At 37.2% G+C, this 288,358-nt stretch overlaps 1 protein-coding gene across 1 annotated transcript; it reads left to right on the plus strand.

The window, feature by feature from the left end:
• The first annotated feature begins 37,660 nt into the window (after nt 1–37,660).
• LOC131860190 (uncharacterized) lies at nt 37,661–235,394 on the plus strand. The gene is made up of 4 exons (XM_059214569.1): nt 37,661–37,978; nt 44,085–44,264; nt 49,419–49,642; nt 235,127–235,394. The coding sequence occupies exons 1-4, from the start codon at nt 37,661–37,663 to the stop codon at nt 235,392–235,394; spliced, it is 990 nt and encodes a 329-aa protein (XP_059070552.1).
• Nucleotides 235,395–288,358: the final 52,964 nt, after the last annotated feature.

Consider the following 288,358-nt stretch of genomic DNA (forward strand, 5'->3'; position numbering starts at 1 on the left):
GTTTAAGGGGACTTAAGAGAATGGATTAAGGGTCTTCAGAGGATGGCTTAAAGAAGTCCTAAAAGAATTATTCAAGGGAAGAAACAAGATCTTTCACTCAAAGTATGTGGCATGTGATAAAAACTAAATTGTACTCAATATTATAGATTGTGGATTGTGAAAATCTGATATGTTTGAGAATATATATTTGAAAATATTGTAAGCTATTTTGTTTATCGTATTTTATATTGTGTGAATGGAAATGTATGATCCAAAATGTTGATAAAAAATAAATTTGAAACAATTGAATCAAAAAATTAAATTATACTCAAAATCTGATATTTTAAAAAATATACACTTTAAAAACTTTGTAATCTATTTTGTTTATTGTGTTATCTCTTGTGTGTACAGATGGTCAGCTATCGCCTCACACCTCCCGGGAAGAACAAAGAATGAGATAAAGAATGTAGGGAATACCCATATGAAAAAGCGTCTGCTCTAAATAGAAGTAAACCTAGTGACCCACGCTCCTCGAAGTTACACATTCTATTCCCCAAATGCATACGGATGCAGTTAAACTGGTTTCAAAACGGGGTTATAAAACTAATGTTATTGACTTTTTCGATTTTTTTTGAAAAATCAAAACGACAGCTAATTCTGCTGATCACGATCAACAATCTATAACTTTTGACAAATTTCATATTATTGACTTTTTGTATCGTTTTAGAACCAGTTTAACCATGACCCACACCACATCCACGACTTCAAAAGACAAAGAACCTCAAGAAAATCATCAGAAAAAGAACCAACACAAGCAATGACAGTCAGAGCAAGCACAATGCAGAACCAGAGCAGCCAGCAGAAGCAATGGGTAGTGAGTGAAGAAAATACAACATTACTGCAGTCACGGATAGATGAACATGAAGCTTGGCACGCTCCTGTTTTCCCCAAGTCAGTTGCCAACTATTCATCCGACTCTTCCCATCACTCCACGGAGGCAATGGACCTCCTCTTATCTGTGTATGGATTCAATGAAATAATCCCACAAAAAGTAACATTGGATAGTGTTCTTCAGTGCAGCTATGCCGACTCCTTGAATTTCATAGTGGACAAAGATCAAGAAATAAGTTACCAGCTTGACTGCATTAAGCTACCTCCAGCTCTCAGTGACCACAACTTCGTCAGCTTGGCCATGCAACAGAACACTACGTACCCTGACATGCAACAGAACACTACATACGATTACACTGCAGATCTAAATTTTGCTAATTTGGGTAACAATGTCAGTGAGTTATGCCCACACGAGTTGTCTCTATGGCCAACCAAGCAGCACAGCAGTTTGGGAGAGTTGTGGTTATGGGTAATCGTAATCGTAATAGTGACAACTCTGTGGAACAGTTTTTAGAACGGTAGAATGGTCGATGTAGTTAATCTGGTTTTAAAATTGCTGATTAATTTTTGTGTTATATACACGGTCGAAAAATGAAAAACACAACTAATTCTATTGAACACAATCAAAATTTGTAATTTTCAACTTACCCTCATATTATACGAAAATCATGATATTTTAAAACCAGATTAGCTACTACCTTTTAGAACTGACTGATCAGAGCACGATGGTGATGGAAGCAGTGTGAGGAAATGAGGCTCAAGTACAAGGGGGGCATAATAGTAGCATGAGTGTGAGTGTGGGGATGGAGTAGTACTGGGTCAATCTTTTGCGACAGGTGGGGCCCTTGCCTTTCTCGACTTTAGCTCTGAGAACTGATGCTCACTTCCTCAGCCATGATGTAGCTGCTAAGTCCTCTCTTTGCTTTGGTATGTGGGCTTTGACCTCTCTGTCAATATGTCTTCTTTCCTTCTTTCTTCCTTTCTTTAAAAGGGAAGTGCAATTCTTCCTATGTGGGATGCAAGTGTGCTTTGTCTTTCTTGTTTTTTTTTTCAAAATGGTGGACTGTTACTTGGTGCCTTTTATGGCAGGAAATATTATGGTTGTATTTGAATCTGGTTTCAAAACGGTTGATTAATTTTTGTGTTATATACAGTCGAAAAATGAAAGACGTAGTTAATTCTGTCAAGCACGGCTGAGATCTGTAATTTTCAACTTACCTTGATTAACCTTCGTGTTATACACAGTCGAAAAATGAAAGACGTAGTTAATTCTGTCAAGCAAGGCTGAGATCTGTAATTTTCAACTTACCTTCATGTTATGTGAAAATGAGATATTTTTAGAACCAGATTAACTACCACCTATTTGTTTGTGTCCTCTTGTACCTTTCATCTAATGAAAATCAGCTTTTATTGTTTATGGGTATATATGTTTTTCAATGTTTACATAGTAAAAAGATGTTTATATTTATATTACATATGTAATAAGTTGGTACAAGTTTTTTATTGTTTTTGGAATCAATGTTTTGGATCATTTTCTCATTTCTTCTTTTTGATATGGATTATTGAGTGTGATCTAAACATCAATTTAAAAACATATTCAATTGATTTGAGAAAGAATCTTTTCAATTTTATGTATATTTTATTAATGTTTGTGTAGTGAAAGATGTTATATTTATATGTTTAGTAAGTTAATTAATAATTAATAATTTGCTGTCTTTGCAAATCAATTGTGTGTATTTTTGAATCGGCTCATTTTTCTCTTCCTAGTGATGGATCATTGACTGTGATCCAAACCATCAATTCAAAAGCATATCTAGTTGTTGATTCCAGAAACAATATTTTCAATGAAAAATTTATGGTTAATTATTTTTACAGTTCATATAGTATTGAATAGATCATTTTTGATTAAAATTTATGGTTAAATTTTTTTACAATTCATATAGTATTGAATAGATCATTTTTGAAATCAACTATTTATGTTTATTAATCAACATTTTGGATCATTTATATTTTTTTTGTTTCATTACAAGTTTTCTACAGTTCATGTAGAATTGAAAAGATGGTTTTTGTAATCAATTGTGTATGTTTTTAAATCAATGTTTGGATCATTTTTTATTCTTGATGAAGGATCATTGAGTGTGATCTAAAACATTGAAATTAAAAAAAACCATATCTAATTGATTTTTGAAGCAATCTCCTCAATTAATTATGCATTGTCAAACTTTTAATTAATTAATAATGTATTGTCAAAGTTTTGATAAGTAGTTTGTTTAATTTTGTGAAAAATATTAAAAGTATTTTCAAAACAATAATATTATTGTTTGTACTTTAATATTGTTTTTGTTGTGCGTAGTAATTTATTAGTTGGTATGAGTTCTTCATGATTGATCACTAAGTGTTATCCAAAACATCAATTCAAAATCATATCCAATTGATCCCAAAAATTATCTTTTCAATTAACAATTTATGATAAAAAAAATTAGTAAGCAATTTGTTTACTTTTGTGAAAAAAATTTAAAATATTTTCAAAACAATAATACTATTTGATTTGGTATTTTTTTATGAGAATATATTATTGTTTGTATATATATATATATATCCTTGGACAATTTCTGTTTGTGATTTTGGTTAGTTTTGTGATATTGTAGGAGCTATAACAATTGTACTTGTTTGTGTCCTCTCATACCTTCCATCTAAGGAAAATCATTTCTTATTATTTATGTATATGCATTTTTAATGTTTACATTAGTAAAACATGTTTATATTTATTTATTTAGTAATTTAATTAATAATTAATTTTTTGGTTCAAGTTTTCTCCACTTCATGTAGTATTAAAAAGATTGTTACTAGAATCAACTATGCATGTTTTAAATTGACATTTTAGATTGACATTCAAATCATTTTCCCTTTCTTTGATAGTGGATCATTGAGTGTGATCCAAAACACACATAGTTGATTCTAGAAGAGATCTTTTCAATCAACAATTTATTATCAATTTTTTAATAAGTAGTTTGATTAGATTTGTGAAAAATATTTAAAATATTTCAAAGGATGATGGAAGGAACTCATTTTGCTACTAGTTTTGTTGTCTCCCATGGTAGGAACTATGACAATTGTATTTTTTTGTATCCTCTCATACCTTCCATCTAATGAAAATAAGTTTTTATTGTTTACGTATATATGTTTTTGATGTTTACATAGTAAATATGTTATATTTATATCTTTAAAAAGTTAATTAATAATTTATAACTAGTACAAGTTTCTTGTTGTTTTTGGAATGATCTATGTATGTTTTTTGAATTGACATTTTGGATTATTTTTTTATTTTCTTCTTCTTGATAATGGATCATTGAGTGAATTCGAAAAATATTAATTCAAAAAAATACTCAATTGATTGTGTAGACACTAAAAATCTACATCACCTACATTCTTCGTTTTTAACCTAATCATGCGTATGATCTTCATTATTTGCACAATCCTGCCCCATTTCCCTTTTTCCATTTTTTGTCTATATCATTCCCTTGTCCTCCCACTTCAGGTGTTGAGGTTGCATTTTGACCTCTCCTTCATCCCCCTTGTGTTGGATTGTTCCCCTCTCATTCCGATGATGTCCATTTTTAACCAAAATCCCTATCACGATTTTAGGGTTTTTTGTCTGCTTTTTAGGGTTATGTCATTTCCTGCTTTCCATTTTTAGTTATGTTGAATCCCCTTTCTTATCTATCCCTATGTTGAGGTTGTGTTTTGACCTCTTCTCCAGTCGCATGGCATCGCATTCGTCCCTTCTCTGTCCATTGACCCGCTTTGACCTAGTATACGCTAATTTTCCAATCTTCATTTGAATCCCTCTCATTTCTTGTCCAAACCTTCCCCTTCTTTCCAATTTCATCTATTTTAACCCAAATTGACTTAATTTGACCCCCTTAAGGTCTTTGAATGTTAGTTTGACTAACTTTCCCATTTAGGTTTAATTAATTCTTTAATTAATTAAGCCCCTTTTACTAATTTTTCCTCTTTAATCATTTCATCTAACCCCTCCCCTTTTAATATTATGATGCAGGAGCATCCCTGGTCTATGAGAAATCTTGCATCAACCAAAAATATTTCCTTTCAGTTTAATTCTTGTTCTAATCAGTGTGCTATTTTCTGTGTTCCTATTGGTAGATACTAGTAGTTGCTTGCTTTTCATTGCAGATCCAATTTTTGGTTTCTAGGCTAATTCATATACTTAATTCCATATTTTTAGTCCATTTGGATTCTTTTCCGACTAGCTATCACTCTCGGTTTGACTGTTTCTAGGTTTTGGGACAATTCTTGAGCTTATCGGTTGGTTTTCCTTCATTTTTGGAGTGGTTTCTTGGCGTGTGGATCTATTTGGGGTCTTGTCCAATGTTCTTTGATGTGTGGCCGAGCTTCCTACTAATCCACACTTCTTGGTTGTTATTTTCCGGAGGAATTTCTTTCATTCTTAGGGCTGACCTAGTTACATGTTTCATTTTCCTGCATTGGTAAATGTAATCCTTTGTGGCCGACCCAGATATGTTTCAAAGGGTATATATAGGGTATTAAGTAATCATTTGTAGGACAGAGGAAGTAGAAATCATAATAAATATTTAGATTCGTGATTAGTGATCTGGTTGACTCTGCAAGTTCCGAATGGATTGTATTTGGCTTGTAGCCTACATGTAACCGGTTGACTACCGGATGTTCTATGATGACTGTATCATGATAACCGGTTGGTTGTCAGAGGTTCTAAGACCTTAATATGATATGTTTTTGTAATCTTGCTATGTTTTCTTGTTGCTTTTGTTGTGTTACTCTTGTTGCATAAGCCAGTCAGTTCTCTTTTGAGGGTTTACCAGTTATGGCTGCATCATATTAATTAAATAATATAACATTATTTAATTAGTTCCAGTTTATCTCATTTAATTAAATAATTTTAATTAATTAATTAAAGGTTCATATCTAACCTATAGTTGAATAATTTATTTAAATTATTCAATTATCTAATTATGTCTTTGAAATTAAATAAATATCTTTATTTATTTAATTTTCCTAATTATCTTCTCATATGAGGATAATATCTGCTTTTTTCAAAATTTAATTGAAAATATCCTCCTGATTTTTTTAAATGGCAACATTATCACAAGATTCCTCTTTGATTTTCAAAAGTCTTGATTTTGGGAAATATCTCATTATTTTTTAATTTTAAATTAAAAAATGAGGTATGCATCACCAAAAATCTTTTTTTTTTCTTTTTCATTGCTTTTTCCTTCATCTCCTTCATCCTTCCTTGAATGGTAGCTCTATAATGCGTTTAATCTGGTCCGTCCATCCAATCAAAAATATTTTTGATCCATCTCGTCTGTCGAGTCTCTAGTTTTCTATAAATTGAGACCTCTCCTTCAGTCAAATCATCTAGTTTTCGAGTAGTTTCATTCAGTCAATTTATTTAACAATCATCTAGGTTAATTAATGTTTTTTTGTCGAAATGATCTTTCAGTTTTAACAATTAATATTGCATAATCATGCATTCCTAGTAAATCTTGCACATCGTCCCTTTGCTTTCATTTGTTTCATGCACTTGGCATAATGAGAGAAACATAACATTATTAGAGATGAAAGGAAGAGAAGTAGGGCTTCAATGAAAATTCAAGGTTTTCATTTGTGTTCTAATTTTATTTTCATATCAGTGGTCATGTTGGTAAGATTAGGAATTTTTTAGCATGCAATTCTAATTTCATGACTAGCTTGGATAAGTTGCAAGTGTGTGTGATTTTTGAACTAATTAACGTGCCCCCTTTTGTACATCTACATCTGGTGAACGCAACATGAACACATGTCTTATTTGATGTTTCTTGTGATTTTTTTATCAACTACAAGTTCTAGAAGGCTAAATTGTTGGAGTACAATGAACACTGAGAGGGGGGTGAATCAGTGTTCATACAAAAATTCACTTTTTTATCACATTTTCAAAACTTGATTTGATTATGGAATGTAAAACAAGAAGAAATGAACAACAGTATACTCAAACATATATAAGAACATGACATAGAGAAATATCCTAAGTGGAAACCCTCCTGGGGAATAAAACTACTCGAAATGCCTCACTAGCTTATCTGAAAATTTCTTCCTTACAATGCCTCACTGGCTAATAACCTCACTGGTTATAGAATGCCTCACTAGAAAAGATGTGCCTCATTGGAAATGTGCCTCATTGGCAATCACAACAACTTACCACATAAATAGTTTGAATTACATATAGAGTTTATGCTCTATTTCACTTCTCAACATTTTCTAATCTCACAAAGTTTGAGATTTAGAAAAAATAGCTTAGAATGCCTCAATTGATCATTTAAAATACACCATTGTATATTTATAAACTACACACAATAGTATCATGTAGAGATCCTTAATATTCACTTACAAAACACTATTGTGCATATGAAGGAGATATACAGTGATATATAGAAATGAACTTTTACAAAGATATTACAAGATATTCAAGAAGTCTTCAACACTATTGACAAACTCAGTTTACATCAAAAAAATGTCTCTGTGAAAACCAAAATCTTCTTGTTAAACAATAGCAGCAATGATCTTATTACTTTGTGGAACAACTCCAAACTGAATGTCCTTACAATACATAAATAATGGTCTTTCTCTTTGAACTGAAAAATTGAATCCTTCATAACTGCTACAAGAATAATTGAATACCTTAACCAACATAAAAATAAATTTTTATGTTCTCATACTTGAATTAGGGTTTCAGAAGAAAAGCTAACCACATGAGATGGGGTTTACAGAAATCATAAGCAACATAAACCCGAACTAGGGTTTCCAAAATATAAACTGTTAAAATCTGAAATAATGAACCTCATAATAGTTTTAAACAAAGCAAATAAACCAAACTCTCCTTTTTCTTAACAAAACAAAGATAAGATCACGAACTGAATACTTTAATCTCTTTAGAAATTGATAAACAAAAATAGAGGTTAAAGAAATAAAAACACCTGTTAATGTTGTTGGAAATTTGGAGGAATTGATTATGTGCTGCATTGATGTTTGTAATTGATGTCAACACTAGTTGTTTTGTTGTCTACCAGCTTCTGGTAGAGTGGTTGAATTATCATGTTGATATGGAGATTTGTCTTCGGGTTTGGTCTGGCTATTAGAATTGGTTTGGACTGGTTATTCATGTGTTCCTATGTGTATCACATTCAGTTGTTTTAGGATTTGATGATCTGGATGCTATCATATATTCTAGTTGTAAGCCTTTTGGTTACCGGTAAGGGTTTTACCGACAATGCTTTCATGAAGATCTTTTGGTGAATCCAATAAGTGGTGTTGGTGTGGCTTCTAGAAGGTTATCAAGATGTTGATGGTTATCATGTCCATGCTCCATTTGTTCGTGGTGTTTCATTTGGCTTATGGGTTAGTGCAGGATCATGGGGGGCCAAAAATTGGCGATCTGAAAAAAAATAGCCTTCTCCACTCGCCTAAAAACGTGAAAATCCGTGTTGACTTTTTGCTTGGTCTGGGTGTTAGTACACCTTGGCATGGTAATTACCTAAGCAAATCGGATATCAGATCAAATCGGATAGCTGATTTTATTTGTAATTTTAAATTAAAAAATATATCATAAAATATATTATTATATTATATATTGTATTATTATATTATATAATATTATATTATATAGTATATATAATGTAATAATATATTATATAATATAATAATATAATAATATATTATATAATACGTATTATATAATATATTATTATATTATATATATTATATAATATATAATATAATATATAATATAATATAATATTATATATTATATAATATAATATTATATAACATATTATTATATTTATTATATAATATATTATTATATTTATTATATAGTATAATGTTATTTTAAAATAATTTAATTATGAAAATCGAACATCTGATAAAATCGTATATCCGATTTTATCGAATATCCAATTTTCTGAGACAATATATTTGAATTGTGATAGCCTGTGAGTTATTTTTAACCCCATGGGCTGCGTGATTTTATGGAAATCCAATATCTGATTACATCCGATATCCGGTTTTTTGCCCAAAAATTGCTAAAAAATACATTGAAAGGTAAGATTTTTATTGTTTTCAATCATTTTCATTCAATTTTTGTATTTTTTTTAATGTTTATTTGTGTTTTCATTGAAAATATGGTTTTTTCATGAAAACTAGGTTTTTTAAAATCAAATACAAAATTGTTTAAATTTGTTAACTAAATTCAATTGTTTACATTCAATTAGGTTAAAAATGGGGGATAACAATGAAAACACTGATCAACCACAACTGCAACAACCAAACCCTCCTTTGCCAAACCCCCCCTCAATTCAGGATTTGATTGCACAAAATTTGAATGAATTGAGGGGGATTGCAGATGTATATCATAGGATCCCTCATCTAAACCCAATGTTTGATCCTCTCACGTCGATCATAAAGAGTATGGAAACCGTGGATGAGGAGCACAATGCCGCCCTTTTATGGAAAGATTCTATGAGGGAACAATATGCAGATGGCTTGTTGTATAAGGAGATCAAGGATCTCGAGATATCGAAAGACGATATCGCCTCATTGTTTGTGAATCCCTGCATTGATCAAACCGTAGACCCCAAAAAAAGAAAAAACTTTCTATTAAATGGTGCACAAATGATTGTATTGTGAAAATTTTTTGGGATAGTTGGTGGATGGTTTTTGACAAACCACCCAATAACAATCTTGATGTCCCTTTCTACTTCATAAAAAAAATGTATGTTGAATTTGTTTTAGGCAAACATGTGAACTACTTTGACATCCAACATTTCCAGGGTGTGGGTTTAGGTATGCCCCAAAATAGACTTGGGGTAGTCAAAGTAGTCTAGTTCCCATATGTCCCCCCTCCTCCTGTTGATCCCCCACCTCCAATGCAGCTTCCAGATATCATTTGTGAGGCAGCTTCACGGACCATATCGACTATTCACTCTTTGAGTAACCTTTTGGTTTCTCGGGCTGGGTCACTAGCTCAGCCTACTTTTGATGGTAACAGTGCATCCGGTGGCACTGACATGTCATCCTCGGCTCCACACATTTGTGTGCCCCACAGTTGTGTCATGTGTGGGCACGTATGCTTGGGTCCAGTTGGACAACCTTTTGATCCTCTTGCGAATAGTGCAGATTATGAGGTGCATGAGATGCATGATGCACCAGATGTTATGACACAAACTAGAGGATACCTTGGGGAGTCTTCACATGCTAGAGGCGAGGAGGCACCGTCATCATACATTGATGATGTAGTGGTAAGATTTGTATTTTCATAGTTCATGCTATATTTTAAATGAATATTTATGATCTAGATAATATTTAGTACTAATTTTTATTTACATGGTCTATTTAACAGTTGATGACCGAGGAGGAGTTGAGACAGATTCAAGAGGGCACCTTGTTAGCCATTTCATTTGGCCTTGATAGCTTGATGGTACATATATTATTGCACCTAGTCATTTGTATTTTATTGTACATACATGCTCATCATTTATATTTGTATTAATTAGATTATGTAGTAACTTGCATGTATATCTTATTTTACTCTTGTAGGGCACAAGCAGCATGAGTGCAAGGCAGTGTGATTTAGGATCTGGTAGTGCAATTGGAGACAAGGGAAATGTAATTGAATGAAAATATGATTGAATGAATAGTTTAAATAACTTATAGTGATTATACACGTCTAGACATAGATTGATAGTTTCATATACTTGATGTGTATATGTACAGAGAATTATTGGCTTCACATCCTTGATGACTACACCTAGTATACCTGAAGATGAAGAAGAAGAAGAGATGCCTCAAGTACATGTGTGTTTATTTTATTTTGTGTTTAGTAGATATAATTTGTTATTATCAGTGACAATTATATGCTAACTTGTATCAATGTCATGTTTGTGAACATATGTAGGTTGTGTATGAAAATATTGAAAACATACCTCCTCTACCGAAGACATACATCAAGAGTCTTGCAAAGCCAAAGAGAAAACATGGAGATGAGGTAAACATGAATAGTTTAATTATAGCTCATTTTTTATGTTAACTTTTTGAATGTGAATTATATAATATAACTAATATTAATTGTGGTTTGTTTTTCTTGTGCAGGATCCTTCAGAGCCGAGCAGTGCGGTGAAGAGGATCAATTTTGATGATCCATCAACAACTTAGGATGTTATAGATAGTTTTGGGATGCTTACATGTCTAGTTGGCATGTATATTTTTTATATGGACATACATTTACATATTTAGACATACATTTTGTTTGAGTTGGCATTTATGCCATATTTGTGTATGGACATACATTTGTAATCATTTGACATTTTTAGTTATACAGAAGTTGATATTCGATCATATAAATTGTTGCTCATTTGTGCATGGTATTATCATGGAAATCTTTAATCTTCATTCCAATAATTAACAATGGTTAATAATGGTTATTTAATGAACAATACAACTCATTTCATTTCATCGTAAGTGTTGTTTGTATAATGAACAATACAATTCATGAACAATACAATTCATTTAATGAACAATACAATATAATTAATTTAATGAACAATACTTGATACAATTCATTATTACCCTATGCATGGTCCTATTTTCCCCCCCAACTCAGTCGAATGCTCAGGGTCACACCCTACTAGTGTCGTCCCTTGAGCGCCCTAAGTACTAAAAATTGTCAAAATTTGACAAGCCCTAACTCAGAATCCATGGCACCTACGAATGATCCGTTTGAACCTACGGGGCCATGAGAGGGGTCCCTACAAGATCCTATCTCATTTTTTCAATTTTCCCTACGGTTTTATTAGGGCAGCATTTTTTTGGTTGGCAAAAAATCGTTAGTCTCATTCAATCGAATGTTGTCGCATGGCCAATTTCTTATTTTGTTTGTCGTGATGATGAATCATTAGATCCAACATGTCTAGTTAGGCATTATTACCCTATGCATGGTCCTATTCTCCCCCCCCCCCCAACTCGGTCAAATGCTCAAGGTCACACCCTACCGGCGTTGTCCCTTGAGGACCCTAAGTGCTAAAAATTGTCAAACTTTGATGGGCCCTAACTCAGAATTCATGGCACCTGCAAATGATTTGTTTGAACCTATGGGGAAATGAGAGGGGTCCCTACAAAATCCTATCTCGGTTTTTCAATTTTCCCTATGGTTTTATTAGAGCAACATTTTTTCGGTTGGCAAAAAAATCGCCAGTCTCATTCAATCGAATGTTGTCGTGTGGCCAATTTCTCATTCTGTTCATCTTGATGATGAACCATTGGCTTCGACATATCTAGTTAGGCATTATTACCCTATGCATGGTCCTATTTTCCCCCCCACTCGGTCGAACGCTCAGGGTCACACCCTACCGACGTCGTCCCTTGAGCATCCTAAGTGCTAAAAACTGTCAAACTTTGATGGGCCCTAACTCAAAATCCGTGGCACCTGTGAATAAATTGTTTGAACCTACAGGGCCACAAGAGAGGTCCCTACAAAATCCTATCTTGTTTTTTAAGTTTCCCTATGGTTTTATTAGGGCATCATTTTTTCGGTTGGCAAAAAAATTGTCAGCCTTATTCAATCGAATGTTGTCACGTGGCCAATTTCTCATTCTACTTGTCGTGATGACAAACCGTCGGCTCCGAAATGTCCAGTTAGGCATTATTACCCTATGCATGGTCCTGTTCCCCCCCCCCCCCAGCTTGGTTGAACACTCGGGGTCACACCCTACTAGCGTCATCCCTTGAGCACCCTAAGTGCTAAAAATTGTCAAACTTTGACGGGCCCTAACTCAGAATCTATGGCACCTGCAAATAATCTGTTTGAACTTATGGGGCCATGAGAGGGGTCCCTACAAAAGCCTATCTCAGTTTTTCAAGTTTCCCTATGGTTTTATTAGGGAAGAATTTTTTTGGTTGGCAAAAAAATCGTCAGTCTCATTCAATCGAATGTTGTCGCGTGGCCAATTTCTCATTCTGCTCATCGTGATGACAAACCACCGGCTTTGACATGTCCAGTTAGGAATTATTACCCTATGCATTCTCCTATTCCCCCTCCCCACTCGGTTGAATGCTCGGGGTCATGCCCTATCGGTGTCGTCCCTTGAGCACCCTAAGTGCTAAAAATTGTCAAACTTTGACAAGCCCTAACTCAAAATCCGTGGCACCTGCGAACAATCTATTTGAACCTATGGGCCCATGAGAGAGGTCCCTACAAAATCCTATCTCATAATCTGTGTTCTTAACTTGTTCAATGAAAAATATAGATAAACAAGCATTACACTGTAGACGCATAATGATCATCAATATTTTCATGTATTGTATACACATAATTACCGTTACACTTGCATGTGACATCCATGAAGGGATATGAAAACATGATTTTTTTCATTATCAATACAACTACACCAATATACTTATGTACAGATACATTGTATATCATGAATATAACTAAACCAATTTGCTCATGGACATTGTATATCATCATAACAAAGTTACATCAATTCACATCCATATACAAATACAACATCCCACTTCATCTGCATCAGACATCCTCATGTCCTAAGAGAAAAGCTTACATACAACAATGCCTGCATATAAATGAAGACCAAAATAAGTAACCTTTTTATGCAGAATGAATGTGCTACAAGGAACAAATTATAACACTTAATACAAATTAGTTTGTCAAATTATAAATAGATCATTTGAAACATTTTTAAGACATACAAGATTGTATAATTACGAAACTTACCAGTTTCTCTACAAAGTATACAAGCATAACTTTGAAGAAAGACGCATGTTGATTAAAGCCCTTCTGACTGCATTTCTCTGCATGGTTGAAGACGATGGTAGATATGGTCATTTCTGAATAGCAATACATTCACTTGACTTAATATTTATGCACAAAATTTAATCTCATTAATGCACAAAGGAATATGTACCATCACCAAGAGAGGGTCTTGTCAACGGCAAATGATCTAGCATGAACCTGTATTTTTAAGAATTGTTAGTCTACACATAAAATGCACGGATGAACATAAAGGCTTTATGATAATCACTTCAACTGAAATGCATGATAATAAATGAAAGGTGGGATTATATACCATAAAAATACGTCCCTTCGAATTATATCAATAGAACCCACTATGTTGATGTAAAAATCATAATGTGATACTGTTCTATATCATCAAAAAAGACTTGCATGAGCATAAAGGTTTTGAGATAATTATATCATCAAAAACTGTCAAATAATGTTCTCTAATAACAAAAATTGTAAAGCAACTCAAATGCATGATAATAAGTCGTGTTGCAAAAATAGGTCCCTTCCAATTATATTGGGTGTACCCGCTATGTGCATGCAAAAACCGTGTTGCCAAAAAAAATGTTCATCAATATACCTGCATTTTGAACACATACTTAATATACATGTAACAAACTTGAACATTAAGGTTTAATGATCATTGTTTGAAATGAAATGCATGAAAAAAAAAATAAGGCACCATTAAAGACCTACTACTCAAGTATGCCTAAAGGGTGATCTCTTTACTTAAGAGTATCCAGTATTGCTTCATGATTAGCAGTAGTCACTGTCCATAGCTCTTTGGTCTTCAGTTTTGCTTGATGCTTCAACAACTTGACATTTGTAGCTATAATAAGGTGTGAATACATTATAATGGTTTTGTGTCTCTCATAGTCTTCAAATGCAGCTATGACATTCTTTCTAATCATGTATGTTTGCAACCAAGTTCCCACAACAACAACTGAACCTATAGGATATGTGAACCTGTCATCATTTGTCACTGGTTGTGTTAGCTTTTGTTTTCCTTGTACACATTGTGCCAACCAATATATTGATCTCTCTTCATTCCCTTGTGGTGCAACAACTGCAAAACATGTCCTGTTCATACTCAAGTGAGCTTTCCATGTCATTGTTTGACAAGGATATTGTTTGAAATAAAGGAGTTAGATATTGGGGAACCCCTATATCAACCCACTCATTTGACTCACACTGATCCTAATCACAATGAGCACAACTCTGACAAAAACAAGCCAACGCTCATGTCCAAATGGTCCATGTACTTGCATCTGAGCTGAGAAATGAATGCATCTTTGAAGAATATTTAATTGTTTGACAATCCAATCTATCTCCCACAGTGCCCTCGTCAACCAACCAAAAGAATCCGGTCATTGTTGAATCAAGAGTACCTCCATGTGACAATGTTGAACTACACCAATCAACAATAGAATGTGCATCAGAGAAATTTGCACCTAAAATCCTCAATTGCTCCTTAACTAGAGCTCTCTTCAAACATGCACCTGCTCCATCATGCTCCCCCTTCTCATTCCCTCCCTTAAAAAAACACCAAATATGAGGTATACGCCTCTCTACATGCATTCTACTCAGCCAATAAAACATATGGGCATTCTTGAGTTGACCTATACAGTTATCTGACCATATGATATGTCGATCGATTGCAATATCTTTCTTATGCAAGAACTCAAAAAATCTTGAAAGAATGTTGCACATACTCGGAGGAGTGTGATCTATCATCACTGATATAAAAATGATACTCCCTGATTATCTTCCCATCCTCTTTTGTACTATCAAGAGCATGTCTATATGTAATGTGAACAAAAATAGCAATCTGGATTGAATTGTAGTACTGAGATTGTACCTCATTTTGTGGTTGTAATGTATAGTTCTCTGCAAAACAAACCATCAATACAATAGTGCCAATCGGGAAAGAGTTCTTACACATCCTGAATTGTTGATCCAACCACTGAGACCTATGGGTGTGTCTTGCATACTTGTAGAAAATATTTTCCTTAAAATCCAAAATAAAATCAGCAATACTCACTTCTCTTGAGACTAATTCTTATATAGAACCTTTACCTCCACTCTTCAAAGTATATTTCACTGTCTCATATCTTTTTTTCTCAACATAATTCTTTCCAAACTCATGTTCGCTGCCCTCATGAAAACATGAAACAATCTTTGGCAACCCACCACATTCTGAGCACTTCTCATTCAAACAATCATCTCTATAGGAATAGCAGCCATCATCTCTAGGGCATAAAAATAGATCTTGCAAGTCTCTTAATGATCTCGGAAATAGCATTGCACCACACTCCTGCAACATCTCATTAGTATGCATCGTAGAACGAATATGACATAAAAGTTCATGGTACATTAAAAACCCCACACGGTACTTGCAACAACAAGAATTGTGAATCATAAGAGGAACACAATAAAATGGCTTCAGAGATTCAAAGGCCCTTTGTGATATTTGTAAAGTTGGATGTACTTCACAAAAAAAATTGTACATTGTTTGGCTTGATTCCAAGAAATGTTTGGGATGCAGTGTACGGTCTCGGTTGCTGATTCTTAATTTCAAAATGTCCTTTACTTTGGGTGACACTCTAGTATTAGAGTGCCAAAATTGTTGAATCTCCTCCTTCACATTGTCAATCAACTTTCTATCAACATGTGGAAGCCTCCCACCAAAAGCCCATGTATCTTGTTGAAGTGGATCGTCAAGTCTTTGTCTTCGTGCAAGTGCTCTATCCAAAGTTTTATAGTTTATGTTAAAATCAACACAAGTTTGTCTCATTTGACGAGCCTTCCTCAATTTATGGCTTACTATAGATGTTGTAATCACTCTTCGAGAGGCTCTCTTATCTCTTTCTTTGGTATTCTTTCCAATAGAATTGAGAGCATCAAATAGATTTTTGGCAATAATAGACTTTCTCTCCATCTTCTTGTTCATACGAATCTTCAATTTGTTTACCAATGGTCTCATCTTTATCATCTTTAGCAATTGAACAAATAGTTGGCATTGCTCGACCAATGTCTTATTGCTAAAATTTTGGTTGAAAAGTTGTGTAGCCCACAACCAAACGGTTCTTGTTGACCTCTTAACTTCAAGATTCGCAATAATGTTCTCATCGATTTCAAGTAACCATTTTGGGGTTCTTGAAGGTCTTGGATTTGGAATTTGTCTTTCATCCATGAGAGGGTCTTCATTTCTAAAGTAATTAGGTGTTACATATGGTTCACTTGGTTGAGCAATTCCACCTTCAATGTCAAATTTTTCCACATTTTCACCTCCTATGTCAAAATTTTCCACATGTTGAGCATTTTCATTGACCATTTCAACATTTTCAACATTTTCAAAATTTTCACTTTCAAAATCTACATTTTCATTTTCAATAACTTGTGACACATTTTCAAATTCAATTTCCACTTCACTTGAAGTAACATTAGCAATATTTAACATACCTTATCTTCTCCTCCTATGACCTTCTCTATCTCTTTCTCTATACACTTCAATTTTGGTCATTTGAAAGTTTTCTTTTGCGTTTAGACTTTTGACGACTACTACTCCCCATTTACCTCCACAAAGATGCTCCTAAATGATTTACAATGTAAGATTTGACTTTAATAATCTCCCAAAAGCACAAATTTGTCTCAACCTGTTTGAAAACCTGTGATCATTGATAGAAAACAGAATATGCAGACTGTGGGCCATTGGAATCCACAAAATGGCCCACAAGGCTCTTTTTTATTTACAAAAATCGGATATCCGCTTTTAATGTATAAATTTGTGGTTCCAAATTTTTTTCCCATTGTCGCCTTTTTTTTTTACTGTTGCCACATTAATGGCAATGACAGAAATCAGATATCCGATAAAATCCAATATCCAATTTTATTACTCATATTTGAGAGAGAGAGAGAGAGAGAGATGTATGTTAGGGTTTCAAGCAGATCCGAAGCAAATATGAACTAACAATTATATGCAGATTTAAATACAAAAGATAAAGAAATAAAATAGGACACAGATAACACAGAGATTTAACATGGTTCACCCAGAATGGGTTACGTCCACCATACACAACCATCCAATCTTTGTTATTATCTAGAAAAAATAGTACATCAACCTTGCAATGCCTTAAGCATCCCAGCTGCTTATAACATGCATTTTTAGGGCAACAAACAAAGTTGACCTTTTTAGGGTTTTATTACAATGTCAGTTTTCATCAACAAAAAATGGCAAAAAAATTTTCTCAGGGGCTGCCGCCCTCAAACCCCTGCAATGGGCTTCACCCACTTTCCCATGGCCCGACGAGAATACATGCTGAGTGTACAGTACTTTGCTGATCAGTCACCACATATCAACAATCTCCCATTTGGAGACTGATCAGGCTCCACACCAAACAATCTCCCACTTCGAGACTGATACTAGATGACACCAGTGTACTTGCAACATCCGCTAGATAAAACACTGGGACTCAACTGGTATAAATTCCATAATTATCAATCAAGAAGACCAACAAAAACTGATGAATAAATTAGCTTCTCCTGTGGAACTACCTTCGTGAACATATCAGTAGGATTCTCACTTGTGTGAATCTTCTCAAGCCGTAACCGACGCTCCTCCAAAACAGTCTGGATGAAGTGGTACCTAAGCTGAATGTACTTTGTCCTTGAATGAAAAACAGAGTTCTTCGCAAGATGAATGGCACTCTGGCTATCACTATACAATGGGTGATCCTCTTGTATCTGACCCAATTCCTCCAAAAAAAATTGTAACCAAATCATCTCTTTGATGGCTTCTGTAGCAGTAACATACTCAGCTTCAGTGGTTGAAAGTGCAACAACCTTTTGCAGCCTAGAAATCCAACTGACTACAATTACCCCTATAGTAAAAACATACCCTGTAGTACTCCTCCATGAATCAATATCACCTGCTAGATCAGAGTCAACAAATCCACTCAGAGTAGCATTAGATCCTTTGAAACATAATGCCTTCGTAGTAGTTCCTTTCAAATACCGAAGAATCCATTTCACAGCATTTCAATGTTCCATACCCAAATTACTCATAAAACTGCTCACAACTCCCACTCCATGTGCAATATCTGGCCTTGTGCAAACCATTGCATACATCAGACTGCCAACAGTTGATGAATACGAGATGTTAGACATTTTCTTTACCTCTTCCTATGCCTTTGGGCACATCTCCTTAGTCAATTTGAAATGACTAGCCAAAGGTGTACTAACTGCTTTTGCATCCTGCATGTTAAATCTTTTCAACACCTTCTTTATATACTCGCTTTGGGAGAAATTCAAGGTTCTATTTTTCCTATCCCGTGTAATCCTCATACTGAGAATTTGCTTAGCTGCACCCAAATCCTTCATAGCAAATGACCTGGCTAATTTATGTTTAAGATCATTTATATGTTGCATATTCGACCCAGCAACAAGCATGTCATCAACATAAAGCAACAGGATAATATAACTACCATTATCCAATCTCTTACAATATATACAATGATCAGAATGACATCTATGATAACTGTGTTCAGCCATGAAACTATCAAATTTTAAATACCATTGTTGGGGTGCTTGCTTTAGGCCATACAAACTTTTCTTCAACTTGCACACCATGTTCTCCTTACCTTTGACCTCATATCCCTGTGGTTGCAACATGTAAATTTCCTCCTCCAAATCTCCATGGAGAAAATTTGTTTTGACATCTAATTGTTCAAGATGTAAATCATCTGCAGCCACAAGACTAAGTACAGTTCTAATTGAAGTCATTTTTACAACTGGAGAAAATATTTCATCATAATCTATACCCTTTTTATGTGCAAAACCTTTTACCACAAGTCTAGCCTTATATCTTTTTGACCTCCTTCCTCCTACTTCAGCTGATAAACCCATTTGTTAGGCAAGACTCTTTTTTCTGTAGGTAAAGGGACTAAGTCCCAAGTCTTATTTTTCATCAAGGAGTCAATCTCCTCTTTCATGCCTAGCTCCCACTATTGTTTGGCATCCATCTACATTGCTTCTTCATATTCTTCTGGTTCACCAGAATCAGTTAATAAAATAGAATACAAAGAAGGAGAAAATCTTTCAGGGGGTCTACTTGACCTCGTAGAATGTCTAACACTTGCAGGAGTTTGTGGAACAATTTGTTGTTGCTGAGCATCAGGTACCTGTGGCATTTCATTTTCAGGAATCTCATCCAACACCACATATTCTTGTTTGTCCTATTCATGCTTCTTTTCCTGCATCTGTTCTTTACACATAACCTTCTCATTGAATATAACATCTCTACTTCTAATTATTTTCTTATTTTCAAAATCCCATAACCGATAGCCATATTCATCTATCTCATATCCAATGAAGGTACATTTCTGAGATTTAGATTCTGTTTTCTTTATCAACATGGACAAAAGCTTCACAACCAAAATTTTTCAGAAAAGAATAATTTACCTTCTTACCAGTCCATGCCTCCTCTGGAATACCACCATCCAAAGGGGTTGAAGGTCCTCTACTTATCAAATAGACAGCAGTATGTACAACATCTGCCCAAAAATGTAAGGGCAATCCAGCATACAATCTCATGCTCCTCGCCTGTTCCATGATAGTCTTATTCATTCTCTCTGACACACCATTTTCCTATGGAGTTCCTGGAACTGTCTTCTGCCTTTGAATCCCATTTAAGGAGCAGTAATCTTCAAATTCTTTTCTGCAATACTCACCTCCATTATCCAATCTGAGACACTTCAACTTTTTTCCTGTCTCATTCTCAACCAAAGCTTTCCATTTCTTAAAAGTTTCAAAAACATCTGATTTTTGTTTTAGGAAATATACCCATGTTTTTCTGGTTGAGTCATCAATAAAAATAACATAATAACAAGAGCCACCAAGAGATGATACTTGAGCCGGTCCCCATACATCTGAATGTACAAGCTCTAACTTCTCACTCTTCTTCTCTTTCCCAACCTTGAGAAATCTGACTCTTTTCTGTTTACCACAAACACAGTTTTCACAGAACTCTAAATCAATCTTCTTTAGTCCTGGTAATAGATTTTTGGAGTGAAGGATTTTCATCCCTTTCTCACTCATGTGCCCAAGCCTATGGTGCCACATTATCGAATCTGTTCTTGTAACATCTATTGTTGTCCCTGTAGTAACTTTATCTATAGCCACTAGGGTAGAGTAAGTGTTACCACTACACAGATATAATGTGCCTACCTTCAGACCTTTAGCTACTACTAATGATCCTTTAGTGACCTTCCACAAACTTTCTAAGAAGGTAACTATGCAACCTTCACTACCTAGTTGCCTTGCAGAAATTAAATTTCTTCCTAAATTAGGAACATATCTTACCCCCTGCAGAAACCAGTCATTTCCATTCTACAACTTGATCTTTATCTTTCCTTTTCCAACAATTTGATAGGGCTCATCATCACCCAAATATACCTGTCCAAAATCACCTTGAACATAATCTAGAAAATATTTTCTATGGGGTGCAGCATGAAATGAAGCCCCAAAATCTATTACCCAGGAATCATTAACATTATCCAAACATAAGATTAAAGCATCTTGTAAAGTATTACTTGCAATATTAGCTTCCTTACTGTCATTTTCATTTTTGTCTACTTCTTTGTTTTTTCGAGACCAACAGTCTTTCTTTAGATGACCAGACTTTCCACAGTTCCAACAATCTTTCTTTCCTCTAGATTGAGAGTGTCCTTTCTGTGAGATTTTGCCAAGATCAAGAGCTCAATGAAAAGTACAATAGAGACAAAATATAGGACAAGAATAAATTGTATTCTCATCAATAGAAAATGATCAATAAAAATTGATTACATACAATATAGATGAGCCTGCTTATATAGGCAAGGCTAGGGATATGTGAGCACACAAACATGACATGTGGCTCAATAAAAAACAAGGGTAGGTAGGAGAAATAATATAATAGTCTGCATGAGGTGGATCACCCATTGAATATGGAGTGTAACAACAAGATCAACACCATAAAAGGTGGAAATTCTCCTACACACATTATCCCAATGTGGCGCAAACACCCAAGTGTCTCATACCCAAACTACTATGAAATGCATTTCCTAAGTAAACTTAAGTAAGTGTAATAATATCCAAGATGAATAATTATTTACACCAACACCCCCCCTTCAGTGCAACTTAGGGGAATGCACTTAAGTCTACAATGCAACTAAGCAATGCAAGATGGGTCCCGGCTGCTAGGCCATGTTAGGTACCCATGTACAAATGCAAATGCATGCAAACCAATGCAATCATATCTCTCACAAAGTGGGGAAAGAGAGAAAAACCCAATGGGAAAAAACCCTCCCCCAAAAGAGAGATGAAAAACTAGATACAAAGAACTTTCATAGAAGTATGTGAAGGACAAAACCCCATGTGAGGAAAAAGTCCCCCCCATATGAGAGAAGAAGAGAAGCTAGGAAGCCCCCCCTCAATGTGGAATCTATACCAATGATAGAAGCTCGATGTATGAAGAAACTACTCCATGAACGTCGAACAACATTCCTCGCCTCAGGAAGAAACAAAACCAAAGGTGTATCCATGAAGTCTCCCCAATCATGAAGGGAAGATGAATGAAGAAAACTCATGATGACTGGAACCACTGAAAAATTCTCAAGTGTCCCCATATCGATTCTGAAAGATACCCCCTTCAAAGGTGGTAAATTGTGCCACACTACTGAAAAAGGCACTCCAAGATCTAGTGGAGATGGATGTAGAACATGTCCCAAAGACTCACATGTCTCCTCTAAACATAAAGAGACCTCCTCCAACTGTTGTACATAAGTATACACAATCATGTCAACCTCAAAAGAATGATCATGTAGAGAATGAACAAGAGGGTCAGAGTGTTCCCTCGCAACAATCGAAGAAGGATCATCTTCATCAAAGATGATGTAGGAGCATCCAAGAGTCCACCTGAGACCAAGGAGATTATAAACATCAACAAAGACCCCAGAGCATGCTTGAAAGTGAATTGGAATGTTTTGAAGCCAATAATGGCTCTATGTAATGCTCAATTTGATTTAAATGTAATAAGTCTTGATAAGGGACTTAAGACAAATATGGTGTCAAGTAGGCCAATAGTGTTTCAAGGGTCTAGAATGGTTAGTAGGGTCTTTGGTAGGGTTATTTAGGTATATGAAATAAAATTCCATTGATTTGGAATGATTTTAGCAAATAAGAATGTATTAAATAAAGTTGGAAAATTCAAATCTTTGTATTCCAACCTTTAGTAGCATTTTGGAGGGAAACTGAGTTTTTAAGTCTTAATGAATTTGTAAACCCCTCCAACCACCTTGGGTTGGTTGGGGAAGTTGTATTCATCATTTATGATGGAGAAAAAGAGAGAAAAGTACAGATGGTACGGACTGCAGGTGCTGTTGTACGGACTGAGACAGTTTTAATGCAAAAAACTTGATTTTCCTTGCAAAACTTGCATTCCTTTGATGATCTTTGAGTTCTAATCATTGAGGAAGGTTGATAGGAATTTAATTTGCATGATCTGAAGCATTTTATATCATTTTTAATCTAATCTAAGGATTTATATTGACTGTCCTGTTTTAAAAGTCTGATTTTCCTTGTTTTCTCAAGTATGAATATGTAATCCATCCCCTTTATGTGCTTACTGTGACTTGGGGATGGAAACTAATGTTGTATCATATCAAACTAACATGAAAGTGCAGGATTGAAGTGGTTTTGCAGAGTGATCACTCACAAATGGTAAATTTGTTGGTTGATTGGAGCATAGGGATGGTGGCTAGAGTGTAGCAGCCACTAAAGTAGCCATTGGAGGGCTATATTTTATGATTGGAATCAGTAGAGGGCACCAATTTAATGGTGAAATGACCTTCATTTGATCAGAGAAGTGATTGGAGGCGTGATTTTGAGCAAGCCCTAGTTTAGAGGGTGATTTAAGGAGGGTTTTAGAGTTTGGACACTTAGAAGTTGAATCAAGCCATAAAACCTAGAAAATCCTTTGTTTGGGAACCTTATTGAATATTGTACAAATTTTTGTAACCTGGTGTTAAGTTTTGTTGGTACTTCCTTTGTAAAGTGGGTGGTTTTTAAGGCTAAAAACGGGCACATTTGAGGACAGCAAAGGGTCCGTCCAAAACAACCTATATTGGTTTTTTGATATGTTGTGTAACATGAAAATGGGTGTCTAAATATGTAATTTTTTTGGGCAAGTTTTTTGGAAAAGTTTTGAGTTAAAGGGAAATTACCCGATTTGAAGGGCTAGATGCTTGGTTGAATAAATGTATTGAGTTTGTGTTGAAGCTAGAGGCTTAGGGGTTTAGAAAAGCCTTTTAATCATTTTTTTTGAGGTCCTTTGAAGTATGTGGAGGTAGGAGACACACCTGGTTTAGGTGGTGTTAGGTTTTGAGCCTATTGAGGCATTGAGTGCATTTGAGACACCTGAGGAGTGTAAGGGGTTTGGGTCCAAAATACACCTTTTATTTGCAAATTTGTATTAGATTCTCCTGTCTCTGCATCAGATTAGTATCAGAGCATAGGAGTTTGTGTTTAAGAAGGTTCTTTGAATTCTTGTGGGTTGAATCCTTTGTAGAAGACTTCCAGAGTTGATTCCCTACAGCAGGAAAACAAAGATGGCTGAAGAAGAAGAGATGCCTCAAAGGATGACAAATGTAGAGCTTGCAAAGTTGGTAAGAGAACAAATAGAAAAAAATAGAAGGATGAAAGAAGAGATGGAAAGATTGAGGAACTTGGTAGATAAAGGAGGAGAGGAAGAGCATGAAGAAGAAGAAACACCAAGAGAAGAGAGGTTGGATCCTGAAGAAGCAAGGATGGCAAAGTTGCTCAAAGCAGTCAAAAGTGGAGACTCAAAGACAAGAACTGATCTACCAATGTATGAAGGTAAGATGGATGATGAAATTTTACTTGATTGGTTTAGTGCTCTTGAAAATTACTTTGATTGTGAAGATGTAGAAGATAAGTACAAGGTTAAGATTGCTAAGTCTAGGATGAAGGGCCATGCATTGTTGTGGTGGGATAACTTGCAGGAAGATAGAGGAAAGAAAGGATTTCCTAAGATCACCTCATGGCCAAGGATGATGGACAAGATGAAGGACAAGTTCCTTCCAGATGATTATAAGGTGCAATTGTACAAAAAGATGCAAGGGCTGAAGCAAAAGGACATGGATGTTCAAAAGTATACTGAAGAATTTTACAAGTTAGATATGAGGGCAGCACATGATGAAGATGTGGAAGAGAAGGTAGCGAGGTATCTTGGGGGTTTGAGGTATAACATCCAGGATGAAATGACAATGGCTACACCAAAAACTTTAGAAGAATGTTACAAACTAGCCATGAAGGTTGAGGACAAGTTGAAGAGAAGACAAGAAAGGCAAGGTGGTAGAAGAGGAAAAACAAATAGAGGTAGAGGAGGAAGATTCCAAGAGAGTCAAGAACCAAATGACAAGGGTAAGGAACAAGTTGCAGATCAGAAGAATGGACAAAGAGGAGGTGGCAGATTTGGGGCAGGAAGAAGCTTCCAAGGAAAGTGCTACAAGTGTGGGGAGGAAGGACATCCTTTCTACAAGTGTCTAGAGAAAGAGAACCATGTAAAGAAGATTGATAAAAGAGTGAATTTGACACAAGGGGAAGACTACAAACAACAAGATGAGGAAGAAGGAACCTCAAAGGCATATCCTGAAGTTGGAGAGTGTCTCATGATGGGGAAAGCACCTATGCAGCAGCAAGAGAAGCCCAAGGTATCAATCTTTAGGACCAATTGTAAAAGTCATGGTAAAGTTTGTAGGATGATTATAGATTCTGGTTCTTTTGATAATTTGGTGTCTTATGAAATGGTAAACAATTGGAAGTTACAAAAATTTCCTCTTGATAGACCATATAGGGCATCTTGGGTCAGCAATGAACAAAACATTGTCATTAGGGAACAAACTTATGTTGATTTCTCCATTGGGGGATATAGTGATAGAATTTTATGTGATGTGGTTCCTATGACATGTTGTCATATCATTCTTGGGAGACCATGGCAAGTGTCACGTAGAACAATCCATTATGGTTTTGAAAATGTGTATAAGGTGCATAAGGATGGAAAATCTTTCACTCTTCAGCCCCTTCCTAATGATGTTAATGAAGGAGAAAGGATAATAGTTTTTGGCACAAAGACATATGTTGATTTGCAGGGGCAGAAGATGCATGAGTCAGAGGTATCAGACCTGAAGCAAAAATCCTCATTATTGGTTGTGAAAACTGAAGTTCTTGACAGCAAATGCAAGAGGACTGTGGGGCAGCAGACTATGATGAAAGATGGGGTGATGATGGGCACTTTGTGGTGTCCTATTGTGTCACCATTGAGGGATGATCAAGGCATGTCCATGAAGGACAGTAATAGGGGTCATTCTGATCCTAATATGCAGATGGAAAGACAGTTTATGCAGGCTAAGGTTGACTGTTCACAACAGCAAGTATCCACCGAGGGTGGAGATTCCAAGTTTTCATGTTATGTTTCTAACATGTTTGGTGCAGGTTGTAAAGGTTGGAAAGATGAGTTTCAGACCACTCAGGGGACAAGTTGCAGACTCCCCTCAAGAAGAATGCATGGAAGGAAGACCAAGATGTTCCACTCTTGGGACAAGAGTTCTTTTGTTGGTGGGGTGTATGATGCAGGAGCATCCAAGAGTCCACCTGAGACCAAGGAGATTATAAACATGAACAAAGACCCCAGAGCATCCTTGAAAGTGAATTGGAATGTTTTGAAGCCAATAATGGCTCTATGTAATGCTCAATTTGATTTAAATGTAATAAGTCCTGATAAGGGACTTAAGACAAATATGGTGTCAAGTAGGCCAATAGTGTTTCAAGGGTCTAGAATGGTTAGTAGGGTCTTTGGTAGGGTTATTTAGGTATATGAAATAAAATTCCATTGATTTGGAATGATTTTAGCAAATAAGAATGTATTAAATAAAGTTGGAAAATTCAAATCTTTGTATTCCAACGTTTAGTAGCATTTTGGAGGGAAACTGAGTTTTTAAGTCTTAATGAATTTGTAAACCCCTCCAACCACCTTGGGTTGGTTGGGGAAGTTGTATTCATCATTTATGATGGAGAAAAAGAGAGAAAAGTACAGATGGTACGGACTGCAGGTGCTGTTGTACGGACTGAGACAATTTTAATGCAAAAAACTTGATTTTCCTTGCAAAACTTGCATTCTTTTGATGATCTTTGAGTTCTAATCATTGAGGAAGGTTGATAGGCATTTAATGTGCATTATCTGAAGCATTTTATATCATTTTTAATCTGATCTAAGGATTTATATTGACTGTCCTATTTTAAAAGTCTGATTTTCCTTGTTTTCTCAAGTATGAATATGTAATCCATCCCCTTTATGTGCTTACTGTGACTTGGGGATGGAAAATAATGTTGTATCATATCAAAATAACATGAAATTGCAGGATTGAAGTGGTTTTGCAGAGTGATCACTCACAAATGGTGAATTTGTTGGTTGATTGGAGCATGGGGATGGTGGCTAGAGTGTAGCAGCCACTAAAGTAGCCATTGGAGGGCTATCTTTTATGATTGGAATCAGTAGAGGGCACCAATTTAATGGTGAAACTACCTTCATTTGATCAGAGAAGTGATTGGAGGCATGATTTTGAGCAAGCCCTAGTTTAGAGGGTGATTTAAGGAGGGTTTTAGAGTTTGGACACTTAGAAGTTGAATCAAGCCATAAAACCTATAAAATCCTTTGTTTGGGAACCTTATTGAATATTGTACAAAGTTTTGTAACCTGGTGTTAAGTTTTGTTGGTACTTCCTTTGTAAAGTGGGTGGTTTTTAAGGCTAAAAAGGGGCACATTTGAGGACAGCAAAGGGTCCGTCCAAAACAACCTATATTGGTTTTTTGATATGTTGTGTAACATCCAAATGGGTGTCTAAATATGTAATTTTTTTGGGCAAGTTTTTTGGAAAAGTTTTGAGTTAAAGGGAAATTACCCGATTTGAAGGGCTAGATGCTTGGTTGAATAAATGTATTGAGTTTGTGTTGAAGCTAGAGGCTTAGGGGTTTAGAAAATCCTTTGAATCATGTTTTTTGAGGTCATTTGAAGTATTTGGAGGCAGGAGACACACCTAGTTTAGGTGGTGTTAGGTGTTGAGCCTATTGAGGCATTGAGTGCATTTGAGACACCTGAGGAGTGTAAGGGGTTTGGGTCCAAAATACACCTTTTATTTGCAAATTTGTATTAGATTCTCCTGTCTCTGCATCAAAAGAGAAGATAAATGTCATCAATGATGTCTCCCAAATCTACAATGTAGGATTCCATAAACAAACCTGCAATGTCTGTCAAGTAATCATCCCATGAATCTGAAGCTGGAAGACAATGAATATCCTGTTGCACTGAATCACATGAAGGCAAAACTATCGCGCTATCTGCATCATCAGGTGCAATAGGTGATGTGATATCAATATGAGGAGATGAAATACAAGGCTCAAGAATGGGATCACATGTGAGAATCCCCATGTTCAAGTGTCCAAAGTTCTCCTCAAAATCTGAACCATGACAAGAAGTGTGATCATCATGTGAAGAATCATCAAATGTGAAATCATCATCATCAACAAAATCTGAAAAAGGAGTATAACCAAGATGCATGATCAACCATCCCAGTTGCAATGATAGCTCTAGTCTCCAAGTCGCTAATGAAAACCGACTTAGGTGTGAACTCCACAACTCTCTTAGTTGTGCCATGTGTGATTTGATAGATAGAAAGGAGATTGTTTGTCAAGTGGGGTACACACAACACATCATTGAAGGAGTTATCCCCAATGTCAATAGATCCTTTCCCAATCACATCCATGTATGTATGATTGCCCATCAAAATTTGCAGCATGGTGCAAGGCTCAAATGTAGAGAACATAGATTGCGAAGATGCCATATGATGAGAAGCCCCTGAATCTAGAAGCCATCTCTCTGAATCATGACTGATAGTAGCACATAGAGCTTTTCCTTTTCTTGTCCCAAAAGAGTGAGTCTTCCCACTTGTAGAAGCCATGAATGCTTTCCCTTTTCCTTTTGAATGTGAGGAAGTGGAAGTTGATGAATCATCCTTCTTGTAGACTTAAGACAAATCAATGTTATGCTTTTTGAGGATATGTGTGAGCTCATCAATCTTCTTAGAATGGCAACGATGCTCCTCATGACCAACCTTTTTACAATAGGCACAAGTAGGTCTCTCCCTCTTTGGTGAATTATCCCTTTTGGAAGAGGATGTATCTCCTTGTTGTGGAGAGGATGATGCTTTGTCCTTAGGCTTTGATTGCCATTTCTTCTTGTTTGAGTTGTTCTTTCCTTGGCTTCCTTTGTTCCCTTGATTTGCCACTAATGCTTGAGACTTAGAAGCCTTAAGAATGCCCATGCTTATCAACTTAGTTTGTTCCATCATCAACATTTCATTGAAAGCATCAAATGTAGGCATTGTGTATCTTGAACCCATTGTCATCCTATGGGTTTGGAAATTAGAAACAAATGCTGCATATTCTTGTGGAAGCTTGTCTATCAAGTTGAATATCAATTGAGTATCCTTCTTATCAATGCCACAATCTTTGACTTGTGCCCTCAACTCATTTGCCTTAGTGACATAATCTTGTATAGTATCAAAGTTCTTGGGATCTAACATGGTGAGATCACTATCAATTTGATATCCCCTAATCTCATCAACTTGACCATACAAGTCTTGAAACTTTTTCCAAGCATCCTTGATTAGAGTACACTTCTTAATATGAAAAATGAGATCCTTTGATACATACTTTCTTAAGGTACCAATTGCCATGATATTTTTAGTGAGCCAATCCAAGTAACCAACTGGATCAACCTTAGGATCAGCAGGAGCAACAATAGTTCCATCAATGTAATGAGTGAGTCCTTTTTCCATAAGTTTACTCCATGCATCAATTTTCCAAGTAGCATAATTATGAGGAGTTAATAGAGGAAACTTAGAAGAACTCATAGCAGCAGAAAGGAAGGAATACAAGAGCACAAAAGCACAAGATACACCCCCCCAAATTCACTCAATCAAAGTACCCCCCCAAAAATGATGATTTTGGCACTTTATATGTAGTGTGTGTACAATAGGCCACTTGCAAACAATGGAAAGGTGGACTTTTGATTTTGTTTTACAACTTCCCCAATAGGCTGAGAACTACAAAGCAAAAGATCAAAAAGATAGATCTATGCAATACAAATGCCAAATTGGCCAAATAAGACCATATGATGAAAGTACAATTTCTACCTACAATTTCTACAAACTGATAGCATATTTTGAGAGTAGACAAAAAATAACGCACTTTCAAAAAAAATGGCACTTGAAAAGGAGTTTGTATGAGCCCGAACGGAGACCTGGAAGTTGTAGAAACGAGGATTGGACAGGTACAGTCACCAAAAACTGAGAATTATGAAAAAATTGTCTATCAAAATCAGAAAATAATTCTACGATGTGAAAGTACATAAAATTATAGCTCATTTAAAAAAAAATTGCACCCAAAAAGGAGCAAAAATGAGAAAGTTATGGCCATTTGAAGTTGAACTGCAAAATCAAAAAGCTCAATGAGAGGGGGTCAAAAAATTTCAAAATAATGCTGATGTGGTATTGATGTTAGCAAATAACAGGCCTAAATTTGACACCCATTGAGCCGTTAAAAAAAAACTTCACCCCGCATGGTGTCCGTACCGTATGAACACGCTGATGTGGCATTGTGTGACGGGCGGTGAGCTGGCATACGGATGTTGACTGCGAGCCAGTGGTCGCCTGCCACGTGGTGGGCACGGGTCTGCCAGTTTTAATACCTTGCCGGAGCACCGGGGGGAGCCATTATCGGGGCTGGAAAGATTGTCGGTGTAGGTGGGGTCACGACCGGGATGAGCAAGGCAGGAGATCACTGGAAGACTGGACAGAACGCGACAGGGGTTGGCACGTCCGGTACCGGTGCTGGTGGACAGTGTAGCGGCAGCCGGTTCACGGGAACCGGTGGAGAGTGCAGGCTAACGGGACCTCTACCGACAGCGGGGCACTATGAGGAGAGCTGGAGGGACGGGAAGGAGAAGTCGTTGAGGGAGTCGCCGGGAGAGACCACGGTTGCCGGAGCTGGGAGATGCAGCGGAGCAGTACGATGACGTGGCTGTAGCACGAAAAACCTGCAAAGCCTGCAACAACGCAGGGTACAGAGAGCAGAGGGGGGGGGGGGGTCTGCGGACCCCCCAAAAACAATTTTTTTTTTGAAATTTTAATTTTTTTTTAAAAAAATTTTGACAAATTTTTTTTTTTCCAAAAATTTTTTTTGACGAAATTTTTTTTTCAGAAAAAACTAAAAAAATTTCGAAATTCATACAATAATAGAAAAATTGGCAAAAAAAAATTTCTCACCAAAATAGGCCGACTTTATAACCAAAGTTCATGGAAACGACCTTCTGGACGCAATGGCGGGGTCAGATCTAGTGTAGGACGCCTCCAAAAGATGTTGCTCCTCAGATCTGCCTCTTGACGTCGCAATAATGCCTCTTCAAGATGAATCAATGAAGCCCCAATGGCTCTGATACCATGTGAGATTTTGCCAAGATCAAGAGCTCAATGAAAAGTACAATAGAGACAAAATATAGGACAAGAATAAACTATATTCTCATCAATAGAAAATGATCAATAAAAATCAATTACAAACAATGTAGATGAGCTTGCTTATATAGGCAAGGCTAGGGATATGTGAGCACACAAACATGACATGTGGCTCAATGAGAAACAAGAGTAGGTAGGAAATAGGTGTGGGTAGGTAGGAGAAATAATATAATAGTCCACATGAGGTGGATCACCCACTGAATGTGGAGTGTAACAACAAGATCAACACCATAAAAGGTGGAAATTCTCCTACACCCATTATCCCAATGTGGCACAAACACCCAAGTGTCTCATACCCAAACTACTATGAAATGCATTTCCTAAGTAAACTAAAGTAAGTGTAATAATATCCAAGATGAATAATTATTTACACTAACAGTTTCTTTGACTTCCCTCGTGACTTCTCATTCCCAGGGCCTTTTCATCTTTCCTTTGATCTTCCTCTGTTCTCCACAATCAAAACACTACCCATTGATGTTGGAGTCTCACCTGTTCTTTTCCTTTGCATTCTTCACTTAGGATAATGCCAACAATATCATCAAATATCAAAGTATTTTTGTAGGATTTTGCCAAGATCAAGGGCACAATGAAGAGCATAAAAGAGACAATAGAATGACAAGAACAAACTGTATTCTCATCAATATACAAATGATCAACTGGATTAACCAATACAATGAATAGAGGCCTGCTTATATAGGCAAGGCCATATGGATGTATGAGCACACAAATATGACATGTGGCTCAATGAGAAACAAGGGTAGGTAAGAAATACTAAGGGTAGGTAGGAGAAATAATATAATATTCCACAAGAGGTGGATGACCCACCGAATGTGGAGTGTAATAGCAAAATAAGACCACAAAAGGTGGAATTTCTCCTACAAGCTCTATCCCTAAGTGCACACTTCCCTAAGTGTCTCAAATCCAAACTACGAAGAGATGCATTATCCTAAGTTAACTTAAGTAAGTGTAATAATATCCATAATGAATATTTATTTACACCAACACCCCCCCTTAAGTGCAACTTAGCGGAATGAAGACTCAAGTCAACAATGCAAGATGGGTCCCGGCTACTAGGCCATGATAGGTACCCATGTACAATATGCAAATGCAAGCAAAACTATGCAATGCAATCTCTCACAAACGGAGAAAGGGAGAAAACCCAGTGGCAAAAAAACTCCCCCCCAAAAGAGAGATGAATGTACAAAAGAAAAGAGGAAGGACAAAACCTCAAAGAGGAAAAATTCCCCCCCATAAGAAAGGAAGGAGAAGTCAGCTGACCCCCCCTAATGACACATCCTGCACCCCCAAGAGAGCTCACAACTGCTGGAACTTACTCTCGGTGAAAGGTTTGGTGAATATGTCAGCAACCTACTCTACTGTAGGACAATACTGCAAATCAATGACCTGCTCCTAGATGAGCTCTCGGATATAGTGCATATGAATCTCGATGTGTTTGGTCCGTTGGTGCTAGACCAGGTTCTTTGAGATGGCAATAGCACTCTGATTCTCGCAATATAGGACTGTCGGCCATGGAGTAGTGAATCCAAACTCTGTGAGGATCTGCTGGAGCCAAATGGTCTCAGTCGCTGCATTAACAACGCCTCGATACTCAGCCTTAGTCGAAGAGAGAGCAATAGCATGTTGCTTCTTGCTTTGCCAACAAATGGGGCTAGAACCAAGGTGAAAACTATAACCAGAAGTAGACTTACGATCAACTAGATCGCCAGCCCAATCGGAGTCTGTGTAACCAACCAAGTGAAGTCCTGTGCCTGCTGCATAGTGAATCCCATAGTGATGTGTACCCTGGATGTAATGAAGGATTTGTTTGGCGGCTTTCCAATGAAGCTCATGTGGATCCTACATGAAGCGAGAAACCATGCCAACTGCAAATGAAATATCAGGGCATGTATGAGTCAAGTAGATGAGACTACCCACAAGCTGACGATACAAAGTGGCATCAACTAGTGGAGAAGAACACTGAGCCTCAAGCTTGACTCTTGAAAGAAAGGGAGTCGTGGCAGGCTTACAATCAGCCATATGAAAGCGTGCAAGTAGATCAAGAGCATAATTGGGCTGCGATAGAGTAATCCTGGAAGGTGACTGTGAAATCTCTATCCTGAGAAAGTAGTGCAAAAGACCCAAGTCAGTCATAGAAAATCTGTCATGCAAAGCAGATTTGACCCTGCTAATAATGGATGAAGTACTCCCTGTAATGATCAAGTCATCAACATAGAGCACAAGTATCAAGTGAGAGTCATCCTGTCGCAAAATGTAGACATTTGGATCGGAATGACACCTGGTTAAACCTGTGGAGAGAAGAAAGGAATCCATCTTGGCATACCAAGCCCTGGGGGCCTGCTTAAGGCCATAGAGAGATTTCCTTAGTCTACAAACCAAGGAAGTATCCTGGATGAAACCCTATGGCTGCTCCATATAAATCTCCTCATCAAGGTCACCATGAAGAAAGGCACTCTTCACATCCATCTGATGTACAACCCAACCATGAGCTGCAGCAATAGCAAGTGTCAAACGAATGGAGTTCACCTTGGCTATGGGTGCAAAGGTCTTAGTATAGTCAACACCTGCAACCTGCGAGAAACCTTTTGCAGCAAGCCGAGCCTTATACTTATCCACACTAGCATCCGCTGTAAACTTGGTTCCATAGATCCACTTACATCTAACCATCTTTCTCCCCTTAGGGAGATGGACTAGATCCCATGTGTTGTTCCTCATCAAGGAACTATACTCTTCCTCCATAGCTTGGTCCCACTCAGGAACCCCTGATGCTTCCCTAAATGTCTGTGGATTGGAAGCAGTAGCAATGAATGCATGTGGAAGATCCTGATGTTGTGATCGAGTTCTCTGTGTATCCGAAGGATCCCCAACAAGAGGACCCGTGGAATCAAGTGTCTGTCGAGCCCAACAAGGTCTAGGCGGAGGTGGAGAACGAGGCTCCTCAACAAAAAGTGGACCTTGCAGAGGTGTAACCCTACGAGTTAGAGTTGAGGGAGTCTCATCATCTGAATCACTAACATCACTATCCATAATGGAGGAATGTGGAGGAGGTAGAGAGGCTAAGCTAGGAGAGCTTTCCTCAAAGTGTACACTCCTCTCAATGAATACCTCATGTGTCTCTGGATCCATCAATCTGTATGCCTTAACACCCTCAGGATATCCAACAAATATGCAAGGCCGACTCTATGGTTCCAATGCCTTGCATTTCTGTGGAGGTATGCGAGCCCATGCTGGACACCCAAAGACTCTGAAATGTCTCACAATCGGTTTCGTACCAACCCAATCTTCAAAAGGAGTAATACCTTGCAAAGCTTTGTGAGGAACTCGATTCTAGATGTGTGTGGCACAACTGATAGCCTCTGCCCAAAAAGCGGGACCAAGAGAACGTGCATGTATCATACAACTAGCCATTTCTTTGAGAGTTCTATTCTTGCGTTCTGCAACCCCATTCTGCTGTGGAGTATAAGCGACAGAATGCTGAAGATCAATCCCCTCAAATGTACAAAAATCCTCAAGTCTCTTGTTCACATATTCCCTGCCATTATCTGTGCGAAGAATCTTGACCACTTTCTCTGATTGCTTCTCCACACGAGTCTTGAAGTCCTGAAATCTGTCAAATACTTCACTCTTATGAATGAGAAAGTAGACGCAAGTGAAGCGGGAGTAATCATCAATGAAGGTAAGAACATAGCGGGCCTTACTAAATGAAGGTGCTGGAAATGGACCTGCTACATCACTGTGAACAAGTTGAAGAACTTCCAAAGCTCTCCAAGTTTTCCCTTTATCAAACTTCTCTTCGGGATGCTTGCCCATGGAACAACCTGAACATACACCCTTTGAAAAACTGATTCGAGGTAGACCTGTGACCATGTCTTTAGTGCTGAGCTACTGAAGATAGCGGTAGCTGAGGTGACCAAACTGCTCATGCCATAGCTTACTTTCTGAATTTGAATGAGTAAGCAAGGCCCTAGAAGGTGAACTTGGCACAAAGTGGGAGAATGAATAAAGCCTTGAGTTGTCATTGACTTGTCCCACTACTACCTAGGCATCATCATCAAGTTCCTTTACCACAACTGAATTTGGTGTAAACTCAACCTTTTTCCCATTCCCATAGTGAGTGATTTGGTAGATGGAGAGAAGATTGGTAGACAAGTTAGGAACATAGAGAACATTCTCAAATGTTCCATCATCCATGTCAACTGAACCTTTCCCTTCAACCTCTACTTTTGTGTCATCACCTATGTAAATGTGAGGTACCTTAGATGGCTCCAATGAAGAAAATTGGTCCTTTGTAGAACCCATGTGATATGAGGCACCCGAGTCAAGTATCCATTGCTATGAAGAACCTGTTTTAGCCACAAATGCTTGCCCTTTTCCCTTAGACTATGAGGAAGAGGAAGGAGATGAATCCTTCTTTGTGTAGGCGGATGGCAAGTTGATGTTGTTTTTCTTGAGAAGATTGGTTAACTCATCAACTTGTTTTGCATGGCATCGATGCTCATCATGACCATACTTTTTGCAATATGCACAAGTTGGTTTATCCTTCTTAGGTGGTGTCCCCTTCTTGGAAGAGGATTGAAAATTGCCTTGTGATGGAGAGGATGATTGTCCCTTTTCTTGGTGTGGTTGAGACTTAGATTGCTTCTTCTTCTTGTTGGAATCTTTGCCTTGACTTCCTTGATTTCCTTGATTTGCTACCAAAGCCTTAGACTTTGAAGACTTGAGAAACCCCATGTTCAACAACTTAGTTTGTTCCAATATCAACATTTCTGTGAAGGCATCAAATGAAGGCATAACATAAGAACTCCACGCTATCAAACGATGAGTTTGGAAGCTAGACACAAATGTTGCATATTCTGGTGCAAGCTTATCCAACAAGTTGAATATCAATTGAGCATCCTTTTTGTCAATTCCACAATCCTTTAGCTTTGCTCTTAGCTCATTTGCTTTGGTGACATAATCTTGGATTGTATCAAAATTCTTGGGATCTAAGTTGGTGAGCTCATTGTCAATCTGATAGCCTCTAATTTCATCAACTTGTCCATACAATTTTTGAAACATATCCCAAGCCTCTTTGATTGTTTTACACTTCTCAATGTGGAAAATGAGGTCATCTGATACATACTTGCATAAGGTTCCAAGAGCCATGCAATTCTTTGTGAGCCATTCTAATTGAGCATTTGGATCAGCCTTAGGATCAGGTGGTGCTGTTATTGTTCCATCTATGTAGTGTGTGAGACCCTTTTCCATTAGTTTACTCCATACTTTAATTTTCCATGATGCATAATTATGTGGAGTTAAAGGTGGAAATTTGTTAGGACTTATTGCAACAAGAATGGAAAGAGCACAAAGAGAGGCACAATCACACAAGACACCCCCCCAAATTCACTCAATCAAAGAACCCCCCCCAAATGTGATGATTTTGGCACTTTATAAGTAGTGCGTATACAATGGGCCACTTGCAAAAAATGGCAAAGTAGACTTCTGATTTAAAATTTTACAACTGCCTCAATAAGGCCAAAAGAGACTCAAACTGATAATGCAAGAGATCTAACTAAGATCCAAGCAATTTACATGTACCTAATAGGCCAAAGAAGACCAATATCTGAAAGTAAAATTTTCACTCAAAATCTCTAAAATCTGATCATATATTCTGAAAGTAGACGAAAAAATAAGCACTTTAAAAAAAAACGGCACCTAAAAAGGAGGTCGTATGAGCTCAAACGAGGCCTTTGAAGTTGCAAAATTGAGGATTCGACAGGTACAACTAAGAGAATCTGAAAATTCTGAAAAACCTGTGCACCAAAATTAGAAAATAACCACACCACTACGAAGATCATGAAATTTTAGCCCATTTCAAAAAAAATTGCACCAAAAAAGGAGCAAAAATGAGCAAGATATGGCTTTCAAAGTTGGACTGCAAAACTAAAATCCTCAATGGAGAGGGGTCAAATTTTTTTCAAAAAGTGCTGATGTGGCTTTGACATCAGCAAGTCACTATGTTAAATTTGATGGTCGTATGACTATCACAAAAACTTCGCCTCCCCGCTGACTAGGCGTCCGTACTGTATGGACGGCTGACTGTGCAGGTGACTGTGCAGACCGTACGGATGATGTGGAACTGTACGGACGACTGCGTGGCTCTGTGACTGGGTAGACCGTACGGTTGAGGTGGTGCTAAAACGTGGTGTACGGACGTCTTTTTATGAGCCACGTGGCAGGTCTGTTTGCTGACTGGACTTCTGCGTGGCGTTGCCAGAAGACTGGGCGGAACCGGGAGTCTTTGGCCGGCAGTGCAGGTTACCGGAGTGTCGCCAGGGCGGTGGAGATTTTTGGAGGCGTCGAGTGGTGGCGGCTGGGTGCTGCCGGAGGCGGTGGGCGGGGGAAGCTTCGGGGACCTGCGAGTGCCGTCGGTGGGAGATCTCGACGTGGGCGGCTCTGCGGGTACGGGCGGCTTGCGACGACAACGTTTAGCGGCGGTCTGCAGGTACAATCAGTGGTACCTGTGCACAAAAGGATACAGGTACGGGGGGGTCTGCGGACCCCAAAACAAATCTTTTTTTTCTTTTTTTTTAATAATTTTTTTGAAATTTTTCCGAAATTCCCTTCTTTTTTTTTCGAAAAAATAAATTTTTTCTGTAAAAAAATTTCGAAATCCGTACGAAAATAGGCAAAATGGGGAAAAAAATTTCTCACCAAAATAGGTCGACTTTATAGTTGAAATTTATGGAAATGGCCTCCTGGATTCAACGGTGATGTCCAGATCGCTGTATGATGTCCCCAAAAAATGAAGATCCCCGAATCCGAAAGCAGAAGCCTTCCACGATGTCTCCAAAAACTTATCAACAAAGCCCCAATGGCTCTGATACCATGTAGGATTTTGCCAAGATCAAGGGCACAATGAAGAGCATAAAAGAGACAATAAAATGACAAGAACAAACTGTATTCTCATCAATATACAAATGATCAACTGGATTAACCAATACAATGAATAGAGGCCTACTTATATAGGCAAGGCCATATGGATGTATGAGCACACAAATATGACATGTGGCTCAATGAGAAACAAGGGTAGGTAAGAAATACTAAGGGTAGGTAGGAGAAATAATATAATATTCCACAAGAGGTGGATGACCCACCGAATGTGGAGTGTAATAGCAAAATAAGACCACAAAAGGTGGAATTTCTCCTACAAGCTCTATCCCTAAGTGCACACTTCCCTAAGTGTCTCAAATCCAAACTACGAAGAGATGCATTATCCTAAGTTAACTTAAGTAAGTGTAATAATATCCATAATGAATATTTATTTACACCAACACCCCCCCTTAAGTGCAACTTAGGGGAATGAAGACTCAAGTCAACAATGCAAGATGGGTCCCGACTACTAGGCCATGATAGGCACCCATGTACAATATGCAAATGCAAGCAAAACTATGCAATGCAATCTCTCACAAACGGAGAAAGGGAGAAAACCCAGTGGGAAAAAAACTCCCCCCCAAAAGAGAGATGAATGTACAAAAGAAAAGAGGAAGGACAAAACCTCAAAGAGGAAAAAGTCCCCCCCATAAGAGAGGAAGGAGAAGTCAGCTGACCCCCCCTAATGACACATCCCGCACCCCCAAGAGAGCTCGCAACTGCTAGAACTTACTCTCGATGAAAGGTTTGGTGAATATTTCAGCAACCTGCTCTACTGTAGGACAATACTGCAAATCAATGACCTGCTCTTGGATGAGCTCTCGGATATAGTGCATATGAATCTCGATGTGTTTGGTCCGCTGGTGCTGGACCAGGTTCTTCGAGATGGCAATAGCACTTTGATTGTCGCAATATAGGACTGTCGGCCATGGAGTAGTGAATCCAAACTCTGTGAGGATCTGCTGGAGCCAAATGGTCTCGGTCGCTGCATTAACAACGCCTCGATACTCAGCCTCAGTCAAAGAGAGAGCAATAGCATGTTGCTTCTTGCTCTGCCAACAAATGGGGCTAGAACCAAGGTGAAAACTGTAACCAGAAGTAGACTTACGATCAACTAGATCGCCAGCCCAATCGGAGTCTGTGTAACCAACCAAGTGAAGTCCTGTGCCTGCTGCATAGTGAATCCCGTAGTGATGTGTACCCTGGATGTAATGAAGGATTCGTTTGGCAGCTTTCCAATGAAGCTCATGTGGATCCTGCATGAAGCGAGAAACCATGCCAACTGCAAATGAAATATCAGGACATGTATGAGTCAAGTAGATGAGACTACCCACAAGCTGACGATACAAAGTGGCATCAACTAGTGGAGAAGAACACTGAGCCTCAAGCTTGACTCTTGAAAGAAAGGGAGTCGTGGCAGGCTTACAATCAGCCATATGAAAGCATGCAAGTAGATCAAGAGCATACTTGGGTTGCGATAGAGTAATCCCGGAAGGTGACTGTGAAATCTCTATCCCGAGAAAGTAGTGCAAAAGACCAAAGTCAGTCATAGAAAATCTGTCATGCAAAGCAGATTTGACCCTGCTAATAATGGATGAAGTACTCCCTGTAATGATCAAGTCATCAACATAGAGCACAAGTATCAAGTGAGAGTCATCCTATCGCAAAATGTAGACATTTGGATCAGAATGACAACTGGTGAAACCTGCGGAGAGAAGAAAGGAATCCATCTTGGCATACCAAGCCCTGGGGGCCTTCTTAAACCCATAGAGAGATTTCCTTAGTCTACAAACCAAGGAAGTATCCTGGATGAAACCCTGTGGCTGCTCCATATAAATCTCCTCATCAAGGTCACCATGAAAAAAGGCACTCTTCACATCCATCTGATGTACAGTCCAACCATGAGCTGCAGCAATAGCAAGTGTCAAACGAATGGAGTTCATCTTAGCTACGGTTGCAAAGGTCTCAGTATAGTCAACACCTGCAACCTGCGAGAAACCTTTTGCAACAAGCCGAGCCTTATACTTATCCACACTAGCATCCGCTGCAAACTTGGTTCGATAGATCCACTTACATCGAACCATCTTTCTCCCCTTAGGGAGATGGACTAGATCCCATGTGTTGTTCCTCATCAAGGAACTATACTCTTCCTCCATAGCTTGGTCCCACTCAGGAACCCCTGATGCTTCCCTAAATGTCTGTGGATTGGAAGCGGTAGCAATGAATGCATGTGGAAGATCCTGATGTTGTGATCGAGTTCTCCGTGTATCCGAAGGATCCCCAACAAGAGGACCCATGGACTCAAGTGTCTCTCGAGCCCAACAAGGTCTAGGCGGAGGTGGAGAACGAGGCTCCTCAACTACAAGTGGACCTTGCGGAGGTGTAACCCTGCGAGTCAGAGTTGAGGGAGTCTCATCATCTGAATCACTAACATCACTATCCACAATGGAGGAATGTGGAAGAGGTAGAGAGGCTAAGCTAGGAGAGCTTTCTTCAAAGTGTACACTCCTCTCAATGAATACCTCATGTGTCTCTGGATCCATCAATCTGTATGCCTTAACACCCTCAGGATATCCAACAAATATGCAAGGCCGAGTCCATGGTTCCAATGCCTTGCGTTTCTGTGGAGGTATGTGAGCCCATGCTGGACACCCAAAGACTCTCAAATGTCTCACAATCGGTTTCCTACCAACCCAAGCTTCAAAAGGAGTAATACCTTGCAAATTTTTGTGAGGAACTTGATTCTAGATGTGTGTGGCACAACTGATAGCCTCTGCCCAAAAAGCGAGACCAAGAGAACGTGCATGTATCATACAACTAGCCATTTCTTTGAGAGTTCTATTCTTGCGTTCTGCAACCCCATTCTGCTGTGGAGTATAAGCGATAGAATGCTGAAGATCAATCCCCTCAAATGTACAAAAATCCTCAAGTCTCTTGTTCACATATCCCCTGCCATTATCTGTGCGAAGAATCTTGACCACTTTCCCTGATTGCTTCTCCACACGAGTCTTGAAGTCCTTAAATCTGTCAAATACTTCACTCTTATGAATGAGAAAGTAGACCCAAGTGAAGAGGGAGTAATCATTAATGAAGGTAAGAACATAGCGGGCCTTACTAAATGAAGGTGCTGGAAATGGACCTGCTACATCATTGTGAACAAGTTGAAGAACTTCCAAAGCTCTCCAAGTTTTCCCTTTATCAAACTTCTCTTCGGGATGCTTGCCCATGGAACAACCTGAACATACACCCTTTGAAAAACTGATTCGAGGTAGACCTATGACCATGTCTTTAGTGCTTAGCTGCTGAAGATAGTGGTAGTTGAGGTGACCAAACCGCTCATGCCATAGCTTACTTTCTGAATTTGAATGAGTAAGCAAGGCCCTAGAAGGTGAACTTGGCACAAAGTGGGAGAATGAATAAAGCCTTGAGTTGTCATTGACTTGTCCTACAACTACCAAGGCATCATCATCAAGTTCCTTTACCACAACTGAATCTGGTGTAAACTCAACCTTTTTCCTATTCCCATAGTGAGTGATTTGGTAGATGGAGAGAAGATTGGTAGACAAGTTAGGAACATAGAGAACATTCTCAAATGTTCCATCATCCATGTCAACTAAACCTTTCCCTTCAACCTCTACTTTTGTGTCATCACCTATGTAAATGTGAGGTACCTTAGATGGCTCCAATGAAGAAAATTGGTCCTTTGTAGAACCCATGTGATATGAGGCACCCGAGTCAAGTATCCATTGCTATGAAGAACCTGTTTTAGCCACAAATGCTTGCCCTTTTCCCTTAGACTGTGAGGAAGAGGAAGGAGATGAATCCTTCTTTGTGTAGGCGGATGGCAAGTTGATGTTGTTTTTCTTGAGAAGATTGGTTAACTCATCAACTTGTTTTGCATGGCATCGATGCTCATCATGACCATACTTTTTGCAATATGCACAAGTTGGTTTATCCTTCTTAGGTGGTGTCCCCTTCTTGGAAGAGGATTGAAAATTGCCTTGTGATGGAGAGGATGATTGTCCCTTTTCTTGGTGTGGTTGAGACTTAGATTGCTTCTTCTTCTTGTTGGAATCTTTGCCTTGACTTCCTTGATTTCCTTGATTTGCTACCAAAGCCTTAGACTTTGAAGACTTGAGAAACCCCATGTTCAACAACTTAGTTTGTTCCAATATCAACATTTCTGTGAAGGCATCAAATGAAGGCATAACATAAGAACTCCACGCTATCAAACGATGAGTTTGGAAGCTAGACACAAATGCTGCATATTCTAGTGCAAGCTTATCCAACAAGTTGAATATCAATTGAGCATCTTTTTTGTCAATTCCACAATCCTTTAGCTTTGCTCTTAGCTCATTTGCTTTGGTGACATAATCTTGGATTGTATCAAAATTCTTGGGATCTAAGTTGGTGAGCTCATTGTCAATCTGATAGCCTCTAATTTCATCAACTTGTCCATACAATTTTTGAAACATATCCCAAGCCTCTTTGATTGTTTTACACTTCTCAATGTGGAAAATGAGGTTATCTGATACATACTTGCGTAAGGTTCCAAGAGCCATGCAATTCTTTGTGAGCCATTCTAATTGAGCATTTGGATCAGCCTTAGGATCAAGTGGTGTTGTTATTGTTCCATCTATGTAGTGTGTGAGACCCTTTTCCATTAGTTTACTCCATACTTTAATTTTCCATGATGAATAATTATGTGGAGTTAAAGGTGGAAATTTGTTAGGACTCATTGCAACAAGAATGGAAAGAGCACAAAGAGAGGCACAATCACACAAGACACCCCCCCAAATTCACTCAATCAAAGAACCCCCCCCCCCCAAATGTGATGATTTTGGCACTTTATAAGTAGTGCGTATACAATGGGCCACTTGCAAAAAATGGCAAAGTGGACTTCTGATTTAAAATTTTACAACTGCCTCAATAAGGCCAAAAGAGACTCAAACTGATAATGCAAGAGATCTAACTAAGATCCAAGCAATTTACAAGTACCTAATAGGCCAAAGAAGACCAATATCTGAAAGTAAAATTTTCACTCAAAATCTCTGAAATCTAATCATAGATTCTGAAAGTAGACAAAAAAATAAGCACTTTCAAAAAAAACAGCACCTGAAAAGGAGGTCGTATGAGCTCAAACGAGGCCTTTAAAGTTGCAAAATTGAGGATTGGACAGGTACAACTAAGAGAATCTGAAAATTCCAAAAACCCTGTGCTCCAAAATTAGAAAATAACCACACCACTACGAAGATCATGAAATTTTAGCCCATTTCAAAAAAAATTGCACCAAAAAAGGAGCAAAAATGAGCAAGATATGGCCTTTCAAAGTTGAACTGCAAAACTAAAAAGCTCAATGGAGAGGGGTCAAATTTTTTTCCAAAAGTGCTGATGTGGCTTTGACATCAGCAAGTCACTATGTTAAATTTGATGGTCATATGACTGTCACAAAAACTTTGCCTCCCCGCTGATTGGGCGTCTGTACTGTATGGACGGTTGACTGTGCAGACCGTACGGATGATGTGGCACTATACGGACGACTGCGTGGCTCTGTGACTGGGTAGACCGTACGGTTGAGGTGGTGCTAAAACATGGTGTACAGACGTCTTTTTATGAGCCACGTGGCAGGTCTGTTTGCTGACTGGACTCCTGCGTGGCATTGCCGGAAGACTGGGCGACACCGGTAGTCTTTGGCCAGCAGTGTAGGTTACCAGAGTGTCGCCAAGGCGGTGGAGATTTTTGGAGGCATCAAGTGGTGGCGGTTGGGAGCTGCCGGAGGCGGTGGGCAGGGGAAGCGTCGGGGACCTGCGGGTGCCGTCGGCAGGAGATCTCGACGTGGGCGGCTGTGCGGGTACGGGCGGCTTGCGGCGACAACGTTCGGCGGCGATCTGCAGGTACGGTCAGTGGTACCTGCGCGCAAAAGGATATAGGTACGGGGGGTCTGCGGACCCCAAAACAAATCTTTTTTTTTTTTTTTTTATTAATAATTTTTTTGAAATTTTTCCGAAATTCCCTTTTTTTTTTTTCGAAAAAATAAATTTTTTCTGTAAAAAAATTTTGAAATCCGTACGAAAATAGGCAAAATGGGGAAAAAAAATTTCTCACCAAAATAGGTCGACTTTAGAGTTGAAATTTATGGAAATGGCCTCCTGGATTCAACGGTGATGTCTAGATCGCTGTATGATGTCCCCAAAAAATGAAGATCCCCGAATCCGAAAGTAGAAGCCTTCCACGATGTCTCCAAAAACTGATCAACAAAGCCCCAATGGCTCTGATACCATGTAGGATTTTGCCAAGATCAAGGGCACAATGAAGAGCATTAAAGAGACAATAGAATGACAAGAACAAACTGTATTCTCATCAATATACAAATGATCAACTGGATTAACCAATACAATGAATAGAGGCCTGCTTATATAGGCAAGGCCATATGGATGTATGAGCACACAAATATGACATGTGGCTCAATGAGAAACAAGGGTAGGTAAGAAATACTAAGGGTAGGTAGGAGAAATAATATAATATTCCACAAGAGGTGGATGACCCACCGTATGTGGAGTGCAACAGCAAAATAAGACCACAAAAGGTGGAATTTCTCCTACAAGATCTATCCCTAAGTGCACACTTCCCTAAGTGTCTCAAATCCAAACTACGAAGAGATGCATTATCCTAAGTTAACTTAAGTAAGTGTAATAATATCCATAATGAATATTTATTTACACCAACACCCCCCCTTAAGTGCAACTTAGCGGAATGAAGACTCAAGTCAACAATGCAAGATGGGTCCCGGCTACTAGGCCATGATAGGTACCCATGTACAATATGCAAATGCAAGCAAAACTATGCAATGCAATCTCTCACAAACGGAGAAAGGGAGAAAACCCAGTGGGAAAAACACTCCCCCCCAAAAGAGAGATGAATGTACAAAAGAAAAGAGGAAGGACAAAACCTCAAAGAGGAAAAAGTCCCCCCCATAAGAGAGGAAGGAGAAGTCAGCTGACCCCCCCTAATGACACATCCCGCACCCCCAAGAGAGCTCGCAACTGCTGGAACTTACTCTCGATGAAAGGTTTGGTGAATATGTCAGCAACCTGCTCTACTGTAGGACAATACTGCAAATCAATGACCTGCTCCTGGATGAGCTCTCGGATATAGTGCATATGAATCTCGATGTGTTTGGTCCGCTGGTGCTGGACCAGGTTCTTCGAGATGGCAATAGCACTTTGATTGTCGCAATATAGGACTGTCGGCCATGGAGTAGTGAATCCAAACTCTGTGAGGATCTGCTGGAGCCAAATGGTCTCGGTCGCTGCGTTAACAACGCCGCGATACTCAGCCTCAGTCAAAGAGAGAGCAATAGCATGTTGCTTCTTTCTCTACCAACAAATGGGGCTAGAACCAAGGTGAAAACTGTAACCAGAAGTAGACTTACGATCAACTAGATCGCCAGCCCAATCGGAGTCTGTGTAACCAACCAAGTGAAGTCCTGTGCCTGCTGCATAGTGAATCCCGTAGTGATGTGTACCCTGGATGTAATGAAGGATTCGTTTGGCGGCTTTCCAATGAAGCTCATGTGGATCCTGCATGAAGCGAGAAACCATGCCAACTGCAAATGAAATATCAGGACGTGTATGAGTCAAGTAGATGAGACTACCCACAAGCTGACGATACAAAGTGGCATCAACTAGTGGAGAAGAACACTGAGCCTCAAGCTTGACTCCTGAAAGAAAGGGAGTCGTGGTAGGCTTGAAATCAGCCATATGAAAGCATGCAAGTAGATCAAGAGCATACTTGGGTTGCGATAGAGTAATCCCGGAAGGTGACTGTGAAATCTCTATCCCGAGAAAGTAGTGCAAAAGTCCCAAGTCAGTCATAGAAAATCTGTCATGCAAAGCAGATTTGACCCTGCTAATAATGGATGAAGTACTCCCTGTAATGATCAAGTCATCAACATAGAGCACAAGTATCAAGTGAGAGTCATCCTGTCGCAAAATGTAGACATTTGGATCGGAATGACACCTGGTGAAACCTGCGGAGAGAAGAAAGGAATCCATCTTGGCATACCAAGCCCTGGGGGCCTGCTTAAGGCCATAGAGAGATTTCCTTAGTCTACAAACCAAGGAAGTATCTTGGATGAAACCTTGTGGCTGCTCCATATAAATCTCCTCATCAAGGTCACCATGAAGAAAGGCACTCCTCACATCCATCTTATGTACAACCCAACCATGAGCTGCAGCAATAGCAAGTGTCAAACGAATGGAGTTCATCTTGGCTACGGTTGCAAAGGTCTCAGTATAGTCAACACCTGCAACCTTCGAGAAACCTTTTGCAACAAGCCGAGCCTTATACTTATCCACACTAGCATCTGCTGCAAACTTGGTTCGATAGATCCACTTACATCGAACCATCTTTCTCCCCTTAGGGAGATGGACTAGATCCCATGTGTTGTTCCTCTTCATGGAACTATACTCTTCCTCCATAGCTTGGTCCCACTCAGGAACCCCTGATGCTTCCCTAAATGTCTGTGGATTGGAAGTGGTAGCAATGAATGCATGTGGAAGATCCTAATGTTGTGATCGAGTTCTCCGTGTATCCGAAGGATCCCCAACAAGAGGACCCGTGGACTCAAGTGTTTGTCGAGCCCAACAAGGTCTAGGCAGAGGTGGAGAACGAGGCTCCTCAACTACAAGTGGACCTTGCGGAGGTGTGACCCTGCGAGTCAGAGTTGAGGGAGTCTCATCATCTGAATCACTAACATCACTATCCACAATGGAGGAATGTGGAAGAGGTAGAGAGGCTAAGCTAGGAGAGCTTTCTTCAAAGTGTACACTCCTCTCAATGAATACCTCATGTGTCTCTGGATCCATCAATCTGTATGCCTTAACACCCTCAGGATATCCAACAAATATGCAAGGCCGACTCTATGGTTCCAATGCCTTGCATTTCTGTGGAGATATGCGAGCCCATGCTGGACACCCAAAGACTCTGAAATGTCTCACAATCGGTTTCCTACCAACCCAAGCTTCAAAAGGAGTAATACCTTGCAAAGCTTTGTGAGGAACTTGATTCTAGATGTGTGTGGCACAACTGATAGCCTCTGCCCAAAAAGCGAGACCAAGAGAACGTGCATGTATCATACAACTAGCCATTTCTTTGAGAGTTCTATTCTTGCGTTCTGCAACCCCATTCTGCTGTGGATTATAAGCGACAGAATGTTGAAGATCAATCCCCTCAAATGTACAAAAATCCTCAAGTCTCTTGTTCACATATTCCTTGCCGTTATTTGTGCGAAGAAACTTGACCACTTTCCCTGATTGCTTCTCCACATGAGTCTTGAAGTCCTGAAATCTGTCAAATACTTCACTCTTATGAATGAGAAAGTAGACCCAAGTGAAGCGGGAGTAATCATCAATGAAGGTAAGAACATAGCGGGCCTTACTAAATGAAGGTGCTGGAAATGGACCTGCTACATCACTGTGAACAAGTTGAGGAACTTCCAAAGCTTTCCAAGTTTTCCCTTTATCAAACTTCTCTTCGGGATGCTTGCCCATGGAACAACCTGAACATACACCCTTTGAAAAACTGATTCGAGGTAGACCTATGACCATGTCTTTAGTGCTTAGCTGCTGAAGATAGCGGTAGTTGAGGTGACCAAACCGCTCATGCCATAGCTTACTTTCTGAATTTGAATGAGTAAGCAAGGCCCTAGAAGGTGAACTTGGCACAAAGTGGGAGAATGAATAAAGCCTTGAGTTGTCATTGACTTGTCCCACTACTACCAAGGCATCATCATCAAGTTCCTTTACCACAACTGAATTTGGTGTAAACTCAACCTTTTTCCCATTCCCATAGTGAGTGATTTGGTAGATGGAGAGAAGATTGGTAGACAAGTTAGGAACATAGAGAACATTCTCAAATGTTCCATCATCCATGTCAACTGAACCTTTCCCTTCAACCTCTACTTTTGTGTCATCACCTATGTAAATGTGAGGTACCTTAGATGGCTCCAATGAAGAAAATTGGTCCTTTGTAGAACCCATGTGATATGAGGCACCCGAGTCAAGTATCCATTGCTATGAAGAACCTGTTTTAGCCACAAATGCTTGCCCTTTTCCCTTAGACTATGAGGAAGAGGAAGGAGATGAATCCTTCTTTGTGTAGGCGGATGGCAAGTTGATGTTGTTTTTCTTGAGAAGATTGGTTAACTCATCAACTTGTTTTGCATGGCATCGATGCTCATCATGACCATACTTTTTGCAATATGCACAAGTTGGTTTATCCTTCTTAGGTGGTGTCCCCTTCTTGGAAGAGGATTGAAAATTGCCTTGTGATGGAGAGGATGATTGTCCCTTTTCTTGGTGTGGTTGAGACTTAGATTGCTTCTTCTTCTTGTTGGAATCTTTGCCTTGACTTCCTTGATTTCCTTGATTTGCTACCAAAGCCTTAGACGAGGAGGTCGTATGAGCTCAAACGAGGCCTTTGAAGTTGCAAAATTGAGGATTGGACAGGTACAGCTAAGAGAATCTGAAAATTCTGAAAAACCTGTGCACCAAAATCAGAAAATAACCACACCACTATGAAGATCATGAAATTTTAGCCCATTTCAAAAAAAATTGCACCAAAAAAGGAGCAAAAATGAGCAAGATATGGCCTTTCAAAGTTGGATTGCAAAACTAAAAAGCTCAATGGAGAGGAGTCAAAATTTTTTCAAAAAGTGTTGATGTGGCTCTGACGTCAGCAAGTCACTGTGTTAAATTTGATGGTCGTATGACTATCACAAAAACTTCGCCTCCCCGCTGACTGGGTGTCCATACTGTATGGACGGCTGACTGTGTAGGTGACTGTGCAGACCGTACGGATGACGTGGCACTGTACAGACGACTGCGTGGCTCTGTGACTGGGTAGACCGTACGGTTGAGGTGGTGCAATAAACATGGTGTACGGACGTCTTTTTATGAGCCACGTGGTAGGTCTGTTTGTTGACTGGACTCCTACGTGGCGTTGCCGGAAGACTGGGCGGCATCGGGAGTCTTTGGCCGGCAGTGTAGGTTACCAGAGTGTCGCCAGGGCGGTGGAGATTTTTGGAGGCGTCGAGTGGTGGCGGCTGGGAGCTGCTGGAGGCGGTGGGCGGGGGAAGCGTCGGGGACCTACGGGTGCCGTTGGCGGGAGATCTTGATGTGGGCGGCTGTGCGGGTACGGGCGGCTTGCGGCGACAACGTTCGGCGGCGGTCTGCAGGTACGGTCAGTGGTACCTACGCACAAAAGGATACAGGTACAGGGGGGTCTGTGGACCCCAAAACAATTTTTTTTTTTTTTTTTTTAATAATTTTTTTGAAATTTTTTCCAAATTCCCTTTTTTTTTTTCGAAAAAATAAATTTTTTCTGTAAAAAAATTTCGAAATCCGTACGAAAATAGGCAAATTGGGGAAAAAAAATTTCTCACCAAAATAGGTCGACTTTATAGTCGAAATTTATGGAAATGGCCTCCTGGATTCAACAGTGATGTCCAAATCGCTGTATGATGTCCCCAAAAAATGAAGATCCCCAAATCCGAAAGTAGAAGCCTTCCACGATGTCTCCAAAAACTGATCAACAAAGCCCCAATGGCTCTGATACCATGTAGGATTTTGCCAAGATCAAGGGCACAATGAAGAGCATAAAAGAGACAATAGAATGACAAGAACAAACTATATTCTCATCAATATACAAATGATCAACTGGATTAACCAATACAATGAATAGAGGCCTGCTTATATAGGCAAGGCCATATGGATGGATGAGCACACAAATATGACATGTGGCTCAATGAGAAACAAGGGTAGGTAAGAAATACTAAGGGTAGGTAGGAGAAACAATATAATATTCCACAAGAGGTGGATGACCCACCGAATGTGGAGTGTAACAGCAAAATAAGACCACAAAAGGTGGAATTTCTCCTACAAGCTCTATCCCTATGTGTACACTTCCCTAAGTGTCTCAAATCCAAACTACGAAGAGATGCATTATCCTAAGTTAACTTAAGTAAGTGTAATAATATCCATAATGAATATTTATTTACACCAACAATTTTTACTAGAGACAGAGTTACTTATAGCCATAACCAAGCTATTCCAACTTTCTGGTAAAGAACATTAAATCAAGAGAGCCCTAACCTCTTCTGCAAAAGTATTTTTTACTAGAGACAATTGACTAGTAATTGTATTAAATTCATTTAAGTACTCCATTACAGATCCCCCCTCACTCATTTTCAAATTAAAAAAATGCTTCATAAGAAATACCTTATTCGAAGCTAAGGGTTTCTCATACAACTTAGCCAATGTTGTCATCAAATCTGCAGTTGTCTTTGCTTATGTTATATTGAAAGCTATAGATGGTGCAAGGCACAATCAAATGGATCCTAGTGCCTTTCTATCTAAAATGTCCCACTCTTCATCTGACATTGTGGTCGCTTTCTTTGTCTTTCCTTCCAATGGCCGCCACAAATCCTTTTGATACAGGTAATCCTCCTTCTGCATTTTCCATAACTGATAATTCTGGCCATTAAAATTTTTGACCTTGAATTTGGAATCCTCCATTGCTCCCACTCAAATCTGAAAGTCCTGTCAATTTACAGAAAACCTCGCTCTGATACTAATTGTTAGGGTTTCAAGCAAATCCGAAGCAAATATGAACTAACAATTATATACAAATTTAAATACAAAAGATAAAGAAATGAAACATGACACAGATAACAGAGAGATTTAACGTGGTTCACCTAGAATGGGTTACGTCCACCATACACAGTCGTCCAATCTTTGTTATTATCCAGCAAAAATAGTACATCAACCTTGCAATGCCTTAAGCATCCTAGCCGCTTATAACATGTGTTTTTAGGGCAACAAACAAAGTCGTCCTTTTTAGGGTTTTATTACAATGTCGGTTTTCATCAACAAAAAATGGCAAAAAATTTTTTCTCAAGGGCTGCCACCCCCGAACCCCCGCAACAGGCTTCGCCTTCTTTCCCAGGGCCTAGCCCTGGACCTCGACGAGAATATGTGCTAAGTGTACAGTACTTTGCTGATCAGTCACCACATATCAATAATCTCCCACTTGGAGACTGATCAGGCTCCACACCAAACAATGGAGAGATTAGGGGAGAGGGATAGAGAGATTGGGGGGGGAGAGAGAGAGAGAGAGAGAGAGAGAGAGAGAGAGAGAGAGAGAGAGAGAGAGAGAGAGAGAGAGATCGGGAGAGGGGGAGAGAGAGATTGTGTCCTAATGGGTCATATTGTGTCCTACGACCCCTTAGGACACCATATGACCCATAATAACACAATTTGGTGTCTTTGTCATGTCCCCTCCTTGATCGTTATATATATCCCAAATAGAGTAATTAATTATTATTAATTAATATATTAATTACCAACAAATGGTTACTTAAAATTTATTTACTAAATATTATTATTTATTACTAATAATATTTTGTAATATAAAAATAAATTAATATTATAAACAAAAATTATTAATTCCTAAAGTGTAAAAGAAAACATATATATATATATAATTATTAATATTCAATATAATAATTATCAACCAAACATAACATCGGGTCATATTAATTATGACTGAGATGATGGAACCGATAGGAATCCTTCTTCAAGGTATTTAGTCATCAGTAAAGATTTGGCAAGCATATACCAGTCTAACTAATCATTGATTAGTAGTAGCAAGGCAACCGGTAGGAATTATTAGGCAAAGGAAAAGAAAAGTGGGAGGAGGATGGGGAACAAATATTGGGAAGCGGTGACTTTTCAAGGAGTCACCGCCATTCCCAAATCCACTCTAACGGACATGACTCCCCACCAAGGACGTGGAGGAGAATAAAGGGAAGGCTCGGTTGGAGAATTGGGGGGGGGGAGGAATACCACGGGAGGGAAGGAGACACACAAGAGGAAGTTCAATTGCATCGGGAAAGCATTCGCATGCTCACCAGAGGTAACTCCCTAATTGTAAGGGAGGCAACAGGTATGAACCATTACACTGAGGGTTCAGAGTATTAAGATAGTAACTTTAATTAAATTCTCAGTATTACTGTACGCTCATAGCATGATAATGATAACTTAAATCACATTTACAGTATCACTGGATGCTCACAACATTATAATAATAACTCTAAATTCGATTCACAGAATCATAGCAAATTAATATAAATATAACATCATATGGGACTAAGCATACTCTAAACACTTGGAACAATTAATCAGAATATAGATAGAGATTAATTCTAATTCATTGAAATTCTATTCATAAAGTAATAAACCTCTGCACTCTCAATCTTATTTGAATAAATGGAATTGATCAAATCAAATCAGAACTGTTATTAAGTTATAGAAATTGGCAATGTCCTAATAGGAGACATTACAACAATTACCAAGTGTCGGGACATAGAGCTTGAGAAATGGATACCTCATACCACCATTATTGAATACATCATAAATATTCTCCAATTTGTATGTCTTAGAACTCCAGTTCGTAGGTGCGATGGATTGTGTAATACAAAGGTATTTAGTAAAACTTAATGCATATGTTACAAAGGGTAAAGTACATTGATATATGTGTGTGTGTGTGTGTGTGTGTGTGTGTGTGTAATGTTCATACATATTGGTAATGTGTAATGTTCATTAATATGTTGATATTAATCGTAGTCTAGTGAATGTATATATATTAATTAATGTATAGTATTCACTAGTCACTAAACATAGGTAAAAGATATAATTTGTTAATTGTTGTATACATAAGTTTGCATATTAAGAAAGATTAGGAATACAAAGGTATGTTAATAAATGTAATGTATATGTAAAAGATGGAAGATTATATATATCTATGTTAATTAAGAATACATTAAGAATTCATGTTAACACAAGGGATAGTTTATGAACTGAAACTATTATGCAAAATGTATGGCTTGGTTGACTAAAACTCAATCAAGAAGAGAAGGATCTGGTCACAACCCCTTGAGGACTTGGATGATGGAGGCATCACCCAAGACAAGGTAAGGCAAGGGTCTTCCTTGGCTAGCTTGGGTATAAGAGGTTATACCCAAGACAGGACTCAAGGTTGGACTGGTCCCCTTTGAGGACTTGGATGATGAAGGCATCACCCAAGGCAAGGTAAGACAAGGGTCTTCCTTGGAGGGATTGGGTGATGTTACACCCAAGATAGGATTTGAACTCATCTTCGATTTCCTAGAGGGCTTGGAACCAAGGGGTTCTAAGAGGGTGAGCTTCATAGCCGCCTAAGGACATCTTGGAACCAAGGTGTTCCAAGAAGGCGAGCTTCATGGCCGCCTAAGGACATACCTTGTATGGTATTCATATCCTTTTTATTAGATAAAAATTATGATTATGTTAATTAAGAATTGAAGTTAGATTATAATTTAGATTACTTATATATACATATATGTTGGTCATGTTCTAAAAATCTATTTTGCATGTTAATGATCCCTAAATAGTAGGGACATTATAGTCTTAATCTCTCCCTCTCTCCCTCTCCCCCTCTCCCCTTATATCTCTCTCCCCCTCCTCTGATGTCTCTCTCTCTCTCTCTCTCTCTCTCTCTCTCTCTCTCTCTCTCTCTCTCCCTCTCCCTCTCCCCCCTCTCCCTCTCCCTCTCCCCCCTCTCCCTCTCCCTCTCCCTCTCCCCAATATCATATACTAATTTATTTATAAATTAATATATTAAAATATTATATATTAATATATTAATAAACATTAGATTAATTATGTGCAAATTTAGTTAGTGAATTTACTTATTAAAATCGGAAATCGGATATCTAATTTTTGTTGTAAAATTTTCAAATTTCAAATTTTGGCTCGGGAATGCTTTGGGATTTGGCTTGGAAGTGACAAGCTTGGAAAGTCAACTGAAAAAATGTGTTTTTCAGTATTCCTTGATTTTCCAAACTTTACACTAGTGGCTGACGACTTTTTTTGTAGCCAAAATTGATAAAACGAAAAGGGTTTTTTTTAAGGATGTTCTCATCTTTCCAACAATATAAGGCTTGTCTTATTTCAACTTTAATAAATAATAATTATTTATTTTCTAATTGAATTCTGACAATAGTCTTTATTGATAGACTGATTGAAAAACACTCATAACTTTCAAACGATATAACATTTTTTGAATCCGAAACATGCATCACATCCTATGCTTTGTCTACTATAGGAAAATTTTTTAAAAAATTAAATTTCATAAGGTTTTGACCAAGTTAAGGTGGTCAGACGTAGGAGTTTCTAAATTTCTGAAAAATCTGTAGTAAAAAATTCATAAATAATTATTTACTTTATAAAAAATTATGAAAAAACATGTGTCACATCCGGACATGAGTCTAATACTTATATTATTAAAAAGTATTATGATTTGATTGTGATTAGAGTGGTTAGACATACGTCTACTTCTTATCTTTTTCTTGAAATTTTAGTACCACTGCATTGAAATTTGAAATTTTCATCAAATAGGATTTTGTTTTTCCAAAAAATAACTAGTAGCTTAGAAACTAGATTCAATTTTCTATAGATTTTCTTCTTACATATTTTAAAAATAATTTTCACAACTTATTCAAATTTTCATGTCAAGTTGCATAACTCTGATTTTCTGAAATTTCATTGCCACTTAAGGGCCTGTTTTGGCACACCATGATCCTACACATACCCTTATGGCAACCTATTTTAGGTCTAGTCTTAATGTTATTATACTGGGTTATGGACTGATTTATGTAACGTGTTAGTTGATACTCCCGATGCGTTACCAGTTGGATTTATTGATTGGTTTAAGTTGTTTTGGTCTTAGGCTAACTTGGTTTATCATTGATTTGCGTGATTATGTAATGGATTTATTGTATCATCGTTTAGGTGTCTGACCTAATTCTTTAGGTCCTAGGTTAGTATAAATATGATGTAAGATCTCTTTGTAGATCATGGTATGTGGGTTATGGAATTATCTATGTGTGAATAAAGTTGTAATCATATGCAGAGGTTTTGGTCGATCATAGGTGATCGAATTGGGTTTGTGTAAGAGGTTTAAGATCTCTGGTATTGAGCTTAACTGAAACTGTACTCAGGTATAGGAGATGCTATTCTTACAATTTAATATTCATTCCAGATTGTAGTCTGATGTTTTCTATAGTCAGTGAGGCTCCTTTTGTGATGAGAAGTGTACTCTAGGTTGTTGGTCTTCCTACATGTGCAGGCCCCTTGTTGTAATATTTATTTATCTGATCAGTGGATAGATATTGTGGGTCTCCAATCCTATCGTGGTTTTTCCTCTTTGAGGTTCCATGTATAAATCTGTGGTGTTATGGTGTTCATCTTTGTTGTTGCGTTGTTACTTATTGTTATATGCTTTTATGTTTATTGGTTGCTGAGTTGTTGTTGTAGACGTATAAAAATGACCATATTCCTAAATGAATATCTTATGTTCATTTCTCTATTTAATTAAATTACCCGCATTCCTCTATTTAATTAAGTAAAATTACTCAATTTATTTAAATTAAATTCACTAGATTTCTTTTTACCATTTAATGAATAAATCATTTTATTCAATTAAATCCCTTCTATCCACTTTTAATTAAATTCAAATTTAATTAAATAGTTTATCCTAAATTGAATAAATCTAATTTATTTGATTTCCCCAATTACAATCAAATTGAATGAAATTCATTTTATTCAATTAAAATCCTATTATCCCTCCATCCACTTGCAAAATCCTACATCTCCCACTTGCTTCCTAAACCCTATCCCTAACCCCCCTTCTAGACTCTTCTAATCACTTCTAAATTAACCTAACCCATCTTCTAAACTTTGTCACATCCCTAAACAAAGGGAAGTCACTTCTCAAACCCTCAAAGTCTTCAATAACCATTAAAGGCTCCAAGTCTCCAACAACTTTCTCTTACAAATCATTAATGGTTAACTCAACCCTCTTACATGCTTAGAGACTTTTTGCCTAACTTAACCTCCATCCAACCCAACAGTCTCCTCAAGCATTCATTGCTTTGACCATGGTTATATCTTAATTATTTGCACAAGAGTTTATCCTTTGATAAAAGCTTAATCTGATGGGTAATCTTAACTTAAGCTTGACCATTACCCCTAAGATAACCATGAGGTCTTCTCAGGCATTTAATGTCTCCAACCCCTTTTCTCAACCAGTCTTATGTTGACATTTGTCACCATTTCATTGGTGCCAATTGCAAACATGGATTCCCAACTTTCAAACTCAACTCTTGATTGAATCTTTCAATCCTAGCCATCCATTGCCCTATTTTTGCTATAAATAGAGCTCTCATCCCTCCATTTTGAGATCATCCAAGTTTGTAGTATCATAGTTATGCTCAAATACATTCAAGCTTTCATTTCATATATGCTCATCATTTAGCCTCTCTTTAAAATAGAAATTAATCTAATATGCATTTTAGAGTATTTCTATTATCATTAGCTTAAATCATTAACTAATATAGCATGCTAGGATAGTTTGTTTACTAACCTTGCCATCTTATAATTAGTTTATCGCATTTCTAGAATCATGCATAGGTTAGGATGCATCTCACATTAAAATCAACAAAAGCATCCCTCATTCTTGCATTTGTCATCCCTAAACCATTTTTCTCAGTGATCTGAGAGCAAAAATGTTGGTTTGAGGGACCATGCAAGATAGAGAACCATGGAACCATCCTTGGGAAGCTAAGTTATGCTTTATAACTCCATAGCTTGCACCAAGAAGTCCTGTGGGTGTGTGAGCAAGCCTCTATAGAGCTTCGTTTTTCACATTTTGAGTTCTATCGACCCGCTTTTCCTGCATACATTTTTGGCACCCACCGTGGGGCTCTACCCCATATATCTAATCGGTTTTGAAATATATCCACTTTTGTAGGTCCGCAGAAAATAAAAATCAGCATGTGGGAATCATTCCCTAGCGCATCTGGCTAACAGTCTAGCGCATCCAGTTCCCTGTTCAATGCGTGGGGTCCATCACCTAGCACGTAAGGTCCATTTATCAATGCATAAGAATACTAATTTTTCCTATAGGTTTCAACGTGGGAGAAAAACAGAGCAGCGTCTCTAGAACACAGAGTAGCGCATCCCGAAGACAGTATAGCGCATCACTGATTTTTTTAGCGCACTACTGTGATTTTGTAGCGCGTATAGTTTGTTTTGTAGTGCATCACAGATCGAAATAAGAAAAACAAACATTGTAACCGAAAGTTAGAAATTAGACTTGTAGAAGTCCACCGAGGTATCTAACTAGTTATTTTGTAGGTTTCTAACAACTTCATTGCAGATAGGAGTTTCATCTTAAAATTAAGATAGTTAGATTTTTACTAACTTACATATGTTAGTTTAAAATTTGATTTTCTTTTCTTGAAATTGAACTCACCTTGTTTTTAGGCTATAAAAAGAACCACTATCAAAAAATTTCTTGCTTTCATAGGAGAAAACCTTTATTTCAGGTTCTAAAAAGAACAACACAAACTTTTCTTTTTGCAAACATAGCTCTAAAAATAACCTCACCATCCTTTGGTGCATAAAAGGATTCATTTTAAAATTTTGCAAAGGAAAGAACCTCACTTACGAAGTTTTGTTCAAAATCAAAAGAGGAAAGTTATTCTCCCTTTTCGATTTTCTTTTGTTGACCACATCAATAATTTTGCTTTGTTGACCAGATTCTTTCACTAGATTAAATAATCATTGCTTTGAGAAACTAAAAGGAACACCATGCTTTTCTTGGAGCAACATCTCCAAGTAGAGGTTAGCAAATCACTAAATTGAAGGCTTAAAAAGAACTCTGATTGCCTTGTATCGAAAGTGGAAGGTATATGCTCTCCCCTTAACTGGGTGATAAAAAAGCCAGACCTCTCTTAAAAAGCTTTCTTTCCTTCAAGCATTTACATCCTTTAGCAGACTTGCCTTCTCGAGGAGTTGAAATCAACTCTTAAAGCCATTTATGGCTAGTGTGAAGGGAATGACCTAAGTGGGAAATGAATTTGACGCCAAGTATTCCAACCCACTATAATCAAAAGTGGAAGGAGATGAAAGTCCCTTTCAACGGTTGCGCACAGCGATTAGCCTTCCCCCAGTATCCTTGAGATATGTAAAGCCTTTGTTCTAAAGGTTGGAAAGCCTCCCGAGGGAGTTTATCACCGACAGCCGAACATGAAGCCTGATTACGAGCCATAGAAATAGCAACTTTAAACCGAGTCAGTAACCAGACATTTATAACATCATAGTGCAAGGGTGGGGAAGAATCTGCCCCCAAGATTACTCACCATATATCTCACAAGATAACTACTCAACTATGAAGCAATTCACTTTGGGTTAATTTTTGGCAAAAGGCAAAAAAACGGGCGCCCTCTAAGGGGTGACATGGCTGTTTGAGCTGACAGAGTATCAAGACTAGTGGGCTATGATGTTATTTATGACCTTTGAATAAAGAGTCTTTCTAAAGTGTATTATTCGTATCCAAACCTATTAAAACATTGGGGATTTGAACACATCCTTGCAGAACATACACTTTTTGTTAGATTAGGTAAAATGGTTGTACTTTTTGTGCTGTGCTTACATTTATTACTTCAGAAAATCATCCATCTAAACTAAAAAACTCACAATCAAAACCAAACATTGCAGAAAAACCAACCAAGAAAAAAAAATGAAAAAGAAAGCAGATTAGCATGTGGGGACAACTCCTTAGCGCGTAGGGTATTTAAGTTAGCGCATCAAACCATCAAGTTAGCGCATTTGTTCCAAACAGTCGCGTTTTATCCCAAAACCAAAACAAATTTAAAACATTTAGCACATCAGAGAAATAGTTTAGCGCGTGGAAGCATCAGCGTAGCACGTAGCAACCAAACATTAGCGCATCAGGTATAACAGTTAGCGCGTCTCATACCCAGATTAGCGCGTAACTTTTCAAGCAGGCAAAAAACAAATTTTGAACAGTCAAAACTTTAGCGCGTGTCTGGGGGCAGCCTAGCACGTGTGGTCATTCTTTTAGCACGTGGAGTAATTTTGGTAGCGCATTTCGTTTTTGTTTTAGAGCATAACCAAAAACATATAGACAGGGGGCAAAACAGTGAGGAATTTTAAAAAATTTTGAAAACATTTTCAGAAGCCTCTTTTCATCAGCAACATTTTTCATCAAAACGGAATAGCAAAAACAAAACTTTAAAGGCTATTTTTTGAGCTAAATTTGTGTCAAAACAAACGTTGTAAAAATCCAAAACTGATCGCACAATAAAACATATCTATCCTATCATAATCTGGAAACCTCATCATAAGTATCAATAGAATCCTTAACCATCTTACGGATTTCATCTCAAAAACACTTGTTTAAACAATTTCAAGTTGTCAAATCAAGTCTCCATATCGGGAGGCTTTTATCCATATCATTTGATACGCTTTGTCGTGAAGGGGCATCTAAACCTTCATTTTGATAGAGTAAAACTTGAAATTTTCGAAACAAGATCAAACTGAATCCAAACAAATCAAAGGAAACCATTGATCACTCATGCATGACTAATCCCCATATTCTAAGAAGAAAGAACCTTTAACGTAACATCACATTGAAGAAACAACAACCTAGTTTTTCCAAATTCATCAAGAGAAATAAGTTTTTATACATCAATTGTCAACTCTTGAAATCTCATCGAGTATTCCTTCATCACGTCAAACGTTATATCCAAAAAAAATCCAATGAATTTGACAAAGAGTCTTTAAAAACAAGAGCATATTGTCAAAAGTCCACTTTTAATCAAATCATAAACCGTGGAGGAAAGATCAATCTGACATTCTTGCCTGACAAGTGTATCACTTATAACACACCTCGACCAGAACCACCCACCCCCGAGCAACATATCAATGAGGATTTTGTCCCCTTCGTCACTGAAAGTTTCTACTAAAATGCCTATTACTCGCTCTCAACAAAACCAATAAAGTGAGACACATGCAGAGTCTAGTATGAATCGAAGGTTGTCAAATCCTTTTGAAGGTCCACACCTAGAGGAGACTGAGATTTCTGAAGTGCTTCTTCAGGAATGTCAGGAAAATGCTTCATTCCAAAATCTTGTAGAAAGGCTTATGGAAAATGACAAAGAAAAATATTTGCTCATGCTCACAAGTAAAGGAGTAAAACTCCCTGAAAACCTTGACGCAGATGTGTTTAGGACACACCCTCAGCATTACGAATATCAAGAATGACAGCGAGAAAGGGAAATCCATGACCCTGAACAAAACATCCTGGATCAGAACATACCAAAACAACATACACCAATGCAAAACATCCCGGATCAAAACATACCAGAGAAACATACACCAAGACAATACCTTCCTGAGCAAAACATACCGTTCCAAACACCATTTCAACCTAGGATCAATGCAAGGGAAGAACTATTCCCTCGGCAAAACAATGTACCTTTGGCTACCCTTGCTCAACAAATGCAAATGTTACAAAGGCAAATACAGGACATGCAACAAGGGATGACAGTACGGTACTCTTTAAACGAAATCTGTCCTTATCCTTTTGACAGAAGATTGCACATGATCCCTTTTCCTCCAAACTCGGATGTGCCTAAATTTGACAAATACGATGGAAAAAGTGATCCCCATGATCATGTCAGAGAATTTTGTACCATGAGTCTTGAGTTTGCTCATGATGACACCTATCTAATGAGGTTATTCCCAAGAAGCTTGGGAGGGCAAACAATGGAATGGTTATCCAAAATTACACCACCTATCAGATCATTTGATGAATTGGTTAACAAGTTCATAACACAATACTCCTATAACATCCAACACGCCATAACCATGCTAGATGTCTACAACACCAAACAAAAGAACAATGAAACATTCATGATATTCCTTCAACGCTGGCGACGTATGGTATCACGATATCCTTGAGATATTCCCAAAAAGGAGAAAATGGAAATCTTCATCAACAACTTGAATAGTGAAATGAGTTACAGGCTAAAACTCCAATGCATACCATCTTTTGCTAAATTGATTGAAAATGACATTCAAGTAGAGGAAGCCTGTGTCAAAAAGGGAACGCTCAAATTCTTCAAGGAAGGAACAAACTCATCAAATGACAACAACCAGAACAACAACAACTTGGACAAAACTCGATTCTGGACTCAAAACAAAAATGAAGGCAACAATGAAATGAATGATCCCAAATCTAAGCAACCAGTGCTTGCATTATCTAGAAATCCTTAAGCTATGAAAAATCCTAAAAGTGTTAATCCAAATGCTAACACATATGTACCAAACGCCAATCAAGGACAACTCAACCCAAACAACACCAATGATACTCAAAGCAAAAACACAAATTTAGGACCTAACAACAATTCACGCGACAACATGAACAATTTCCAAAAGCGTGTCTTCACACCACTAGGGCAATCACTAGAATAAGAATTCAGAGAACTTCTGGCAAACAAAATTCTCTCCTTGCCTGCAATCAGCAACTATGAACCCCAAATCAAACCACCTTGGTGGAATGATTCACACTATTGTGATTTCCATCGTAACAAGGGTCATCAAATGAATGATTGCATGAGATTGAAACACATTGTGCAAGACATGATTGATCGAGGTGACTTAACGGTGGATGGTCTCAAAACAAATGGTGATCATGGAGCCTTTAAAAATCCTCTTCCAAATTACAACAAAGATGGAGCTTCAACCTCGAATGATACACATGGAGCTCGTATCAACCATATCTACAACAACATCATAAATCACATATCAGCTGAAGATCATCAAGTAAATGTCATCACCATCCGAGATCAGCGTGATCATGAATCTGTCAATGTGACAACCCGAACTCAGAAATATGTCTTAAAAGGACATACTGTGCCTACAACTACTACACCAAAGATCCAATATGACTTGGTTAGCCAACTACGCAAAACACCAACTCAGATATCTATACTAGAATTGCTGAAACTATCACCGAAACACAAAGACATATTGGAACAAGTGCTATTGGAAACCAATGTACCTCAAAATCTGGATACAGACAGATTTCAAGCCATGGTCGCCCATATGATAGGACCTCATAACCTCACCTTCTCGGAGCATGAAAATGCTTCCTTGAGTCATTCGCATAACACTCCTCTCCATATCAAAGTCATCATTTACAAACACTGAGTAAAAAGAGTCTTAATAGATGGAGGAGTTGGACTTAATATTTGTACTTTAAAGCTTATCCGTGCATTAGGCTTCTTAGAAGAGTCTATTGATCCTCATAAAAAGATTACCATAAAGGCATATGATGATGAGGAAAGGTCCTCTAAAGGAACCATGATATTACCCATTCAAGTGGGACCAGTACAAAAGGATACTATGTGTTAGGTCTTAGACATAGATCTCACCTACAATATTTTGTTGGGGCAACCCTGGATACATGAAATGCAAGCAGTGTCTTCTACGTATCACCAGTGTGTCAAATTTCCTTATGACGGACAAGAAATCTCCGTATCCACTGATCACAATCCATTTCAACATTGCAACGCAATGGGGGCAGCCCAGGACAGTTTAGTTCCTCATAATAGAGAAAAGCAACGATCTTCAACATCAGATCTACAAACAACACAACCCAACTCATTATCTGGAGATTTCCAACAGCACATGTAAATCAAAGACCAAGGTATGGGAGAATACTCTCTGGAGCCCCTATGTTTGGCCAAATTACCGACATCACCCAAATCTCATGGATTGCCTACTGCATCAATGCATCTAGTAACTCAGCCCATCACCAAATTTGATGGTACCTTCATCCAATTGGGCACTCTAGCACATGAATCAGAAGACAAGGATATTCTTAGCTGGTTATACAAAGATGTGGAAGAAGATAATAGAGCAGCTACTCTGGACATTGTTCTACCTACACACCTATATGGAAAAGGATACTTAATCATGCAGCAAATGGGATATGATGGTAAAGGACCTATTGGGAAACACAAAGAAGGAGTCACTGAACCCATAGATCTTCCTTCGCACCCCAGTAGAGACAAAATAGGATTGGGTTGTAAGCTCACTTTCCTATTAAGAAAGCCGCCATGCATAACTGTGAAACCTCAATGGAAAGTAAAGAAAAAGTACAAAGAAGAATCTTGGCAGGAAGCACTCTTTGAGTCAGCAGAAACAATCCACAAGGCATGGCAATGTCAAGAAAAGAAGTTACATCAGGAAAAGATTCTAAGCCACAAGAAGGCCATATCTGCAGTAGTAGCTCATATTCAAAATCCACTATTTCAAGAACAAATAAAATCATCTCAAGATACCGTTATTTATCCCCAAGGAGGCACAGTCTATGAACAAATACAGAAAGTAGAAGTAGGATCTGACATCGAATCAACAAAAACTATCAAAATGGTATCCATTATCAAAGATTTGTTTTCACCATACAACATACCAGTTTACAACACTAATAGAATCTGGGATGATGCCTCCAAAATTGATTCCAATGAATATGAATGGGATACCTACTCAAATGCTACTATAGATATCCCTAATAACACTGACACCTTACCCCTTTCTCAGGAAGAGCATAACGCAGAAGATAGACCTCTTGAATTTGGGCCACAGAACATCTATGACACCAAGGAAAGCGAACATAAACATTATGAACAAGTCTATATGGAAGATAATACCATCGAAGACCTCGACGAAATCCTGAACTTCTTTCAAACCAAGAACAATCACGATGAAACCTCTGTCTTGACACTTACAGTAGCAAAACTTAATCCACCAAACGATTCCTTACCACTTGTCTTTCCTAACCTCATAGACTGGGATGAACCTGAAATCCATGACATACCATTTTTCCTAGATGATGAATCTATTATCCACTACCTATGTGCCGTTAACCCGGAAATAGGCTCTACCAGTGAACAAAGTAATGATGTCTACCAATCAGGGAGTGCCAAGTCTCTCAGTCACAAAAATGAACCAAGTAAAATATCTGATGCTGAAAACCAGTCAATGGCAGCTCAAGATCACAAAAAAGTAAAAATAAAAGACGCATCTGAGGGTGAAAACCTTTTTAAGGCACCTAAAGATGGGAGACTTGACACTCTTCCTGAGCACTTTCATGAGCGATCACCCATACTGATTGAGTCCACTCAATCAATCAACATTGGTACCACAGAAGCAGTCAGAAACATACACCTTGCAGAATCTTTGATAGAGGAGGAACGATCAGCATTTATCATTTTCTTTAAAGAACAGCAAATTAACTTTGCTTGGTCATATGCCGATATTCTCGGAGTAGATCCACACTTAATCATGCATCACTTGTCCATCTCTCCAGGAGTTAAACTAGTCAAACAAAAGCTATGAAAGATGAATCCACAGGTGGCACTCATGGTCAAAACTGAACTGAAGAAACTATTAGATGTCGGATTCATCCGACCCATTGACTATGCAGAATGGATTTCCAATATAGTACCGGTATCAAAACCAAACGACAGTATCAAAATCTGCACTGATTTTTGAGATGTCAACAAAGCTTGTCCAAAAGACGACTTTCCTCTGCCCAGTATCGACATAATTGTAGGCCTCACAGCAGGCCATGCAATGCTCTCACTAATGGACGGTTTCTCAGGCTATAATCAAATCAAAATAGCCCTAGAAGATCAAGATAAAACCACATTCACCTGTCCTTGGGGAACGTACTATTGGAATGTTATGCCTTTTGGCTTAAAGAATGCAGGGGCTACTTATCAAAGGGAAATGACAACAATCTTTCATGACATGATGCACACATTTATGGAAGATTACGTGGATGATTTACTAACTAAATCCTTCACTAGAGCGGAACATCTAAGCATCCTCACAAAGATCTTTGATCAATTGGAGAAATTCCAAGTTAGGCTCAACCCTAAGAAGTGTGTCTTCGGGGTTACAGATCTTTGATCGATTGGAGAAATTCCAAGTCAGGCTCAACCCTAAGAAGTGTGTCTTCAGGGTTACATCAGGCAAGTTACTAGGCTACATAGTCTCAGCTAAAGGTATTGAAGTAGATCCAGCAAAGGTACAAGCCATTATGGAGATGCCCCCACCAAAGAATATCAGTCAACTCAGATCTCTACAAGGACAACTCCAATCAATCAGGTGATTCATCAATCAACGAGCAAATAAAAGTCTACCATTCAATCATTTACTACACAGAAATGTGTCATTCAGATGGGAGACCAAGTGTGCTAAATATTTTTATCAAATCAAACAGTACCTGATGAATCCACTAGTTCTAGTACCACCAGTCATAGGAAAGCCACTTATCCTATATATCTCAACAACAGATATATCGCTGGGGGCACTATTAACACAAGAAGATCAACAAGGAAAGGAACGAGCCATCTACTACATCAGTAGGACATTTAATAGCTATGAACTCAACTATACATTCATTGAAAAGGCTTGCCTAACAGTGGTCTTCACATCTCAGAAGTTCCGACATTATATGCTAGCACACACCATTAGGCTAGTAGCAAAAATTGATCCTCTCAAGTATCTACTCAGCAAAGCAGCTCTTACTGGATGATTGGCTAAATGGGTCATGATTCTCAGTGAATTCGACATCCAAAACATAGAAAGAAGAGCCATCAAAGGACAAGCAATTGTAGATCAACTAGCTGAAGCATCGCTACCAGGAAAACAAAGTATGGCAATTGAATTTCCGGATAGGGATGTTCTTGCTCTTTCTACCAAACAATGGACTCTATACTTTGATGGATCCTACACCCAACACGATTCAGGTGCTGGTATTCTTTTCATCACTCCAGAAGGACACACTATACCAAGATCATATAGGCTTATGTTTCCCTGCACAAATAATGTGGCTGAATATGAGGCATTGGTTATAGGCATCAAAATGGCCATAGAATGGAAAATAATGGAGTTAAAAGTCTACGGAGATTCACAATTAGTCGTCAATTAGATCAACAATGACTATAAAACAAAGGATGAGAAGCTGCTACCCTACAAATGAATGGTGGATGACTTCAAACAATATTTTGTGCACATCACCTTCGAGTAGATACCAAGGTTGAACAACAAAGAAGCTGATGCCATGGCTACTATCGCTTCATTATTACAAATTCCAGAGCAACATAGTCATTACGAGTTCCTGGTAGAGCAACTGTTCTCCCCAGCCTATGACCACTTTGAATCCCATGTTATCTATGCTTTGACTGGTTCAGATTCTCCATTATATGGACCAATATACGACTACCTTAAGAATAATATCTTACCCATTGACCAATCCCATAACCAAAAACGTAATTTTATCCGACAAGCTGCCTGTTATACCTTCACTGCTGATACTTTATACCGTCGAGGTCTAGATGGTACTCTTCATCATTGCCTTGATCGTAATGAATCTGACTCCGCTTTACATGAGCTTCATGAAGGTATTTGTGGCACACATTCAAGTGGTACTACTCTTGCTAAAAAGCTTCTAAGAATGGGATATTACTGGCCGACAATAGAAAAAGACTCTTATCACTTTGCAAAAAAGTGTCCTAAATGCCAGATCCATGGTAATCTGATACATGCACCAACATAGGAACTACAACTATTTACAACATCCTGGCCTTTTTGTCAGTGGGGACTAGACTTAGTCGACAAAATTCATCCTTCATCTTCCAATGGACACAAGTTCATTATAACTGCCATAGAATGCTTTACCAAATGGATATAAGCAGTACCCATGACCACAGTAACTGGAAAACAAATTGCCTCTTTTATCTTAAATTATCTGATTTGCAGATATGGTATTCCAAATTCGATCATCACGGATAATGGATGACCTTTCAAAAACCAAAATGTACAAGAGCTATGTGAAAAATTCAAAATCCAACATCGGTTCTCTACACCATACTACCCACAGGGAAATGGTCAAGCAGAAGCATCTAACAAGACAATACTAAAAATCCTAAAGAAAACAGTGAATGATGCAGGCAAAGATTGGCACGTACAACTCAATCTAACACTTTGGGCATACAGAACCAGCATCCACACACCTACAGGAGCAACACCATACTCATTGGTATATGGATCAGATGCCATTTTACCTCTAGAGGTAGAAATACCATCTCTCAGAGTCTCTTTGAAAGGATTAATCCCAAATGAAGAGTATCGAGTTAACCGACTGCAAGAACTAGAACTGTTAGATGAAAGACGTCAGCATGTTTACACTCATCTCAAAGCATATCAGCAATGCATGTGTAGGAGCTATAATCACAAGGTCATCCCTCGCAACTTCAAAGTCAGTGACCTAGTCCTCAACGAAAATCCAAGAAATCAGCAAGATCGAGAGAAGAAAGGGAAGTTTGAACCTAATTGGTTGGGTCCCTATGTCATCATCTCAGTCTATGGATTAGGTGCCTATTAGCTAACAACTTCAGAAGGAGATGTGCTTGATGAACCAACTAACAACATCCATCTAAAGAAGTACTACACTTGAGTAGTCTAATGCATGGAAAAAAGCCAAAACAAGCAAAAAAATCAAAAAATCCAGAAAAAGCAAATAACAAGGTACAATAAAAGCAACTGGTAAAAACCTGGTAACAGGCACTATTGTGAGAGGATAGCTCCTCTATCTATATCCATACCATTTTATCCATATCCATCAAACACTATTGGCCATCGCTCGACACTTAGCAAAAATCCATTCAGGACATACTTAGTATAGTCACTATCTTGGTCTATCCATATATATCCACATTCCCCATGGCTTGGAAATCACTGTACATATTCACATCAAGAGGCACACTCAGCTAGGGGCAATCAATCGTCAAAACTTGCAACACATTCAAGACATCAAAACTATTTGCCAAACTCAGAAACATTACATCTGAACAACCAAAACTACACTTCATCACAAAACAAAACAAAGAAACATAGAAATACCAAGGATGGATGATTTTTTGAAGTACTAAATGTTGCATTATCGCATAAAATCTTGACTATTTTTGCATTTTGAACTTTTTAAGTTATTGGATTCTCTGCCTTTTCTCACTACATGCTTCAAAGCTAGAGATCATGGAGAAACTCCAATATTTTCTTAGTCTTCTGTCTGGGAGGCGATCATTTGTACTGTGTGAATACTTGCCTCGAGACGTAATACCTCAAATATCATTGAAGGCATGATTCCACTTCACGCATACCAATGGTTTAATCTTGTCTGTTTATACACAATCCGCACTCTAGTCGTCCTGGTTCAATTATACCTTGACGCTTGTGCTATCCTGCAAAATCAAACATTATGTAAATTTTTCTCAGGTCATTATGGTTCAATTATACCATTATGCTTGTATAAATTTTCAACATATCCCAAAATCAAACCAAAGCTCAATGAGGACACTTATCTCAAAAGTAAATAAACATATGGTTATATCAGGATGGCAAATACAGAATGAGGATGCTCCAAGAATAATTAGTTGCATATCATTACCATACATCTCATTTTCAAGATCCATCTCACAACATATCAAAGCATACATCCTGCATCATACATTATATCATATATTTAAGCATAGCATCATCATAAAGTAAAGAATAGAATGTATAGCACATACATCCATATAACACACCACATACGTATAGGCCCCCTGAGGTATACCCTGCTGTTGACCAAACTATCACAAAAATCTGGTGACCACAAACCTCTCAATCATGAATGGGGTCCTCCCGATCAAGTATCTTGTCATGAAAACATAGGGCATCTCTAGCCCGTCCTCCGTCCATACCTCACACCCTATATACGATCGTCAAGTGACCATATCAATGTCGTCCAACACTCTCCAATACTCTACTTTGCCCAGCTTACGCTGGACAACTAGACCCCTATAACCATAGGCATAGGCACGTCCAATGGGCCTATCTCTATCTGCTAATGGCCTGGCTGCCAGAATGTGCTCCCAGCACCATACCTGTAAGAGCGTCACGCCAGCTGACAAACTATTGTAACCCAGGTATACCACCTCATGCAAATCCCTATACAGATGGGCTAGCATAGCCGATCCCCATGCGAACCTGCGGCCCTGTGTAACCATGTCCTCTAAAACCATCCCCCATCCCATAGATAGTCCCTTCGATCTGCGGTCGGGACATAGAAAGCCACCTATAAACCCTACCAGTACTGATGGAAGCGGTGCATAATCCAAGTCCAGGAACTCCTACCAAGGGATCTCATATCCACATACTATCTCATCATGGAATATGCGGCGAAGTGCCTCTGTACTGCCCTCCTTCGACTGCTCATAAGGTAGTAGTGAACCTACTATGGGTATGCACAGAATCCTATAATAGTCCTCTGGCATGACTATCATCTCACCCATGGCAAAGTGGAAGGTGTTCATGTCGTTGTGCCACCTATCTGTGAGCGTTGTAAGTAAACCTTGGTTCATAGTGAACTGAGGCATAGCCAACAAGGATGTAAGATCGCATCTCTCGATAATGTCCAGGTCGGCCTGTGTCAACTGTGGTATCAAAGTCCAAGGCCTAGGAAATCGTTCACGCAACTAAACCATGCCCAATCGCTCTGTCAACCAGCAAAAAAAGTCCAATATTAGTTTCCACATCAAAACAAAGATATCAAAATCAAAATCACATCAAAAACATGAAACAATTTGCTCATCTACATCAAGTTCAACATCCTATCATTTCATATCAGCTTTTAAAACAACTAAAGTTATCAAAAACCATATCAAAACTTGTAAAACAACTCAAGTCTCCAAATCACATAAACTTGTAAAACAACTCAAGTTTCCCACCCATATCAGCTTGTAAAACAACTCAAGTTTCCAAGCCATATCAGCTTGTAACACAAATCAGGCTTCACACATTGAACTTGAAACAAAGTGCAAAAGCAAATCATGCTTTGATCACAACAACACATTAATATCTATGCATAACTTGCAATATCGCAAATCAAAACAAGTTATATCAACACTCATATTGGACAAATCAATAAAAACCATGACAGCAAAACACAGCAACGCACCAATTACACCTATGCTGACAAAATTGTCTTTATCCTATCAATTTTTCTCATTCACAAATCACCCCATCTCACAAAATTTTTCCTGATGTGCTAAAACAGATTCTCCTTGTGCTAGAATACACCCATGTGCTAAGCTATTTTCCCCATGCACCAATCTATTTACCCTATGCACTAGACTGCCTCTACGCACTATCCTTTTTCCCCCATGTGCCACCCAACCTACCCTATGTGCTAAAACTAGTTTATGCGCTAACCTATAACATGTGGGTGCTACCTATTTGACCCTATGCGCTAGGTCTAACCTACGTGCTAAAACCCCTTACCCATGTGAACCCCTGTGACCCCTATGCGCTAGGTCTATCTCACATGCTACCCTATTGACCTAACGCACTACCCTATGTTCAACATGTGCTATTCTACCGCCATGCGCTAACCTAGAACTTTTATGCACTACACTATTTATTTCAGATGCAGCCCTAAATTCAAATGCTATGCACTACCTAAATTATCGTATGCGCTAAATTATGACTTTGACGTGCTAAACCGAGGAAACCGGATTTCAAAAATAAAAAATTGACCAAAAACAACAAAATAAAACATCAAAAAAGGGTCAAAGGTGTTGACTTACTGGTGGTCCATATGCGGCAGGTCTCCGGTACCTCTGAACGTGCTCAAAACGATGCCTAGAATACAGAATGGGCATTTTGACTTCTCTCCCAAATCTCTTTCTCCAAAGTCAACACTGTACAAATGAATCAAATCAAAGCACTTTTCTTATAGGAGAGAAATGAAATTAGGGTTAGGGAAATGGGCATGTAATTTGCTCACGGTCTCCCTTATACCCTAAAACATGTAAATTATCAAGAGATGAATCAATTTACACATTTCACATAGACAAAATCATACACACCAAACATGAATCACCAAATCAAATCAAAATTTTCCAAATATTGATTCATCTCCCAAGAGGGCATCACCATCAAATCAAATCTAGGGCACGACTTGAAAATCATAAAAGCGACATAAAAATTTCATTTGATCATAAATCACGATAACACATCATTTTCTTTGAAATAACATGTGCACACACGTCACTTCAAAGAGGGGCAAAATGTAGACGTATAAAAATGACCATATTCCTAAATGAATATATTATGTTCATTTCTCTATTTAATTAAATTCAATTTAATTAAATTACCCGCATTCCTCTATTTAATTAAGTAAAATTACTCAATTTATTTAAATTAAATTCACTAGATTTCTTTTTACCATTTAATGAATAAATCATTTTATTCAATTAAATCCCTTCTATCCACTTTTAATTAAATTCAAATTTAATTAAATAGTTTATCCTAAATTGAATAAATCTAATTTATTTGATTTCCCCAATTACAACCAAATTGAATGAAATTCATTTTATTCAATTAAAATCCTATTATCCCTCCGTCCACTTGCAAAATCCTACATCTCCCACTTGCTTCCTAAACCCTATTCCTAACCCCCCTTCTAGACTCTTCTAATCACTTCTAAATTAACCTAACCCATCTTCTAAACTTTGTCACATCCCTAAACAAAGGGAAGTCACTTCTCAAACCCTCAAAGTCTTCAATAACCATTAAAGGCTCCAAGTCTCCAACAACTTTCTCTTACAAACCATTACTGGTTAACTCAACCCTCTTACATGGTTAGAGACTTTTTGCCTAACTTAACCTCCATCCAACCCAAGGGTGTCCTCAAGCATTCATTGCTTTGACCATGGTTATCTCTTAATTATTTGCACAAGAGTTTATCCTTTGATAAAAGCTTAATCCAATGGGTAATCTTCACTTAAGCTTGACCATTACCCCTAAGATAACCATGAGGTCTTCTCAGGCATTTAATGTCTCCAACCCCTTTTCTCAACCAATCTTATGTTGACATTTGTCACCATTTCATTGGTGCCAATTGCAAACATGGATTCCCAACTTTCAAACTCAACCGTTGATTGAATCTTTCAATCCTGGTCATCCATTGCCCTATTTTTGCTATAAATAGAGCTCTCATCCCTCCATTTTGAGATCATCCAAGTTTGTAGTATCATACTTATGCTCAAATACATTCAATCTTTCATTTCATATATACTCATCATTTATCCTCTCTTTAAAATAGAAATTAATCTAATATGAATTTTAGAGTATTTCTATTATCATTAGCTTAAATCATTAACTAATATAGCATGCTAGGATAGTTTGTTTACTAACCTTGCCATCTTATAATTAGTTTATCACATTTCTAGAATCATGCATAGCTTAGGATGCATCTCACATTAAAATCAAGAAAAGCATCCCTCATTCTTGCATTTGTCATCCCTAAACCATTTTGCTCAGTGATCTGAGAGCAAAAACATTGGTTTGAGGGACTGTGCAAGATAGAGAACCATGGAACCATCCTTGGGAAGCTGAGTTATGCTTTATAACTCCATAGCTTGCACGAAGAAGTCCCGTGGGTGTGTGAGCAAGGCTCCATAGAACTCCATTTTTCACATTTTGAGTTCTATCAACCCGCTTTTCCCACATACAGTTGTGTTAATAAGATTAAAATTCATTATTTCGATAGAATACTTATTCACCCCCCCTCTCAGTGTTCTCGGATCCCAACAATTAGTGTCAAAGCTTGGTGCCTTGGAGTATGTCTAACAGCTTGAGGAAGATCATGTATCCAAAATCTATGGAGATAAGTTTGAGGAAGGAACACCAAGTAGCACTTGAAGACTATGACGTTGAAAGGTTGAGAAACAAGAAATTGCAAGATGAGTTGAGATCTGCGAAGGAATTCATTTTTAATCTGCAAGAGAGGTTGTCAAATGCCCAAGCTAAAAGGAAGGAATTTGTGATCAATTGCAAAATTAGGATGATGGAGAGAAGAATGCTTTAAAGGAATTGTTTCAGAAGCTAAGTTAGGAGAACGGTGTCATGAAGAATGAGATGCAAGATATAATTATGAGGATGTCTAAGGAGATTTAAGATTAGAAGAAGAATGAAGAATTTATTTTTATATCTCTAAAAGATAGATCTGAGGAATGCATTAGGTTGGCGCATGAGAATGATGTGTTGAGAACTGAATTGGTGCAATCATAGAACAATGAGCAAGAGTTAGAGAGAATGATGATAGTCCCAAGAGGAGATCTGGATGCTACAAATGAGTACAAAGATAAGTTCAAGGTTAGTTCTACTAAGCTTGATGAATTATTAAAGGATCAAAGAGACACTGGAGACACTAGAGGTCTTGGATTTGAGCATGGTGAAAGCTCGGGTACTACAAATTAGGATGACACATCCAATCAGAAGGTCAACTGGAATTAGAGGTCACTGGTAAGACAACCCAATGCACATAAATTTAATGGTAGATGCTTTGTTTGCAATAAGTTCAGTCATAGAGCAAGTCAATGCAAAAATAGAGCAAATCAGAATAATAATGCAGTTCTTGGTCAATGTTCAAATTGTAAAAAGTATGGTCATAGGACATAAGACTGTAGAATGAATGTGAAATGTCATACATGTGGAAAGTTTGGATGTATGGCTAATCAATGTAGGTCGAGGAATGGTCAAGGTTATAGTAAGGAAATTCAGAAGAATAATGTTACTAGCTATGCATGCAACAAAGTACGACATCTTGCTAAATTTTGTAGAAGCAAGAACCTACCAACAGGAAGTGATAAATCTAATGATAAGGGAAAGCAGAAGGTTGATGATATTTAGAAAGATCATGAGAAACAATGGGTTATGAAGTATGAGGATCAACCAACAAAATCAAATGCCCTAGATGTTCATTCGATTGAAGCATATACCCCACTTACTCAACCGATAGAGTAGAATGTTCCTGCACCTGCAGGAAACACATCCGATAAGTAAGGCATTAGCCTTGGGGGGGGGGGAATTGATGTCAGATCTTGCATTGCCTCTAGTAGTGGTCTAAAAGCTTGTTTCAAATTTTGGAGAAGTCGGTTTGAAGGTTAACCGACAAAGATTTGTTGGATCTTGGATCTGGTTTGGTTTACCAATAAGTTACTTTATGAGTTATGGTTTGGTCATACACCTACAGTTAAGTATTTTAGAATCTTTGGTAGTAAATGCAATATCACAAGAAATGATTTCATTGGAAAGTTTGATCCTAGATGTGATGAAGGGATATTTCTTTGTTATTCTAATGAAAGCAAAACATATAGATGTTATAACGAAAGATTGCAGAGAATTGTGGAAAGTGTTAATGTCAAGGTGGATGAGCTGCATAAAGGTCAAATCAGAACTTATGAGAGAGAACTAGAAGTGAAGATGATCATATCTAAATCGGTAGCACCTGTACTGGAACAAAATGTTGAACCAATTACTCGGGTAGTATCAAAAAATTAAATAGTAACTGAAGATCAGAGCAAAGGAATAGAAAGTTAGAAGACTCCTAGGTACGTAAGGTTGAATCATTCAGAAGGCCAGACAATTGGACAAGAAGAAGGTTGGTAGTTGATGAGGTATTCTTAATTTCTTTAATTGTATCGACATCAGTAGATGAAGCTTGTAAGGATAAATGTTGGATGTAAGCTATGGAAGAGGAATTGGATTAGTTAGAAAAGGACAACACATGGACTTGGATGTTATTGGAATTAGGCTTGATTAGTTTACAAAGGATATTCTTAGAAGGAAGGAATTGATTATGTTGAATCTTAGCTCTAGTAGCTAGGATTTTCAGAAATTTTCAAGGATTTTCAGTTCTATGGATGAAGCAAATGTTGAAGGATATAAGGGTAGATTGCAATGAACTGATAGTTATCTAATGTGATAACTCTTCTTCTATTGACGTATCAAAGAATCCGGTATTTCATTATAAGACAAATCACATTTCTATCAAGTATAATTTTTTGAAGGAGAAGGTGGAAGAAAATGAAGTCAGACTAGTTTATGTGAACACTAAAGAGCAGATTGCAAATATCTTCACTAAACCTTTGCCTAAGGAATCATTTGAGTACTTCAGAGATAGATTGGGGTTATTTTCCCCTCCGGTAGAGACTTGAGTGATGATGATTGGCATCAGTTTGACATGCATTATCAGAACTATCATTCATTCCAAATTTGATGAGTTGGTGCTACTACTCAGGGGGAGTAGTTAGTTGTGTGGTTCAGAGGATTTATGATTTTTCTTTGATGTTTATGTCAAATTTATGACATTGATGTCAAAGGGGGAGAGATATTTATCTAAAAAATAGAGAGAACAAAGCTTAATAGAGATATCAGTAAAAGGAGGAGGAACAAAATTTCAGATTGGTTGTATCCCATTGGGGGAGTTTGGTTCAAGTCTATGGATGGTTAATTGGTACATAGATAATAGTTTCACAACTTCATTGTCATGTCATTTTGGGAGATTGTTGGATGTCTTCCTTTGGGGGAGACTTATTTGGCATTTCTTGACACTTGGATGTTTTTAACATCTAGTGTTGCCATCAATGCCAAAGGGAGAGATTGTTGGAAATTTGGAGGAATTCATTATGTGTTGCAATGATGTTTGTCATTGATATCAACACTAGTTGTTTTGTTGTCTACCGGCTTCCGGTAGAGTGGTTGGATTATCATGTTGATCTGGAGATTTGTCTTTAGGTTTGGTCTGGCTATTGCAATTGGTTTGGACTAGTTATTCATGTGTTCTTGATGTGTATCACATTCAGTTGGTTCAAGATTTGATGATCTGGATGCTATCATATATTCTAGCTATAAGCCTTTTGGTTACCAGTAAGGGTTTTACCAGCAGCGCTTTGATGAAGATCTTTTGGTGAATCCAATAAGTGGTGTTGGTACGGCTTCTAGAAGGTTATCAAGATGTTGATTGTTATCATGTTCGTGTTCCAATTGTTTATGGTGTTTCATTTGGCTTATGGTGACCTATTTTAGGTCTAGTCTTAATGTTATTCTGCTAGGTTATGGACCAGTTTATGTAACATGTTGGTTGATGCTCTCGATGCATTATTGGTTGGATTTATTGATTGGTTTATTTTGTATCAGTCTTAGGACGACTTGGTTTATCATTGATTTGCAGGATTATGTAACAAATTTATTGTATCATCTTTTAGGTGGCTGACCTAATTGTTTAGGTCCCGGGTTGGTATACATATGATGTAAGATCTCTTTGTAGATCATGGTATGCAGGTTATGGGATTATGTGTGTGCGAATAAAGTTGAAATCATATGTAGACGTTTTGGTCAATCATAGGTGATCAAATTGGGTTTGTGTAAGAGGTTTAAGACCTTCGGTATTGAGCTTAACCGGAAATGTACTCAGGCATAGGAGATGTTATTCTTATAGTTCAATATTCATTTCGGATTGTAGTTCGATGTTTTCTGTAGTCAGTGAGGCTCCTTTTGTGATGAGCAGTGCGCTCTAGGTTGTTGGCCTTCCTGCATGTGCACACCCCTTGTTGTAATATTTATTCATCTGATCAATGGATAGATATTGTGGGTCTCCAATCCCATCGTGGTTTTTCCTCTTTGAGATTTTCCATGTATATATATGTGGTGTTATGGTGTTCATCTTTGTGGTTTCATTGTTACTTATTGTTATATGCTTTTATGTTTACTGATTGCTGAGTTGTTGTGTTAATAAGGTTAAAATTCATTATTCCAGTAGAACACTAATTCACCCCCCCCCTCTCAGTGTCCTTGGATCCCAACAAATGTATTTAACAATCCATCGAAGAACTCCTTTCCTAACATTGCCATCGAAACTCTATCAAACCAAACCACAAATCCTATAACCATTCATCAATAACCTTGTTCCATCTCAAAAACATTCTACTTTCCATTGCTATGAATGAAGCCCTAACTAATTGAGGCATGCCCTAGCTCAAGGACTTCTAGAAAAATGATAAAGTGTTTTATTAAAAAAAACTTTGGGTTAACTTTAGTTCACGCCATATTCTTTAACCCCCCAAAATGAATGCCAATAACTAACAAAGTCCTTTTCAAGACAACATAAGCATAATGTACAACCAAAGCCTAGTTACTTAAAAATGACCAAATGTTATAATAACTTTACCACATTTCAACACCTTTTTGTTTTTAGTGCCCATGATAAGGTTCATTAACCTTATATTATTAAAGTCTTCAAATGACCATGCCTTATACTTGTTGCTTTTAGGTATTATCACCTTAGTGAATATATGACAAAAACCTTGTTCATAATCTATCCACTGATAAATATCAATGTTGTATACCATAGCCAACCATGATTCCAATGTATAATGACATAATATCAAGAATATGACCAATGACGTATAAGGAATAGGTAATGAAGAATAAGCCACCCATATTGTATACATGTTCATATTGTATACCTGCTCACCATTGTCACCAATTGTGATCATATGACATATAACCTATATATACCCAATAACTATGACGAATCAACTTGTGAACATGTGATATTTGAGATAACAAACACTGCTAAGGGATACAAGTGCCATCATGAAATAACTATGTCACTGTGTGTCAACACCAACCACTGTTACTGTATGTCTTTGTCATATGTATTGGATCATGTTGAATGTGCATTAGTTATGCATTAATCATTTAGTACCATCTTGTACTAGTCACTATATGAATATATCATGATAACTATCCTTTAAAACCTTGAGAACCTTTGGAAAACTGATCCTGATAACACTTATGTTACCTGTAGATCATAGTGTCTTTTGGCAGGAAGGACAATACATAAGGGACAACAAACTCCCCCTTTGTCCTCGATAACTATCCTTTAGAACCTTGAGAACCTTTGGAAAACCCATCCATCCCGATAACACTTATGTTACATGTAGATCATAGTGTCTTTTGGCAGCAAGGACAATACATAAGGGACATCAAACTCCCCCTTTGTCCTTGATGACAAAAACACCCCTTTCTCCCCTTTTTTGGCAGCAATGACAAAGGAGAACCAGAATAGGAAATCATCAAAATACCAAAGTTTGTAAAACTGTCAATACTATTGATCAGTAAGAACCAAAAGAAAGAACAATCATTGTCACAACTAAATCACTGTCCAAATGGAAACACAACATAGCCATGAACAGATTCTCAAGATAGAAATAAAACAAAGAGCAGGGATAATTGTTAAGCATGAAAAGCTCCCTCTAAACCACTACAAAAACTGAAATCTGAACCATAATAAAAAATTCAATGTCAAGATTCACACGAAGATCAACAATATGTCAACCACAGTGTAATCATGATGTAAGAAGACACAAAGAACTTCATATGCTAGGGATATATTAAAAAACTTGAAAGCTCTCCCTGAATCTCTGTTGTTCTCTTTATCAAAACTAACCATCTTGCCAACCTATACTCATCGTGATCAAAATATGTCAAACTGTGTAACAATCTGAATGCTCAAATCACTGCATGCTTTGTAAGAAATGAATCACTATAGAAGTCAAATATCATATCAACACTAAGGCATAAAATACTGAAAGTGAAATCCTCCAAAATCAACTCCATTTCCAAAGAGTGAGAGAACACCAAAAAGAGATAAACTAATCACTGTTTGTGCTAAAGGATTTCCAACTCTTGTCAATGCAACATGTAATAACTAGTGCAAGACCACATCCATAAATACAATGAAGTCAAGTTTCCTCCATGATACTAGATACTTAGCAGTAGTCTTTAAATAACATCAACATACCAACTCAATACTAATTAGTAGAAGATGTACTATGAATTTGTGAAAGCAACAATCATTGACCTTTTTTTTCTATGAAAACCTAGTAACTAGCTTAAGCTTTCAGATTCTTATAGTTTCACAACTATAGGGTACATACTTGCACAAATACCCAATCAACTATCTTAAATAACAACATACTTTTCTTTGAGTGTTCCAATGACTGCATCTTTGGATTTGGTATAAATCATATCTAAATTTGGCATTGTTCTATTTCTTTGACGCCTCTCTAATACAACTAGACTGTCCATTTAGTACCATTGCACCTTGTTGTCCTCATGTAATTCTATCATTAATATTACTCTTGGTAACTTTTACACTTGACCTTTCCTATAATCTTCTGGAAGCATCATACAAAGTATGCATACTGATCAGAGTGCAGGGCATGAACAACAACGCACAAACTACAATATATCCAAGACCTAATCACAAAACAATTGTACTAGAATGATGATCATCAAGATTTACATGTATAGGACAGTTCACAAAAGAATTTGGTAATTCATATTCTTCAATGTGTTAAGAATAGATATAACTCGGTTCAAGACTGATTATTGTAGAAACCCATTATGAATATACCATTAGCACGTGATAATGTCATTGTTATGTAGGCAAGAAAGAGACTGATTTCCAATCATAGGAAAAAAGCACTGAAGAGCATGATATCAAATATCTTACCATTGCTATTACTGTTTTAGATTACACAAACATTGTCATGACATTACATACTTCTTTTTGTTTCTCTTTATTATTGTATTCAACACTCTTGATTAGTCTTACCACATTCTCTTTCAACTTTACTATCACTGCCTTCCATCATTTTGCATATATGTCTGTTTCACTTTTACATAGATATTTCTAAAAATATTAATACATCCAATATATTATGTAATGAAACCTCATTGGGATATAATCTCAAACTCTTTCAACTATTGTGGCTGCCATTTCATGATTTGCATTTTTCTTTTTAGAAAGTGGTTGCATTGTAAAATCATTTCACATATTGGCTATAAAAAGATCATATGATGAAGCTCCAAACTTGATGCCTCTGTTTTCTATTTCCCAAATATATTGTTTTCTTCAAGTTAAATATCTACACAGTATAAAAATTGGCACTATGACCTATAGCTTGCATATGCTTATAAGTTTTTAAATGCAAGATTCACCTTTCCTACATTACCAAGTAATACTTGGTTCATATAAGATTTACAAAGACCGAGGAAACTTATTCACAAGTGCACAGACCACAACATTCACTATTCATAGTCCAAACATGGATTTGATATATATGTTCTAAAATGAGCACATAAGATGTTCTTGTCAAGCATGACCTATTCAGAAAGTCACAAAATGAGATCACAAATCATAAGCCACTACATGTATTAGGAACAAACCATAATTCATTGCTAATCACAGAAGTTACTAAAGAAGATCACAATTCCTATCACTGTCAAGCTGGTGAGATTATCATGTCATGATCATGTATTACTTTTGTCCAATGAACTTGAGGAATGACAGTCCTATAACACATTGTCTAGCTATAACTTTGCAAACTTTGGACAATCTTGAATCTCTTCCTAGTCCTTTATCATTATCATATAAAGGTCAATGTCCCTATATAGACTATTGTATTCAAACTTGTTGCCAAACCATTTGATATTGTAACTCTTACAACATTGTCATCATGATATGTTATTCTTCGTCTTGGAGATTACTCTCTTTGATAATATATTTTTACTGTCCACAACATGTCTTAATTTATAACTATGGGGTTTGAGTGTTAAAAAACTATAATCATCTCCCCCTAATTCCATGCTAGTTTTATGCATTTATAGAAATCTTTTGTGCACCATGCACAAGATTAATTTCTCCTTCTTCTTGACATTGTTTTCTTCTCCACACATTCCTAAGTTCTTTCTTTTGCTTGCTTGGTGTATTTTATTGCTTAGGTGATTTCAACAATTTACTTATACAAAACTTGGCTCTATGTCCAAACTTATGACATCTCTAACATATGATATCATTATTAAAACCAAAAGAATGACTATTTCTTTTATGCACTCTGTAAGAGCTTCTGCTGACATTCCAATAATTACTTGCTACATGCTCAAGTCTATGATAGTTGTAACATATAATACTATTGTCCTAATTTGTCAACATATGAGGACATTTATTCTTACTCCATCCAAAATCATTTCTAATATAATTTATGCAATCTCTAGCTCTATGACCATAGATATGACAGGAATAACAATAACCATAAAGCTGAGAATAGTTATACCTCATTAAATAATTTTTCCTGTTAAATGAAGATCCTGTGGATCTGTTGTTCCTTCTTCCAACTTTGTTGGTGTCCTTGTGTTGGTCTTCATCAACAATCTTATTTTAGGTTGTAGAGGTAGCACTATAACTCAAGTCTATCTTTGTCCTTGGATTTTGTCTAGCTTTACAATTCTTTCCATCTGTTGTTGTAAATATTGTTTCATGTTTAGATTCATCTTGAACACCAAAGCTTTATCCTTTTTCAAAGCCTAAACCAAGGAGATCCTCGTGACTTTTCTGACTACTTAACATTTCATTCAATGTATTTGTGCCTTTTACAAATTTTTTCATCTTGAGATTTTCAAAATATTTTCTCAAGGCAACTACTTCTCCTTCAAGTTTTTGGCACTCACTTGTTTTAATTTCCAAATTTGATTTAGTTACTTCTACTACCTTCTAAAATTCTTCTTCTTTTCTCTTGACTTCTTCAAGTCAATTTTTACAATCAATAAATAATTTCTCTGCATTCTTGAGACCTCTAAGAGTTTTAGCCTTAAACTCCTTTCTTCTTGGAGCTTCTTCTTTAAGTCTTGATTTAATTTTATAAGTTTCTTAATCTCCTCAATAAAAGAAACAATCTCTCCTTCAAAATCAAATTCAAAATCATCATCATACTATTGTTCAAACTCACTCAGAGTATGAACTTCTTCTTCCAAATTCTCAATAGCAGAATTGACTTCATTATCACATTTAGTGTCTACTGGCGAGGACTTTTCTTGAGACGCTTCACTAGAATTGACTAGAATTAGAGTTTGTTTGACACTAGTGTTTTCCTTTTGACCTTTACTTATTTCGCACTTAGCCATGAAGAGTACTCCACTAACAGGAAACCCCTAGTTTGACTCTAGACAAGGGTTTGGCTCTGATACCACTTGTTGGAGTACAATGAACACTAAGAGGGGGGTGAATCAATGTTCATACAAAATTTCACTTTTATCAACATTTTCAAAACTTGATTTTATTATGCAATGTAAAACAAGAAGATATGAACAACAATATACTCAAAGATACATAAGAACATGAAACAAATAAATGTCTTGAGTGGAAACCCTCCTGTGGAATAAAACCACTCGGAATGCCTCACTGGCTTATCTAAAAATTTCATTCTTACAATGCCTCACTGGATGAGAACCTCACTGGTTACAGAATGCCTCACTGGCAAAGATGTGCCTCACTGGAAATCACAAAAACTTATCACATAAATAGTTTGAATTACATACAGAGTTTCTGCTCTGTTTCACTTCTCAACATTTTCTAATCTCACAAAGTTTCAAATTTAGAAACAATAGTTTAGAATGCCTCAATTGATCATTTACAATACACCACTTTATTTATAAACTACACACAATAGTATCATGTAGAGAATCCTTAATGTTCACTTACAAAACACTATTTTGCATATGAAGGAGATATATAGTGATATATAGAAATGAACTTTTACAAAGATATTACAATATATTCAAGAAGTCTTCAACGTTGTTGACAAACTCTATTTACATCAAAATAATGTCTATATGAAACTAGAATCTTCTTGTTAAACAATAATAGAAATGATCTTATTACTCTATGCAACAACTCCAAACTGAATGTCCTTACAATACATAAATAATGGTCTCTATCTTTGACTTGAAAAACTAAAACCTTCATAACTGCTACAAGAGTAACTGAATACCTTAACCAATAAAAAAATAGATTGTTATGTTCTCATACTCAAATTGGGGTTGTAAAATAAAACCTAACCACATGAGCTCAGGTTCAAAGAAAGCATAAGAAACATAAACCCGAATTAGGGTTTCCAAAACAAAAAATATTAAAATCCGAATAACGAACCTCATAACAGTTTTAAACAAAGCAAATAAACCAAACTCTCCTTTTTCTTAACAAAACAGAGATAAGATCATGAATTGAATACTTTAACCTCTTTAGAAATTGATAAACAAAAATAGAGATTAAAGAAACGAAAACACCTCTTAATGTATTCAACTTTCCATCAGAGAACTCATTTCTGAACATTGGCATCAAAACTCTGTCACACCAAACCACAAATCTGGTAACTATTCATCAATAATCTTGTTCCTTATCAAAAACATTATGCTTTTGATTACTCTGAATGAAGCCCTAACTAATTGAGTCATGCCCTAGCTCGAGGACTTCCTCCAAAATGATAAAGTGTTTTATTAAAAATAACTTTGGGTTAACTTTAGTTCACAATATATACTTTAACCCCAAAAATGAATGCTGATAACTAACAAAGTCCTTTTCAAGATAACTTAAGCATAATGTACCATGAAATCCTAGTTACTTAAAAATGACCAAACATTATAATAAATTTATCACATTTCAACACCTTTTTGTTTTTAGTGCCCATGATAAGGTTCATTAACCTTATATTATTAGAGTCTTTCAATGACCATGCCTTATACTTGTTGCTTTTAGGTATTATCACCTTAGTGAATATATGACAAAAACCTTGTTCATAATTTATCCACTGATGAATATCAATATTTTATACCATAGAGTCATACCAACCATGATTCCAATGTATAATGACATAATACCAATAATATAACCAATGACGTATAATGAACATGTAATGAAGAACAAGCCACCCATATTGTATACCTATTCATATTGTATACTTGTTCACCATTGTCACCAACTATGATAATATGACCTATAACCTATATATACCCATTAAATATGATGCATCAACCTATGAACATGTAATATCTAATATAACAAACACTACAAAGGGATACAAGTGTCATCATGAAATAATTGTGTCAATGTGTGTCAACACCAACCACTGTCACTATGTGTCTTTGTCATATGTATTGGATCATGTTGAATGTGCATTAGTTATGCATTGGTCATTTAGTAGTGTAGACACCTAAAATTAATTAAATTAATACTTAATTAATTTAATCCTGTCAACATAATTAACCAATTTAATTGTGTTAATTCCCTTTGGCTCAAGGTTAATTAAATCAAATTTAATCAATCTTATCTCTATAGTCCAATAATTAATTTATCAATAAATTAATTAATTCCCCATTTTTCTAAATTTCTCTTAGTTAATTAATCCTAATTAATTAACTTAACTGAAGTGATTCCTACAAATCACTTTTCCTAATCCCCACTTAGCCTAATTAATTCTTCTAGAATCATGCTTATCATTATTCTCTAGTTTAATATTTATCCTCATTCTCTGTCCTCATGTCACATCCTCCTAACTTTCCCACTTGCATTCTGATCCATCATTAACTCACCTAATCAATCCCCTTAATCATTTACACATTCTTAATCACCTTGATTAGGGATGGGTCAACTTATATCCTTTCAAGGAAATTTAAATTCTTTGAAATCTCCCCATGCATCCTCTTCCCAAAGAATTTTTAATTCTTTTTTTCATTTAGTCTTCCCACACATCCTCTTATTTTGGAATTTTTAATTCCTCCTCCTTCCCCCAAAGGAATTTTATATTCCTTTTTCTCTTCCTAATGTACTTGGGAGCTCTTCTCCATGTACCTTGAGAGGTGTGGAGACAAGAAATGTCTTTATGGCATATATCTTGGTCTCTACACCTTGTCCTCTCAATCCATGTGCTCCCTCTCAAATTGATCTAAACCCTTCATCCCAAAGTCAATCTTGGCCCTTCGTTTTGGCCTCCTCCAGTATATAAATTGGAGTCTCATTTCCTCACAAATCATCAAAATCCACTTCCATCACATGCTCATCCTATCCATTTGAGGATGAAAATCCCCTATCATACTCCTATAATGCCCAAATCTTCTCTCATCTAATCCATATCTATCATCATTCAAATCAAATTGAAATCAACCAATCTTGTTGTTTGTGGAGAGAAATCCACATCCCAGCCAAGGAGTGAATCCAAACAAGTCAAGGAGTGGTGCATCCTTGGCTTCACCAATAGCTCAATCGGAGGAACAAGAGAGAATTCTCTCTTGAAAGGTATAAGAAGTTTGGTTTATACTTTATTTGGTTTTCTATGTTTATTTGGGTTTAAACTAACAACCTAACCCTTTCTTTGGTTTGTTCCTCGGTTCATTTTGGCATGCCCAGTGGGGACCCACATCTCGATTTCTAACATTTTTGTGAGTTTTTGGTGTTTTTAGCACGCAAATTCTACTTCAACATGTCAGACTGCAAATCAGTGTGTCTGATTTACTGTTTCAATGCATCCACACAGAATCAACATGTGCGATTCAAATTTGAATTTTTTGACCGCCATTTTTTTGCAGGTTTTGCAGATCAACACATCTGCCACAATGTCTTTTGACTTAATTTTTGAGATTAGATTTTCATTTTTTTGCTTTCTATTAATCAAAAATCACAAAAATAATAAAAAAGGATTTAAAAAGAACCCAAAAAACAATTTTAGATTAGGTTTTCATTTTGTTTTTCATCAATTTTAGGAAATTAATTAAGTTCTCTAGAACACAGGCGAATCAATGCCTACACAGGCAGATCAATGCCTGCACCTTTGGTTCAGCGCATTCGTTGGACTAGAAAAGACCGCCACTTTTAAAAATTTAAATTTCAAATTTGGCTAATTATCTATCTTAGTTTTATGTCATTTAGCGTCTGTGCATGGGCATCAACATATGTGCCAAAAATTAGTGCGTTTGTCCTAGGTATAATCCAATTTTTTTTTTTTGAAAAAGGTTTAGAATTTAAATTTCCCTCTCTTTCTGTTTCTTAGGGTCGCATACTCACTTCAACATCTGCGCAGGCACATCAATGCCTATGCAGGCACTACAACACGTCTACCTATGGATCAACACCTGCGGTGTATCCTTAGAAATTTTTAGTTACTGATCAGAGTTTGAGTGGCTACAGGTAGTTTTGTGTGTCCAAGACATCATCCATAAACTACTATTCCATTTTCTTGCAGCACGCTTGTCGAAGACTAATTTTTCCCACTTGTTTAGATTTGTGTATGATTTTTTTTACATAGATAACCTTACTCATATGGGCTTAATATGAACTAGTGTCTTATGTGTTTGGTGCACTTGCACACTCAACGTTGGGTGGACCCACCGTTGCACTCTAGTATCCTCTCCCCTTGCCTTTGCAAATCTTGGGTGTAAGTGAATGAGTGATCAACAACACCCTCTTTTTCATTTTAGTAGTTGAGGGGTATTTCTTGATTGGGGATTTCATGATCCCACAAGAGTATCTTGAATTGGGACACATTAGGGATATCGATTCTCTTAGCACGATCTCGAGCTGGTTTTCTGAGCCGCTATCTAAATAAGTTGGTCAAGTGACTAGAGTGCTAAGTGAATTCGACGTATGTGGGGGCCCTCCCTGCACCAATAATCTTAGTTAGATCCTTAAGTGGCGTGCTTCTAGAATCCATTGTTGGATTGGTGATCCCTCAAAAATTACACTAGACACCAATTTTAGTAGCCAAAATCCCACATTTTATAGTGCAGGGGATGTAGATCGTACCCCAAAGTTACTCCTCATGTATCCACTCAAGATGAGACATAAATCCCCCATGTAATAGATCCTTGGATCTTTGGGGTAAGAGAATCTAGTATGCCTACAAAGTGAGTGTTGTGGAGTGGAGCCAGTGCTACCAGAATCTCTATTTGTCCACCTGAGTGAGGTATTTCTTATGCGAGGGGCCTATCAAGTGGTTTCCACTTTCCAACCTAAGTTGGATGTCTTCAAGAGTGTTTTCATTTGTGAAAAACCTATAAAATCTATTTCAGCTAATCTAGGCCCCCAATCCCTCCAATTCTTATCATAAAGTGTTATCTTGGCCAATATGTATTCATTGCTTGATATCTCTTGCCAAGTCAAACAAGTCCAATATTCCCACATCTAATCAAACCCTTCAAATTCTACCTTGTCACTATCAAATCTGTATCCCCTCATCTCCATCCAAATGATCATCAATCCTTGACCAAATATCTTTATCCCATCATCAATCCATTCCTGGGTAGCCTTTCCCTTCTTCTTCCTTCCATCAATCCATAATCATTTTCTTCTCACCTTCAAGGACTTAGCTCATCAACCCAATCAAATCTCCAAAAACCCTAATTAATCAATCAATATTCCTTTAATCCAATCATCAATCATCAATCTTAATCCAAAGTCAACACTTTGTGAAAGTTTGATTTAGACCTTTATCTTTAATCAATCATCAATTATCTTTTTGTGCTTGGGAAAGAATCTCCCCCAAGTACCTCTGCTTAATCATTTGGGTTGATCAAAACTCTAAATCTTTTGTCCTATTTTTCTTAGGCACATAATTCCACCGTAAGTAGAAGAAAGATTAATCATTTGGATCCCTTTGCCCTATTTTTCTTAGGCACATAAGTCCACCCTAAGTAGAAGAAGGTTTAATCTTTTGGATCCTTTTGTCCTATTTTGTTTACATGTGTAAGTCCACCCTAAGTAGAAGAAGGCTTAATCATTTGGATCCTTTTGTCCTATTTTACTTAGGCATGTGAGTCCACCCTAAATAGAAGAAGGCTTAATCATTTGGATCCTTTTGTCCTATTTTTCTTAGGCACGTAAGTCCACCCTAAGTAGAAGAAGGTTTAATCATTTAAACTCTTTTGCCCTATTTTTCTTAGGCATGGAAGTCCGCCCTAAGTAGAAGAAGGCTTAATCATTTGGATCCTTTTGCCCTATTTTGCTTAGGCACATAAGTCCACCCTAAGTAGAAGAAGGCTTAATCATTTGGATCCTTTTTCCCTATTTTTCTTAGGCATGTAAGTCCACCCTAAGTAGAAGAAGGTTTAATCATTTGGATCCTTTTGCCCTTTTCTTAGGCACACAAGTCCACCCTAAGTAGAAAAAGGCTTAATCAAAAAGTTTGAATTTTACCTAGCTTGGTTCTCACCTTGCTTTGTGGTCCACATCATCAATTTAATGCCTCACTTAAGTCTTAATACAAGGGCTAAGGTTTCATTTTAATCCAAATCACTCTTTTCCTAACCTAAGGACCAATCCAATCTAATCAAATTCAACCCTATCAATCATCCACATCTAGCTCATACATGCCTCAAAATTATCCAGCTTCCACCTATCCATGTCTCCCATCCCATCCTATTTACCAAGACAATCCCAATTCATCTCACATCTCTTATCCTTCTCGGTCTATTATAGTATATATACTATCCACATTACTAGATTCCTGAAACAAGCGTCATGTGTAGTCCCCCCATCTTCTTCCAGTCTACACTTGGGGGCAAGCTTCATCCATGCTATCCTACCATCTGCATTATCCATATCCATTATCCTCTATCCACATCCTATCTAAGTCCATCCTCCTTTCCTATCTTTGGTCTTGATTATCCTATCCATATCCTCTATCTCATATCCCTCATCTTATCCAAATTCATCCCTCAATCCTACCTTTGGTCTTGATCATGCTAGAGAAAAAATAATGCGTATGCATGCTTTGGGAAAATGCAAGCCTAAATTCCTCTTCCATTCATATTCACCACACATTATCCTTCAATCTCACACATCTTTATTCACCATACATCTAGCCTTAATTGGGGTATTTTTCTCCTTTGCAACATAGTTCTTGGATCCCCATTCCACCTATCCTCCATCCTTTAGTCCTCCATATCCTATCACCATCCATCTACTTAATCTCTTCACCCCCTATCCAATCAATCTCCCCATCCATCCATCCTCTTACCAAGCCTTGGTTCTCCCTTGTCATTGGTCCCCCTCCATTTATCCTATATCTACAAACCAATCCCATCATATCATATCATATTCGCCATCCCATCCAATCTTATTCAATCATTTATCCCTCTCCCATTTTATCTAATCTATTTATGACCCCCATCACACTGATCTTTTCCCATCTATTTGAGCTTATATTGATTCACACGTAATCCAAACACCCATCCATACCCTATTAATCAAATCCAAGTGGAAATCCTATCACCTAGAGATCCCACACACCATCTTATCTCTTGCATCTATCAATCTATTTGTACCCTATCCATCGGGATGCATCCTTCCCATGTTTGGCAGTTTATCCAAATTCATCTTCCTTCCCATCAGTATGTATCCTTCCCATGTCTGGCAGCCTCACCAAATCCATGCCCCACTCTTAGCAAGAGATGTTTGTTGGCCATGTGCAAGTTGTTTGCATCATTGATCTTTTCACTCTATTTTTTTTTATCTTATGTCCTAGGTCTGTACCTATTTAGGGCTGCCTTGATCATCCTATATCTAAGCATGTCTTGGTTGGTGTATAATGGGGCATTGTTTTTGTGTTATGGCATGCTTGATGGTTTCTCTTGTATGATCGTACAATCTCATATTTACATCATCATCGATGTTTGCGAACCAATGTGCATAGAGATACCTATTGTTTGAGAGTCTAGTCCACGCCTCATATATTCACAACATCCTGATTCCTATAATCAGTGATGTGGATAATCTATGGAAATATCAAAACTATTTTTCTCTCCACATCTACATAATAAGAAATCTCATCCACTCAATTTCATTCATTCATCCCATTTCACCCATTTATCTTGGAGACTCCAATTTATTCATTCACTCCCCCTTCATCGTCTTCACCTTTTCATTATCTAGTCCTCCTATCCATTTCGAGAGCACACCCATATTCTAAGAACCTGCATGTCCTCTCAAGGAGACATACCACTACCTCCCTGTCATCCTTCCTCATCTCACATAACTGGGGCATCATGCTACTAGTCCTTATCCTTTCCATCCACTATGTTTTTTTTTTCTTTGATATAACATCACATCATGACACAATATCAAAGAGGGGCAAAATGTAGACACCTAAAATTAATTAAATTAATACTTAATTAATTTTAGCCTATCAACATAAGTAACCAATTTAATTATGTTAATTCACTTTGTCTCAAGGTTAATTAAATCAAATTTAATCAATCTAATCTTTATAGTCCAATAATTAATTTATCAATAAATAAATTAATTAATTTCCCCATTCTTCTAAATTCCTCTTAGTTAATTAATTCTAATTAATTAACTTAACTAAAGTGATTCCTACAAATCACTTTTACTAATCCCCACTTAACCTAATTAATTCTTCTCGAATCACACTTATCATTATTCTCTAATTTCATATTCATCCACTCATTGTCTCTCCTCATGTCACATCCTCTTAACTTTCCCACTTGCATTCTAATCCATCATTAACTCACCTAATAAATCCCCTTAATCATTTACACATCCCTAATCTGGTCAACTTTGATCCTTTCAAGGAAATTTAAATTCTTTGAAATCCCCCCATGCATCCTCTTCCTAAGGAATTTTTAATTCCTTTTTTCCATTTAGTCTTCCCACACATCCTCTTATTTTGGAATTTTTAATTCCTCCTCCCTTCCCCCAAGGAATTTTATATTCTTTTTTCTCTTCCCATTGTACTTGGGAGCTCTTCCTCATGTACCTTGAGAGGTGTGGAGACAAGAAATTCCTTTATGGCATATCTCTTGGTCTCCACACCTTGTCCTCTCAATCTTGGCCCTTCATTTTGGCCTCCTCCAATCTATAAATTGGAGTCTCACTTTCTCATAAATCATGAAAATCCACTTCCATCACATGCTCATGTTTTCCATTTGAGGATGAAAATCCCCTATCATACTCCTATAATGACCATATATTCTCTCATCTAATCCATATCCATCATCATTCAAATCCAATCCAAATCCAACTAATCTTGTTGTGTGTGGAGAGCAATCCACATCCCAACCAAGGAGATAATCCAAACAAGTCAAGGGGGGTGCATCTCTGGCTTCACCAATAGCTCAAATAGAGGAACATGAGAGAACTCTCTCTTGAAAGGTATAAGAAGTTTTATTTATATTTTATTTGGTTTCCTATGTTCATTTGGGTTTAAACTAACAACCTAACCCTTGCTTTGGTTTTCCCTTGGTTCAAGTACCATCTTCTACTAGTCACTATATAAATATATCACGATAAGAATCCTTCAGAACCTTGAGAACCTTTGGAAAACCCATCTTGATAACACTTCTATTACTTGTGGATCATAGTGTCTTTTGGTAGCAAGGACAATACATAAGGGACAATAAAATGCCCCTTTGTCCTTGATAACTATCCTTCAGAACCTTGAGAACCTTTGGAAAACCCATCCTTATAACACTTTTGTTACCTGTAGATCATAGTGTCTTTTGGCAGAAAGGACAATACATAAGGGACAACATAAACATCTTGATTTATGTGCCCAACATTTTTCCTATGCAAGTTGCATGCAGTCTTGCACAATTGGCTAGGGTTTTTGCACACTTGGTGAAGGTTTTTTCACCTATGGTGAAGCTTACTGCATAGTTGGTTCTTCATACTACATGATTGGATCTCTATGTTGTGTAGTTGATAAGTAGGGTTTCCTAATCAAATCATCTAGTATCACATGTAGGGTATCGATTGGTCTAACAAGTTGATTTGAAGGTTTGATGTGCATGATTGCAGGGTTCGATCGATCAAAGGATTAAAATTAAAGAACAAATTTCACTTAGATCCTAATTAGGCTTCAATTAATCTTTAATTTCATGCTACAAATTGCACCTAGATCCTAATTAGGCTTAAATTAATCTTTTATTTATGCAAAAAATTTGACTTGGATCCAAATTAGGTTTGGATTAACCTTTCATTTCCACTACAAAATACACTTAGATCTTAATTAGGCTTGGATTAACCTTTCATTTATGCTACAAATTGTACTTAGATCCTAATTAGGCTTGGATTAATCTTTTATTTTTGTTATAAATCACACTTAGATCCTAATCAGGTGGTAAATGAATCTTTCAATTCGAGCAACAATCTCATCAAATTTTAATTAGAAGTTAATTGATTCTATTTGCATTTCATTGAAGCATCTATAGCTTAGAGGGTTCAATCAAAAGTCATGATTAAAGATGTTTCTTCCCAAAACTAATGTTACCCCCTTGCTTCAACCCGATATAGCATATGGTAATCACCAAGAGGACATTCTTATAGGATCAGGTAACCTAGATCTAAAACTAGCTACACTCAGTACATGAGAGTGTCCTTTGTCATAGAATAAGAGGAAGCCAAAGCCAAGAATCTTGAGAAAGCCTTAAAGAAAGAAATTGAATAGGAGAGAGAACAACAAAATTTAAGGGAAGAAGAGACAATCCAAGCTCTACCTCCTCCTAAACCCCGATAAGGATCCTATCTTAGCAATCCTTAAGCATCTTGCATCTTTAACTTAGAGAGACTCTCAGATCTTTAGCATAGGATTTTGTCTTGTATCCTTGGAAAATGAAAAAAAAAGCACAATGTCTCGTAGAGTGAAGTTTAGGAATTCAGGCAACCGTAGGAGAGTCGGACATACGAGATTGACCAAGAACTTTCGAAGAAGCCAACTAGCTAAGACACTATTCATCGACCCCAACATATCAATCACTATTATCTTATATGAAACTCATGTTTTTTATTATATTCAAAAGTATTGTATGTATTTGATTCCATTTGATGAATAATTATGAACAATAAGTACCAAACCGGTACTGAGAGGGGGGGGTGAATCAGTATAGACAAAAACTTTCCCTCAACCAGTTTGACTGCAAAGACTACACTTAACTGGTATACCGTAACACCGGTCTAAATCAAAGCACTACCAGTTACACACAGTGAGAGTATGAATAGCATAAACCGGTAAACACTTAGATATCTACACAATCTAATATCTCATTTCCACTTCACCCTTATGCATAAACAGGTAATATATCATCAAAAATATAATGATTGTCGATTCAACATGATTTACCACTTGACAGAAAATATTAAAGCATCACATGAAAAGAATCACACATGACACATATATTTTTCATGTGGAAACCCAACTGGGAAAAACCACGATGGGGATGAATACCCTCAAGTTATTCCTTGAACTCTTTTGAAGTCGGCTCTGTTAGGAGCCTAGTCCGGTTACAAACTTTTACAATAGGTTCTTCTAGGAACCGATCTTGCTAGGGATCACTCGGTTAAGGGATGGCTAAATACCCAGTTAAAGGTTAGAACCCTGTTAAAGGTTACCTCACAAGAGGATTTTAAGAACACATTGAACTAAGTCACCCTGTTAAATGATTTACACAAAAGCCTATTAAAGCTACCCGGTTAAGGGATTTTCCAACTGCTGAAATGGGTAGAAGTCAACAGGTAATACACTGATTTGATAACAGCACTCAATGCCAAGGTAGATCCACTTTAGCTCCTTTTCTTCTGCAATCACACTCTGCAGTTATCAATACACTTCTCTGGTCTAGCAAGAATCAAGTATCTCTTCACTTGGATACACACATAGCTTTTGTCAAAAACTTCAAAATGAAAAACATCATCAACCTTATAGGAAACAGATAGGTTGGTAGCATAAACCCTAAACCCTAAACATTTAGGTTTAACAATTCAATTAGTTTAATCCTAACCATTAATCATACTGCATTTGAATACAACAGTCTTGAACATATCTCAAGACGTTCTCCAACGTTCATTATTTGTCGCTTCAGAAAGTTGATAACCCATCACACGCTCTCCACCATTTACAGAGACTTCACACATTCCCAAGGTAGATAGGATCAATCTCCATGCAAGATCCTTAAGGAAATCCTTCACATGCACAGGGTTGCGTGGCAACACTATCTGGTCTTCATTACAATGCTAACTCATCACAAAATGTCATCGGTTGAATCACACAAGCTTGGAATGCATCAACCGGAACTGAGGTTGAGACTACTAACTGGTAGTCATGCTAAATGAAACCCCGATACAAAACTTCCCATATACCGGCTCTCATTCCAACATACCGCTTCACTTTTTCACATATATCGGTTCACATTATCATACCAGTTCTCACATATACTGGTTCACAATATCATACCAGTTCTCTTGCCATTTTGCTTACTTCAACATATTGACATCAATGACAGCATACAATATCATCATGTCACCAAGTTCTACACATATGCCAACAATCTCCCCCTTTGGCATTGGTGGCAATATACAAAGATATCTTTCTGCTTCACATCTTCTCCCCAATACTGCAGATATCTTCTCTGCTTCACATCTTCTCCCACTTTGACAACAATGCCAAAGTGGAGGCACAAACAGCTATGTTCCACTATGTTGCTCCCCCTAAGGAGTAGCATCCTTCAACACACCAATCCTGAAAAAGATTTATCAGTTGTAATACCTAACTAATGTGGAGCACACACCTTTAGTTCACCTCTTAAAGGGGAAGCACCCCTAATTCACCTCTTAAATAGGTAAATGTAGCCTTTGGTAGAGGCTTGGTGAATATGTCTACTAACTACTCCTTACTGGAAATATGTTCCGGTACAACCTCTTTGTTCTGAACCTTCTCCCTCAAGAAATGATACTTGAGCGCAAAGTGCATGGTTCTAGCATGTAAAACCGGATTCTTGGAAATATTAATTGCACTTGTGTTGTCACAAAATATACTTACCAGTTCAGATACAGGAACTTTAAAGCCACTTAATACATGCTTCATCCAGATTGTCTAGGTGCAGTTCATAAATGCTGCAACATGTTTCACTTCTACTATAGACTGAGAGATACAACTCTGCTTCTTACTCATCCATGAGACCAGTCTACCACCAAGAAAGAATGCACCACTAGTTGTGCTTTTCTGGTCGTCTACATTACCAGGCCAATCAGCATCTGTAAACACTTTCAGGTTGAAATCGTTATTGTATGGATACCATAATCCATAGTCAATAGTTCCCTTTAGATATCTAAGAATTCGCTTGACTGCTACCAAGTGGGATTCTCTTGGACTTTTCTGGAACCGTGCAGTAATTCCTACTGCATGTGAAATGTCTATTCTACTATGCACTACATAATGCAACTTACCAATAATTGATCAGTATTCCTTCTCATTCACCAACGCTGAGTCATCCTCTTTTGATAATTTACAACTAGTCACCATCGATGTACCAACCGGTTTGTTGTCTTCCAGGCCAAAGGTATTCAACACCTCTTTGACACACTTGGACTGAGTGATAAAGATTCCATCTTTCATTTGTTGAATCTTTAGTCCAATGAAGAACTTAATCTCCCCTATAAGTGACATCTCAAATTCCTTCTTCATCTCATTTGCAAAATCATGACTCATCTTGTCATCTCCACCAAAAATTATGTCATCAACAAATACTTCACAAATCAGAATCTGATCTCCTTTTGACTTCAAATAGATATTGCTATCTTCACTTGTTCTTTCAAATCCAATCTTCACAAGATGGGAGTGCAAGCATTCATACCATGCTCTAGGTGCCTGCTTCAATCCATACAAGGCTTTATGTAGCCTACACACCATGTCACTATCTTCTAATATGGCAAACCCATTTGGTTGCTCTATATACACCTCCTCTTCAAGTATTCCATTTAGAAATGTAGATTTTACATCCATTTGATATACTTTGAATCCCTTGAAGGCTGCATATGCAAGAAGCATATGAACTCCTTCCAATCTAGCTACTGGAGAAAAGTTTTCTCCATAGTCTTCTCCTTCTTCTTGAGCATATCCCTTACACACCAGTCTGGCTTTGTTTCTTACCACTGTGCCATCTTCATTCTGCTTATTTCTAAAAAGCCATTTTGTGCCTATGACATTTTTATGCTTAGGTCTAGGTACCAAAGACCATGTACCATTCTTTTATATCTGGTCAAGTTCCTCTTCCATTGCCTTGATCCAGTCTTCATCGTTATGTGCCTCTTTAAATGTTTTAGGCTCAAATTCAGAGATCATGCAAGAATTTTCTCTAACCTTTCTTCTTGTAAGAATTCTTGCATCCTTGTCTCCTATGATCTGCTTTGGATCATGATTCAGCTTTAAATACCTAGGAATGATCTTAGCTATTTCCTCTTTCTTTTCTTCTTCATCCTCATCTTCATTAGCATCAACATCTATTAGTGTAGGAGCACTGTTACTGGTACTAGGCTATTTTGCAACCGGTTCCCAGAAGGTTACAACCAGTTCATCTACCACTCACTCACTACCGGTTTCCTTAGGTTTCTCAGAGGTTTCATCAACTCTGACATTGATACTTTCAACAATTCTCTGAGTCCTATTGTTAAAATTTTTGAGATCTTTTCTCTTTGTGGAATACCCTTGGAATATTCTCTCATCACTTTTTGCATCAAAATTTCTCTGATGTTCACTCCTCTTGATATAACATTTTCTACCAAACACTCTAAAGTAGCTTACCACTGGTGTCTTACCGGTCCAATACTCATAAGGTGTTTTATCCTTACCTTTCTTGATGAGTACCCAGTTCATAGTGTAGACCGCAGTGCTCACTGCTTCTCTCCAGAAGCTGTGAGAAACCTTCCCTTGAATCAACATCATTTTGGTTCCTTCAACTATAGTCCGGTTGTTCCTCTCTACTAGGCCATTCTACTGTGGAGTCCGGGGGGCAGACAGATGCCTCTTGATGTCGTTCTCTTCACAACACTTGTTGAATTCACTGGAAGTGAATTCTCCTCCTTGATCAGTTCCTAGGCACTTAATCCTCTTACCACTTTCCTTTTTGACTAGTGCTCTGAAAGCTTTGAACTTTCCAAAAGCTTTAGACTTATCTTTCAAGAATGTGGCCCACATCATTCTTGAGCAGTCATTAGTGAGAATCATAAAGTACCTATCTCTTTGCACACTCCTAGTTTTCATAGGACCACACAAATCAGTATGCACAAGATCAACCAAATTGTCTACAGTGAAAGATTTAACTTTGAAGGTCGAGGAAGATATTTTCCATAGCTGACACTCTCTGCACAAAGGATTCTCTAGTTTTCTTAGCATAGGCAATCCTCTAACTTCCTTGATCTTATTGGCCTTCACAATATTATCAAAGTTTACATAGCAGAGTCTCCTATGCCATATCCAGCTATCATCAAACTTAGCCATTAGACATGTACTGATATTTGCATTCAACTGAAATAAGTTACCTCTAGTCTGCATACCAGTGACCATCAGTTCACCATTCTTTCCTTTTATTTTGCACACTCTATCTCTAAATTCTAGAGTGAGTCCATTATCATTCAGTTGGGAAACACTCAAAAGGTTGTGTCTGAGACCTTCTTCTACCCAATACACATTATCAGCACTACTTTTTCCATTCAGAGAGATGGACCCTCTTCCTTTTATCATACATGGTGCATCATTACCAAATCGAACCACACCACCATCATACTCTTCCAGAGATAGAAATTTACTCTAGTCACCAGTCATGTGGTGAGAACAACCACTGTCAATAATCCACTCATTGGAATTATCAAAGCCAGAGACAAGAGCCGTCTTGTCTGACACATCTTCCTTAACTACTACAAACACAATGTCTTCACTTTCTTCATCTTCTGATTCCTCATCAGTGACACCTTCATCAACTGCTACAAAATAGTTTCTCATGTTTCCTCCTTTAAACTTCTTGAACTTCTTTGGTTTGTCCTTATTATCACCATTAGGACAATTTACAGAAATGTGTCCTATCCTATTGAAAGAAAAGCATTTCAAAGGGAGATTACCTCTATATTTACCAGTTCCCTTAGGAAGTCTCTTGGCAAGAAGAGCTTCAGATTCCATCAGGATCTCCTCATCATCCATTTCTCTGTTTGTTCTTGATTCACAACTGGTACTAGCTTCTTTACCCTTTCTAGATGGTGTAGCAGATGCTCTAAAGGTTGATTCAATCTTCTGAATACTGCCATCATAATTATTTAGCTCATAAGCTAGCAATGATGGAGTCTAGGGATACCTTTGTCTTGTCTATAGACCTCAACTCCTGAATTGCAGCAACCTTTATTGCATAGTCTGGTAATAAGGATCTCAAGAATTTTCTAACAACAATGGAATCATCTATTTTACCACCTACACTCTTGATTTCTCCAACAATAGTTTTGATTCTTATTCCATATTGTTGAATAGTCTCTCCTTCAACCATCTGTATGTCTTAAAACTTTCCCCTAAGACTCTCTTAGCTTATTTCACATGCTCATCACTGCCATAGATATTCTCTAGAGCATCCCATACTTCTTTGGGATTATCTTTATCCTGAACATCAATAAACTCAATGTCAGATAGACTACTGATTAGGGCTTCCATGGCTTGCCCATTCTCCGAAATCTCTCTTTTTTGGTCATCGGTGAGAGTACCGGTAGGAATAACATAAGCATTCTCAACATAGCTCTAGTGTTGAGCACCCATTCTTGTGATGTAGATCTTCATTCTATCCTTTTGTATCTTAAAGTTATCTATGTTGAGCTTTGGACCTTCCCTCTTCATAATTAGAGTAGGATCTTTTCCTCAAGCGGTTAAACTTATAACACAGAGGACCTAGAAGATGCTCTGATATCAATTGATGAATAATGATGAATAGTAAGTACCAAACTGGTTCTGAGAGGGGGGGTGAATCAGTAGAGACAAAAACATTCCCTCAACCAGTTTGACTACAAAGACTGCACTTAACTGGTAAACCGTAACACCGGTCTAAATCAGGGCACTACCAGTTACACACAATGAGAGTATGAATAGCATAAACCGATAAACACTTATATCTATACACAATCTAATATCTCATTTCCACTTCACCCTTATGGATAAACAGGTAATATATCATAAAAAATATAATGACTACGGGTTCAACATGCTTTACCACTTAACAGAAAATATTAAAGCATCACATGAAAAGCATCACACATGACACACATATTTTTCACGTGGAAACCCAACTGGGAAAAACCACGGTGGGGATGAATACCCACAAGCTAGTCTTTGAACTCTTTTGAAGTTTTCTCTGTTAGGAGCCTAGTCTGGTTAAAGACTTTTACAATAGGTTCTGCTAGGAACCGATCCTGCTAGGGATCACCTAGTTAAGGGATGGCTAAATACCTGGTTAAAGGTTAGAACCCTATGAAAGGTTACCTCGCAAGAGGATTTGAAGAACTCATTGAATTGAGTCACCCTGTTAAAGGATTTACACAAAAACCTGTTAAAGCTACCTGGTTAAGGGATTTTCCAATTGCTGAAATGATTAGAAGTCAATAGGCAATAAACTGATCTGATAACAACACTCAATGCCAAGGCAGATCCACTTTAGCTCCTTTTCTTCTGCAATCACACTCTGTAGGTATCAATACACTTCTCTGGTCTAGAAAGAATCAAGTATCTCTTCACTTGGATACACACATAGCTTTTTCCAACAACCTCAAAATGAAAAACATCATCGACCTTATAGGAAATAGATAGGTTGGTAGCATAAACCCTAAACCCTAAACATTTAGGTATAACAATTTAATTCATTCAATCCTGACTGTTAATCATACTGCATTTGAATACAATAGTCTTGACCATATCTCAAGACGTTCTCCAATGTTCATTCTTTTTTGCTTCAAGAAGTTGATAACTCATCATGCGCTCTCCACCGTTTACAGAGACTTCGCACATTCCCAAGGTAGATAGGATCAATCTCCATGCAAGATCCTCAAGTAAATCCTTCACATGCACAAGGCTGATGTGGCAACACTATTTGGTCTTCTTTATAATGCTAACTCATCACAAAATGTCATCGATTGAATCACACAAGCTTAGAATGTATTAACCGAAAACCCTGAGGTTGAGACTACCAACTGGTAGTCATGCCAAATGAAACCTTGATACAAAACTTCCCATATACCAGTTCTCATTCCAACATACCACTTCACTTTTTCACATATACTGGTTCACATTATCATACCGGTTCTCACATATACCGGTTCACAATATCATACCAGTTCTCTTGCCAGTTTGCTTACTTCAACATATTGACAACATACAATATCATCACGTCACCAAGTTTTGCACATATGCCAACACCATCTACCCAAAATATTTGGACAAATCCAATGAATTAATATGGTTCTCCCTGATGAAGAAGAAACAGAAGTACCTGTATTACAACCTCATTTAGGGTTTCATGATAAGGAGGAAGATGTAATATTAGAATTGCATGTTTTATCTTGGAGAATGCACATTAATTGGGCCAAATTCTGACAAACCACCACTGCCTTAAACGAAGAAGAAGATAAAGCATGATACATTGAAGAAACCTTACAAAGAGAACAGGAATGAGAACAACAAAGGAAAATTGAACAATAGCACAAACAACTACAAAATAAGACAAATATTGCACCTCCGCAATAGAATTTAACTTTCTTTAAGTCTTATTTTGTCTTTTCATGTTTAAATTAGGGTTTTATCTCACTAATTTATCAAATTAAAGATTTGTTTATCTTCTATGTAGGTGATCATACTTGTTGCGTAGTTGGTTGAGTTTGTTGTGTAGTTGGTTGACTTTTTTGCATAGTTGGTTGAGTTTGTTGAGCAGTTAGTCATACTTATTGAGAAAGTGGTTCTTCGTCTTTCATAATTGGCAGGTATACTTGGATATCTAGGTTGATTCTACCAATTAGTTAGATATGGTTTCATTTTAGTTTATTGGGTTACAAATAAGTGGTTTTTAGCATTGTGGAATCTATGGGACAAAGATTGAAGTTCCAAAAACTACTAATCTTTTTGACACAAGATGATTGTCAAAGATTGAAACTCAAACAAACCTATGCAATTGATCTTTCGATAGCATAACTCACACTTCAATTTGCTTAATGGAATGGACATGGATTGCATTTTGATTAGATTAGCTCATAATTTCTATCTGTAAAGGGATTAATTTTTAATTTTATGTGATTGGCATGCGTGTGCATGTGAGTGGGCCTATTATTAACATGCACTATCCTCTCCCCTAGTTTTCATGGTCTCGAGTGCTGTTAGCAACACTCAAATTTTCACTTTTATTAGAGGTCCTACCTCCCAAGAAGTCATTAGGGATGGTGAGAGGGAATGACCCAAGCGGTACTTTCTTCAGACCGTTATATAAATTAATAAGCTAGGCGAAAGTCGCAACCGCATAGTGATGTGTATCTACACTGACAATTCCTTCAGGATAGGCTCTTAAGTGAGTCACTGTTGCAGGGGTAGACACTAGGTTCTGTTGAATTCCCCCACTACAAACCAAATATTTTTAGCAACCAAAAATACTTTTATTTCATGGAGCAGGGGGTTGGACCTTTGAATCTATCCCACATACTCGTAGTTCAAAGTTGAGATAACAAATTTCTTGAGATCTCCAGATCTTTATAAATTCAAATCTTGGCATGCCCAAGAAGTGGGTGCATTGTAAGGGGGAGCCAATGCTACCAAGTTTCTGAGTTATCCACTTTGAATAAGTGTGGCTCATATTTATCCACAATGGGAACTCAGTAAATATTGTCTCTGTCAACCTGGGAATTGTATCTGCATGTGCTCTTATTTTTGGTTTAAAAGTCAAACAACCATTCTGCATTTTGTGATTGTTGATTTCTCTGAAAAAAAAGTTAAACATCTTCAAAGGTTCAAAATTTGTTCGATAAATTTTAAACATCGTCACTCAAATAAAGAAACTTGTCCAATTGATCAAACTAGAACATTGCAATCCTTCAAAAATAGCCTCAAACATCAAATAAAGTCAATTCAACCAACATATAGATCTCATTTTAGATTTGCATAATAGCATATCCATCATCCTTCAAACATAGATTCTCATAAGCCATAGTTTCTTGCATAAATTATCCCATTCATCCATTCATAATAGATTGCATAAATATTAGATCCATTTTACTCATCTTGCTTTGTCTAATTTGCATAAATCTACCTAGATCTTTATCTTTAATTTCATCCCCAAAAGTCATTCCAAATAGTTCACATTCACATATTAATTGTAAGTCCTTAAATTTCATAACATTCCCTAGGATAGATTTATCTTTCCTTCATTTTTAATATCATCTTTGCATTAATTCTCCATCATTAACATAGATTATCTTTGCACAGTCATAGGTTTACCTTTCAATTTCTTCATAGATTCCCTCATTCTCCTAGTATCAAATTGCATTTTGCATTTAGATCTCAAAATCAAAAACCTTGGAATCCAAGGAGAAAAACAACCAAAAACATAGGCCATATCATTTCATTTGTATCCCAAAAACTCGAAATTTCCAAAAACAATTAGCATAGATGGGTAAGTGCACCAAGATGGTTAACAAAATGGGGGGTATAAGTGGACACCTTTTTTCTAAAATTGGATAAACCTAAACATGGAGGAGCAATTTGAGACTCATCCACTCAAAGTTTGAAGATACCCAAATAAAAAAGGATTGTATTACTCTGGATCTAGTTTCTAAACTACTAAGGTTTTTTAAAATTGGATAAGATTAAGTGGGTCAAATCTTGCGCGCACACAAAAGTGTTCTTATTTTTTTTAGAAAAACATAACATAGTATCTGACGTGCACATTAAATAGTTATAGTTTCTTTCAAGTATTTTAGAAAAACCTTTGTTAGAAAGATATTTAAGAGACAACACTAGAAGTTGTGTATTTTTTTGTAATTTTTTGTTGAGTATTTTTTTTTTATGATTTTTCAAATTGAATGCATCCTGAAAATTAGGTACCTGTTCATGCACATCACATAACTTGCACCAAAATAATTAAAAATTCAATTTATTTTTTTAAAGTGTAAAGAATGAAGTGTAGAACAATAATATATATTTTTTTTCAAATTTGGATAAGTACTTTAAAAGTTATTAAAAAAATGGTACACGTCTATCTCTAAGAACTCTGGAGACACTAGTAAAAGAAATTCAAGATTAATATGTTAACATTGTTCAAATTTTAAAAAATTATATGGCTAGAAAGCTTAGAAGATGGGTGAGACTATGGTGGAAATTTTACAAATACTCACTTGATAATGTGTTAACTTGATAGCGATGAAGTTGAGAAACTAAATTGGGGTGAAGAAAACACATAAAAAGGAGGGAAATAAGGCACCCAAGTCTCAACCTTATTATCCAAGGCTAAGTAAAAGGAAAAATGCGTATGGGTTTTTAATATTCAAATAACACAAATGGGTTATTGTTCTGTATAATAATGCATACAAGTTTTTGTACATAATAATAACTCGTATGCGGTTTTATTTCCATAATAACACGTATGGATTATGGTCTTTAAAATTCACATATGTTAACATAGAATATATTCATATATAATTTGACATAAGTACACACATATATATTCATATATCTACATAGATAAAGAGGGAGAGAGATAGATAAAGAGGGGGAAGGGAGGTTGAGAGAGAGGGAGAGAGAGATAGAGAAAGAGGGAGAGGGAGAGGGAGAAAGAGGGGGAGAGAGGGAGAGAGGGAGAGGGAGAAAGAGGGGGAGAGAGGGAGAGAGAGAGAGGGAGAGAGATAGAGAAAGAGAAAGAAGGGAGGTTGTGTGTATGAGAGAGAGAAAGAGAAAGAGAGAGTGGGATAGTGAGGGAGAGATAGAGAAAGAGTGGGAAGGGAGGTTGAGAGAGAGAGAGAGGGAGAGAGGGAGAGGGAGAGAGCGAGAGTGAGGGAGAGAGAGAGAGAGAAAGAGGGGGAAGGGAGGTTGAGAGAGAGAGAGAGAGGAAGAGAGAGAGAAAGAGGGAGAGAGGGAGATTGAGGAAGAGAGATAGAGAAAGAGGGGGAAGGAAGGTTGAGAGAGAGAGAGAGAGTGATAGAGGAAGAGAGATAGAGAAAGAGGGAGATAAGGAGAGTGAAGTATAGAGATGGAGAAAGAGGGGGAAGGGAGGTTGATAGAGAGAGAGATACACACACATAGAGGGGGTAAGGGAGGTTTATGGAGAGAGAGATGGAGAAAGAGGGGGAATGGAGGTTGATAGAGAGATAGATAGATACACACACACAGAGAGGGAGATCTCTCTCCCTCTCTCCCTCTCTTTCCCTATCTCCCTCATTTTCTATCTCCCTCTCTATGTCTTTATCTATCTCTTTCTCTCTCTCCTACTTTCTCTATCTCCCTCTCTCCCTCTTTCTTTATCTATCTCCATCTCTCCCTCATTCTATATCTCCTTCTCTCCCTCATTCTCTATCTCCTCCTCTCCCTCTTTCTCTACATCTCTTCCTTTCTCTCCCTCTTTCTCTATCTCTATCCCTCTGTCCCTCATTCTCTATCTCCTTCTCTCCCTCTTTCTCCATATCCTCCTCTACCTCTTTCTCTATTCCTCTCTCCCTCTTTCTCTATCTCAATATCCTTCCCTCCACCCCCCCTCTCTCTCTCTTCCTCATTTTCTATCTCCCTATCTTTGTTTTTCTTTCTCTTCCTCTCTCTCCCACTTTCTCTATCTCTATCTCTCCCTCTTTCTCTATCTATCTCCTTGTCTCCCTTGTTCTCTATCTCCTTCTCTCCCTCTTTCTATAGCTCCTCCTCTCCCTCTTTCTCTATCTCCCTTCCTCTCTCTCCCTCTCTCCCTCATTCTCTATCTCTCCCCCTCTCTCCCTAGTTCTCTATCTCCTCCTCTACCTCTTTCTCTATCTCCTCCTCTCCCTCTTTCTCTATCCCTCTCTCCCTCTTTCTCTATCTCACTCTCCTTCCCTCCACCCCCTCTCTCTCTCCCTATTTATCTATCTCTCTCCCTCTCACCCTCTTTCTCAATATCTCTCCCTCTCTCCCTCTCTCCCTCTTTCTCTATCTCACTCTCCTTCCCTCCACCCTCCACCCACCTCTCTCCCTCTCTCCCTCATTTTCTATCTCCCTCTCTTTGTCTTTCTCTCTCTTCCTCTCTCCCCACTTTCTCCATCTCCCTCTCTCCCTCTTTCTCTATCTATCTCCCTTGTTCTCTATTTCCTTCTCTCATTATTAATATATCTCCTCCTCTCCATCTTTCTCTATCTCTCTCCCTCTCTCCTTCGTTCTCTATCTCCTTCTCTCCCTCTTTCTCCATCTCCTCCTCTCCCTCTATCTCTATCCCTCTCTCCCTCTTTCTATAACTCACTCTCCTTCCCTTCACCCCCCTCTATCTCTTTCTCCCTCTCTTCCTCTTTCTATATCTGTCTCCCTCTTTCTCTATCTTCTTCTCTCTCTCTCTCTCTCTCTCTCTCTCTCTCTCTCTCTCTATTTGACTCTCCTTCCCTCCACCCCCTCTATCTCTCCCTCCCTCTCTCCATCTCTCCCTCTCTCTCCCTCCCTCTCTCCCTCATTTTCTATCTCCCTCTCTCTATCTTTCTCTCTCTTCCTCTCTCTCCCACTATCTCTATCTCCATCTCTCCCTCTTTCTCTATCTATCTCCCTCTCTCCCTTGTTCTCTACCTCCCTCTCTCCCTATTTCTATATCTCCTCCTCTCCCTCTTTCTCTATCTCTCTTCCTCGCTCTCCCTCTCTCCCTCGTTCTCTATCTCTCTCCCTCTCTCCCTTGTTCTCTATCTCCTCCTCTCCCTCTTTCTCTATCTCCTCCTCTCCCTATTTCTCTATCCCTCTCCCTATTTCTATATCTCTCTATCCTTCCCTCCACCCCCCTCTCTCCCTCTCTCCCTCTTTCTCTATCTCACTCTCTTCCTCTCTCTCCCACTTTCTCTATCTCCCTCTCTCCCTCTCTCCTTATTTCTCAATCTCTCCCTCTCTCTCCCTCTCTCCCTCATTCTCTATCTCTCCCCCTCTCTCCATTATTCTCTATATCCTCCTCTCCCTCTTTCTCTATCTCCTCTCCCTCTTTCCCAATCTCTCTCCACCCCTTCCCTCTTTCAATCTCTCTCTCTTTCTCAATCTCTCTCCCTCTCTATCTCCCTCTCTCCCTCTCTCCCTCTTTCTCTATCTCTCTTCCTCTCTCCCTCCTTCCCTCATTCTCTATCTCTCTCCCTCTCTCTATATTTATCTAACTCCTCCTCTCCCTCTTTCTCTATCTCTCTTCCTCACTCACTCTCCCTTGTTCTCTATCTCTCTCCCTCTCTCCCTCATTCTCTATATCTTCCTTTCCCTCTTTCTTTATCCCCTCCTCTCCCTCTTTCTCTTTCCCTCTCTCTCTTTCTCTATGTCTCTCCCTCTTTCTCTATCTAAATCTCCTTACCTCCACCCCTTCTCTCTCTCTCTCTCTCTCAACCTCCCTTCCTCCTCTTTCTATCTTTTCTCCTTGTGTATAGGGTCAATAACCCGTATGGGTTTTGTGACTAAAGATGTTCTCCTGAACTCTCCTCTTCTATAATGACAATACCCCTTACAAGTTCTTTTCACTATAGATTTGTCTATAGTGTCAAAATTGTGTATGAGTTATTTCCACTATAGGTGTTCCGACATTTCCCCTCCCTTCATCTATAGTGTCAATACCTCGTACAAGTTTCTTTCACTATACACTATTGTCTTTAGTTACAAGACCGTGTATGGGTTATCGACACCATATACAGCCATTACAATGCTCCCTCTCCTTTTTTTTATTATCAATAACTCATACGGTGTTTTTTATAATAAGAATACAAACAGTTTTTAACATTATACGTAGTTTCATAATGGCAAAAAAAATGCAATTTCTAGTGAAGGACCCACTAAAACTATCTTCACCTACGCCATTCTCGGACAATGTATGATTTCTTTTATTTTATATGATCTCAAATGATTGAAATGCATTATTATTCTGATATTTTTTTTTCATTTATTCTTTTGATTGCCAAATTCATTTATTTCCATAGTTTAATGAAATGTTTTGTTTGTTTAATTTGTATAATATTTACTAACATATATGATTTTATTTAGAATAATTCATAATCATGATGGGAAGGAACAAGCGAGGAACCATAGAATCACAAGAGGAAGCAAAGGTGGGGCAGAGGGAGTGTGTGAAAAGACTACGTGAAATGAGAAAATTGGGAGGAGAAGGTACACCATCTACACTAACTCAATTACATGGATCGAATGAATTGAATGCAAACCAAGAAGTGCTAATCAATGATCAAATAAATGTACTTAATGCAAGCCAAGAACATGAAAAAATATTAACACCTCCTAGAATTTTTTGTAGAAAACCAAAGTATATAATTGACATTGTTGAAAATATTTTGAAGCCAATGCTTGATAAAATTTCCTGACGCACTTGTCGTAGAATGGCTAAAAAAATATGAACAAAATATTTTGAGAGCTTAAATCAAACCGGAAGATGCTAATTAATTATTGAAATGATAAGAAAAATAAATTATAGAGAGACAATGAAAATCATTGGCTTAAGATCATCTAAAAATGATGGTGAAAGAATTATAGTAAGAAATCTATTTGATGTGTATCAAGCAATTGGTTCAACATCATGCTCTAAAGATGCAAATGTTACTCGATGTGTTCTTACATCATGCATAATGAGAAACCAAACTAAAAGGTTTCATTTAATAAGAAAAATAAGTAAGTCATTAAACATAAGTAGTACAACACTACACCATTCCTTAGGGAGGCATGACAAACTTGAGGATCCTAATAGTAATTCTCTTTGGACATTTCTAGGTAGACTTCCATGAAAAGACAAAGTTGTTGTTGATGCATTAAGACAATTAATTGAAAATTTTTGGCATGACAACACAATATTTTCACCCAATCAAAGAGATGTTGTTAGAAGGAGAATCAAATCAAGAAATTGTGAGCCACATTTGAAGCACTTTTTGGATATGACTCAAACAATTTTTTTTGAGAAATTCATTCAAACATATCCTCAAATAAGAATTAGCCAAAGGTTTTTTGAAATGGAAAAACACTTTTATGTTAAGATAAATCATGCATGAACTACGTGTTGTTGTAGAATGCATATTGAATTTTCCATGCTTATGATATATATCGACATATATGTTGTACTTTGCACACTAACAATATTTTGCAGGAATGTGGTATATAAGAACCTCCAAAGCTATCAAGAGAATTTATTTCAAGTGTATTATATCAAAGAGATGATGGTTGCACCTTTTATAAGATTATGTATTTGAAAGGCTCATGTTCTACATGTGGTGGTTTGCAAAAGTTGCAAAAATGTATACATTTAGAAAGTACACATGAAATTGGAAAGACACTAGTCTCTTATGGAAAATACAAGTTGATCACATGTGGGGTTAAATATGGAAAATAGTTGAAGAGATGTGAGTTGGTGAGTCAAGATTTACCCATAGCACAACTTGTGAGTGTTTTTGAGGATAAAATAGTTTATGACTACATAATGCATATACATAGAGCATGGTGGTTGGATGAGAAATTCACGATATGTAAGGATACATTTCCTCTTGACACCATAGTCTTTATTGTATATTTTATGGAGAATTATACACTACAACCTTAGAATGAAGTATAATCCCAATATTACCACTCTCAATAGGTAACTATTTTTGTACACATAGCATTCATGCATGCACATGATAACACTGAGCAGGATAGAAAGATAGTAAGATAATATCACTTCTACATAAGCGACGATCATAGTCATATGATAGAGTTTGTGCAAGGATGCTTTCAACTCTACTATGAGAATTTAAGGGAAAGGAATATTAGATACAACCAACATATCATATGGTCAGATAATTGCACATCACAATTCAAGAATGCAAGGATGTTATATTGGCTGAGTAGGATGCATATGAGGACTGGTGTGCAACATTTTTGTAATTTTACTAAGGCTGGACATGAAAAGGGAGAGCACGATGGTGTGGGTGCATGTGTAAAAAGAGCTCTTGTTAGAGAAGATCTAAAGTATGAAGGTGGTGCTAATTTAACAGATGCAACAACCATTTTACAATAGTGTAAATCGGAAATCGGCCCAGGTAATCAAGGTAATTCTATGGTTTCTATTGGCAACAATGCAACAAAATAAGAGGGGGGTTGAATTAGTTTGCTCACAAATTATACACAAATCAAACTTAAATCCAGATCTAATTATTAACAATGAAACCATAAACCATCACCATATCAATAACACACCTAACACCAATATTTTTGACATGGAAAACCCGGTTAAGGGAAAAACAATGGTGGGAACCTACCCATAATGAGATAATACCCTATTAGGAGTAAGTGTAATATTACAATGGGGAATGCACATGAATTAAGGCACACTACCTAGAGCTCACTGCTCAAATACAAAACAAGAAGGGCTACAACCTTGAGGAAGGCTCACTGCCTTACAAAGATCGAACAACAATTCAGATTACATGAACTATAAAAATAGCATCTCCCAAATGCTTGATTAAATTTTTAGTTAAGAATAGTTTGGTTTGCTTTGCCACACACTTCTCTTAACACTTATGAAAGATTATAACACTTGTTTGCACACTTACTCAATCACACACTTATAGATACAATGTAGATACATCTCACAAAGAATATTATATATATTTATACAAATCATCAACCTATATTTTAAGGTCGGCTAAACCATCAATGAAAACTACAAAACAATAACCTCACATGCTACAAAAATTCATGCAGACCAAAACAATGTTAGTTAAGACATATTCTAGACCTAAACTAATACCGTAAATATACAAAATGTCCAACAATTACACCTCGATACTCCGCAACACACTACAATCACCAAGAATGTTGCATAACATGAAGAACACCACCGAATCAAGAAAATGATCAATATCATACACAACAATCAATGCGTTGTTGGTATTATGGATGTGTTGCATTGGTTTTGTCATTGATGTCAACACTTATCAACACTTACTAGCACTACAGATCTTTGGTTATGTTCACTGGCATGTTCAGTGACTTATGCACAACCACTGATATCTGGTTCACCGACAGACAATGGATGGGCTTTTGTTGCAATAACAAAAGATCAACTGACACCTACTATACAACTGGTAGAGCAGGCCCTAGTAGCTAAAATTGAAGAAAAATATGAATGGGTCATTGATTCTGGATGTTCACATCATTTGAATTTTGATGAAAGTAAATTCTTAAATTTTTAGGAATACAATGGAGGTCTAGTAAGATTTAGGGATGATAAAGCTTGTTTGATCAGAGGAAAAGGCACTATATCTTTTGATGGTAAGTACAATACTGACAATGTTTATTATGTTGAAGGTTTGAAGCATAATCTTTTGAGTATTGGTCAATTAGTTGAAAAGGGATTTCATTTACAATTCGAGAATGGTAAATGCAAAATCATGAATAGAATTGGTTTGGAAATTGCAACCGATAATCAAACTAGAGGTAATATCTTTCACTTGAATAACAATGATAAAACATGCTTGATTGCACATATTGATGAAAGTTGGCTATGGCATAAAAGACTTTGGCATGTAAATTTTGATTTCATTGTGAAGATCAGTACTACTAAGGCAGTAAGGGATTTACCTAAGATTGCAAAACCTCACAATCCAGTATGTAAGGAATGTCAATTTGGAAAGCAAGTTAGAGAAACTTTTAAGAGTATTCTAGAAAAATCCAATAATGTTCTTGATTTAATTCATACTGATTTATGTGGTCTGGCAGAAACTAGAAGTTTACAAGGAGATAGATATTTTATTCATCAAGTTTGATTAAGTTATATTTGGTTTGAAATTAATAGACAACTAATTCACCCCCCCCTCTCAGTTGCCTTTGGGTCCTAACATGTGTACCATCAACATGGATAGAACTTGATCTAGAAACATCCACAAGCAACGTGAATCACACCATAAATAACTGCAACATCACATCTTACTATAATCTTCATCATCATTATATCGAACCTCAAGAACACATGCCAAACTGAAAGATTCACTTTCGGACTTCTAAATCACAAATCATCTGAATTGAGGATACATATGATCATCCCAAAGACTCTTCCAAATACGCACAACAAGATATAGCAATTCTAGAGCAATGCAAAGCACAAACTAGAATACCAAATAACACAAACCATTGAATAACATCCATAATACTGGACCACACAACTCGATCAAATAATCATGCGGACTAACGAAACTTCTGCTAAATCAACTAGATATAAGTATACCTAAACCCATTAAACCACAACAACTCAACTATAACACACTGATAAACCAACTCATCCAATCTGACTGCAACGCTGGAATACACAGAAGAATATGTTGACATCAATGACAACACATAATTCCAACAAACTCTTCAACAATATCCAACAATCTCCCCCTTTGGCATTGATGGCAACATATGAATGTTAAAAACAATCAATGCAAAGAAAGAAATCAATAGTTGCCAATCTTCCCTTGAGATTATGCACACAACTCAAAATAGATCTCTCTCCCATAGGGTTTTTCACATGCTTCTCTCCCCCTTTGACATCAATGCAAAAGGCACATACAACACAAATCACAATTCTCACTTTTACAAGATAATCTTTGCACCTTTGGCACATACTCTAACCATTCTAAACATCTAAAATACTCCACTAACTACTCCCCCTAAGTAGCAACCTCACTCATCAATCTAGATCATAATATATCTGCGTGAAGTCTACTGGATAGATGCAACTCCATGCATCTTAGTTCTCATCAAGAGGGGAAATTACCCCTAGCTTCTCTCTGAGATACTCAAATCTATCTCTAGGAAAAGGATTCGTAAAGATATTTTCAATATGTTCCTTTCTAGATACATACTCCAATCTGACTTCCTTCTCATTCACCTTCTCTCTCAAGAAATGAAACTTGATTGATATATGCTTTGTCTTAGAATGCAACAACAGATTATTAGAAATATTGATAGCACTTTAATTATCATAATATATAGTATTAGACTCATCAAAAATAACTCTAAAGTCCTTTAACATCTTCTTCATCTAGATCATCTGAGTACAATTGCTAGCAACAACAATGTATTCAGCTTCTGCAGTAGACAAAGATATAGCATTCTTCTTCTTACTCATCCATGAAACCAATCTCTTACCCAAGAAAAATGTACCACCACTAGTACTTTTCCTATCATTAAGATCACCTGCCCAATCAACATCTGTAAAAGCACTCATAAATCATCATCTCTAGGATACCACAAACCAAAATCAACTATCCCTTTCAAATATCTGAAAATTCTTTTCACAACAACAACATGAGTTTCTTTAGGGTTATCTTGCAATCTACCAACAAGACATACACCATTCATAATATCTGGTCTAGTTTGAGTCAAGTACAACAAACCACCAATCATAGATCTGTATCTAATTTGATTTGCTTTCGAAGAATCATCATCCTTTGTCAAGTTACATCGGGTTACCATAGGAGTACAAATAGGCTTTGCATAATCCAAACCAAACTTATTTAACAATTCCTTCACATGCTTAAATTGATATATAAATATACCTTTATCCAACTAAGTAATTTGTAATCCCAAAAAAAATTTCATCTCACCTATCATAGACATCTCAAACTCATTTTGCATATCATTAGAAAACTTCTTGCACAAACCATCAATTTCACCAAAAAATAATGTCATAAAAAAAACTTCAACAATCAAGATGTTATCATTATCAATCTTGAAGTATAGATTACTATCAACAATAACTTTATTGAATTCAATCTTCATCAAATACTTATCTAATCTATCATACCAAGCTCTTGGAGCTTGCTTCAATCCATACAATTCTTTCTTCAACCTGCAAACCATATATTTCTAATCTGTCAACTAAAAACCATCTAGTTGCTCAATGTAGACTTCTTCTATATGACCATTAAGAAAGGATGACTTGACATCCATCTGATACACCTCTAAATCTTTGTAAGAAGCATAAGCAAGAAATAATCTAACAACTTCAATTCTATATACCAGAGCAAAAGTCTCCTCAAATTCAATACCTTCCATCTGAGATTAACCCTTACAAATAAGTCTTTCTTTATTCCTAACAACTTCACCTTTCTCATTCAACTTATTCCAAAACACCCACTTAGTTCCAATTACATTTTTAACCTTAGGTCTGGGAACTAAAATCAATGTATTATTCTTTTCAATTTGATTCAAATCTTCTTCCATAGCTTTAACCCAATTTTCATCTTTACAAGCTTTATCAATATCTTTAGGTTCAATCTTAGAAATCAAGAAATACTCTTCATAAATTCTTCTCTTAGTCATTACACCTCTATTCTTATCACCTATAATTTGATTCTCTGAATGATTCAACCTTACATATTTGGGAGTCTTATGATTTTCAAACTCTTGAACACTTTCTTCTATACTAACTTCTCCCTCATTCTCAAGCTTTTCCAGAGCAATTTGAACTTGATTCTAGGTCTGCACTTGCTTTCTTTTATCTACATTGATAATCCAATATGTCTGAATCATATCCAAAGTATCTGGGCTGATACTCATTTCCTTCATCAACCTTCACATTAGCACTTTCAACAATCTTCCTCAATCTCTTATTATAACACTAATAGGCTTTGCTCTTATTAGAATAACCAATAAATATTCCTTCATCACTTTTAGCATCAAACTTCCATAGATCTTCATCTCTTCTGATATAGAATTTACTACCAAATTTTTTGAAATATCTAACTATAGAAGCATGACCAAACCATAACTCATAAGGAATCTTACTAGTATCACCTTTAATATGAACTCGGTTAAGAGTGTACATTGTAGTACTCACATATTCTCTCCAATAGATATGTGGAACATTTCCTTCAATTGTCATGGTTCTAGCAGCTTCTTGAACTATCATGTTCTTCCTTTCCACAATACCATTCTACAGAGGGGTCTGCATAGCAAATAACTATCTCTTCACCTCATTCTCTTCACAAAAGGAATTGAACTCACTGAAAGTAAATTCTCCACCTCTAACAGATCTCAGACACTTCATCTTCGTACTAGTGTTTGTCTTAACCTTATCCTTGAAAAAATTGAACTTCTCTAATGCTTCAAACTTCTCCCTTAAGAAAGTAACCCACATCATCCTTGAATAGTCATCAATCAACAACATGAACTACCTATCACCCTATGAGCTTCTCACTCTAGAGGGACCACACAAATCAATATGCACAAGATCCAATATCCCATTAGAAGATAATATTTTATTTTGAAAGAAACTCTTGTCTGCTTCCCTAACTGACATTCCTTACATACCAGACTAGTAGGCTTTAAAATCTTAGGTAGATCTCTTACAACTTGAGTAGAACTTATCTTAACCATGCAGTCAAAATTTACATGACACATCCTTCTATGCCATAACCAACTTTCATCAACTTGAGCAATTAAACAACTTTAACCACCAGCATTCAAGTGAAAGATATTACCTTTAGTCTTTGTACCTGATGCAATCTCAGTTCTGGAGATACTCAATATCTTGCATTTTTCATTCTTGAATTGCAAGTCATATCCCTTATCAACCACTTGTCCAACACTCAAAATATTATGCTTTAGACCTTCAACATATAAGACATCATCACTGTTATGCTTACCATCAAGAGAAAAAAGAACCTCTACCACAAATTATACCAACTTTGTCATCTCCAAATCTTACTACACCACCATCATACTTTTCCATGTTGGAATTTTTAGTTTTTTGGAATTTTGCATATAGATTGCATTAATGATATGTTGTCATTGATGTCAATTGAACTAGTAATGGTATTCATGTTATTGCTGATATTGTTGTTTTTTATATTGGCTAGAAACCGGTAGGAAGAGCTTTGTGGAAGATGTTGTAAACCGGTATGTTAAGTTTGTGAGTTGAACCAGTAAACCGGTGTAAAGGGTTAAACCTTTCTATGCAATGTAACCGGTAAACCCTATCAGTTGTTAAACCCTAACCGATCAAGTTTGTTGGTTTATTTTCTAATGAGCGATAATGATGGAGACACATATGATCATTGTATGAGGATAAGTTTAGATTGTTTTTGTGCATTTTTTTGTTGTCTAGGGAAGGAGATAAGTGGATTACATCTAATGCACAATACATGATGAGTTACAAAGTCTGATGAAGTGGTGATCATGGAGCAGTTGGAATTTTCTTGAAGACTGTGAAGAGATTGTTATGATTTCTAACGGTCAGGATTTTACTGACTTGTTTGTAATCTTGATGATGAGAATTAGGTTTTTGTTGTGTTACCGACCTAACTAATTTGTATTTAAGGTCGACGAAGTTGTTTGTAAAAGTTGGCAAGATTGGCAGAAACCTATTGAGTGTGTAGTTGTGTAACCAGTGAATGGATCTGCACTTTGAGTAAAGGAAGATTGAAGCTTAAAAGGATCTGATCAAGGAAATGTAGTGCTATTCAGATAGATCAAGAAAACCTTTTGTTTTCTAACAATTATAACATAAGTGAAATCCCTTAACTAGGTAAGCTCTAACAAGCTTGTTTACTTATTAAATCCTCTAGCAAGGTGGTCCATTAGCTTGGATTCTTAAATCCTCTAGTGAGGTTACTCCTAACAAGATATTGTGCTTTTCATCAAGGCATATTTGTAAATCCCTTAACCGAGTGATTCCTAACTGGAATTAGTTCTTAACAGGACTTATTGTAAAGCTTTAATAGGCTTGGCTCCTAATAGGGTGAACTTCAAAAGAGTTTAGATAGCTATCCTTGTGAGTCTCATCTTACCGTGGTTTTTACCTATTTGGGTTTTCCACATATAAACATTTGTGTCAAGTGGTGAATGTTTTGTGGTTATGATCTTATTTGTTGATTTGATTAACATCTGAGAAGGCATGATAACTGGAAGCATTGAGAGATGAATATGTTGAGATATGATTAAGCATTATTGATGTTTACAAGATTGAATTTGATTACTATTTCATTGTCATAATAGTCAAATCGGTTGATGTCAAGTATTCTTATGAATATTGATCTTGATTGTAATATGTTTACTTTATGTGATTGAATTTGAGTTTGGGAACTTTGTATTAGTTTTTTCAGTATACTGATTCAGCCCCCCTCTCAGTATTCTACCACATACTTATTCTTTCATCATAGAATCAATCCATACTCACAAATTTACTCTTACCACCTGTCATATGGTGAGAGAAACCACTATCAATAACCCATTCATCATTTTATTCAATAATGCAACTAGTAGAATCAGCAGTCACCGAATCATCTTGATAGAAATGAACACCCACTCATCTCCTAAATTTCCTTTCTCAAACTCATCATTAGTCACACCTTCATCAACAGAAAAGTAACACTTCTTCTGATATTTAGGCTTATAGGGCTTAATGGCTTCTTAGGATTTTTATCTCTGTCTAGACACCTTGAGGCAAAATGTCCTATCTTATTACATGAAAAACATTTAAGAGGCAACTTCCCTTCATACTTATTGACACCTTTAGGCAATCTTTTGGAAATTAGGGCTTCAAGCTCTTCAAGCTCTCTTTCATCTTCTTCAAGCTCTCTCATATCCTTCTCATATCTGGATACTCTTGTTGAACTTTCTCCTGGATCATATTTCTCCTTCTCGGATATAGTAGCTTTGAATGCAGATTCAGATTTAGGAAGGGATTCACCAAATTTTCCAAACTCAAAAGTAACAAGCATTCCAATCAGTATATCTCTAGTCACATATGTCATAGTCTGGATCTCTTCAATAGCAGCAACCTTATTCTTGTAAGTAGGAGGCAAGGATCTCAACACCTTAGCAACAATCTTAACTTCTTCCAGTACTCCATCGACACATCTTATGTTCAACATAACCTCATTCACTTTTTGCATAAAGGAGGTAATTTTCTCATCTTCACCCATCTTCATCATCTCATATTTTCCCTTCAATATTTGTAACTTAGAAACTTTCACATGGCTATCACCTTCATACAAAGTCTCTATCTTCTTCCATATCTCATGAGTAGTCTACAAATCCATCACATTAGTCATCTCATAATTAGACAGGGCACTCATGAATGCTTCCTTAGCTCTAATATTGAATTTTTCTTCCTTTATCTCATTCGGAGTGGCAGGACCATTGTGAGGAGCATTATATGTATTCTTAGTAATATTCCAATAGTCTTCACTGATGCATCTCAAATGACATTCCATCTAGTTCTTCTAGAGAGGGTAATTCATTCCATCAAATCTCAAACTATCCTTCTTGAAAGAGAAGGTTTCCATCCTAGATCTCCTCAAGTGATCAAAATTCTTCCAAATAATCTAGCTCTAATACCAATTGTTGGCAACAATGCAACAAACTTAAAGGGGGGTGAATCAATTTTCTCACAAATTCTACACAACTTAAACTTAAACTCAGATCTAATTATTAACAATGAAATCATAAACCATCACCACATCAATGTTGGTATTTTGGTATGGTTTTGTCATTGATGTCAACACCAGCTAAACACACCTACTTTGGAGATCCAGCAACATTCACCGGCAATCAGTAAACTGTTCAAACAATCACCGGTATATGGTTAACCGGTAGGATATAATATTCACCGGTACCTGCAATGACATGGAAGACACTTGGTAATGTCGAAGACATCATGTGGACACTTTTCCTTGAAGTAATATCATTGGTATATTCTTATTTGCATATTTGCTTTTACTGGCAAATAGGTCCAGGTTATCTAGGGTTACATCGGTAGGTTTATCTTTTCCAGATCAGCATGGCACGCTATGGAGATGATTTATTATTGTTGTAAATGCATTAAGCTGACATGGTCAATCAGTTATTGCATCGGATATTGTATTATTTTTAAAATGTTTTATTGTAATATCTTGTAGAGCCGACCTAATAAAATTGGTCTTAGGGTATGGTATAAATGTAAGATCTTATTTGTAAGATCAAGTGTGGAATGCGAAAAAAGATTTAAGAAAGGATATATGTGAGATCAAGCAGATATATACACGAATACATCATTTGAAGATAAAGTTAGGTTTTTGTAGAAGCATATCAGCATTACATTGGTACTAAATCTGGCATATGAAGATGCTATTTTGTGTAGTACATTCTCATTGGATTTAACCATCCAACTATAGTTAGTGTGACTCCCATTTGTGTTTGAGCAGTGAGCTCTAGGCTGTTGGCCTTTCTGCATGTGCAGACCCCTCTTTGTACACTTACTATCTGCAGTAGTATCATCTGATTGTGGGTAAGGTTTCCCACCATGGTTTTTCCCCTTACAGGTTTTCTGCGTACAAATATTTGTGTCATGTGTTGTGGTTAACTTTTTGCTTATGTTTCATGCATTAATTCTTACCGGTACAACATTTCCTATTAACACTATTTACCGACACAATTAACTGTCTTACTAGTATTAAGCAACAAGTTGGTTAATAAGATTTTGGTTTGAATTTATTAGACAACTGATTCACCCCCCCCCCCCTCTCAGTTGTCCCTGGGACCTACAATTGGTATTAGAGCCTAGTCCTCTTTTTTTGCAGAAGTTTAACAACTTGAGGAGATCCAATGTCTACTAATTATTTCAGAAAGGATAGTCCTAAACTTGATGGAACCAACTATGGAATATGGAAAATCAGAATGGAGACACATCTGAATTGCATTGGTAAAGACATCTGGGAAGTTACTAAGAATGGTTATACTGCTGCTGTAGCTAGTCAGCCTGCTCCTATTACTTTAGCTAAAGATGAAGAAAATGATTGCAAAGCAAGAGAAGCACTTTTGAGTGCATTATCAGATCAACAAATCATGGGATTATCAGATAGATCTACTGCAAAAGCTATTTGGGATCATTTGGAAACACTGAATGAAGGGGATTCCACAGTCAAAATTGCAAAACTTGAAAGCTTCCGAGTCAGGTATGAACATCTGAAAATGGAATAAGATGAAAGAATTTCTGCTTTTATGGAAAGAGTAAATGAAATTGTTTTAGATATCAAATGTTGTGGAGGAACCTTAAGTGAAGATGAGATTGTTTCAAAAATCTTAAGAGGTTTGCCACCAGCATATAAAATGAAGGTTACTACTATTAATGAGTTGAGAACAATGCCTAATACATCAGTAACTAGGGATACATTGATTGGAAAACTTTCAGCTTTTGAAATTGAGGAATTTGGTCCTGTTACTACTATAAAAACTGATTTGGCCTTCAAAGCATCAACATCATCTTCTCCATCTTTTGACAAATCAGACTGGAGAGCCTTTTATGCAAAAGAACTTGAAGAAACCAGGAAGGAGAATGAAGAGCTTGAAGAACTTGAAGCACTATTTGCAAGAAAAATGCCAAAAGGTCCAATTGGAAGTAAGTATGAAGGTAAAGCACCCTTTAAATGTTTCAACTACAATAAGATTGGTCATATGGCTTCAAGATGCCTTGATAGACATGCTAGACTAAGAGAAGAAGCTAGAAGGACATACAAACCTAATCCTGAATATCAGAGATACAGATTTAAGAAAAACAAAGATAAATCTTGTTACATTGCTGATGAAGGTGTGACTGATGATTCTGATGAGGAGCCAACTGACAACGGATGGGTCTTTGTTGCTATAACAGAAGATCAACCGGTACCTATTGCTCCACCGGTAGAACAAGCCCTAGCAACTAAAGTTGAATCAAAGGATGAATGGATTATTGACTCAGGATGCTCACATCACATGACTAGAGACAAAGGTAAATTCTTGAACTTTCAAGAATACAATGGAGGTTTAGTAAGATTCAGAGATGACAAAGCCTGTTCAATCAAAGGTAAGGGTTCAATATCTCTTGATGGTAAACATAACACTCACAATGTTTACTATGTTGAAGGATTAAAACATAATCTTTTAAGTGTTGGTCAATTAGTTGAGAAAGGTTTTGAGTTATGATTTAAAAATGGAAAATGCAAAATCATGAATAGAACTGGTTTGGAAATTGCAACCGGTAATCAGACTAGAGGTAATATCTTTCATTTGAATAACAGTGAAAAGGCATGCTTAATTGCACATATAGATGAAAGTTGGCTATGGCATAAAAGACTATGTCATGTAAATTTTGATTGCATGGTAAAAATCAGTACTTCTAAGGCAGTTAGAGATCCACCTAAAATTATGAAACTTCAGAATACAATTTGCAAGGAATGTCAATTTGGAAAACAAGTTAGAACTAGTTTCAAAAGTATTCCAGAAAAATCCAATAATGCTCTTGATTTAATTCACACTGATTTATGTGGTCTGGCTAGAACTAAAAGCTTACAAGGTGATAGATATTTCATGCTAATTATTGATGATTATTCTAGAATGTGTTGGGTTACTTTTCTCAGGGAAAAATTAGAAGCACTTGGGAAGTTCAAACTATTCAAAGCAATGGTTGAAAATGAAACCGGTAAGAAAATTAAATGTTTAAGATCAAATCAAGGAGGAGAATTCACATCTAGAGATTTTAAAACATTCTATGAAGTAAATGGAATCAAAAGACAGTTATCAGCACCTCAGACACCACAATAGAATGGAGTTGTTGAAAGGAAAAATAGAACTATTTTGGATGCAGCAAGAAGTATGTTATCAGAAGCAAATCTACCACATGTGTACTAGAGAGAGGCAGTAAGCACTGTTGTCTATACATTCAACAAAGTTCACATCAAAGGTGAAACCGGTAAGACCCCTCATGAAGAGATGAGTATATTGGCAAGTTTGATCCTAGAAGTGATGAAGGAATATTTCTTGGTTATTCATCTAAGAGTAAAGCTTATAGATGTTTTAATAAAAGATTACAAAAAATTGTTGAGAGTACAAATGTAAAGATTGATGAACAATTCAGAGGAACTTCAAGGTATATAGACTCTGAACCGGTAAAAAAAATTATGACAAATGAACCAACAGTAAATCCACCGGTACAGAATGATGATCTAGTTACTCTAGTATCATCAGAGGATACCATAGTAATTGAAGAACAACAACAGACTAAGACACCCCAGTATGTAAGACTGAATCATTCTGAAGATCATATAATTGGAAGCAAATTTAAAGGAGTCATGACAAGAGGAAGATTGGTAAATGAAGAAGTATGTCTTATTTCTCAAATTGAACCATTATCTATCAATGAGGCATGTGAAGATAAATTTTGGATTAAAGCTATTGAAGAAGAATTAGGACAAATTGAGAAAAATAATACTTGGACATTAGTTCCCTGGCCTGAAAATAAAAATGTAATTGGAACCAAATGGCTATTTAGAAACAAACTCAATGAAGATGGTAAGGTTGTCAGGAATAAAGCAAGACTAGTGTGTAAGGGATATTCTCAGAAAGAAGGAGTTGATTACAATGAAACCTTTGCACCGGTAGCTAGAATTGAGGCAGTTAGATTATTCTTGGCCTTTGCAGCTCACAAGGATTACAAAGTTTATCAAATGGATATTAAATGTGCATTTTTGAATGGAGATCTTGAAGAGGAAGTCTATATTGAACAACTTGATGGATTTTCTTTGACAGATAACAATGATATGGTTTGCAGATTAAGAAAAGGTCTGTATGGACTAAAACAAGCTCCAAGAGCCTGGTATGCAAGATTGGATAAGTATCTTTTTAAAATTGGTTTTACTAAAGGAAATGCAGATAGCAATTTATATTACAAAGTAACTAATGATGACATTTTGATTATGGAAGTATTTGTTGATATAATCTTTGGAGGAGAAGATGGATTATGCAAAGAATTTTCTCTTAAAATGCAGCATGAATTTGAAATGTCTATGATTGGAGAAATAAAATTCTTTTTAGGATTGCAGATTTTACAGACTGATAAAGGCATATTTTTGAGTCAATCTAAGTACTTGAAAGAACTACTCAAGAAATTTGGGATGGAGAACTCTAAACGAGTAAACACACCTATGACTACAAATGACAAATTATCTCAAAGGGATTAATCTACACCTGTTAATCCAACTAGATACAAATCTATGATAGGAGGTTTACTGTATTTGACACAAACCAAACCTGATATTATGAATGCAGTATGTATAGCTTCTAGATTTCAGAGTAATCCCAAGGAAAATCATGAATCAACAGTAAAAAGGATTTTCCGGTACTTACAAGGCACAACAAATCTTGGATTATGGTATCCTAAAGATGAAAATTTTGATCTATATGCATACACAAATGCAAATTGGGCAGGAGATGTGGATGATAGAAAGAGCACCACTAGAGGAGCATTCTTTCTTGGAAAGAGATTAGTTTCTTGGTTAAGTAAGAAATAGAGCTGTACATCTTTATCAATAGCAAAATCAGAATATGTTGCAGCAGCGACAAACTGTACACAGGTACTTTGGCTTAAGCAAATGTTGAAAGACATAAAGGTAAAATGCAAGGAACCTATTACTATATATTGTGATAACACTGTAGCAATTGATATATCTAAGAATCTAGTATTACATTCTAAAACAAAACATGTTTCTATCAAACTAAATTTTCTAAGGGAAAAAGTTGAAGAAAAGGAAATAAAACTAGTTTATGTGAATACTAAAGAACAGCTTGTAGATATTTTTACAAAACCTTTGCCTAAGGAAACTTTTGAGTATCTCAGAGATTAGCTCAGAGTCTTACCTCTACCAGTAGAGACTTAGATAGTTGATGATTGTCATCAACTGGCAGAATTAAATGGACAAATCTTTTATTCCGGTATTTGATGAGGAAGCTACTTCTCAGGGGGAGTAGTTGGTATATTGAATTGGTTGGTATTTTGTATGAACTTGACCTTTTTGTGACTTTGGCATTTGATGTCAAAGGGGGAGAGATATAAGGAAAAATATATGGAAAAATGCATTATCTTTTTGAGGAGAAATTGGTATTGTAAATAAATCTTTGTATAAACACATATTACTCCCAGGGGGAGAATTGGTTTTTGTATTTGGCATTTCTATTTTGGCACTCTGATGGTTTTTTCATCTTGTGTTGCCATCAATGCCAAAGGGGGAGATTGTTGGTATTTTGGTATGGTTTTTTCATTGATGTCAACACCTTCTAAACACACCTACTTTGGAGATCCAACAACATTCACCGGCAATTAGTAAACTGTTCAAACAATCACCGGTATATGGTTAATCGATAGGATATAATGTTCACTGGTACCTGCAATGACATGGAAGACACTTGGTAATGTCGAAGACATCATGTGGACACTTTTCCTTGAAGTAATATCATTGGTATATTCTTATTTGCATATTTGCTTTTACCAACAAATAGGTCCAGGTTATCTAGGGTTACACCGATAGGTTTATCTTTTCCAGATCAGCATGGCACACTATGGAGATGATTTATTATTGTTGTAAATGCATTAAGCTAACATGTTCAATCGGTTATTGCATCAGATATTGTATTATTTGTAAAATGTTTTATTGTAATATCTTGTAGAGCTGACCTACTAAAATTGGTCTTAGGGTATGGTATAAATGTAAGATCTTATTTGTAAGATCTAGTGTGGAATGTGAAAAAGATTTAAGAAAGGGTATATGTGAGATCAAGCAGAAATATACACGAAGACATCATTTGAAGATAAAGTTAGGTTTTTGTAGAAGCATATCAGCATTACACCGGTACTGAATCTAGCATATGAAGATGTTATTTTGTGTAGTACATTCTCATTGGATTTAACCATCCAATTGTAGTCAGTGTGACTCTCATTTGTGTTTGAGCAGTGAACTCTAGGCTATTGGCCTTTCCGCATGTGCAGACCCCTCTTTGTACACTTACTATCTGCAGTAGTATCATCTGATTGTGGGTAAGGTTTCCCACTGTGATTTTTCCCCTTACAGGGTTTCCACATACAAATATTTGTGTCATTTGTTGTGGTTAACCTTGTGCTTATGTTTCATGCATTAATTCTTACTGGTACAACATTTCCTATTAACACTATTTATCGACACAATTAACTGTCTTACCGGTATTAAGCAATAAGTTGGTTAATAAGATTTTGGTTTGAATTTATTAGACAACTGATTCACCCCCCCCCCTCTCAGTTGTCACTAGGACCTACAATCAATAACACACATAACACCAATATTTTCATGTGGAAAACTCGGTTAAGGGAGAAACCACGATGGGAATTAACCCACAATGAGATAATACCATGTTAGGAGTAAGTGTAAATATTACAGTGGGGAATGCACATGCATTTAGGCACATTGCCTAGAGCTCACTACTCAAATACAAAAAAAGAATTGCTACAACCCTTAGGAAGGTTCACTGCCTTACAAAGATCGAACAACAATTGAAATTACATGAACTACAAAAATAGCATCTCCCAAATGCTTGATTATAGTTCCAGTTAAGCACAGTCTAATATTCTATGCCACACAATTCTCTTTACACTTCTGAAAGATCATAGCACTTTTTCACACACTTAATCACACACTTTTAGATAAAACATGAATACCGAGTAGATACATCTCACAAATAAACATTACATATATTTATACAAATCATCAACCTATATTTCAAGGTTGGATAAACCCTCAATGCAAACTACAAAACAATAACCTCACACACTACAACAATTCATGCAGACCAAAATAATATTGGCTAGGACATAGTTTGGACCTAAACCAATACCACAAACACACAACACCTCCAACAATTACACCTCGATCATTCCCAACACACTACAATCACCAAGAATGTCGCATAACATGAAGAACACCACTGGATCAAGAAAATGATCAATATCATGCAAACTATCAATGCAGACCATCAACACTGATAGAACCCAATCTAGAAACATCCACAAGAAATGTGAATCACACCAAAAATAACCACAATATCACATCTTAATAGAATCTTCATCATAATTATACCGAACCTCAAGAACACATGCCAAACTGACTATCAAACCGAAAGATTAACTTGCGAACTTCCAAATTATGAACCATCTGAATTGAGGACACATATGAACATCCCAAAAAGTTTTCCCAATCCGTACAACAAGATATAGAAATTTTAGAGCAATGTGGAGCACAAACCATAATATTGAATAACACAAACCACACAACTCGATCAAATCATCATGCCGACCAATGAAACTTTTGTTGAATCAACTAGAGATAAGTATCTCTAAACCTATTAAACTGCAACAACTCAATTGCAACATGCTGGCCAAACCAACTCATCCAATCTGACTGCAACACTGGAATACAGAGAAGAATATGTTGACATCAATGATAACACATCATTCCAAAAAAATTTTCAGCAATATCCAATAGTTTCTAGATTTTTTTCGTTGAATGGTGAATCTAATGTTGCAAGATATCTATATTGTTGCATAGCTACAAGATCGAGTGACTTGCACTCAGATGCAATCTCACCAATTATATATACTAGAGAGATGGTGTGGTTTTTCTCATCATGTATGGATTTAATGTGGGATGATTATGAATCACATGAATGGGTTGATGGATGGTATTGTAGATCTTTAGTTCCAACTGATACATATCAACTTGGACCAAACCACAACAGTTCAACTAGACGGAAGTTTCCATGGATTTTGACCATGTATCTGACTTAGTGCAACCAGGTATTGTTGAATGTTACTTAGTTATTGGAAAATTTTAACTTATTTTTTTCATTTTCTACTTTTGGTAGTAATTTATCATTCAATAAAATACAGGTCATGTGTATATAGTTATTGTTGATGAAAACAATGAAGAAGGGACATTATTTTTTGTGTTGCTGCATTGAGGCAAAAACAAATTGACAACCATAATCATTGATGGAGAGGGTTTTGAATACCCAACATGGTCTGTTGTTGTAACAAGAACATTTCTTTGAAGGTACTCTATGAAAAATCTAATCTTTGTTGTTCAAGGACTTCAACATGCACATGCATATTCTTCATCAATCTAACCTTGTTGTTGCAGTAAATATTCACTTGATTAAATATCATGGTATATCGCTCAATAAGAATTTATGGAAAGTTCATGAATCTGACCACGAGGCAATACTTGACACAATAAGGGTTAGAGTTGATCCACAAGGTTCATTAGATTGAGCTGATTTGTATGTAATCATGGGGCATATTTTATATATATATATATGGCCATGAACCAATTTGTATGTAATCAGAGGCCAAATTTTGTATATAGATAGCCATGAGCTGATTTGTATGTAATCAAAGGCCAAATTTTGTATATATATTTCCATGAGTTGATTTGTACCTATTTAGGGGCCAAATTTTGTATATATAAATGACCAAATGATTTTAAATGAATAGACAAATTTTTTTTATAAATTTTGTATCTATGATTCTACTTGACATTCATGCACTATACTTATGTTAATGTGTAATTCATGCATTATTATTGTGCAAATGTGTAATTCATGCATTATTTTATCTTGCAACTTTGTATTGCATGCTACTGATGATGACACTCAAGGTACTAAAGAGATGGCACCATGATGGTAGGGTGGAGAATGTTCAGGCGACCTAGGGACCCAACCAGGACCATTCCTATCATACAAATGACCACTTGAATGTGCTCATGTTGACATCTCATGGATACAAAAAACAAAACAAGATTCACCCTATCTTGCAACTTTTCATTGTAAGTGACTGACGATATTTGCATCAACAAAAAAATTGTTGTCCTAAGAGAATGACTTTGTATCCTAAAAATATGGGATAGATTATTATAGAGGGGCATAACATGACCCTATGGGCTTAAACGGATCACTCATACATGGCTTGGATTTCAAGAAATAACCCGTCAAAGTTAGACAATTTTTTTCTCAAGGCACTAAAGAGATGGCGTCATGACGATAGGGCGACAAATGTTTGAGTGACCTAGGGACCCAACCAGGACCATGTCTAGCATACAAATGCCCACCTATATGTGCTCACATTGATGGTTTATGGATACAACAAACAAAACAAGATCAACTTTGCATTGCACATGAGTGATGATATTTACATCAACAGAAAAATCGTTGCCCTAAGAGAATGGATTTGTCTCTTCAAAATTTGAGATAGGTTATTGTAGAGGAGCCTAAGGTGACCTTGTGGGCTCAAATAGATCACTTGGATATGGCCTTGATTCTAAAAGACAACCTATAAAATTTTGACAGTTTTTTGAACTCAGGGCATAAAGAGATGACTTTGCGACGATAGGGCATCAAATATTCGGGTGACCTAGGGACCAAACCAGGACCATGCCCACCTAGATGTACTCACATCGATAATTTGTAGATAATACAAACAAAATGAGATTCACCCTATCTTGCAACTTTGCATTACACAGGACTGACGATATTTGCATCAATAGAAAAATCGCTTCCCTAGGAGAATGGCTTTGTCTTCAAAATATGAGATAGATTATCATAGAGGGGAATAATATGACCCCATAGGATTACATGGATCACTCATACGTGGATCGTATTTTGAGAAATAACTTGTCAAAGTTCAGTAATTTCTTGAACTCATGGCACTCAAGAGATGGCCCCATATCGATAGAGAGATGAATGTTTGGGTGACCTGGGGAACCAACTAGGACCATGCCTAGCATACAAATTCCCACCTGGACATTCTCATGTCGATGGTTGGTGGATACAACAAACAGAACAAAATTCACCCTATCTTGCAACTTTGCATTGCACATGACTGATGATATTTGCATTAACAAAAAAATTGTTTCCTTAAGAGAATGGCTTTGTCTCTTCAAAAAATGAGATATACTATTGTATAGGGGCCTTGTGGGATCAAACGGATCAATCGTACATGGCCCTAATTCTGAGAAATAGTCCATCGAAGTTTGACAATGTTTTGAACTCAGGACACTAAAGAGACGACATCATGAAGGTAGGGTGACTTGGGCACCCAACTAGTACCATGCCTAGCATACAAATTCCCACTCGAATGCACTTGCATTGATGGTTCATGGATACAACAAACAAAATGAGATTCACCCTATCTTGCAACTTTGCAATGTAACTATTGACAACTTTTGACAACTATTGATAACTGTTGACAATAGTTGACAACTTTTGATAGCCTAAGTACAACTTTTGATCTCAGCGATCATAAAATTTGGTGAAGTTTCCCAAGACAACCAAATTCAACACTAGGAATTTGGATAATACCAATTATTTATGAAGTAACTAAGATTAAAAGTTAACAAAAAAATAGTAAAAGTGGAGGATGAAGGTAGAGCCATGCTCCAATAGTTGGAGTTTTTTTAAGTGCATCACTTTGGACGTTCTTTTGGATATGCTTTGATGATGAGCATTTATTATAAATTGCATGAGTGGAAGCCATTTTGAAGTGATCCAAGAATTTCATTATGATTGAGGCAAGGAGTTTTTAGAGTTGATTCAATATTTTTGAAAGCTTATCAAATCATATTCCACAATTGCAATGCTTTATGACATAGCAACAAAAAATGTTTGTGGAAATTATTTAACCCATGAATTGTAAAAAATAAATTTAATATTCATATTGTTGATTACATAGGCAAATATACATTTATCTTATTAAAAGAGGAGTCACCAAATAGTTGTCTAAGTCTAAAGATCAAATATTAGCTAAGTCTATGAAATAGTTGAGATCAAAATTTATCTTGAACAAAGATCCAAATATTGTTAGGAATTTAGAAGTGGAAGCCATTTTGAAGTGATCCAAGACTTTCATTGTTATTGAGGCAAAGAGTTTTCAAATGGGTAGTTCAATATTTGAGAAAGATTATCAAATTAGTTTCCACAGTTGCAATGCTTGATATTCCCTGATGGCAATTGGTAAGTCTTTTATATGGGGTAGAATTCAACAAAATGCATTTGTTTAGTTGAAGTAAAATATTAGCTTCTATCACTTCTATGGTTCAAAACATAACCATTCTTATTGAAATCAATATACATTCTTCATAACTGAACAATTCTTAAAATGTTAATAAATTATTCAAAGTATGAATATATGCACACAATGAACAAATTCAATTGAATATCATCTTTTATATATATCCAAATGTAGTGTGAAGACTCCAAATTTCCATAAACAATAAAATACAAAATTCTTTATTTCGCTTTCAAGAAATGAATGAGACAAGAAACATCAAATAGTCAACCAATGTAGATAACAATGCATCATCATATATATATAACATCATAAATTTCTTTCAAAATTTAATTGACACATAATGTTCATCACTTTCATTTACATACTTGATTAAAACATAGCAATTTCATTTATTCATTTGCAAAAGTCAAAATACCATAGTAAAACAAGTTCTTCTAGATAAATCAAGATTCCGATTACAAAATTTTATTCTAAATGTTAAACCATGTTTAAATATTTGATAATAATAAAGTTTATGCAAAAATCGGGTTATGACATCCTTCCCCACTAGGAAGAGACATCGTCCTGATGTCTTATTCAACACACACACATTTGGAAATAAAAAGTCTATGAAATTAAATGTGGAAAAGAATGCTCAATATCCTCAACATTCTCTCAGGTGGCATTGTCCACTAAATATTGGTCCCACTAGACCTTATACTGCAAAATATCCTTGTTGCACAACTTGATCGTGTGCTTGTCAATAACTCGAGTGGGCTCCACTAGCACCACTCTTGGATCCTGCACCTATAGAGCATGCTAATCAAGAATGTAAATTATTAAAGTGATGAACATTATGTATCAATTAAATTTTCATGATGTTCATCACTTTCATTTACATTCTTGATTAAAATATAGCAATTTCATTTATTCATTTACAAATTCCAAAATACCATAGTAAAACAAGTTCTAGATAAATCAAGAGTTTGATTACATAATTTTATTCTAAATATTAAACCATGTCTAATTATTTAATAATAATAATTTTTATGCAAATTCAGACTATGACATGTAGAATAAAAGTTTTACAAAATTGTGGCATATGTGCCAACTCAACAAAATGTACAAAAAATGGCATATGTGTCACCTCAATAAAATGTACAAAAATGATATATGTGCCAAATCAATAAAAGTTTTACAAAACAATGACATATATTCCATCTCAAGATCGATATACAGTGGCCACCACTAATAGTATATAACTCTAAAATATCCTATAGTTGTGGTGGATCATCAAAATCGAGCCTCTTTGAAGTAGTGTGTGGCTCTATAGATGCCTACAAAACAAAAATTCAAACAACAAGTTAGATTGCTTATGTCAATAATAATTTACAATTGTCAAATTGACATCAAAATAAATAGTGTACTACTATTTCCCTACAATTGAATTGTTGATTACCTCATGTTGTGGTTTTTTTGCTGAAATTTGTTCAACAAATGATGCCCCCCTTTGACCCCTTTGAATAATAGGAGTCTTATGAAATTGCCTAGGTAGAGAATCCATGTTATGCTCAAATTGCAAAGGCGGCTACACCAATTAAAATACAATTGATACAAGTCAATATAAACTATAAATAGATATATACTTCTATTTAAACAAATATTTATAATATAAAATAAATGTGTACCAGAGGCTCTGATGGTTTTCTAATTGTCCTAGGAGGGGTCATCACTAATGAAATATGCATCAATGTTCCATGTACATGTAAAATGATAAGATTGTAATACAATGAATGCACACGTGCATATAATCATGAAATTGAGAAAATTTAAAAAATACATACCTCGTGCATCTCTTCTTCCAATGTATCATCAGATGCATTCATCATTGTTGTAAATGACCATAGTTGTCATTGTACATGTACAAGACAAAAGATGTTAGAATCTATCAATCTAGATGAACATGTACATAATCATAATAATTTGAAAAAATAAAATAAAAATCATGCTACAATAACATGCGTAAGCTCTTAAAACTATTGTATCTTGATTAAAATTTGTTGGCATATGCACACTCCAATGAGACATTGTACGTGATTAAAGGTTTTGTCATTGATGGCAACCTTACAATCCTATGGCACCAGCAAGGCATTACACCGGCACTAGCAAGATCAGACTCTATACTAGCACTCAGACTACCGACACCGGCACAGAGGCCAACACGATTTTTGATATATTATATTTTGTTTATTATTGTAAAAACTTTGTAAGCCAGCTTGGCAAGTTGTAAAATGACTCTTATATATAAGAGAGATCATTGTAGACATTTTGGAAGAGATAAGAAAAAGATATTAGGCAGACCTATTATGCGAAATATAGGTTAAAGGTTTTATGTAAAGAATAGAGTAGAAACCAGCAGTGGATCTGGCATTATAGATGCTATTGTAAAGCAGTACAAGATATTGGATTTGTATAATCCACATTGTAAGTCAGTGAGACTTCCCATTGAGCAGTGAGCTCTAGGCAATTGGCCTTCCTACATGTGCAGGCCCCTCTTGTAAGTAATATTCTCTTATTGGCCAGTAAGTGAATATTGTGGGTCACAAATCCCACTGAGGTTTTTCCCACACCGGGTTTCCTCATTAAATCCTTGTGTCATGGTGTGCTTTTCATGTGGATGTTTTTAATTCTGTTTATTGCATTATTTCTTGCATACCGGTACACTATTATAATATGTTCTACATGTTTTAAGTTAAGAAATTCTATTCACCAGTCAGATACTAATTCACCCCCCCCCCTCTTAGTATCTGTGGGAATCCTAACAATTCGTATCAGAGCTTGGTCCTCTATTTTCAGAAGCCTATCAGCTTGAGGAAGATCTTGACACTGGTAGATATGGAAAATCTGATGAAGCAACTTGAAGCATCTCTCTCAGACTATGATACAGAGAAATTGAAAAATATAAAACTAGAAGATGATCTAAAAGCAACTCAAGATAGCATTCAAGCACTTCAAGAGAATCTTACTATTGCAAGAAATAAGAGAAGAGAACTTTGTGAAAAGATGCAAAATGAGAATGATGAAAGGGAATCACTTAATGATATGATAAACAAGCTGAAACAAGAGAACATGACAACAAAGAATGAGATGCAGGATATGACTATGAGATTTTGTAAGGAAATTGAAGATAGGAAGAATAATGAAGAAGAATTGACTAGAAGACTAAGTGATGCAGCAAATGAAAACACAAGACTTAGCTATGAAAATGATTTATTAAAGACAGATTTGATGCACACTCAGAATGACTCCAATGAACTGATGAGGCAAAAAGAAGTATTAGAAAGAGAACTAGAAACTGCAAATCAACATAAAGAAAAATTCAAGAAAAGCTCAAAGGAACTTGGAAACTTGCTAAAAATCAAAAACCTAAAGGTGACACTTCTGGAATTTGCTTTGAAGTTGGTGAAAGCTCCGGTACCGCAAACACATAGGATCACAACAAATCGGTAAGGCAACCTAATGCTTATAAATTCAATGGAAAATGCTTTAACTGTAATAAGTATGGTCATAGAGAAAATGAAAGTAGATCTAGAAATTATTAGAATATCAACACACCCACCGATCAATGTTCAAAATGCAACAAAGTTGATCACAACTCTGAAAATTGCAGAATGGATGTGAGATGTTATGTTTGTGGAATATTTGGACACCTATCTAATCAATGCAGAACACAAACTGGCATAGGTTATGGAAAGGCTATTTAGAAGAATAATGTGACTTGTTATGCATGTAACAAGATTGGACATATTGCAAAATTTTGTAGAAGTAAAGGATCACCGACAGACAACAAAAGTTCTAGCTTGAAAGGTAAAGAAAAAGTTGAAGAGGTTAAGAAACAATTCTCAAAACAATGGATTAAAAAAGCTGATCTAAATGTTGGGAATACTCCTCCACTGGTAGAACCAATCAATGCTTCATCGACAAGATAGAGTGATGCTTCACCAATAGGATAGAGTAGTGCTCCATTGGTAGGAAGTTCTTCATCAAATTGAAGAAAGTTTCCTTGAGGGTTTGGCAATCTAATGACACATGTGCTATTATTCCCTCGGTTAGAGATGAGAAGTTGGAAATTACTTCATTACCGACAGACAATGTTAAGTGACTACTTAACCAACATGCATTAAATATGGTAGATGGCAAATAAACATTATAAATTTATGGTTTTGGCTCCATTTCACTTCACTGAGATTTCAAAACATTCAAAGAGCGTGATATTTGCAGAGCTAAGGGATTTCGAGCAAAAAGGTGAAGCACTTCAAGCAATCAATCCATCCAAAGGCAGAAAAAGGTATTTATCATCATGGCATCCACCTCTGCACTTGAATATATAGCAAACCCTACTATAGTCAAGGTTATAAAATGCCCTAGGCCTATATTTCAACTAGTTCCCGAGGTAGCAAAGAAAGATGACAATATAGGTGCTTTCTCTCAAATACTAAAAGGAGTTATTTATGCTGAAGACCCCAAAATTTACATTCACTGTAACATGGAGGAATTAGGAGATGAAGAGATCAAAACAATGTATAAATCTATCATAAGTGATAATTTCAGGAAATGTAAAACCTGAACATAAAATCATTGAAACCCTAGGATTTACTAAAATCCTCTGCATTCCTGAATTTCCCAAGGATGTAGGATAGTCTTAAGTAGGGTACATGGTGAATTTTTTTGGTTAGATGCAATTCACAAAATTACCAAGGAAGTTGTGAAAGCTGTCATAGGGTTACCTTCCACCGGTAAAAGACCAGACAAGACTAAAAAGGTCTCCAATGACCTAGTAATGAACTTAACTGGTGCAACATCAGTCAGAAGGTCCTTGAGGGTAAATGATGTAACAAATATAAATGTGAGATTTGTTAGCATGATTTTAGGGTATAAAGCTACTCATGCAAATAGACTTAACTCAGTTTCCAGTTTGTGCATTAAAAGTGCTTATGATATGGTTACAGACAATGTGAAAATTGACATATGTGAATGGTTAAAAGATGAGTTAATTGAAAACTTAGGCAAGATAAAGAAAGATAAGAAAGGAAATTTTAGATTTGGTAATCTACTTGTATGCTTGATGCTACACATAACCAAATAGGTTCCCGGTATAGGCTATAAAGAACTTGGATTTGATATACTAGTAGGAAAATAGTTAACAGAACTATTGAATAACATGGGTGAAGACAAGGAAAAGAATATCCATGTATACTTTCAAGAACTTAAGGCCAAAATGAAGAAGAGAATCAGATTATCACAGAAGGTTGTTGACAAGTACAAAGATAACATATGCTTTGTAATAAAAAAGGATGAGATCTAGATGGAAGCAGTCATCCCAAGAACAATCTAGGTAACAGAGATGGGCTATGAGATAGATGATCATATAATTGAGACTTATGCTAAAGCACTTTTGGAAGCACCAAATGAACCAAAGGAAGAAGTATTTGGTAGTGTTGAAACCATAGAAAGTCAAATACAATCTAAGAAGAGAGTGAAAAAGGTTGAAGCAGTTGTGAGAAGAGGTTCTAGATAGGCAAAGGCTATTAAAGAAGATGTATTAAAGCAAACCAATATCACTGAGGATGAGTTAGGAACTCTATAGCCTGAGACTCACCTATCACCGGTAGGCACTTCTTCAGAGAGTGACATGCCTGCAGCTTTCAAAAGAGTTGTCAAGAAAAGAGATCCTTCATCGGAAACCACACCCTCACCTAGGAGAACTAGATAGAAACAACAAGAAATGAGATCTTCGGTTAAAAAGACTACACCAAAGAAGAAACTGACACTCAAGAAGAAGAAGAGAACAAAACAAAACTTGGCCCCTCTTGACATATTGCTAAATGAAATTACAGAGGAAGGGAAACTCCAAAACATAGGAAAGGTCTATGACACTTTGATAGCAGATGAAAAAGAACAAGTGGAAAATAGTGTTATTTTGCACATGGACATGTATAAGAAATTTTTTATGGAAGTGATAGATGAAGTACCAGATGAACTATTCAAAAGACTGGAAGCAAGAAGACAAGCTGTTATAGAGATTGATAAGAAAATCAAAATTGAAAAGTTACTAGTTGTTTACCCAGTAAACTCACCTAAGGAGATAGATGATTTAATTGCAAAAGCCAACCGGTCAGTATTCTCTACTACACACTGCCATATTGCTTTAATGGTTGGAAGAGTTAATGAGGTAATTGAAGAAACAGAAAATGCATGGGACATATTTCTTATTGATAAAGAAAAATAGGAAGAATACAGGAACCCCAAACCAATAAAGGTATATTAGAAGGAGAGAGACAAGGGTAAAGGAAAGTTTGGTGGACCTCTAAGCATCAAAGTTAAAGATAACTTATCCCCACCACCTCAAATTACATCACCGGTAAAAACTAATGAAGATCAACCGGAAGATGAGAGTATGAACATAGAGGATATAAATCCTAATCTTGAAGTCTTATACATAGTAGATGTTGATACACAAAAGATCAACATTGTGGTAGACAAAGATACAACCAGCAAAACAGACATGGCTACTGAGCCACCGGTAACTGAGCAAACTGATCAAACACAAGAGAAACTGGTAGATGATAACACACAACAACAAATAGAGAAATAAGAAGAGCAAAAGGATCTGGAACATGAACAGGTATAGGAATAGAGTCATGAGGAAATAGTACAACCGACAATAGGAGAAGTACACAAACCATTTCTTAAAGAAATGGAAACACAAATAGACCTACCAGAGGTCACAACAAGCTTGGTTACTTCCTCCACTAGTAGAATTCAGAATGTTGGTTCCTCCTCAACAGGTCACAAATCAACAAATGTAACTAAAGTAGTCTTAGATTCAATCAAAAGGATAACAGATTGTAGTTCACAAGCTTATAAAGCTATATATGACACAATCCCAATTTTGAAGGTAATAGCTCCTAATTGTAACATGGACAATAAGGATTCTTTAAAACAACTTGACACTTTTTGTAAATACATCACTAAGAACACAGTGATTGTCGAACAAATAAAGGAAGAGGCATTGAAGAATATTGAAAAGCAAAAATTCTTTGAAGATCAGATAAAGAAGTGTACTAGGGAATTTGACACACTTCTACCGAAACTATGTAACTTATTGAAAGAATACAAAGCTCTATACAAAGACACCTGCAAGACAAACTTTTTGACAATAGAAATAGATAAGAAAATGAGCAAGGTACAGGATGAAATCAATAAACTTGCTGACAATTTTGTTAACTCACCTGATACATTATCATTTTTTGAGCAAAGGATAACAAGTTTTCAGGAAGAGTTACTTAAGTTAGAAAGAGAAAAGGAGAGAATAGTAAATAAAACAAAGAATTTGAGACTAAAACTAAGTCCAAGATTGGACTATCTAGCATCATTATGGAAGGAAATATTTGAGGCACTGGTACAGGGACGGAAAACACCGGTAGAGCATATGCAGCACCTCACCGGTACAGATAAAAGAGAAGAGACAACAATAAAGGACAGCAAGAAGTTTATGGAAAGTATAAACTTGATTTTGGGAGATTTTTTTCAAATTGTAACCACCCAGTTACAAGGTTGAGACTACAACTCTACTGACATCTTGACAACCTTTGTCATTGATGCCAAAGGGGGAGTAGTAGTATGAGAAACTAACCGGCAAAAGACTTATCTACTCAGGGGGAGTTCTTATATTTTTGGTAACATATTTTTGGAAACATTTTTGGATTACAGTTTTGGATACACTTTTGAATTTTCTCATGAGTGTTGCCATCAATACCAAAGGGGGAGATTGTTGGCATATGCACACTCCAATGAAACATTGTAGGTGATTGAAGGTTTTGTCATTGATGGCAACCTTACAATCCTATGGCACCGGCAAGGCATTACACTAGTAATACATTACACCACCACTAGAAAGATCAGACTCTACACCGGTACTCAGACCACCGACACTGGCACAGAGAAATGAAGCATACTGGCATAGAGGCCGAGAGGATTTTTGATATATTATATTTTGTTTATTATTGTAAAAAAATTTTAAGATGACTTGGCAAGTTATAAAATGACTCTTATATATAAGAGAGATCATTGTAGACATTTTGGAAAAGATAAGAAAAAGATATTAGGCGGACCTATTATGTGAAATATAGGTTAAAGGTTTTATGTAAAGAACAGAGCAGAAACCGGTACTGGATTTGGCATTATAGATGCTATTGTAAAGCAGTACAAGATATTGGAGTTGTATAATCCACATTATAAGTCAGTGAGACTTCCCATTGAGCAGTGAGCTCTAGGCAATTGGCCTTCCTGCATGTGTAGGCCCCTCTTGTAAGTAATATTCTCTTATTGGCCAGTAAGTGAATATTGTGGGTCACAAATCCCACCGAGGTTTTTCCCACACCGGGTTTCCTCATTAAATCCTTGTGTCATGTGCTTTTCATGTGGATGTTTTTAATTCTATTTATTGCATTATTTCTTGCATACCGGTACACTGTTATAATATGCTCTACATGTTTTAAGTTAAGAAATTCTATTTACTGGTCAGATACTGATTCACCCCCCCCTCTCAGTATATGTGGGAATCCTAACAAAATTATGCTCAATTACTTTTTTCTGCTTGGGTGTCTTCAAGTATGTCCTTTGCAAAGGAGAAATATCATCCATAGGTGACATACCCTAAAAGAGTAACATAATAACATACACAAACATATAATGTTACCATAAAATTATCTAATTAAAATTCAAATGAGATGAATATTCAATAAAAACCATAAACAAGATGTGTACAAAGAAGAATATCGTATAGCTCTCTAGGCCAAATGAAATGGTCATAGTTGTGGCATCATGAACCTGTAAAAGCTGGTCCATAGTAAACACTTGTCAAACCCCACACAAAGATACATTAGAGATATAATATTAAATCTAAAATATTAATTTGAGTTCAAGGTATTATTCTATTTTGACATGAATTGTAAATTGTTTACCTCTGATGATGATACAAATGCAAGAGTTGTGATAGGTGTGGTGGATGACGTACCCAAATTTGCTACATCCTTAAATGCATTATGTTTGCATTACTTTAATTTGAACTATAATTAAATATCTATTTACACTTGAAAATTTCAATTATTTACTAAATAAAACATTATAAATTCAAATCAACATACCTGACTACCAAACACCTACTGCATGAGGTCATTTGTGAGGACTAAATCATCTGGACCACCAACCTCACAACTAGCCCCACAACATGTGCACTAATGTTAGCTCGAACCATTTGCATGTGTAGTGTCATCTACCTTGTAGCATACCTCGAAGTAGGTGATGCACTGGTGACCGTTGGGTATGCTACTAGTAGGTGGTATAGTTGCAGCACCATCGTCTACTGCTACACCATCATCTGGGCCAAGAGGATGTGACAACTACATCCCATGCTGGATAATGGTGTCAGTTAGTGATGTAACTTCCTAGATAGTCTCCATCTCTATATACTCCTTCAAGGCTACAGGTACTGTCACATGCACCAAGCATTTCAAAGCATTTGGAACTTGATTTTGAACATTTTGTACATGTCGAGCCCCTCATCTATCTTGGTCAGAGCCTCCACCTCTTCCCTATAACTCCCTCATATAAAAATAATTAGGAATATCATGGAGGATGAACTCGCAGTATAGTTTCCTCAAAAAATACAAAGGCACCTCAAAGTTATTGCAACAAGGTTGGTCAAAGACCATCCACCACCTATCCCAAAATTGTGTTTTCATGGCAATGTGATTACACCAATGCATAGGAAACCTCTTTGAATTAAGAGGTAGGGTCTCCTGGGTTCAAGGATTAGTGAAAAGAGAACATATTTGTGCTTCGCTTATTTATTTGATCTTCATAACATCATATGAGAGACCTTGTGTGTAAAAGTTGTGACATGAGTTTCTATATGCATCCCATTCAATGACTATTTTTGAAAATTTGTTGACACTATCCACCATTGTTTCTAGGGCTTGGGCAAGGTGTGCATGGTGCTTGTGTTCTGATGTTTTCAATCTAGCCACAAGATTGGTAATATTAACCTTATTTTGTGCTAAACGACCTAATAAATCCTCCCGTGTGGTTTGGGAAGGGCTTATCGATGGATTAGAAGGATTACTAGGCATATTTTGTTGATGGTGAATGTTCCCTTAAGCAGGTTGTTTTATTGAGCATCTAATATCAAATTTACAAAATAAAATAAAATTAATCAAAAACTACAAAGCTATAGTGCAATTCAAGATAGGAAACCAAAAAATGCATAAATAAATTGTAATCTTACCTCTATGATGGTGTCCCATTTTTTTTTCCCTATAGGTCTCAAATCATGTTCAATTTTTGGGTGCTACACGCTCCTCACTATGGGTTTTTCAATTGGGCCGCATGTAGAATGGACACAGTCATGATGTAAAAAAAATATTTGTAATCAGAATAACGTGTATGCGTTACTATTGCATTTAGTAACATGTATGGTTTACTAAAATTATTAGTAGCATGCATACTCAATTATTTTACTAATAGAACCCCATACGTGTTATGGGTCAAGATTCCCTAGCCAAAACACGAACCAGATATTTGAAAAAATAATAACACTTACGTGTTATGTTGATTTTTCATTTTTTTGGGAGGGTGTCTCTTTTTTGTTCACCATATTGGTGCACTTACCTAGATCATAGTGCATATGGTTGAGACACGATCCCAATCTCTAGGAGACAACACAACATAATGGAGGAGACACCTTTGAAAAGATCACAATCATAGTCAACTCAATCAGGAAACATCATGCAACCAGTTTTGGGTCCAGAAACAGGTTTGGACCTACAACTACAATTTTACACAACACAAATAGGGGTAGGACTTGATTTTCCAACAATGCGATCATGAGAATAAAATAGGCCCTTAACAACACCAATCCGCTTATCACCAATTCTAGATTTGGACCCGTCAACCCAAGGCTATATGTAACTAGGACTTTTTTCAGGAATGGAAACCATTTTGTATCTAGAATTTAGTTAAATCAAACATGAATCTTCCCTCAACATAAATGTGAAATTATAAGCATCATTCGATTTAGAGTCCTCATAAGAAAGTTATCTTTCTTTAACTAAAGTGTCACAAAAACAAATTGACAAGGCTATAAGTGACACATGAATCATTCAAAGTTTAGACAAACTCATTACGATTCATTAATCGACTCAAGGAAAGACTAGCCTCAACAACAAAATATCAAATGACACTAGGAGAAATTAAATCCCAACTTGGAATGTGAGAACATGCACAACAGGATCAACAAATAGTTCAAACTAACCCCCCTCAGCAAATAGATCAAACCTTAGAACACACTAATGAAGATGCGGGGAAAAGACCTTGCATTGACCAAAATCCCTCAAAGACATCCTTTGGAAAGTTTGATAATCCCTTATTCAATATTGCATCCTCAACACAGATGGCATTGTGTTGTCATTGATGTCAACCGCTATGGGATGACCACTGGTAGATGAGATGTAGGTGCAACATTGTTATGAATAAGTACAGGATGTGATATCTTGGACATCACCTTGTGTTGCAGAACACCGGTAAAGGTAAAGAAGATGATCTCAAAGGTCATCAGTACACAAGTTAGCTTGGACATCACCTTGTGTTGCAGAACACCAGTAAAGGTAAAGAAGATGATCTCAGAGGTCATCAGTACACAAGTTAGTACCTGACTTGTGTGTTGAGATAAAGTGGCGTTTTGAGCGGTTGTTTGTGATGAAGAGGTGGACTGATACCCAATTCACATAAACATTGGAAGAGAAGAATGAATTGGTACGCTGTAAAGTTGCAAAACAACAAGACTCCCACTAGATGAAGAAGCAGTCATCATGAGAAGCAATGACTGATAGTAAATATGCTCACATCAGATCACATGAAGAGCATTGCAGGATACAAAAGACAAGACTTCATCAAGCAAGTGGAGCTTATCTCCTATTATGCATTGAGTGCATCATAGTTTGGAGATATAAGAGTAAAGAGGTAAAGGAAAATACTTTAAGTATTACACCGAATCTACCAGTGAATTGAAGAAATGCCCTAAGTGCATGAGATCAGGGTTATGCACCAGAACACAAGAGAAGGCATGATGCCAGTATAGAGGAAGTATAAAGTGTTTGTCATCTTGACAAACCGGTTGTGATATGGTCAAAGCTAATCAGGGAAAAGGCAAGGCTGAGTAGATGCAAATAGAGGAATCTGACCTAACTAAAAGAATATGGAGCCTTGAGAAAGAATGATGACATGGTGTCATCAAGAGTTGTAACTGGTATGTAAGTCTACCAGTTATATAATCAAGGTGTAGTTGTAGAAGACCTCCCCATTGTGGGAATAAGCATACTTAGGACTTACCAGTCTGGAGACCGATTGGAGAGTTTCATTAACAGTTCAAGATGAGAGAAGATATGATAAGCTAACCGATAGAATGGTTGAGACTGGAGGGATTAGAAAACTGGAAGAAGTAAGAAACCGTAAGGGTGGTTGGTCGGCAATCCTACTTGGACCAACTTGAAGTACCAAGCTGGTAGATAGTCGACATGGAGTCAACATGGAAAACCCAAGTTTGGATAAAGATATAATGTACATTGACAGGGTTGTTGTAGGGTTGGTCAGCTTTAATGAAAGACCACACAATTCATGGGACTTGCTGCAGAGCGATTGCAGGGGTTTGAGGCTCAAGGTCTGGAAGACAACTATGAGCCAGCTAAGAGAAATTGAGAAGATCGAGATGATGAAGGAAACAACCTGATAGATCTTTTATGATCGACTGAAGGATTAGCTATAAGGGTAAAAATCAAATCACCAGGAATGAAAGGTGTGATTGAGGATATGTGACTATGGTGGAGATGTGCATTCAGATGTCTGAAAGATCAGATCGTGCAAGCTCTGATTGGATTTGATTTTCCTCAAGGATGGTGAGGAAACCCTAACCACCTAGATTTTAAATTAGCATGGGGCGGGAAATCTGGGTTATAAGTAAAGAGACCAAAGAGATTGGTTGTTGTTGCTGAAGAGAGAAGAATATGTTGTGATTGCAAAGTTGAAGACTTCTGCAAGTAAGAGAAAATCAGCCAAGTGCTCAATGAGATTTTGTAAAGAGAGTGGAATTAAGAGAAAACCCAGTTGAAGCATTCAACTAGTTGGAGAGAAGAATTTGCAGAGTGTGATACCGATGATGTGCAGAGAGTGAGGTGTAGATCCAGTAGAGATGCAGTAGGAGAAGAGTAGGAAGAAGAGTGAGTCGTAAAGGAGAGAAGGTACTCCACTGATAGAGTAAGACATTTGATAAGGTTGCAATATTCACTTGTAACATGATAACAACTTATGTATTTCAAGTTTACATTGTGAACACTGAGTTGTAGCTTAGTGTAGGGGTTGTAGCTCCTTGGGTTGGTTCCCTAAAGTAGGGGGTTGGTGCTCCTTTGGGTTGTAGCCCATAAATCAGGTAGGGGTTGGTGCTCCTTGGGTTGGTGCCCTAAACTTTGTAACTATGTTTTACTGTAAGGTTGGATTGGAGCAGTAGACTCCAGCAACATTCCTCAGTGAGGTTTTTCCCATCTTGGGTTTTCCTCATATATGTTGGTGTTATGTGATGTCTCCTTGTGTGTGTGTGTGTATTTGAGTTAGTCTCATTACTAACCGGTAAGTCTTTAATGTGCTTGATTCACAAATCGGTGTTACTCACAAAGGATAGCTAAAGGGAAAAGTTTTGAGAACCACTGATTCACCCCCTCCCCCTCCCACTCTTGATATTATTACCCCTTCCAACTGGGAACCTAGGCTCTGATAAATACTAAACAAACCATTGTATCCTTAGATCAGATTCTACCCAAGTTGGAGAACACTCCTCTAACTGGGAACATAGGCTCTGATATTATTATTCACTCTTCTAAGTGTATTAATTATTATGTGCAAGCCTAGGTTTTCCTTTTTAGGGTTTCTTGACCTATTAGAGGTTGGATTCTTTTCCTTTGTATCATTCAATTATCACATTACACATTTTTTGAATATTGATCTCTCATCTTTTTGAGCATATTTTCTGTGTATTGCTTTTTATGTTATTTCCTTCCTTGCTTCTCCTTGTAACAGGTTATTCAGCTTGCAGAGATATTTAGGCTCCTATGGTGTTGTATTTCTCAACTCTCACAATAACAACATTAGAAAATTGTTGAAAAGAAGTAATAGAATAAGGAGGCAAAGAAAAATACCATTGCATATATTTGTAAGGAAGTAAAGTAGCGGAAACAACTTCCTACACTAACCTTGAGAGGAGGGTAATGCAAAACTTTTTCAGATTGTTACAACAGTTACAGAAAATAGAAATAGACATAATAGCATTCATACCACAACACAGTGATTTACGTGGGGAAAACCCTTTCGGGAGAAAAACCCCACCCTCCAAAAGCAGCTCAATATTTTATTCAGCAATCAAAAACAGATTACAACATACTTGCAGAGCAAGCTCTTCGCAGGAGTACCACTAATCAGAGATTCAGAGGCAACTCAATAGCCATGAGACTCTTACACACAACCTCTATCTCACACACCTCATAAATAGGAGATACAATACAAGAAACCATCAAACGGTATTACAAAACCATGGGCTAAAACTACCCAATAAGGTGTAGCCGACCTTATCTCCCTTCTATGACATGTTAAAGCACACATCAACACGTGTCGCTCCCTTTTACAGCTCATTTATGTATCCGATACAAATTATTTTTCCTATTTCAGGAGTACAAACTTTCGGAGGCCATAACTTGAGAACCGGGTGTCCGATTGACGAACCGTTTGAAGCGCTGGAAAGCTCGCGAAGTGCTCTATCACCTCGTAACCCGCTTCGCCGGTTACAGCCACTTTTTAGGGCATTTCGGAGCCTCTAAAGTCCCCAAATTTAAGTTTAAACATTTTATTGCACCCCTCCAAGATGAAAACTTTAATATCTTCAAAACTAGCTGTGACCTTGCAACGCAACTTTACCGGAATGCTTATCTAGCCAACCAGAAGCTTCAGGGAGAGTTTCGCACCATTTCATGCTCAAATGAAAACTTACTATAAATAGTAACCTCGCATAAATGCAAGGTTGAGACACCATTTTTCCCAACAAATCTCCCACTTGTCGAACACCTTGTAAGAGCGGAAGGGAATGTCAACACAATGAATCAATTGCTAGGGGCCATAAGGCCCATAGACTCTGAACACCATCTGAACTTCTCTATGCTCACAGCCTTAGTTAAAGCATCTGCAACATTCATCAAAGTGTCCACCTTAACCAGCTTCACCATACCATCTTCGACCATATCTCTAACAAAATGATACTGAACATCAATATGTTTGGTCCGGGCATGAAATGTCGGGTTCTTAGCTAGGCTAATTGCACTCTGACTGTCATAGTAAATTGTCACTGTACCTTGTTTTATTCCAATATCTGAACACAGTCTCTTAAGCCAAATGGCCTCTTTACAAGCATGAGTAGCTGCCATATACTCTGCTTCAGTAGTGGATAAAGCAACCACAGCCTGTCGCTTACTCATCCAACTAATTGCACCACCAAACAAAGTAAACACATAAGCACTGGTGGATCTTCTTCTATCAATATCACCTGCCCAATTTGAATCCACATAACCATGGATATCAAGGGAAGTCATGTCTCCAACTGAATTACCATGATAACACAAAGAATACTCTGAAGTACCCTTCAAATATCTAAAGACTCTTTTGACTGCATCCCAATGAACTCTACCAGGATCAGACATATATCTAGAAAGTACTCCCACTGCTTGGGCAATATCTGGTCTAGTATAGACCATAGCATACATCAAGCTTCCAACCGCACTCTGGTAAGGCACTCTGCTCATGTCTTCCATCTCCAATGGGGATGTAGGACAATCTGAAACAGATAGTTTCATTCCAACTGTAAAAGGAACACTCAATGGTCTACAATTCTGCATGTTGAACCTCTGTAACACTGAATTCACATACTTACTTTGGCCTAGCCATAGATTTCTGTTCACCCTATCTCTTCTAATTTCCATCCCAAGAATGTGCTTTGCTGCACCAAGATCTTTCATTTCAAATTTAGCAGCGAGCTGAGACTTCAGTTCTGAAATCATACCTTTCCCTTTGCCAATGAATAACATATCATCAACATACAATGCAATGAATAAGAAATGATCACCATAAGATTTATAATAAACACAGTGATCTGATTTAGAACGTTCAAATCCCAAACTCAACACATATGTATCAAATTTCTGGTACCACATCCTAGGACTTTGTTTGAGGCCATACAAAGATTTCTTCAATTTACAGACCAAATTACTTTTGCCTTTCACCACATAGTGCTCCGGCTGTGTCATATAAATATCTTCCTCCAAATCACCATGAAGGAAAGCAGTTTTCACATCCATTTGCTCAACCTCTAAATCATAAGTAGTAGCAATAGAAAGCAAAAATCTAATGGACGTCATTTTTGCAACAGGAGAAAATATCTCACCGTAATCAACACCCTCAACCTGAGAGTAGCCTTTTGCAACCAACCTTGCTTTATACTTCTCAATGCTTCCATCTGAACCAATCTTTTTCTTGAACACCCATTTACAACCAACAGGTTTTCGTCCTTCAGGAAATGGTACAAGATCCCATGTATCATTCTTTTTCAAAGCTGCCATTTCTTCTTCCATAGCAATCTTCCAGGATTCTGCATCATTCATACCTAATGCCTCTTCTACAGATTTCGGTTCATCCACACTAGTATTCAGAGCAAAAATACATCTCCAATCATCAGGTGAATACCTTTCAGGTGGTTGTCTATGTCTTGTAGACCTTCGAACAAGCTGAGTTGGAGGTTCTTCCTCTTCTTCTGAAGATTCAGAGCTAGACGAGCTCTCCTCAAATTCTTGCCTATCTAGGGGTCTCGATTCAACTCTTTCAGGTGTAGAAGGAAGTTGAATCACATCTTCCTTTTTAGTCTGTTCTGGCTGCAGTGTAACAGAAGGAGACTTAATTTCTCTAAAAATAACACTTCTACTGTGAATTACCTTTTGTGCAACAGGGTCCCAAAGCTTGTATCCTTTCACACCATAACTATACCCGATGAAGATACATTTCACAGCCTTGTTCTCCAACTTTGTTCACTTCTCCTTTGGCACATGTGCATATGCCTCGCAACCAAAAACTCTAAGATGTCTCAATGAAGGCTTGTGACCTGACCATGCTTCCATAGGCGTTTTATCAACAAGAGCTGATGTAGGAGACCTGTTAATCAGGTAGCAAGCAGTGGCAACAGCTTCAGCCCAAAAATTTTGTTCGAGACCAGCACCACTCAACATACTCCTAGCCTTCTCCATCAGTGTCCTGTTCATTCTTTCTGCAACTCCATTCTGCTGTGGAGAATACGGAGTTGTCTTATGACTATTAATTCCACAGTCTTTACAGAATCTATCAAAATCATTAGAGCAAAACTCACCGCCATTATCAGTTCTCAAACATTTTATTTTCTTTCCAGTCTGCAACTCAACCATTGCTTTAAATTCTTTAAAACGACTAAAAACTTCAGATTTACTCTTTAGAAAATAAACCCATGTCCTTCTACTAAAATCATCAATAAATGAAACATAATATGTGGATTTTCCAATTGAAGAGACATCTACTAGACCAAACACATCAGAATGGATAAGATCCAAAACACCACAAGTTTTATGAGAACTCGAGTAAAACTGAACGCGGTTTTTTTTTCCATAAATGCAATGCTCACAGAAATCAAAGTCAAGATTACAGTCATTCAAACCTTCAACAAGGTTTTTATTTTTCAAGGTCCTTAGACCCTTTTCTCCAATGTGGCCAAGTCTCTGGTGCCATAACATAGTCTTCTCTGCAGGTAACTTTGCTTCAGACGAAAGAGCACCCTTAGGTACCCAAAAACCATTTCCATCTGCTGAAGGTGAAACCTTCAAATCTTCTAGTGAAGTATCCACAAATTTGCTTTTTACAGAAGTGCTATTACATTCAACAGTGTATGCTTCAAGCTTATACAAAGTGCCAAACCTGACACCTCTAGCAACTACCATAGCACCCTTAATCATCTTACATCCTGCTTCAGAAAAGACTACTTGCACACCTGCATCTACCAGTTTGCTCACAGATAACAGGTTTCATTTTAATCCAGGGATATGCAGCACACCATTAATCCTTTTTATTCTACCATCAGAAAACCTGATTCTAACTTTACCTCGACCAACAATGTCTAGTTGTGAATCATCACCCAAGTACACCTTACCTCCATTAAATCCTTCATATTCAGAAAACCAATCTCTATTGGAAGTCATATGAAAAGATGCACCTGAGTCAATTAGCCAGGCATCATTACCTGCATGAGTCGCCAAAGCCGCAATAAATGCATCGCCATCTTCCTTGTCGGACTCAGAATCAGAATCGAACTTTTTCTTTTTCTTCTTCTTTTCTTCTTTGCAGTCCTTACGGATGTGACCCGGTTTACCACAATTCCAGCAAATGACTTTGGACTTTCCAGGAGATTTCGATCTCCCTTTGGATTTGGACTTGCCGCGCTTCTCATTCTTCTTGCCTTTCTCCTTAGGTCTTCCACGAACGGTTAGGGCTTCCTTTGAACTGATGGATACCTTCCTTCGCATCTCTTCACCGAGTAGGGCACCCACCATGTCTTCAGATTTCAAAACAACAGAAGTACTACCGATAGCCATAACAAGAGAATCCCACGAATCAGGCAAAGAACAAAGCAAGATCTGACATTTCTCCTCCTCATCCATCTTAACACTGACAGATACTAATTGAGCCACAATCATATTGAATGCTTCTAGGTGGTCTGCAATTCGTCCACCCTCTTCCATCTTCAAGGAATACAATTTCTTTCTTAAGAAAATTTGATTTAATAAAGATTTCACTTGATACATCTCACCAAGCTTAGTCCATAGCTTCTTTGCAGAGTTTTCTTCATGGACATTGATTAGAACAAAGTCTGCCAGGCACAGTCTGATTAGACCCTTGGCTTTTCGGTCCATAACATCATACTGAGCTGCTGCAGTAGGATCTGAGGGTCTTTGGACATTCGCATCAACAGCATCCCAAAGATCTCGATCTATTAGCAGATCTTCCATCTTCAGCTTCCACATCTCAAAATTACTTCCATTAAATTTCTCCACCTCTATTCTCCCTGACGAACTTGCCATCTGAAAATTCCTGTAACAAGATCAAAAAGTGTCTTCTGCACAAGCTCCCACTCAAATCTGGATTAGTTCAAAAAACCCAACTGCCCACAATTGAAACCAAAGGTGATCAGGCTCTGATACCACTTGTAAGGAAGTAAAGTAGCGGAAACAACTTCCTACACTAACCTTGAGAGGAGGGTAATGCAAAACTTTTTCAGATTGTTACAACAGTTACAGAAAATAGAAATAGACATAATAACATTCATACCACAACACAGTGATTTACGTGGGGAAAACCCTTTCGGGAGAAAAACCCCACCCTCCAAAAGCAGCTCAATATTTTATTCAGCAATCAAAAATAGATTACAACATACTTGCAGAGCAAGCTCTTCGCAGGAGTAGCACTAATCAGAGATTCAGAGGCAACTCAATAGCCATGAGACTCTTACACACAACCTCTATCTCACACACCTCATAAATAGGAGATACAATACAAGAAACCATCAAATGGTATTACAAAACCATGGGCTAAAACCACCCAATAAGGTGTAGCCGACCTTATCTCCCTTCTATGACATGTTAAAGCACACATCAACACGTGTCGCTCCCTTTTACAGCTCATTTATGTATCCGATACAAATTATTTTTCCTATTTCAGGAGTACAAACTTTCGGAGGCCATAACTTGAGAACCGGGTGTCCGATTGACGAACCGTTTGAAGCGCCGGAAAGCTCGCAAAGTGCTCTATCACCTCGTAACCCGCTTTGCCAGTTATGGCCACTTTTCAGGGCGTTTCAGAGCCTCTAAAGTCCCCAAATTTAAGTTTAAACATTTTATTGCACCCCTCCAAGATGAAAACTTTAATATCTTCAAAACTAGCTGTGACCTTGCAACGCAACTTTACCGGAATGCTTATCTAGCCAACCAGAAGCTTCAGGGAGAGTTTCGCACCATTTCATGCTCAAATGAAAACTTACTATAAATAGTAACCTCGCATAAATGCAAGGTTGAGACACCATTTTTCCCAACAATATTTATCCCTTAGTGTTCTTGTAAACAATTTAGCCAACAATCTTTGGTCACGAGAAAAGTCGCTACACAAAATTTGGAATGTTTTCACATGAGTCAAGGGATCACATTTTACATTATAAATTTCCAATTGAGGGACTTCCACATGTCTAAGAGGGACAACTCGGACAACTCAGAAAATTTCATTGGATAATGGGCTTGCTACATCAAATTTGGGCACATTATAATTAGATTGATTCATAGAAGCGATTTGTTGCTGCAAGGAAGACACTGTTTGGGCTAGACTATTGATGGTATCTTTGATAGAAGGATTGAAATTTTACATGTTGGATTGAGGAGGAGTAACATTTTTTAATGAAGGAAGGGGTTGAGAATTAGAAGGGATTTTGCTATAGGAAGGAAGGGGTTGAGAATAAGGAGGTTGTATGATCTAATAGGTAGGTATAGGAGAATATTGGATAACAAATGGAAGACTCACTTGAGGAGGGATGAAAGAATTATGATTAGAGGAGTTTCCCCCTTGACTAACACTTGTAGGTATGGCATTTTGTAGAAGTATCCATGATGTTGGATGTAAAAGTGGGAACACTAGCTATAAGTTTAGTCAAGGGAATGGAGTGATTAAATTGACTAGGAGGTTGTGTGTAACCAAGTACTTTAGCACAACTCTTCATAGGCATAATATTAGAATCAACAATATGAGAAATACCACACAAGATATCAACACCATGTTTATTCCTTTGAACCATTCCTTTTAATCCTTCAGTCAATGGAAGAGATTTACTTTTTGGGTATTGTTGACCCATCCATTGTTGAACATTTTCAAATTGATTGTCAATCTTCTCCAATCGGACAACAAAAACAAGCACCTAGAGCTTGGTATGCAAGGTTGGATAAATATCTTTTGAAGATTTGTTTTACTAAGGGTAGTGCTGATAGTAATTTATATTATAAAATAACTGATGATGATATACTGATTGTTGAAGTATTTGTTGATGACATTATTTTTGGAGGTGAAGACAAGTTATGCATAGAATTTTCTAAGAACATGGATAAATAATTTGAAATGTCTATGATTGGTGAGATAAAAGATTTCTTAGTTTTGCAGATTACTCAAACTGACAAAGGTATTTTTATCTATCAAACTAAATATTATAAGGAATTGTTGAAGAAATTTGGTATGGGAGATTCTAAACCGGTAAGTACACCTATGGTTACAAGTGAGAAATTGACAAGGAAATATGTTTCTATACCGATAAATCCTACAAGATACAAATATATGATTGGAGGTCTACTTTATTTAACTCAAACTAGACCTGACATTATGAATGTTGTTTGTATTGTTTCAAGATTTCAGAGCGATCCTAGAGAAAATCATGAGAGGGTGGTGAAAAGGATTTTTAGATACTTGCAAGGTACATTAGAATATGGTTTGTGGTATCCTAAGGATGATAACTTCACTTTATGTGCATACACAAATGCTAGCGGGGCTGGAGATGTTGATGACCAGAAAGGTACTTCTAGTGGAGCTTTCTTTCTTGGAAAGAAGTTGGTTTTATGGATCAACAAGAAACAGTCATGTACTTCTTTATGTACTGTTGAAGCTAAGTATGTTGTTGCTCCTACTAATTGTACACAATTTTTATGGATGAAGCAAATGTTGAAGAATATAAAGGTGGATTGTGATGCATCAGTAGTTATTGATTGTGATAACTCTACTGCTATTGATATATCAAAGAATCCAGTATTTTACTCTAAGACAAAGCACATATCTATCAAGTATTACTTTTTGAAGGAGAAGGTGGAAGCAAATGAAGTTAAACAGGTTTATGTGAACACTAAAAAACAAATTGCAGATATTTTCACTAAACCTTTATCCAAGGAATCTTTTGAATACCTGAGAGAGAGATTGGGGATTTCTACCCCTCTGATAGAGACTTGATTGATGTGGTTTGGCATCAGTCTGGTATGCATTATTAGAGATATTATTCATTCCAGCACTGATGTGGGATGCTACTGCTCAGGGGGAGTAGTCAGCTTTGAAATTCAAAGGCCTATATTTTTGCTTTGATATTTCTGGCATTGATGTCAAAGGAGGAGAGATATTCATGTGGTGTGAAAAAGACAAAGAAAGAAAAAAAGAGAAAAATCATAGGAGGAGAGATAAAAAAAGATAGTCAAAACTTTACAGAGATATTTTGATATTCATAGCTATATGTGAGAGATTCTTGGCTATCTTCCACAGGGGGAGACTTGTTTGGCATTTTTTCGTACTTAGATGTTTTTCACATCTAGTGTTGCCATCAATGCCAAAGGGGAGATTGTTGGCCATTTGGTGGAAGTGATTATGTGTTCCATTGATGTTTTATCATTGATGTCAACACTAACTATCTGGATGCTTTACCGACAACCTTTCGGTCTCGGTAGGTTGAGTGGTTTTAGGTTAACTTAGATCCGGCATGATATGGTTCACTCCGATATAATCTAGTGATGGAATTGGATTTTTCATAATGCCTATACTCATATTTGGTTAGTTGGTTTTGGTTTGGTGATTGGATGTTATCCTGCTTACACAAAAGATTGGTTTCTGGTTCCATCGAGCATATCATTGGTAGATCTTTTGGTGGAGATTTTTTATGCATTGCATAATTGGTGTTGGTGCACCTTTTGATGGAGTTTCAGGATGTTGTTGGTAATCTTGTTCGAGACTTGGTGTTTGGAGATCATTGCTGAAGTGTGTGGACCTATTCTTGGTCCCGATTGATCTAGGTTATGGACCGACATTAATGTAACATATGGACAAGAATTATTGTTGTATTTCTGATATGTCTTATGTGTTGGATATTATTTGGTTCAGTCTAAAGCCGACATGGTTTGTAATAATGTAATTAGTTTATTGTCTGGTAGCTGACCTAATTGTTTATGGTTGAGGGTTTGTATAAATAAGATGTAAGATCTCATTGTAGATCATCATGGTTATTGTAAGAGGTCATGGTCAAGGAATGTAGTGTGCAAATATTATAATATCATTCAGATAGAGAATTTGGTCAGTTAATGGAGATCAACTTGGGTTTGTAAGAGGATTTAGACCTCCAGTATTGAGCTTAATCAGAACTATACTAAAACATAGGTGATGCTATCTTTTGCAGTTCAACACTTCTCTGGATTGTAGTCTGGATTTGTATGTAGTCAGTGAGACTGCTTTTGTGAAGAGTAGTGTGCTCTAGGTTGTTGGCCTTCTTGCAAATGTAGGCCCCATCATTGTAAATTCACATACTTACTTCATAAGTATTATCTGACTGTGGGTAGGCTTCCCACAAATGATTTTTCCCTTTACCGGGTTTTCAACATACAAATCTTGGTGTTGTGTGGATGGCTTTTATTCTATGATTATTGTTTATACTAAATTGGATTAACTGCTATTCTAGTATTATTGTTTTGAATTGTTAATGCTTTCAGTAATCTGTGACAACTAATTCAGCCACCCCCTCTCAATTGTCTTCTGGTTATCTGAATTGTCTAACAATTGGTATCAGAGCTTTGGTCCTCTCTGCAGAAAGTTGAACCGCGTGATGAAGATCCTGTGGTGACTAACAGTTCAAGTTCATCTAGTTCTTCTGGATCTATTTTTCAATGGCATATACTAAGGCTTGAAGGAATAAATTATACAGTATGGAAGATTTAGATGGAGACTTATGTAAGATGTCTTGGCAATGAGATTTGGGAGATCACAAAGAATGGTGTCACACCATTTAATCCAAGATCTAGAAGTCCTCCTCCAGAAAACCTCGACAAGGAGCTTGAGAGTGATTTTAGAGAAAGAGAAGCCCTCTTGTGTGCACTTTCTGATCAGAAAATAATGGGATTAACAGACAAATCATCTAGAAAGGCTATATGGGAGAAATTCTAGACCCTTAATGAAGGTGACCCTACAGTGAAAATTGATAAGCTTGATGGTTACTGAGTGAGATATGAAAATCTAGAGATGGAAGAAGATGAAAGGATTACTGCATTCATGGAAAGAGTAAATGAGATTGTTAAGGGAATTCAATGTTGTGGTGGAACTCTGAACAAAGATGAGATTGTTTCTAAAGTCCTGAGAGCCCTACCACTGGCTTACAAAATGAAGTCTACTACTATTAATGAGTTAAGAAAAATGACTAATACATTCGATAACAGAGATACTTTGGTTGGGAAATTATCTGCTTTTGAGCTTGAGGAATTTGGACCATTTGGAGCTATAAAAACTGAACCCGCCTTTCATGCATCTACATCTACAACTGGAAAGCAAGATTGTAGAGATTTTTATGCAAAATAATTAGAAGATATGAAGAGATTGAGAAACTTGAAGCACTATTTACTAGAAGAGAACTAAAAGGATTGATAGGAAATAAGTATGAAGGAAAAGCACCTTTTAAATGTTTTGCATGTAATAAAATTAGTCATTTTGCATCTAGATGTCCTGAAAGAAATGTAAGATTTGAAGAAAGAGTTTAGAAATCATTTAAGCCTAATCGGAACAAGTTTAGATTCAAGAAAAATAAATTATGCTACATCTCGAATGAGGAAGGTATTACCGATCAGATGATGAACCAATAGAAGAATCTGCTAGTGGATCTGACAATGGGAAAGAATGGGTATTCATAGCTATCAAGGAAGATGATCTGGCACTGGAAGAGAATGTACCTAAGGAGAAGGTACTTGCTGGTAAAATTGAGGATAAGGATGAATGGGTAATTGATAGTGGTTGTTCAAATCATATGACTAGAGATAAAGGAAAGTTTCTATCTTTGCAAGAAATTGATGGTGAATTAGTTAGATTTGGAGATGATAGGGCATGCATGATTAAGGGAAAAGGAACTATATCATTGGATGGTAAGAACAATACTGACAATGTTTATTATGTTGAAGGTTTGAAGCATAATCTTTTGAGTGTAGGACAATTGGTAGATAAGGGATTTCAATTATAGTTCAAGGATGGAAAATGCAAAATAATTAACAAATCTAGCTTGGAGATTGCAATCAGTACACAGATAAAAGGTAACATATTTGATTTGAACTCCGGTGAGAAGACATTTTTGATTTCAGAAATTGATGAAAGTTGGTTATGGAATACAAGGTTGTGTCATGTAAATTTTGATTGCATTGTGAAGACCAGTTCAACTAAGGCTCTTAAAGATATACCTAAGATTATGAAGCCCTATAATCTGGTATGTAAAGATTATCAAATGGGTAAATAGGTCAGAACATCTTTTAGGAGTATACAAGTTAAATCAAATGATCTTCTTGATCTTATTCACATTGACTTATGTGGTCCTTTTAGAGTTAAAAGTTTTCATGTTGATAGATATTTCATGCTAATCATTGATGACTATTGTAGAATGATGTGGGTTACTTTTTTGAGAGAAAAATCTAAAGCATTTGAAAAGTTTAAAATCTTTAAGGCTAAAGTGGAACCTGAGGTAGGATTGAAGATTAAATGTTTGAGATCAGATCATGGTGGAGAATTCACATCCCGTGAGTTTAATAAATTTTGTGACAAGCACAGTATAAAAAGACAAATTTTTGCTCCTCGGACACCTCAGCAAAATGGAGTTGTGGAAAGGAAAAATTGAACCATCTTGGATGCTACTAGAACAATGATGATGGAAGAAAATCTACCTCATATCTATTGGAGAGAAGTAGTTAGTACAATGATTTATACATTTAACAGAGTACATATAAAAGGAGAAACCGGTAAGACACCTTATGAATCATGGTTTGGCTATACACCTACAGTTAAGTATTTTAGAATCTTTGGTAGTAAATGTTATATCAGGAGAGATGATGCTATTGGGAAATTTGATCCTAGAAGTGATGAAAGCAAAGCATATAGATGCTATAACAAGGGATTGCGGAAAATAGTGGAGAGTGCTAATGTCAAAGTAGATGAGCTAAGAAAAAGTCAAATCAGAATTTATGAGATGGAACTGGTAGTGGAAATGATTATATCTGAACTGGTAGCACCTTTATTGGAACAGAGAGTTTAACCAGTTACTCCAGCAATATTTGAAAACTCTACAGTAACTGAAGAATAGGGAAAATGAACAGAGAGTCAAAAGATTCCTAGGTATGTGAGATTGAATCATTCTGAAGAAAATCATTGGGGATAAGAGCAATGGAGTGATGACAAGAAGAAAACTAGCAACTAATGAGGTATGTTTAATTTGACAAGTTGAACCGATATCAATAATTGAGGTATGTAAAGATGAATTTTGGTTAAAAGCTATGGAAGATGAATTAGATCAGATTGAGAAAAATAACACATGGACTTTGGTTCCCCGACCTAAATATAAAAATGTTATTGGAACTAAATGGGTAAAGGAATTTGGTTTGTAAAGGATATTCTTAGAAAGAAGGAATTGATTATGGAGAAACTTTTGCACCTGTAGCCAAGATTGAAGCTGTAAGACAATTTCTTTCCTATGTTGTTTATAAAAACTACAAGGTTTATTAGATGGATGTTAAATGCACACTCTTGAATTGGGATCTTAATGAGGAAGTTTATATTGAGAAACCTGATGGTTTTTCACTATTAGATGATACTGATATGGTTTGCAGGTTAAGGAAAGCTTTATATGGATTGAAACAAGCACCTAGAGCTTGGTACGCAAGGCTAGATAAATATCTTTTGAAGATTGGTTTTACTACGGGTAGTGCTAACAATAATTTATATTATAAAATCACTGATGATGATATACTGATTGTTGAAGTATTTTTTATGATATTATTTTTGGAGGTGAAGACAAGTTATGCATATAATTTTCTAAGAACATGGAGAAATAATTTGAGATGTCTATAATTGGTGAGATGAATTTTTTCTTAGGTTTGAAGATTACTCAGACTAACAAAGGTATTTTTATCTATCAAACTAAATATGCTAAGGAATTGTTGAAGAAATTTGGTATGGGAGATTCTAAACTGGTAAGTACACCTGTGGTTACAATTGAGAAATTGACAAGGAAAGATGTTTCTGCACCAATAAATCCTACAAGATACAAATATATGATTGGAGGTCTACTTTATTTAAATCAAACTAGACCTAACATTATGAATGTTGTTTGTATTGTTTCTGTGTGGGAGAAAAAGTGACACTAAGCAAACATGCCCTAATCTCACTTTCAACCACACACTTGTGGAATACGAAAGAGCCTAGAGGTATCACACAATTGGCTACTTCTTTTTGTGGAAGAGAGAGCCATAGGCTACCTATTAGGATTTCTATTCCTTTGTTGTAATTGAAAGATAAAATAATGCAAGTTCAATTCCTAACCCCAAACTGCAAGTATGAACTACTAACAAGATTGCAGAATTGAACTTAAACAATGGAAAGCTGTAAACACAAGGACAAGACAAGAATGTAAATGCATACCCGGAGTTAAAATCTGATTGAAAATGTTCGGGACGGGGGCGCGGGCGCCACTGTCCTGATTCTGCCCCTGAAACTGCTCCAAAAACTGTTGTTTTGCACTCTGGAAAAAGCTGTCAAAAATGCTGAAAATGCTGTCTGTCAGGAGGACCAGGGTGCCTAGCGCTCCTATCCCAGGGACCAGGGCACCCAGCGCCCCTGTCCTGGTAGGAACAGGGTGCCCCACGCCCCTGTCCTAATTTTTTGCTCTGCAATTTGGTGTGGAGTGCTATCTTGACCTGCTTTTCCCGGATCTGTCACCTGCGGCGTCGTCCGAGTCCCGAAACCTGCACTTATATCTGACAAGGGTATGGGCGGCTATATTGGGTTTTGCCTTAGTCAAACCCCCGTTTCGGTGATTTCCACCTCCATGAATAGCCAAGTTGTATTGTAAAATGTATTGTGTGTGCAGACCTAGTGTGAGTGCAAGGTCCTTAAATGCAAGAAAGCAAACTAGAGCAACCTAGAAAGTAAACCCTAATTGCTTGTAAATGATAATGTAAATGCTCTAAATCAAGATGCAAAGTGATCTAAAGCATGAATAAAGGATATATTGAAGCTTATGCAAAGACATGAAAACAACATGAAATCATACCCAACCCTCAAGGGAGGAGTACAAGCCAATCTTCAGTCGGTAATCTCCTATTGTTCTTCAATGTCTCCCAAGCCCTAAATGAATGAAATTGATGAATGCTTGATGGATGGATGTTGAATGTTATTGAAGTCTTCAAAGATCTTCTCTTTCGCTGCATAGAAGGTCCTCCAAAGCCAAAATTCGGATCCTTTCAAATGAAGAAAGAGAGCTCATATATATGAAACCCTAGGTCTTAATTTCAACTTTTGGCTGACCTAGAGATTGAATATCCCGCCAATTTCTTGGGGTTAAGCTTTATTTTATGATTGAATCGTGCTCCTAAAATTTCGGCAAAAATGTCTGGGACCATGTGCACTCCGGGCGCCATGGTCCCGACAACTTTTCGCCAAATTTTCAGGGCCGTCGGATATGATGATTTTAGAGAGAATCCTAAAGTTACAAGTGATTTCAAGATGTTTTGACCCCCGAAACCAAGCCCCCAAGTTCAAAATAGGAACTAATTAGGGTTTTTGATTAAATGATGTATTGGAGGAATAAAATGAAAAGGGCACACTTTAATGAAAGGGCCCAACTTTATGATGTGAAAGATGATGAAATAGAACCTTAGACCTAATTAATTTGATTAATTAAGTGCTAAAGGGGAAATGCAATGCAAAATATAAAATGCGCCAAGGCGGGTGCTAAACTAGGTGTGAAATTGTACCACCCTAGCAAGTGCGTACAATTTATGATGCTACATTTAGCCCCCACTTTAGCGGTCATATGAACACTACGTGCATATGCAAGCTAAAGTACAGAAAAGTAAACATTCTTTGAAAAAGGATATATCCATAAGTCTGTCGAACGAAGCCCCTAGCAGTATCTGCAGTACACAGTTAGGAACCGCACCCTACAAAACACATGTTAGATCACAAAATCACCTAATGCTTACTAAGGAAGGTGATGAAAATTCGAGGGTAGCTATATGCCCCCCCCTGTTTCGGCTTGCTAATTTTAGTGAGTTGAAACAGGGTATCATGTTTACCACTTCGAATTGTTAAAGAATATTGATGACAAATGCTCACAAGAAGATTTGATATGAGATCAAAAACTAATGGAGAATCATTTGGTAAGAAAGAGGACTAAATCTCAATTCTGACACAACAAAGAGTGTGAGGGTTTGAGACTTCTTTAACACAAGATGAAGGATGTAAATGGAAACAAAATGCAAAGAGAAGAAAAGAAAGGAAAAAAGAATGAATACACACATTGGTGATCCATGAGAAGAATAGTGAGAGAGAAAACATGGACTTCTCACCCCTAGATCTTTTCTAGGTGATCCATGGGAAAAAGGACATGGAAAACTAGCCCCTAAAGTCTGTCTAGGTGATCCATGTAAGGGAGGAGAGTGAAAAAGTCTAGCCTTATGCCGCTAGTTCCACTCAACCTTGTGCATGTGTGTGTAAGGGAGGTTAGAAGCACCGCATAGGAGTCTATGCCCGAGTATGCTACAACCTGTATATGTATAGTACAAAAGCATGACATCTCGCTCTAAGAGTCTGTGCTCTAGTTCCGAGAATGACCCATTTCTCAAAAAGTGTAAGTTTTATGTCATAAGAAAAGTAGAACAAGGATACCTACCTTCATCACACAAGAAGATACCCCAAAAATGCAACAATGTCATAGATCCAAGCAAGAGAGTTCTGCACTCCTTAAGCAAGGATAAGATAGTTGAAAAGGGATATCTTGTAGTATGTGTAAAGGAGATCCTTAGAGGAGAAGAAATCTTTGTACAAAAGACACCTATCCCCAAGAGGAATTGTCTTAGACAAATATAACATCTTCTAGAATAAGACAAAGAAGAGAATAAGAATGCAATACTTCCTTCTTTTGTGAGGTGAAAGTGATTCTTAATGAAGGATGACGCTCTTTTTAACCCAATTAGGAGAGTGAATTCATTATGGATGTATTTTACCAAGTGCAAAAGAGGTTGTAGTCAAGGACTTACACCTCTTGTAAGAGAGAATCCTTGAACAAACAACAACAAATACATACAAGGAATAACATCAAGTAATAAAGTTCACACCATCCATTAAATAGGAAAAAGTGGATCCTTAGATAAAAATAAGGAAAGATCATTGCCTCCCAAGGTTAAGGACAATGAGAAGGACTTACACAATCTTCTAGGGAGAGATTTAGACATAAGCAAAATGTACTACATACTCACATGAGTTCATGCAAGCAAGACATTAGTTTATGTAAAATGCTCCTCATAAGAAGTGGGTAGGATAAGAAAGAGAATACACATCTTCTCTCATATCTAGGAAAAGAGGATTCTAAAGAAAAGATGATCAATATTTCCACAAGAGATAACATAGAAAAATTAGGCTATTATGTTGCTTCAAAAATATGATTGCACTTGAGATTGTACCATCATGAATGACAATGAGCCCCCAGTAAATGAGCTACCAATGTCACATAATGATGAGCAACATAATAGCCATTAATGTTATTTAAAGACATGATAGATTGAATGAGGTATTTGAATATGACATGCTAAATGCTCAACTATAAGTGAGATCAAAAACATGTATAAAATGATAAAAATTGAAGAAGAAAAGTCACAAGAAATCTTAGAAGAGGGATGAGTGTAATTTATTAGAGCCTTATCCCTGGAGGAAAGGACTTTATGATGAATAGGAGATAAAGATTCATAAGTGGATTTAGAAATTTGAGGGGATTCATAAAGAGATTTTTTCATCGCCAAGATTTCCTTATGAGGGGAATGAGAGTTGATAGAAGTAGAAGATGATTTAGTTGAAGTGAGATCATCATCACTACTAAATATAGCATTCACATTGAGAGATGGTCTTTAAGATGCTTTGGTACATTTGCAGGGATTATAGCCGAGTCCAAAGGCATAATTGTGAAAATTAGTCTCTAGAGGAACTTGTATCCCTTGTTCATGAGCGCCACAACCATTTCCATGATACCCATGCTTAGCAAAAATGCGAAAACCACGACCATAACGATCAGCCATTTCAGGAAGAGAAGGTGGTTTTTCATAAGACAAAGAATCAAACTCTTCATAATTAGAGGTGTGAGGAGAAGAAGTTTGAGAAGCGGCCACAAAATTATTGCTCATAGGTTCAGCTAAGATTGATTGATTTTTAGTTTCTTCCTTCTTTTTAACTTTAAACTCTCTAGGAGGAACCCTATACTCACCTACAAAGGTGGGATTAAAATCAAGAGATCCCCAATCGTCTTCTGCAAGAACCTTCTCAGCATCAAAAGCCTTTTCATGTGTAGATTCAAGTTGAGAAGAATCTTCTTCAGGAACTTCAGACTCATCCAAAGAATTTTGATTATTAGAGGGTGATGATCCATCCATAGGTATCTTGTTTAACGAGTCATCACTAGAAGAGGAAGGCTTAGAAGAACTCCCTTTAGAAGTAGATGTTTGCAAACAAGCTTGAAAATTAGTATCACCTATCAAGGTATATGTCTTATTATTATAAATAAATTTAACTTGTCTATGCAATGTAGAGGGGATAGCTTGCATACTATGAATCCAAGGTCTCCCTAATAGCAAGTTGTATGTTAGATTTCCCAACATAACATGGATAGGAGTAGGCAAAGTAATAGGTCCCACTGTGACGGGTAAGGTGATAATACCTAATGAAGACTTAGCCACATTATCAAAGCCTCGAATGGGATGAGAGTTAGGCTCAATAAGGGATGTATCCACATTCATCTTATGCAATAGATTAATGCTACACACATTAAGGCCAGAGCCATTATCTACCAGTGTTCGTCTTATAGCAGTGTCATTTATGATAACCACAATCATCAAGGGATCATATTGTTGTTGAATTTAACTAGTAGGAAACTCATCTTGGGTAAACACAATTTGAGCTTTAGGATTCATCATAGAGTTAACCAAAGATACTATATTACTAGATGTATTAGGTGGAGGAACATTCAAATATTTCAAGGCATCTTGTAACATTCCATGATGAGCGGAAGAAGTTTGGATCAAATCCCAAAGGGATATCTTAGCAGGGGTAGCTTTAAGTTGTTCTATGAGATCATATTCCTTACCAAGAACTTGTGAAATATGTGGAGCTTGAGGAAGAATAGGCTGGGAAGGAGGAAGAGACACTGGAGTAATAGGAGGAAGATTAGGCTGCCTATTATTTCTAGTATTATAAGTATGGGCAACCGCATGATAACTCTCTCTAGTTAATTGCTTAGCATACTCATAAGGGCTCTTAGTAGAATAACCTCCTTGCACAGTAATAACAGGTTTCTTAGGAGTGCAAAAAGAATCATTAGCATAACCACCTTGAACCACTAAGATAGGCTTATTTAAAGGTTGAGAATTTTGAGAAGGACAAGCACCTTGGACAGTGAAGAGAGGTTTGTTAGGTGTCTCATTCACATGTATCAAATTGATTGAGGATGGTTTAGAGGAATGAACAAAAGTGTTGGAAGAATTATTGATAGTCTTCTCTTGCACTAAAATCTTATCACAGATTAGATCAATTTTAGGAGAGAGACAAGGGATAGGCATTGATGTTCTAGTAGGAAGAGTAATACTAGGAAAGGTCATATCATCCTCTATCATCAAAGGATCTACATGGGGAATAAACTCTCTAGGAGAAGGATCAACATTACTCTCTAAAGTCTCACTTTTGAGAGGGAGATCTTTGAAAGAGATGTTAACCATCTTGCTTTGAACTAGGGTTTCCTTATGAGTAGAACTAAGTTGAGGAGAGGGAGATGCTTTATTTTTAAAGGAAGAATAATTGAGATTCAAGGAAGGAGAGAAACTATCAAGGGAGTTTCCAATCTTGATTTCATCCCCTTTGGCTAGGGGTAGAGAATAATCTATACCTTCTTCTAATGGTTCATCCCAAATAGTGAGGTTGTTGAAAGGAATGTTTGAAGTGTTGTCAATTTCGGGAGAGGAGATAACATTGTTTATTAATTCTGCATCCTTAGGAGGGAGAGCATCAATAGATGTGTTAAACTCATCCTCTTTCCTCAAAATATGTTCAATAGGGGAGAGATAATTAAGGAAATTGCTTATTATTTCATCTTCTTTTTCTAAGGGATGCTTATGGGTAAGACCAACTTTAGGAGAAGGGTAAGCATTTACCATTAATTCATCATCTCTAGTGGGAATTTTGTTGGAAAAGGAAAGGCCATCACTAGGAAATGTAGGGATAATGTCATCTTCTTGCACAAACGGATCCTCATGAAGGGAGTGTTTTTTAGGGGACACAAAGGCATCAAGGGCATCATTCAACAAAGCATGATCATATCTATTAAAAGGTTTATCTTTTGATTCAAAAGGAGATATCTCTTCATAGAGGGGATCATTGAAAACAACCATGTTACTAGATTTAGTGGAAGAGCTGATAGGAATGTACCCTTGAGAGGAATCATTCGACTTATCTTTCTCATCACAACGAAATGGGATAGTAACAATGTTTATGAGTTTTTGGTAAAATGAAGGTTTGGTATATTTATGTTTCAAAAATTCATCTAAAGCTTCATCTAACTCATAATCATCACAAATATGAACATCTTGCAAATAAAAATCTGACATTTTGAAATTGCATAAAATTTTAAACACACAATGCAAAGAAACACACTTTTTTTTTCTTTTTCTTCTTTTTAATGAAAATGAAATGAAAACACACTAAATCTAGATCTAGATCTAACAAATGCAATGCAAGAGGAAGCAATGATAGATTCACGTCGGGTTCACCAAAATGTGTGGGAGAAAAAGTGACACTAAGCAAACATGCCCTAATCTCACTTTCAACCACACACTTGTGGAATACGAAAGAGCCTAGAGGTATCACACAATTGGCTACTTCTTTTTGTGGAAGAGAGAGCCACGGGCTACCTATTAGGATTTCTATTCCTTTGTTGTAATTGAAAGATAAAATAATGCAAGTTCAATTCCTAACCCCAAACTGCAAGTATGAACTACTAACAAGATTGCAGAATTGAACTTAAACAATGGAAAGCTGTAAACACAAGGACAAGACAAGAATGTAAATGGGTACCCGGAGTTAAAATCTGACTGAAAATGTTCGGGATGGGGGTGCGGGCACCACTGTCCTGATTCTGCCCTTGAAACTGCTCCAAAAACTGTTGTTTTGCACTCTAGAAAAAGCTGTCAAAAATGCTGAAAATGCTGTCTATCAGGAGGACCAGGGCGCCCAGCGCCCCTGTCCCAGGGACCAGGGTGCCCAGCACCCCTATCCTGGTAGGACCAGGGCGCCCCACACCCCTGTCCTGATCTTTTTCTCTACAATTTGGTGTGGAGTGCTATCTTGACCTGCTTTTCCCAGATCTGTCACCTGCGGCGTCGTCCGAGTCCCGAAACCTGCACTTATATCTAAAAAGGGTATGGGTGGCTATATAGGGTTTTGCCTTAGTCAAACCCCCGCTTCGGTGATTTCCACCTCCATGAATAGCCAAGTTGTATTGTAAAATGTATTGTGTGTGCAGACCTAGTGTGTGTGCAAGGTCCTTAAATGCAAGAAAGCAAACTAGAGCAACCTAGAAAGTAAACCCTAATTGCTTGTAAATGATAATGTAAATGCTCTAAATCAAGATGCAAAGTGATCTAAAGTATGAATAAAGGATATATTGAAGCTTATGCAAAGACATGAAAACAACATGAAATCATACCCAACCCTCAAGGGAGGAGTACAAGCCAATCTTCAGTCGGTAATCTCCTATTGTTCTTCAATGTCTCCCAAGCCCTCAATTATTGAAATTGATGAATTCTTGATGGATGGATGTTGAATGTTATTGAAGTCTTCAAAGATCTTCTCTTTCGCTGCATAGAAGGTCCTCCAAAGCCAAAATTCGGATCCTTTCAAATGAAGAAAGAGAGCTCATATATATGAAACCCTAGGTCTTAATTTCAACTTTTGGCCGACCTAGAGATTGAATATCCTGCCAATTTCTTGGGGTTAAGCTTTATTTTATGATTGGATCGTGCTCCTAAAATTTCGGCAAAAATGTCCGGGACCATGTGCACTCCGGGCGCCATGGTCCCGACAACTTTTCGCCAAATTTTTAGGGCCGTCGGATATGATGATTTTAGAGAGAATCCTGAAGTTACAGGTGATTTCAAGATGTTTTGACCCCCGAAACCAAGCCCCCAAGTTCAAAATAGGACCTAATTAGGGTTTTTGATTAAATGATGTATTGGAGGAATAAAATGAAAAGGGCACACTTTAATGAAAGGGCCCAACTTTATGATGTGAAAGATGATGAAATAGAACCTTAGACCTAATTAATTTGATTAATTAAGTGCTAAAGGGGAAATGTAATGCAAAATACAAAATGTGCCAAGGCGGGTGCTAAACTAGGTGTGAAATTGTACCACCCTAGCAAGTGCGTACAATTTACGACGCTACAGTTTCAATATTTTAGAGCGATCCTAGAGAAAATCATGAGATGGTAGTGAAAAGGATTTTTCGATACTTGCAAGGTACATCAAAATATGGTTTGTCGTATCCTAAGGATGATAACTTCATTTTATGTGCATATACAGATGCTAACTAGGCTAGAGATGTTGATGATTGGAAAAGTACTTCTGGTGGAGCTTTCTTTCTTGGAAAGAAGTTGGTTTCATGGATCAACAAGAAACAGTCATGTACTTCTTTATCTACTATTGAAGTTGAGTATGTTTTTGCTGGTACTAATTATACATAAGTTTTATGGATGAAGCAAATTTTGAAGGATCTAAAGGTGGATTGTGATGCACGGGTAGTTATTCATTGTGATAACTCTGTTGCTATTGATAAATCAAAGAATCTGATATTTCACTCTAGGACAAAGCACATATCTATCAAGTATAACTTTTTGAAGGAGAAGGTGGAAAGAAATGAAGTTAAACTGATTTATGTGATCACTAAAGAACACATTGTAGATATTTTAACTAAATCTTTATCCAAGGAATCTTTTGAATAATTGAGAGTCAGATTGGGGGTTTTGCCCCTTTGACAGAGACTTGATTGATGCAATTTGGCATCAGTTCGGTATGCATTATTAGAGATACTATTCATTCTAGCACTGATGTGGGATGTTACTACTCAGGGGGAGTAGTCAGCTTTGAAATTCAGAGACTTATGTTTTTGCTTCGATATTTCTGTCAGATTTCTAGCATTGATGTCAAACGGGGAGAGATATTGATGTGAAAAAGACAAAGAAAGAAAAAAAATGAAAAATCATAGGAGAGATAGAAAAAGATAGTCAGAAATTTATAGAGATATTTTGATATTCATAGCTATATGCGGGAGATTGTTGGTTGTCTTCCATAGGGGGGGACTTGTTTGGCATTTCTTGGTACTTAGATGTCTTTCACATCTAGTATTTCCATCAATGCCAAAGGGGGAGATTGTTGGACATTTTGTGGAATTGGTTATGTGTTGCATTGATGTTTTGTCATTGATGTCAACACTAGCTGTTTGGATGATTTTCAGGTACCCTTCTGGTCCTGGTAGGTTGTGTGGTTTTTGGTTAACTTGGATCCGGCATGATCTGGTTAACTCTAGTATAATCTAGTGATGGAATTATCTTTTTTAGAATGCCTATACTCATATTTGTTTAGTTGAATTTGGTTCGGTGATTGGATGTTATCCTCCTTACATAGAAGATTGGTTTCTTGTTCCGGCGAGGGTTTCACTGGGAGATATTTTGGTGGAGATTTTTGATGCATTGCATAATTGGTGTTGGTGCAGCTTCTGATGGAGTTTTAGGATGTTGTTTGTAATCTTGTTTGAGGCATGGCGTTCGGAGATCATTACTGAAGCGTGTGGAACTATTCTTGGTCCTGATTGATCTAGGTTATTGATCGATATTAATCTAACGTGTGGACGGGAATTATTGTTGTATTTCTAGGATGTATTATGTGTTGGATATTATTTATTTTAGTCTAAATCTGACATGGTTTGTAATAATGTAATTATTTTATTGTTTGGTATCCGACCTAATTGTTTATGGTCGAGGGTTTGTATAAATAAGATGTAAGATCTCATTGTAGATCATCATGGTTATTGTAAGAGGTCATGGTCAAGGAATATAGTGTGCAAATATTGTAATATCATCCAGACAAAGGAGTTGGTCGATCAATGGAGATCGAATTGGGTTTGTAAGAGGATTTAGTCCTTCGGTATTGAGCCTAACCAAAACTATGCTCAAGCATAGGAGATGCTAGCTTTTGCAGTTCAACACCTCTGGATTGTAGTCTAAATTTGTATGTAGTCAGTGAGACTCCTTTTGTGAAGAGCAGTGTGCTCTAGGTTGTTGGCCTTCCTACAAGTGCAGGTCCCATCATTGTAAATTAACATACTTACTACATAAGTATTATCTGATTGTGGGTAGGATTTCCACCATGCTTTTTCCCTTTACTGGGTTTTCCACGTACAAATCTTGGTGTTATGTGGATGGATTTTATTATGCAATTATTGTTTATGCTAAATTGGATTAACTTCTATTCCAGTATTATTGTTTTGAATTGTTAATGCTTTCGGTAATCCGTGACAACTGATTCACCCCCCCCACCCCTCTCAGTTGTCTTTCAGTTACCTAAACAGTCTAACAATTAGTATCAGAGCTTTGGTCCTCTCTGCAGAAAGCTTAACCGCTTGAGGAAGATCCTATGGCGACTAACAATTCAAGTTCATCCAATTCTTTTGGAGCTATTTTTTGGAGGGATATATCGAGGCTTGAAGGAACAAATTATATAGTATGAAAGATTCAAATGGAGAGTCATCTGAGATGTCTTGGCAATGAGATTTGGGAGATCACAAAGAAGAGTGTCACACTCTTTAATTCGGGATCTGGCAATCCTCCTCTGGCAAACCTGGACAAGGAGCTTAAGAATGATTGTAGAGTAAGAGAATCCCTCTTGTGTGCACTTTCTAATCAACAAATTATGGGATTAACAGACAAATCATCTGGAAAGGCTATATAGGATAAATTGCAGACCCTTAATGAAGGTGACCCTACAGTGAAGATTGCTAAACTTAATGGTTCTCGAGTGAGATATGAAAATCTGAAGTTGGAAGAAGATGAAAGAATTATTGCATTCATGGAAAGAGTAAATGAGATTTTAATGGGAATTCAATGTTGTGGTGGAACTCTAGGAAAAGATGAGATTGTTTATAAAGTCCTGAGAGCCCTACCGCTGACTTAAAAAATGAAGGCTACTGCTATTAATGAGTTAAGAACAATGGCTACTACATCTATCAACAAAGATACTTTGGTTGGAAAATTATCTACTTTTGAGCTTGAGGAATTTGGACCTTTTGGAGCTATGAAAACTGAACTTGCCTTTCATGCATATATATCTACAACTGGCAAGCAAGATTGGAGAGTTTTATATGCAAAATAATTAGAAGATATGAAGAGAAAAGATGAAGAGCTTGAGAAACTTGAAGCACTATTTGCTAGAAGAGAACCGAAAGGACTGGTAGGAAGTAAGTACGAAGGAAAAGAACCTTTTAAGGGATTTCAATTATAGTTCAAGGATGGAAAATGAAAAATCATTAACAGATCTGGCTTGGAAATTACAATCGATACACAAACAAAAGGTAACATATAAATTCATTTGAACTCCAGTGAGAAGACATGTTTGATTACATAGATTGATGAAAGTTGGTTATGGCATAAAAGGTCATGTCATGTAAATTTTGATTGCATTGTGAAGATCAGTTAAACTAAGGCTCTTAGAGATATACCCAAGATTATGAAGCTCTATAATCCAGTATGTAAAGAATGTCAAATGGGTAAACAGGTCAGAACTCTTTTAGGAGTATACAAGATAAATCAAATGATGTTCTTGATCTTATTCATACTGACTTATGTGGTCCTGCTAGAGTTAAAAGTTTTCATGGTGATAGATATTTCATGCTAATCATTGATGACTATTCTAGAATGATGTCGGTTACCTTTTTGAGAGAAAAATCTGAAGCATTTGAAAAGTTTAAAATCTTTAAGGCTAAAGTGGAAACTGAGACATGATTGAAGATTAAATGTTTGAGATCAGATCATGGTGGAGAATTCACATCTAGTGAGTTTAACAACTTTTGTGCCAAGCATGGTATCGGAAGATAATTTTTTGCTCCCCAGACACCTCAACAGAATGGAGTTGTGGAAAGGAAAAACATAAATATCTTGGATGCTGCTAGAATAATGATGATGGAAGCAAATCTACCTCATATCTATTGGAGAGAAGCAGTTAGTACAATGGTTTATACATTTAACAGAGTACATATCAAAGGAGAAACCAGTAAGACACCTTCTAAATTATGGTTTGGCTATACACCTACAGTTAAGTATTTTAGAATCTTTGGTAGTAAATGTTATATCAGAAGAGATGATGCTATTGGGAAATTTGATTCTAGAAGTGATGAAGACATATTTCTTGGTTATTCTAATGAAAGAAAAGCATATAGATTCTATAAAAAGAGAGTACAGAAAGTAGTGAAGAGTGCTAATGTCAAAGTAGATGAGCTAAGAAAAAGTCAAATTAGAATTTATGAGAAGGAACTAATACTGGAAATGATTATATTTGAACTGGTAGCACCTTTATCAGAATAGAGAGTTGAATCAGTTACTCAAGCAATATTAGAAAACTTTATAGTAACTGAAGAACAGGGAAAAGGAATAGAGAGTCAGAAGACTCCTAGGTATTTGAGATTGGATCATTCTAAAGATCAAAGCATTGGGGATAACAGAAATGGAGTGATGACAAGAAGAAGACTAACAACTAATGAGGTATGTTTAATTTCACAAGTTGAACCGATATCGATAATTGAGGCATGTAAAGATGAATTTTGGTTAAAAGATATGGAAGATGAATTAGATCAAATTGAGAAAAATAACACATGGACTTTGGTTCCACGACCTAAAAATAAAAATGTTATTGAAACTGTGTGGGAGAAAAAGTGACACTAAGCAAGCATGCCCTAATCTCACTTTCAACCACACACTTGTGGAATACGAAAGAGCCTAGAGGTATCACACAATTGGCTACTTCTTCTTGTGGAAGAGAGAGCCACGGGCTACCTATTAGGATTTCTATTCCTTTGTTGTAATTGAAAGATAAAATGATGCAAGTTCAATCCCTAACCCCAAAGTGCAAGTATGAACTAATAACAAGATTACAGAATTGAACTTAAATGATGGAAAGCTGTAAACACAAGGATAAGATAAGAATGTAAATGCGTACTTGAAGTTAAAATCTGACTGAAAATGTTCGGGACAGGGGCACGAGCGCCACTGTCCTGATTCTACCCCTGAAACTGCTCCGAAAACTGCTGTTTTGCACTCTGGAAAAGCTGTCAAAAATGCTGAAAATGTTGTCTGTCAGGAGGACCAGGGCGCCCAGCGCCCCTCTCCCAGGGACCAAGGCACCCAGTGCCCCTGTCCTGGTAGGACCAGGGTGCTCCACGCCCCTGTCTTGGTCTTTTTCTTTGAAATTTGGTGGGAAGGTCTGTTTCCGTCTGCTTCTTTCGGATCTGCAACCTGCGGCGTCGTCCGAGTCCCGAAACCTGCACTTATATCTGAAAAGGTGTTTGGGCGGCTATATAGGGTTTTCCCTTAGTCAAACCCCCACTTCGGTGATTTCCACCTCCACGAATAGCCAAGTTGTATTGTAAAATGTATTGTGTGTGCAGACCTAGTGTGTGTGCAAGGTCCTAAAATGCAAGAAAGCAAACTAGAGCAACCTAGAAAGTAAACCCTAATTGCTTGATAATGTAAATGCTCCAAATCAAGATGCAAAGTGATCTAAAGCATGAATAAAGGATATATTGAAGCTTATGCAAAGACATGAAAACAACATGAAATCATACCCAACCCTCAAGGGAGGGGTACAAGCCAATCTTCAGTCGGTAATCTCCTATTGTTCTTCAATGTCTTCCAAGCCCTAAATGAATGAATGAAATTGATAAATTCTTGATAGAAGGATGTTGAATGTTGTTGAAGTCTTCAAAGATCTGCTCTTTCACTGCCTATGAGGTCCTTGAAAGCCAAAAATCGGATCCCTTCAAATGAGGAAAGAGAGCTTTTATGTATGAAACCCTAGGTCGCAAATTCGTATTTTGGCCAACCTAGAGATTGAATATCCCGCCAATTTCCTGGGGTTAAGCTTTATTTTATGATTGGATCGTGCTCCCAAAATTTCGGGAAAAATGTCCGGGACCATGTGCACCGGGCGCCACGGTCCCGACAACTTTTCACCAAATTTTCAGGGCCGTCGGATATGATGATTTTAGAGAGAATCCCGAAGTTACAGGTGATTTCGAGATGTTTTGACCCCCGAAATCAAGCCCCCAAGTTCGAAATAGGACCTAATTAGGGTTTTTGATTAAATGATGTATTGGAAGAATAAAATGAAAGGGGCACACTTTAATGAAAGGGCCCAACTTTATGATGTGGGAGATGATGAAATAGAACCTTAGACCTAATTAATTTGATTAATTAAGTGCTAAAGGGGAAATGCAATGCAAAATGCAAAATGCGCCAAGGCGGGTGCTAAACTAGGTGTGAAATTGTACCACCCTAGCAAGTGCGTACAATTTACGATGCTACATTTAGCCCCCACTTTAGCGGTCATATGAACACTAAGTGCATATGCAAGCTAAAGTACAGAAAAGTAAACATTATTTGAAAAAGGATATATCCATAAGTCTGTCGAACGAAGCCCCCAGCGGTATCTGCAGTACACAGTTAGGAACCGCACCCTACAAAACCACATGTTAGATCACAAAATCACCTAATGCTTACTAAGGAAGGTGATGAAAATTCGAGGGTAGCTATATGCCCCCCCCTGTTTTGGCTTGCTAATTTTAGTGAGTTGAAATAGGGTATCATGTTTACCACTTCGAATTGTAAAGAATATTGATGACAAATGCTCACAAAAAGATTTGATATGAGATCAAAAACTAATGGAGAATTATTTGGTAAGAAAGAGAACTAAATCTCAATTCCAATGCAACAAAGAGTGTGAGGTTTTGAGAGTTCTCTAACACAAGATGAAGGATGTAAATGGAAACAAAATGCAAAGAGAAGAAAAGAAAGGAAAAAAAGCATGAATACACACATTGGTGATCCATGAGAAGAATAGTGAGAGAGAAAACATGGACTTCTCGCCCCTAGATCTTGTCTAGGTGATCCATGGGAAAAAGGACATGGAAAACTAGCCCCTAGAGTCTGTCTAGGTGATCCATGTAAGGGAGGAGAGTGAGAAAGTCTAGCCTTATGCCGCTAGTTCCACTCAACCTCGTGCATGTGTGTGTAAGTGAGGTTAGAAGCACCTCATAGGACTCTATGCCCGAGTATGCTACAACCTGTATATGTATAGTACAAAAGCGTGACATCTCGCTCTAAGAGTCTGTGCTCTGGTTCTGAGAATAATCACCCTACATAAAAGAAAAATGGAGACATCTCGCTCTAAGAGTCTGTGCTCTGGTTCTGAGAATGACCCATTGCTCAAAAAGTGTAATGTTTATGTCATAAGTAAAGTAGAACAAGGATACCTACCTTTATTACAAAAGAAGATACCCAAAAAAATGCAACAATGTCATAGATCCAAGCAAGTGAGTTTTGCACTCTTTAAGCAAGGATAAGATAGTTGAAAATGGATATGTGTAAAGGAGATCCTTAGAGGAGAAGAGATCTTTGTACAAAAGGACACCTATCCCCGAGAGGACAAATATAACATCTTCTAGAATAAGACAAAGAAGAGAATAAGAATGCAATACTTCCTTCTTTTGCGAGGTGAAAGTGATTCTTAATGAAGGATGATGCTCTTTTTAACCCAATTAGGAGAGTGAATTCATTATGGATGTATTTTACCAAGTGCAAAAGAGGTTCTAGTCAAGGACTTACACCTCTTGTAAGAGAGAATCCTTGAACAAACAACAACAAATGCATACAAGGCATAACATCAAGTAATAAAGTCCACACCATCCACAAAATAGGAAAAAGTGGATCCTTAGATAAAATAAGGAAAGATCATTGCCTCAATGAGAAGGACTTACACAATCTTCTAGGGAGAGATTTGGACATAAGCAAAAGAAGAGATGTATGAAATCACTCTTGTCCCCATAGGAACAAGAAAATTAGGCTATTATGTTGCTTCAAAAATATGATTGCACTTGAAATTGTACCATCATGAATGACAGTGAGCCCCCAGTAAATGAGCTACCAATGTCACATAATGATGAGCAACATAATAGCCATTAATGTTATTTAAAGACATGATAGATTGAATGAGGTATTTGAATATGACATGCTAAATGCTCAACTATAAGTGAGATCAAAAACATGTATAAAGTGATAAAAATTGAAGAAGGACAGTTACGAGAAATCTTAGAAGAAAGATGAGTGTAATTTATTAGAGCCTTATCCTTGGAGGAAAGGACTTTGTGATGAATAGGAGATAAAGATTCATAAGTGGATTTAGAAATTTGAGGGGAGTCATAAAGAGATTTGTTCATCGCCAAGATTTCGTTATGAGGGGAATGAGAGTTGATAGAAGTAGAAGATGATTTAGTTGAAGTGAGATCATCATCACTACTAAATATAGCATTCACATTGAGAGATGGTCTTTTAGATGCTTTGGTACGTTTTCAGGGATTATAGCCAAGTCCAAAGGCATAATTGTGAAAATTAGTCTCTAGAGGAACCTTCATCCCTTGTTCATGAGCACCACAACCATTTCCATGATACCCATGCTTAGCAAAAATGCAAAAACCACGACCATAACGATCAGTCATTTCAGGAAGAGAAGGTGGTTTTTCATAAGACAAAGAATCAAATTCTTCAGAATTAAAGGTGTGAGGAGAAGAAGTTTGAGAAGCGGCCACAAAATTATTGCTCATAGGTTCAAGTAAGACAGATTGATCTCTAGTTTCTTCCTTCTTTTTAACTTTAAGCTCTCTAGGAGGAACCCTATACTCACCTACAAAGGTGGGATTAAAATCAAGGGATCCCCAATCGTCTTCTGCGAGAACCTTCTCAGGATCAAAAGCCTTTTCATGTGTAAACTCAAGTCGAGAAGGATCTTCTTTAGGAGCTTTAGACTCATCTAAAGAATTTTGATTATTAGAGGGTGATGATTCATCCATAGGTATCTTTTTTAATGAGTCATCACTAGAAGAGGAAGGCTTAGAAGAACTCTCTTTGGAAGTAGATGTTTGCAAACAAGTTTGAAAATTAGTATCACCTATCAAGGTATATGTCTTATTGTTATAAATGAATTTAACTTGTCTATGCAATTTAGAGGGGACAGCTTGCATACTGTGAATCCAAGGTCTCCCTAATAACAAGTTGTATGTTAGATTTCCCGACATAACATGGATAGGAGTAGGCAAAGTAACAGGTCCCACTGTGATGGGTAAGGTGATAATACCTAATGAAGACTTAGCCACATTATCAAAGCCTCGAATGGGATGAGAGTCAGGCTCAATAAGGGATGTATCCACATTCATCTTATGCAATAGATTAATGCTACACACATTAAGGCCAGAACCATTATCTACCAGTCTTCGTCTTATAGCAGTGTCATTTATGATAACCACAATCATCAAGGGATCATATTGTTGTTGAATTTCACTAGTAGGCAACTCATCTTGGGTAAACACAATTTGAGCTTTAGGATTCATCACAGAGTTAACTAAAGATGCTATATTACTAGATGTATTCGGTGGAGGAACATTCAAATATTTCAAGGCATCTTGTAACATTCCATGATGAGCGGAAGAAGTTTGGATCAAATCCCAAAGGGATATCTTAGCAGGGGTAGCTTTAAGTTGTTCTATAAGATCATAGTCCTTACTAAGCATTTGAGAAATACGAGGAGCTTGAGGAAGAGTAGGTTGGGAAGGAGGAAGTGAAGTTGGGATAACCGGAGGAGGATTAGGTTGCCTATTGTTTCTTGTGTTATAAGTATGGGCAACCGCATGATAACTCTCTCTAGTCAATTGCTTAGCATACTCATAAGGGCTCTTAGTAGAATAACCTCCTTGCACAGTAATAATAGGTTTCTTAGGAGTGCAAAAAGAATCATTAGCATAACCACCTTGAACCACTAAGATAGGCTTATTTAAAGGTTGAGAATTTTGAAAAGAACAAGCACCTTGGATAGTAAAAAGAGGTTTGTTAGGTGTCTCATTCACATGTATCAAATTGATTGAGGATGGTTTAGAAGAATGAACAAAAGTGTTGGAAGAATTATTGATAGTCTTCTCTTGCACTAAAATCTTATCATAGATTAGATCAATTTTAGGAGAGAGACAAGGGATAGGCATTGATGTTCTAGTAGGAAGAGTAATAATAGGAAAGGTCATATCATCCTTTATCATCATAGGATCTACATGGGGAATAAACTCTCTAGGAGAAGGATCAACACTACTCTCTAAAGTCTCACTTTTGAGAGGGAGATCTTTGAAAGAAATGTTAACCATCTTGCTTTGAACTAGGGTATCCTTATGTGTAGAACCAAGTTGAGGAGAGGGAGACGCTTTATTTTTAGAGGGAGAATAATTGATATTCAAGGAAGGTGAGAAACTATCAAGGGAGAGAGAATAATCTACACCTTCTTCTAATGGTTCATCCCAAATAGTGAGGTTGTTGAAAGGAATGTTTGAAGTATTGTTAATTTCGGTAGAGGAGATAACATTGTCTATTAATTCCTCATCCTTAGGAGGGAGAGCATCAATAGATGTGTTAAACTCATCCTCTTTCCTCAAAATATGTTCAATATGATCTTTAGGGGAGAGAGAATTAAGGAAATTGCTTATTATTTCATCTTCTTTCTCTAAGGGATGCTTATGGGTAAGACAAACTTTAGGAGGAGGGTAAGCATTTATCATCAATTCATCATCTCTAGTGGGAACTTTGTTGGAAAAGGAAATGCCATCACTAGGAAATGTAGGGATAATGTCATCTTCTTGCACAAAAGGATCCTCATGAAGGGAGTGTTTTTTAGGAGGAACATGAACATATTTCTCCAAAGATTCATGCTTAGGAAGGAGATCTTTGAAAGAAGTGTTCATAACCTCTTGTTGCACTAACATGCCCCCATTGGAAGGACCAACTTTAGGAGAAAATAATTCAATGTCCATCAATACCTTTTCACTTAGAGAGGCATCATGGAGGGAAGGTGAAGTAACATTAAGAAAGGTGTTTATGATATCATTCTCTTCCTCTAGGATAGCTAAATAGGAAGGGCACATTTTAGGAGAATTATCAAGATCACTCTTAAAGACTTCATCCTTAGAGCATGGGAGAGTCTCAAAGGGATTGGTAGAAACTCTTTTAGGCACTAAAATGTTGATATATATGGGGGGAGGTTCTTTAGGAGAAGGAAAAATTGAAACAAGGGAAGCTAACCCATTATCACATCTATGAAATGAATGCATTATGACAACAATTTTCCTCTTTCAAATGATAACACATGCAAAATAGAAGGAAATGTTTAATTTTAACCAATGAAAGCACTTAGAATGTAGATTTAGAAAATTAAATTTATGATTCAAATGAGTTCCTAAATCAGATTTGAAATTATTGATCCCAATTAAGCTATCCACAAGTTCAACTTTGAATTGAAAAATTAGGGTTTTAGCAAAAATTTCCTCTAAATTTTTGAATCTTGCAAGAAATTAAAACTTGTAAATACAAATTTGAATTTTAAATAGCATAAAAACTCAAATTTGAAAACATAAATCAGATTTAGAGAAGATTGGAATTTCACGTCGGGTTCACCAAAATGTGTGGGAGAAAAAGTGACACTAAGCAAGCATGCCCTAATCTCACTTTCAACCACACACTTGTGGAATACGAAAGAGCCTAGAGGTATCACACAATTGGCTACTTCTTCTTGTGGAAGAGAGAGCCATGGGCTACCTATTAGGATTTCTATTCCTTTGTTGTAATTGAAAGATAAAATGATGCAAGTTCAATCCCTAACCCCAAAGTGCAAGTATGAACTAATAACAAGATTACAGAATTGAACTTAAATGATGGAAAGTTGTAAACACAAGGATAAGATAAGAATGTAAATGCATACCCGGAGTTAAAATCTGATTGAAAATGTTCGGGACAGGGGTGCGGGCGCCACTGTCCTGATTCTGCCCCTGAAACTGCTTCGAAAACTGTTGTTTTGCACTCTGGAAAAGCTGTCAAAAATGCTGAAAATGTTGTCTGTCAGGAGGACCAGGGCGCCCAGCGCCCCTGTCCCAGGGACCAGGGCACCCAGCGCCCCTGTCCTGGTAGGACCAGGGCACTCCACGCCCCTGTCCTGGTCCTTTGCTTTGAAATTTGGTGGGAAGGTCTGTTTTCGTCTGCTTCTTCCGGATCTGCAACCTGCGGCGTCGTCCGAGTCCCGAAACCTGCACTTATATCTGAAAAGGTGTTTGGGCGGCTATATAGGGTTTTGCCTTAGTCAAACCCTTGCTTCGGTGATTTCCACCTCCACAAATAGCCAAGTTGTATTGTAAAATGTATTGTGTGTGCAGACCTAGTGTGTGTGCAAGGTCCTAAAATGCAAGAAAGCAAACTAGAGCAACCTAGAAAGTAAACCCTAATTGCTTGATAATGTAAATGCTCCAAATAAAGATGCAAAGTGATCTAAAGAATGAATAAAGGATATATTGAAGCTTATGCAAAGACATGAAAACAACATGAAATCATACCCAACCCTCAAGGGAGGGGTACAAGCCAATCTTCAATCGGTAATCTCCTATTATTCTTCAATGTCTTCCAAGCCCTAAATGAATGAATGAAATTGATAAATGCTTGATAGAAGGATGTTGAATGTTGTTGAAGTCTTCAAAGATCTGCTCTTTCACTGCCTATGAGGTCCTTGAAAGCCAAAAATCGGATCCCTTCAAATGAGGAAAGAGAGCTTTTATGTATGAAACCCTAGGTTGCAAATTCGTATTTTGGCCGACCTAGAGATTGAATATCCCGCCAATTTCTTGGGGTTAAGCTTTATTTTATGATTGGATCGTGCTCCCAAAATTTCAGGAAAAATGTCCGGGACCATGTGCACCGGGGGCCACGGTCCCGACAACTTTTCACCAAATTTTCAGGGCCGTCGAATATGATGATTTTAGAGAGAACCCCGAAGTTACAGGTGATTTCGAGATGTTTTGACCCCCGAAATCAAGCCCCCAAGTTTGAAATAGGACCTAATTAGGGTTTTTGATTAAATGATGTATTGGAAGAATAAAATGAAAGGGGCACACTTTAATGAAAGGGCCCAACTTTATGATGTGGGAGATGATGAAATAGAACCTTAGACCTAATTAATTTGATTAATTAAGTGCTAAAGGGGAAATGCAATGCGAAATGCAAATGCGCCAAGGCGGGTGCTAAACTAGGTGTGAAATTGTACCACCCTAGCAAGTGCGTACAATTTACGACGCTACAGAAACTAAATGGCTTTTTAGGAATAAATTAAATGAGGATGGTAAAGTTATAAGGAATAAGGCTAGATTGGTTTGTAAAGGATATTCTCATAAAGAAGGAATTGATTATGGAGAAACTTTTGCACCTGTAGCTAGGATTGAAGCTGTAAGACTATTTCTTGCCTATGTTGCTTATAAAAACTACAAGGTTTATCAGATGGATGTTAAATGTTCATTCTTGAATGGGGATCTTAATGAGGAAGTTTATATTGAGAAACCTAAAGGTTTTTCACTATCAGATGATATTGATATGGTTTGTAGGTTAAGGAAAGCTTTATATGGACTGAAACAAGCACCTAGAGCTTGGTATGCAAGGTTGCATAAATATCTTTTGAAGCTTGGTTTTATTAAGGGCAGTGCTGACAATAATTTATATTATAAAATCACTGATGATGATATACTCATTTTTGAAGTATTTGTTGCTTACATTATTTTTGGAGGTGAAGATAAGTTATGCATAGAATTTTCTAAGCACATGGAGAAATAATTTGAGATGTCTATGATTGGTGAGATGAAATTTTTCTTAGGTTTGTAGATTAATTAGACGGACAAAGGTATTTTTATCTATCAAACTAAATATGATAAGGAATTGTTGAAGAAATTTGTTATGGGAGATTCTAAACTGGTAAGTACACCTATGGTTACAAGTGAGAAATTGACAAGGATAGATGTTTCTGCACTGATACATCCTACAAGATACACATCTATGATTGGAGGTCTACTTTATTTAACTTAGACTAGACCTAACATTATGAATGTTGTTTGTATTATTTCAAGATTTTAGAGTGATCCTAGAGAAAATCATGAGATGGTGGTGAAAAGGATTTTTAGATACTTGCAAGGTACATCAGAATGTGGTTTGTGGTATCCTAAGGATGATAACTTCACTTTATGTGCATATACAGGTGCTAACTGGGCTAGAGATGTTGATGACCATAAAAGTACTTCTGGCAGAGTTTTCTTTCTTGGAAATAAGTTGGTTTCATAGATCAGCAAGAAATAATCATGTACTTCTTTATCTACTATTGAAGCTGAGTATGTTGCTGCTGCTACTAATTGTACACAAGTTTTATGGATGAAGCAAATTTGAAGGATACAAAGGTGGATTGTGATGCAATGATAGTTATTCACTGTGATAACGCTGCTACTATTGATATATCAAAGAATCTGAAATTTCACTCCAAGATGAAGAACATATCTATCAAGTATAACTTTTTGAAGGAGAAGGTGGAAGAAAATGAAGTTAAAATGGTTTATGTGAACACTAAATAACAAATTATAGATATTTTCACTAAACATGTATCCAAGGAATCTTTTGAATACCCAAGAGATAGATTGGGAGTTTCTGCCACTCTGGCAGAGACTTGATTGATGCGGTTTAGCATCAATATGGTATGTATTATTAGAGACACTATTCATTCTGGCACTGATGTGGGATGCTACTACTCAGGGGGAGTAGTCAACTTTGAAATTCAGAGGCTTATGTTTTTGCTTTGATATTTCTGTCAGATTTTTGTCATTGATGTCAAAGGGGGAGAGATATTGATGTGATGTGAAAAAGATAAAGAAAGAAATAAAAGAGAAAAATCATAGGAGGAGAGATAGAAAAATATATCCATAACTTTACAGAGATATTTTGATATTCATAGCTATATGCAGGAGATTGTTGGTTGTCTTCCATAGGGGAGACTTGTTTGGAATTTCTTGGTACTTGGATGTTTTTCACATCTAGTGTTTTCATCAATGATAAAGGGGGAGATTGTTGGCCATTTGGTGGAATTGATTGTGTTGCATTGATGTTTTATCATTGATTGTCAACACTAGTTGTTTGGATGCTTTACCGAAACCCTTCTGGTCCTGTTAGGTTGAGCAGTTTTTTGTTAACTTGGATCTGACATGATCTGGTTAGCTCTAGTATAATCTCATGATGGAATTGGCTTATTCATAATGCCTATACTCATATTTGGTCAATTGGTTTTGGTCTGGTGATTGGATGCTATCCTACTTACACTTACACAAAAGATTGTTTTCTGGTTCTGGCAAGGGTTTCACCGATAGATCTTTTGGTGGAATTTTTTTATGCATTTCATAATTGGTGTTGGTGCAACTTCTGATGGAGTTTCAGGATGATATTGGTAATCTTGTTTGATACTTGGCATTTGGAGATCATTGCTGAAGCGTGTGGACCTATTCTTGGTCCTAGTTGATCTAGGTTATGGACCAACATTAATGTAACCTGTGGAAAGGAATTATTGTTGTATTTCCATGATGTATTATGTGTTGGATATTATTTATTTTAGTCTAAATCTGACATGGTTTGTAATAATGTAATTATTTTATTGTTTGGTATCCGACCTGATTGTTTATGGTTGAGGGTTTGTATAAATAAGATGTAAGATCTCATTGTAGATCATCATGGTTATTGTAAGAGGTCATGGTCAAGGAATGTAGTGTGTGAATATTATAATATCATTCAGACTGTGGATTTGGTCGACCAATGGAGATCAAATTGGGTTTGTAAGAGGATTTAGTCCTCTGGTATTGAGCTTACCAGAATTGTACTCAGGCATAGAAGATGCTATCTTTTGCAGTTCAACACTTCTTTGGATTGTAGTCTGGATTTGTATATAGTCAGTGAGACTCATTTTGTGAAGAGTAGTGTGCTCTAGGTTGTTGGCCTTCCTACAAGTGCATTCCCCATCATTGTAAATTCACATACTTACTTCATAAGTATTATCTGACTATGGGTAGGCTTCCCACCTTGGTTTTTCCCTTTACCGGGTTTTCCACGTATAAATCTTTGTGTTATGTGGATGGCTTTTATTCTATGATTATTATTTATGATAAATTGGATTAACTGCTATTCCGGTATTATTGTTTTAAATTTATAATGCTTTCAGTAATCTGTCACAACTGATTCACCCCCCCCTCTTAGTTGTCTTGCAGTTATCTAAACTATCTAACAATTGGTATTAGAGCTTTGGTCCTCTCTGCAGAAAGCTTAACCGCTTGAGGAAGATCCTATGGCAACTAACAGTTCAAGTTCATCCAGTTCTTCTGGAGCTATTTTCGAAGGGATATATCGAGGCTTGAAGGAACAAATTATACATTATGGAAGATTCAGATGGAGACTCATCTAAGATGTCTTGGCAAGGAGATTTGGGAGATCACAAAGAATGGTGTCACACCCTTTAATCTAGGATCTGGTGATCCTCCTCAGGCAAACCTAGACAAGGATCTTGAGAATGAATGTAGAGAAAGAGAAGCCCTCTTGTGTGCACTTTCTGATCAACAAATTATGGGATTAATAGACAAATCATCTGGAAAGGCTATATGGGATAAATTGTGGACCCTTAATGAAAGTGACTGTACAATGAAGATTGCTAAACTTGATGGTTCCTAAGTGAGATATGAAAATCTGAATATGGAAGAAGATGAAAGGATTACAACATTCATGGAAAGAGTAAATGAGATTGTTATGGGATTTCAATGTTGTGGTGGAACTCTGGGCAAAGATGAGATTGTTTATAAAGTCCTAAGAGCCCTACCACCGGCTAAAAAAATGAAGGCTACTACTATTAATGAGTTAAGAACAATGGCTAATACATCTATCAAAAGAGATAATATGGTTGGGAAACTATCTTCTTTTGAGATTGAGGAATTTGGACCTTTTGGAGCTGTGAAAATTGAACCTGCCTTTCATGCATCTACATCTACAACTGACAAACAATATTGGAGAGTTTTATATGCAAAAGAATTAGAAGATATGAAGAGAGAAGATGAAGAGCTTGAGCAACTTGAAGCCTTATTTTCTAGAAGAGAAACGAAAGGACCAGTAGGAAGTAAGTATGAAGGAAAAACACCTTTTAAATGTTTTGCATGTAATAAAATTGGTCATTTTGCATCTAGATGTCCTCAAATAAATTTAAGATTTCAAGAAAGAGTTAAGAAATCATTTAAGCCTAATCAGAACAAGTTAAGATTCAAGAAAAATAAATTATACTACATAGCGAATGAGCAGGGTATTACTGATTTAGATGATGAATCGGTAGAAGACTTTGCTAGTGGATCTGACAATGGGAAAGAATGGGTATTCTTAGCTATGAAGGAAGATGATCCAACACTGGAAGAGAATGCACCTAAGGAGAAGGCACTTGCTGATAAAATTTAGGATAAGGATGAATGGGTAAATGAAAGTGGTTGTTCACAAAATATGACTATAGATAAAGTAAAGTTTCTATCTTTGCAAGAAATTGATGGTGGATTAGTTAGATTTTCAGATGAGAGGGCATGTATGATTAAGGGAAAAGGAACTATATCATTGCATGGTAAGAACACTACTGACAATGTTTATTATGTTGAAGGTTTGAAGCATTATATTTTGAGTGTAGGACATTTGGTAGACAAGGGATTTCAATTACTGTTCAAGGATGGAAAATGCAAAATCATTAACAGATCTGGCTTGGAGATTGCAACTGGTATGCAGAGAAAAGGAAACATATTTCATTTGAACTTCAGTGAGAAGACATGTTTGATTACACAAATTGATGAAAGTTGGTTATGGCATAAAAGGGTGTGTCATGTAAATTTTTATTGCATTGTGAAGATCCGTTCAACACAAGTTTTATGGATGAAGCAAATTTGAAGGATATAAAGGTGGATTATGATGCAACGATAGTTATTCACTGTGATAACTCTGCTGCTATTGATATATCAAAGAATATGATATTTCACTCCAAGAAAAAGAACATATCTATCAAGTATAACTTTTTGAAGGAGAAGATGGAAGCAAATGAAGTTAAACTAGTTTATGTGAACACTAAATAACAGATTGTAGATATTTTCACTAAACCTTTATCCAAGGAATCTTTTGATTACTTGAGAGATGGATTCGGGGTTTTTGCCCCTTTGGAAGAGACTTGATTGATGTAGTTTGGCATCAGTATGGTATGCATTATTAGAGATACTATTCATTCTGGTACTGATGTGGGATGCTACTGCTCAGGGGAGTAGTCAGCTTTGAAATTCAGAGGTTTACGTTCTTGCTTTGATATTTCTGTCAAATTTCTAACATTGATGTCAAAGGGGGAGAGATATTGATGTGATGTGAAAAAGACGAAGAAAGAAATAACAAAGAAAAATCATAGGAGGAGAGATAGAAAAATATAGTCATAACGTTATAGAGATATTTTGATATTGATAGCTATATGTGGGAGATTGTTGGTTGTCTTCCATAGGGGAGACTTGTTTGGCATTTCTTGGTACTTAGATGTTTTTCACATCTAGTGTTTCCATCAATGATAAAGGGGGAGATGTTGGCCTTTTGGTGGAATTGATTATATGATTCATTGATGTCAACACTAGCTGATTGGATGCTTTACCGACACCCTTCTGGTCCTGTTAGGTTGAGCGGTTTTAGGTTAACTTGGATCTAATAGGATCTCATTAGCTCCAATATAATCTGGTGATGGAATTGGCTTGTTCATAATGCCTATACTCATAATTGGTCAGTTGGTTTCAGTCTGGTGATTGGATGCTATCCTACTTACACTTACACAGAAGATTGGTTTCTGGTTTCGGCGAGGGTTTCACTGATAGATCTTTTGGTGGACATTTTTGATGCATTGCATAATTGGTGTTGGTGCAGCTTCTGATAGAGTTTCAGGATGATATTGGTAATCTTGTTCAAGACTTGGCATTTGGAGATCATAGTTGAAGCATGTGGACCTATTCTTGGTCCCAGTTGATCTAGGTTATGGACCGATATTAATGTAACGTGTGGACAATAATTATTGTTGTATTTCTGAGATGTCTTATGTGTTGGATATTATTTATTTTAGTCTAAAGCCGACATGGTTTGTAATAATGTAATTAGTTTATTGTCTGGTAGCCAACCTGATTGTTTATGGTCGAGGGTTTGTATAAATAAGATGTTAGATCTCATTGTAGATCATCATGGTTATTGTAAGAGGTCATGGTCAAGGAATGTAGTGTGTTAATATTGTAATATCATTAAGACATAGGAGTTGGTCGATCAATGGAGATAGAATTGTGTTTGTAAGAGGATTTAGTCCTCTGGTATTGAGCTTAACCAGAATTGTAATCAGGCATAGGAGATGCTATCTTTTGCAGTTCAACACTTCTCCATATTGTAGTTTGGATTTGTATGTAGTCAGTGAGACTCCTTTTGTGAAGAGCGGTGTGCTCTAGGCTTTTGGCCTTCCTGCAAGTGTAGGCTTCTTCATTTTAAATTCACATACTTACTGCAAAAGTATTATCTAATTGTGGGTAGGCTTCCCATCATGGTTTTTCCCCTTACCAGGTTTTCCACGTACAAATCTTGGTGTTGTGTGGATGGCTTTTATTCTATGATTATTATTTATGCTAAATTGGATTAACTACTATTCTAGTATTATTGTTTTGAATTGTTAATGCTTTCGGTAATCCATGACAACTGATTCACCCCCCCTCTTAGTTGTCTTCTGGTTATCTGAATTGTCCAACACAGTGATCTTTCAATTGCTAGAAGGCTTGTTGGCACTATTCAATACACTTGAATGTTACTCCTTTGTGAAGCAAGAGCTGAAAATGATGACATTTATCAGCCAAATGAGCTATGAATCTTCTGATAGATTGCAATTTTCCTTGTAGACTTCTTATCTATTTTAGATTTGATGGGGGAGGCATATCCATGATAGCCTTCAGTTTTGTTGGATCTACTTCAATTCCAAGGTGAAAGACAATATATCCTAGGAGTTTTCCTAATGTCACCCAAAAAATACATTTGTTAGGATTGAGCCTAAGCTTATACTTTACCATTCTTTCAAAGATTAAAGTCAAGATGCCTAGAAGACTATCTTTGGTGGGTGATTCAAAAAGTATGTCATCCACATAATCTTCCATTAATGCATCCATAGAATCATGAAATATAGTAGGCATATCCCTTTGATAAGTTTCTCCAGCATTTTTGAGGCTGAAGGGCATTACATTCCAACAATAGGATTCCCCTGCACATGTGAAAGCTATTTTAGGTTGATCTTCAAGACTTATCTTGATTTGATTGTACCTAGAAAATCCATGCATTAAGGAATTAATTTCATAACTAGATATTAAGTCAACAATTATATCAATGTTTGGCAAAGGGAAGTCATCTTTCAGGCATGCTTTGTTCAAGTCTTAGAAATCATTACAAATATGGATTCCCCTAGTGGGTTTACTCACTAGAACCCAGTTTGTGTTGGCATTATGTGAACCGACATGAAGACATAATGATATTGTATGTTGTCATTGATGTCAATATGAGACATGGTGTGAACCGACACATGTGATAGGTGAAGAGAGAGAGGAACCGGCATATGTATGAATCGGTTTATATGCCAAAGTGAAGCAACATATTTGTTCAAGGTGAACCAACATGTAGTTATGGGAACCGACACATGGAAGCATTGTATGACTACCGGTTGGTAGGTAGCTTCCACTTCAGGATTTCCAGTTGGAGTACCTCAAGTCTACATGACTCAATTGGTGATCTTCATGTGATGAGTTAGCAGTATAATGGAGGATAGATCGTGTTGCCACATAAGCTCTATGTGCGTGAAGGATCTTGCATGAAGAAGACTATTCCTATCTACCTTGGGAATGAGTGAAGTCTATCAAATGATGATAATGTGTGATGGGTTATCAGCCGCCATGAAATCAGTGGATAATGGACGATGGAGAATGTCTTGAGATCGATTCAAGATTATTGCATTTAATGCAGTATGATTCAACAGTCAGGATTGAACCGCTTGAATTGCTTAACCTAATAGGTTTAGGGTTTAGGATTTTTGCTACCAACCTGTATGTTTCCTATAAGGTCAATGTTGTGTTTCTTTCTAAGGTTGTTGGCAAAAGTTGTGAATGTGTATCCAAGGGAAGTGATACGTGATTCTTGCGAGACCAAAGGAGAGAAGAGATACTTGGAAAGAAAATGTGCAGAAGGAGAAGAGGAGCCTAAACAAATCTGCATTGGCATTAAGTGTTGTTATCAGATCATTGTAATTCCTATTTATCTCTAACCACTTCAATAGTTGTAAAATCCTCTAATAGGGTAGCCTTAACTGGCTTGTTGCAAAATCCCCTAACAGGGTGGTCTTAACAGGCTTGATTCAAATCCCTTAACCGGGTAACTTAAGGTTAATGAGCTCTAAGAAGCTATAGAGCTTAGGAGATCCTTTCAGCTATGGAGTTCTTGAAATCCTCTAACAAGGTGACCCTACCAGATTTAACCCTTAACTGGGTATCCCTTAACCGGGTGATCCCTAACAGGATCGGTTCCTAGCAGAACCTATTGTAATGTCTTTGACCAGACAAGGCTCCTAACAGAGTGGACTTCTAAAGAGTTCAAAAAGTAGCTTGTGGGTATTCATCCCCACCATGGTTTTTCCCAGTTGGGTTTCCACGTGAAAAATATGTGTGTCATGTGAAATTATTTTGTCTTGTGATGCTTTGTTTTACCTGTTAAGCATATGAAGGTTCTATGTTTTATGCCTATCTATAAAACATATTGAACTCACTATTGTGAAGATCTGATGATTAAGTTTACCTATTTATGCATGAGAATATAATGATACTGTAGTATTGAGCTATACTGGATGTTACCGGTTGCACTTTGTTTTACCAGTATCCCTGTTTGACAGTCATTTGGAGTATTTGTTGTCAAACCGGTTTTGGACTATATTTGTGTTTGTACTGATTCACCCCCCCCCCTCTCAGTACCGGTTTGGTACTATTGGTTCATCATTGAGTTATCAATTGGTATCAGAGCACTCTAGGTCCTCTATGTTGTAAGCTTAACCGCTTGAGGAAAAGATCCTAGTCAAATGATGAAAAGGGAAGGTCCAAAGTTTAACAGTGAAAATTTTGGTATATGAAAAGATAGGATGAAGATATTCATCAAAAGCATGGGTGTTTAACACTAGAGTTATGTTGAAAATGTATATGTTGTTCCTACTGGTACCCTCACTGATGATGAAAAGAGAGAGATACAAGAAAATGGGCAAGTCATGGAAGCCCTCATCAATAGTCTATCTGACATTGAGTTTATTGATGTTCAGGACAAGGCAAATCCCAAAGAGGTATGGGATGCTCTTGAAAATATCTATGGTGGTGATGAGCATGTAAAACAGGCTAAGGAAGAAAGCCTGAGAGGAAAGTTTAAAGACATGTGGATGGTTGAAGGAGAGACCATTCAGCAGTATGGAATAAGAATCAAAATGGTTGTTGGAGAAATCAAGAGTGCAAGTGGTAAAATAGAAGATTCCACTATGGTAAGCAAAGTCCTAAGATCCTTGTTGTCGGTCTATGCAATAAGGGTTGCTGCTATTCAAGAGCTAAGATCAATAGACAAGTCTAAGGTGTCCTTGGACTCCATCATAGCCAAGTTGATAGCCTATGAGTTGAATAGTTTTGATGGTAGTGTTCAAAAGATAGAATCAACTTTTAAAGCCTCTGCTATACCATCCAGAAAAGGAAAAGAGGCTAGCACTAGTGGAGAACCTAATTAGAGTAGAGAAATGAATGATGAAGAGTTTCTGATGGAATTTGAAGCACTTCTTGCTAGGAAATTCTCAAAAGGAACTAGTAAATACAAAGGTAAGCTACCTTTGAAATGTTTTTCTTGTAACCGGATAGGACATATTGCTATGAATTGTCCTAATAGTGACAACAAGGATAAACTAGAAAGGTTCAGGAAATTCAAAGGAGGAAACCGGAGATACTATTTTGTGGCAGTTGATGAAGGTGTCATAGACGAGGAATCAAAAGATGAAGAGAATGAAGACATTGTGTTTGTTGTTGTAAAGGAAGATGTAGCAGACAAGAAGGCTCTTGTCTCCCAGTTTGATAATTCAAATGAGTGGATCATTGACAATGGCTATTTTCACCATATGACTGGTGACCGGAGCAAGTTTCTATCCTTAGAGGAGTATGATGGTGGTGTGGTTTGCTTTGGCAATGACGCACCATGCATGGTCAAAGGCAGAGGGTCCATCTCTTTGAATGGAAAGAGTAGTGCTGACAACGTGTACTGGGTTGATGGTCTCAAACACAACCTTCTAAGTGTTGCCCAACTAAATGACAATGGCCTCACTCTGCAATTCAAGAATGGAGTTCGCAAAATCAAAGGAAAAGATGGTAAATTGGTGGCCACCGGCATGCATACCAAAGGTAACTTATTTCAGTTGAATGCAAATATAAGTACCTATCTTATGACTAAGCTTGATGATAGTTGGATATGGCATAGGAGACTCTGTCATGTAAACTTTGATAACATTGTGAAGGCTAGTAAGATCAAGGCAGTTAGAGGGTTTTCGGTGCTAAACAAACTGGATAATAGCTTGTGTAGGGAGTGTCAATTGGGGAAAATGTCTTCCTCAACTTTTAAAGGTAAATCTTTCACTGCTGACAACTTGCTTGATCTTGTACATACTAATTTGTGTGGTCCTATGAAAACTAGAAGTGTGTAGGGTGATAGATACTTCATGATCCTCACTGATGGTTGCTCAAGAATGATGTGGGTCACATTCTTGAAAGACAAGTCTGAATCTTTTGGGAAATTCAAAGCTTTCAGAGCATTAGCGGAGAAGGAAAGCGGTAAAAGGATCAAGTGTCTCAAAATTGATCAAGGAGGGGAATTCACTTCCAGTGAATTCAATAAGTATTGTGGAGAGTTTGGCATCAAGAGACAACTATCTGCCCCCTAGACTCCACAGCAGAATGGCCTAGTAGAGAGGAATAACCGGACTATGGTTGAAGTAGCTAGAACCATGTTGATTCAATATAAGGTAGCTCACACCTTTTGGAGAGAAGCAGTGAGCACTGCAGTCTATACTATGAACTGGGTACTCATCAAAAAGGGTAAGGATAAAACTCCTTATGAGTATTGGATCAGTAAGACACCTGTGGTTAGCTACTTTAAGGTTTTTGGTAGCAAATGTTACATAAAGAGGAGTGAAAATCGGGGCAAATTCGAAGCTAAATGTGATGAGGGAATATTTCTAGGATAGTCCACCAAGAGTAAAGCTTTCAAGTGCTAAAACAATAGGACTTGGAGAATTATGGAAAGCATCAATGTAAGAGTTGATGAATCCTTTGAGAAGACTGAGGAAACTGATAGTGAGCAAGCTATAAATGAACCGGTTGCAACCTTCTGGGAACTAGTTGTTAGCCAACCAAGTACTAGTAACAGTGTTCCTGAACTGGTGAATGTTGATATTGATGAAGATGAGGATGAAGAGGAAAAAAAAGAAGAACCAGTTAAGACCATTCCTCAATATGACAAGCTGAATCATTTTCCTAAGAAGTTCATAGGAGATAAGGATGCAGGAATCCTTACAAGAAGAAAGATCAGAGAAAACTCATGTATGATCTCTGAATTTGAGCCTAAATCATTCAAAGAGGCTTATAAAGATGAAGACTGGATCAAGGCAATGGAAGAAGAACTTCACCAGATAGAGAAAAATGGTACATGGTCCTTGGTACCTAGACCAGAGCATAAAAATGTCATTGGCACCAAATGGGTGTTCAGAAATAAGTTGAATGAGGATGGCACAGTGATTAGGAATAAAGCCAGATTGGTGTACAAAGGATATGCTCAAGAAGAAGGAGAAGACTATGGAGAAACCTTTGCTCCTGTAGCTAATTTGGAAGGAGTTTGTGTTGTTCACCAAAAGTGATAACCCAAGACACCTATAAATCTATCTATGAGATAGCCAATCTCAATCAATGAAACACCTCAGGGCTTGGACAATTTAACATAGGATCCTAATGATCCTCCTACACTTCAGGTTCTACTAGACCTAGGGGGGGACACCCTTTTGATGCATTGAATACAATAATCACAAACATAAGACTGCATCAACAATAAGCAGACAAACCATTCCACAAGCTCACCAAATTAGGTAACAGGTACAGATGGGCTGGATCTTATACAAATAATAGGTGAAATAGAGCTTTGGAAGGATAGAACATTAACCCCTAAACATAAAGGGAAATAGATTTTTCTTTTAAAATGTATATCTGAGACCATTCCCAAATCTGTCAAAGACTAGTGCCTTGTTCATTGGGCAGCAGAGTCACTCACAGAACTACAAATATGAATCATGGATGCAAGTTTGTTTTCCTTAAACAAGATATTCATGCATCAATACCTTATATTAATGCATAAAATTGAATCCATTTTGAATTTTTTCATGACGATCAACAGGGCAAAAGATGTAATCACTCAAAGAAGGCTACTCCATAAAATTTGCATTTGTGCCTAAAATGCACTTCCAGCTCACCCCTCAAAATGGGTACCTCATAAGCTTATCCAAATTGGATTTTGAAAGTTGCACATCACTTAATAGGTCAAATGAAAGGTGTGGGACATGAATCTTGAGCCTTACCCTCTAAAAATCAACTGGATCCATTTTACCCCCTTGCTAACTAGGCCATTCAAACTGACTCATTCGGGTACTTTTCTGACATGCAGGGCAAAATTTTGAAATGGGCCTCTAAACTTGAGTCACTGCTGGCACTAATATATCAAATGGATGTAAAATCCACATTCCTAAATGGTGTACTTGAAGAGGAGGTATATATAGAGTAACCAGATGGGTTTTCCCTATCTGAAGACAGTGATATGGTGTGTAGGATACATAAAGCATTATATGGTCTAAAGCAAGCACCTAGGGCATGGTATGAGCACCTACATTACCATCTTGTGAAGATTGGATTTGAGAGAACAAGTGAAGAAAGCAATATCTACTTGAAGTCTGAAGGAGATCAGATCCTAATCTATGAATTTTTTGTTGATGACATCATCTTTGGAGGAGATCACAAGATGAGTCACGAGTTTGCTGATGAGATGAAGAAAGAGTTTGAGATGTCACTCATAGGGGAGATTAAGTTCTTCATTGGACTACAGATCCAGCAAATGGAAGATGGAATCTTTATCACTCAATCCAAATATGTCAAAGAGGTACTGAAGACCTTTGGCATGGAAGATAGCAAACCAGTTGGTACACCAATGGTGACCGGTTGCAAATTAACAAAAGAGGATGATTCCGCACTGGTTGATGAGCGGGAATACTGATCAATGATTGGTAAGTTGCATTATGTAGTGCATAGCAGACCGGATATTGCACATGCAATTGGCATTACTGCAAGGTTCCAGAAAAGTCCAAGAGAATCCCACTTGGTTGCAATCAAGCGGATTCTTAGGTATCTAAAGGGAACAGTTGACTATGGATTGTGGTACCCATACAATAATGATTTCAATCTGAAAGTGTTTACTAATGTTGATTGGGCAGGTAATGTGGATGACCAGGAAAGCACAACTGGTGGTGCATTCTTTCTCAATGGTAGATTGGTCTCATGGATGAGTAAAAAGCAGAGTTGTATCTCTTAGTCTACAACGGAAGCGGAGTATGTTGTAGCTTTCATAAACTGCACTAAGACAATTTGGATGAAGCATGTACTAGAAGGCTTCAAGATCCCTGTATATGAACCAGTAAGTATATTCTGTGATAACACAAGTGCTATCAATATATCAAAGAATCTGGTTTTACATTCTAGAACCAAGCATTTTGAGCTTAAGTATCATTTCTTGAGGGAAAAGGTTCAGAATAAAGAGATTGCACTGGAGCATGTGTCCAGTAAGGAGCAGTTAGCAGACATATTCACCAAGCCTCTCTCAAAAACAACATTTGTGCATTTGAGAGGTGAATTAGGGGTATTGCCCCTTCAGGAGGTGAACTAAAAGTAATTGTTCCACATCAATTAGGTACTGGAAAGACAAGTTTTTGGTTGATTGATGTGTTGAAGGATGCTACTCCTCAGGGGGAGGAGCATGATAAAACAAAGATGCTTGTACCTCCACTTTGGCATTGTTGTCAAAGGGGGAGAAGGAGTGAAGCGAAAAGATATCTGCAGCAAATGGGGAGAAGATGTGAAGCAGAGAAGATATCTTTAGTATATTGCCATCAATGCCAAAGTGGAAGATTGTTGGCATTATGTGAACTGGCATGAAGACATAATGATATTTTATGTTGTCATTGATGTCAATATGAGACATGGTGTGAACTGACACATGTGATAGGTGAAGAGAGAGAGGAACCGGCATATGTATGAATTGGTTTATATGCCAAAGTGAAGCGGCATATTTGTTCAAGGTGAACCGACATGTAGTTATGGGAACCGACACATGGAAGCATTGTATGACTACTGGTTGGTAGGTAGCTTCCACTTTAGGATTTCTGGTTGGAGTACCTCAAATCTATGTGACTCAATCGGTGATCTTCATGTGATGAGTTAGCAGTATAATGGAGGACAGATTGTGTTGCCACGTAAGCTCTATGCATGTGAAGGATCTTGCATGAAGAAGACTATTCCTATCTACCTCGAGAATGAGTGAAGTCTGTCAAATGGTGATAATGCATGATGGGTTATTGGCCACCATGAAATCAGTGGATAATGGACGATGGAGAATGTCTTGAGATCGATTCAAGATGGTTGCATTTAATGCAGTATGATTCAACGGTCAGGATTGAAGCTCTTGAATTGCTTAACCTAACAGGTTTAGGGTTTAGGGTTTTTGCTACTGACCTATATGTTTCCTATAAGGTCGATGTTGTGTTTCTTTCTAAGGTTGTTGGCAAAAGTTGTGAATGTGTATCCAAGGGAAGTGATACGTGATTCTTGCCAGACCAAAGGAGAGAAAAGATACCTGCAAAGCAAATGTGCAGAAGGAGAAGAGGAGCCTAAATGGATCTGCATTGGCATTAATTGCTATTATCAGATCATTGTAATTCCTATTGATCTCTAACCACTTCAACAGTTGTAAAATCCCCTAATAGGGTAGCCTTAACTAGCTTGTTCCAAAATCCCCTAACAACGTGGTCTTAACAGGCTTGATTCACATCCCTTAACCACGTAACTCGAGGTTAATGAGTTCTGAGAAGCTATAGAGCTTAGGAGGTCCTTTCAGCTATGGAGTTCTTGAAATCCTCTAACAAGGTGACCCTACCGAGTTTAACCCTTAACTAGGTATCCCTTAACCGGGTGATCCCTAACAGGATCGGTTCCTAGCAGAACCTATTGTAATGTCTTTAATTGGACAAGGCTCCTAACAAAGTGGACTTCTAAAGAGTTCAAAAAGCAGCTTGTGGGTATTCATCCCCACCGTGGTTTTTCCCAGTTGGGTTTCCATGAGAAAAAATATGTGTCATGTGAAATGCTTTTGTCTTGTGATGCTTTGTTTAACTTGTTAAGCATATGAAGGTTCTATGTTTTATGCTTGTTTATAAAACATATTGTACTCACTGTTGTGAAGATCTGATGATTAAGTTTACCTATTTATGCATGCGAATATAATGATACTGTAGTATTGAGCTAAGAGGGAAGCTTATTGAGTGACTGATTCATGACTGATTGAGTTGTATTGGATGTTACTGGTTGCACTCTATTTTACCAGTATCCATGTTTGACAGTCATTTGGAGTATTTGTTGTCAAACCGGTTTTGGACTATATTTGTGTTTGTATTGATTCACCCCCCCCTCTCAGTACTAGTTTGGTACTAGTGGTTCATCATTGAGTTATCAGTTTGATGTCCATTTTGCATAATCAATAGGCCTGATAAAGCCATCATCTAATAATTTCTTTATCTCAGCTTTCACAAGTGGTGCAATTTGTGGATGCATTTTTCTCAATTTTTGTTTGACTAGTTTTACATCTGGTTGCAAATGAAAATGATGAAGTACCAATTTAGGATATAGCATTGACATATCCGCATAGGACCATGCAAAGTTTATTTGTCTTTGAAGAAACAATGTTATTAATTTTGTCTTTTCTTGCTTGAATAATGATGCTACAAAATGAATAACTTTAAGATTATCTAATTTTTCCAAATTGATTTCTTCTATCATGTCCACCAAGAGAGGAGATTCCACATGCTCTGTCAGGGGTTTGTCCATTGTTCCATCCTTGGGAACCTTAGAAAGGTTTTCGCCATCAGATACATCATTTATTTTTACTTTTTTTCATGTCTAGAGGCGCCTTGCGATTTTTACCAAGAGACTTATTATTTTCATTATTTTCATTTTCATTTTCTTAACTAGAAGGAGTTGATCCCCAAAACTGTGCTGATGTGTTTGAGATTTAAGGAATGTTTCTATTGCCTTATCGTTTTCAAAATAATCTAAACTCAGTGGTCTATGTTGGTACCAATTGATAAGTTTAAGATGGACTAGGGGCATGTTATCATCAACATTATACAGGTCCAGAGTGGAAAAGGTAAGAGTCGCATTGATATAGATATCAGTAGTGTCACTATCAACATTGATTTCAATATGGTCTTCTTCAGAAGAGGAGCTAGGGTACCAAAAGTCTAAAATATAGGCTCTATGACAAGGTTTTTCAGGAAGGAGAGTGTTGACATGTTTTTTTTTGGGTAGGTCATCTAGATCAATGAAAACATGATTTAGGGTGTAAGGACTAGAGGAAGAGGAATTATTTTCTTCAAGTTATTCCTTAGGTGTCTTTTCATCATTGAGAGAAAATTCTATTTCACATGAGGTTATTTTGGCATTAGGAGGACTAATTTGTAATGGTTTAAATTTGAGTCCTCTACTGTGGCACTGCTCTCTCAATTGGATAGGTTCTACAATTCCTTGTTTGTTCATGCTAAGACCACTATGTTCGTCATAACCTTTTTGTACATCATGGTAAATCCTTTACAATAATTTTCCATAAGCAACTATATAGGTGGAACATCTTCTTCATCTTTGTAAAGCCACTTGGATAGATATTATTCAATCTCTTCTTCATTATGGTCTCCCCATTTTTTGAAAGTAGATATTATTCAATCTCTTCTTCATTATGGTCTCCCCACTTGAATGATGAATTTGGGTTCGTTGTGCATGGGATGTGGCTTTCCATAGGATTTAGGAGAAGTAGGTAATTTTCCAATTTGAAATGTTTGCACCGTAGTGTATTCATCGCATCCCTAATCTTTAAATTTCAATTTACCTTTAGACAATTTAGTGAATGTTTGAGGATTTGTGTTCTGAGAAGTATCATTAGATGACAAAGCTTCTCTATTTACAGACACTTGTTCAAAAGTTCCTTTAAAGTTAGAACAAAATTGAAAAGGATCTAGATCTCTTGGAATGGTAATATATTTTCTGTTGTATGGGAATTTTATGCATTAGTGGTATGAGATGGGCTACTTTCATGGGATACATCTAGGGGTGACCCATAATCATGTTGTAAGGGAGATCAAGGTCCAAGACTTGCAATGTTATATTTTCAATAGCAGGTCATGTTGGCATATGATGAACCAACATGTTGATATGATGATAATGTATGTTGTCATTGATGTCAATAAGTGTAAGTGAACCGATATGCAGATTAAAAGAAGTTGGTGAACTGGTATGAAGAGGTATGAAGAGATGTAGTGAACCGGTGTCGGGCTTTCACTATGTGTGACTACTGGTTGGTATTCTTAGCTCTAGGGTTTCTTGTTTGGCAATCCAACTTGTGTGATGCAACCAATGATATTCTGTGATGAGTTAGCATAGAGATGAGGATGAGATCAAGGTGCCACATCATCTTTGTGCACGTGAAGGATTTCCTTGAGGATCTTGCATAATAAGATCGTCTGCATTAAAAGTCTACCTCGAGAATGAACATTCTTCTTGGCTGTATGAGAAGAAAGCGTGATGAGTTACTGATTCCCATGTGCGGTGAAGAATGAACAATGCAGATTGTCTTGTGATCTGTTTGAAATTTTATCGCTCTATGCAAAGTGTCTGGACGGTCAGGATTGGACTGCTTGTATTGTAAACCTAAGATGCTTAGGGTTTAGGATTTATACTATTGACCTAATTGTTGTCTATAAGGTCGATGATGTTTTTTATTGTAAGTTGTTGGAAAATGTTGTGTGTGTATCCGAGTGATGAGATACTTGCCAGACCAGTAAGAGAAAACTACAGAGTGTGATTATAGAAGTAGAGGAACTAAAAAGGATCTACCTTGACATGTAGTGTTGTTATCAGATTAGATTTTTTACCTGTTGTCTTCTAACCATTTCAATAGTTGGAAAATCCCTTTACCGAGTAGATTTAACAGGCTTACTGTAAATCCTCTAACTAGGTGACTCAAGTTTATTAAGTTCTTTAAATCCTCTAGCAAGGTAACCTTTAACAAGGTTTCAACCAAAGAAACAGGACTCAAACTCGGCTCAGACTTGGCAAGGCTGACTCGGACTCGGACTCGGGACTCGGCATCAGGCTCGGTTGGACTCGAGAAAGTGAAAAACTAAAGAAATTTAGAGATTTTTAAAGATTTAAAACTTGTTTCAGGCACCCTTTATTGAATACACCTTAAAGACACAATAACATCATCAAACTCAGCTCATTTGATTACATACATAAGTATACATCAGTCACATAAGCATAAACGCAAATTGTAGCTAAAGGAAATAACAAACATAGATATATAAATATTGTCAAATGTATACAATATTACAAAACTCATGGAATAAAAAATCCATGTCATCATATGATCACCATCAAATGTTTCATACAAATACCAAAGGTAAATACAACTACAAGCCTATGGCTCAGAGGAGCCTGCACCCTCCAGCCCCAGCCCCCTGCGAAGGCATCTAAGGTAGGTCCTGGATGATTCGACAACCATAGCCGCTCTCTGTGACATCATGCCATGCTCACCAACATCAGGAATATTCGTGTCACTATCTGCCGTTGAATCTCCTATTTGTGCTCGTGCTCTTCGCTCCTCCTCTGCCATGGCTATAGTCTCAGCCTCTATATCTACCTGGTTGATCCAATCAGTGTTAGACTTGGAGCTTAAATTTTCCCTACTTCTATCGACGTAGTTTTCCCCCATATTTTTTGATGGGGGTTTGGGGGTAGCACCCCCAAGGTGGGGTCAAGGGGCAGCACCCCTTGCGTGTTCCCTGTCGTGATATAGGGCGGGGTCGAGGGGCAGCGCCCCGCGAGGCCAAAAAAACTTATTATTTAAGAAAGGTGTTAGGTGTTATTTTTCTATTGGCTGACATGTTGTAACCCTAATTTTTCTCATTCTCAGGTGAAGGTTGTAGTGAACAAAGACGATACCACTCATTTAAAAAAAACTTTTTAAAATGTATTTTTTTTGTCATTTTACTAACCCAGCCAGTAACTGAGTTTGGGGCTCAGGACTTGCCAAGTTTGGCGAGTTTGAGCCAAAATCACCAACTCGACGAGTTTGGCGAGTTTTCTTGCTAGACTCAGATGATTCCGAGTCTGAGTCCCAAAGACTCGGCAAGCATGACTCCGACTCGGACTCGCCGAGTTTAGGCAAGTCCAGGCGAGTCCCGTTTCTATGGTTTCAACCTTTAATAGGGTATATAGCCATCCCTTAACCGGGTGATCTTTAACAGGATCAGTCCCTAGCAGAACCTTATTGTAAAGTCTTTAATTGGACTAGGCTCCTATTAGAGAAAGCTTCAAAAGAGTTCAAAAACAAGCTTCTGGGTATTCATCCCCACCGTGGTTTTCTCATTTGGGTTTCCACGTGAAAAATTTGTGTGTCATGTGTTGTGCATTTTTCATGTGATGATTAAGGGTTCTTTGTTTGAGTGATTATGCATGCAGAGTTATTGGGTTATAGTATTACTGTTATACCACATGCATATGCTTATGGGTGAAGTTGTTATCAAGTATTGAATGTATTTGAAGTGTTCAGACTTATCAGTTTATGATTGTCTGAAGTCTTACTATGTTTAACTGGTATTGCCATGGTTAAGTTCAGTGATGAAGACAACTAGTTGGTACTGCTTTAACTTGATAAGTTTTTGAGAAAGTTTTTGTCTGTACTAATTCACCCCCCTCTCTCAGTACTAGTTAGGGTATCTGTTGTTCATCATTATTCATCAATTGGTATCAGAGCGCCTCTAGGTCCTTAGTGATATAAGGTTAACTGCTTGAGGTAAAAGATTCTCCCTTAATGATGAAGAGGGAAGGTCCTAAGTTCAATAGAGATAACTTCAAAATATGGAAGGATAGAATGAAGATCTATGTCAAGAGTTTGGGTGCTCAACATTGGAGCTATGTTGAGAATTCCTATGTGATTCCCACTGGCACTCTGACCGATGATCAGAAGAGAGAGATTCAAGAAAATGGGCAAGTCATGGAAGCTCTTATTAGCGGTTTGTTTGATATTGAGTTCATTGATGTACAAGATAAGGACACTCCTAAAGATGTATGGGACACATTGGAAACTATTTATGGCGGTGATGAACATGTAAAGAAAGCTAAGGAAGAGAGCCTTAGAGGAAAATTTGAAGACATGAGGATGGTTGAAGGTGAGACCATTCAGAAATATGGCATAAGAATCAAGACTATTGTTGGAGATATCAAGAGCACTGGTGGAATGATTGATGATGCCAGTGTTGTCAGTAAAGTCTTGAGATTATTGTTACTAGTTTATGCAATCAGAGTTGCCACTATCCAGGAACTAAGGTTTATTGATAAAACCAAGGTATCCTTAGATTCTATCATTGCAAAGTTAATTTCATATGAGTTGAATAGATATGATGGCAATGTTCAAAAAATTGAGTTAGCTTTTAGAGCATCTATTGCACCAACCAGAAAAGGAAAAGAAACAAGTACCAGTTATGGATCCATGCAAAGCAAAGGTATGGATGATGAAGAAATTCTGATGGAGTTTAAAGCTCTTCTTGCCAAGAGACTTCTAAAAGGTATTGGAAAATACAGAGGTAAGCTTCCTTTAAAATGTTTTTCCTGTAATAAGATAGGACATATAGCTATTAATTGTCCTAACAATGACAATAAGGATAAACTAGAGAGGTTTAGAAAGTATAAAGGAGGAACTAGAAGAAATTGTCTTGTTGCAGTTGATGAAGGTGTTACTGATGAAGAATCTGAGGATGAAGATAATGAAGACATAGTATTTATAGTTGTAAAGGAAAAAGTGTCTGACAAGAAAGCACTTGTCTCTCACATTGACAACTCTAATGAGTGGATGATTGATAGTGATTGTTCTCACCACATGACTAGTTATAGGAGAAAGTTTTTGTCTCTAGAAGAATATGATGGAGGTGTTGTCAGATTTGGAAATGATGCACCAAGTTTGGTGAAAGGTAAAGGATCCATCTCACTGAATGGAAAGAGTAGTGCAGATGATGTCTACTGGGTAGAAGGTCTTAATCATAACTTGTTGAGTGTTTCTCAGCTAAATTATACAGGGCTCATTTTGGAGTTCAAAGGTGGAGTCTGTAGTATAATTGGAAAGAGTGGTGAACTTATTGCCATCGGTAAGCAGACCAGAGGTAACTTATTTCAGTTGAATGCCAAGATAAGTCAGTGTCTAATGGCTAAGTTTGATGATAGTTGGATATGGCATAGGAGACTTTGTCATATGAACTTTGATAATATTGTAAAGGCTAGTAAGATCAAGGAAGTAAGAGGATTGCCTTTGCTGAACAAACCAAAAAATTCTTTGTGTAGAGAATGTCAACTTGGGAAGATGTCTTCCTCAACTTTCAAAGGTAAGTCTTTTTCAGCAGAAAACTTACTTGATCTTGTGCATACTAATTTGTGTGGTCCTATTAAGACTAGAAGTATTCAAGGAGATAAGTATTTCATTATTCTTACTGATGACTGCTCAAGAATGATGTGGGTCACATTCTTGAAAGACAAGTCTGAGGTGTTTGGAAATTTCAAAGCCTTTAGAGAATTAGTAGAGAAGGAAAGTGGTCAAAAGATAAAATTCCTAAGAACTGATCAAGGAGGTGAATTCACTTCTGATGAATTCAACAAGTATTGTGAAGATAGTGGTATCAAGAGGCAGCTATCTGCCCCAAGGACACCACAATAGAATGGCATAGCAGAAAGGAATAACAGGACTATAGTTGAAGCAGCTAGAACAATGTTGATCCAAGGGAAGGTTGCTCACACTTTTTGGAGAGAAGCAATGAGCACTGTAGTCTATACTATGAACCAGGTACTTATTAAGAAAGGTAGATTTGAAACCCCTTATGAGTATTGAACCGGGAAAATTCCCACTATGAGTTACTTTAAAGTATTTGGGAGTAAGTGCTATATCAAGAGAGGTGAGCATTTGAGAAAATTTGATGCTAAAAGTGATGAAGGAATATTTCTGGGATATTCCACTAAGAGCAAAGCTCTCAAGTGCTACAACAATAGAACAAAGAAAATTGTTGAGAGTATCAATGTTAGGGTTGATGAATCCCCTAAGGAACCTGAGGAAACCTATAGCAAAGAAGTGGAAGATGAACTGGGTATAGCCTTCTGGGAACTGGTTAAGAAAGAAACAAGTAAATATCTCAGTGTTCTTGTACTGGTAGAAGCTGCAGTAGGAGAAGAAAAAGAGGTAAGTGAAGAAGAAGAAGAAAAGCTAGTAGATCAAGCTGAGTCATTCCTGGATATGTGAAACTACATCATGATCCGAAGCAAATCATAAGAGATAAAGATGCAGGGATACTCAGAAGAAGAAAAGTGAAGGAGAACTCTTGCATGATTTTTGAATTAGAGCCCAAGACTTCCAGAGAAGCACTTACATATGAAGAATGGATTAAAGCAATGGAAGAGGAGCTAGACCAGATAGAAAAGAATGCAACAAGGTCTTTGGTACCCAGACTAGAACACAAAAATGTCATAGGTACCAAATGGGTCTTCAGAAATAAGCTAAATGAAGAAGGCACATTTGTAAGGAACAAAGCAAGACTTGTATGAAAAGGATATGCTCAAGAGGAGGGAGAAGACTATGAAGAAACCTTTGCTCTTGTGGCTAGACTGGAAGGTGTCTGAATGCAACTTGCATTTGCAATATTTAAGGGATTTAAGGTTTATCAGATGGATGTGAAGTCTATGTTTTTTAATGGAATCCTAGAAGAGGAAGTTTATATTGAGATACCAGAAGGGTTTCCCTTATCAAAAGATAGCAACATAGTGTGTAGATTACACAAAGCCCTATATGAATTGAAACAAGCACCTAGGGCATGGTATGAATGGTTACACTCTCATCTTGTGAAGATTGGATTTTAGAGAACAAGTGAGGATAGCAACATCTATCTAAAATCTAAAGGTGATCAGATTCTAATCTGTGAAGTATTTGTAGATGACATAATCTTTGGAGGAGATGATAAAATGAGTCATGCTTTTGCAGATGAAATGAAGAAAGAGTTTGAGATGTCTCTGATTGGAGAGATAAAGTTCTTCATTGGTTTACAGATTCAGCAAATGAAAGAGGGTATCTTTATTACCCAGTCCAAGTATGTCAAAGAGGCATTGAAGACCCTTGGCATGGAGGAGAGAAAACTGGTTGGTACACCGATGGTGACCAGCTATAAACTGACTAAGGAAGATGATTCAACGTTGGTGAATGAGAAGGAGTACTGGTCAATGATCGGTAAGTTTCACTATGTGGTGCATAGAAGACCAAATATTGCTCATGCAGTGGGCATAGTAACTCATTTTTCATAAATGTCCTAGAGAATCCCACTTGGTAGCTATCAAGCGGATTCTTAGATATCTGAAAGGAACAATTAACTATGGATTGTGTTATCCATATAATGGTGACTATAACCTCAAAGTATATACCGATGCCGATTGGGCAGGTAATGTGGACGACCGGAAGAGCACAATCGGTGGAGCATTCTTTCTTGGTAGAAGACTAGTTTTGTGGACGAGTAAGAAGCAGAGCTATACTTCCCAGTCTACAGTTGAAGCAGAATATGTGACAACATTTATGAACTACACTCAAGCAATCTGGATGAAACATGTATTGGAAGGTTTCAAAGTACCTGTATCTGAACCAATGAATATATTTTGTGACAACACAAGTGCAATAAATATTTCCAAGAATCTAGTATTGCATGTTAGAACTAAGCACATTGAGCTTAAATATCACTTCTTGAGAGAGAAAGTTCAGAATAAGGAGATTGTACTTCAACATGTTTCTAGTAAGGAGCAACTAGTAGATATATTCACTAAGCCCTTACAGAAGACTACATTTACCTATTTGAGAGGTGAATTAGGGGTTTTTCCCCTTCATGAAGTCAACTAAAAGTTGTGTGCTCTGCATCAGCCGGGTACTACAGTGTCAAATCTTTTAGGATTGATGTGTTGAGGGATGCTACTCCATAGGGGGAGAAACATAGTAGAGAATGAAAGCTTGTGCCTCCACTTTGGCATTGTTGTCAAAGGGGGAGAAGATATCTGATAATGAAGATACATTGGTATATGATGTCTACAGTTGCAATGCTACACTGAGTATTGCCATCAATGCCAAAAGGGGAGATTGTTGGAATATGATGAACTGACATGATGATATGATGATAATGTATGTTGTAATTGATGTCAATAAGTGTAAGTGAATAGGTATGCAGATTAAAATAAGTTGGTGAATTGGTATGAAGAGGTATGAAGAGACGTAGTGAACCGGTGTCAGGGTTTCACTATGTGTGACTACCGGTTGGTAGTCTCAACTCTAGGGTTTCTGGTTTGGCAATCTAGCTTGTGTGATGCAACCAATGATATTATGTGATGAATTAGCTAAGATATGAGGATGAGATCGAGGTGCCATGTCAGCTTTGTGCATGTGAAGGATTTCCTTGAGGATCTTTCATAAGAAGATCGATTGCATTAAAAGTCTACCTCAAGAATGAACATTCTTCTTGGTGGTATGAGAAGAAACCATGATGAGTTACTGATTCCCATGTGCGGTGAAGAATGAATAATGAAGATTGTCTTGTGATCTATTTGAAATTGTATTGCTCAATGCAAAGTGTTTGGACAGTCAGGATTGGACCGCTTGTATTGTAAACCTAAGATGCTTAGGGTTTAGGGTTTATGCTACTGACCTAATTGTTGTCTATAAGGTCGATGATGTTTGTTATTGTAAGTTGTTGGTAAATGTTGTGTGTGTATCTGAGTGATGAGATACTTGCCAGACCAGTAAGAGAAAATTGCAGAGTGTGATTGCAGAAGTAGAGGAACTAAAAAAGATTTGCCTTGGCATGTAGTGTTGTTATCAGATCATATTTTTTACCTGTTGTCTTCTAACCATTTCAACAATTGGAAAATCCCTTTCCAGGTAGCTTTAACAAGCTTACTATAAATCCTCTAACCAGGTGACTCAAGTTTATTGAGTTCTTTAAATCCTCTAGCAAGGTAACCTTTAACAGGGTTGCAACCTTTAACAGGGTATATAGCCATCCCTTAACCAAGTGATCTTTAATAGGATCGATTCCTAGCAGAACCTTATTGTAAAGTCTTTAATTGGACTAGGCTCCTAACAGAGCGAGCTTCAAAAGAGTTCAAAAACAAGATTGTGGGTATTCATCCCCACTGTGGTTTTTCCCATTTGGGTTTCCATGTGAAAAATATGTGTGTCATGTGTTGTGCATTTTTCATGTGATGATTAAGGGTTCTTTGTTTGAGTGATTATGCCTACAGAGTTATTAGGGTGTGGTATTATTGTTATACCACATGCATATGTTTATGGGTAAAGTTGTTATCAAGTATTGAATGTATTTGAAGTGTTCAAACTTATCAGTTTATGATTGTCTAAAGTCTTACCATGTTTAACTGGTATTGCCATGGTTAAGTTCGGTGATGAAGACAACCAGTTGGTATTGCTTTAACTTGATAAGTTGTTGAGAAATTTTTTGTGTGTATTGATTCACCCCCCCCCCCCTCTCAGTACCAGTTAGGGTATCTGTTGTTCATCATTATTCATCAGGTCCAACTCTGATAGGTAGAACAATAATTCCTTTTGAAAGGCATTCTGTATCATCATATGCTTTGATAGTTATCTTTCTAGAAGGATCAATGTCATTTTTAGAGTAGCCAAGAGCTATGAAAACTCTCAATGTATAGAGGTTTAGTCTCGATCCACCATCTATGAAGGCTCATCTTATCTTGGCATTATGAAGAAAGATCTCTAGATGCAAAGGGTTATTATGATTAGGTTTTTTATTACAAACATCATTTTTAGTGAATGTAACTAGGTGAGAGGGAGTGATATGGCCTATCATAGCCTAAAATTGGTTGACATTTATGTCAGTAGGAACTATAGTCTCTTACAATTCCTTATCAAGGACTTCTTTATGAGTGGGAGAACTGCACAGTAAATCTAGGATAGGGATATGTGCAGGCATTTTCCTAAGTGATCAAGGATGTTATATTCACTAAAGACCTATGATGCATGAGGATCTCCTTGCAAGACAACCTTAGATCATCACATAGTTATTGCACACTGGGAACTTGTATCTTTGTTTCTTACAGTTGATACATAAATATCTAATATCTGAAGGAAATTTATGGTATACTGATGGGATGCATCAGTGTAGTTAATATTGCCTTTGGACTCAGAATTAGATATAGAGGCCGATCCCTTATCTTGATTAGGTAATGGTGTCTTAAATATGTTATGATCTAAATTTGAAGAAGCTACCAAAGAATCTTTATCAGTCAAACCTCGATCGATTAAACTTGTATGAAATGTTTTAACTAGAAACAAGAAAGGGTTTTATGTCCTTTTGTGTGATAATATTCATAATATTGACTATCGTTCCACCAAACGGGTTTCACTACAAGTTCATTTATGATCTCAGGTAGTCATACATGTTTTTATTGGAGTAACTATTTTAACTTAGATTGAATGGGTTCTCATAATGGTTTAAGTTGGTGAGGAGGTGTGTCTCTATTTTGAGGAGGTCTTCATTGTTGATTTTGTTACACGATATTGGTCACTTGATCTTGTTGCTGAGTGGATACATTGTTCTACTGAGGAGGCTGATTGTTTATTTGAGTATTTGATGGTGTAACTCCTTTGAGGATGATTTTTGTCTATGTTGTTTACTATTTTTACATCCACAACCCCATCATTGATAACATTATTATTTCTAGACCTAAATTTTCCTTTATCATTGCTTGTGTTATCTTTAGAGATTTGATGACTATTTTCTGTATAAGAGATTTCTCAATGTTGTCCCTTTCTTGATAAGTTTGTAGATAAAACCAAGACTCATGATTTTTAGTTCATACATTAGTTCAGGTACTATGTTCTCAATAAATAGGTTAATTTGTTGTTCTTCAGGGATGCCAAACAAACAATAGCTAACTAAGTTTCACCATCTTTGCAAGAATGTGAAAAAGGATTCTACTATTTTCTATTTGGTAGTGCAAAAGTCATGATAAACACAAATGGACCACTGACAGGGGGATGAATTAGTGGTAATCACAAAAAATGGACTAACTAAATGATTAAAAAATTGATCACAGAAGTCATGCAACCATTCTAAACAATCAAAGCTCTAACAACAAGAAACTTATGGGCAAAGATGTTCAACACATTTTCACACACACATAGAATGAAAACTCATAACACCAAAGATATGAGTAAAATCCATGGTGGTGAAAAACCTTGGTTATAAATACTACTGGAGTCTACTGCTCCAATCCAACCTCATAATGAAAAACATATTACAACATTTATAGGCGCCAACCCAAAGGAACATAAACCCCTCAAGTTTATTGGCACCAACCCAAAGGAACACCAACTCCTAGCTTTATGGGTACCAACTCAAAGGATCACCAACCACTTATCTAAGCATCCACTCATATGATTACAAAAGGTAAATAATAAAATATTGTTTATGCACCTGGTTACAATTGATGTATTTTGCCACACTGATTATCTTATGCTCATGAGATTCACTTGACTCTTCTCTTCTCTTTTCTCTATCTCTTCTTTATGTCTCTGCAAACAACTCTTTGTTTTCTTCTCTAATCATGCCTCCATCTTTGCCTCTCATAGTGTATATAACCCATAGTGTTATCTACCTCGGCTCTGCAGATATCTTCAGAGTATTTTTGCAAGACTGTAACTCACAATATTTATTCCAGTTCACCACCTAATTCTTTCAATTCATCCACCTCATTATCTATGCCATCTCTACTCTCTATCTTCTACTCTTTTCTCTATCTACACTACTACAACTGAACACTCTCCTACTACTTTCTCTTCAGTGTGTACACTACTCTTTTTTGAAATACACTTATCTCTTGTGTAACTACCATCTCTGCACACCTACCTCTGTCACATCAAGACTACACTCTCTTAGTCATCTATGTACACTATGCATTGTCCGTCCAAGAGTGAATTTAAAATCTAATCTTCTTGGCCTCTGAGAAATCATGTCTGTAGGCGGCTTTGATTCTATGTACATCCTCTCAGGCAGATAGCTGTTAATAATAAATATATCCTCTTTGCCATTAGATCATTACCTGTACTCAGATTGCTATTGATTCTCTGTGAAAAGAACAAGGTTAGGATAAACAAACACCTAAACAAGAAACAACAAGAAGTTGATTGTTAGATGTTAGAAAATCATAAATTAAAAACTATCCTAAGCAAGCATATCAAGAAAGACAATACAAAGAAATAAGAAAGCTTAAGGAATCTACAAAAAGCAGATAAGCTCCTCCAAATGCTCTCTACCATGCTGTAGTTTCTCCTTCCTTGTTCCTCTCCTCTCCAAGTTCCAAAATAGTGTAGCTCTCAACAGCTTTTTGCACTATGGATGCTTATGGAGATTCAAGATTAAAGTATCTGCTCTAAATATGAATGAAAATATGATACTAGATGCTATAGATGCTAAGATGATTTATTTTAAACCAAAATGATAATTATATGAGTTTATTATGCTAAAATGCTCTCTAAAATTCACTATAGATTAAATGCATACAAGTTTTCAGGATCTGGATTATGAAGAAATGGGCTCTATTTATAGGAAAAAAGGAGCAATGGATGGTTGAGATTGAGTAACAAGGGTCAGGATTGAATGATTTGAGATCCATGTGAGGGCTTTCAACCCAATCCCAGGATGACAAGTGTTAATGTGAGATAGGTTGAGAGGAGAGGGAATAAGCATTAAATGCTTGACATGACCTGGGAGTTAACTTGGGGGTTAGGGTCAAGGTTAGTTGAATGAATAAATTCTTTATTCAAAGAATAAAGCTTTTATCCAATGGATAAACTCTTGTGCAAAGGCAAAAGGGATAACCATGGTCAAAGTAATAAATGCTTGAGGAGACACATGAGTGCAAGTTGAAATAACCATAAATGGTTATGTAAGAGCCATTAATGGTCATGTAAGAGCCATTAGTGGTTTGGAAGACTTTGGAGGTTAAATTGTTGAACACACAAAGCATTAAATGCTTTTCAAAGACTTTGAAGTCTTTGAGAAGTGACTCCAAATTGCTTAGAAATGTGACAATAATTAGGGAATGGATTAGGCTAATTAGGAAGGGTTTAGAAGAATCTAGAAGGGGATTAGATTTGCAAGTGGGTTTGGTGGGTGAAGGAAAATAGGATTTTTATTTTTAAAAAATTAATTTATTTCAATAAATGTGTGCAAGTTGCATTTGTAGGAAAATGCAAGTGGGGGGGGAATAAATGATTTAAATAAATGTTTTATTTAATTTATTTAAAAGAGGAATAGGGGATTAAATGAAATAAATATGATTTATTCATTTAATTGATTATGAATTTGGTTTAATGAAATAGGAGAATGTTTGAAGATGAATTAATTAAATATTAATTTAATTAACTGATGGCTAGTGGATTTTTAATCAAATAAATAAGAAATATTTATTTAATTAAATTAGATAGATTTATATGACTACATTTGCCCCTCTTTGAAACGGTGCGGTTTACTACATTGTTTCAAAGAAAGAAAAATAGATGTGAAGGAATGCCCCATAAAATGTAAATTTAATGGGTGGTATGCCCCCTCGAGAGATGAGCTGAAAATTTTTGAAAAATTGGGCGATCTCTTGAAAAACAATGAAAATTGGCATGGTGATAGAAGAGAAGAAGTTAGCAATGTGGGTGAAAAATAGAATAAATCGGAGATAAAATGGAGAAATGGGAGGCTCGAGAAGTTAATGGGAACCACGGCAGTGAGCGGGGGAAAGTTACGGTAATGTCGAAGGGTTTATATGGGGAGAAAGGGGTGAAAATAGGATCATTTGTTACCGCGACCAGTGTGAATTCAAAGCTCTGATAGTGATATTTTTAGAGAAGTGAGCAGTAGTCAGGATGCCGGTACCTATTGTAGAGTATCATTTTGAGCGAGTCCATCAATTCCATCAGCTAGATGACTACGGACCAGTGGTACGCAAATTTGAAAATTTGAATTTGACGCATTTTTGTCATGTTTTTTGCTGAGTCCAAGTTGAGTCAGGACAATAGAGCTGAAACTATGTTTTGGCACTTTTGTCCAATTAACTAGCACTTTTGTGCCGCAATGGCACTATTGAAAAGATTAGCGCTATTGTATAGTTTCAGCACTTTTGTCCAATTAACTAGCACTTTTGTGCCGCAATGGCGCTATTGTGTTGTTGTTTGAGCACTATTGAAAAGATTAGCGCTATTGTGTGTATGTTTAAGCACTATTGTTTGTTTAGCGCTATTAAGGGGTCAATTGAGCACTTTTGTCTTTAAGCAGCGCTATTGCATAGGTCTTGTAGTGCTTTTGCAATTTTAGCGCTTTTGTAGGGTTGATTGAGTGCTTTTGTTAGGCGTTCAGCGCTTTTGTGAGGGGTTTAGCGCTTTTGTGAGGGTTTAGCACTATTGTGAGGGGTTTAGCGTTATTGTTTAGAAAAATAGATGCCCCAATTTTTGTGAACAAAAATCTCCCGATGCCAATGATGGATGAATAGGGATGTGAAGTGAGAGTTGTTTTGAACTATAGCAACCCTAATAAGACTTAGGTCATTAGGATAAATACCTGTTGAAGTCTAGGTGTGCCATGATTGCTTACCTATTGAGACCCAAAGATACTTGATCAAAGTATCTATTGATAGTTTAGGTTTAAACTTAAGAAAGTTTGAAAACAAAACAAATGATAATGATTGATTGATGCCCATGTACAGGAGGATCTACGCATGTTATAGTTACGCAAGAGACATCCAGCGACATAGGGGTTATGGGATCGGCTGACAGAGGCTGAGATTGATTGCATTGCAGTGATTGGGTTATATGATGTGATGCATATGCCCATGATTCGGATGAATCATGGTTTGATTACAACCTTGGCAGAGTGCTGACACAGTGAGACGTGCACGTTTCACCTAGCACAGGGGGAGATGACAGTGACTTTGGAGGATGTGTGGCATATCCTTCATATTCCCATTCGGGGTGAGCTAGTCACATATGATAGATCATGGGGGACGCTAGCAGTGCAGTGATTATTCGATGAAGACGTGTTCATTGATAATGGCTCCATAGCTTGAGAGGACATCGTGGCATTGTATGAGCCATTGCCAGCAGTTTTGTCTAGGATCATGGGAGGGCTACTATGTCCTTATAGGTGCTCGCATGGTCTAGCCATTGGATGGGGACAAATTATAGAGCAGATGATGACAGAGGGGACTCGATTTGCCTGGGGACCGTGCACGTTAGCACACATGTATCAGGAGCTGCATGAGGTAGCGTACCGTGGGAGAGGCTCTTTGGTAGTGGGAGTGACGCTGCTGCACATTTGGGCATGGGAGCACTTACCAGTGACTTGACTAGTGAGTCTTAGATTTTGGGCTGTTGATCACCCTTATATGTTCAAGTACAGTGGCATGATGAGTCAGCCCCACCTGGGGAAGTTAGAGTGGTGGCGGCAGGTGCTGGATGATCTTGATGCGGTGATCTGGAGACCTTACCTAGAGTGTGAGCCTTGGGAGGAGGATGCGGAGGCCTTACCGTATGTATTCATGACCTAATTCCTCATTGGGCGGACTTCCTACGATGTAGAGAGACAGGTACTAGGTAGGGTTTTGAGGCAGTTTGGATGGCAGCAGGGATTGCCGAGGGGATCAGGAGAGTACGCCAAAGTGGTCCGAGAGAGATATGCATGGGGGTCAATACTTCCATATGATCAGGCATTGGCGGAGTTCCAGATGCTTCAGGCGAGGCTATGGGATATATGGCCAAGGGTGGTGGATGCTGGGGTGTCAAATGAGTATACACAGTATATGGGAGCTCATCCAATTTTGCAGATATCAAATCCAGCAGAGCCTATTCCTGATTTTGAGGAGGAGAGGGGAGGAAGATGGAGGAGGGGAGGAGGTCAAGGGCCAATGATAGGCAGATGAGGGAGGGGGGATGGTGGTGATGGAGGAGGAGGAGAGGGTGGAGGTGGTGGAGGAGGAGATGGTGGAGGTGGTGGAGGAGGTGGAGGAGGTGGCTTAGGTGGTCGGGTCTAGCAGAGAGGGAGAGGCAGATTGCCAATGCGAATATCACAAGGACCATTGGTGCCAGGTGGAGTCAGATTAGGTGGCCAAGGTATAGAGAGGGAGATACCAATGGATAGAGGGGAGGGAGCCACTAGAGAGGTCCCCAATGGAGACAAGGGAGGGAGTGACAGGGGGTGGTGATCCTTAGGAGCATATGCTAGCACATTTGCATACTCAATTGACAATAGCCGAGACACGGGTGGAGGATCTAGACACAGAGGTTGTAGCAAGAGATGTGCAGCTATTTGCATGAGAGTCAAAGTTGATTGTACTAATGCGGGAGAGAGATCAGGTCATTGATAGGGTGGTCCAGTTGTAGGAGAGAGTGAGGGTTTTGGAGGGAGTACAGGGACAGGGGCCATCTATGGAGGCATTGGCTAGGGAGGTATGGAGAGCAGGTGGAGAGGTTGATTATTGGTCGGGTTTATATGAGCAGGTGGTGCCATCTAGTTAGTGAGCACTGAGCTATTCATAGATGCGACAAGCCAGATCATAGCGATCCTAGAGGATGCAGAGCAGTGGGGGTGTGATGGGTCCTCTATGGAGAGATAGGTTAGAGGGTGTAGGAGCTAGTGGGGGTTTGATGGAGCCTCCACGGAGAGATAGATCAGATGGTGTGGGGACTAGTGGGGGAGCAGGTGGTGATGGTGGTGCAACATCTGGTCAAAGTGGCATCTGAGAGAGCATTTTGCATGCATGTATTTTATCATTGTTATTTTTGGATTGTATCTTGGATGGCTCTTGGTAGCCGATTTTTGTAGACTTCATTGTACTCTGATACATGAGATGATATATATGAGGAGATCCCATACTTTGATGATATGCATTTGATATGTATGGATGTTATGCATGATGGTGATTTTTATGAGTTTATGCTTAGATGGATACGTGTATATGTATGCATTGATGAGATGATTCCTATATGCATGTTGTTATGATGATTTATGATGTTGGATACTGACATATGAATGCAGGTTTATACATGTGTGCATGTTTTGTTTAATGTAATGCTTTATGTATGTAATGCCATGATGATGATGTATGCTTATAATGATATGGATAGGATCTATGTGCTTTCATGTTTGATATAATGATGAGATAATGATATGCAATGATGTTAATGGAAAGAATGAATGATTTATGTATGGATATGCATCTAGATGTTTTTAGATGAATGAAATATGGATAAACAAATGTAAAGTGCAAATGTTTATATGATGATGTCTAAATGAATGCATACGTATAATGGATATATAAAATGGTATGAACCAATTTTTGGACACAAATGGTTTTATGATTCTAAATGCCTAAATATGATTAAGTAAAAAAGGATAATGTGATGATAATGAAACTTATGGTTTAATAATTGCACCTTAATGCCATTAAAAAAGGATAATGAATGCAATGTAAATGAATCCTAAAAATGAGCCTAATAAGACACTTAATAATGGATGAATGAATGCACTTTTTTAACTAATGAATAGATAAATGAATGTATGCAACGATGCATGATAAAGGATAATAAAGGATGATAATATGATAATGGATAACTGACACTAAATGAATGCATAGTAAATGGCTAATACAATCAAGGATAATTGGTTTATATGAATGAATCTAAACATCCTGATTATGCAATGATGAGACGATATAAATTTTTAATAAATGATAATGAACTATATGCATTTTAAACAACTAAAATGATATGAATGGTTCTTGATGCAATATGCAACTAAATGTAATGATGATGATATGACCATGATGAATGCAAGGTTTTTTTTTTTAGACTTTGCATGATGCATTGATGACGTATCAGAGTACTTGGTCGCGATTGTATCCAAGACCAACTTAATTTGCACATAGTTGCTCATTTTAACTTTGTTCACATTTGCATAAAAATCATACATATGAATGAGTGAATGGATGGGTGATATGCAACGAAATGCAATATATAAATAGATGAGATGAAATGATGATCCATAGTGCTCTATTTTCATCATTGAGCTTTAAAATGTTGTAAGAAAATACAAGCATCTTGACATAATGATTTAAGATGACCAGAGTATTTCTTACATGGATTTGATATAGCAAGTTAATACAAACAACTTGATATAATGGGTCAAGTTGACTAGAGTATTGCTTGCGAAACAGACAAGGATCATCTCCGTTCATGCATGACTTGGATCGTCCTCCATGATCTTGAGCTAATCATATCCTGAGACAAGTTCACACCTTAATAAGAGACAAAAACCTTTATCCAATTTGGATGAGGAGGAACCAAAGAAGGAGAATTGTTCTTGCAAACAAAACAGTATATACATAAAGAATAAAGAATATGGATCCTTGATAATGGTTCATGCTCATATGGTCAAGATATATGCTGTAGTCAGCAAGCTGTAGTGATCTATGACTACATTTTGCATAAGATTATGTAGCTTAGTGAACTTCCCACGTAGATACCATTAGGACATGCCCTAGAACTTCATCGAAATAATGCATCGAAGATACACAAACAATGCCATAGGAACCTAATACATATAAACGAGTGATTTACTCACAAATCAACCAAGTATTTGATAGCTTAACACAATTTTCTTGTCAAAGAAAATGTCATTTTGTCTTTGTTTTGGTAAGGAAGGATGCATCCTTGTTGAAGACAGTTTTGAGTGTTGATGTTGATTGTTTGGTCAATTGGAGAAGTGGTCATCATGCAAGTATGCTTGTTTGGTATCTGCTTGAATGAGTATGTACAAGGTGTTGCCATGTTTTTGTTTGTTTTTCGATGTTTTCTGATGTTTTTGGATTTTGTGAGATATTTTTGAATGTTTTTGGTATTTTGATGATTGTTTTGAATGTTTCTGGATTTTGTGAGATAGTTTTGAATGAAGAACCCAATGAATCATAAGAATAATGTATAATCCACTTCCATCAAACTTGATTAAGGGAATTGCCCCCAGTTTAGACATGACTATGAAAAAGCGGGATGCAAGATGCATTGAGGACTTTCTTGATTGCAGATAAATAACGAGCCATGGTTTTGGATAGATGGATTAATGTATGTAGTGGATGTGATCACAACAAGTTTGAAAGACAATGGAGCCATAGCCATTATGAGTGGCACCTGTTTGCCATGTTTTCACCATCATTTTTACCCAAGGTGCCATCAGAGTGGTAGTTCACCATTTGGATGCATGATTTTTCTTTACTATTTTGATGTTTTTGTATTTTCTCAAGTTGTTTATCTGGATGATTTTGGTATTTTTGCCAGTATATATGGGAGCCTAATGCTCTATGTAGCTTATGTATAAAACCATTTGAGGTGCATGTTATTGATCGGATCTGCTAGTGGGTCTCCTTCTGAAGTAGCCAACTGATATGCCCTGGACCCAAATACAGTATTGACAACATATGGACCCAGCCAATTTGATTCAAACTTTCCTTGATGTTCTCGGTTGGGTTGGTTATGAGGATTTTCTCAAAGAACAAGATCACCTACCTCGAATGTACGAGGTCTAACTCGATGATTATAGCTTCTGTTCATGCGCTACTGATAGGCTTTGAGGTGATTGTATGCAGCTTGTCGTTTCTCATCAAGTAGCTCTAAGTCTTGGAGACGAGATACTTTGTATGCTTCATCATCGATGAGATTGTGCAAGGAAACTCGTAGTGATGGTATCTCGACTTCAATAGGTAAAATAACTTCTACACCATAGACCAATAAGTAGGGAGTTGCACCTATAGGGGTTCAAATGCTAGTTCGATATGCCCATAGTGCTGGATTCAATTGAATGTGCCAATCATGATTGGCATCATTGACTGTCTTCTTTAGGATCCTCAATATGTTCTTGTTTGATGCTTTGGCTTGACCATTGCCTTGTGGCTAATAGGGAGTGGAAAAGTAGTGTTGGATGTGAAATTTCTCACAGAGTTCACAGACATCTTGATTTTTTAAAGGAAGCCCGTTATCTGTGATGATGGAAATGGGTACACCATACCAGAAGATGATGTAATTGAGGATGAATGAAGCGATCTGCTTGCCAGTAACTTGGGTAAGTGGAACAGCTTCGATCCACTTTGTGAAATATTTGGTGGCGGTAATAATGAATTTGTGACCATTGGATGAAGATGGATGGATTTTACCCACAAGGTCAAGGCCCCATTGATAGAAAGGCCATAGTATTGTGATTGGTTGTAATTCCTGGGCTGGTCCATGAACTTGGCATTTCTTGCACTTTCTGACAAAGTAGTAGGAGTCTTTTTCTATTGATGGCCAATAGTATCCAGTGCGCAGGAGTTTCTTAGCTAGTGACAGACCACTTGCATGAGTTCCACAAATTCCTTCATGTACCTCTTCCAAGGCCTTTTTTATCTCATCCTATTCCATACATCGAAGGAGAGTACCATCAAGACTGCGTCAGTATAGGGTTTCAACAATAATGGTATACCGAGCGGTTTGGTGAATGAAGGTTTTATGCTGGTTATTCAATTGGTTAGGAGGAAGGGTATGATCGCGGAGATAGGTGTAAAACCCACCGTACCATGGGGATTCAGAACTGACAAGGCAACATATCATCTCGGATTTAGGGATATCATAAGCGGGGATCCAAAGTTGTTCTACCAAGAACTCGTAGCATATTGAATTCTGTGGAAGATCTAGGAGAGATGCAATGGTAGCCACAGTGTCAGCAGCTCAATTCTGATCTCTTGGTATCTGCTCAAAGGTGATAGTAGTAAATGATGCCTTTAATTTGTCCACCATTTTCTTGTATGGCATGAGTTTGTCATCCTTTGTCTAATATTCATGAGTTGCTTATTGAATGACCAGTTCGGAGTCGCCACATACTTGTAGTTCTTGTAATTTCCATTGTACGGCTAGCCTGAGTCCTGTGATCAAGGCCTCATACTCTGCTATGTTGTTGGTGCATGGAAATGTGAGTTTGTAAGATTTCAGGATGTTGTCACCTTGAGGTGTGATAAACAGAATGTCTGCCCCCGAGCCATGCCTAGTGTATGAACCATCAAAGTATAGTTTCCATGGTTGTGCTGCTATGATCATGAATATCTCTTTGTCTAGAAAATTGGAAATGAGAGGATGATCGCCTATGAGTGGCGCATCAGCCAACTGATCTGCAATAACTTGACCTTTGATAGCTTTACGGTCCACATACTCGATGTCAAATTCATTGAGAATCATTACCCATTTGGCCAAGCAGCCCATCAATGCGGCTTTACTAAGTAAGTACTTTAGTGGATCAATCTTTGCAATAAGTTGTACCTTGTGTCTTAATAGATAGTGCCTCATTTTAGTTGTTGCCAAGATTACTGCTAGGCAAGCTTGCTCAATAGGTGTGTAATTGAGTTCATAGCCAACTAGTGTGCGAGAGTAGTAAACAACACACTCTTTCCCTTCTGCATTATGTTGTGCCAATAGTACACCCAATGTTGTACTTGTTGCTGATATATAGAGTAACAAAGGTCTACTTGGATCTAGTGGGATCAACAATGGTATATTCATGAGATAATCTTTAACCATCTGGAATGCTTGTTGGCATCTTGCATCCCATTGAAAGCAGATGTTTTTGTGTAGCAGATGTGTAAAGGGGTGACACTTATCTGCCAGTTGTGCAATGAATCTTTAGATGGATTGTAGCCATCCTTGTAATCTCCTTAGCTAACTGATTTTCTTTGGTGGTGGCATTTCCATGATTGCTTTGACCTTTGCTGGATCAACCTCAATACCTTTGCTAGAGACAATGTATCCTAGAAGCTTCCTAGAGGTTACTCCAAAGACACATTTCTTTGGGTTGAGTCAAACATGATATTGTTCCAGTCTATCAAATATTTTATCTAATATGTCGAGATGACCTTCTCTGATGAGTGATTTTGCCAGTAAGTCATCAACATAATCTTCCATCATAGTATGCATCATGTCATGGAAGATGGTGGTCATTTCTCATTGATAGGTCACTCTTGCATTCTTTAGATTGAAAGGCATTACATTCCAGTAGTATGTGCCCCATGGACATGTGAAGGCTATCTTATGTTTATCCTCTGGTGTGATCTTTATCTGATTGTATCCATAAATGCCATCCATGAGTGAAAGCATGGCATGTCCTGCTATTAGGTCCACTATGATGTCAATGTTTGGTAGGGGGAAGTCATCCTTAGGACATGCCTTATTCAAATCTCTAAAGTCAATACAAATGCGGATGCCCCCTTTTGGTTTGCTGATAGGAACAATATTGGAGATCCAGTCTGCATAATCAATTGGTCTAATGAAACCAACATCTAGGAGTTTCTTGAGTTCTGTTTTGACTAGTACTGCAATTTGAGGATGCATTTTACAAAGCTTATGCTTGACAGGTTTGGCTCCTTCTGCTATGGTGAGGTGATGCATGACTAAATTAGGATCAAGGCCAGGCATGTCTACATATGACCATGCAAAGTTGATATGATGCTTTTGAAATAATTCTACAAATTTAGGTTGTTCCTCTGGAGTTAGAAGAGATGCCAGATGTATGTGTTGAGGAGTTTTAGGAGTCCCCACGTTGTATTCTTTTGTTTCCTCAATGAGAACCATTGATCATTCTTGTTGTGTGCTACAGGGAAGGATGTCAAACCTTTCATCCTCAAGCACCTTAAAGAGGTTTTCACCATTGGCTATGCTCTTTCTTTTTACTTTTGTTGAATCAAATAGTGCCACGGTGTGGTTTTCATTGGAAGATCCATGTTTTATTGTTATATTTTTATAGCTGAAAGGTTTGGCATCCACCCTGAAGTATGCTACACTATTAAGTTCAATGGTGAATCCATCTTTGTGATCCTCGCTTGGTATGTTATCCCGTAGTTCCAAAAAGTCAATGAGTGCCTCATTGTTTTGGAAAAGGTCAAGACACAGGGGATTTGGTTGGTTCCATTCGATGAGTTTAGGATGGATAATGGGCATTACTTCATCGATTAGGTTAAGTTCATTAGATGTGTCAGTGAGGGGTAAGACGTTATGGTGAAGTTCATTGATGGTACTCTCCCTATCAGAATTAGGCGTAGGATGTGACGTAGGGTCTATGGAAGATGTTTCTAGCTCAGGAACCCAAGAGGTCATTATATGTGCTTCTCCGTAAATAAGGATGTCTTTGTGAGGTGGAGGTAGTGATGTGTCTTCCTCATCAGAAGTATTAAGCTAGATGGAATCAAATTCCCATTCATGTGAGTCAGTTTCTAAATCACTTTCCAGCATCCGAATACTATACCATACTGGGATGTCCTTTGTGTTAAACACTATAGGTGTAATTGGTTGATGTACCTTTGTAGATGAAATGATCAGTGTTGCAGGAATGATGATGGGGATAAATAAATCTGATATGGGGAGTATCGGTAGTGTTGACTCTATTGCTTCTGCTGGAACTACTGGTGTTGTAGATGCTATTGCGAGTTTTGATGTAGTTGTTGTTGCTAACGGTGCTACTGATGTTATTGATGCTGCTGATGGGATCACTGGTTTGATGAGTGGGATGATTGGTCTCATAGGTGGTTGTGCTGGGATTTTGAGCCTCGGTGGGGCAGTTGCGATGGTGTTTGATGCTACTTTTATGATAAAAGGTGTCCTCTTTGCAATAGGCTGATATAGTGGTTTGCTAGGTTTTCCTTTGAATCTAAGTTTAGGAAAGATCTCCTTTTGAAAGCCTAGGCCTGTATTATCCTTGGGCTTTAATTCCAGCAACAGTGGTTCATGTCTTCCATGTTTGCATAGTCCCAAAGCACTCTGACCATCGTAACCCATTCTTTGCATAATCAGGAGGCCTTTGCCATACTGATTAGTGGGAAGTGTAGCTTGTGGTATATCATTGGTGATGGGATCTCTATAGATCCATTCTGCTAAGTCCTCATCTTTGGTTTCTTCTTCTTGACTCTTCCCAAGGATGAAATGCATCAAAGCATATGCTAGCATGATTAGTGGTGTTTGAAATAACTGTTCAGGTTTTCCATGTGTTCTAGGAGAAGTGGGCATTTGTCCCACACAAAAAGAGTTGACTCAAATTGTATTCCCCAGGACCTTCCTCTGCTATTTTCATCTTAAGCTTTTCTTGCCTGGGTATAGTGGTGTTTGAACTGGCAAGAGAGGTTGGACTTATGTATGAGGTGGAGGAGATGGTTTCTCTATTGTTAGGAATGGTAATCTCTAGTTGATGACTAATATTATGACAATATGCAAAGGGGTTTGCATCACCCAAGATTGTGATCTCTACACCATTATGTGGGAACTTGATACATTGATGGTAGGTAGATGGAATGGCTTGCATGGCATGTATCCAAGGTCTTCCTAACAATAGATTGTATGGTAGAGGAAGGTCCAGAACTTGACAGATGATGTGTTTCACCATAGGGCCCACTCGGATTGGTAGTACCACAACTCCTTTGGATGAATGCTTTGCATCATCATAAGCTTTGATTGTGATCTTCTTGTGAGGATCCATTGATTCTATTCCATATCCCAAAGCTATGACCAACTACAGTGTACAAATATTCAGGTCGGCCCCATTATCGATCAAAACTCACTTGATCCTATGTTGGTTGATAAATCCTTCAATGTGTAGCGAAGCATTATGAGGTTGCTGGAAGGAAGAGTTGTCACTTTCAAAAAAAGTGAGACAAGGTGATGACTTTAGACTTCCAACCATGGCTTGAAACTGATCAGTATTTAGGTTTGCAGGGACTGATGCCTCTTGGAGAGCTTGATCCAAGATTTTTTTATGAGACGGAGATAGGCGCAATAGCTCTAAGATAGATATCAGTGCAGGCATTTTGTCTAACTATTCCACAAGGTTATACTGCTTTGGGATAGATGGGGTGCCTTGTGGAGCTGCTTTTATAGTAATCTTGTTGCGACGTGTAACAACATTGCAAGTGGAGCTGGGATTTTTTATGGTTATAGTTGCAATTTGTTCACTGGCATCGTACAGGTGATTTACAGTGTAATTATACATAGCTTGCACATAATTAGTGGTATCAATGCCTCTCCTAGAAGTGGAAGGACCCCTTTGATCTTATGATGGAAGTGGATTTTTGAACATCAGATGATCATTGTTTGTTGTTTTTGGGTCATGTCCTTCAATTTCGATTTCACCTTGGTCAATAAGATCCTGAATAAGATCTTTCAATCTATGACAATTACTTGTCTTGTGTCCTCTCCCTTGATGGAAATCACAATGTTCAGTATCCCTCCACCATGCATGTTTGACTTGAGGTTCATAGTTTGATGTTTTGGGTAGAGTTACCAGATTTTGAGAAACCAGTTGTCGTAATACTATTTCAATGGGTTCCTCTAAGGGAGTGTATTTTCACTTTTGTTTTTGTTGATGAGGTCTGGGTTCATCGTGAGATTTGATGCAGCCTTGATTTGGAGGAGCAACTGTGTTAGCCTGAGGTGGGGGATTTTGTCCTGCAAATCAAACTACAAGTTGTGCACTTTTGATAGTTCTTGCATCCACAACCCCGTCGTTGATGACATTTTTGTTTTTGTTCCAAAAGTTAGGCTTGTCACTATTGAAGTGTGGGTGAGTGTCATCCTTTGGCTCATTATATATCTTGATAAGCCCTTTTTTGATGAGAGCCCGCTCACATTTTAAGCCTTTGGTGATCATGTCATTGAAAGAGTTTGTGTCTTTGACATCCAGGTGAAATTCCATTTCTTCGTTTAAGTTGGAAATAAATATTTCCACTAGTTCTTGTTCATGTAACTGAAGAGAACGTCTGCTAGACATTTGATGCCATCGTTACAGGAATACTGAGAATAGTTCACCTGGTTTTTGTTTAGTGTTACATAGATCAGCCATGGTGATATCACGTTCAATGTTATGAGAGTAATGTGCCAAGAACTTTTGAGCTAGCTCTTCAAAGGTCCTAATGCCACCTGGGAGTTGGGAAAACCATGATGTGGTTGTTCCTCCCAAGCTTTGGGGAAAAAGGTGCATGAGGTACGTATCTTCGTATGCCACTTCGAGGCAAGCTGAGTGGAATTCTCTGACATGATTGCAAGGATCTCCCTTTCCTCTATACTTTTCAAATTTGGGTGTTTCGAATCCTCGTGGAAAAGGTGGCATATAAAGATTTCTATCAAAGGGATTGGGACAAATGTCTTTGAGTGAAAATTGATTAGTCTTCACACCACTATGAAGTTGTTGGGCAAGATTTTCAATTTGTTGCTGCAACATCTCTATTTCATTTAGAGGAGGAGGTGGTGGGTTACCTCGAGGAATGTTATATCTAATGGGATCTCTACCTCTTTCTTCTTCATGGCGACTTTGTTGTTCTGATGCTTGTCTTAGTTGTGCAAGATCAAAGTCAGAGGGGAGTTTGGCTCCTTCTTGAGCAAGCTTTAAAAAGTGAGCATCCGCATTACTCTTGAGTATTTCATCAAAAATTCTATTAAAGAGAGGGTTGTGTTGAGCCCTTTCTATTGTTGTAGGAGTAGGAGTACTTGGGTTTTCGTCATTAGCATTTCCTCCAAGTGCTTCTTGGAATTCATTGATATTCTCCTCCTCTTCTTCTTTAATTTCTATTTCTCATTGCCTTGACTGCAATCGGGTATGAGCCATTTTGTTTATGAGTTTTTGTTGAAGTTGGGTGAAAATGATGATGAGTTTTTGATGAAATGAAAGATCGATGGTTGGTGTATTGTTTTGCATGTGGATCTCTAGCACTTAAAGGTAGATATTACCATAGTTTTCTTCTTTGAATTGCTTGTTGTTTTTTTGATAAGGTTTGATGTGATAAGGTTTAGAGAAATCTAAGATGTGTTATAGACTTAACTACCTAGTAATGAGAGGATTCACTCATAAACTAGTTTTAACCTGCGTAGATATGTCTCTTAGGATGAGCTTATCCTAGATGTAGAAACAATCTAAAAGGTGATGTTTTGTGTTTGATTCAAGCAATATCTAAAAGAGAACTTAGGACAAAAACCTCTTAATGTTTTGAGAGTTGAAATGGATTGATGATGAAGTGAATATGGGAATGGATGAGATGTTTGAACTTCAATAAAAGCTTTGTGTCACAAATGGAACAAATTCTACCTATTCCCTTTTGGGTGTTGGTGGCATTTCTCGAGCTACGTTGTATGTGATACAAATGTTTGGGAAGAAGTTGGGATTGATCTTGCCTCCTTGGTTTTTGTGATAAATCAAAGCTCTATATTGCATAAAAGCTCTGTGGTTCAATGACTCTAGATCAAATTCATTTGATTTGCCTTGAAGGTAGAGACGCATGTGACGTAGAAAAACTCTATGAGAGACAAAGATTTGTCTATTTAAATAGAATAATTTCCTCCTTTTTATCAAAGCCTTTGAACTCAATGGTCTTCTTTTCAAGTTGATGTTTTGATGAAGATTATTCTTTCACAAGATGTGAAGAATGGTCATAAAGTTTGATAATTTTCTTTGTTTTTGATCTTTTCGGTTGTTTGTTGGTTTCTAAAAAATGTTTGTGTTGGATGAATACTTGTTTTGATTTTTGGATTTTATGATGTTTCTTTGACAAGAAAACAAAGCAAGCACACAAACACAAGAATGTTGCCTAAAAAGGCACAAATGAGTATGGGTCTAGATCAACCCATTCCTTGGACTTTTTATGACTCTTTCCTTTAAGTGTATTTTAGATGTTTTTCTTTCCAAAGCCTGAAGTCGGCTCAATTTGTACTTGGTTTTGACTAAAATGAAAACACTTTAAACACTTTGTATCCCTAAGGTCAAATGGCCAGTTGTGATAAATTCAGTCCACATCTTGATATTTCTTCGACTTTGGTACTACATACCTTATGAATCTCATTGTGGCAAGTAAGGATGTGATATACTAATTCTTGCATGAGCATAAAAAATAGATGATCCCTATGATGGGGGAGTCACCACTTTCATCAAGCCACAAGTGACTGTTCAAAAAGCTATGTTTCTACTCAAGGAAATATGTATGGTGAGTATCTTGGGAGCAAAACCATCTATGCTCTTGAAATGAATTATATCACAAATATACTCAATCAATAGAACGGGTGGGCTACTACTTAAAGGTGTTTAGTAATTTTCAATGTCTTTGGACATAAGTTCATTCTGCAGTGACTCACTTAAGAGCCTTGTAACTTGTGGTGGGGCCCATTTGTCCTTTTGGCAAGTTACACTATAGGAACAACTATACCCAAGGCTACAGCTTTCTCTCTCACCTAATTTCTATAGCGGCTCGAAGGATTTACCGCGTGAGGTCTTTCCCAAGAGTGATGTGTCTCTTGGCAGGCCTCTCTTAAAAAGATAAAAATTTGAGTGTTACTAACACTTTTCTCTTGCACCTAGGACCACGAAAGCCAAGGGAGAGGATAGTGGGTGTTAGAAGTAGGACTACTTGACCAACTTTTTGCACAAGTGTGCCAATCACGAAAAACACTTGTTCTTTTTAACTTGCCATTGCAATGATTTTCTATCTAATTGGAGATGTTGCTTCAACAACTATGATGCTCTTTTTAACTTCAAAGTCAATATGTTTAAGTAACTAGGAAAATGAAATCCTGGTCAACTTAATAAAAAGCACATTTGCTTGAAGTAAATAGCTTTTGCAAAAATTGAGACAAGTTGATTGTGAATTTTATTTGCACCAAAATTTTGAAGTGTGGATTGTAAATTTTAGTTTGATGCAAGAAATAAATTTGTCTTGTCTTGTTTTAAGCACCAAAATAAAATGAACCTAATTTGCAAGGAAGTAAATTTGTTTTGTTCAATTTTTGGAGCACCAAAAACAAAATTTTGATTTTAAGGAAGTGAGTTTTAGACCTGCACAAAAAGAAAACAGTTAGTAAAATCCACACCTAAGGGGGGATTCCACAAGCCTAAAACAAATCAAATTTTTTAGTTACAAGGCCTTCCTTACAATGTTTTGTTACAATAGCACTAGTCTGTGTGAAAACAGAAGCACTAGTTAACAAAAAACACATTTTTACAGAAACAAAAGCACTAAAAGAAGAATTTGATAGTGAATACAAATGCACTAGAACAAACTCAAAAGTGCTGAAATAAGCACAAAAGTGCTAAAACCAACACAATAGCGCTAAACTTGAGACAATAGCGCTATTGTAAAAACAATAGTGCTAGAATAACAAGTTGCAATAGTGCTACAATGCGATCAAAAGCGCTAAAGCGTGACCTATGTGTCAATTTCAACATTCAAACATGTTGGTTTTTTTTTTTTTAAGTTTTTGGGTGCTTGGATTCACGTTGGGTTCACCAAATGATGCTCTGCAAAAAGGACAAGGTTAAGATAAACAAACACCTGAACAAGAAACAACAAGAAGTTGATTGTTAGATGTTAGAAAATCATAAATTAAAAACTATCCTAAGCAAGCATATCAAGAAAGACACTACTAAGCAAAAAGAAAGCTTAAGGAATCTACAAAAAGAAACTAAGCTCCTCCAAATGCTCTCTACCATGTTGGTAGTTTCTCCTTCCTTGTTCCTCTCCTCTCCAAGTTCCAAAATAGTGTAGCTCTCAGCAGCTTTTTGCACTATGGATGCTTATGGAGATTCAAGATGAAAGTATTTGCTCTAAATATGAATGAGAAGCTGATACTACATGCTAAGATGATTTGTTTTAAACCAAAATGATAATTATATGAGTTTATTATGCTAAAATGCTCTCTAAAATTCACTATAGATTAAATGCATACAAGTTTTCAGGATCTGGATTATGAAGAAATGGGCTCTATTTATAGGAAAAAAGGAGCAATGGATGGTTGAGATTGAGTAATCTCAACAAGGGTCGGGATTGAATGATTTGAGATCCATGTGAGGGCTTTCAACCCAATCCCAGGATGACAAGTGTCAAAGTGAGATAGGTTGAGAGGAGAGGGAATAAGCATTAAATACTTGACATGACCTAGGAGTTAACTTGGGGGTTAGGGTCAAGGTTAGTTTAATGAATAAATTCTTTATTCAAAGAATAAAGCTTTTATCCAATGGATAAACTCTTGTGCAAAAGCAAAAGGGATAACCATGGTCAAAGCAATAAATTCTTGAGGAGACACATGAGTGCAAGTTGAAATAACCATAAATGGTTATGTAAGAGCCATTAATGGTCATGTAAGAGCTATTAGTGGTTTTGGAAGACTTTGGAGGTTAAATTGTTGAACACACAAAGCATTGAATGCTTTTCAAAGACTTTGAAGTCTTTGAGAAGTGACTCCAAGTTGCTTAGGAATATGACAATAATTAGGGAATGGATTAGGCTAATTGGGAAGGGTTTAGAAGAATCTAGAAGGGGATTAGATTTGCAAATGGATTTGGTGGGTGAGGGAAAATAGGATTTTTATTTAAAATAAATTAATTTATTTCAATAAATGTGTGCAAGTTGCATTTGTAGGAAAATGGAAGTGGGGGGGAATAAATGATTTAAATAAATGTTTTATTTAATTTATTTAAAAGGGGAATAGGGGATTAAATAAAATAAATATGATTTATTCATTTAATTGATTGTGAATTTGGTTTAATGAATTAATTAAAATAAATTGAATAATTTATTTAATTAATAGGAGAATGTTTGAAGATGAATTAATTAAATATTAATTTAATTAACTGATGGCTAGTGGATTTTTAATCAAATAAATAGGAAATATTCATTTAATTAAATTGGACAAATTTATGTGACTACAACTATATTTAGCAATCTATATCTACCTGCCAAATTTGATATCTTTCTTGATGATCCTCTCGAGCCACATACTAGTCTGCAACCAGTTTTCCATTAATGCATTATCCATCCTTTTGTCTCAACCAAATCTGATTGGATCAACAACCACCTCATTTAAGATCCACCATCTTCAAGCACCAACCTCTGCACATTAGATTTCCTTTCGACATCCTTGCTTGCCATATGTCTTCATAGTTGATGTCCAATTCACTCAATCAACATCGATCAATTGTCATGTGAACCTCTGTATCTATCAACATGCATTGAAGTCATCAAAATCTTGGAATTTGGTAAAAAATTTCATGTAGGGTTGTGTTGACAAATCACTATGCAATCTTAGTGAACAAAAAAACCTTTCAATGATTTGTCCATATCATTCAGTCAACATTTGTCAACCGCCCACATAGACAAACCGTCTATTGGGCAACACAAAACTATTGACTTGCACAATGTGACTAACATGAGTGTTATGCGCTCTTTGAAAACAACCTTCTTCGCTATATCATTGGCATTTAAAACTCTTTGACGGTCTATTTTGCAAAATGGCAAAAACCATAAGATTTTCTAGGTTTTGCTAGTGGTCACCGTTGAGAAATGGCAAAAACTGCCATCTAACACTGACCGCGACATCTTTTGTTCACCTCGCGGTCACATTTCCTATTTTATTTGTATTGCAAACCCTAAAGATTGCCCTAGTGGTTAATCATCGAAATGAAAAAATCCATCAATCTTCCTTGTGGGCCCCACATGAACACATCATCCCCACAGACCAAACATGATGAGCCAACATTACTCCATCTTAGACAAGGTGGACTAATAAATGTGAGCCAACTGGATGCCGATGAGCACAAAGATGAAGTGGGCCCCCAAAAAAACTCAAATGCCTTTCCACGTGATCTTTAACTCCTTTTCTGTGTTTCACCAATTGTTTGGGTCAACAACAATGTTTGATTGGTAAAATGGTAAAAAGTCCTTATCTTTTGGTATTTTCTTAGGTGGTCAAAACTCTTTGACAGTCACCTTAGCCAAATGGTGAAAGTCCCTGACGATAGTCAATAACACCCATGCTATGTACTTTCACAGTTTCTCAGAGCCCGTTAGTCAACACATAAACCATACTGTGAAATAGAAAAGATCAATAATCTGTGTACTATACGATTTTTCACTATTTCTCAGCTCCCTTAATCAACTCAAAATGTTTTCCAACGAAGTCATGAAAAACCAAAATCTACGTGTTATATACACCTTCTTTTTTTCTTGGCTGTCATGGTCTGAATGAAGTGTTGCCCAACAAAATGGCAATAGTAATAACTCAGTGTGTTATGCACATCTCCAAATGCTTGAAATTATTTTGCAGTAGCCTTTGGTCAATGCAGAGTGTTGACCATGAGATAGCGATAGTGATAACATGGTGTGATGCGCATATTGATGCAACATAGTGTGACTAACATGCCATGTTAGTACAACTGCAACTATACTTTTTCTAAATCAGACTAGTTTGCCCAATTCTTTCACCATACTTTGACTAGTGCCTCCTTTGTCCATTTTCACATCCCAATAACACACTCCATGTTTTCCTTCTATATCCTCTTATGTGACTAACATGTTGTGGCAACTAAAACTGCCTATAATTGTGTGCGACTAACATGATGTGTTATATATTTATGTACCTACACTTTTTCTGAGTTAGACCTATTTCTTCTCTATCCAATTGTACAACCAAATAAACTTCCAATTTTCATCTTTGTTTTTTCTGTGGCAATTGACTCCATGCAACTTGCATGCATATTCATTCAACCTACACAACTCTACTAACCTGATGTAACACCATATCAACCAATCTGAACTTTACTCTAGGATATTCATCATTGCTGCATCTTTTTCTTCATCTTCCTTTGGGTCACTCATCCTCTTACATCTTCATCAGTACTACAACTATTGACATCAATCAACTCTGCATGCCTTTGCATCTCAGACCAATGGGTGTGAAGCATCACTTTGTTCAGCTGCACTTGTTCTTTCAGACACTTATCATCTATGCTCTTTATACACTAAATGTTGACATCAATGACAATCTAATACCAACAAGTCAGTCATAGTTACTTCAATGTCAATATCGAAGGCAAAGTTGCAAATGAATTTTTTAGCTAGCTCATTCCATGACTTAATGTTTCCAGGTTATCGAGCATACCAATCCATTGCTTGTCCAGGCAAACTTTGTGGGAATATACACATGAGATATATATCATCATAATAATTTCCATACAAGAGGCATAAAACTCTCTAATGTGATATTTTGGGTCTACTTTTCCTTAGTATTTATCAAAATTAGGGACTAAAATTTTTTGAGAAAGGAGGCATGTACAAACTTTTGTCAAAAGGAGGCATGTATAAGTCTTGCAATGTGCAAATTATTTTGGTTCCTCTTGTCTGTAATGCTTCAACTTGCTTGGATAGTTTCTCTATTTGTTGCATCATGGTATTAGGAGGTTGTCATCTAGGAGGTTCATCCTTGCATGGCCTTGTTGTCTATATACCATTCCTCCAAGAGGGTTTTGTTCTTGATCTTTGGGAATACTGGATTGAGTTGTACTTATGATTGGCATGTCTTAGATGGGTCACCATACTCCATTAGAGTGGTGTCTTCATACTGATTTTGTTGGTGGGATTGTGGAAATTGCATTATATTTTGAACTTGAGGTTGGAATTGTTGCATTTTTTGGATAGGTTGTTGTTGAGTTCGAATTGTGAGCAATGGGTGATATTGTTATTGCATTCATGTCATCAGTATTTGTTGTTGAGTTCCAAATTATGTCATTTGTTGTTGGAATTAGGGAGCTTGAGATATCTATTGTTGATATTGAGGCACGTATTGTTGTTGTTGGCCTATTTGATGTGGTTGAAGAATTAGTTGTTGTTGTGTCACTTGATGTGTTAATCTTGTTATTTTGATATGGACCACTAATTTTCATAGATGGTTGCACTTGCCATTAGTAATATGTAGCAAAATTTTGTTCTTGAGAAGTTGGTTGTGCATACCCTAGTTGTATAGGCAAGTTGTCAAACATGTATGTTTTTTATTTTCAATGTTTACGAGGTCTAGATTGGGATATCATGTTTACACCTTCTTGGGGAAGAAATTTTTTTGGTTGGTTTTGCTATATATTAGAGTTGACTCATGTTGTGGGAATGACAATTGGTGCAATCATTGCTAGTTCATGGGACTATATTTGTATTGGATTCATTTGGACTTTAATAGTTGTTGTTTGTGTTAGGGGAGTCATTTGTGCAGTCTCATTCAATGGGGGGTATATGGAATCCCTTTTGTATATGTAACCACTTCTTGGATCAAAGTTTTTTGAACATTTAATGTTGGAGGTCGGATAGTGCTTGCCAAGGTTCCCATCATTACTTGCAATATCGATACCTTATATGGATCCACCTATTGTGTTTGTTAGACACAATGCACCACTGAGAGGGGGAGGGGGTGAATCAGTGGTTCTCAAAACTTTTCCCTTTAGCTATCCTCTATGAGTGACACCAATTTGTGAATCAAGCACAATGCAAACTTACAGGTTAGTAATGAGACTAACTCAAATACACATACACACACAAGGAGACATCACATAACACTAGCATATATGAGGAAAACCCAAAATGGGAAAAACCTTGGTGAGCAATGTTGTTGGAGTCTACTGCTCCAATCCAACCTCACAGTAAAACATAGTTACAAAGTTTAGGGCACCAACCCAAGGAGCACCAACCCCTACCCGATTTATGGCCTACAAGCCAAAGGAGGAACAACCCCCGACTTTACGGCACCAACCCAAGGAGATAATGTAAACTTCAAATACATAAGTTGTTATCATGTTACAAGTGAATCTTGCAACCTTATCAAATGTCTTACTATGTTGGTGGAGTACCTTCTCTCCTTTATGACTCACTCTTCTTCCTGCTCTACTCCTGCTACTTCTCTGTTGGATCTACACCTCACTCTTTGCACATCACCAGTATCACACTCTACAGATTATTCTCTCCAACCGGTTGAATGATTCAAACAAATTTTCTCTCAATTCCACTCTCTTCACAGAAGCTTGTTGAGCACTTGGCTGACTTTCTCTTACTTGCAAAAGTCTTCAACTTTGCAATCACAACATATTCTTCTCTCTTCAGTAGCAAAAACTAATCTCTTTGGTCTCTTTACTTATAACCCAGATTTCTCGCCAAACACCAATTCAAAATCTAGGAAGTTAGGGTTTCCTCACCATCCTCGAGGAAAATTAAATCCAATCAGATCTTGCATGATTTGATCTTTTTGACATCTGAATGCACATCTCCTCGATCATGCCTTTCATTCCTGGTGATTTTCTTTTTACCCTTATAGCTAATCCTTTGGTCCATCACAAATGATCTGTCGAGTTTTTTCCTTCATCACTTCGATGTTCTCAATTACTCTTAGCTGTCTCATAGTTGTCTTCTAGACCTCGAGCCTCAAACCCCTGCAATTGCTCTGTAACAAGTCCCATGATTTGTGTGGTCTTTCATTAAAGAAGACCAACCCTGCAACAACCTTGTCAATGTACATTCTATCTTTATCCAAAATTGGGTTTGCCATGTTGACTCCATGTTGACTATCTGCCAGCTTGGCACTTCAAGTTGGTCCAAGTAGGATCGCCGACCAACCACCCCAACGGTTTCTTACTTCTTCTAGTTTGCTAACCCCTCTGGTCTCAACCATTCTACTAGTTACCTTATCATATCTTCTCTCATCTTGAACTATCAATGAAAATCTCCAGCCAGTCTCCATATTGGTAAGTCCTAAGTATGCTCATTCCCACAATGGGGAGGTCTTCTACAACTACACCTTGCTTATATAACCGGTAGACTTACATACTGGTTACCACTCTTGATGACACCATGTCATCATTCTTTCTCAAGGCTCCATCTTCTTTTAGTCAGGTCAAATTCCTCTATTTGTATCTACTCAACCTTGCCTTTTCCCCGATTATCTTTGACCATATCACAACTTGTTTGTCAAGATGACAAACACTTAATACTTCCTCTATACTGGCATCATGCCTTCTCTTCTAGTCTGGTGCATAACCCTAATCTCATGCACTTAGGACATTCCTTCAATTCACCAGTAGGTTCGGTGCAATCCTTCAAGTGTTTACCTTTACCTCTTTACTCTTATCTCTCCAAACTATGATGTACTCAATGCATAATAGGAGATAAGCTCCACTTGCTTGATGAAGTAACACCTTGTCTTCTGCATCCTGCAATGCTCTTCATGTGGTCTAATGTGAGCACATTTACTATTAGTCATTGCTTCTCATGATGACTACTTCCTCATTCAGTGGGAGTCTTGTTGTTCTGCAACTTTATAGTGTAGCGGTTCATTTTGCTCTTCCAGTGTTGATGTGAATTAGGTAACATTCTACCTCTTCATCACAAACAACCGCTCAAAACACCACTTTATCTCAACACATAAGTCAGGTACTAACTTGTGTACTGATGACCTCTAAGATCATCTTCTTTACCTTTACCGGTGTTCTACAACACAAGGTGATGTCCAAGCTAACTTGTGTACTGATGACCTCTGAGATCATCTTCTTTACCTTTACCGGTGTTCTACAATACAAGGTGATGTCCAAGATATCACATCCTGTACTTATTCATAACAATTTTGTACCTACATCTCATCTACTGGTCATCATCCCATATCGGTTGACAGCAATGACAACACAATGCCAACAATCTCCCCCTTTGGCATTGATGTCAACGCATGTAGTATCTGACATACTACAAAATTCTTGTCCCCCTTTGTCACAATGACAAAGGGCACTATCAGGATATTATATCTCTTGGTATGTACTGATCACTGACAAAATAATTTCTCCCCCTTTGTCTTCATTAAATGTAACACTTCCTCTGATGCCACTTGTTATCTTATCACTGGTTGTTACATCTTCTCAAGTTACAACACTTGAGGTGGGGAATATAACCATCAACTGACACCGGTATGCAAGTCTTATGCTATTGAAACTCAATTTGCTGAAACAATGATACCAAATGTTGATGTGTCAATGAATACTACTCACCTATCGGTCAACCTTTAACACCTCTAGAATTTACATCTCTTGAAGTCTAGGCAATCAGTATCCTTCCAAGTTCAATAAAACCAACTCTTCATTATGATACTCTTCATGATGAGCACTTTAACTGCCCCTAATTCATACATCTTAGGTCCTCATCTTTGGTTAGGTACAATACTGGAACTCCATTATTCACCATATACTTGTTGAGTTGTGTATTTGTGATCATCAGATGATCCTTCAACTACATTGTATCCACCACAGCTTATGACATGATCCTGGACTTACACAATCCCATACAATGTTATCATCATGCCAAGAAAAAATGGTTAGCCCAAAAGCACGCAAGCCTACATGATCAACCATGGGGCAAACATATGTCATTCAAGGCATTCCAATACCTCCTGAGATATAAACTCAACATTCCCTACTACCGGGGTTATTGCAGCAATTTCCAACTTCATTGTCTTACATAACCTATTTTGTATTCATGTCGGTAACATCCTGCACATACCGGTTAACACTTGATACCAATTGTTAACCTTCACTCATTAATTCATGCAGTAGTGATCCATCATTGATCTATAGGTGTGTAGTCAAGGAAACACCTACACACTCTTGTCATCTTCTTCCTTTATGCCGGCAACAACATGGTTTTCCATGTTGCCTTCATTACTAAGGGGGTGAATGATTGTTTCAATGTGCATTGCTCCCCCTAAGATTCTACATCTCCTTTAGGCCTTATGAGATATCACATGTGCCCTAAATGCACTGTGTTGATCCATGGTCTTCTTCCTCCATACCTGCATGAGTTCATTCTTCTTCCCATTTTCAGATTTGGGAGTAAGTCTTTCCTTCTTCTATTGATGGGTCCTTCCATTTCTTGATTCTTCATTACAACTAGAAGTAGTGCTATAGTAGCACATAGCATCCGTACTAATCTCATGACAAGGGAACCTTCTAATGTACCAGTTCGCTCTTCTTCTTCTTGTCATGTCATTGCAGCCATCACCCAGTCTCCTTGGATACCTTGTTGGAGCAAGAAACACCACTCATCTTGTTCCATGCAGGTCTTTGCTTTCCATATGCTCTATTTTCACTTTTCTGCAAAGCATGGCCATTTTGTTGGCCTCCATGTAACTATAGGTTCCTCTTCCTGCATTCAAACTCTCTATGGCCAGATCCATTGTAGTTATGACAAGCAATCTTTGCATAATCGGGAGAAAGGACATGCATGTATCTACTTCTGGATACATCCTTCCGATAAGCATGATTTCTATGAAATACTACATTATCCTTTCTAGATCTCATTCTACACTCCCTTTTCTTATGGCTATAAACATTACATGTAGAACAATAACTGGTAAAGGATGACATATGACTTACATATTTGTTCTGCCATGCATGAGAGAATCTTGTCGGTCTTGCATCCCCATCTTTTCCTTTTTGGGAATGGACCCTTGGTTGTCCATTCTGAGCACCTCTCTCATCTGATCTCTTCTTCTTCTCCCACACATTCTTCCCCCTATGGGTGGTATCATTTATTTTCCCTCTATTGGTGGAGGGTCTCCTTTGCTTCTTCCTCATCTTCCTGCTTCCGATGAGGTTTTCTTCTCCTGTCTTCCCCTTACCTCTGGGATCTGTATGAAGATTCCTCCTTATAGCATTGATCTTCACTTTTGTCTAAAAGTCCACACCGGTTGTGGTCAGGTCAATCTCTTTTAGAGGATCACTCCTAACTGGAGAGGTGTGGCCTTTGTCTTCTTTAAGCAACCATTGGTTTTTTTTGTCCTTTATCTCTAGCTGAGAGGATATATCTTCACACTAGTATACCTTGGTGTCTTTTGCCCGAGTCTTCAACTCTGAGATGCATTTCTCTAATTCTTCAAGGTATTTGACTAACTGGTTTTGTTCCACAATAGCAGCATTCTTGAATAGCTTGTGTTCTCTTTTAACTCTATTGAGTTCTTCAAGTGTATTTACAAGCTCTCCTTCAAGGTCAAATTCTCCCGCTTCTTCATCATCAGAGGGATCTTGATGGCTAGAACTATCTACCATGTCTTCTTCATCATCATCATCACCACTCAACACATCTTTTTGAGGAGAGGTGATTGCCCAGCCACTTTCAGATTCTTGGGCCACAATAAGTTGAGCCCCTTCTTCTTCACTGTGGTGGCTGCTGGAAGATCTATCTTCGTTGTCCAGATAAATATGAGATGCATTTCTCATATTTCCTTCAAATGCAGGATCTACTGTTAAGGGTTCATTTCCATAGAGCTTCTTCAATCTTTCCCATAAGCTCTTTGCTATTTTACACCTGCCCACCTATGAAGAGACATCACTAGCGAGTCCACTGAAAATAGCCTTCATGGCTTCTTCATTGCACTGATTTCTTCTTTCTTCTACAAATCCAATAGGAAGACTGACCTTTCTAGGGAGACCATCAACAAATGACATCCATACATCAAATCCTAAAGAGGATAAGAAAACATCCATTCTATGACTCCAAATAGAAAAAATTGAGCCATCAAATACTGGAGCAGAGATATATACTAAACAAACCATTGTGTCCTTAGGTCGGATTCTACCCAAGTTGGAGAACACTCTTCTAACTGGGAACCTAGGCTCTAATATTATTACCCCTTCTAAGTGGGAGAACACTCTTGTATCCTTAGGTTCCTGTATAGCTTGGTACTGAAGAAAAATTACCCCCAGATGCTCAGGAGTCAAAACTAGGCAAGTTTTATATGACTATAGGGGTTTTTGGAGCTAAAACCTAGAACAACTACTAAAAGTAGGAAATATGGGTCCTGACAACAAGGCCTGATCATGTATCCAAATACAACCAAATCTCTATGAACTGAAGAAATAGAGAAAACCACGTGGGAAAAAAACTCTACTCCAAATAGAGATGGAAAAGCAAGAAGAAGGACTAAAAAAGCCTCCGAACAAGAATATTCCAAATAAGATAGGAACAAGAGAAGATCAGAAGAATCACTGAAGCATGAAGAACCTGCAAACACTGTCAAAGAATGACTATTGATCTGAAGAACCTCCACTGAAATAGAACAGGACCAGGTAGAGAAGACTATAATCTGTATGAGTTCCCTCAAATGACACTACTTGAATCAGAAGGCAAACAAGGCAAACAACTAAACTCGAAGATACAAATGGCATGAGAAACCAAAGCCTAAAGAGTTGATCAATCGAACCATGGAAGCCTTAGAACCAATAGGAAAAACCTCCCCATAATGCTGAAAAAGGGAGAGGGATAGGTACATTGAAATGAACAGCCAACAAGAATTGCACGACGAAGAACCAGGAACATCGAAGGTGCAAAGAAAGTACATAGTGTCATGGAAGGAACACTCACTTGACACACAACATGAGGCAAATGTCATGGAAGGAACACTCACTGGAAAAAGGTATATGGCAAACAAAAGGCAAACATCAACCCCCTCATGACACTTTATAAGTAGTGCATGTACAATAAGGCACAAGATGTGCAAGATCCCAAGTAAACAATGCATGATGGCACTTTATCTCAGTGCATTTTCATAAATGAAATGCTCTAATGATAATAAGATTGGAAACATAAAGGAGAACCAAAATCGAGACATCCTAATCAAAGAAGAGATCTAAGGACTTGAAACAACCAAGATATCCAAAGAGTGATGAAAAACAAAAAACTGAAGAAAATATTCGTAAAGCAGAATCTAGAAAGAAAACCCATATGGATGGAAAGTACATAGAACAAACTTTCCAATGATATATTTTTTTTTAAAAATGGAGTTCGAATGCTCATTCTACGGCTCTCGAAGTGCAAAAAAAGACCCCACTTTGACTAGAAAAAAACACAGTCAAACAACAAAATTGGAAAAAAAATCCAACACCATGAGGTTTGGCTCGGAACCAGATTTCTGACGCCTATTTGTTTTCGAAAAAATGACTCCATATTTTCAAGATATGGTCAAAAAATGAACCCCCCCTTAAAGAGACAAGAGGATGGAGGTCCGGTGGTAGGGGCCTGACGGAGGTGGCCTATGGGCGGCACTCCGATGGTGGGCAGGTGGCACTGTAGTGGCTGAGCAGAGGTGGTGTGGTTGCCGACAGAGGAGCCGTGGTGGCTGACGGGCACGAGAGGCGCAGGGAGGCCGCGAAGGGAGTGGCAGTCGGGTGTGGGTGGCGTAGGGATCCTGTGGACGGAGCGGCGGCTAGGCACGGGCAGCATAGGGCAAAGGTGGGCGGCGCAGCGTGGCGGCGCAGGGAGGGGACAATGCAAGCAGGGCTAGAGAGGGCCCCAGACGGGGGCCGGAGGGCAAGGTCGGCGGGGGCCGGAAAGGGAGGTACCCACACTAATAGGTCTGGTATGCCGCACTGATAGCCGATGGCCAAACTGTCAGAGGGTACGAGGTACCCACCGAAACCCCACTCTTCAAAAAATTTTATTTTTTTCAAAAACTTTTTTTTTTTCGCTTGTCATAAATTTTTTATTTTTTATTTTTTTTTTTTTTTTTTCAAAAAATGAAAAAAATGGCCTACATGCCGTAAAAAGGCAAAAATTATTATTTTTTGAATTTTTTCTCGAACTGTGTGCCAGGGTCATACGGCCTGGTACTAAGAAAAATTACCCCCAGATGCTTAGAAGTCAAAACTAGGCAAGTTTTATATGACTATAGGGGTTTTTGGGCCTTCTAAGAACGATGGTGAGGTCTGTTTAGGCCCAAAGTGCTCAGAAAAAATCCAATCCCAAAGTGCATAAAAATAACTTCCTGAAACCCTAGATCTGCTTCTTATACAAAAATTCTCAAAACAAGAACAGATAGCTGTAGATCTGAAGCTTTGATACCATGTGAGAGTTGAGAAATACAACACCACAGGAGCCTAAAGATCTCTGCAAGTTGAATAACCTATTACAAGGAGAAGCAAGGAAGCAAATAACAGAAAAAGCAATACACATAAAATATGCTCAAAAAGATGAGAGCTCAATATTCACAAAATGTGTAATGTGATAATTGAATGATACAAAGGAAAAGAATCCAACCTCTAATAGGTCCAGAAACCCTAAAAAGGAAAACCTAGACTTGCACATAATAATTAATAAAATAATTAATTATTATGCACCTAAAGTTATCTTAAGTGTAAAAGAGATAAAGGGAACTTAAATAATTAAACAAATATTATTTAATTAATCAAGTAAATACCCAAATACTCTAACAGTTATTCAACAATTTCACAATAATATTGGTCCTAAGATTACTTTGACTAATTTAATGCATTGTAAGCAAGGTGTTAAAGAAAAAGTGATTAATTTTATTGGTAGATATAAGCATTTGCATTCACAAATCTCTTTTTCAGTGCCTAATCAAGATATTATAAGAATTTTCAATTCTAATTTGCAAAAAGATATTAGCGATAAATCTCTCTTTTCTAAGTTTAATTCCTGTATGTAGTTGTGCACAATACTTCACAATTATCAACTTGTCGTGAGTCAATTAGAAAAATCCTCTTCAATGGCTTTGAGTGATAAAAGTGAAAGTGCTCAACAACCTTTTGTGAAGTTCAAACCAAATAAGGGATTCATCAAATTCAATGACAACAACAACACTCAACTACTAGCAACAACAGGTGTGTCGCCTTTGTCTAAATACTTTAGAAAATAATTCACTCCTCTTAATGAATATTTACATAGTATTATGGTGCAATTGTTACAAAGGAATGTGTTGAAACTTCCCCCTATTAAACCAATTGATAAAAATAAGCCTTTGCCACTTGCCTTTGATTCCAAAGCCTTTTGCCAATACCATCTTCAACCCAGTCATGACACTGAAAAGTGTTATTCCTTGAGAAGTAAGATTCAATACTTGATTGATAACAATATTATATTTGTGGTAGGTGTCAATGATAAAGGAAACAAATTAGTATCTCCTCCTAATCAAAACCTTCAACTTTTCACTAATCCTTTACCTTCCCATTTCACTATTTGTGATTGTGACTAATCATCTTGCCTTCTCTCCTGATGATGTTGGCCTTGAGTCTAATAATGTGGTGAATCTTATAGATCAAAATGAACCTCCTAAGGACTTATGCATTACATTTGATCCCAGTGAGACTATTGAAGCCCCCTATGGCCCACTTTATATAACTAAGAAAATCAAAAGCATACTTTCTCCAAGGGTGCTTTTTGATCCAACTTGTATGGTTAATCTGATAACTGAAGAATTTATTTATACTTTATAGTTGCATAAAGTAATATATAATGACACTAATATGATGGTTAGATTTTTTGATGGCTTCTCTTTCCTTTCTATTGGTTCTATCACACTTCCTATTGATGTTGGCACTAAATGCTTAGATGTTGTCTTTGTTGTCATTCCTACATCTGATCAATTTTGTGTGAAGTTGGGACATCCTTGGCTCTCTTCCATATTGAAAGTGATCACTTCTACTATTCGTAAGTGTTTCAAATTTCCTCATGATGATAGAATTATAACTGTTAATCATATCATATATCAACCTATGGTGAGGGATGGAGATGTTTGTCTTAACTATTTTTTGTCTAAACAATTCCAACCTCTTCAACCTAGAAGTGATTCTCTCTTTAAATCATATCAAAAATGGAAAAATGAGATGATTTTATCCTTGAGTAAACCTAGAAATCTAACACTTAATCTTTCTTTTGATTATCATATACCTCTTCTTACGAATAACTCTATTCGTCCTCCTAATAGAGATATTATATTTCCTAAGGAAGAATCTATTTCTTCTCCTAAAGATAAGACTATCCTTCCTCCTAAGGAAAGCGATACTCTTTTTCCTAAGGAATAATCCATTCCTTCTCCTAAGGATGACTTTATTCTTCCTCCCAAAGGTAGAAAAGCTCTTCCTCCTAAGCATTGATGTAGGAGCATCCTCGGTTCATAGCAATCTTGCATCAACCAAAAACATTTTCCTTTTTGTTTTGCTTTCTGTTTGCAATTTTAACATTTCTTTCTATGTGTCCTAGTTTTGGCTCTCCGGATCCTATGGATTTGGATTCTACTTGAAGACTTGATAATATTTCTTATTTGTAGACCACATCGCATTTGAATTATTTTTCGGCAAGATATCGCTATCGGTTTCCTTGATAGTTTCTTGTTACCAGTTGCCTGGACCTATTTTGGTGATCTATCAGGACCCCTTCCAAAGCTTGTAGAGCCTTGGGCATTGATTCTGATGTTTCTTAGTGTGTTTCCAACCTTTTCTCATGATCTACACTTCATCCTTTCAATTTTCTATAGGAATCTCTTGGCGGAGGCCGACCTTGTTTATTTTACATATTAGGTCTTGTTCTTCAGGTTTTGATCCCTTTTTGGGTTGACCAGATCCTTTGGATCATATATATAATTATAATTGTGCATTAGAATGTAATCAATAGAAGAATCAAGTAGCCATATTGAGTGTAGAAGATAGATCTTAAGATTCAAGGTCCCAGTTGTGACCTATTTTGTATGTTCTACCAGTCCTGTGCGTTGGTTATGTTGTAACCTGGTTGTTACCGGTTGGTTGTAATCAATTTTCATGTTATAATACAATCTGTTCTGCATTACCTTTATCATATCTTTGTGTTTCTATTGTGTTTAGTCTTGCTGACTAGTCCAGATTGATCTCTTTGAGGTCCCTCCTCATCGCTGACTGCTTCAAGTGGTATCAGAGTGATTTTTCATTCGGAAGGTTGCATGTCCTAAGATTTTTGTTGTAGGGTGACGAATTGTGGATCCGACCTATAGTTGTAGAGGACAAGCATCAAGGATGGCATGAAGAGGAGCTAGGAATGGTGGAGTGCATGGGAATGAAGACCCCATTGTGATGGAAATATTGCAAGGTACAACAACCTAGTTGGAAGCCATGGAGACAACCCAAAGAAGAGGTAGACATGTTGAATATGTAAGTGAAGATGAAGGACAAGAAGCCCCGACAGAACAAGTAAACCCATCGGCAATTGATCAGGATGTGGAAAGGTTTCTGAGGGTGTTGAGTAGGGCAAATAACAAACCTCATTTTACCCCATCAGAATATGATCAAAAGTCATTCGGATGAATTGATGGATTGGATCTTAAAGATGGGGAAGTATTTTGATTTTCAAAACACTGTAGAAGAAAGGAAGGTGAAATATGCTTGTACCCAATTGAAAGGTCATGCATCTCTTTGGTGTGAGAATTTGTAAGTTGATAGATAGAGAAGAGGTAAAGAGAAGTTTAAGACATGGGATCAGATGATTGCTAAGTTGAAATGAAAGTTTATGCCAGTTGATTATCAAGTGAATCTGTTCTGGAAGTTGCATAATTTGAGACAAAAGGAATCTAGTGTGAAGGAGTACACCGAAGCATTTTACAAGTTGAACATTAGATCCATACATGTTTATGATGAAGTTGAACAAGTTGCAAGATATTTTAATGGATTGTGGATATCTATACAAGATGAACTTAGTTTGATTAAATTGGAGAGTATTGAAGAGGCTTACTAGTATGCCCTAAATGAAGAAGAGAAGTTAAACAAAAGACATGAGCAGAGGCAAAGAGGCAGAGGTGGAAGGTTTACTGGAGGAATATTTCAAGGAGGAAGATGATATACCAGAGGTAGAGGAACCTATACAGATAAAAATAAGGACAAGGAAGTGAACAAAGAAGGTAATTCATACTAGAAATATGATAGAAATTCCTACCAGAGGAGAGAATTGGATGGCTACCAGAATGAGAATTTTGGAAGACAACACGAGAACATTCAAGGGAACTTTCTATAAGTGTGGAGGAGAAGGACATCATGCCTTTGAGTGTAAGAAGATAGAGAATACCATAAGAGTAGTAGTGGTGGAAGAAAACCCAACCAAATCATACAATAAACCAGAAGATGGAGAACTGTTGATGATGATGAGAGCTTTGTGTCATGTCAGAGGAGATGAAGAGCCCTTGCAGAGGAAGAATTTGTTCAAGACCAGATGTAAGGTATCCGATAAGTGTTGTAAATTTTTTATTGATAGTGGTAGTTCAGATAATCTTGTTTCAGAAGAGATGGTAAATAAGTTAGATTTGGAGAGATTGAAACACCCTAAACCTTATCAGATAGCATGGATTCAGGATGAACATAAGTTGTTAGTAAGTAAGTAATGTTTGGTGAAATTGAAAATTGGGAATTTTCATGATAAAGTCTTGTGTGATATTATGCCTATGGATATTTGTCATCTTTTGTTGGGTAGACCTTGGCAGTTTGATAGACATGTAGTACATGATGGGAGGAAGAATACATACACTATTGTGGCCAATGGGATGAAGAAAACCTTGTTTCCTTTGCAGGAACCTTTGAAGAATGAAGTTTGTACGAATTCTAGAATATGTTTGGTAGATGGAAGGAAATTCCTGGATGGATTGAGACATGAGAATGTGTGTTTTGCCTTAATTCCAAAGAAGAATAAGAATCTAGAGCATAAAGAGGAACAACCGGAAGAGATAAAATATTTTTTGACATAATATGAAGACATCATTTTGGATAATGTACCTAATGGATTGCCACATTTGAGAAGTATCAGTCATTGCATGGACTTGGTTATAGAGCTAGTTTTCCTAACAAAGTTGCACACCAGATGACACCGACAAAGAATGAAGAATTGAATAGACAAGTGCAAGAGTTGTTGAAGAAAGGTTTGATTAGGGAAATTCTAAGCCCTTGTGTAGTACTAGTAGTATTAGCACCTAAGAAGAATGGAGAGTGGAGAATGTGTACTGATTCCAAAGCAATAAACAAGATCACAATGAAATACCGGTTTCCTTTGCCTAGGATGGATGACATATTAGACTGTTTGAGTGGAGAAAAAAACTTTACAAAGATATATTTGAAGAGTGGATATCATCAGATTAGGATCAGAGAAGGATATGAGTGGAAGATAGCATTCCAGACAAATAAACAACTGTATGATTGGTTGGTGATGCCTTTTGGGTTGACTAATGCACCGAATACTTTCATGAGACTGATGAACGAGGTTTGAAGAAATTATTAGGTAAGTTTTTTATTGTGTATTTGGATGACATTTTGATTTTCAGTAAGACAAAAGAGGAACATTTGTTGCAATTGAGACAATTTTTGCAGAGATTGAGATAAGAAAAGTTGTTGATAAATATTAAGAAGTGTGCTTTCATGAAGGATGAGTTAGTCTATTTGGGATTTGTGATATCTAAGGATGGTTTGAAGATGGAACCTAAGAAAGTGAAAGCTATTGTTGAGTGGCCTGCACCAAAAAGCATTGGAGAGGTAAGATCAGTTCATGGATTAACTAGCTTTTACCAGAAGGTCATCAGAAATTTTAGTCTAGTTTGTAACCCTATGACTAAAACCATGGGAGGAGATCAGAAAGAATTCAAGTGGACCATCAGAGCAAACACATTTTTTGAACTATTGAAGCAGAAAGTGACTCAGCATCTCATGTTAGCTTTATCGGATTTCAATAAAGTATTTCAAGTGGATTGTGATGCAAGTAGAAAAACAATAGGAGCATTCTTGAGTCAGGAAGGGAGAGTAGTAGCTTCTTTCAATGAGAAGTTTAATGATGTCTAGAGGAGATACTCAATGTATGATCAGGAGTTTTATGCTATAGTTCAAGCCTTGAAGAAATGGAGACATTACTTGTTTCCTAAGGAGTTTGTGTTGTATATAGATCATCAAGCTTTGCGGTATTTGAACAGTCAGAGTAAGCTGAATCAGAGACATATGAGATGGGTAGAATTCTTGTAGAGTTACACCTTTGTGTTGAAGCATAGAAGTGGGAAATCTAACAAAGTTATTGATGCATTGAGTAGGAGAAGGAATTTGTTGATAGAGATGATAGTGACAGTATTAGGATTTGAGGAATTGAAGACTTTGTATGATGATGATCCAAATTTTGCAAAACCTTGGAAAGCATGCAGAGAACTGGTTATAGTAGATAGAAGCAAGTGGTTGGATTACTTCATTTAGGATGGAATGTTATTAAGAGGGGTTCAGTTGTGCATATCTAAGAGTTCTATGATGGAAAAACATAGTGGAGGATTAGCTGGACATTTTGGTAGTCACAAAATAGTAGCATTGGTGAGTGAGTAGTACTTTTGGCCCCATATTCATAAGGATGTTAAGAGATATGTGTAGAGTTGTACAGTTTGTCAAGTTGCAAAGGGTAGTAGTCAGAATATGGGATTGTATGAACCTTTGACAGTACCAACAAGACCATGGGAGGATATAAGCATGGATTTTGTACTTGGATTACCTAAAACACCAAGAGGGAATGATTTTGTATTTGTGGTAGTGGATAGATTCTTGAAGATGACTCATTTCATACCTTGTAAGAAGACATCAGATGTATTACATGTAGCAGATCTATTTTGCAAGGAAGTAGTGAGATTGCATGGATTGTCTAAGAGCATAGTTCCAGACAAAGACATTAAGTTTGTTGGCTATTTTTGGAGAACACTTTGGAAGAAGATGAAGACAGATTTGAAGTTCAGTTCTACTTTTCATCCATAGACTGATAGATAGATAGAAGTAGTTAACTGCAACTTGGGAAATTTGTTGAGATGTTTAGTTGGAGAAAACCGGAAGTCGGGATTTGATCCTTGCACAAGAAGATTTTGCCTACAACAATTCAGTAAATAGGAGTATCAAAAGAACACCTTTTGAGATTGTTACTAGAGCACATCCTAGAGGTATATCAAAATTGAGAGATTAGCAGTGAAGACCAGAGAAGTTTAGAAGAACAAGACTTTACAGATCACATGGCAGCCTTGCATATTTAGGTTAAGCAACATCTATAAGACATGAATGGAAAGTATAAGAAGAAGGAAGATAAGAAGAGGAGACATAAGGAATTTTAAGTTGGCAAAGAAGTGATGGTATATCTGAGAAAAGAGAGATTCTTGATTGGAACTTATAACAAGTTGCAGATAAAGAAGTTTGGGCCTTGTAGGATTTTGAGGAAGTTCAGTTCTGGAAATGCATATGTAGTGGAGTTACCAGATAGTTTGAGTATTTCACATGTGTTTAGCATTGCAGATATTCATGAGTATCATGAACTAGAATTTAGTGAGGATAGTATTGCAGACTTAGAGAAATAGTTACCTCGGAAGGAACTAGATCAGATTGAAGACATTTTGGAAAGTAGGATTGGGTGTAGTACCCAGAGCAGTCAGTATAAGGAGTATCTTGTGAAGTGGAAGGATAGACCAGTTGAAGATTCATCTTGGATTTCTCAGATAGAGGTAGACTACCTTGGTTTTCCTCTGACCCCAACAAAGTGAGAGGCTCACTTTTTTAATAACCCCAGATGTCTGATGCAGGATCATCTCTAGTTCATTGCAATCTTGCATCAACAAAAAACATTTTCCTTTATGTTTTTCTTTTTGTTTGCAGTTTCAGTATTTCTTTCTGTGTGTCCCAGTTTTGGCTCACTGAATCCTATGGAGGTGGATTCTACTTGAATACTTGATCATTTTTCTTATTTCTAGACCGCATCGCATTTGGATCATTTTCCAGTAAGATATCGCTATAGATTTCCTTGACAATTTCCTGTTACCGGTTGACAGTTTCTTGCTACCAGTTTCCTGGACCTATTTTGGTGATCTACCGAAACCCCTTCTGAAGCTTATGGAGCCTTCGGAATTGATTTTGATGTTCCTTGGTATGTGGTTGACCTTTTCTCATGATCTACACTTTATCCTTTGGATTTTTTGGAGGAATCTCTTGGCAGAGGCCAACTTTGTTGATTTTACACATCAGGTCTTATTCTTCAGGTTCTGATCCCTTTTTGGGCTGACTAGATCCTTTGGATTGTATATATAATTGTAATTGTGCATTAGCATGTAATAAATTGAAGAATCAAGTAGCTAGATTGAGAATAGAAGATAGATCTTAAGATTCAAGGTCCCAATTTTGACCTATTATATATTTTGTACTAGGCCTGTGAGTCGGTTATGTTATAACCCAATTGTTATCGGTTGGTTATAATAAAATTTCTCCATCATATCTTTGTGTTTCTGTTGTGTTTACTCTTGTTAACCAGCCCGGATTGATCTCTTTGAGGTCCCTCCTCACTGGTGACTACTTCAAGCATCAACCTAAAGATATATAAAAATATCATTCCTCTTAAGGATAGACTTATTCATCCTCATGATGGACCTAGTCTCCTTCCTACACCTCCTATTCCTCCTTTATATGGTGTGGTTCTACCTCCTACATCTTACAAAGGGAAGTGGCCAAAGTCTCCTATTGTTCAACCTAAAATACCTTCTCCTATGCATCTTTCCTTCAAAGAAGAAAAGAAGCCTATACCTAAAGAACCTAAACCTTCACAACCTTTAGCTAAAACTAAACAAAATTGTTCTATGAGAGAACACCGATGGAGACATCATGCAAGATCTCGTGAACTCGCTTCTCAAAACACTTCTTCTCCAAACACACCAACTATTGACATAATTCAATTTATTCAAACTTATCCTAATGAATTTGTTCAACCTAAATCTTGAAGATGCAAAATGCTTAAAGCAAATGATGGTTCAAGTTATATTCCTATTAGAACTCCTATTTTTGTTAATCTTGATGAAGGAATAGGTGAAAATGTTGTTAATGATGAAAATGTTGATCCTAATATTTCTTATAATGAATATGAATATGTTGATGTTAACAATGATTTATCTAGACAAATTTCAAATGCATTAATCCTAGCTCCAGTTAATAAACAAAGTGACTCATCATTAGAGCATGGTCCTTGTTTGGAACTTGTCATAGCTCCATCTACTATGCTCAATGTCACTCCTCTTGTATGTTTCCCACCTTCCTGAAACAATGATGAGCGAGATCAGAGGGTGGATGACATGCTTTATGAGCTTCATTAGCATCATAGATTCTCTCTCACTTCTCTTGCTTGTTGTGACTTTCTTCTATTTGTCTCTTCATTCTTCTATTTGTTGTCCCTAGTGTTGTCTACTTGAGGATGATGCAAAGCGTTGGGATCTCTTTTGGCCTCTCCAATGTTGACTCAAAAGACACATGTGTCCCCTTTCTTCCATGGTGGTTTCCTTTCTTTGGAGGATGAGGACAGTTCTATGCATATATATACACATGATATACATTGGTTATCATAAAAAGCATACTGAATCTAGAGTTAGGTGAAACCACCTCGTGTTTTGTGTTTTGTGACTATAATCTTTTGATTTGCTCTCTCTTGGGGGCTAAATTATTATAATGACGTTCTTGTCTTTTTTGGTGTAGCCTACCTTAAATCAATTTCTCCCAATGAGGTGTACGCAATAGCTTTAAAGTGGGTGCATACACTCTTCTCAATGATTCTCTCTTTCTTTCTCTCTCTCATGATCTTCCCTTTTACCTTATCATTGAAGTTGTAAGATCCTAAAGTCCGTTGGAGGCTTGGTGTATCTTGCCTCCTTGATGATTTGGTGTATCTTTCCTCCTTGATGACTTGGTGAAAGTTTTTTAATTTGAACCCTTTGTACTTTAAAGTGGGGGCTAAATTTAGCATCCTAAAATTGCACCCCTTTGCAATTTCAACCGCATTGGGTCATTACCTTAGTGTTTGCACCTCTTGGCCTACTTGGGACCTGATTATGCTCATGCCCCTTCCATTGTATATCACTTTATGATATTTTTTATTCATTTGGCATTTGATCCTTGCCCCAAAATAGGGCAAGATCAGAGCATGGCACCTTGGTCCTCAATAGGACCATAGCACCATGCCATGGTCCCCCTCATTTTTGGGCCCCTTTCAACCCATTTTTACATTTCAAATATGAGCAAGATTTCCCTCCATGTTGGAAAATTAATTATTTTTCATGATGGGAAAGTATATAAAGAGGACTTCCCCTCTCATTTGACAGACACAAGCATTCACATTCCTAAGTCAAGCATACATTACACACATGAGATCAAACATTCAATATTTCAAGAGAAATTAAGCATTTTTGGTCTTCCTTAAAGCCTTGGAATAACATAAAGTCGATATTCAAGCATTGAAGTGGAGATCTACATCCTATTTAATGATGAAACCCTAATTTCATGTGGAGGCAAGAAAAACTTCACAAGGAGGTATCATCATTCATTTTTTATTAATAATTCAACATCTCCCTCAAAAAAAGATCCTTTCCCTTCATTCATTTCAATTATATTTATTTCTATTTCATGGTTCATTCCAAAATAGGGGTTTGACCTAAGGCAAGCCCCTATTCCCAACCTTTTTCCCCTTCTTTCTATGTGTAGGAAATAGGTACACAACTATACTCTTCAAAATAAGATTCATTCATAGAGACGAAACAACCCTTTTCGGTGTGCAAAACGTTTGAAGGACCGTTGTGATGCACCATGGCCCTATATTTTTAGGAGATTTTTTTAGGGTCAGACATGGCTCGACTTATACTACTTGGATCCAGGGGAACATGAAAATCCCACATATATAGCTCATTTTTTTCTCAATTTTACATTCATGTTTTAGCACTTAACCTATTTTAGCATTTCAACTTACAAAAGAGAGGGAAAACCCCACAAAAATTAATCAATCCATTCAATATTCAGTCCTTATCTAATTTTTGATAGAATCTAATGAATTCCTTTCCCTCTTTTGAATGCAAAGGGTTTTTAAGAAAAAATGATTTGGTGATTTCTCCCTTCTATGTTGCAAATTGTCAAATAAAATTTTCCCCTTTACAATTATATCAGTATGAATTTGGTTGGCTACAAATTGAATTATATAACAATTGAACAAGTTTTCATAGCAATTGTCGTTGCTACTCAAAACTTGAGAAATTACATGTTGAGTCATAAGACTTTTCTTAATGCAAAGATAGATCCTTTGAAGTATCTACTCAACAAGGCAGCACTCACCAACCATCTTGCTAAGTGGGTCATGATATTAAGTGAGTTTGATATCCAATATGTAGAATATAAGGCAATAAACAGATAAGCAATAGCATATCAGCTCACAAAAGCTCCTATCCAAGATAATAACCCACTATTGTTTTATTTTACAAATGAATCATTGTTCAATATCACTTCCACTCCTAATTGGCAACTTTATTTCGATGGCTCACAAACACAACATGGCTTAGGTGCAAGAATTCTATTCCTGACTTTATAGGGAGATGCAATTCCTAAATCATATAGAATCAGTTTTCAATGTACAAACAACATTGTAGAGTATGAAGGCCTAGTAACATGATTAACAATCGTAGTACAATCGGACATCAAGCATCTTGAAGTGTGTGGTTATTCTCAGTTATTCATTCGAAAAACCAATGATGAATATGAAAAAAAAGGTAAGAAGCTCGTTCCTTACAAAAAGCTGGTTGATTTCTATAAGACCAAGTTTGTAACAATCACTTTCAATCAAGTACCACAGCTACAAAATAAACCTATAGATGCCATGGCTACTATTGCCTTTATGCTTGATATTCCTCATAATGTTGCTAAATGTGAGTTTTTGGTTGAACAAATGTTGATTCTTGCCTATGAAATTCCACAATCTAAACTGATGTGTGAAATTGTTGGTCCTAATTCCCCTTGGTACCATGACATATGTTGGAATGCACTGATACTAGCAGTAAACTGAGAAGGGGGGTGAATCAGTTTACTAACAATAACAACAATCAAATCAATTATAAACCTTAAACTGGAGCACAAACCAATGAAGAATATAACATGAAAGCACAACCCACATAACCCCAATATTTTGATATGGAAAACATGGAAAGGGAAAACCCACAGTGGGAAACCCTACCCATAATTAGATGAATACTCTGTAGTAGTATTGTGAATAATTACAATGGGGTCTACACATGCAGAAAGGCCAACAACCTAGAGTGCACTGCTCATCACAAAGGGAAGTCTCACTGACTTACAAAATCATCATACTACAATCTATAAACAAATGAACTATGAAAGTAGCATCTACTAATGTCTGATATAGTTTCAATTAAGCATTGATGTCTGCTTTGCAATACAAAACCTTTCCAACCTTCACCTGAATGATATGACTTTACTTGCACTTAGTCCTTCTCTGATAATGCAAACTTAACCAACCATCGATCTCGCATCTATATCTGAATTATATGAACAAGTCACTTATAAATACATATCATCAACCTTATTGACAAGGTCAACTAATCCCTAAACCCATAAACCCATAATTAAAAAATTACATCATATGATACCACTAGACCAATATTGTGATTTACATTACATAGAATAGACCTAAATCAAGTAACCAAACAATTGTAGCCGTTGGGGATTCCGCTAAGACCAAAATCCAACACACTTCACTTGTCGGTAGAAATGCTCAGTGAAAGTTTAACCACATCCAAATAGGACCACCATAATAGCACACCATCCAAATAAAAGTCGCCAAATGCTCAAGATATGATCAAGAAGCACCAACAATATGAAAGAAACCGATTCCATAAGCCAGACCAAAAATCCATTGACCAAGTTGTTGTTCTCAAATTCTGATTCCCCTTAAAAACCCTTATAATAAAATAATAAACTCTATCTACATAAGACAAATCAAAGAGAAGGAAACTTCAAAGCAACATATGACAAGGTTTTATAACCTTCTACACTTCGAACTTATCCAAAGTTCAGGCGGGTATACCTTAGGTGAATTCTTTCACACTTTTAAACAAAATCCACAGTAACCATTGTCCAAAAAACCAGTGGATCTTATCGCCTCAAAATTAACTGAAACAAAGAAATAAAACTTATGCTCATGTTCAGTATCGACCTACAAGATATGTAAAAGATAACCACAAATAGATACCAGTGCCTTATCCAAGCCACAGAGTCATCTAAGTTCAAACAATAATCTCACAATTAAACATCTCCATTCATCCCATCACTTCGACTTCTATAAAACCCCACATATGCCTGACATACATAAGAATTTGCCCTCATCACAACTAGATAGAATTCATCAAATTCAAAGTCTCCCACAAGGAATTTACTGATAGAAATGATTCCTGCATATTTAATTCCCCTCTTGAAGAGAAAAGCTAAGAAACACATCTATTTAAGATTGCCTTACAATCCATATTCAAATGAATAACCCTAGATTACTCAAATTGAAAACAACAAATATTTGCAAGCACACTTGAAGACAACACAGATTCTAGGCTCAAAGTTGATGGTCTATGTATTGATATTAATTCAGAAAATATTACAAGACACTTAAATGTTCTCCATAAGACTTAAAGAAAGCTCAGATAAATTTCTGCAGTGTTTTCTTACAATTACTTGTGATCATTTTTTAGAAGTCCTTGTATCCATTTATAATAGCATGGATGCATACAAGCTTCGGACCTTTCAAAAGAAAGTTTGTTACAAACAACCATCTTTTCCAAGAAGTGGTTACAAGTCCTTTTCAGCATCTGCGGCTTCCTCTGCTGCTTGTTCTATTGCAACCTCTTCTAATTGCTCTACATCCAACACCATGTACTTTTTTGTCCACTCCTGGTATACACCATCAGCAAGCCATGAGAAGTTAATCACCTTTCCCTTTTCTTGGATAATCTTTTCCAAGAGTTCCTCATTTTGTTGACCTCTAAATATAGAAAACCATAGTGTGATTTGATTTTCTCTATCTCTTTAATTTTTTTGACAAATAGGGAAGTATCATCTGTATTAATGATTCCTTTTATCTTAATGATAGGTTGGCTTCTAATTCATTAAGCCATATTTGTTTGTCCTTCAATTGAGTTGGACTGGCAAAACCCCTTGGGAGTAATTCAAATACTTGATTAGTGTACTCTTTCTTGTACAAGTTAATTTTTCTATCTGCATTATCTACTCCTTCTGCTAACTTTGCTAGATCCTTTGTTATGTCACAAGTGGATTTGATAATGGGGTCAGCCCCTACCTCATCATAAGATACACAAATAAGTTCTAGATCTTGCTCTCTGGGTTTCCACTTGTCAAAAATAGGCATTAGAACAGCCTTGTCTCCATTGAGCTCACGCCACATGTCCAAAATTTTTCTCATGTTGTTGTACATTAATGAGGACCCTATGGTGTCAGCAAAACTCAAAATTGTAGCCCTCACTCTCTCTTCATATTTCTTTGCAAATAGAGCTTGGGCCTGTTTTAGCTTCTCCAACTCATGGGGAGGGATCTCAACTAATTGGGAACTAGAAGGTGCTGGAGATGGTGGGAATTCAATGATAGGGCTAGTAGGTGGAGGTCGTATAGGAGAAGAATCGATCATCAATGTTGAGGACTCACCTTGATGGTACTGTCCTGCCAACTGGCTTTTCAACTTGGCAATGATGTTATCTTTACCCATTACCTCCTCCTTGGCATTGTTGTAGGCTTTTAAAATTGTTTCCAACATAGCTTGGAGATCTGCCTTTTCCTTTGCTTCTTTCTCTGCCACTGCAACACTGAACTTTGCAGTCTCTAGGACTATGCTAGCAGCCTCCACCACCCCAGTGATTTGTACTCTTTTCACTATTGTACCTCCAAGGTAGCTTGACCCTGGGGTGTCCTTTTTCATTCTATTTTCATCTCTTTTCAGAGACCACATGACCAGGACAACGTTATCCTTGTTGAAGGTGACTCCTTCCATAGGCTTGGTCTCCTTCCTTACTACCTCTAAGACCAAGGCATCTGCTATATCCCATTCAGGGAGAATGAGTACACCAGCCTTTGCTACCATGTCTCTTCTTTGCTCAAGAGTGATGGTTTTGAACTCAGTGACCATTTCTTGCTTTATTTCTTCCTCCACCACAACTGGATCCTTGTGGGGCTGCTCACTCTTCCTCTTCTCACATCTAGCATTAAACTAATCAATATTTTTCTTCCACATGAATTGCATGAAAGCTCCTGATATGACAAAGTTGCTATCAACCAAGAAATACTCACTAGCTTGTTTAATATCAGGATCCAGCTCCTAGCCTTTGAACTCATTAGTGGTTATGTTCATCTCAACATTAAGGGGCTCTTTTGACATTCCCTCTTCTACTTCATCATAGTTGTAGGCTATCTCCCCAAGACTACCTAATTGTAACAATTTCTCAGCTACTGCCTATTCATCTCCTATATGAATAGGGGATTGAGATGGGGAATACAAGGGCTCATTAGATTGCACTTCCTTTCCCACCCTTTTCTTCTTTGGGGAGTCCTAAATGTCAATGACATCTTGTATTTTCCTCTTCCCTCTTGAAGTAGAAGGCTCCCTTGTTGTTGGCACTAGCACACTGTATTTGAACTTTTTTTGTAGTACATAATCACCTGGAGGGATTGCTTTGGCAGATGTAGACCTAGTTAAAACTAATCTTACCTTCTCATGGTTATTTTTAATCACCGCCTCCCTCTTCTCTTTCAATGTCTGCATTACATCTTCAAAACAAAGAATTAAGAATTTTGCCTTTTCTTCAAAGGGGTGGAAACTAAACAAAGGGTCATAGCTGTTGTCAAATTGGTGCATAAAATCTAGGGCCTTCTTGTAGGCCACCCACTTTTCTTTCCTTAGCTCTTGCTCATCCAAATCGAACTCATTCCTAATGAGGTCTTCAGGGAATTGGAATTGGTGAGGTCTGCCTCTGCATACTACCCTCTTTCTGAACATGTCGTTGAAGAAATCTTCAGGGTTGACACACCTTGACACTGCAGTTGATAAATGGTAAGGTTGAAGGAAATCTTCAAAGAACTTCCAACCACCTTTAGTTATTACAAATTGATGTGCTATAGTTATTATAGGGAAAATGGTCCCTTTACCTCTACCTATTAGCTCTGCCTCTTGCAATCTTCCAATCTGCCTGAGGACTTCTGCAATTCCTATTTTTTGTGAGACCTGATATGGAAACAAAAATGGAGTGCCTCTGAAACCATACACTCTGAAAACTATGGAAATGGGGTATAAGTACATATCACCCCAATTGTGGACAATTTTGACATCTTCAGCAAAATCCTTTGGTCTAAGGAACTCCAAAAGAGATTTAGGGACTCTTGGATTCTTTGAGCATAAAAGAGTCCTAATCTTGGATGCAAATCACTTATCAAACTTCAAGTATCTAGCATCTTCTTTGTCCCATGATAGCACTGTGCTCCATAACTGAACTGGCATCTTCTCTCCATCCTTTTCTTTCACTAGATCCATTCCATTTGCAAAGTAATCACCACCCTTGAATAGAAACAAGTGCACGAGGAGGGAGTACCATCCAAAAGGCCTATCCACTTTTCCATTCTTTATCCCTATCAAGCCTTCATGGATGGCATCAGTAATATAGGGGGCATAATCAAATGTCATTGCTAGAGAAGGATTTAAAATTTGAGCAATCATTAACATGTAATGAGTTGGCATGTTTGCTTCAGCATCCTCTCCAACAATCTAGCAGAGTGACCAGTATAATCCCTTGGCTCTAAGAGTGAACAAATTTAAGGAGAAAGGCTCCATGGTATTAGGTCCTACAACAGTTAATCTGCCTACTTTAATAAAGAATTCTTTAAGAGGCCCATTCCTAAGATGATTCCTCTGTGCATTGCAAACCTGAGCCAATGATTTAAAATTGATGGGTTCCAAGTAATTGGACACTTCACTGAGCCCAAATACATCTCTGAACACCTCATCATTGATTTCAATGAGGGTTTTTCCATTTATGTCCTTAACACTCTTTGTAATGGGGTCATAGTTGTGTGCAATCTGAGTTAGGAGATCCACATCCATGAACACTCTAGGGACCACCAATTTGCTTACATCCAACTCCCAAATACTGTTCATTAGGGCTGGGGAGTGTCTCATACTGAATCTAACCTTGAATAAACCCAACCCAGACAACCCTATTTGTGGGTCTCTCAGCCAATTGCCTTTTTCATACAATCCTTCTCCTATTCTCAGGCAAGGAGCTTTTGGCACCAACTCTTTAACCTTAGCTGCCATGTTAGTTTACATGGTTAACTATTCCAGGAAATCATCATAGATTGCCCTCTCATGGTAATTAACTTTCCCTAAGAACTCCCTTTTAGGTGCCATCTCAATAATACTATGCAAGTAACTTAATTACTAACCATGACAATTCTATAATAGAACAAATCCCCAATTCAAACAAACTGTCAAGTAATTGTTAAGCAAAAGTACAAGAAAACTTGTTCTTGGCTTGAAGAAATCTACTTTGCACCTGCCTTTTTGAAAAAGCTCTTCGAAATGATGGCTACATTCAATTGTGTGAGACCATATATGATAATCAGGCTCTTAACTGCGACATCGATACTGCATGCTTCGGCCATCCCTTCAGAATTGAATTCATGGAAGAATTCAAAAATTTGGCTCCAACGGGTCATAACATGTCTGTGTATATTCTTTTTGCTCTTTCGCCATTTCGTAGAGCATAACACCCTTGCATGTTCATCTAGCAAAGTCATGCCAACCACTAGATCAAATAAAACTTGCACTGCCTTTACCCTTTTACCTTTCCTCATCCGGCAACGGGCTAGAAATCCTTTCGCTATTTCGCAGACAGTAGCCAACATGCACTTTAACCCAGGGATGCTGTGCTAGCCATCTGATTGGATGGAACTTGATCAGTCTTTATCTCCGCTTGATCTCACTACGTTAGTGTCGGGCCCTAAATCCTTTTCGCCACTTCACAGGCTTTAACCCTTAAACACTTTTTTTCACGAAGCCACGTGAACCATTAGATCAAGTTCAAAACACCTGGTCTTTAACTCTAACTAGGACTATCAACCTCACTAATTAACCACGCTTCATCTTGATAGCTAGCGGTTTTTTGCTATTTCATAGAGGTTAAGCCGCGGGCATCTTTGGGGCATGAAACAATGAAAAACCATTGGATCGACCTTGAGATGGATACCTTTTAACAACCTTCAAACCTTTTTCATGGGCCCTTTATTTAGAAATCACTTACCCTACTTGCTCTCCAGTTAACAAATGCCACATGGCAGTCGGCCATTAGCTTTGGAAGCTCCTTAAAGTTCAGTTCTGAGTCAACCACGTGTCTTACTTAACTATTCCCACATAACTGCTAGTTGCGCCTAGGCAGGCTCTCAACTACCCTTCAGAACCACGTGGCATTCGACACATCACTATCAAACCCTATGAAATGTACCAGCTATCATGCCATGTCATGTCTTCATGTGATTTCCACCTATCTTTCACCATTTCATGAACATTAATCTTCGTTCAGCTTGAGGCCATGAAACAACGAGAACCGTTGGATCAAAATAGAGTTGATCGGCTTTTAACTTCATGCCTAGCCTGTCCTTTGGGCCCACCAGCCTTTTCGCCATTTCGTAGGCTTTAATTCACTAGCATCTTACCTTCATAAATCCACATGAGCCATCAGATCTCAAGAACCTACTCATTGTTTATTCCTTTTATGACAACCTTGCCCGGGCCTACTGCGAACCGCCAACTGAGCACCTCGTCACTACTCTATCATCACCAGCTGGACCTACCATCTTTACTGCCACCTTTAGCGAGACCCGCCACCTTTTTGCTACTTCACGATTAATAAACCGCAAGCATCTCCCAGCCGCGAATCAACACGGGCCGTTGATCTCTTTCAAACCTGATAGCCTTTTAGCCTAGGGAGAAGTCCTCACCACTAGGTCTCGCCAAACCTTTTCGCTATTTCACGATAGGTTACTTGCATGCTTATTTCGGCTATGAATCAACACAAGTCATTGGATTCAAAATGAGATGGAGTCTCATTAAGCTGGCTGCCAGTGCACCTAGTCAGGCCCGCTTATGCCTTTCGCTATTTTGCAGAGGCTAACACGCTAGTAACTCCGCCCAACGAAACAGTGAAAGTCTTAGATTTATCTGAGAGTTGTGTGATACTTACGGGGCCCGACAAACATTAAGAAAAGGCATATGAGATAAGCGTAAAATTTTACAAGTATTTAACGACCGCCTAGGCAAATAACAATGGGGGGACACTCGTACGACTAAGGGACCCATCACTTAAGTGAATAAAGTAACAAAGAATTAGAAGCCAAAGGGTTTTTATTAGACATTAAAGTGATTAAAACCTAAACCCTAAACCCCTTTGGGCTCAAAACAGTTTTGAAGCAACAAGGGCATACCTGACTCAACACTTCAAAAACTTAGCCAATTATGGGAAAAGAATACCCATTTTTTAAACAGTGATAACACAAGTCACCAAAATATCATACCAGTAAAGCTAACCGAGAATGCCAAAAGTCGATAAAGGAAAAAGCTAGCTGGTAAAGCCAAGAACAAGTCAATAACTGGAAATACCAAAAGCAATAGCCAAACCATGAAGTCGCTAGAATATAGAAATAAGCATCCAAAACTGATTCCAGAGGTCTGATCATACTAGATCAAAATCACAACCATAACCAAAATGATCACCAAGACTAACTGGGATAGTCTCCAACCAATATATAGTGTTGACATCAATGGAAACACTTAACCAAATCCAATATATTGCCAACAATCTCCCCCTTTGGCATTGATGGCAACACTGGATGTGAAAAACATCCAAGTGTCAAGGAATGCCAACATAATCCAAAACACCAAAAGATATAACAATTTTCACATGAATACCTTCTCCCCCTTTGACATTAATGACAAAGGATGGATACTAAACCAAGAATATTGAACCAAAAAGCTAACTACCCCCCCTGAGTAGTAGCACCATCTTCATCAACCTAGATCAAAAAAGTATGTCTGATCAGCTCACTAGATTGATGTATCTTTGCATCACTAAGTCTCTTTTGGAGGGTTGGTAACCCCCAACTAATCTTTGAGATATTCAAAAGTGTCTTTAGGCAATGACTTTGTTATAATATCTGCAATTTGTTCCTTAGTAGACACATAAACCAATCTGACTTCCTTTCCTTCAAACTTTTCCTTCAAGAAATTATACCTTATAGAAATATATTTTGATTTGGAATGAAATATTGGATTCTTTGACATATCAATAGTAGTAGTATTATCACAATGAATGACAATAGGCTCATCATAACTTACACTTATATCCTTTAACATTTGTTTCATCCATAAAATCTGAGTACAGTTGGTAGTAGCTGCAACATATTCTACTTTAGCTGTAGACAATGAAGTGCATGATTGTTTCTTACTAAGACATGAAACCAACTTCTTCCCAAGAAAGAATGCATCACCATTAGTTCTCTTCCAGTCATCCACATCTCCTACCCAATCAGAATTTGTATATGCACATCATTTGAAGTCAACATTCTTTGGATACCATATCCCAAAGTCTGTTGTACCTTCCAAATATCTGAATATCCTCTTGACAACAATATCATGAGTTTCTCTAGGATTTGACTAAAATCTAGAACCAATACAAACATCATTCATTATATCAAGTCTAGTCTGAGTTAGGTATAGAAAACCTCCAATCATTAATTTGAATTTGCTCGAGTTCACCTTAGGTGATTCATCATCCTTTGACAATTTGCAACCAGTTATCATAGTAGTACTAACAGGTTTAGAATTCTCAAGTTCAAATTTATTAAGTAACTCCTTCACATGCTTAGTTTGACAAATGAAAATACCTTTATCAGTTTGAGTAATTTGAAAACCTAAGAAAAATTTCATCTCACCAATCATAGACATTTCAAATTCATTCTTGGTATCATTAGCAAATTTCATGCATAGAACTTCTTCTCCTCCAAAAATGATATCATCCACAAAGACTTCAATAATTAATATGTCATCATGCTTAATCTTGTAATATAATTTACTATAAGCATTACCTTTACTGAAACCAAGCTTTGAAAGATACTTATCCAATATAGCATACCATACTCTAGGGGCCTGTTTTAGTCCATATAAAGCTTTCTTCAATTTGCAAACCATGTTCTTGTCTTCTGATAAAGAAAATACATTACATTGTTCAATGTAAACTTCCTCTTCAAGATCTCCATTTAAAAAAGCACATTTGGTGTCCATCTGATATAATTTGTAGTTCTTATGTGCAACATAAGCAATAAAACGTCTTACCGCTTCAATTCTAGAAACCGGGGCATAAGTTTCCCCATAATCAATTCCATCTTTCTATGAATAACCTTTGCAAACCAATGTAGCCTTGTTCCTCACAACTTGACCTTCCTCATTCATTTTTTTCTTGAAAACCCATTTAGTTCTAATAATGTTCTTGTCTTTAGGTCTAGGTACAAGTTCCCATGTCTTATTCTTTTCAATTTGATCTAATTTCTCTTCCATTGCTTTTAACCAATTTTCATCCTTACTTGCTTTAATGAAAGATTTTGGTTCAATTTGAGAAATTAAACATGCCTCTTCAATAGCTAACCTTCTCCTAGTCATCACACCTTTCCTTTTATCTCCAATAATTTGATCTTTAGAATGATTTAGCTTTACATACCTAGGAGTCTTTGAATTTTCTTGATTTACTGACTCATTTTGTTGTTCCTCTGTCACTGTTGAATTTTTTGATTCTACTGGTTTCATAGGTTCACTGTTTTGAACTGATTCTTGCATTACTTGGTCAGGTTTGATAAAATCATCTTACGATCCATAATCATATGCTCTAATCTGATTACTGTCATGTTCATCCACCTTGATGTTTATAATTTCCAATATCCTATTCAATATTTTGTTATAACATCTATATGCTTTTCTCTTAGTAGAATAACCCAAAAATATTTCTTCATCACTTCTAGGATCAAACTTTCCTAATGCATCATCTCTTCTATTGTAACATTTACTTCAAAAAAAATTGAAATATCTGACAGTAGGAGTATGACAAAACCATAATTCATAAGGAGTCTTACCGGTATCACCTTTAATGTGTACTCTGTTGAAAGTGTACAGTGGTATTGATAGACTCTCTCCAATAGATATCTAGTAATTTAGCTTCAATCATCATAGTCCTTGTAGCATCCAAAATTGTTTTGTTCTTTCTTTCCACCAATTTGTTCTATTGTGGGGTTCTAGGTGCAGAAAGTTGTCTCCTAATACCATTTCTTTCACAAAATTTGGTGAACTCATCGGATGTAAACTCACAGCCATGATATGATCTTAAGAATTTTATCTTCAATCCTATCTCAGTCTCAACCATAGCCTTAATGACTTTCAATTTCTCAAAAGATTTAGATTTCTCTTACAAAAATGCCACCCACATCATTCTAGAATAGTCATGAATAAGTAACATAAAATATCTATCACCTTGAAAACTTTTAGTCCTTGCCGGTCCACACAAATCAGTATGAATAAGATCAAGAATTTAATTAGATTTAGCATGTACACTTCTGAAAGAAGTTCTAACTATTGGCATTGACAAAACTAGTTAATCCAGAGAACCAGTATATGTGCTTAGATTTGTCATTGATGTCTAACACTGACCGGTGGAGTGGTACCGATGGAGTGGTGCATCTCAATAGAAAAGGTGATGACTTGTAAACAACATGAAAACAACATAAGAGATAGATGATCAAGGTTCAATCAGGTCAAGGGAAGACAAACTAAGCTAACCAATCTATGACTGAAGAAGATCGATGTTGAGATCAGATCTTCTGGTTGGTCATTCTGATGATGATGAAGTAAAAAAAGGTGACTTAGGCAAGAAGGCTTGAGATTGTATGCAAACTGGAACCTCATTCAAAAAATAGGAGAAGAGACTTGATGGAAGCACAACAAACTGGCATCAAATGATGAATCGATAATGAAAAGAGCAGTGGTATACCAGTACACCGGTGAAGTAGAAGCAAGATAGGTGGTCACCATAAATCTTAGAGCATTGATTAGTTACAAAGTTGAGATGGCAAAAGCTAAGTTTGTGAGCTTGTGTCTACACTAAACTAAAGGTTGGTGAAGTCAACTTCAGGCATCATGCAGTTAAGCCATGATTACTTGTGGATTTTTTGGTTCGCATTTAAAAGACTGAACTCGACCCAGAAGTCACTATTTTTGGGGGATGCGGTGGTAGAATTGGTTAAGTAGTTAGTGGAATTGTTGTAGGGAGTGCAAAGCAAGAACGAAAAGATTTGAATTCTAAATCTACCAAAATCTATGATTGCTTTGATTAAGGAGACACCTGAAGGTGACGACATAGAATTTATAAAGTATTTTGAGTTCATTCAAAATATTCTTGATCATAAAATTTGCAAAGAGAAGATCTTGCAAAAGGCGATCCAAAGTACAGAGTAGAGTGAGAGGAAGTGCTAAAAGATTTAGTAGAGCAGAGTTTGTATGAGGTAGACTGGCAAAGTGCAGAGATGAGGGTTAGAGGACCAGCAAAGTGAAGAGCCCAGGATTAGAGGACCGATAGAGTGCAGAGACAAAGGTATAAGAAGAAAAATTGTGTTGTGTAGAGCAGACACAACTGGTGCAGATAGAGTATGATTTTCATTGTGATTTGATCAAGCTATCAGTAGCTACTCCAACAGATCATCTTTTTGTTGCTTTCTAACCATTGCAACTCAAATCCCTTAACTGGGTGATATCTTAATTGATGTTCCTAAGTCCTTTAACCAGGCTACCTTTAACAGGGTAAAGGCACTGACAAGCCTTAAATAAAATCCCTTAACTGAGTGGCACCTAAAAGTATCTTTGTAATCTCCTAACATAGATGGCTCTTCATTGGGTGTACTCCAGAAGAGTACAAATTTTGTGAGTTCCTACTCATACCATGGTTTTCTTCCATTTGGGTTTCCACAAGATAAATCTTGGTGTCACTGTGTATCTTTTCATGCATGCATAATCTTTTGTAGTAATTGTTTGTATTGATGAATATTAAGTTAGTGCATACTTGAGTTAAAAGTTTTAATTATGTAAAACTGGTAAAGTTTTGATTCAACCCTCCCCTCTCAATACCAGCTTGGACTAACAATTGGCATCAAAGATTTGGTCCTTAGATTCATAAGAAGATTAATAGCTTAAGGAAAGATCCAAGATGATGCAGAAGGAGGGTCCTAAGTTCTCTAAGGAGAATTACACCTTATGGTGTGGTAGAATGAAGCTCTGTCTAAGAACCCTAGGAGAACAATACTAGAACCATGTAATCATAGAGTTTAATTAACTTACAAAGGTTCTCACTCCAGATTAGATCAAAGAAAGGCAAGACAACACTGCTACTATGGATATGATTGCTAGCACTCTATCTAACAATGAGCATGTTGAGGTTCAAGATTTGAAAACAGCCTTTTAGATGTGGAATAAGCTAAAGACTATTTATGGAGGAGATCCTCATGTTCAAAAGGATAAAGTAGATAGCTTGAGAGGAAAATTTGATAAGATGAGGATTCAAGAAGGAGAAAATATAGAGCAGTATAGCATAAGAATAAAGGATGTAGTAAACTCCATCAAAAGTGTTGCAGGAAAGCTTGAAGAGGATGATGTGGTCAGCAAAATCCTGAGAACCTTTCTACCACAATATGCCATAAGGGTTTCTACAATTTAGGAACTTAGATCCTTGGGAATAGTTAATGTATTGCTTGACTCACTAATCGGTAAGTTGAGTGCCTTTTAATTGAGCAATTATGATAACAATGTACCAAAGATTGATGTTGCCTTCAAATCTTCCATGATGCATGCACCAAAAAGGAGAAGAAAAGAAACTAGAAGCAGTTCTACTACAAGAACCGGTCATTCTCATGAAAATGACAACCTATTATCTGAAGAACAGGAACAAGATGAAATTGAAGCTCTATTGGCAAGAAGGCGGCCAAGAGGAAAAGGAAATTATAAAGGTAAACTTCCCCTGAAGTGCTTCTCTTGTAATAAAATAGGTCATATTGCATCCAGATGTCCTAACAATGATAGGAAGGATAATTTTAGAAGCTACAAGGACAAGAGAAAGAAGGAATTTTATCTTGCAGAAGGAGTTACTGATGAAGAATCGGAAGGATCTAATGGAGATGGAATTGTATTTGTGGTGGTAAAGGAAGATAACATAGAGGAAGGTGATATGGCACTGATTTCTAGTTCAAACTGGTGTAGAGACGGGGTAATTAACAATGGTTTCACTCACCACATGACCGGTAATAGAAAAAAATTCCTCAGCATGGAGGATTGCAATGGAGGAATGGCGAGATTTGGCAATGATGCTCCTTGTGCAGTAAAAGGTAAGGGATCCATAGCCCTAAATGATAAAAACAAATTATGAAGATGTTTATTGGATAGAAGGGATAAAATATAGTCTTTTAAGTGTTGCACAACTTAACAATAAGGGTTACCAGTTAGAATTCAATAAAGTAATATGCAAAATAAATGACAAATCAAGAAGTTTGATTGCTACTGGTAAATAATCCAGAGGTAATTTGTTTCGCCTAGACACCACCATAGGTAGTTGTCTAATGACAAAGGTAGAATACAGTTGGTTGTGGCACAAAAGACTATGTCATGTTAACTTTGATAGCATAGAAAAAGTCAGTAAAATGAAGTCTGTCAGAGGTATTCCTAATATTGTGAAACCTGAAAAATGCTATGTGTAAAGAATGCCAACTAGGAAAGTTGACCGGCTCTAGTTTCAGTAGAAAATCTTTTCCATCTGAAAATGTGTTGGACTTAGTTCATACAAACTTGTGTGGTCCTATGAGAACCAAGATTTTCTATGGAGACTAGTATTTCATGTTGTTTGTAGATGACTTCTCAAGAATGATGTGGGTTGTATTCTTGAAAGAAAAATTTGAAGCCTTTCACATGTTTAAGGTCTTCAAGGCTCGAGTAGAGAGAGGAACCGGTAAGAATTTGAAATTTCTAAGATCAGATAGGGGAGGAGAGTTCACCTCTCAAGAGTTTATGAATTATTGCGAAGAATAGAGGATTATGAGATAGATGTCTGCACCCAGAAAACCTTAGTAGAATGGAGTTGTTGAAACAAGGAACATAACTCTTATTGATTATGCGAGGACTTTGATGATACAGAAGGATATTTCACATATCTTCCAAAGAGAAGCAGTAAGACTATTGTGTACACCTTGAACCAGATACAGGTGAAGAAAGGGACAAATAAAACTCCTTATGAATTATAGTGTGGATACTCACCCAATGTCTTCTATTTCAAAGTATTTGGAAGCAGGTTCTATATCAAGAGGGATGAGTACTCTGGAAAGTTTGATCCCAAGAGTGATGAAGGAACCTTCTTAGGTTACTCCACAAAGAGTAAATCATACCGGTGTTTGAACAAAAGGACCGGTAAGATTGTAGAAAGTGCAAATGTCAGAGTAGATGAATTATCTAAGAAAAACGAACATGATAGCAAGAGTGAACTAGAGGATTATAAAGGATTCGAGTACACGGTACCGGTCGAACCTGCTGAAGAGAATCTTGTTGTAGTGGTAAATGAAGAAGTTTGTGAAGTAGAACCTGCACAACTGGTTGAAGAAGCTCCAAGAAATGAACTGGTACTAGAAAAGTATGTCAAAAACAATCACTCCGCTGAAAATTCATTGGTGACAAAGATGCAGGAGTATTGACTAGAAGAAGAGCAAGAGAGAATGCATGTCTTCTCTCCATAATTGAGCCCAAAATAGCAAAGGGGGATCTGAAAGATGATCACTGGATCAAAGCCATGGAGGAGGAACTAGAGTAGATTAAGAAAAATGGAACTTGGACTCTAGTGCCCAGACTGGAAAACAAAAATGTGATAGGTACAGTGTTTAGAAAAAGAATGGATGAAACTGGTCAAGTACTAAGAAATAAAGAAAGATAGTCTGCAAAAGCTATGCTTAGGAAGAAGGTTTGGATTATGGGTAAACCTTTGCACCGATGGCTAGGCTGGAAGGGGTCTGAATTTTGCTAGCCTACGCTGCTTACAAGAATTTTGAAGTTTACCAAATGGATGTCAAATCGGCATTCTTGAACAGTGTTTTAGAGGAAGAAGTATACATAGAGCAACCGGAAGGGTTTGCATCAGAAGATGCAAGAAATATGGTATGCAGGTTGTAGAAGGCTCTATATGGGCTAAAACAAGCACCAAGAGCTTGGTATGAGAAGTTACACTCATATCTATTAAGCATAGGGTTCAAGGGAATAGGTGATAATAGTAACCTATATCTGAAGACCGGAGAAGAAAGAAAACATCTAATTGCTGAAATCTTTGTAGATGACATCATCTTTGGAGGAGATGATGAGATGAGTAGAGGTTTTGCATAACAAATGAAGCAAGAATTTGAGATGTCCATGTTCGGTGAGACAAAATTCTTTATCGGTCTGCAAGTCTCACAACTAAATAATGGCATATTCATTAGCCAGACCAAGTACATAAGGGAAATTTTGAAGACTTTTGGAATGAAAGATTGCAAACCTATTGGAACTCTAATGGTTATAGGTTGAAAGCTCTCCAAAAATGATGAGGCTCATGAAGTGAATGAGACACTTTGCCGATCCATGATCGGTAAGTTGCAGTATGCAATACACAATAGATTGGACACAACACAAGTTGTTGGCTTGGTTGCCAGATTTGCTACAAAGCTAAAAGAGACTCATATGGTGGCAATCAAGAGAATATTTAGATACCTAAAGGGGACTGATGAGTATGGTCTCTGGTATCCATATATGGGAGACTTCAGCTTAAGTGCCTTCATCGATTCAGATTGGGCAGGGAACATTGATGACAGAAAAAGCACTAGTGGAGGTGCATTTTTTCTTGGAGATAAGATTGTGTCATGGACAAGAAAGAAACAAAATTGCATATCTCAATCCATAGCTGAGGCTAAGTATGTGGTTGTTGCAATCAACTATACACAAATTGTATGGATCAAGAAATTATTAGAAGGTATCTAAGAAAAGGTGACTGAACCTATGGTAATTCACCGTGACAACACCAGTACTATAGAAATATCCAAGAATCCATTGATGCATTCCAAGACAAAGCATATAGCTATCAAATATCACTACCTCAGAGAACAGGTTCAAGACAATGAAGTGAGGTTGGAGTATATACCAACAAAAGATCAGGTGGATGATATCTTCACCAAGCCACTACAGAAGGACACCTTTGAATACCTCAGAGGTAAGCTAGGGGTGATGCCCCTACCTATAGTAAAGTAAGTAAAAAGGGCTCTATATCAATCTGGTATGATTTCTTTATGAAAAATCTCTAAGAATAGATTGATAAGTGTGGACTACTCTAGTTAGGGGGGGCAGTCTTGGTAGTGTACTAAAATACATCTTTGGCATTGTTGTCAAAGGGGGAGATATGATTATAGTGTTTGAGCATTAGTAAGTAGTGATTTAGCTAAAGTTGCACAAATAGAGTATTACCTGTGTTAGGGGGAGATATTCATTAATCAGAGCAGAAATAATGACTAGTATAGAAATAAAGAAATAAATTAATAAAGTACATGTAGGAGAAACTGATAAGACAAGATTCTAAAGTGTTGCCATCAATACCAAAGGGGAAGATTGTTGGCATTGACAAAACTAGTTAATCCAGAGAATCGGTATATGTGCTAAGATTTGTCATTGATGTCTAACGCTAGCCGGTGGAGTGGTATCGGTGGAGTGGTGCATCTCAGTAGCAAAGGTGATGACTTGTAAACAACATGGAAATAGCTTAAGAGACAGATGAGCAAGGTTCAATCAGCTCAAGGGAAGATAAACTAAGCTAACCGGTCTATCACTCAAGAATATTAGTGTTGAGGTCAAATCTTCAGGTTGGTCATTTTGATGATGATGAAGTCACAAAAGGTGACTTGGGAAAGAAGGCTTGAAGTTGTATGAAAACTGGAACCTCATTGGCAAACAAGAGAAGAGGATTGATGGAAGCACAACAAACTAGCATCAAAGGATGAACTGGTAATGAAGAGTGTAGTGGTATACCGATACACTGGTGAAGTAGAAGGAAGATAGGTGGTCACCATAAATCTCAGAGCGGTGGTTGGTTACACAGTTGTGATGGAAAAAGGTGAGTTGGTGAGCTTGTGTCTATGCCAAGCTAAAGGTTGGTGAAGTCAACTTCAGTCATCATGCAGTTAAGCCATGATAACTTGCAGATTTTCTGGTTTGCATTTAAAAGATTGAACTTAGCCCAAAAGTCACTATTTATGGGGGATGCTGTGGCAAAATTGGTTGAGTAGTTGGCAGAATTGTTATAGTGCGTGTAGAGAAAGAGCAGGAAGATTTGAATTCTAAATCTACCAAAATATGTGATTGCGTTGATCAAGGAGACACCTGAAGGTGATGACAAAGAATGTTAAATGGGTAAGAAAGTTAGTGTTAGTCATCGGTTGGTACTAACACTAACTTGCTTACCCATTTGACATTCTCTACATACTGGATTATAAGATTTAACAATTTTGGGAAAATCTTTGACAATCTGTATTGAACTGATATTTACTATGCAATCAAAATTAACATGACACATCCTCTTATGCCATAACCAACTTTCATCAGTCTAAGCAATTGAGCAAGCCTTCTTAATGGAGTTCAAATGAAAGATATTACCATTAGTTTGAGTTCCGAAAGAAATCTCCTATCCAGATTTATCAATTATCTTGCATTCCATCCTTGAATTACAAATGAAATCCTCAATCCACCATCTGACCTACACTTAAAATATTATGCTTTAAGCCTTCAATATAATAGATATTATCAATATTACTTACCATCCAATGATATTGTTCCTTTGCCTTTGATCCTACATGGCTTTTTGTCTTTAAATCTAATCAATTCACCATCAAATTCTTGCAATCATAAGAACTTCCTTTTGTCACCAGTCATGTGATGTGAGCAACCACTATCTACAACCCATTCATCCTTTCTTTAATTTTAGCAGCCAAGGCCTTTTCCTTAGTATGTGTTGGTTCAATGACAGATTTGAGAGAATCATCCTTGATAGTAATAAAGACCTAATCTTTGTCGGATGAAGCACCATTACTGGATCCACTCTCAGGTTCATCATCATCATTATCAGAAATACCATCATCATCACTTGCATAATAAAATGATTTATCTTGATTCCTTCTGAATCTAGGTCTGCTATGATATTCAAGATTAGGCTTATAATTCTTCATAAATCTTTCATGATTCCTAGCAGCTCTCTCAGGACATCTAGATGCAAAATGACCAATCTTATTGCATAAAAAAACATTTAAAAGGGACTTTTCCTTCATACTTACTTCTAGCTGGTCCTTTAAGAATTCTTCTAGCAATCAGGGCTTCCAGCTCTTCAAGCTCTCTTTCTTCTTTCTCAATTTCCTCCATATCCTTAGCATAAATCTCTTTCCAATCTATCTTTTATTTACCTGATGCAGATGTTCTAAATGTAGTCTCAGTTTTAGCAGCACTTTGATCTCCAAGTTCTTCAAGTTCAAAATCAATCAATTTCCCAAATAGTGTATCTTTGGTCACAGGAGTACTTGGCATTGTCCAGAGTTCATTGATAGTAGTAGCCTTCATTTTGTATGTCGAGGGTAGAACTCTTAGAATTTTTGACACAATCTCATCATCACTAACAGATTCACCACAACATTTGATACCCATGACAATCTCATTGACTCTATCCATAAAAGAACTTATCTTCTTGTAGACACTTAAAAAATAATTATTTTAATTATTTTTTAATTCCTCACATAATTAATTAATTAATTATGTTAATTAAAATTCTTCTCAATATTAATTAAATATAATTAATATTGTCACTATAGCATATGATTGATTTAATAAATCAATCCCTTTCTTTATTCTTCTAAAAAATCAAATCCTCACAAATCTTCCTCTTAGCTAATTAATTTCAATTAATTAGTTAACCTACATGATTCCTACAAATCATCTTCTTAATTCATCATTAACCTAATAAATTCTTCTAGAAACTCCCTAAACTCACTTAACATTATTCTTTTAGTCAAATTCTCCTACAAATATAAATCCCACCTAACATTTCCTCTAATTCCCCTCCTAATGAGTCGTTAATGGCTAATCATCATGATTAGCCACAAAGTCAACTCTTTGTCCTTTCATCCAGCCACTAGCTTTAAATGCTCTTTTTCTAGATGAATGTAAGATTTTCGAAATCTTACATTCCTCTAGGCATTTCCCTCTCCCAAGGAATTTTTAATTCTTTTTTTATTCTTCTAATCCCCATAATATCCATTTTTGGAGAATTTTTAATTCCTCCAATGCATCTTGTAGAGTGTGGAGATACGAAATGCCTTTAAGGCATATTTCTTGGTCTCCACACCCTCTCTTGGACCTTGTGTGACCTCACAAGTAAATCTTAGCCGTTCATCTCGAATTCATCCTAGCCATCCGTTTTCCTCTCTTCCTATAAAATAGGGTTCCATCCCTTCATTCAAGACATCTTGAAATTGAGTAAGCTTATGCTGCCCTTTTGAGCCTAGGAAATCATCTTGGCAACTTGATCATCTCATCCTTATCATTTGTGTACAATATTGGAGAGCCATCCACATCCAGCAATCAAAGGAGGACATCAAGTGGAGCATTATCAAGGGGCGCCTTCACTTCATCAAGCCCAATCTGAAGGAGAAGGTAAAATAGCAAGGTGAAATGGTCTTTTTATGATATTTTAGCATTCTGCATGTTTATTTCGTTATGTTTTGATCAGTTTACCTTTCAAATCTATTTTTCCCTCTTCATTTTGGCACGCCCGGTGGGACTCGCGTCCCTGAGAACTAATGTTATTGTTTTTTTTTTTAGGTTTTTATGAGTTGTGAGATGCAGGTTCCAGAATAGCGCGACTGCAGAAAATAAAAATAAAAAATATGTATATATCTTTTTCGCAGGTTCCAGAATCGTGGCTCTGCATTTCTGCACGATAGCTCCTCCTTATTCTGTTCTGTTTCTTTTTGTTTCTGTTGCAGCATGATAGCTCTATTATCTGATTTGTTATTTGATTTGTTGTCTATTCTATTTTAGTATAATCTGTGTGAAAATAGGAGAGTATGCTCTTGTCTATATAGACAATTAGAAATCCAGACTTTTCACTTTCCTATTCTGTTTAGCATGACTGTATGCTCTGACCGCAGAAAAGTGTGAAAATAGGAGAGTATGCTCTTGTCTATCTACACAATCAGAAATTCGGACCTTTGACACTTTTCTATCTGTGTAGTGCTACTATCTGCTTTGTTAATCTGTCTGAAAATTGTAGGCACTAACTATAGTCTGCATTTAATTTATTTATTTCCTGTTATCTGCTCTGTTTAAATATAATCTGTCCGCCTGCAGGAAAGTGTAAAAGTAGGAGAGTATGCTCTTGTCTATCTAGACAATCAGAAATCTGGACCTTTGACATTTTTTATCCTGTTTAGTGAGACAATTCGCTCTATTAAATCTAGGGTTTATGTCCGCTCTGTTAAATCTAGGGTTTCTGTTTTATTAAATTTAGGGTTTCTGTTCAATTAAATTTAGAGTTTCTGTTCCATTTCTGTCTGCTCTGTTAAATCTAGGGTTTCTGTTTTGTTAAATTTAGGGTTTCTGTACTGTTAAATTTAGGGTTTCTGTTCCGTTAAATCTAGGGTAGGTTGAAAAAAAATAATAATAATTTTTTTTCTGTTTTTTCACCATATCTTCTTTATCTTGACTCCATTTTCCTTCAAACTTCACCATATTCTCTACATTGCCATTTTCCACATTTTCTTCCTTGGAGGCCTTATCTCAAAAATCCACTTTTTGAAGCTCAAAATCCCATATTTCTCTATTTTTAGGGTTTGCCATAACTTCTTCCATTTTCATCCAATCACCTCCAAATTTTTCCCATATTATCCATCTTCAACTTTTGCTTCTTTGTCCCTCTTGGACAAATTTTCCCATTCCTTCATCTCTCCTCCAAAATCCTCATTTTTTCATTTGCATATCCCTTAGAAAGTGGTAAAAACTTAGTAAAACCCCATTTACCCATCAAAGCTTTCTTCAAATCCACATTTGTCATTAGTAAAAAAGTTTTTATTCATGTTTTTCTATTTATTCCCAAAAAATTAAAAAAATTAATATTTTTGTCATTTTGTTGATTTTTTTTTGCAGGACGCTTGTTGAAGACTATTTTTTTTCAAACTACTAATCAAGTGGTTTTGCAGGTTGCCTAGCTGATTCAACCAAATATTGTGCATTTATTTAAATTAGGCACCTAGATATTAATTAAAACGGAATGAACCATTTTCTTATGTGTCTTTAAGAAAAGCGTAAAGGTAGGAAAGTATGCTCTTGTCTTATTAGACGATCAGAAATCCAAACCCTCCAACCTTTTCTTGTTTGATTGTGTGTTTATCTCTAGCGGGCCTGCCCTCCCAACTTGCTCCTTGAGAAGGTAAGAGGGGAATGACCCAAGTGAGTACACCCGGACCTAGGGTTCCCAACTCACTATAATAAATAGGCCATTGACTACAAAAGGGTTAATGGTTGGGGCTATATGAGAGTTCACTCTCACATTGGGTGCTTAGTAGGATCCTAGAGATCTCAATCATGCTTGCGTGACTACTAAGTTCTTGGCGCTTCGTTGGGCTATAGGCCTCAATTGCGCTTGCGCAACTTTGAAGGGTAGCTCCTAACGGGAAGACTTACTAAACACCTTGTTCATAGTGGCCAAAAACCCTCTAGTCATTGGTGCAGGAGGTCGGACCTCTGAAGCGGCCCATATTCTTACGGCCCTTAGTAGAGACACAAAGTTCGCCATGAGGAGTTTTCATGGGAATTGATGTTTGGCTGCCCCAAGAAGTGAGTGTCGTGGAGGGGAGCCAGTGGGGTCAAGCATCTAAGTGTCCGCTCTGGGTAAGCGTAGATGGGAAACCAATTGGGATTCAATGACTATTGTCCTTGCCAGCCTTAAGAATGTTGTATATGAGCATGAGTGTCTTTGAGATAATATGCATTTAATCATTGTGTTTGCTTTGTTTGATACATACTTGCCAAGAGTAGACTAAAAACACATCACTATCTCCAAAAAACTTTGCAAAAATATTTGTCAAGACACAAACAAATTGTCCAAGTTATTACCCACACCAAGTTCAAAATTGCGTCAAAACTCCGTCCGTCCCATTTTTCATAAGCCTAAGAGAAAAGCTAAGAGTTTATCCTCTACGTCAACATTCAAGTTTGTCCCTTGAAACACCTACTATCATCCAAATCAGGGTGGTCATATCCCTTCATACAACTTGCCATTTAAATAGATCCTTCATGTTCATGCCAAAGACAACCTAGTCATCAAGTTTTCTTCTAAACCATCACTACCATACCTTCTTCATCAATCATCCTCAAATTTCTTAAGTCCTTTCATCCTCAAATTTTCTTAAGTTCTTTCATCCACAAATTTCTTAAGTCCTTTCATCACAAATTTCTTAAGTCCTTTCATCACAAATTTCTTAAATTCTTTCATCCACAAATTTCTTAAGTCCTTTCATCCTCAAATTTCTTAAGTGCTTTCATCCACAAATTTCTTAAGCCCTTTCATCCTCAAATTTCTTAAGTCCTTTCATCACAAATTTCTTAAGTGCTTTCATCCACAAATTTCTTAAGTCTTTTCATCCTCAAATTTCTTAAGTCCTTTCATCACAAATTTCTTAAGTCCTTTCATTCTCAAAATTTCTTAAGTCCTTTCATCACAAGTTTCTAAAAACCTTCCATCACAAATTTTCTAAGTCATTTCATCACATTTTTCCTAAGTCTTTTCATCACAAATATCGTGTATGGTCGCAACTCGATCCCAAAAGAAAAAGATGGCTGATCAACAATATGGCATGCCAGACATTGGTGTCCTATATGAAGATCCCACGCAAGATCATACACAAAGTGGGCAACCAAGCGATCAAGGTCAAAGCCAAAATCTTGACATGGTTAACCAAGATGAACTTTGTCCGGAAGTGCAAACTTTCCTAGCGGATTCTTATAACCAAGAGATGGTAGAAAAGTTTATTAAACACAATCCTACTGCACTTCTGAAAACTCTTCTTGAACATGGAGCTCAACTTCCACCTGAATTTAATAGATCCTCTCTTGTCCAACAACCACAAGGAGACCTCACTCCCACACAAAGTGTTGCACCTACTATTCAAACTCAATCAATTGCAGCCCCATCAATCATCCAAACCCAATCAATGCCACCCGCGACACCTCCCACCACAATCTCCATCCCACCTTCTTCCTCCTTACCATCCATACCACTATCAAATCCAATCTCATCCATTCTCCAACAAACTTCTATACCACCTCCTTCTATTCAACCACATATTTCTATTCCACAAACTTCTCTTTCTCCCAACAATGTCGCAAATTTTATCCAGACCGCATTCAATCCCGTCACAACAGTTGGCGGATCACAACCAACTATCACACGAACCCCAGCAACATCGGTCATCACATCTCACATTCCCACTTCCTCATCATATCAATATATTGGTGGTGGTGCACCTTCTTTAGTTCATCCAATGCTTGGGGCAGATACAATTCATCAATATCAAAGTCCACAACAAGACCTCATCAAGGAAATTCAAGACATGAAGAATATCATCAAAAACATGAAAGAAAACACTAATAAAAGGAAAGCTTACTCATTCGAAGAGTTTTTCCCTTGTCCTTATGACCCATCTATATCAGTTGCACCGTATCCTCCAGGATTTGAGATCCCTAAATTCACCAAGTATGAAGGCAAAGGAGACCCCCACGACCATGTCCGCGAATTCCACATCTTATGCCAAGAAGTCTCCTATAGTGACCTTTATCTTCGCAGACTCTTTCCCAAGAGTCTCACGAGAGACGCCCTGGCATGGTTCTCATCTTTACCATGAGGTTCCATTGTCTCTTTTCCAGACTTGGCAGAAAAATTTGTGGCCCACTATGCATACAACATGGGTATTGATGTTTCTATGATGGACCTATGTAATACAAAACAAAGGCCTGGAGAAACCTTCGCCAATTTCCTACAAAGATGGCGACATCTTATCAAAAAATTCTAGTGGGACATGCTAGAACAACATCAAATTGAACTATTTCAAAAGAACTTGGTGCTTGAACTTTCAAGACCTTTAATATCTCAATGTATCAAATCCTTCCAAAAATTGACCGATAAGGGCCTCACCCTCGAACGTGTCTTGTTGGAGGAAGGAACCTTGAAACATTACCAGAAGTCATCACAAAGTTCTTCCTCTTATCATAACGACAAGACAAAATTCTGGGCTAAAAATAAAAACATGGTCAATGATGGTGTAACTGATGTGAAGTGGGTCCAAACCGTGGCCACTCCCCAAAATCCACCACCAATATTCATCAATTCAACAGTCAAAATAATTCAAATCAATCTCAAAAACCTCACAACAATGTCTCAATCCAAGGACAACCACCCCGATCGAATAACAGGACTCCAAGAGATTTCACTCCTCTTGCTGAGCCTATTGAAGTGGTGTTTCAAAAACTTGTCCAAGCAGGTATAGTGGTTTTTCCAATCACTCGCCCGTTTGATCCCAATCAACCTAAACCAAGATGGTATAATGAAAATGAGTATTGTGAATACCATCGTATCAAGGGACATGATACACGAAAGTGTATGAAACTGAAGATCTACATACAAGATCTCATTGATAGAGGTGAGATTGAGGTAGCAAATGCAAAACCTGGTAATAACAATGACAAACTCAAAATGTACCAAGAACCCTTCCCAAAGCATGATAAAGGAAAAGGCTCATCATCTAACGTAATGGATTATGACTATGCTAATCACGTAACCGGTTTTGATTTTTTAGTAAGTCGCATTGAACCTGCAGACAATCATGTCAATGTCATAACCATCCAAGGAGTTAATCCTCCTCCTTCCCAAAGCAGACCAAACCCGACTAGAATAGTCATTCAAGGTGCCACGCCTTCCACCTCCCATTTCCAGAATGACTATAATGCAACTACACGCTGAGGAAGAGTCACCATCCAAGGAGTTCCTCCCCCACCAAACCCTCCACCCATGTCTTCCACCCGCCGATATGACCTCCTTGATCAACTTGGGAAGACACCCGCGCAGATCTCCATTTTGGAACTTCTCAAGACTTCTCCAGTCCATAAAGAAATTTTGGAACAAGCCCTTCTCCAATCACGCGTTCCTGATAACATCAATGCCACCCAATTTCAAACCCTCATTGGAAACCTTGTTGCCCAGCAACACATTGTATTTAACTCCAAAGATGCTCCCGCAGATGAGGACCATAACAAACCTTTGCACATCGAAGCTCTCATCCACAAGCACAAGGTCAAACGAATCCTGATAGACGGTGGATCCGGGTTTAATCTATGTACATACAAATTGATAAAACAATTGGGACTTTCTGAGGATCTAATAGACACATCAGGAAGGATCACAATAAAGGCATATGATGATGCAGAAAGAATTTCAAAAGGCGTGATCACCTTACCTCTTCAAGTGGGCCCCATTACAATTGAAACCCCTTGCCAAGTACTAGATCTTGATCTCCCATACAACATTCTCCTCAGGAGGCCATGGATTCATTCTTTGCAGGCCGTACCCTCCACCTATCACCAATGCATCAAATTCCCCTATAATGGAAGAGTGATCACTATCAAAGGTGATCCCCAACCTTTTCAATATTGCAAACTATTAGAGGGGAAGCATCTGTATCATTGCCCACTAAATAGACCTTCGCCAACGCTTCCATCTGACACATCAAATGTTGCCTCCACATCATCCCAACCAAATAATCAAATCAAGATCTTAGATAATGGCTATGGAGAATAAAAATTGGAGGACGTCTTATTAATAGGAAACCTCCCTCTCTCTCCTAAGTCATTTGGCAAACCAAAAGAGTTAAAAAAGGACCCAAAACCAGTCATGCAATGCCAAGGCACCACCTTCCAGCAATGGGGCCCACTTGATAACGAGAACCTTGAAGCAGATATCTCTTCATGGCTGTACCGAGAAGAGGATGATGATCCAACAAGAATATCCAAAGAAATGTATCCAAAAGCATTTGCCATAGTTGAAAAAATGGGTTACAAAGGACACGGTCTGGGACCAGAGGAGAAAGGAAGAAAAGCACCCATAAATCCTATCTCCTACAAATACAACAGAGGCTTGGGGTACACCCCGGTGCCTAAGATTACTATCGCTGGTGCCCCTTCTAGTCCTTCTTTGGATATCGAAAGCGCTGACGAAGAGGAATTCTATGAAATGCCTTATGAATACGAGAAAGATACCTTCTTCAATGCTTACATCAATACCATCACCCCCGTAACCCCTCCCACTTCACATGAGCTACATCTTGGCCATCCTGAACTCATTGACTGGGGCCAATGAGACAAACCCAATTTAGATATCTGCGTCGATGATAATGCTCTCATTGCTCTCCTAACAACGCAAAATATGGAAGATGGTAATAGAATTGAGGGTATTCAACTACATGAAAAGGGATACTTTGGTAGTCAAGTCAATGCCCTTATCCACAAAAAAGATAATAAAAGAAAAAGATATGATTTCCTAGGTGAAAACCTCCCTGAGGCGCCTTTAGATGAACAAGAAATAAAAACAAAGGGCATATCTGAAAGTGAAAACCTGGAAAAGGCACTTGATGATGAGGGATTTGACCTCCCTACCATTGGTTACCTTCCACAGGACAAATCAAATTTGTTGATAGAAGAAACAGACAGCATCAACATGGGCACTGAAGTCATTCCAAAAAATGTGCTCATTGCCAAATCCCTCACCGAAATCGAGAAACAAGACTTCATCAACTTCCTTACAGAGGTTAAAATCAATTTTGCATGGTCCTATTCTGATATGCCAGGGTTGGATCCTGCCTTGGTGGTTCACAATCTCACCGTCCGCTCAGATGCAAAACCTATAAAACAAAAACTCCGCAAAATGCACTCGCATATTGCTCTCTTGGTCAAGGCAAAACTTCAAAAGTTGTTAGACGCAGAATTTATCAAACCCATAGACTACGCTGAATGGGTCTCCAACATTGTGCCTGTCGGCAAACCTGCTGGGGGCATCCGTATTTGCACAGATTTTCGAGATCTAAATATAGCTTGTCCTAAAGACGATTTCCCGCTCCCAAACATAGATATGATTGTGGATCTTATAGCAGGACATGAAATGCTATCGCTAATGGATGGGTTTTCTGGATACAACCAAATCAGGATAGCAGATGAGGATCAACATAAAACCGCATTCACAACACCATGGGGTACTTTCTGTTACCGGTCATGCCTTTTGGCCTTAAAAATGCTGGAGCTACATATCAACGGGCAATGACAACAATTTTTCATGACCTCTTGCACAAAATTATGGAGGACTATGTGGATGATCTGCTAGGCAAATCCAAGACAAGACAAGAGCACATCCCTATTCTAAAACAGATCTTTGAAAGATTGGAAAAATACAAGTTGCGCCTAAATCCTAAAAAGTGTGTGTTTGGTGTCACATCGGGAAAACTACTAGGATTCATTGTTTCCCGCAGAGGCATTGAGGTTGATCCCATAAAAGTAAAAGCTATTATGGAAATGCCTCCGCCAAAAACTCTCAGACAACTACGCAGTCTCCAGGGAAAACTCCAGTCTGTCAGGCATTTCATTTCACAGCTAGCCGACAAGTGCCATCCATTTGCACATTTGTTATGAAAAGACACAAAATTCAAATGGGATTGCCTTTGTCAAAAGGCCTTTGAAAAATTAAAAGAATATCTAGCATCACCTCCAATTTTGATGCCACCTACCCCTGGAAAACCCCTCATTTTGTACATATGTGCTACTACAGTGGCATTGGGGGCATTGCTGGCGCAAACAGATGATCAAGGGAAGGAACATGCCATTTACTACATCAGTCGGACGTTAGTAGGATATGAACTCAACTACACCCCCATTGAAAGAGCATGTTTGGCATTAGTATTCAGCACACAGAAACTATGACACTATATGCTAAACAACAAGACAAAATTAATTGCTAAAATTGATCCACTTAAATATCTCCTGTCAAAAGCTGCTCTCATTGGCAGAACGGCTAAATGGGTCATGCTCTTAAGTGAGTTTGACATTGAATATGTGGACAGAAAGGCAATCAAGGGACAAGTCATTGCAGATCAACGGGCTGAAGCTCCACTTCCAGGCGACCATCCTCTTCTCACAGAATTACCAGATGAGTTCATTATGACTGTTACCACATCCTCCACATGGAAATTGTATTTTGATGGCTCCTACACTCAAAATGGATCGGGGGCAGGAATATTATTGGTCACACCTCAAGGAGATGGCATCCCCAAATCATACAAGATAGCCTTTGCATGTACTAATAACATAGCAGAATACGAGGCCCTCATCACAGGTTTGCGCTTGGCTATCCATTGGAAAATAAAGGAATTACAAGTCTATGGCGATTCCCAGCTCGTCATAAAACAAGTCAATGATGAATACCAGACAAAAGATGATAAACTCCTTCCCTACCATACCATGGTTGAAGATCTTAAGCAACATTCCATGGCAATCAAGTTTGATCAAATCCCACGAACAAACAATAGGGCTGCAGATGCAATGGCCACCATTGGCTCCCTCCTTCAAATGCCAGCACATAGTCAGAAGTGCGAGTTCTTGGTCGAGAAATTGTTTATACCAGCATATGACCTACCAAAATCTGAAATGGTGTGTGTTCTCGTTGGTCCAGAGTCCCCTTGGTACCAAGAAACCTTCGCTTTCCTCAAAGACAACACCATTCCCCCACATCTCACCAAAACCCAACAACAAACTTTCATCCGCCAATGTGCCCGTTACACCATCCTTGCAGACACCTTGTTCAGAAGGCATTTTGATGGTTCCCTCCTAAGGTGTTTAGATAATCAAGAAGCCGAATGGGCATTACGTGAATTACATGAGGGCATCTGTGGGGCACACTCAAGTGGACTCACATTGGCTAAAAAACTTTTGAGAACAGGATACTATTGGCCTAAAATGGAAGAAGATGCATACAACTATGTGAAGAAATGCATCCCTTGCCAGCAACATGGTGACAAGATTCATGCACCGTCACAAGAATTGCAGCCATTCATTACACCATGGCCCTTCTCGCAGTGGGGGCTCGATCTCATTGGGAAAATCCAACCTTCATCTTCCAACGGACATAAATTCATTATCACCGCCACTGAATACTTCACCAAGTGGGTAGAGGCTATCCTTCTTACTTTCACCACCGGCAAGCAAATATCCAAATTCATCTTGAATTACCTAATCTGCTGATATGGCATCCCAAAAGTTATCATCACAGATAATGGTAAACAATTTAAAAACCAGGATGTCAAAGAACTATGCCAAAAATTCAACATCCAACACCACTTCTCCACTCCATATTATCCCCAAGGCAATGGCCAAGCTGAGGCTTCTAATAAAACCCTAATAAAAATCCTCAAAAAGATAGTCAATGAAGCGGGCCATTATTGGCACCTCCAAATCCATCCTGCATTGTGGGCCTACCGCACCTCCATCCGCACCCCCACAGGTGCCACTCCTTATTCCCTAGTATTTGGTTTTGAAGCTATCCTTCCCCTTGAGATTGAGATCCCCTCTCTAAGGGTATCGCTACAAAACATCCTACCAGAGGAAGAATACAGAATTGCCCACTTACAAGAGCTAGAATTGTTAGATGAAAGGCGCCTCAAGGCCTTGAATCATCTCCGAGTATATCAAAACCATCTGCGCATGAGTTATCATAAAAAAGTTAGATCCCGAGAATTCCAAGTTGGTGATCTTGTCCTCATGGAGAATTAGAAAAATCTACAAGAACGAGAAAAGAAAGGCAAGTTCGAGCCTAACTGGCTTGGACCATATGTAATCACAGCGAAATATGGATCAGGAGCTTATCAATTGGCTACTCCTGAAGGCGATCCTTTGGATGATCCGATGAATATCATGCACCTCAAAAGGTTTTATGCTTAGTCCTCAGAAAGTCTTAAATTGTCAAAAAAAAAAAATTAAAAAAATAAAAAAGAAAGAAAAACAATTCATGGCGCTATGGGCAAGTATCTTGGTGAAAACCTCTGTGTGAGTGCCAAGGTAAATAACCGGATCCACTGTCTATCAGGTTGATACTACAAATCATCTGCCATCTAGCCCACCCATGCACAACATTCCTTCTTTTCCGCCTCCCAATAAAGCATGCGTATGATGATGAGTCTTTGCCTAAGTCATGAACAAGAAATGTCCCAGTGCAACTGAGCTTTCATGCCTCTGTATAAGCTTCAAGAAGTCTTGAGAAACAATCCCAAGTCCATCCTAGTTCTACTCTTGGCAAGAGATATCATTTGGTCGCAAGGAAGAGACTTGTTAGATTTTGTTAGATTTTTTTTTCATATAGGCTTGCATCTTTTGCTCTACAAATGCCACTATTTACGACTGCCTGGGTCTTTCCATATCCAGGTATGTTATGATAGGTGTATACTGGGGCATATTTCATAGTATGGCATGTTTTGGATCCTTCTTGTATAAACCGGCGACCTGGTACTAGTGTTTATCAACACTTACCTTCTCGTATACAAGAGGTATCGGTGTGTTTGAGGGTTTCCTTGCACAAACCCACAACTTTGTATTAGTTTTTCTTAACACTTGCATTGTTGTGTGCAAGAAATTCCCGTTTGTCTATAGAGTCAGTCCACGCCCTAGGTTTCTCATAGCATCCTGATTTCTATAAGCAATGGTGCAAGTCACTCAGGGCAACATCAAACTAGGTTGGCTCTCCACATTTGTTGTGCACAAAATCTCACCATCATTCCATCAAATCCTAAACTCAATAATCTCATGGAGTTCTCAATTGCCCCCATTTTCCTCCGTGGTCTCACATCTCTTATTCTTCTTTCCAAATACCTCATGACTACTTCATATATCTTCCTCATTTGTTCCTTCCACCCTAATTTTCTTCCTCTAATTTTATTTTATTTTATTTTATTTTATTTTATTTTATTTTTTCTTTTCCTCACATAATCAATTCTGATTCTAATCATGTCTTATACAGGATGAATCCTTCCTGAAACCAGACGTTGTGATCTGATCATGTCTTATATAGGATGAATCCTTCCTGAAACCAGACGTTGTGATCTGATCATGTCTTATACAGGATGAATCCTTCCTGAAACCAAATGAGCTGATCATGTCTTATACAGGATGAATCCTTCCTGAAACCAGACGCTCTGATCATGTCTTATATAGGATGAATCCTTCCTGAAACCAGACATTTGTTGTGATTGATCATGTCTTATACAGGATGAATCCTTCCTGAAACTAGACGTTGTGATCAATCGTGTCTTATACAGGATGAATCCTTCCTGAAACCAGACGCTCTTATCATGCCTTATACAGGATGAATCCTTTCTGTTACCAGACATTGTGATCAATCATGTCTTATACAGGATGAATCCTTCCTGAAACCAGACACTTTGATCATCTTTGTCTTATATAGGATGAATTCGTCTTGAAACCAGACTGAATCTAGATCTTATCAATCGAATCAAATCAAATCTATCGGGATATCAATTTCGCAAAACTCCAAAGATCAAATCCCTCAATTAATCTCCCGAGGGGGCATCACCATACCGTAATTTATAAATCAAGAGCCGGGGCATCCTATCAAACCAATATCAACATCAAAACAAGATTATTCTTTGAATCAATGCGTCATCACACCTCGCTTCAAAGAGGGACAAAATGTAGACACTTAAAAAATAATTATTTTAATTATTTTTTAATTCCTCACATAATTAATTAATTAATTATGTTAATTAAAATTCTTCTCAATATTAATTAAATATAATTAATATTGTCACTATAGCATATGATTGATTTATTTAATAAATCAATCCCTTTCTTTATTCTTCTAAAAAATCAAATCCTCACAAATCTTCCTCTTAGCTAATTAATTTCAATTAATTAGTTAACCTACATGATTCCTACAAATCATCTTCTTAATTCATCATTAACCTAATAAATTTTTCTAGAAACTCCCTAAACTCACTTAACATTATTCTTTTAGTCAAATTCTCCTACAAATATAAATCCCACCTAACATTTCCTCTAATTCCCCTCCTAATGAGTCGTTAATGGCTAATCATCATGATTAGCCACAAAGTCAACTCTTTGTCCTTTCATCCAGCCACTAGCTTTAAATGCTCTTTTTCTAGATGAATGTAAGATTTTCGAAATCTTACATTCCTCTAGGCATTTCCCTCTCCCAAGGAATTTTTAATTCTTTTTTTATTCTTCTAATCCCCATAATATCCATTTTTGGAGAATTTTTAATTCTTTTTTTATTCTTCTAATCCCCATAATATCCATTTTTGGAGAATTTTTAATTCCTTCAATGCATCTTGTAGAGTGTGGAGATACGAAATGCCTTTAAGGCATATTTCTTGGTCTCCACACCCTCTCTTGGACCTTGTGTGACCTCACAAGTAAATCTTAGCCGTTCATCTCGAATTCATCCTAGCCATCTGTTTTCCTCTCCTCTTCCTATAAAATAGGGTTCCATCCCTTCATTCAAGACATCTTGAAATTGAGTAAGCTTATGCTACCTTTTTGAGCCCAGGAAATCATCTTGGCAACTTGATCATCTCATCCTTATCATTTGTGCACAATATTGGAGAGCCATCCACATCCAGCAATCAAAGGAGCACATCAAGTGGAGCATTATCAAGGGGCGCCTTCACTTCATCAAGCCCAATCCGAAGGAGAAGGTAAAATAGCAAGGTGAAATGGTCTTTTTATGATATTTTAGCATTCTGCATGTTTATTTCGTTATGTTTTGATCAGTTTACCTTTCAAATCTATTTTTCCCTCTTCACTTCTCATCTTCTTCCATCTTCAAAGTTTCATATCTTACTCAGAAACCTTCAAGTTTAGCAATCTTCATAGCCTAGTCACCTTCATAAAGAGTTTCAATCTTTGTCTAGATCAGCTTAGCATTCTCCAACTCTATGATATTTAATAGATTTACATCAGACAAGGTGCTCAACAATGCTTCTTTTTCTCTTACATCATTTTCATCTCTCTTCTATTCATCAACAGGTGTCGGTGTTCCAGAATTAGCATCATGAGGTATATACCCTTTATCCACTATCTCCTAAGCTTTAGCTCCAAGACATCTAAGATGAATCTTCATTCGTTCCTTCCATATCTTGTAATTTGTACCATCAAATATTGGACTCTCCTTCTGGTAAAGATTGAATGTAGAACTAGATTCAGTTGCCATCGGATCTCCTCAAGTGGTTAAGCTTCTGCAGAGAGGACCTTGCTCTAATACCAATTTTTGGAATGCACTGATACTGGTAGTAAACTAAGAGGGGGGGTGAATCCATTTACTAACAATAACAAAAATTAGATCAATTACAAACCTTAAACTAGAGCACAACCCAATAAAGAATATAACATGAAAGCACAACACACATAACACCAATATTTTGATGTGGAAAACCCAGAAAGGGAAAAACCATGGTAGGAAACCCTACCCACAATCAGATGAATACTTTGTAGTAGTATTGTGAATAATTACAATGGGGTCTGCACATGCAGAAAGGCCAACAACCTAGAGTGCACTTCTCATCACAAAGGGAAGTCTCACTGACTTACAAAATCATCAAACTACTATCTAGAAAATAATGAACTGTGAAAGTAGCATCTACTAATGCCTGATATGGTTTCAGTTAAGCACCGATGTCTACTCTACAATACAAAACCTTTACAACCTTCACCTAAATCATATGACTTTATTTGTACTTAATCCTTCTCTGATAATATAGACTTAACCAACCATCAATCTCGCATCTATATCTGAATTACATGAACAAGTCACCTATAAATACAAATCATCAACCTTATTGACAAGGTTGGCTAAACCCTAAACCCATAAACCCATAATTACAAAATTACATCATATGATACCATTGGATTGATATTATGATTTACATTACATAGCATGGACCTAAATCAAGTAACCAAATAATTATATCCATTGGGGATTCTGCTAAGACCAAAATCCAACACACTTCACTTGTTGATAGAAACCCTTGGTGAAAGTTTAACCGGATCCAAATAGGACCACCATAATAGCACACCACCCAAAGAAAAGTCACCAAATGCTCAGGATATGATCAAGAGGCACCAACAACATGAAAGAAACCAATCCCATAAGACAGACCCAAAATCCACTTACCAGGTCACCAAAATATCATACCGATAAAGTTAACTAAGAACGCTAGAAGCCGGTAAAGCCAAGAACAAGCCAATAACTAGAAATACCAAAAGCAATAGCCAAACCATGAAGTCACCAAAATATAGCAAGCATATAACCATTAGAATAAGTATCCAAAACCAATTCTAGAGGTCTGATCATACTGGATTAGAATCACAACCATAACCAAAATGATCACCAAGACTAACCAGGATAGATCCAACCAAGATAGTCTCCAATAGGGATATAGTGTTGACATTAATGACAACACTTAACCAAATCCAGCATATTTCCAACAACATATACAACTATTTAAAAACCCAAACATTACCTCTTGATTTGTCCAAAAACCAACGTTGTTCCTTCATCCATCAAACCACTAGATATGTTATCATTAGTGACACAATATACCGTCACTCTTTTGACCAAACCCTTCTCATGTGTCTTGATTTTGACAAAGTGAAAACTAACTTACAAATGGTTTATAATGTTATTTGTGGAGGTCATTTCAAAAATTTCAGTCTTGCTAAGAAATTGACGAGAGCAAGATATTACTAGCCTACCATGGAACAATACGCTCATGCTTTTGCAAAGAAATATTGGAAAAGTTAGATTCATGGAGACCTGATTCATGCACCAACATAGTAACTAAGGCCTATAATATCTCCTTGGCCCTTTTCTCAATGGGGACCTGACCTCATAGGTAAGATTCACCCTACCTCTACCAATGGACACAAGTTCATTATCACATCTACTGAGTACTTTACCAAATGGATCGAAGCCATTTCGATGACCTATATTACCGGTATCCAAATTTTTAAATTTATCCTTAATTACATCATATATTGTTATGGAATCCCTTTGGCTATTGTCACTGATAATGGTTGCCCTTTCAAAAACTATGATGTAAAATAAATTTGCGCAAAGTTTCATATCCAACACTGCTTTTCCTCTCCATATTATTTGAAACATAATGGTCAAGCTAAGGCATCTAATAAAACCATTATCAAAATCCTTAAGAAAACTATCAATGATTCCAGCCGCGACTGGCATGTACAGCTAAATTATGCTCTATGAGCATATAAAACTAGTATACACACACCAACATATGCAACTCTCTATTCACTAGTTAATGGTATTGAAGCTATTCTTCCCCTTGAGGTCAAGATCCCTTCCTTGAGAGTCTCCTTGCACAATATCATTAATAATGAAGAATATAGAGTATCCAGATTGCATGACTTAGAAAAATTGGATGTGGCATTAGATAGCTCTAGCCCATCTACAAGCATATCATAATCATCTTCGTAGAAGATATGACAAGAAAGTGAAAGGTAGACATTTTGAAATTGGAGACTTGGTCCTCAAAATGAATCCCTAGAATCAGCAAGAAAGGGAGAAGCCAATCAAATTTGAGCCTAATCATCTTGGTCCTTATATGATCACTACGGCCTATGGGTCTAGTGCATATTAGATAGCTATGTCAGAAGGAGAACTGCTATCAAAACTTGTCAATAGAATATACCTCTGCAAGTACTATGCTTAACTCAATATGATCCTCTAAAAAAAAACCAAAGAAATGATATATGATGCAAGAAAAAAAAAGAACAAACAATTTATATATGATGCCAAAAAAAGGAACAAAAAAAATGATATATGATCTTGAAAAAAGAACAAAAAAGTTGAATCCCACTATCATGGCCTGGAACTGGTCAATATTCAATTGTCTTTCCTAGTGCATAAACCAGTTTTGTTTATAACCTCTTTCAACCCTTGTATATAGTTTCCCACATATTGGGGGCATCTTATTTATCATGATCAATAAATGGAGTCCTTCTCATTATTTGAATGGGGAATGACACATGTGTTGGGACCTCAAACAATTTGTCAAATTTTGTGGGCCCGAGTTCAAAATTTTGTTAATACATTCAGAATATACCATACTGAATAAGCCCAAGTAGCTCACTTTGAGAACCCGTATTTTTACACATATGAAGTGTCATGAGAAATCCCTTTGGGGAGGTGTTAAACACCTATTTGAAATTCCATAATACCATTTTCAGCTTCCTTAGACCAAATTTGGTGAGTTTTCAAAGCCCTAGTTTCAAGGCCCAGAGGTTGTGTTGGGGTTTTTTCCTGCATCCCTAAACCCTAAGGATCTCATTACACCTCAGGTCAGGGATAGAACCTTCAATTTGGTCTCAAAATAATCAATAGACTAAGGAAAAGAAATTCCAATCGTAACAAGGCTCTCGTAGCCTTCTTCACTTTGAGTTCTACCCAACTCAAGAGGGTATTCCTTTTATGACCCATACACTTGGGATTGTCTTAGAATTTAGTCATGACATAAATAATTTTTTCCTGGGTAGATAGTTCTTAGTTACACATGGGATCCTCTTTTGCATAATTCATATAAATTCCTGATCACAAAAAACTCTTCAATTGATTGAGAAACTTATTCATGTGATGCCTTAAACTAAACAGGGGATTTCCGACATACATCTAGAAATCACACCCCTGCCCACACAAAATGAAGAAATAAAAGAAAAAGGAATTTTAATTTTTTCTAAATATTTTGGAAATATATGAGAAACAAAATAACCCAGTGCTTATCCAAAGGAACAGAGTCATACCCACAAAAATAAAAACATAGTCCCACTCTGCAAATGATTTGAATTAGAGAATTATTAAATGTCAATTGTTTGACATTAACATAATTCAACTAGCTATCACATTCATTCATTATTGTTAATCCTACAAACACTTTCACAACTCACTATAATTTGCATACAAAATTTAATCCTCCTTGATAGGAACCCATACGTAGAATCACACGATGATATTAACATATCAAGATTAACCAATGTATCCTTAATACATCAACTAACATGAATTCAAAAACAAAATGAGGAGACAAATTATGCAACAATGAAAATATTATATTGCCAATCAATGTTACATTATGGAAGCCATGTCTTCCTTTGGTCATTAAACTCAAAATACCCAGACTAACCCTAAAGTTACCCAACCTGAGATATCAAAATTTTCCAACCCCAAACTATAGCCCCAGTATTCCTTTTATAACACAAGGAATGCACAAGCTACAAGCTTCTTTACAACTGGCCAATTCTAAAATTGAAACGTCATCCCTATGTGCCAAAAGAGACCACCTCATTAGTTCTAGAAGAGACAAAAATCAACATGCGCATCTTAACTATTTCATGGAGAATGAATATCTATCGTCACCTAACTATTTTGAGTCGTACCACCATCACATGGTCGTTGCTTCAATGAAGGCAAAATGAGCACCTATCCAACTAGAAAAGAGACTCCAAAACTAGAAGAGTATCTAGACAACAAAAATATTGGAGCATCCTCAAAACTAGAGGAAGAGCTCACAGTCCTAGACTGGCAACAATGAAAGTGGAAGGAGAAGCTTATAGATGAATATTGTAAGAAGAGGAGGGGTTGCAACTTCCATAATCTTGCAACATCATACAAAATCTATATATGAATCATCCACCTCCTCCAAATAATTTTTACCAATCCTCGTTCATTGCCTCCGACCCATTTGGTGGTGTAGGGGAAATTGTGGACAACCCTTGAAATGTTCTAATAGTCCTGAAAAATGATTGTGCAAAAAAAATTTCATGCTTTAGTAAAAACATTGGTCATTCTTGATTAATTTTGTCTTTGTCATGTGTTTCAGGCTTAGGGTTTAGGGTTCCATGCATTTTGATTAAGTCTAGCCACTAATCCCCTTAAGCCTCTTATAATTCTTCATTAACTTTTTCACTTAAGGTAGAGGGTCATATTTATCATTGAGAAGGGGCCATGTTTCTTGTCCTAGGCATTTAAATTTTCTATGCCAAGCCCTTATTTTTTTTCTTAAGTCTAGATATTAATATTTCCTGTGGGTGGGTCCCCTTTTAATATTTTTGCCTACGCCTAATAAATTTTTCTAAGTCCAACATTAATTTTTATATCGGTGTCTTTGTTTAACAGTCGAGTTACTAAAAGTTCTTGTTATTTGCATGTGTTTAAATGAACGAAGATCTTTTAATCTCATTCAAAAAGATGCTCAGTCGTTAGGCGGTTAAGACTGGAAGACACCGTGGCCTGGAAATAAAGTTCGAATAGATCCAATGACTCTTGTAACCCCACGGTTGAAGATGCTCGAAGGTTATGGAATGCGGCATCAGGAGATGATGTCATGTGTCCAAGGCGGGCCAAGGTAAGCCAAAAGGTGGGGGCCACTGACCGAGGTGAGGTAGAGGGTGAGTTGGAGGTGCTGCATCATACCTTTGATGGACTCACTTGCCACATGTGATGATCAATATCAAATTGACCACTATTGTTCATGTGATTTTCTTGCAGGGATTAATCAATGGTGGAGATTCAAACTTAATTAAAATGCAATTTCGAGTTGTTTCTTCACTCGTGCAAGAAACAATGGTGGATGACACGGTGACGCTTCGCTCCAAAACAGTAATAAAAGAATTTTCAAACCATTTTTGACTTACAACATGATTCAAAGGTGATCAGAAGGTAATTACTCAGTAGAAGAAGATCAGTATGATTCCTCAGAGTGCAGAATTGGGTTTCATCTAGTTCGTACAAATTTGTAAATAGCTAAATCCTTCTTCTATGTTTTCAAAGTTGTTGAAAGTGCAGATTGTATGAAATTGTAGTGAAAATATTGTGAATTGATCTAGGATTTTAAAATTTGGTAAAAAGGGGTGAGAATTCACACTCCTTTGTGTTGAAATTGATAGTCTTGTGTTAAGCCCTAGTTTCTATTTTCCTTTTGTGGGTAATTGTAAAAATCCCTACTCAGGTAGGATGGCTCCCTTGCAAAACCACTCAGGACAGATAGAGTATTTGAAGAGGAATATTTTTGATGATTTTCTTGATCAATTGAAGCCCTTGACAAATGATAAATATCAGGGGCAAAGACTTGTACAAGGCAAAACCCTAGGAGAAGGGTTAACTGATAAATCATATAACATCATAGATGCTAGGGTACCAATGACTGGGGTGGAGATGTTTAAGTTGTGGTATGGACAAAGAAATTTGCAATCACCATTTCCAAGTGCCTGGCAATATGACTTGGGTAGGTTAATGGTTCCAAATGTATTCATGGATGTTGACCTCCTCAAAGCTGTCGTAGATAGATATGACCCTATTACTAGAGTTATAAAGGGGAATGAGGGAGAAATTTTGTTGACAATCAAGAGGGAGGAATTTCAAGAGATTTTTTATTTATATGAACCTTCTACTACCTTGGTTCAGATAGATTTGAATGAAATGAAGGCAAAATATTATAGGATGAAGGGTTTTATTAGAGCTAGCCTCCTTCCAGCTTATTTGGAAAAAGAAGGAGATACAACTTATCATATTAGCCCTAGTTCAGAAGAGCCTTTTCCTATTGGTGCTTTTGCCAAATATTTGCAGGCTACTTTCTTTTCTCTATGCCATATTTTAGGGTTCAACCCTATTAAAGTCATGCCACCTGATTTTATGTGTATGGTCATACAAATTCAGCATCCAGATTTTACAGTGGTTCTTGACTTTGCCTCGTACCTTGAAGAGAAGATTCATGAGGGGTTACAAGATAATAAGAATGGTGTATTTAGCACTCATTTCTATTAGTACTCATTGTTAATGCACATGTTCTTATATAGAAATTCAGATTATTTTGAGAGTACCATGAATCTCAAGAGAACAATTGACAATATTGAGGTGTCGGTGTAGCTTTAGAGTATGGACATGTCTTGGGATAGGCAGGAAGCCAATTTTGTCAGGTTTGATAATGGGTTTTCTTCTAGATTGAGGTTGAGATCAACAATGAATCTACCAAGGATTCCCATGCATCTGCATGATTTTGTAATTAAAAAGGAAAGTCTGCCTTTTTTGAAAATTGAGCACAACTGGGGGGACATTATCCCTTATCTTGTTAGTATAGTTATCAGGGTGCATGGTTTCTTGGGCCAGCCACATGCATTACCTTTTAATGTTCCTTTTACGTTAGGTTTTGTTGAAGTACTATGGCAAATAGGTTTTATACATGATAAGGAGTTGAAGGGTAGAGGCAAAGGGGCTATTTTCCCTAATTATACTACCATTCCATACTTTGTGATTATAAAAGGGGGATATGTGCATTTTGACAAGCTTTTTGCACCATATCATTTAGGGGTTAGAATAGTTAGACATAGTGACATGGACGGTTTTTACAATATTT

The sequence above is a fragment of the Cryptomeria japonica genome, chromosome 11, assembly GCF_030272615.1.
Source record: "Cryptomeria japonica chromosome 11, Sugi_1.0, whole genome shotgun sequence".
NCBI lineage: Eukaryota > Viridiplantae > Streptophyta > Pinopsida > Cupressales > Cupressaceae > Cryptomeria > Cryptomeria japonica.

Bases quoted from the DNA above. Each gene is read 5' to 3' on its own strand.
- LOC131860190 (XM_059214569.1), top strand. From the start codon at position 37,661: ATGAGCCACGTGGCAGGTCTGTTTGCTGACTGGACTTCTGCGTGGCGT. The intron at 37,979-44,084 runs GTACGGGGGGGT...GTAGGTTACCAG, and splicing joins CTGTGCACAAAAGGATACAG to AGTGTCGCCAAGGCGGTGGA. The intron at 49,643-235,126 runs GTACAGGGGGGT...GGTTGCCGACAG, and splicing joins CTACGCACAAAAGGATACAG to AGGAGCCGTGGTGGCTGACG.